This window comes from Pholcus phalangioides, unplaced genomic scaffold, assembly GCF_987345545.1.
Source record: "Pholcus phalangioides strain wild (caught in Gottingen) unplaced genomic scaffold, Ppha-v1.0 ptg000008l_1, whole genome shotgun sequence".
Taxonomy (NCBI): domain Eukaryota; kingdom Metazoa; phylum Arthropoda; class Arachnida; order Araneae; family Pholcidae; genus Pholcus; species Pholcus phalangioides.
Window position 1 is genome coordinate 62501441 of NW_028301601.1, and position 230321 is coordinate 62731761.

Genomic DNA, 230321 nt, shown 5'->3' on the forward strand with positions numbered 1-230321 from the left:
GGATCCACGGGCCATCAGTAAATTGTCTTGCACCCCCCCCCCGGTCCGCTATGCATCCTATATATCAATTTTCTTCCGGATAATATCTCTCCCAATTCCTTAAAATGACCAGAGAATGAAGCAAAATGCAGGAAGTCAGATTTATTCACAGAATAGTTATATGCACGTATGTACAAGCAGCAATTTCGAAATACGACCAATAAATAGAGCGTTACCCATGAAAAGAGCGCCTTGTCTTTGAACTACAATTTTTTGGACTAGTGAACAACTGCTTAGTTCAGGAAAAGTGGCGCCACTTACAGGGGCGAAACAGATCTTTTAGAATGATCTTGACATTTCTCGTTTGTCATAATCACTTTGCAAAATCCGAGCTGTCGCCAAACTTGCCAACTTGGAGATATTTACAGAGAATTGCATCACCGATTATTTACAGGTGAAAGATAACGAAATAAGTGATATATAATCACTATTTACATAATTTTCGTAATAGTTTGATGTAATGCGCATGAATTTGTGTGGGGGGGGGAGCGATATACAGTGGATATACGCCAATGTTATTTCTCATCTTGTAAATCCATGTATTGGTTGAAATGATAAGAAATCGAATATAAGGCTGTCGGTTGATATGATATATCAGTTAATTTTTATTTAAAATAAACACTATTATTCCTGATATGTAAATGGCTTCTTTCTCAGCCGGAGATATCAAGGAAACGATTATTTTCCGGATATTATGCTGAGGTGAGCTTGGAAAGAAAAGTCATCACGTCTCCGCCGGGACTCGAACCCAGGCCCTCTTACATACCGGGCAAGCATTCTACCATCTACACCACTGGAGACACATGGCTCTGCCTTCCTAATTTCACGCACTGTGTCGTGAGGCGCTGAAGTAGAGGCATTAGTAGCCTCTCTTAACTTCAGGAAATGGCCCCGGGTAGGACGGTTTAGAGATATATAGATGGCTTCTTTCTCAGCCGGAGATATCAAGGTATGCAAGAGGGTCTGGGTTCGAGTCCCGGCGGAGACGTGATGACTTTTCTTTCCAAGCTCACCTCAGCATAATATCCGGAAAATAATTGTTTCCTTGACTATTATTCCTATTATAGATAGCCTGGGAGAGCCAAATCTGCCGACGTTTATTCTTTTGTGATCATCCCCAGCGCTGCATGAAATGCGTGGATTTCCGTAAATCCCAACAGTGTAGTAAAATCTGAGGCGCCAACGTGTTGTAACTGCATGAAAACCGAGCATCCCGGCAGTTTGCGAGGTCTACGAAAAGTTACCGGGGCACATGAAAAAAAAAAAATCCGTCCCAGATAATATCACATTAGCAACCATCTGAAGAAACCGGATCGTGTGAATGGAGGAGGACATATTGTGGGATCGATATTGTTTGCTGTCATTTAGTTTCTGACACTCGGTCTATATCCACTGAATAAATCCAGGTCGACTCATTATCCACCATTAATGTGCAGTGTGACGTCAGTATTATCGCTATAGCCATTAGCTGTTCCCGTCTTGACTCAGTCCATCGATCTATCTTCATTAGGCGCATGAGAAAAAGAAACGGGTTTCATTTCTACTTTCATTCTTAATAACAAATAACAATTCTCATAGACGATATGTAGATATTATTTTGAAACATCTATAAAATAAACTCTATAAAGGACCATGCAAAAATATCGTTGCAGAAAGGTTATCGTTATATCGAGAGGTAGCATCATCAGTCACTACCAAATTTATGCTGTTGTTGGCATCTTTTCTGAATCGGCGTTGTTGGTACCACCATAAAATGGTTATGTAAGCATTTAAAAACACTAATTCGCAACAAAATGTTATATAATTGATTAATAAAATTCATATGACATGATGTTGCTCTCCACTTGTTAGTCCAAGATATGGAAAAAACTCAACATCTCAAATAATAAATATCTTCGCAACATCCAGTTTTCTGTATATCTTGTAATAAAATTCAGTTGCGCCGCACTGTAAAGTAGTTTACCGCACAGCAATTTGTATACTACACAGAAAATCACTTTACGGCAACTTCATTTACACTTTCGGACAGTAGATAGTGCAAAATATCTAAGCTATTGAACACCGAACACACCCGTGGAATAAAGTCAAACTAGTTTTCTCTCTGTTTCCTTTCCTCTCTCCTCATCAGCGTGAGGCTTTGTTGTTAACCCTACAAGAAGTTGTTCTTTTTACCTTCCTTTTATTCCTATAGAATTAATAGTGATTTTTCCCCCCACATGTGATGTATTCTTTAGTCCGTATGTGCCACTGGGCGCACGTGCAATTTTTCTCACTAGACAATGGATTCAGTCACCCATTTTTGTCAAATGGCTTATATGTTGCATTGAGTTGATGGCTGTCTTCATGGGGAGAACGACGCGAGTAATTCGAAACTTGCGAGCACGAGGCAAGGGGAGCCACCACTATAAATCTTTGCTAACTTTTCCGACACAACTCTGCCTCTTTTGAGGTAACGGAAGTAAGGTGCTTTACATCAGTCCGGGGCTGTGAGCGGTTCTATCTATCTATCTATCTATGATGTATTCTTCTATTATATACATATAAGAGAAAATGAGAACAGGCAGGGTGAGGATGAAAAGAGAGGGAAATCTACTTCGTATACCAATTCCCTCTATCTCTCATCTGTACTTATTCATTATACTGTTTTCCTTTCAACTTATTTACCTTCTTCAAACGTGCGGTTAGGTTAAGACAATGTCACCATATTTATTGCTCATTTGTCATATAGAGATTATACGAATTTTTTGTAAGCGAAGGGGTCAAAAATACTGTATATCGAAGGTGATATTGAGTGAAATGTAGGCAATATCGTTGCAGTGGTTTCGAAATATCGTTATACAGGGAAGGCTATATCGTAGTGAGGAATATCGCTGTTATCGAGAGAATTTTAACATCAGCTATAGGCAATTCGAAACAAGATTTGAAAAAAAAAACTAGAATAGTAGAGGGATTTATCGTAGAAGCGAATATCGTTCTGAAGAGGTTTCACTGTACACGGATGCACGCCAGTGTTATTTCTCATCTTGTCAATCTATGAATCGATCGAAATGGTATAAAATCGAATTCAAAGAAATTAACCCGTCGATTGTTATGATATCTGTTTATTTTTGTTTAAAATAAATACTATTACCTGTTTTCTGGATATCCTTGAAGAATCAGGGTTCGTCATTTATCTCTATTGATAGTCATCTATGACATAACGGCATGCGTGTTATGTTCAACCCCAACAAAACGCGCAATACGGTGAGGTGGATTCATCGGATCGGTAATAAGAATAGACCCCAGCACATGAGCATTCATTAGTCATCATTTTTATCGCACCACGGTCATTTTCAACCCACGAGGACTAATCAGACTGACAGTCCATTGCCGGTTCCGAACAAAAGCGTTTTTGCTTTATGGTTACACATCTCCAGGAAGGTTAATACACCTCCTCACACTCGGATGCTCAAATCGAACTCGAGTAGCCTCAGCTTGAGAGTTGAGTTGACTTGAAGGAGTCGAGTTGCCCGCTCTCCCTCACCCGGCGCTATTGAAAAAAATGAAAATCAGAGCCCGACAAAATGAGTTAAAACGACGCAGTGTTTATAGTTAAACTCCTTATCTCCTTGTACATTATGAACCGGTGTCGGAGAAAAAAAAAACAAATTTGTTGTGATTCTAGCAGCGATGAAGTTGATGATATTTTATTATAATTATGAATAATTATCATCCTAATTATAAATAATTATCATCCTAATTATAAATAATTATCATCCTATACTATTGTTTCGGTAAAAAAAAGGATAAATAGAGACGAAAATTAAGAATACAACTTTAACTGACTTTAACCATAACCACGAAATATGTCATCGCAGAATTGAACGTTTAAAATGAAATATGTGTGATAAACTTATTGGAATAAATCGGGAATTTATCCATACTTAGGACAACCATAAATAATACATTTTATGGTCATTGTATAATATTTTATCATATGTATATAAATATACTCATGTCCATAGATTAAGGATAATGCCAGCTCCGGCAAATAAAGGTTCAGAAACAAAACAAACGTTACTCATTCATAAAGCCCATTTATTAAACAAAAGATAAAGAACAAAAACGATGGTGTGTATGTATGATACCATTCATAAAAACTACGATTTTTGCTCCCTGGAGCAATTGTAAAAAATATCTCCTTTACAAAAACTTACTCCTTTACAAAAATTCTGCGCCCATGGCACCCCTAAACAAACGTACATGTTGTTCCAGAATGATGTCTCGATAAATTTGGGCTTTCATGATTCCGGTTTGAACATGCAGATCTGTTCTGGAACCCGTTATAATTTCACCCCAAACGAGCAATGCTGCACCACCGTAACGGTGTCGTTCAATGATGTTGTCTTGGTGGTAACGGGTACCTGGCGTTCTTCACATGAAAGTCCGACGTGAATCAGACTGCAAGCTAAACCTGGACTCGTCGGAAAACATCACACAAGCCCACTGTGACGATGTCCACATTGCATGTTCTCTACTCCAGGCTAATCGCTGCCGACATGAATGAATGAACGCCAGGATCTCCGCCACCGGACTTATCCCGTTGCCGAGATCTCTTCCAGCCCAGCTTCGTGGCAGAGTCTGGAACAAAATGTGTGCACCTAACAGTCTAAGTGTGTAGCTAGTGTTGTGTATGATATTTCAGTGCTGCCATCTATACTTCAAATTGTGAGTGAAGTGTAATGATTGAATATTCGTAACGTTGTAGGCCTGTTGCTCTCTGCTGCGAGACTTTTTAACGGAGAAATCGCTGCCGGCAGTGAGTTGCCAGCGATTTCCCCGTTAAAAAGTCAGCGGAACACATCTGACAGGCCTGCGAGCATTTAGACTAATATCTTCCAAACGTCTGTACACGGTTTGCCTTGAAACTGTGGCTGCAGATAGCTGACGAGACAGGTCGGATGCTGTGCTCCGTCTGCTTCTTTTGGCAGTTACTGCCAAATACCTGTCTTCATTCGGCGTTGTAACTCGGGGGCGGCCTGTACTGTAACGTCTACTGACATTTCCGTTATCTTGGAATCGTTGCCAAAGCCTAGAGATGCCACTTTGGGCAATTCCAAGTTCCTCGGATACTTACATCTGAGTACGCCCACATTCCAGGCGGCCGATAATTCTACCACGTAAAAAATCATCCACATGCGTCCTCTGTGTCACAACTATTCGCTTATGGCACTGAGCACCTTAAAGAACTCTTGTGAACAATTTTACTTCTTTGCCACCATTCCTTATATACCATCCTCTTACACTCTCGTCATTGTGACGTACTATCGGCATCATCTGGTGGCTTCCTGAAATTTGCATATCATTCTTGCAGATGTGTGTGATAATTCTACAGGTGAAATTTTTACTTTAGATTTCGATTTCCGTGTGATTCAGAATTATCCTTAATTTATGGACATGAGTGTATAAATATATAATATATAATATGTATAATATATATATTGGGAATATCAAGTATTTTTTTATGTACGACGAATACGTGTTTTTTAACGTAAACAATCATATCTCAAAACGTTTTTACACAGTATTCTAAAAGTTTGAATTCCTTGCACAGAACAATGTACTAGCAATAATCTATGTGAAGAACATGTTGATACTAGTAGCAGTTTCAGTGTGCAGTGTCTAGCAGAAGTACTGAAAATATGCTAAGTTCAACGTATGAAATTAGCAATATTCTTTTTTGTCAAAATATACATGAAATAGCATTTATTTTCTTAATTTTACACCATACCAAAAACGGATCCATATTCGTTTCATCCAGTGACTTTTTTTAAATAGAATGTATCCCGAAGGCGGGAAGTCGTCTCAACATTAGAAGAACCACGCTGTGGGACCAGACACATCCCGTGGGGGGATATAAGCACATTACCCCGAGAGGTTGGGCCACGCTGGAGAGAACTTAGTGTGTTGGGCTGAGGCCTCCCGCACCCGGCGCCTCCAGTCCTAGAACGTTACGATTGGGGTTCTAGGCCGTGAAGTCCGGGCACCGTTGTTAAAGGACCCTGCAGCTCTCTTACCCCGAGGTAAGCCCAGGAGGGGCCCACAAGCCCCCAACACCAGCCAGAGGCAACCGCGATCACACCTTCCCTCCAGCAACCCGTGTCGGCAATTTCCCAGGTCGCTTTATTACTGTCAAGGGGCATTACATTTATCATACAACATTTATGCATGGCCGCTTGCGGGGACGCGTCATTTATCTCAACGGAGCAGGGCTCTCACATTTGGTTCTCTTCTTGCCTCGCGACACATGCCACTTAGGGGCACAGATATTGTAACGTCTCGAAGTCATTGTAACATGTTGATTAGAAGGACCATTTTTCATCTTCTCGCTCGATTTTCATGACGAACCAGATCGTTTAGAATGTCTTAATTTCACGACTTTCCTAAAAATGCTTAAATATTACGCTGTCCAAGTGTTATAAATTTAGAAATAAAATCGGCCGAGACATTTATAGTTATACCTAGGAGAACCACCGGTCAATTTCACCGGTAACGTTATAGGTTAGATGCTCGTGGCGTGGCGGTGGTAAGATGTTCGTCTACCACCGTCAAGGTTGCTGTTACGGTCCCGGGTTTGAAACCAAGGGAAGACATAGATACGATGTTTTCGTATAGACATAGATACGATGATAAGACATCGACTTCATTTCCAACCCATCTCATTAATGGCAGTAAATTGCAATATAGCGATTTGGCCAGAATTGGTGTTTGGTGGAAGTAGTGGTAACGTTATAGGCACATTCATATAGCCAACGCGCAGCAGATATTTCGTCGAATCGTGACATCAAATTACAAGTAACATAGGTATGCTCACTTAGACTAATTGAAAGTATCCTGAATGAGAGAGAGATCGACTATTTATACAAAATGAAAATACTAATATGGCCAAAAATGTAGTGATGCGAATCATTGAATCTTATCTGAAAGCTAGTAGAAATTTTTGAGCACGTGATGATTTTTTTACTTCCTAAATACTTCCTGAAGCAGAATAATACTACCTTGGTAAGTGTAATAATAAGAGCCTGGATTATATGCATTTGCATATTTTGGCCTTTTTTTTAGCAATAATGCATATGAATGCATAAAATTAAAAAATTTTCGGTATAAGTGCATATTTTTGAAGGTTTATTTAAGCTCACTTAATTTTTTTATAACTTTTCAAATAAATATTGTTCATAATGTTTTCAAAGTATCGGTTTTTTCCCCGCAGATGAAATTTAGCGAATTAATATATATTTATGAAGTATTTTACGAATATTAACCGTTTTATTGTAAGGCTATTTCTAGAGATATGTCAGTGTTAAATTTTTGTTCTACAAATAGTGTCGAAATTATTTTGTTACTGGTATTTTCGTTTATGAGCAGCTACAACAAATTAGAAATTAAAAATGCCTGAATAAAAAATATGTAGTTATTTGCATATGCGGTATATATATATATATATATATATATATGAGGGGATATTTTTCTGGTAAATGAAAGAAATGCATATGCCCGAAGAAATAGAAAAGATGCATTTTAAAAACACGTCTGTTTATTTTTTGCATGGTAATTTTTTTAATGCATATTTTCTTATTTTTGTACATATTTAGGAATTTTTGACTTTTCAAGATTTTTAGTGCATATTCTAGGGTGTTTAATGCATATTTTGGGGATTTTCTGTGCATATTTTGGCATTTTAAGTGCTTAAGTGCACATTTTTGCATTTTTAAGTGCATACTTTTGCATTTTAAGTGCATACTTTTGCATTTTTAAGTGCATACTTTTGCATTTTAAGTGCTTAAGTGCAAATTTAATTAAGTGCTTAAGTGCAAATTTAATTAAGTGCATTAAGTGCTTAATTTATCAAAAATTCCTAAATATGTACAAAAATAAGAAAATATGCATTAAAAAAATTACCATGCAAAAAATAAACAGACGTGTTTTTAAAATGCATCTTTTCTATTTCTTCGGGCATATGCATTTCTTTCATTTACCAGAAAAATATCCCCTCATATATATATATATATATATATATACCGCATATGCAAATAACTACATATTTTTTATTCAGGCATTTTTAATTTCTAATTTGTTGTAGCTGCTCATAAACGAAAATACCAGTAACAAAATAATTTCGACACTATTTGTAGAACAAAAATTTAACACTGACATATCTCTAGAAATATTTTTGCATTTTTAAGTGCATAATTTGCATATTTTTAGAGCATATTTTGCCACTTTTTTAGCGCATATAATCCGGGCTCTAATAATAATAATACAAGATGGAGAAAAAAAGATTCACGTGAAATATTCATCAGGGACCTTTCTATACGAAACGCGTTTATACATAGAGACGTTACATTTGGTGTTCACTGGGTAAGAAAAAAAGAAAATATTCTTGTACTACGTTCATTGAAATATTGAAATACACATATTTTCTCAAAATGAGAAAAAATTTCTGAAACCGTCGAATTTTACAACGAAACGAAGTATAGTGTTGATCAGACGGCTCGAAGGTATTCCGTGCGCATTTATCATTCATTTGCCATTTTCTACAACATTCGACTTAGCCTGAAAAAATGCTTGGTCGATTTATAAAAGGAAAAAAATACAAATGGGGAAATAAATTCCCTCTTCGTGTTGAAATTAGCTAATAAGCTTAGAGACCTTTATTTGTACAGGAATCAGAATTTCACTATCAAGAAAAAAAAATAAGCGATACTGTACCAGGAAGAAGACACACGCACAGCGACGTAATATACCGCAATTCAATAAATTTTGTAAGAATAACTGTTAATAATGATAACAATATTAATTGAATAAATTTTCAATGCGTGAAAAATGTGTGTGTGCGGAAAATGGGTTCCTAATGTAACGAAGGTATATTGAAAATTGTAGAAAGCGTGATGTGCGAATACAATGAAAATAATAACGTTTAGAATGTAAAGAATTTTTTTTTTAATCAGTCATGCAACGAGGAACTTTTGGGTAAGTATTATCCTCTTCGAACCTGAGCCAAAACTGACCATTAAAAGATTTTTTTTTTCGATTGATTTGTGCTTATTGTATATTAAATGGCCTTTAAAAAAGGCATTGGGAAAAACCCCCGATTCCTCCTTGATAGAAACTTTGCTTCCACAAGGGACCAACAGAAACGGTGGCATGATCACAGAAAAAGATTACTTGCTCAGAGAGTCCCGCATCGAGGGGTTAGAGCACCAACCTCTCGGCGAGTATAAAACAAGCTGCCGTGTTCGGAATCTGCAACAAATTGTAGGTCCTGGTCTAATTAGCCCACCCTCATGTGCAGAAAATGACGATAGTGCGGAAAATACGATGCAAATGATCAAAATTTGGAGAAAAAATAATTAACTTAATTAATTAATTAGCTACCGTCACGTATACGGCAAGTCTTGACTTTCAAAAAGAATCATTGAAAGCCATTTAAAACGGTTTAAAAATAGGTGCACATGCAAAGAGATTGCAAACAAAATTTAATTATACAATTTTCTTGGAAAATTCCGCGTTTTTATATTATAATTAACATTGCTTGCCTACACTCATATCTACATTTAATCATAAGAAACCACACACAAAGATTTTGTAGTGAAAATCAACATCGCTAATTTTGACCGGTATCTGTCCCTTTAGAAACAACAAAAACGGGTCCTTCTAGTGTCAAATTAATTATGAATTTATGGACTACCCTGTACAAAAAAGAGAGATTTTCTTGTTTTCTTCTCGAACCTGTAAATTCCATCCACAAATCTTATAAGTAAGACCCCCACGCGAAGGCAATACTTTGAAAGCTCATCCATCCAAGAATAATAATCTATACCCGTTCCCAACACACAGTTCATTCTACTGACGAATGACCATCGTAAAGAGGAATATAATTAATCCTGTGGAAAATTCTCGACAGGACCGGGAACAACTCATTAAGGATTATAAACAGAATCGTAAACAAGATCGTAACGCTCCTCTCCGGGACGTAAAAGATCGTAATCTCTCCGATAACCACTTACGTCAACAAACTTTAAGAGCCCTCTTTCTTGAATGTCATTGCGAGTATATATGTACTGGATGCGTACTTTCTTTGCGGCGAATAACATTTCATGTATCGATCTATCTCCGACGCACTTAATAAGCTTAGAAATGTTGCGGAGAGGGGATAAGAAATCTCTCTCCTAGAACTAGAGGAGATGCGCCACGTACTATCGTATCGAAATTCGATTAAATACGTGTGAAAAAGAAGTGTTTCTAGATATTTTTTTTTGCTTTCTTTCCTGTTTTTCTCCGATCAGGATTCACCTGATATTTTATTCATGACCGGAAAAGTATTTCCATTTTTTTTCCCCTTGTGATATCTCCCTTTTTTGAATAGTAAATAGTATCCCTATAGAATAGTGCATTAGGTACTGGTTTGCATTTCTAGTGATATTTGTTATTCTCTCTTGCCGAGTTGTGGGTTCAAATCATTTGATTCACGAAATCCAATCTGGCTGAAACCGGCATTATGTTATAGAACGGTGATTCCCAAAGTGGGCGTTAACGCCCCCTTGGGGGCGATGAAAAGTTCCAGGGGGGCGGTAGAAGCTGCGGGTATAACATAGGGTGCTATGGGTTAGATTGCTTCGGGGGGCGATGGGACAAAAAAGATTGGAAAGATTGGCTATAGAAGCTATTTGACAAAGATCTTTTGACACTAGAACGGCCGGACTATAAGTTATACCTATAAGGGCCGCTGGCCGTCATTTTGAATGTTGCTTCTTTTTAATGTGATGCAGTTAATCCCACACTAAATGTTCACAATACAAAATAACCAGCTTTATCCCACATGGTTAATTTGTTAATTTTGGAAAAATTTACCTTCTCTCAAGTATACAGGGTGTCTATATAATGACTCTCCAACTTTAAATATATTAAAAAAAAATTTAGATGGCGACTGTATGTGGACAAGATTTACCATGAAAAAAAAGACAGATAGGCACACACACACACATTGCAATTACATCACACCGTACATTGCTCCATTTTAATGATGTACACCTTTTTATATGTATATCACTGTCTTTTTTTATTGGCACTATTTAGTTGTTCGCGCATGCTATGGATGACATATACAGGGTGATTCAGAAAAGATGGGAAAAAGTTTAAGAGTTGATAGTACACACCAATACAAACTACTGTCATCAAAGAATGCATGGTCTAACACAGTTTCCCAACCTTTTCTGTCCCATCGCTCCCTTCTTCAGAAATTTTTCTCCCATCGCCCCCAACGCAATCTAACCCATAGGATCCTATGTTATATCCGTAGCTTCTACCGCTCCCCCCCCCCCCCCAGGGGACGCTAACGCCCACGTTGGGTATTACTGGTCTAACAGGAAACGCAAACGCGCTGGCGCGTTTCGAAACGGCCGCTCCGCAAACGTTAAAACGCCATTCCGGCTGTAAATTTATCGGGAAAAAGAACACCATGCATGCAAATTTAACCTGGGGAGGAAGAAGAAACCGTATGCAAATCTGCATCACAGTGAATAAAATGCTCGGTTCACCAGCCCTGTGAAGTTATTCCGGTGTGCAACCGTTCTAACAGTTATAACGTACGGGATAATGGCGCACTTTAGTAGTACTGAAAAAGCAGACATGCCTTTCATTGACGGAGCTGCACAAACGGCAGTATTCATCCCATTATTTACATATTCACGGTTTTCTTTTTCTCCCTATACTTTCCAACAGGAATGCCGTTTTAACGTTTGCGGAGCGGCCGTTTCGAAACGCGCAAGCGTGTTTGATGACCAGTATGGAATTTCCTTCACGCCGGCTGCGGTTTTTGCTGTTTATGGTCCAACAAAGACTTTTCATTATATTTTACTTTAATTATCTTACCCTGCGTCGCGTACCAAGAATTGTGGGACTGGGACATTAAAGTTTTTCCCATCTTTTCTGAATCACCTTGTACTATTATCCCTCTATAAATGCGCTATAGAAGAGAAACTAGGGTAGTATTGAAATGTCATACCACAAATTAATTTATAATGAATATATAGAGTTGGCAGTATTATCTGATTCAAGACCAGTTACTTCCGGAATCACTACTTACTCTTTCGGGTAGATAGAGCAGAAAGCCATGGTCTTTGTTGTCAGAGTTTGCACGTCGTAAGTCTTCTCAGCCTAGTTTTATTGTCCGAAATATCATTTAGTACTGATAAAATACCATTATTTTGCTCTAACACACATCCTTCTTCTAAGAGACATTTCTATGCAGTGCGAACAAACCTATGTTTCCTAGGAAGCATTCAAAGCAGATGGCGGCATGAAGAGTTATAAAATGTCAAACAAAAACTGAACTTGCCAGGTGAACGATCAGGAAATATCCACGCCTTAATAAGAATTTTAGGTAAATTTATCAAACTTATATACCAAAATAATCAGTGATAACGCATAATAATTAATTATTATGTATAATAACCAAATTTATCACATTTCAACGGGAACATATATAATGATATATAAATACAGGGTGTCCTATAAATTCGTGAATAGTTTAAAAATTGAAGTAATTGGTATACTTCAATGCGGTTTGCAATTTTTTTCGATTACTGCGCGAAAGCAAATCACTGGAAATATGCAAATCAGAATCCTACAACGTGTAGGGGTGCGCGATTAACAACTCATTTCCGTATTTTCCCGTTACTGGCGCATACATAACGTTTTCATTGTGATGTTGACATTGGTGTGTGAAGCATTATTGGTGAAATTGTTTTACCTCCGCCACGCATCGCCGGCTGAAGCTTTACAAACGATTCGGACGAGGAAGGGATTGAAGAAACGTTCAGGTGAAGGATTCTGTGATTTGTTTCTTTGCAGCGACCTCTAGAAACGAAACCTTGAAGTAATTTTTACTTAGTGCATTCAAAAGTATGAATTCCTTCATTTTTTATGTTTACACCGAAGACAGATTAATGGGACACCCTGTATATAGCACATGAAAAAGTACATTTCTGTGTTAAGTCATTCACTGATATAAATGCTGTCAATAGCTAACTAAATGACAGACACACTTTCACCTTTAAAACCAGTTGAATTCCACGGAAAATATTTTTTAAGGCAACTGACTACGTCCAAATGACGATTTTTTCGAAAATTATCGAAGAAAGGGAGTTCTGGAACTGTGCCGCGAGTAACTAAAGAGAAATGTGAATGTGCCACGGGCCGCTTAAATGCTGTGGAGTTGTGCTACGGGTCACTTAAGCAAACTGTAAATATGCCGCTTAGTTCATTTTTGCAAATTTAGCTTTCAGGTGGCTCGCCACATCAGATAACCTTCCGGGTCGCATTTGTTCTGTGGGTCATGGGTTTAACATATATGGTCGCAATGAACAGCTTGAGAAGAAATTTTGAGCTCTTGCCCTTCAAACAGCATTGAAAGTAACGGAAATTGATTATAATAACATATATATAAAGGTATTTTCTTCCGATATTTTAATTATTCTAAAATAATTTTTTGCGTCAAAAAATATTGATCCCCTGGGAGGAATCACCCCCCCCCTCACCCCCGCGTACGTCCCTGATCGCAATATGCGTTAAGAGATAGGGGGGGGGAGGAGTCAAAAATGGCTAAAATTCTGCTCTACGTAATACTTGAACGGCCCCTAAGTATTTTTTTTTTCTTTTGGCATTTAGCATTAGAAAAAAATAATACTAATAACTTCAAACATCTCTCATATTAGTGTTTTTTTTTTTTTTTTTTTTTATTCTCATGTTCTCATGTTGCAGTTGCATTGGCTGTATAAGGAAGTTAACACTTGTAGAAGCTAAACCTAATTCAAATGAAAAACAAAATTGTTAGGAACTTCAGATGATTGAAATTATTTGTCTCGAGTTGGCTTTGAACTGAAATGGACCCAAGAAAATATTGAGTGGAAATTGCCCCGCAAGCAAATGCAGAACTTCTTATTTTAAATGGCTGAACAAAGCAAGTCAATATACACTGCTGGCCACCCAAATTGCAACACCAAGAAAGATAAGAGATATCGCAACAATATTTATTTTGTAGATAACATGTTGACCAAGCATCAAATGATTAAATTTATAGACTTCTGTGAAGTGTGGTTCCTGCCAAAATCAGTAGCCAGAGTAGCCGCCATTGTTGGAGATCACCGCTGCCACACGCCTCGGCATTGATTCAAAGAGACTTTGGATGTGTTCTTGGGGTGCAGCAGACCAAGCAGCTTCCACGCGTTGAAAAAGTTGATCTGGTGTGGCAGCTGGGGATGTAATCTGGGTCAATCGTTGAGCAACCATGGACCACATGTTTTCTATCGGCGAAAGATCCGGAGAGCGAGCTGGCCAGGGAAGCAATTCAATCTGGCGATTGACGAAGAACCTTTGGACAATGCGTGCCACGTGTGGTCGCGCATTATCATGTTGAAATATGGCTGTGGGCAAGCCCTGAAGGTAAGGAAGGACAACTGGCTCCAACACCTCGGAGATGTAGCGGTGGCTTTATAAAGTACCGGCAATGCGTACTAGAGAAGTGTGAGAGTGATATCCAATACCGCCCCATACCATAATACCCGGTGCAGGACCAGTGTGGCGGTGCATAACGCAGCTGTTCAGCATCCTCTCTCCACGGTGTCTCCAGACTCGAATCTGACCATCGTGGTGTTGCAGACAGAAGCGTGACTCGTCAATAAAGACAATTTCATTCCATTGTGCCGTCCACATCCTTCTTTCATCGCACCATTGGCGGCGGAGACGTCTGTGGTTCTGCGTCAAGGGTAGACGAAGCAATGGACGTCTTGCGGACAGACCACTCTGCTGTAAACGGCGTCGAATGGTACGCGCAGACACTGGATGATGCGGTACAGACTGAATGTGCTGTGCTATGGTTCGTGATGTGGCTGAGCGATCCGTCACTGCCATACGCACAAAACTCCTGTCATCACGTGAAGTGGTGCACTGAGGTGAATGCGATCGAACACGTCGGTCCGTCGTACCCTCCTGCATCCAACGATCACATATCCGCATTACAGTTGTTTGGTTTCGTCCAACACGACTACCGATTTCCCTGAAAGATAATCCACAATCTCGGTAGGCCACTATCCTTCCTCTGTCGAACTCGGATACTTGATCAAAAGATGATCGCTGTTTTCTACGAGGCATAATTGATCGTTTTTTTGAAAAAACCACAAGAAAAACACAATTGCCGTACTTTAAATCGTCGAAATCTCCAAGCCTTAAATAGCGCTTTGAAGTGGCGCCACAGGCGCGCGTGATGTGCGTCTGCGCTGAAATTCTAATCATTTGCATATCTTACCTCCGCTAATGCATGTTGTAAATTTCATATTATTTGCATGCTTCCTTCAGGGTGTTGCATTTACGGTGGCCAGCAGTGTATAAACAGATGCTAATGAAAATAATCGAAAAGATAATTTTGGAAACAATTCGATAAAATGAGCAGCACGGCGATCGTACGGACTACCGTAATTAATGAGGTAGCAAAGTGGGTGTACTCGGTACTTCAGGGGAATGACGCCACGCGGGACGTCAGCCGGTACCGATTCCGCCCAGCACCTCCTAGAGATAGAAGGCCTGTGCACTGTTTGCCATAAACGTCATTCAGGCGACCTATCATTATTACACTTCACTCATAGCTAGAAAAAACTGGTAATAGATGGGGGCACTACACATCACAGAAAACAAACTTCACGTCAGATTTCACAACACGTACACGCATTCCAACATGTACCAATTCGTTAGAGGTTCCGCATAGGAATATGAACGAGGTACATGTATGGTTTAGTAGTAGTAGATGACCTAGCAAGTTTGCCACATTTTGAAACACAGCATCCTGTTTCGTTTCTTCTTTTTTCATCGTAGAATCTTCCTGATTGGCTCACAAATACCGCAGAGTGATTGGTTGTGGGGCATAGAAATCCCCAATTCTGAGCACCTACGAGGTGCAGATCGAACTCACGTCCTTTCACTTTCCGGCTGAACACCTTAGACCACTAGACTACAAAGGCAACGAATCTCACAATCTTCCCTTGGAGCTCGTGTGCACTGAACGGGACCGTACATGAACGGCCGGACCTGACCAGCACCTCCTAGAGATAGAAGGCCTCTGCAGTCTGCTTGTGACGTTAGTAAGTAGTCCATTTTGCCTTAGAATATTCAGGGAAAAAAATTCCCTGCTCGTGCCAGTATCATCGTTGTGAGGAAAAGAAATGATCGGGCTCAGAATTGGCGATTTCTATGTCCCACATCCAATCACTATGCGGTATTTGTAAGCCAATCAGGAAGATTCTACGCCAAAATAAAAAGAAACGAAATAAGAGGCTGTGTTTCAAAATGTGGCAAACTTGTTAAGTAGTCTGAATGAGGTTTAGGTAGTCTGAATGGTGTTTATGGCAAACACTGTGCTGAGGCCTTCTATCTGTAGGAGGTTCTGTGCTGTTCCGGCGCCTCATGAGACAGCCCTCGTAATACGCACCAGACGTCAAGTTCTTACGTCCATACTGTTATCAATATATACTTGATACGCACGGTATGACTTGATATATTGTCCCGCGGGCTTTTCATGGGAAGTTCGAGTTTGGCCCGCAATGTCTGAAAGGTTGAAGTCCCCCCACCCCGCCCAGCTAGATGATGGAGTATATGGAACTGTTATGATCTCATCTACAGCATCCCGATTGAAAGTTGAAGGATTCAGGAAATAGAAGTATCAAAGAGCAAAAATATTAATTCCCGAATTCCGTTGTTTAACTTACGAAGAAAAAGATTATGCTCAATATTCCTTAAGGACGACCGAGTATTTTCGGGTATTTAAATTCGATAGGTCCCCCCCACCCCCTTAATCCTCCATAACAACAGCAATCACACTAGCACATGCGTGACTTTGCAACATTCGTTGAGTTTCGAGTGGTAATTGAGCAATAGTCTAATGACGAATGGAAATCAAGGCGATACCAAGAGCTCATTGAAGCTTGTTATAAAGTTTCTGGGGATTTTTGAGCAGAGGTTTTTTTTATCCATACAACGATGTGGCCAGAGACCGTTGACTATAAAACAGGGCGTGGCTGTGTGGAACAAGGATATATTTACATTGTGGATGTCTCGTGGGCTTCAATGTAACACGTGACCGTCATAATTCTTTGGAGCTTAAGTAGATACAATCACAACGAGAGTTTAACAAGCAATATTTTATCCGCCATGGTTGTGATATGATTTTCAAATATTGTTTTGGGGTGGGTGGCCAATGATTTTGAAAGATCTATTTTTGAGAAGAAACAAACACAATTTTATTATCAGGTCAATGCCATAGAATAATGTGTCTTTTTATTAATTGCAAAAGAAAGACAACGGCATATATGCCTGGAATATAATTTTCATCATTGCCACCTGATTCGGTAACACTGGTCAGAAAGTTTTTGATGACCTCCATTTTGAGACTTTAAGAGTTGATATGATATAGTCGCTGTCCAGCTTAAAAGTTCACAACTGTTGAAAATTGAGGTGTCTCTAGAATGGAAATTTGTGAACTCTACAGTAGGCCCCGCTTTTAATCGGATATGTGTGCCTAGTGGCACAACATAAGTGCCGGAGACCGCAGCCTGGGATTCCGAAAGAAGTGTGGGGAACACTTGTGGGGCAAGTAAGAAGAAGGTTAAATTGGTTAAAGTTTTGTTCATCGTGGTGGCATCTTGTCCAGCTTTGGTGGTGTCAGCAAATCAAATCGGTTCTTCATCTCCAACTGGAATTTATATCGATGTTCTTCAAGCTATCCCATATCGATAACAGTTTTTGTATTTTTGATAAATCTCGCTCTTCCCATTCTAGTGTTAAGCCTTATTCTAAATTCCACCAGTCGATGATCACTTCCTGTATGTTATGAGGAGTTCCTGTATGTTATTCCATCATTTGTGGAGAACACTGCAGTCTTGCATCATATGCTTCTTATTTGATAGGATGTGGTCGGTCTCACTTGTTGTTCCAGTTGGGCTATGTTAAGTGAAAATTGATATTATTTATAGTCATATTTTTATCATGAATTATGAGATATGAAAATTATCTACATCCATAATTACAGTTAAGGTTACAAATTCAAGTGACAAAAAGGAAAATGTTTATATAGAAAAAATCGAGATGCCACAAAATACGTGAAAATACTGAAACTTCCCGTAAAATCAGAATCATACACTGAAACACTGCATTTTCCTGCGTAGAATCCGCGGTGATGCATAATCCGCTTGCGAAAAGGGTGCCATTCAAGTATTGCGTCAGCATCGAGGGGGGGGGGGGTTCGGATTTGCTGACTTTTGATGACAAGGGGGGAGGGGGGGGGTTTGAAGTTTGCTTACGTCAACAACCACCCCTTTTTGGAAGATATGAAATATTCTAAGCTGCTAACGAAATTTTGCTGACAAGGGGGAGGGGGTCAGTGTTTTGCTGACTTTTGCTGACGTGGGGGGAGGGGGTTCAAAAATTGGCTGCAAATCTGCTTACGTAATACTTGAATGGCCCCAAATTGAATAAAGAAAAAAATACAACGTGTAATCTGTGCGGTGGCGTACTATCCGCAGGACTTGAAAATAATAATAGTAAAAACTTACCTTGTGTTTCAATATTCAATCCACACTGGTACGCTAATTAATGAATTTTTTTTTACGAAACAATAGCATTACTTACACAGAACACAAAATTTACAGTTTAATCAAAAACCTTCCAATTCAGATTCATCAGAATGATAACATCATTTTCTGCAGATTCTCCGCAGCTGTAGATTATCGGAATTTTTTACTGTTTAACCACTCTTTTAATAGATAATCCGCGGATTAAACGGAGGAAAATACGGTAATCAATCCAGACATCACTTATGCGAAGACCGATCTAACAGGAACATATTTTATTCCGGAATTATTATTGAAAATTTTAGCACGCGAATTAATCGAGGTTATTCAACGAAGAAACAACCACCAGAACAAGCTCCAGAGTTTGATTAAAGTTCTACGCACACATTCAAACACGATACTCCGCACGGAAATTTCTCACACAAGAAAATTATTAATATTCTTCTCAATATAAACGTAGCGATAGATAGATATTTTCCATTATTTCGACAAATTTTCTCTCGGAAGGATTATTGCTGGGGATGATAACCACGGGGGACTCAAATTACTTGATGCTTACATGCACCAATTTTCTATCTCGAACATTCGAATTCCTCCCCCCCGCCCCCGGGGTTTTGGTGTGAATCGGCTCCCAAAAGAAAGAATTCCAAAGTAAAACAGGATACTTGTCATCGCCTCTTCGTAAGCGGATTTGCGCCGTGAGAATTCTCCGGCGAGATATATATATATAAGGGCCTTATTATACGAGAAAAGAACCGTCTTTCAGAATAGTTTCCTACGGAGATGATGAAAAGAAAAAAATTTCTGTTCATCTTTGACGGGATCGTGAAATAGGATTTTGAATCTTCCCATACGGAGAACAACACTCTGCCGCTGGAGTAAAATCGATACGTCACTGAAGAAGGATGCGAGAGGCGCGGCTGAGAGCGAACAGTCACGGATCCAGTTGTCTTAATCAGACGTCGGAGAATACAGGGTGATTCAAAGGTCACGGCACGAGCTTTAACCATCAGAGTGTTCCTGTGTATCCTACGTATCGCCCAAGAATGATCAGCATAGCGCGGCTCGATCATCCTGAACTTTATTTTTAAAGGAAACGGTAATTTTCCGGATATTTTGCTGAGGTGAACTCGGGAAGAAAAGTCGTCACGTCTCCGCCGGGACTCGAACTCAGGCCCTCTTGCATACCGAGCAAGCATGCTACCATCTACGCCACTGGAGACATGACCCTGCCTTCCTTATTTCACGCACTGTGGCGTGAGGCGCTGAAGTAGAGGCAGTAGCCTCTTAACGAAAGGCGGTTGTCGAATGCACCAACTTCAACCTTTGTTCGCACAAAATCGGGGGGAGGAGAAAAATTTTCTATTTATAGGTTTTGGGCACACGGGGACTATATAAAAAGTTAATTTTCTTATTTTCATAACTATACAGCCCCTTGAAACATGAATGCCATATCGAAGCACTACACGTTAATCTGATACTTTTTCCTAACTGGAAGTATAACCCTAGGATCGACGGTTCACCAGTAAAATACCATACGCCCTGTTACCTTTGCATCCTGAAACTGGGACCCTAGGGCTCCAGCTCCCCTCTCAGAAGCCAGCGAATGGACCCTTTCTCTGACAATCATCGTGGCCTAACTTGCTTAGTTGCTTGGTTTTTCTATGCCAGTCGGTCTAGTATATCATGCCACTTTTTCAATAGCAATTAGGGCAAGAGTGCTCAACCATTAGGATAGTACGGGCCACTACGTTGGTTTAAAACCGTGTCGCAGGACACTTACGTGATCTGTAAATGTGTCGCGGGCCACTCAAGTTATTTATAAATGGGCCGTAGATTATCCTAGTGATCTGAAACTGCACCAAAATTAACTTCAGTGATCTGGAAATGTGCCGCAAGCTACGTAAGAGCGATATCGAAACGCACCGCGGGTCGCTTGAGTGATCTGAAAACGTGCCATGGGCTACCTAAATGATCTGTGAATGTACTATGATTCACTCAAATGATGTGGAAATGTGCCGCTTCCTACATACGTGATCGGGTACTGCTACGCGGTAACTTTAGTGATCCGGAAATGTGCCGCTCACTTAATTTTAGCAAAATTGGGTTTGAAGTCGCGGGCCACATTTTACCCGAGGGCCGTGGGTTGAACATGTATGAATTAGGGTATGTTAAGTTTATGATACCACATGTATAACTAAGAAGTTAAATTGCCACGCGTTTCTTGATTATAATACCACCCAGCAATGTGGGCTCACCTCAGAGCCCACCACTCAAAGGCCCACTGTCTACACTTCAAGAACGCTACTCGAGGGAGGTCGAGCTTCAAAAGCTGCGCCGTTGTAGGCAACCGTCGAGGCAGCGCAATGAAAGCCGCGCCAATTAGGTAACTGTTATTACCTAAGAAGGGATGGCTCCATGATTTAATAATTTCACATTTCAGCTGCTCACGAAGTGGCTGAATTTTCAAGGCTGGGCCACGACTCACTAAATGTCGCGAGGCAGCTTTGTGTGATGTATTTATGTATTTTGATTATTATGTGTAATGTATACTTTGTATATAATCGTTTTCGTGGCCTTGGGGACTAGGAGGATTTTGGAGGTGGGGCACTCACGCTTAACGCACAGTTCAATCGGTAGTAAATTGCCTATGAAGATAAACCGAAGTTGTGATTAGTTTGAATGAATGAATGGTTATAAAATCCCATACGAATATTATTTTACGTTGTGTCGATTCTTCTTTTGCAACAATCAACACTTGAAGTGGGGCCATAAGGAGTACCAGTGTTCCGTGGACCACGAATTGAGAACCACGGGCATATACCATTTTTGCGACCCTTGCAGACGGACGTGGCAATCAGAAACTCGGGGAATGAGGTCTCGTATGAAATACATACAGTGTGAAGGTCACGGGTATTTATAGCTCACACCTTGAAAAACTATTGCACTTAATGTTATCTCCATCACGTGTCTCTATAATATCCATACATCACGTGATTATATCAGACACAAATGTAGAACCAATTCGGTTCTCTTTCAAGTGGTACCAGTTTTATATTCCAACAGCTCGATAGCGTTATGCAATTCCATGCAATAAATTCATCAATCAAATACATGTGGATATATATATATATATTTTATCTTCTCTTCTCGAGGTGCAAAAACTAGTTAATCATGGAGCCATCCCTTACATGATATTTACTTGGAAAGCCTGGAAAAGTCTTGACGGAGTAAAGGAAACCCAAGGAAAAAAATAAGTGTAAACCTCAAAAAAAGGGGGAAAAATACGGAAATTGGTCGATATCATTGGTGCTGCTGCTCCTGCCCGTAATTAGAAATCCCTCGGGAGAAAAAAGTGTGTGTGTGAGCGTAACCGCACGAAAAAAAAAAAAAAATACTGTCGAAGAAAAATCGAGGACACATCGCCGAATAACATAGCAACCGTGTTTTAAAACGCCATCTTGGAAAATGCCATTTTCCCGTCGTAGCAACGGCTCGGTTTCCCCGATTCGAATATGTCACACAGATATCACGATTTTGTGATTTGGCGAGAGAGGCTCGTCCCGTCGTTCATCGATAAGAAATTCATCACATTTCGCGTCTTTTATTTAGGAAAAGTTAAGGTTTTTTTTTTCTGACTGAATTATCGATGAGACTTGAAAAAAAAATAACTCAATCGACATAAGCATAATATGAAACATATTCCACGCATATGAGCCATCATCGAGTTTTCCGGAGTCATTTGCATATGAGAGATCGATAGAAGTCGTATATGGAAGTCGAAATGGAAAATATTCTCTTCTCTTTCAACTTTTAAATATATTCTCTGGTTTTGCTTCTGTATATCTTCGTTGAGCGGCGGACCATGTTCTGGTTAAGAGGAGGACATTTTGTTTCTGTGGCAATTGGAGGATTCGATTTTATCAACGTACAAAAATAAGGTGTGATGGTCTTTTTTCGGTAAAAATCGAATAATGTCGATTGAATAATGCGTGAAATTTCGAGAACATTTTATATCACAAACGTTGTTTTAGAGCATACACGCTCAACCCATGGCCCACGGGACAAATGTGGTCCCCGGATTTATTTGATGTCGAAAGCAATCTAACCTAATCTAGCAAAAATTAATTAAGGCCGGTATTCACCGACATGGTTTAAACTATAGTCCACAATTTTTTGATAAGATATGGACACGATTGGTTAAATTCAGGTTTTTAACCAATCTATGTTGATCTCTTATCCAAAAATTGTGACTACAGTTTAAACCAAGTCGGTGAATACAGCCCTAAGTGGCACAACAACTGACCACTTGATCCACAATGCGGTTCCAGATTAATTAAATGACCCACAGTGCGGTTCCCCATCACTAAAGTGGCCCGCGGCACATTTCCAGATGCCCGACGTGTTCACATATCTCTGAGTGACCCGCGGTGTACAGTCCAGATCACTTATGGGAACCGCGCCACAGTTCCAGATCACTTAAGTGGCCCAAGGCACGTTTTCAAACCCATGAAGTAGATCGAATTAGTGTTTTATGTTTTCCCTTTTTATGCATGTAAATCAAAACAGTTCAATCTTTCCATTAGGCTAAAAAAACATGATGTTTCTATAAACGCAAAACCACATGCGTACAGTATGAAACAGCATGAAAAAACACTTGTGCTGATATTGTGACCAGAGACGCAATGAGGTCAGTTGTGGTCCCGGGCGATGAAGAAAATATTGGGCCCCCCTTAAATTATTGTTTTATTATTGTTATATAGTTAGGGTTTTACGGGGGTTCTTCATGAGTCGGGGCCCAGAGTGCGCTCCCACCGTCAAATCCGCCTCTGACTGTGCCCATCTTCGGCCTTGAATGTTATGCATTGAATTGATTTGTTTCAACCATAGGTTTTGATAGGACGTCAGCGTTGAATCCCATCCATCGCCGCCATCGTAGAGCCGATAGCAGCTGGTTTGTAATTTATTTTATTTTAGCACGACTCCAAAATATCTTAATAGGATCGACATAAGGTACAATCATCAGATTCCGCCGAATTCTTGATCCAATCTGCGTTTTCAATCTTCAGTCTTCTCTCTGTATGGAGGTGTAGGCTCTCTACTTTTTGATTCTAGCTGTTCAAGACTTATACGGAGATGGAAATTCCATTTGCCATTAAGATTTTCCCGTTGGGAATTTCTATAGCAGCAATACAGCTTCGTGGAGACGTGGGCAAAAATTTGATAGCTAATGAAATTGCCATCTCCATGTTAAACTTCCGGAATCCCATGTAAAGTACATTTTATCCTGATGTATATTTCCATACAGAGAAGAGTCTAGATTCTGTCTCTATTTTTTTATTTCAATTTTTTCATCATTGTTCTCTATTGTTTGGTTCTCCCAGCTGAAGAGACTGAAGATGTAAAACGCAGATCTTATCTATAGAATTCCTCAATGTCCATCAATCACCATCGATACTTCTGTGATGTCGTGATATTTGGTGATTGTACGTGGTGTGCTGATCTTATCAAGAAATTGTGGACTCCAGCTAAAAAATAACAAATAAATAAAAACTGATCAATATTGCAAACCAGATGCTATCTGCTCCTCAAAAGCGAAGATGGGATTTATGGTGGAGGTCCAATCCAGATCTGTGCTGGAGACTCATAAATTCCAGGACTTGATGCATAAAATCTATGGTCAAGGCCAAAGATGGGCGCAGCACGATTTATTCGTACAATTTCGGCATGCGTTTTCTTATCCATTTCAGTTTCAAGAGAAGAATTCCTGTAGACGTCGGACCACTCACTGTCCAAGCAAATGCACATGTAATTTTGCGTTTGGAAAATGTCCCGTTTTGCGAAGATTGAGCTATGCTAGGTTTGCACACATAAACCCGGGAAGACATAAAACACATATTAGATCAAGTTGATGTGAATTTGCATGAAAATATTCATGTAAAAATCCGTTCGTAGTCAGAAGTTCTAATTTTTTAAAGGACTTTAGGGTTGTTCCAATTTTTTGAGACAAAGGGGAAAAAAATTAAATTTTTTGAACTAATTTTTTTAAACTTTTCTTAGTAATGACATTCGCTTTTAATTTTTGGTAACTTCAATAATCCACTTTAGTTAATTGAAAAGTTGTCGCATAGGTTAGTGCATACATGCTCAACCTATGGTCCACTGGCGAAACGTGTCCCTCGGATCTGGTGTGGCTCGCGACCTCAAACCTAATTTTGTGAAAAATGAACATCCAGATAACTTGAGTGACCCACGGCATATTAACATATAACCTAAATGGCTTACGGCACAGTTCCAGATCACTTAGATGACCTGAGGCGTGGTTAGACATCGCATAAGTGGTCTGCGGCACATTTAGAGATCATAAAATTGGTCTGCGGCATTTTTTTTCTGATCACTTAAGCAATGCGTGGCACATTTCCTTACTACTCAAGCTATCCGTGGCACATTTAGAGATTACGTAAGTGACCGCAGCCCAGTTGCAAACCATATAAGTAACTCGCAACATATTTACAGATGAACTAAGTGACCCACGACACATTTGCAGATAACTCAAGCGGACCACTGCATATTTACGGATAAATTGAGTGACCCGCGGCACATTTACAAATCACTTAAGTGGCCCGCGATACGTTTTCAAACCAATGAAAAGTCCCGCACTCGCCTAAATGTTGAGCATCCTTGGGCGAGAGGATTGTTCAATGTAATTTTCTGGTCATTCCATTGTGCATCCGTTTCACTCACGCAAAAATTTCGTTGCTGTATAACACCCATTTTGGTTGGCGATTAAATGAAAATAAATCCCCTCCCCAGACACCCTAGTTTCTGGTACGAACGGTAGCACGCTTTCATCTGTTTCATGAAAAATCCAAAGCTAAAGCCGGGTTTTCCTAAGAACAGGTTTTACTTGAAAAGTAAGACCTGTGCGAGCAGCGTGAAAACTCTGATTGGTCAAAAAACCTGAATTTCAGGTTTTTAACCAATCAGCGTTTTCACGCCGCAAAAGTTATACTCCTAGGAAAGCCCGGCTTAATGTCTACGCGAGAGACAATTCCTATATACAAAAAAGACTCCTTTCCGTTATTGAACAACCCTGATTTGACAAGCCAACACTGATTATTAGATGGACTATAGTTCCATGGACTTGTTTATGTAACTGTGCCTTACGTTTTCATTTTGTTCCACCCTCAAACTAACATTTTCTTACTGTGCATATAATACCGCAGTATAATCTTTTATTTGTTTCCTCCAATTTGATTCGCACATTTTTTATATTTTATTTATTTATTATTACTTTTTTGTTGTAATTCTATATATAATGGAAATGCGCTATTTATGGAAATATTATGGAAAATGCTATTATAATGGAAATAATGCTATTTCTCGTGAGTACTGTGATGATCCATCGTCCAAGGCGCTGTCTGCTCATGTTCTCATATTATTTTGCATATTCATGTTTTTATATCCTTCTATTATTCCGGAAAGGATCTGCGCGATGCAAGTCCAGCACCTACAGTTATTGCCCTAGTTATTATACATCTGGGACCGTCAGAGGTTGCTGTTGGAATGTTAACGGGGGAGTGTGTGGGGGTTTTCAGTTCCATGGACTTGGAACTATCACTTAGTACACATAAGAACATTCGAAATATATGATATTAAACAACCATAAACAATTTCTCTGTTGATAATGAATGCTTTGGAATATTCATAAATATGCCAAAAAATGTAACAGCACAGGTTGATTGTTAATCTTTTTTTATATTATATAATTGAAAAAAGATAAAATTAGTTTAAGAAGTTATCCTGTAGGTGGCACGACAAACCAGAAAGAATTTAAATTTCTCTTCTAGTGATTTTTTTTGATAATTATATTGATTGCATTCAAAAAACGTTGCCACCGACCGTGTATGATCCATATTCCGAAAACAATGTATATACAATCTATACCTAGACCGAATAGCACTTTTCATTAGCAGGAGTCTACAGCATAGGTTTCCAAAGGGGATGCTCCTTCAGAGGTGTTTTCGGGTTAGGTGCTGCATAATTTTACATTAAAGCTGCATAATTTTACATGGGTATTGCAAGAGAAATACAGTAGACCCCGGACTATCCATCCTGATGTGGCGGAAGAGTGGGCCGGATAACAGAATTGTATGAAATTGCATGAAAGGCACATTTAGGTTGTGAATGTGTAATTTACCGATTCAATTCCTTATGGCATGCAAAATATGAAAAACAACTCCCATTTTGGTTTTCATGGAGAGGCAGCGTGGAAATTGGCCTTCGCTACAGGGAGTCCGTGGCGCCTTGGCCTTAACTGGGGGGTGCTGTAGCCCGGTCGATAAGATGCTCGCCTAAAGTACCAAAGGATGTTTAGAGGTGTCGCGAGTTCGATACACGGTTCGTCCTTGTCAGAAAACTTTCCTGACACAGGGGTACAACAAAAAACGGCGACTTGACCGCAGCAAAAAATTGCTACCGCAGGGAGTCCCCCACCGAGGGGTTAGCGCACCAACCTCTCGATGAGTATAAAAAACAAGCCTGCCGTTCGGAATCGGCAATAAATTGTAGGTCCCGGTCTAATTAGCCCTCGCGTGCAGAAAATGGCCGGGGTGGGACAAAAATGATCAATGATCACTAATAGAGCCAACTAGGTCGGGAAACACTGCTGTACAAGTACAAATACACACACTTCCGAAGTGAACAAAACATAAACGGAGGCTAAGTTCCCACAAAAATCATTTAAACTTACTTTTTACTGTTCATTGATAAATGATTGCACAAATGTGTGGAAAGGTAATATTATAATTCATTAATGTATCTGCGTAGGTACTGTTAAAAACAGTAAATTAATTAATTTACTGTTTTTAAACAAGGCTGGGTAGTCTTGAGTCTACTGTATTTATATCAGTTTATATCCCAACCATCATTCTCATTTATTGCCAAGTCATTAATGACGCATTGTAAAAAACGATAAATTTTAGATTTCACTGGGAGGGGGGAGGGGCGCCGAAATTGACCTTGTGTTTTTATAGGGTCCGCCAATGCCTCCACATCCTGTTGCACGCCCCCTAAGCTGGGATCTTTGACGGGCCCTAGACCCCCTCCCCCAGACTTTTCACGGGACTCACAATAGCGAATTCATAGTGCGAAAAGAATCGTTCCGGGTTGCAGCCCAGAGAGCCCCACCCTTGAAGAACCATGGGGATCAGCAGAACATAGACACGTGTTGCATTGACCTTCACTAGAAGGAGTCCGTGACATTAAAAAGGTTGGGAAACACTGATCTATATGCTATACAGCCAATGCCCCGAAATTGGTCAGTTCGTGAACAACTTCGTTGTAAATTGACCCGGTGAATGTCTGCATTTCTGGCTTCGGCCGTTCAGTTCGAGAAGTGGCTGGTGATCCTTAGCCAAAGTCCAAAAAAAAAAGAAGCTATTCGGGGTCATTGCCAAGTTGCCGTATTATTTCGCGCGATAATTATAGTCACGATAGGTATGGAAAATATCGAAAACCATGAAAATATCGATATCTTAAATAAATATAATGCTTAAACTTTTGATTAATATTTTATATCATTTATTACCATGCTCGTGCATCATTACGTTTAAGTATTAATTCTTTTGTGTTGTTTTTCGAATAACTGAGTTATCCGACTACTGCCAGAGGTTATTAGGGTGGGGGCGCTAGGACCGCGACGGTAAGGAGTGGCTCTCACTCTCTGTAATGATTATCTTTGTTTCTTTCCCCGATAATCACTCACACAAGTCCTTGAAATGAGTAGAGGATGACACAAAATGCAGGACGTCACAGATTTATTGCACAGAACAGGTATTTGCAAGCAGTGATTTCTCCAAACACGTTAATCAGAGGACGGCCTACAAATGAGAATTCTCGCGAACTGACCTACAACAAACTGACTTCATGGTTTCATCACTTTTTCAAGCATGGGTGGAAGCTCCCAGAGAATTCTACTATTTTCGCGGAACATCTTAACACTTCTTTGGCATCAGGACAGCCGAATCGTAGCTTCCGCCAAACGTGCCAAGTTTGTCGTTAATTTGGCGAGATTTACAGCGATATACGTTATTGATTATTTACAGGTGAAAGAGAGATTACATAACAAATAATGAATAATCATTATTTACGCATAATTTTCGTAACAATATTAATCAAACAAGATACAAATCATATCGCAGTCAAGTTGCGGGAATCATTTTTTCAAATTTGGCAGAAAAAATTTTTGTATTCATTATTATATTAATAGTTTATTCTCTCGAATTTTTCGTTTCCTTTTTCTCTCGTCACATGAATCCAATGCAGATACTATACATAGCCATGAACACATGTTGGCAACGACTCATACCTCACCTTCTTACATCATTTGATCATTTTTGTCGCACCACGGTCATTTTCTGCATACGAGGGCTAATTAGACCGGGACCTACAATTTATTGCCGATTCCGAACGGCAGCTTTTTTTTATACTCATCGAGGGGTTGGTGCGCTAACCCCTCGGTGGGGGACTCCCTGCGGTAGCAATTTTCTCTGCAGTCATGTCACCGTTTCTGTTGTAGCCCTGTGTCAGGAAAGTTTTCTGACAAGGACGAACCGGGTATCGAACTCGCGACACCTCTGCACATCCTTTGGTGAGTTGGGCGAGTATCTTATAGACCTGGGCTACCGCGCCCCATCTTACATCAGCACATCGAACATTGGCTAGGGATCACTTCTAGAATTGGCTGGCCAAAGCCCGAATCGTCTTTGAAAATCGGAACTAAGCCGAACCTCTCGGCCATTTCATGAATTGGCAGCATTTCGGGCTCCGGCAGTAACATCTGTAAAATAAATTTTCATATTTGTTTAGTTTCCTTGGAACATTCTTTCAACTATCAATGGTTCCGTGGAAAAACAACAACGTTAGAAACCTCTTATTTATACACAGGGGGATCCCTTGTTCCTGTGCGTGGGTCAGTTAATATAGGCGCTATCTGAAGCTCTATTGATATCAACTACTCTGGACACCAACGCCAGAGTCCATGAGGGGAGCAACTTGAATAATTGGCCAGCAAAATTCCTCGTCCAGTTATAACATTCTAGGTGAAGGTTGTTTGGGATGGCACATGATCTCAATGGACATGGATTTGAGTGATTAGAGCTTAAAAACAATGGAGTTAACCTGTCATTCTGTCCGGAACTGAATTCTTCAGTTTACTCTGGAAGTATCGCCTAACCTCGCCTAAAGGAACCCACTTGGGTTTTGCAAATTACTGATAAAAATGTATGTTGCCATTTATGTATTATCAGCATAAATGATAACCCTAGTATTGTGACCGGCCTCGATATAACAAAAGAGAGATAGCGAAAGTATGACAAACAGATAAGTAGCCAAATAATAGAATACATGTTAAAATACATTTCTTGTATATTTAATTATATTTTATTTATTATTAGCAACTTATAATTCAGTGCATTAGTCTTGACAGGCGCAGCAAGAGGGGAGGGGTGCTCGTTGACCTATGCCCCCCCCCCCGCCTTCCAAAGCCAAAATACCTAAAACAGAAAATTTTGAATGATTCTCGAATGGGATAAAGCCTGCGGGATAGATAGAACTGCTCACATCCCCGGACTGATGCAAAGTACCAAAAGAGACAGAGTTGTGTCGGAAAAGTTAGCGAAGATTTACAGTGGTGGCTCCCCTTGCCCCATGCTCGCAAGTTTCGTATCACTCGAGGCGTTCTCCTCATGAAGACAGCCATCAACTCGATGCAACATACAAGCCATTTGACAAAAATGGGTGATCGAATATAGTGACTAGGGAGAAAAATTGCACGTGCGCCCAGTGGCACATAAGGGCCGGTGACCGCAGCCTCGGATTTCTATAGAAGTGTGGAAAAGACTTGTGGGCAAGAAAGAAGAAGAAAAAGCTGGCATGTTGAAGTGGGAGAGATTTGAGAATGGTCTAAATACACAATGTATACAAAATATATATACAGCGCCTCCACTGTGACGGGAAACGAAGAAACAAAGAAAGCCTCCGTCCACAGTGTTGGACAATTTTGTTTCCCCCCCCCCTTTCCTTTTACAGAATATGCAATATACACACACAGAAAACACACAGAGCCTGCACTGCGGCGGGAATAATCAAACAGAGCCTCCCTTGACAGTGCCCGACATTGACATTTGAATTATACGCATACATAAAAGAGCAGTTCATAAACAGGAAAAGCTGGAAAGTCCCAACTTAAAGGGTACGGTTAAAAGTTGCACATTTTCATCTTCTATAGGTTCTTTTTGAGCACATCGGCATCAAAAAAATTCCATAAAGTAGGTTGAATGTTTCTTAAAGTGTCAAATTACTTTTCCTCTCTATGTTTAAAAAAATTAGAACACCCCGGAAGTTGTTAACAAAAATTTAAAACATCTGGCTTAAAATAGTTCAATCTTCGCAATGCGGATAGAAAACAGGACATTTCTGCCTGCGCAAAATTGCGCGTGTGCTTATATCTCACGGATATATTGTAACTATGCGAAGATGATGTCCCTCTCCGCTATCCATATCGTGGCTGATGCGGAGATGAATTTTGAGGAAAATAGAAAATTCAACTGCCTTTAGGGGAATCGAATCCAACTCCTTTCACTTTCCGGGTGAACGCCTTAGACCACTAGACTACGAAGGAAACGAATATCGTAATCTTTCCTTGTAGCTCGTGTGCACTGAATGAGACGGTTTATGAACGGTCGGACCAAACTCAAGCCAAAGCTCACTGTTGCCCATACTACAGGGTGATCCAAAAGTCGCGAGACTTTTGAAAACTTGGTAATTTCTCAACTACGTACAATAAGATGCGGTTTTCACAAATATGCTTAGAAATCATGTACGGTGCCATTCAGTGTACACGAGCTGAAGGAAAGATCGAGATATAAATTGCCTTTTTAATCTAGTGCACTCACCCGGCAAGTGAAAGACAGGTGGGTTCGATTCCCCGCTTGGGCAGTTGAATTTTCTCTTTTTTTCAAAATTCATCTCCGCATCAGCCACCTATTAAAAACCTTCCAGAGGCACATTAGGCTCTGGAATGGCGGGGCTGGCATTTCAAAGGTAATAGGAGCTGCCCAGAGAATATTTCATCCCCTAGTGTACAAGGTCGTTTGAAGATCATTTTTAGTCTCCGGTCCAAGAGATTTTTCTGAGGCATTCGAAATGGCAAAAAGCACCTGCCTATCAATCCCTGATGTCTTTGCAATTCAATAATTGAAGTGTGTACACATACATATATTTCTATATCTTTTTCCTTTTACAAAACATGTGTTTGCTGGTCGCGAAACCTCTGTCAGTATTCTGCAAATATTTCTACCTACAATCTTGTATCCACAAGCTCGCATTTATACAAAAATTTTTGCAACATGTACCGCATAATATTTTTTGAATATTTTTGATTTCAATTGCATTACTTGCTTGCATAATGTTACACACAACAACATATTCTGTAAATATCTCATCTTGTATAATTGTTCTTGCACCATATATAATATTTGCAACATGTATTTTTCTCAACATGTACTGCACAATAATATCCTGTATATTTTCCATCTTTTGATTATGATACCTTACACGAAATATTTTTCATAGCTTATTTTCATGCGTTGTATGTACGCATTTCTTGGTTTGTTCTGCATTTTTCGCGTGTTCCATAGCTATACACCAATCTTTGAATAATGCCTCAAATATACCACTTTATGCATGTGGTTCCATACAACGATATTTTGTAATATTATAGTTCGAGCCTAAATATCATGTATGTTTTATTTTTTTTGTCCAATTTTACAATGTGTGTTACAGTATTGTATAATGAATACTGCGAATACTACTACGGAAAAGTACTGTATGCCTTCTCTGTAGAATCCTGCACAGCATTTCAACTTCACAATATCTAAACAGCAACGGAATTGAATAACTATTGCATTAGTTGTCTACGAACCATCTCAGAGTTGGGACTATTGACAAGATACTTTTTTACAGGTCGCAACTGCATCGAATAAACAAACATTTACGTAGAGACTTTCTTCTCGCATAACATATTATGATGTCTCTGTAACAAGAAGAAATGTTGGATGCAATAAAAGACCAGGAGGTGTTTGGGGTCGGGCCTCCGGGGGGTGTGGGTAGGTGCGTCGGGGGACGCCCTCGGGTTCGTGATTCCCCTCCTGTGGCTGGGCAGTTACTGGTTGCTCTGGACGGTGGCGGTAGGGTGCCCGGGTCTTACAACATGGAGCCCCAATCGTAGGGATCGAGGACTGGGGACGCCAGGCCGCGGGGCTTGCTTTGTGAGCCTCTTTGTCCGGCGTAATCAGTTCTCTACAGCGTGGCCCAACCCCTCGGAGTAATGCGCTTATATCCCACACGGGACACAGCCTGGCATATGTCTGGCACCGCAGTTGCCTATCAATCCCCATGCTTCATCTCTTGATTTTTAACCATATTATATTTTTATAAGGCCTCCTTCTGCACTTGAAGCCCCGCGGTTGCACCAGCTGTGCTCGTGCATTAATACGGCGCTGGGTCACAGTTAAGACTTTGACGTTGTGTAATAAATACAGTCGAGTTCGGTTATACATAGCCCCTAGGTGTTTCGAGAAGTGTATGTAATAGCCGACGTGTATGTCATAACGGAGGTGTTGAAACTAGATTACGTAGCAATGACATATATATGCATTATTGAGATTGTCGTGAAAAAAATAAGCTTATGCCTCACATAATTGAAATATAATATAGCATGAATATATATAGTGTTTGATTGGTATGTGAAAATTTTGGAAATTTATTTAGAAAACGCGATAAAATATACAACAACATGCAGATATTTTTTGAAATGTTAATGAATAAGTTTATGCTAATAGTTTTTCCCCTTTGAAGTTGACAATATTGTACATTTAAAAAATTCAGAAAAAAATAATCCCACTGATGTTCATGAATTCACAAATTGAATAATTCATTGCTAATTCAATACACTTGAATTAGCCACCAGTCGCAACTTGAATTGAGACCACCAGTAAAAAGATCACAAAGTTGTAAAAACAAGTAGAAATTCCATAATTCCGAAAAGCGTAGACGATACAGTTCTGCACAGGATTTTAAATATCAAAAACTTTATTGTCGAAATAGTTACATTTATATATCGACAGGTGGCATATCTGGATTATTTTTTTGGTTAAGCCCACTTTTTTTGGCTTGTTATATCCACGGTGTATGTTTTAAGCAGGGTATGTTATAACAGAGATAAAATTGTATAGACGTGAATGAGAGAAATTTTAAGGATTTCACAACCGTATTTGTTATTCACCGGTTAGGTTATAAGTGTACCCGACTGTATATGCAACTTTTTTGAATTTCGGAAAATGATGCTGTGTTTTTGGGTGCAAATGCCACAGACTGCAGAATTAAAACAGGTCTGGGCCGAATGGGGAAACCTCTGACATTTTCTGCAAATTAATTTTCCAGGGCCACCCGTAAGTTTCTCAATTGTGACTAGAAGCCCCATCTCAACTCCTTAATTTTATATATTCCACTATTTCCTTTTCCCGTTTCAATTATGAACAGGGGCATGAATCTCTTGGTTCTTCAGTGTCTCATTGGGCTTTCTTTCCCAACATCATGACCCTCACTAATAAGAGCCGTTTGTATGCTAGTAACTTCCATGTTTACTGGAAGCCCTCTGATAACCACTCTTAGTGGACGTTCAACGCCCACCTGGAAAGTATGATACTCAAACCCAAGCTCATTAAAGAGCTTTGTACAGTTACGAAAATCATCAGTGTGAAAGAATTTAACTGGCATTTTATTAGCACCCGTTTTAACCTCGGGTTTGTGCTTGGACATATCAACGATCTTAGGATAGTGCTCATGCCAACCAGTCCATTTATTCAACATGACAGGAGGGATATTGTCTTTTTTCTTAGGGTGGGTCCCCTTCTGAAAACCGGTAAGATCAATATCTTCATTAGCTACATCATCTTCATTACCCTTATCCTCTGAGCTAATGAGATCCTGTGGTACCGTGCTACTGCCTTCTTGTTCTGATTGTTCTATTCTACGATTCCCATCTTCATCCTCACTTTGTGACATCACCTCACTAGGGACTTCACTGGAAGCAGAGGGGATATTACTGTCATCACCTGGGACCGATTGAGAATGAGAAACCAACTTTTGGACAGAATCCTGCGACTTATTGTGTTTCTTTTTAGCCTTCTTTGCACTTCTAAGAGAAGACTTGATAATGAGCGGCGATGATACCAGGGAATTTTCTTGGGCCTTGAATTTGGATGCAAGCGTGTGCTTACAGGGGGGCCTCATCGATTTCGAGGAAGAAACAAACACAATACTTATTGAGATCATCTAAGTTAGAAGTGTTAGTCTCATTAGCTAAGCAATCCTCATAGTGTACCATAACGGTGCTGAAATTTGCTACATTTGTCCTCAACGAGAAGAAGACGACTGTCATAGTCAGCTAAGTAAAGTCCCAACAACGACATTAGACGTTTCTGGTATATCTGACGCATACCGTCATGTTCAAGAGCGAGCCTCGCTAGCTTGCTCAAGACTTCGAAATCGCTAGGGGCCTGACCAGGAGCGGGCAGACGGATGGGACAGACCTTCGTGTTTATGCCTGTAAGATTGTAAGCCACAACTTACCTTTACTGATGTGCCATATAGTATGGCGCTTGAAATAATTCAGTGAATTAGGATATTGAGAAAGTTTAGAAATTATATATATATATAAGATTGGCCTATCCTGGTGGCCGACATACAAGAGAAAATAGGAAAGTCGAATCTTTTCCACGGGAGCTCGAGCCTCATCAAGGCTGTTTATTCACACGAATAAGCCCACATCGGAGCCACGTTACACTACGACCCGTTAAAAGGAGCACAGTTTTCACGGGACATTAAGGAGCAAATAATACGTGATAAAGTGCTATACATTACTTGTAGCAAATTGTAATATTATTTATGTAAACTTTTTAAAATGTTGATTTTCCACAAAAACTCTTGCAAGAAAGATTTATATCATATTCCGTCAAAGGACATGATATTCGACAAAAGAGATGGCGCCACCAATCTGAACTATGAGGCTCGACCATTAATTTTTAATTATTGGAATTTTCTATTCATTAACAAGAAAGAACATTTTGTATCTCTGACCCCACACACACACAAATGCAATTTAAAGACACTTTTCTTTCTTTTTCTTTTAAATATTAGGATGTTCCCGGATATCCAACTTCATGGAAAATACTCATTACTTTTGTGGTTGATTGTATTCAGATGAGCATTTATGGTTTTCTCCCATATTCTAGGCTAATTTTCTTTACTATTCTTTCCTCGAATTCGCCAACCTGTGCTATAACCCGGTTGGCCTCCCTCCTCTCCTGCAAATACACTAAGTCACTCTTTTGATCACTCCCATGCTCACACACTATAAGTCATTCTTCTACTTTCGCATGCTTTCTTTCACGCGCTCTAGCTCACTCGTTTGGCTGCTCACTGACATGGTTCCTTGCTTGGGTCACTCTCTTGAACATTTATACCTTCACAAATGCTCTAGGTCATATATACAGTTTCGTAAATTTTTTTCCCATCGCCCATTCGTCAGAAAGTTTTCTCTCTCTCATCGCCGCCCCCAACTCGAGCAAACCCATAGAATCCTATGTTAAGACCGTAGCTTCTCTCGTCCCACTGGACCATTCCATCGCCCACCAGGAGGCGATATTGACCACTTTGGGAAACACTGCTCTAGGTCATTCTTTCCGTTATTCACATGCTTGCACGCGCTCTACATCACTGTTTTGGGTTCACATGTTTACATATTTTGCTATAGCTTATGCAAAAATGTCTGCCCTTCAAAGATTAATTGAGCTATTTAACACATCTTTTAATACAATTTTTCAAATTTTATAAAATAAATTTTAGAAAACTCTTATAGTGTCATCTCGGCCTAAGAGGCCTGGATTACACTATAACAGTTTTCTAAAACTTTTACAAAATTTGTTTTATAAAACCAATAAGCATATCGGTTACGTTCGAGTGAATGTAGCCAATAGGCTTACTGGTTTTTTTGTTTTTTTTTGTTCAAGTATTGTGGAAGATCTTTTTATCAAACTTTTTAGTGCAAAACTGGGATTACACTATAAAAGTTTGGTAAAAGATCTTTTACAAAAGTTAAAACAACAACCAATAAAGCCTATTGGTGACATTCGCTAGAATGTAACCGATGCGTTTATTGGTTGCATGTTTCACACGTTTTAGAAAAAAAAGCACGTTTCTTAAACTTTTATATTGCACTGTCGGCTCTAGGCACGCAGTAGCACGTTTGCTTCTTCCGCACATTGATGGAGTACACAGACGGTTTATCCGAAACATAAATGGTTAGCCTATGGCTCGCAATGGAGATCTCGGATTCATTTTCGGGCCCCTCGAAGTTATAGTGGCCCGCAACCTCGAACCTAATTAGAACCTAATAGATGAAATAAGCGGCATATTTCCAGATCACGTAAGAGACTTAAGGGATCTACAGCGTATCCACACATTATTTGAGCTACCCACGACAAAATTCCAGATCATTTGAGTAACCCGCGAAACAATTTCAGATCACTCAAGCAGTCCGCAGCATATTTACAGATCACTTGAGGGACCTACGGCGTAGTTCGAGATAACTTCCCGTGGCACATTGGTTGGACTTCAGTACCGGCTGCTTGACACTCATAAGAGATATTCAGCCGAGATAAGCCGCACGTATACAGAATAATACTTAAGTGATCCGTGCCAGATGTACAGGTCACTTAAGTGGCCTGTATCTCTGTACCAGACAATTTTGAGTGGCCCATGGCACGTTTTCAAACCAGCGAAGTTTCCCGTCTCCTCATAAAGGTTGAGCGGCTTTGATTTACGACTTTTATATGCTAAAAAACCCCTTCCCCCACACACTTATAACGAATCTAACAGATCTAGACGAGGTAGTCACGAATTAATTTATTTTTTTTGTGCTCTATTTTTCTTCCAAGAACGAATTTAGTGATCCCGCAAAAAATGTTTGTTTTGGGATTCATCAAAAACCCTAATGCGGGAAGTGAATCGCTGCACGGGGCGTAGAAACACCGCACAAGCAGGGGCCTAACCGATAGGTCAGAATAATACGTTCTCTTTTCTTTCACAATGAAAAATGAAATTTCTTTCGCAATAGAAAAAAAAAAGAAAACAAGAAAAAAAATATTTGATGGAAAAAAATTATGCCACAAAAGCTTACTTACCCACCCCTTTCAGCAGCATTGGCGAGATATATCGCTGTGTTTGAAAACCTGTGATTTTAGCATTGACGAGATATATCGCTCTGTTTGAAAACTATCATTTTAGCATTGACGAGATATATCGCTCTGTTTGAAAACCTATCATTTTAGCGTTGACGAGATATATCGCTCTGTATGAAAACTATCATTTTAGCATTGACGAGATTTATCGCTCTGTTTGAAAACCTGTCATTTTAGCATTGCCGAGATATATCGCTCTCTTTGAAAATCTATCATTTTAGCATTGATGTGATAAAGTATATCGCTCTCTTTGAAAACCTGTGATTTTAGCATTGACGAGATATATCGCTCTGTATGAAAACTATCATTTCAGCATTGACGAGATATATCGCTTTGTTTGAAAACCTGTCATTTTAGCATTGACGAGATATATCGCTCTGTATGAAAACTATCATTTTAGCATTGCCGAGATACATCGCTCTGCATGAAAACTTGTCATTTTAGCATTTACAAGATATATCACTCTGTTTGAAAACCTGTGATTTTAGCATTGACGAGATATATCGCTCTGTATGAAAACTATCATTTCAGCATTGACGAGATATATCGCTTTGTTTGAAAACCTGTCATTTTAGCATTGACGAGATATATCGCTCTGTATGAAAACTATCATTTTAGCATTGCCGAGATACATCGCTCTGCATGAAAACTTGTCATTTTAGCATTTACAAGATATATCGCTCTCTTTGAAAACCTGTGATTTTAGCATTGACGAGATATATCGCTCTGTATGAAAACTATCATTTTAGCATTGACGAGATATATCGCTCTGTATGAAAACTATCATTTCAGCATTGACGAGATATATCGCTCTGTTTGAAAACCTATCATTTTAGCATTGACGAGATATATCGCTTTGTTTGAAAACCTGTCATTTTAGCATTGACGAGATATATCGCTCTGTATGAAAACTATCATTTTAGCATTGCCGAGATACATCGCTCTGCATGAAAACTTGTCATTTTAGCATTTACAAGATATATCGCTCTGTTTGAAAACCTGTGATTTTAGCATTGACGAGATATATCGCTCTGTATGAAAACTATCATTTCAGCATTGACGAGATATATCGCTTTGTTTGAAAACCTGTCATTTTAGCATTGACGAGATATATCGCTCTGTATGAAAACTATCATTTTAGCATTGCCGAGATACATCGCTCTGCATGAAAACTTGTCATTTTAGCATTTACAAGATATATCGCTCTCTTTGAAAACCTGTGATTTTAGCATTGACGAGATATATCGCTCTGTATGAAAACTATCATTTTAGCATTGACGAGATATATCGCTCTGTATGAAAACTATCATTTCAGCATTGACGAGATATATCGCTCTGTTTGAAAACCTATCATTTTAGCATTGACGAGATATATCGCTTTGTTTGAAAACCTGTCATTTTAGCATTGACGAGATATATCGCTCTGTATGAAAACTATCATTTTAGCATTGCCGAGATACATCGCTCTGCATGAAAACTTGTCATTTTAGCATTTACAAGATATATCACTCTGTTTGAAAACCTGTGATTTTAGCATTGACGAGATATATCGCTCTGTATGAAAACTATCATTTCAGCATTGACGAGATATATCGCTTTGTTTGAAAACCTGTCATTTTAGCATTGACGAGATATATCGCTCTGTATGAAAACTATCATTTTAGCATTGCCGAGATACATCGCTCTGCATGAAAACTTGTCATTTTAGCATTTACAAGATATATCGCTCTCTTTGAAAACCTGTGATTTTAGCATTGACGAGATATATCGCTCTGTTTGAAAACCTATCATTTTAGCATTGACGAGATATATCGCTCTGTATGAAAACTATCATTTTAGCATTGACGAGATATATCGCTCTGTATGAAAACTATCATTTCAGCATTGACGAGATATATCGCTCTGTTTGAAAACCTATCATTTCAGCATTGACGAGATATATCGCTTTGTTTGAAAACCTGTCATTTTAGCATTGACGAGATATATCGCTCTGTATGAAAACTATCATTTTAGCATTGCCGAGATACATCGCTCTGCATGAAAACTTGTCATTTTAGCATTTACAAGATATATCGCTCTCTTTGAAAACCTGTGATTTTAGCATTGACGAGATATATCGCTCTGTTTGAAAACCTATCATTTTAGCATTGACGAGATATATCGCTCTGTATGAAAACTATCATTTTAGCATTGACGAGATATATCGCTCTGTATGAAAACTATCATTTCAGCATTGACGAGATATATCGCTCTGTTTGAAAACCTATCATTTTAGCATTGACGAGATACATCGCTCTGCATGAAAACTTGTCATTTTAGCATTTACAAGATATATCACTCTGTTTGAAAACCTGTTTTCGAATTTGAATACGTATTCAAATGTTGAGATTGCAATGTTGGATTTTATTTGTGGCAAGGAACTCTTGGTTTTTAAACGAGTAATAACTTCGAAGAGATATAGCGTTTTCCAAAAACTCGTCATAAATAACGTTGTAGACGGGAAAACGCTTGAAACGGGAAATTTCGATAAGTGTTAGTAAAAGTTAGGATTACAAAAATAAGTCGTGCAAAACAAGAAAACTTTCTAAGTGTGAACATTAAGCGGAATAGAGGAAATATCTATCTATATATCTAAAAATATATATACCATTGTGATTTTAAATTAATCTACATTTTCAAATACAGTTCTAACGTGTTTCAGAATGTTTTTCTTTATTTTTGTGAATCTTAGTACTTGTTTCTGCTATTGATGTACATTAATTAAACAAAAACAGCAATAAAAGATTCGAAAAATGATCAAAGTTATCGAATTGCAACATATGTTTGATAAAGATGATGAAACACTCTAAAATATGTCAGAAATGTATGTCTGTTCGATATGATTCGAGCCACGATGAAGTTTAAGCACGTGGACCACGCTAATTATTATTAATCATTTATAAATTTTGTCAAATTAATTGAAATGCGATTCTCTCTCAATGGATCGTGTTTGATTGATTACGATCTCAACTATCAACGCGTTCCTGAAATAATGAAAAAAAAGAAGAAATGAATGAAATAAATGAATTTCTCTTTTCAATTTTTTTCCTTTCAAAATTTAGGTTCGTAAGTCGAAAAATTTGTAAGTTAGGGAGGTGCCGCAAAATTTTTTCTGCACCGGATCGCGAAATTCCTAAGCCTGGCTCTGGGTTCAAAGGTAACATGGAGGAATCACGCCAAATCAAAACTGATGAAACTTGGTCATCAGTTTTATTTCATGGTGTCCATCTGATTTTCATGACAAAAATTTATACATTTTTAAACAAATCACAAAATATACTTTAAATTTTTTTAGAAAACACTTATTAATCTAACGTTTCTATCTTATAAAACTTTGCATACTCATATTTTACTTTTCTATGTGAATTATGCAATTATTTTGATATCACGAAAAATATCTGATCATCTTCCATAGATGGCAGCACATCTAAATAATGAATGAAAAGACAGAGTTAGCCGTACAGTATATTCTTTATGTTCGAATGAAATTATTCCAAATTAAAACGTGAAACTCTTAAAAAAATATAACCAAATACTTAGAGAAAAAAGATGTCTATACATTCATAAATAAGAACAGTTTTGATTTCGGTGTTTTTGAAAACGAAACCGTAATTATTCAACATACTGTATGTATATGTTTTTTATTATGGGATATGTATGTTTTAGGCCGGGATTATATACATACACTGTAAAAGTTTTGTAAAAGAGCTTTCACAAAAATAGAAAAATACAACCAATAAACTGATCGGTTGCATTGGCTCGAATGTAACCGATCAGCTTATTCGTTGAATTTTTCAAGTTTTATACAAGCACTTTTACAAAACTTTTATAGTGTAATCCCTGCCTTAGGCCGGTATCACAACATAAAACTTTGATAAAAATTCTTTTATAAGACTTGAAAAATGTAACCAATAAACACATTTGTTACATTCGAGCAAACTTAACTAATCCACCTATTCGTTGCATTTTTATAAACGAACTTTTATAGTGTAATGGTCGGTGGGAGGAGCGTTAGACAAAACTGATTTTCATCCCATTTTTCGTCCGTTTTTCCAATTCGTTTCAATTTTTGTTTATGATTACTGATCACTTAAATAATGTATTTGAGAGGTTTTTAAAAACTTGGGCATTAATACGTTTTCATTGTCAATCAATGCATCTATTGAAAACATTAATTTTTTATATAATGGCCGCAAACACAAACTTCATTCAATCAAAATAATTAGTAATGAGGATGGTGGGAATCCCCTCTATATGACGAAACTTATTTTGAAAAACAAACACCAATTTTTTTAATTATTTCTGTTTATGGTCGGGACTAAAAGACAATCATATTTCGGCAGGTAACGACAACCCCCTAAACATGCGTGCGTGACTAGCGCGTACCTCTATGCATAATACTAAGTGGAACATCTCGATAACGGACATCACTGGACCAGGATTTTTGTCCGTTTTAATGGGGATTACCCGTTAATATATAGTGACATTCATTTGAGTCTCTGCTCCGCAGACTTTAAAAGAGTACATTAACGGGATGTGTCCGCTAATGGGGGAATGTCCGTTTTGGAGGTTCCGATGTATTGCTTTCCGTATCTATAATTACACACTTTGCATTGCTTACCGCAGCACACACACACACGCACACATTCGTTATTCAAACATTGTTATTTTTCCTCAAACCCACAAATCCGGGTTGAAGAATCTCTGACCTGCCAACGGGTTCCATCCGACGCGCGTTCCCGTTGAAATGTATTTATAGGAAAAGCTTTTTATATATTTCCTTCACTAAAATATACGGAAAGTCAGGATCATGAGAAATCCGCCATTATCGTCAAAAATATCAAAGCAATGTTAACAATTATAAACAAAAAAAAATTGTTAGTGAAAGAGTAGAGCTGCAAATTATAACCAAAAATTATGATTAATTTTTGATTAGGGGCCGTTCAAGTATTACGTAAGCAAATTTTCAGCCATTTGTGACCCCACTTCCCCCGTCAGCAAAAATCAGCTCTACCGCTCTGAATCCTAACGCATATTGCTAGGATCAGAGGCGTACACGGGAGGCACAGGGGGGCTCGCCCCCTCTCCCATGATCAAAAATTTATTTTTTTTAATGCAAAAAAATATTTTTAAATTGAAATTTCAGAAGACCACAACTTTATATGTTATTATAATCAATTTCTGTTACTTTCAATGCTATTTGAAGGCTATGAAATCAAAATTTATCTTTAATAAATTCATTGCGATCCACCCTCTAAGCCATATAATGATAAATCGCATAAAGGCCCTTGGCCCATAGACCAAATATGGCCCTGGGGGTTATGGCCTGCCTTCCTCAAACTTAATTTTGTAAAAATGAATTAAGCGGCACATATACAGATCGCTTAAGTGTCCCGTGGTACAATTCCAGAACATTTAAGCGGCCCGTGGCATATTTTCAGATCACTTAAATGACCCGAGACACAGTTCCAGAGCATTTAAGAGGCCCGTGGCACATTTAGAGATCCCTTGAGTGACATTTGACGTAGTTTTAGAGCACTTAAGTGGCCCCCAGTGCGGTTCTACATCACTCTAGTTACCCACGTCACATTCTCAGATTATTTAAGTGATCCGCAGCATATAATTACGGATCACTTGAGTGATGCGTGGCACCGTTCCAGAGCGCTTGAGCGGCCCGTACACATTTCCAGAACACTTGGATCCGCGAAACTTTTGGAGATCACTAAAGTGGCTCTGTAGGGCACTTATCAATAGGGGGGGAATGTTACTTCAAGTGCCCACAAACTATCGAAAGGTTTTTTTTTAGTTTTTGGCACACCGAGTAAAATGCCATTAAGAGTATTTCATATTTTCATAAAGGGTGGTTGATGACGTAAGCATCATCCAAACATCCCCCCCTTGTCATCAAAAGTCAGCCAATCGGAAACCCCCTCCCTCCCCCCTCCATCGATGATGACGTAATACTTGAATGGCCCCTTAATGAAATTTTTTTAATCAAACGTGAGTGAAGTTGCCAACTCTTGCTAAAATTTCGGAAAAAAATTTCATTGGCCGGAAATAGAGGAAAGGCAACCGCAAGTCGCAATGGATTGAAATTTAATTCACTAAAAAAGTATATGAATGATGTGAGATGAACATATTTATATTACTATGATCAATTATGATAACAATTAGATTATTACTATGTTAATTATTACTATGAGATAATTTATAGGTGATGAAAATAATCTCAATTCATGATTTCGGCAAAGAATTAAAATTCAAACCCCCGTTTAAAATATTGAGGCATTTTATGGAAAAAATGACAGATGGCTCAACGTACGAGAATGTCCCGTATAATACGGGTCATGTGATCACTTAATGTGCACCGGCTTCTGATCCCACGACTAGCAGAAAGACCGCATTTCTGGCCCGAGGACTTTTCTTTCAAACCGAGCACAACTCGGGTCTATCACCATTTATGGGCGATATACTATCTAACGAGTTTTGCCGGATGTGTAACTGTGTGCGTACCTAACAGTCTGAGTGCGTATGTAGTGTTGTGTTTGATTTTTGAGTGCTGCCATCTATATTTCAGAAGTGAAGTGAGTGATGTGTTACGACTGAATTACATTTGTACTGTTTGTAGGTCTGTTGCTCTCTGTGGCGAGACTGGAGGGGAGACCGGCTCGCATTCGTGCCTTGAAGTTGGGTACTACAGAAAACCAACTTCAGCCGACCACCACTGTGGCGACGGTGGGCCCGAGGACTGAAAAAATTATTCAGTGTCCACCCGAGTGTAGTGGTGCTAAGATGCTCTTCTTTCACCGTGAAGTTTGCCATCTGGTCCCAGGTTGGAACAGGGGAAAGAATACAGATAACAAGAAATTTTTCCTAACTTAAGTAAATTGTTGTATAGCGATATGGCTGGAATCGGTATGTGGTGAAGTGATGTCCACTCTTGTCGAATACGAATCTTCATCAATTCCCGGGGTAAGTATACAACAGGTTGCGATCAGGACTATTGGGCGCTATCTGTCGGCTTTTACGTCAGAGTTGCTTGCAGACCAAAAGAAATTTCTTGGTTACAAAAGAACATATAAACTAATTTTATTAGTTCACATCAACAAGTAATTATTAATTGACACATTTTAAAATTACGTTAATTTTATTTAATTAATTAAATAAAGTTTTGCGTAGCAATACATTTTTTAATGATTGATACTGCACACGGTACCTATAAAAAGGTTTCGTAGATTAAATTGAAATCGTTGCTCATACCCTTCAATACTCAGTAGGTTCAGTACGATGTTCTTCCACTGAACATCAAATGAGTTCTAGTACGTACCGGTTATCCGATACCCTATTAACCGAGTTATCCGAAGTACTTGGCGTGTATTGATTTCAAAAATGCCTTTTACTGCTGCAAACTGTTCCATAGAGTGACTACCCAAGTGACTGCTGTCGACGATAAATTCTCAAAAAAGATACTGGAACAAGGACCGTCTTAAGAGCATCATGGGCCCCCGGGCCAAGTGAGTTTCCTCAGGCCCTACCTTCAAATTTTAAGAAAATCAACCGTTTCTCCTTTCAGTGAGGCCCATCTTTCCTTTTCTCTCAGACGCAACGCTTGCTGGATGTCGGGGTTCTTGGCGAAGTCGACGAAGCACTGCAGGGTCAGTCCATCCCCGATGTCTGACGGGCAATCGGGATAGGCCAACTGCGAGAGCCTCTCGATGTCCATGGCCAGCTTTTGCAATGTTTCCCCGGTCTTCTGCTGCCTGGTCGTGAGTTGCAGCCAGTGGACGTCCTTGATGTAGTTTTCTCCGAATCTCAGCTCCCGTGCGTTCATCAAAGCTTCATAGTTAGGTTGGTCGTTGGCGGCGAGCGTCTGAAGCACTTCAGCAGTTCCCCCTCGGAGAGCGGTGGCTAGGGGCAAGACCTTGAGAACACAGTCCTATCCCTTCGCAGAGGCGATCATCTCGAACTGGGTCCTGAAGACCGACCACGATGTCCTTCCGTAATACGTCGAGGGCTTGATGTTCGACGGGTTGACGTCAGCTATGGCTGGCTGGACCTGGTGAACGTCCGCGGAAAATGTGGGGTCTTTAATTTTCTTTTCCAGCTCTTCTCTTCGAGAGCGTAAGTTGTTTCCCTTAACTTCAGAAAATGGCGCCTGTAATTGGCGGTATCGGGAGTGAGATTATTTTAATATTTTTCTTGCCCAATGTCTGAAAGAAAGACTTTTGTCCAAGACATTGGCAATTACGCTGGTGTGTTGTATACTTCGGCCGTATTTGTATAAAAAATAGTATTGTCAGTTTTTGCATCGGTTTTACGTCCATAAGAAGCATTTTCATTAAGTAAATGTTTTTCATGAACTGCTGAGGTTTCAGTTTATGGAGTTAATTCAATTTTCTTACATATTTTTCCACAATATGAATTAAAAAAAACATGATTTTTATTCTATTTATTTCATGATGCAGAACGTAAGTATTTTTAAAATCGCAATACCAATCTTATCTTTATATATTTAGCAAGCGAATTTACCATGAGATGCCTGATAGGAGTGTTATTTTCTCAAAATATGATGATGTGGTTTGTTAGCACATAGAAGTATTGTTACATTTTTATGGCCTCACAGTCAGAAAAATTACATCTCACTCAGTATAACATATCTCAGAAGAAATTGTAGATTCTTCATACACCGGTGCACGATATTGGGAACATAAAGAAACTACGAAAACGAAGGCAAAATTTGTTCACTTTCTTATATTTTTGATGCAGTATTATATTTTTTATAAATGCACTGTTTTAATTTTGCTTATTCAATATACAGTGTGAACGTGACGTGGCCTGTTCTGCCAAACGAAAGAAGATATTAGACGAGCCAAAGTTAGAACATTAAAAACCCTACCAATCCTGTCCTACCTCGAATCGTTTTCAGTTATGGTGGATAATTAAACAGTTATGGAGGATAATCGAACAGTTATGGTGGATAACTGACCATGGAAGAAAAAGGCTCTAAGTCTGAAAAAAACCCTAACTTCTGAAGTATCTGAAATACCAACATGCAAATTTAAAAAGAGCAGAGGGAATGCTGTGAGAGGTGACACCATTTCTGTTCAAATATCTGGATTTACTGGCGAGCTAAAAGCGCTGAAACTTGGGCACAGTTAAAACCTCAATTGTGACCAAAGTTTTTAATTGCCAAACCCGCAAACATACTTCTAGCTCCATTTGCTGAAATTGACAAAAAAATCTCGCTCATTGCACCAGTTTTCAGAAGAGCCTAAAGAAAATCATATCGTTTGCATTTGTATTTGTTTATGTGGTTCAGGAGGAAATTTAGCCTTTTGTTCGGAATACATCGCTGAAATCAGCGTTCGATTGACTGTCACTGATTTATAAGGTAATCAGATCTCGGCGTAAAATTTCTCTCATTTCACATTCCGTAAATGTTCATTGTTGAATGAATCATATTCCGGCGTTTATAGTATGACGATAGAAAGATGGCCTCTTACCTTGTATGACCTTGATCACGAAGAGAGAGGGTTTATTCTTCAGTGGGGAGAAATGAGAGAAAAAAGAACTCCGGCAGTAACGCTGTAGAATGTTTGCTTTCTTTTCATTCCATTTCTCCCCGCTGAAAAAATGAACCTCTCTTTTCGTCATGAAGGCCATACAAAGTCAGGAGCCATCTTTTCATGATCCGCACTTCGTCAATCTTTCAGCTCTTGTAGCTCGCTATTATGTAAACCCATCCAGATATCCTGATATGAAGGAGGTCTCACCTTATAGGATTTTTTTCTGAAAATGAAATTGTTGCCAACATCCGTAACTGCCAATTCCGAATTTTCGTCGAATATCTACTTCTACGAACATATATTTCAGTGGCACACTGGGAACAAAAGCCTAAATATCTGCTGAACTGGAACACCGATAAGATTCATTGTAGATTTTTTCGAAAGTTGTGCACTGGAAACGTTTTTGGTATATTTGGCAGATTGTATAGCTATAAAAGGGTGTTTGCGAAATTAACGACGAAAAAGTTTGGTAACAGTTGAATTTTGAACTTCACTAAATTTTTAGCACTTAAGTTCGCCAATAAATCCAGATATTCAGAAACTTCATAAATTCAGCTTTTTTCAGACTCGACGCTGACTAATAATCGATTATCCAGCATAACTCGAAAACGGTTCGGGATAGGACAGGGTTGGTAGGGTATTTCACGTTTCAGTTGAATTTGTCTATCACCCACTTTCGTTAGACAAAGCAGGTCACATTCACCATGCATAATTTCATGACATGGAAATTACGCTTCGGTGTGTTTTATACCTCCACCACATATATACAAAGAATGGTTATTCAGGCTTTTAAGTAAATAAAAAGCATTTCTCCAATCAACAAGGCAGGAATTATTAGCATGAGTTGCAAATGTTTTATATATAGTTTCAGCAGTTAATTCGAGATTTTTCTTACGATTTTTGGAATAAAATATTACCAATTCCAGAGTATGAATAAAAAAACAATGATTTTTAATTAATTTATTTCATGATGCAGGACGTAAGTATTTATAAAATCGCCGCGATTCCTATTTTAACTTCATATACTAGCAAGCAAAAATACAAGCAGTTGCCAGGGCGCGGTAGCCCGGTCGATAAGATGCTCGCCTAAAGTACCAAAGGATGTATAGAGGTGTCGCGAGTTCGATACCCAGTTCGTCCTTGTCAGAAAACTTTCCTGACACAGGGATACAACAAAAAACGGCGACTTGACCGCAGCAAAAATTGCTACCGCAGGGAGTCCCCCATCGAGGGGTTAGCGCACCAACCTCTCGATGAGTATGAAAAACAAGCCTGCCGTTCGGAATCGGCAATAAAGTGTAGGTCCCGGTCTAATTAGCCCTCGTGTGCAGAAAATGACTGTGGTGCGACAAAAATGATCAAACAAGCAGTTGCTCGATACAAGTGTTAATTTCTCAAAATATGATACAGTGGTTTGTTAGAATATGGCGTTATTGTTGCATTTTTAAGGCCTCACAGTCAGAAAAATTACATCTTCTCACTCAATATAACATAAATGAGAAAAAATCGTAAAATGCCTCCGTGCGCAACATAACAAAGGAACTTTTTGCTTCAATTCCTTAATTTCTTATTCAATATACAGGGTGAACGTGACCTGTTCTGCCAAACGAAAGGTATTAATAAACGAGTCCAAGTCTGAATATGAAACACTCTATGAACTCTGTCCTATCTCGAACCGTTTTCGGGTTACGGTGTATAATCGATCATGGAAGGAAAAAGGCGTCGAGTCCGAAAAAAACCCGAATTTGTGAAGTTTCTGAGAGAGACGTACACGCAATTTAAACACGTATTTGGAAAGAACAGAGAGCCTCCTATGAGGTGATAACATTTTAATCGAAATATCTGCGTTCACTGGTGAGCTACAAGCGCTAAAAATAGGCAATGTTCAAAATCAGATTGTCGAAAAAATTTTAATCGCCAATCAATCCGCAAACACCCTTCCAGCTACAATTGATGACATTGACAAAAACAAAAAAAAACACACACACAATAAAAACTAACTAAATTTCTCCTGAACTGGAACAGCGATATGATTCATTATAGACTTTTTCGTTGCAATGGAAAGGGTTTTGGTAAATTTGACCGATTGTAGGGTGTTTGCGGTATTGGCGAATTTTTTTCAGATCTTGTAGCTCGCCAATAATTCCAGATATTCCGATGAATATGGCGAGTCACTTTACAAGATTTTCCCTGCTCCTTCCAAATATGTTCTTAAATTTCACGTAGTTGAGTGACTTGCAAGCGGTTGGGCTATTATAGGATATCGTATAGAAACGTCCTCTCCACTTGTCAATACAAGATTCAATATGCATATGGCATAATATAATATTATGCATATGGCCATCTGGTTGGCCTTTGTCATTCACGAGCTATTGGTTGATTGTTGACGCCGTCCATGTACGGTGAATTTCAACTTACGCTAAAAGGTTGAAATATTCTATCTGCTTCCATAGCTTAGATGGTAGAGCACTCGTTCGGCAAGCGCGAGACCGGGGTTCGAGTCCCCGTGGGGCAGTGATGAATTTTCTTCCTTGTCATCTTCATCTCCACAAATAACCAGTCTTTCGATGAATCTTGTATTAGGATATCGTCTAAATGATTTTCTTCCTAACGTTCCACCCGCATCTGTGGCAGGCATCCTATGAGTTTAAACTGGCGTGTGAGAAAGGCTTTGTCGTGGAGACCTACGTCCGTTTAACCTCAGAAGATGCCTGACACAGACGTGGGCGAAACGTTAGGAACAAAATGCCTAATAACCCGGAAACCGTTTGCAAGCCATTGAACGCCGGTCATAAAAGTCTACATGTCATGAAAAAATATGGACGAGATGCATGTATGGTTTAGTAGGATGTTTCACGTTTGACTTCGTCTATCACCCATTTTCGTTTGGCAGAGCAGGTGACGTTCACCCTGTACAGTCCCATGACATAGAAATTACGCTTCGATGTGTTTTATACCTGCACCAAATTTGTGTAAAATATAGTTATTCAAGTTTTACGTCAATAAAAATGATTGTTTTAATCAGCAAAATGAGAATGGTTGTCATGAATTGCAAACGTTTTTATACTTTTTCAGGAGTAAACTCAATTTTTCTTGCGATTTTTTCAAATAAAAAATTACGAATTTTACAATATTTGAAATAAATAATAAAAATAAAATTTTCCCCATGTGAATATGAATAAAAATACAATGATTTTTAATTTATTTATTTCATGGTGCAGACCGTAAGTATTTTTAAATTCACGATTCCTATCTTATCTTTTTGTACTAGCAGGCGGAAGTACCACTAGTTATCCGATAGAAGTGTTGTTACATTTTTATGGCCTCACACAGTCAGAAAAATTACATCTTCTCACTCAGTATAGCAAATCTCAGAAGAAAACGTAAATTGTTCATACACCGGTGCACGATATTCAGAGCACAACAAAGAAACTACGAAAACAAAGGCGAAATTTGCTTCAATTCCTTAATTTCTTATTCAATATACAGGGTCAACGTGACCTGTTCTGCCAAACGGAAGGAATTAATAGACGAGCCCAAGTCTGAACATAAAACCCCCTACCAACCTTGTCCTATCTCGAACCGTTTTCGAGATATAGTGAATAATCGATTACGGAAGAAAAGGGAGTCAAGTCTGAAAAGTCCCGAATTTGCGAAGTTTCTGAGAGACCTACACACAATTTAAGCACATATTTCGAAAGAGCAGAAGAAATCCTATGAAATGACACCATTTTTTTTTCCATTGAAATACAGGGTGATCAGCGAATAAGCCCTTATTTCAAAATTAAATATCTCTACAACAAAGATCAATAGAATTATGCGCCAGAGGCATTATCGGCCCCTTCTTCGTGCGAGAAACGATTACTAATGAACGTTACGTTACAATTTTGGAGCAATTTGTCAGCACACATGGCGCATACCGCAGCCCATGCAGTGACTTTAGGCGAATGCAGTGGTTTCTCTTCACACAAATGAGGATTTTCGGAACCCCAGAATCTCCAGTTTAATTTTTTTCTTAAATTTTTAAAAATTAAAAAAAAACTAAATTTTCTGTACAACATTCTTACAGTTTTGCTAATAAACGTACCGTTTACCGCATAATTCTATTGATCTTTGTTGTAGAGATATTCAATTTTGAAATAAGGGCTTATTCGCTAATCACCCTGTATCTGGGTTTATTGGCGTTCAAAAACGAATTTTCTCTAAATTTTCCTCGTTAATGGAAAACATTTTTTTCAACCGGCCAAGCGAGAATGGTTATCATGAGTTGTAAAAGTTTTAGTTGCAGAAGCTAATTAAAATTTCTGGGGGAAAAAATTACGTTTGTTTTGCCCTCAAAATGAATGAAAAACAATGTTTTCAAAATTATTTCACTATGCAGTTCGTGAGTATTTCCCCTGTTATCACAGATACATATTTAACCTGTACATCTTAGCTACAAAAATACTCCACGTTGCCCGATAATAGCGTTGAATTCTCAAAATATGCTGTTAGCACATGGATGTATAGTTATATTTTTATGGGGTCACAGTACAAACCTTTCAAAACAAAGGTATCTTCTCCTCAGTATAATACATGTATGTAAACATGTACAATATGTTTTCTTTTACAGAAGACCGTAATCGATAGATTTTCGATTCCATGTCCTACACAAACTATTAGTATTTGTGTTCGCGTTCGAGAAAGTTTTTTAAAAATGAGGCGTTCCATTCCAAAACTCACTCATCGTGTTTTCGTCAATTTTTTACAAGAACAGAATAAAACGTTTCATTATTGTAGTTCCTATGTGTTAGTGTGTTTGGTAGGTTTTCTGGTTAAAGAATGGTCTATAGAACCCTCTTAAATAGTTTTTTTCATTCCCCTAAGCATCTGTTTGCCTGAAATTAGGCTTTACAGTTTGCAACGAGTGAGTTTTGTCAGGATAAAACCGTGAAAAGTGAGTTTTGTCTCAACATCATTACAAAATGCATTGTAAAACCCAAATACCATTATTTAAAATTTAACACAAACAACTGTATAACAATATTTTTATTGAATATTATCATAAAAAACTAAGTTTACAATATATTTTGCATTATAGTTATACATTTTCCTTGTTTTGGCCCACTCAGTAGGATTGAACTTGCGTTTTCTGCCTTTCTTGGGAGAAACGTGTGAAATTTTCTGTTAAAAATCCATACTGTACTGTAACTTGAAATAAAATTAATAAAACTGTACGTCCTGTTTGCAATGAGAAAAACGCTAATCAATCCACTAATAGGCCTAGTGCACACTGTAACCAAAACACAAGCCACATGACATAAACGCTTGTCGCTGGTTGGCTAAATGCAAAAAGTGAGTTTTGGTATTGCAGAAAATTCAGGTGCATGTGATGGAAACAAAGCGTTCTGATTGTTGTTGTATTGAATGAGATATGGAATAATACCGACTGTCAAATGAGTGAGTTTTGGAAAACTCCTAATATTTAACATTAAGTTAAAATAGGAAAGAGGAAGTTTTGGAAAGGATTAAACATTGAAAAATGTGCAGCCGTTTCTTTAGAAACGAGTGGTACCAATAACAAAAATTCTAAAATAATGTCGATTTTAGGGTGGAACTCCTCAAGTTCAACTTTCTCACGAAAACATAAAGCATCTTGCTTCTGTTTGCAGCTTGTAATTTCCACACAATTTGATCTTTTCGGCATGTTTGGATATTCACTAAGACTATCAGCTAAGAATATAGTAGCTTTGGAAAAATTCTAAAACCCACTAAGGCTAACTGTACTGCGCGGAGAAATGAAATGAAAGAAGAAAGGTTCTTTTGATCAAAGCTGACTAATCACATTCATTGAGACTCGTAGACATCATTGTTTCCCAGAAGACCGAGCATCGCATTCCACACCCAACAATAAGTGTTAAAAACGAGAAACAAAATGGCAGAAACAGAATTTGGGTGAAGAAAAAATATATCAAATATCCCCCGCATAAAAAAAAATACTAATAAAATACAAAACATATTCAGCCGAATAGTTCGGTTTATGGATCCGTACGCAGTATGAGTGGCTGGTTTGGCAATTTATACTGTACCAGCTATAATACCCGGCGCTGCCCGGGTTTTCTTCATGAGGCTTTTTAGATCACGTGATATCCCGTCTTTCTTTGAGGGACATACAAACCGTGCCTAAACTAACCAATATGGTGACTTCCTGCGCGGCTCATGAAGTAAACAAATCTAGATTTGAAGAAACATAGAAATTAAAATACTTTGTTTTCCTTTTTCAAGGGGCGCTAGGTATTTCGATTTACCCCCCCCCCCCTTCCACGAACTTCAAGTCATCCATCTGCCTGTTCCTGCTTCAAGAAATGCTTAATTAAAGCTGTGGAATTTTTTCGATGTACTTTAGGGGTCCATAATTAATTTTAAAACACCTAAACTATATGAATTTATGCAGTTGAATATCAAAAGACAATACGAAGACATTAATTTTCATGCTTGAGAAGATTTAAATAAAAGTTGAAATCAATGTCATTGCATGGACATCCAACTCAAAAGTAGATCCGGCTAATTACTTCATATTTAATTTTCTGGGCTTCGTCTCAATATTTCAAAAATCGAGAATTCAATACAATTCTTAATATTATTGATGTGGCGGAAAATCACACTAAATTCTCGCACTTCTACATTCAAATCGGCAATTTTAACACTTTGAACGGGCATTGAAGGTCTCTTCCCCACCCCTTCCTGCTAACGCTTTTCTTTTCTTATTTGCAAAGGCTTTGATAATATCCGAAGATTATATTCCTCACCGCTGTTACTACGAAGTTTTTGACTGCTGGAAGATGAGATAAATCCAGGAAAGAAAATTAAAGTTCTCTTGCGGGGACCCACGTCCTCTCATTTGCCGGGTGAGCGAACTAGGCCACAAAGCCGAAGAATCCTCTTTTTTAGAGCTATGTGAGTGCTAATGGGGCCGTACATGGAAAGCCAGACCCAACTCAGGGCAAAGCTCAAATTTCTTACACTGCCACCAGATGGAAATTTATGAGAAAAGATGTCACTCTCTGCTACGAAAGTTTTGACAACAGTCCATGTACGGCCCCGCTCAGCACACACGAGCTGCAGGGATAGAAGCACACGTTAGCTTTGTAGTCCAGTGCGCTCACCCGGCAAGTGGGAGGAAGTGGGTTCAATTCTCCGCAAGGTCAGTTGAATTTTCTTTCCTGGATTTGTCTTCGCATCCGTCAGCTGTCAAAATCCATGTAGTTGTTTTTTTTTTTTTTTTTTTGCATATCTTTGTAAGTTTTTTGGAATGCTTCTTTCATATTTTCCAAAAAGACAGACGTTACGTTTCAATTTTTTTTTAAAATATTTTAACATAAAAAGTTTGAAAAAGCAGGAGGATATTTCAATAATTGAATTATCATCAATGCAAATGCCGCTGTAGAGATTCCACTGCCGTGGTCATTCATAATCTCAGGGGAATATGAAGTTTACTTAAAAAGAAAAAAGTTTGTAAAGTCAAAATAGAACAAATTTTGCATTAAGTTAACATTATAAAGATGAAAATAAATATATCAATGAAGGAATATTATTTAATGAAAAATAATATTTATGTTGAGTTTCAATTTTAATGCAATGATCGTAACTGTGACTAAACCTATTCAGTACCTCCAATATGATGTATTTGTTAAAGAAAAGTGTTCTGACAGATTCGGAGGGGTTTTTGATAAGCTGTCCTAAATACAATACCTGCTTCATAATCCTACATGGAAAATGAGATGTGAAGTAAAAAACAACATTTATAACAAATTTAAAAAAATGTAAGCCGTGTTTATTTAAAGTTTATTTAAACATTTAAATGAGTGAATCTTAATTTACCGTCAGATTTTTCCATCTTAAAACCATCAATTTGATGAAACAGTTAACTTAAAAAAAACAAAACAGACAGTTTCACTAGAATAGTAATTTGATATAATAATTGAATATAATATTGAATATAATATTGAATGTAATAATTATAGAATAAATTAGAGATTTTTTTTGATTCAGTTTTATTTCTGATTTTGGCTTAGTTTGACAGTTCTATATATCCTGCTAGTATTTTTTTAATATGTTAGTAATATCGTGAAAAAACGTTATAGGTTTCCACATAAGATTTCAAAACTTTGAGGTTTTTTACAGTTTTGGACAGTTTCAGACAGTATTGTACAGTATTGGACAGTTTCAGACAGTATTGTACAGTATTGGACAGTTTCAGACAGTATTGGACAATTTCAGACAGTATTGTACAGTATTGGACAGTTTCAGGCACATATAGACAGTATTGGATAGTTTCAGACACTAAGACAGTATTGGACAGTTTCAGACACTAAAACAGTATTGGACAGTTGCAGATACTTTCAGACAGTATTGGACAGTTTCGGGAACATTTAGACAGTATTGGACAGTTTCGGGAACATTTAGACAGCATTGGACAGTTTCAGACACTTAAACAGTATTGGACAGTTTCAGATACTTTCAGACAGTATTAGACAGTTTCAGATACTTTCAGACAGTATTGGACAGTTTCAGATACTTTCAGACAGTATTGGACAGTTTCAGATACTTTCAGACAGTATTGGACAGTTTCAGATACTTTCAGACAGTATTGGACAGTTTCAGATACTTTCAGACAGTATTGGACAGTTTCAGATACTTTTAGACAGTTTCCACAGTATTGGACAGTTTCAGATACTTTTAGACAGTTTCCACAGTATTGGACAGTTTCAGATACTTTTAGACAGTTTCCACAGTATTGGACAGTTTCAGATACTTTTAGACAGTTTCCACAGTATTAGACAGTTTCAGATACTTTTAGACAGTTTCCACAGTATTGGACAGTTTCAGATACTTTTAGACAGTTTCCACAGTATTGGACAGTTTCAGATACTTTTAGACAGTTTCCACAGTATTGGACAGTTTCAGATACTTTTAGACAGTTTCCACAGTATGTGGACAAATCCAGGAAAGAAAATTCAACTGACCTTGCGGAGAATTGAACCCACTTCCTCCCACTTGCCGGGTGAGCGCACTGGACTACAAAGCTAACGTGTGCTTCTATCCCTGCAGCTCGTGTGTGCTGAGCGGGGCCGTACATGGACTGTTGTCAAAACTTTCGTAGCAGAGAGTGACATCTTTTCTCATAAATTTCCATCTGGTGGCAGTGTAAGAAATTTGAGCTTTGCCCTGAGTTGGGTCTGGCTGTCCATGTACGGCCCCATTAGCACTCACATAGCTCTAAAAAAGAGGATTCTTCGGCTTTGTGGCCTAGTTCGCTCACCCGGCAAATGAGAGGACGTGGGTCCCCGCAAGAGAACTTTAATTTTCTTTCCTGGATTTATCTCATCTTCCAGCAGTCAAAAACTTCGTAGTAACAGCGGTGAGGAATATAATCTTCGGATATTATCAAAGCCTTTGCAAATAAGAAAAGAAAAGCGTTAGCAGGAAGGGGTGGGGAAGAGACCTTCAATGCCCGTTCAAAGTGTTAAAATTGCCGATTTGAATGTAGAAGTGCGAGAATTTAGTGTGATTTTCCGCCACATCAATAATATTAAGAATTGTATTGAATTCTCGATTTTTGAAATATTGAGACGAAGCCCAGAAAATTAAATATGAAGTAATTAGCCGGATCTACTTTTGAGTTGGATGTCCATGCAATGACATTGATTTCAACTTTTATTTAAATCTTCTCAAGCATGAAAATTAATGTCTTCGTATTGTCTTTTGATATTCAACTGCATAAATTCACATAGTTTAGGTTGTTTTAAAATTAATTATGGACCCCTAAAGTACATCGAAAAAATTCCACAGCTTTAATTAAGCATTTCTTGAAGCAGGAACAGGCAGATGGATGACTTGAAGTTCGTGGAAGGGGGGGGGGGGTAAATCGAAATACCTAGCTCCCCTTGAAAAAGGAAAAAAAAGTATTTTAATTTCTATGTTTCTTCAAATCTAGATTTGTTTACTTCATGAGCCGCGCAGGAAGTCACCATATTGGTTAGTTTAGGCACGGTTTGTATGTCCCTCAAAGAAAGAGGGGATATCACGTGATCTAAAAAGCCTCATGAAGAAAACCCGGGCAGCACCTGGTATTATAGCTGGGACAGTATAAATTGCCAAACCAGCCACTCATACTGCGTACGGATCCATAAACCGAACTATTCGGCTGAATATGTTTTGTATTTTATTAGTATTTTTTTTTATGCGGGGGATATTTGATATATTTTTTCTTCACCCAAATTCTGTTTCTGCCATTTTGTTTCTCGTTTTTAACACTTATTGTTGGGTGTGGAATGCGATGCTCGGTCTTCTGGGAAACAATGATGTCTACGAGTCTCAATGAATGTGATTAGTCAGCTTTGATCAAAAGAACCTTTCTTCTTTCATTTCATTTCTCCGCGCAGTACAGTTAGCCTTAGTGGGTTTTAGAATTTTTCCAAAGCTACTATATTCTTAGCTGATAGTCTTAGTGAATATCCAAACATGCCGAAAAGATCAAATTGTGTGGAAATTACAAGCTGCAAACAGAAGCAAGATGCTTTATGTTTTCGTGAGAAAGTTGAACTTGATGAGTTCCACCCTAAAATCGACATTATTTTAGAATTTTTGTTATTGGTACCACTCGTTTCTAAAGAAACGGCTGCACATTTTTCAATGTTTAATCCTTTCCAAAACTTCCTCTTTCCTATTTTAACTTAATGTTAAATATTAGGAGTTTTCCAAATAACTCACTCATTTGACAGTCGGTATTATTCCATATCTCATTCAATACAACAACAATCAGAACGCTTTGTTTTCATCATCTTACAAAAACTCACTTTTTGCATTTAGCCAACCAGCGACAAGCGTTTATGTCATGTGGCTTGTGTTTTGGTTACAGTGTGCACTAGGCCTATTAGTGGATTGATTAGCGTTTTTCTCATTGCAAACAGGACGTACAGTTTTATTAATTTTATTTCAAGTTACAGTACAGTATGGATTTTTAACAGAAAATTTCACACGTTTCTCTTAAGTTCAATCCTACTAAGTGGATCAAAACAAAGAAAATATAAACTGAAGAGCCAAAAAAACTGGTACAGGCATGCGTATGCAAATAAAGAGATATGGAATCAATCAGAGTACGGCGCTGCGGTCGGCAACGCCTATATAACATAACAAGTGTCTGGCATAGTTGTTAGATCGGTTACTGCTGCTAAAATGGCAGGTTATCGAGATTTAAGTGAGTTTGAACGTGGTGTTATAGTCGGCTCACAGGAGATGGTACATAGCAACTTCGAGGTAGCGATGAAATTTGGATTTTTACGTACGACCATTTCACGAGTGTACCGTGAATATCGGGAATCCGGTAAAAAATGAAATCTACGACATCGCTGCGTCCGGAAAAAGATCATGCAAGAACGGGACTGACGAGAATCATTAAACGTGACAGACGTGCAACCCTTCCGCAAATTGCTGCAGATTTCAATGCTGGGCCATCAACAAGTGTCAGCGTGCGAACCATTCAACGAAACATCATCGATATGGGCTTTCGGAGCCGAAGGCCCACTCGTGTACCCTTGATGACTGCACGACACAAAGCTTTACGCCTCGCCTGGGCCCGACAACATCGACATTGGACTGTTGAGGACTGGAAACACGTTGCCTGGTCTGACGAGTCTCGGTTCCAATTGCTTCGAGCTGATGGACGTGTACAAGTATGGAGACAACCTCATGAATCCATGCACCCTACATGTCAACAGGGGACTGTTCAAGCTGGTGGAGGCTCTGTGATGGTATGGGGCGTGTACAGTTGGCGTGATATGGGACCCCTGATACGTCTAGATACGACTCTGACAGGGGACAAGTACGTAAGCATCCTGTCTGATCACCTGCACCCATTAATGTCCATTGTGCATTCCGACGGACTTGGACAATTTCAGCAGGACAATGCGACACCCCACACGTCCAGAATTGCTACAAAGTGGCTCCAGGAACACTCTTCTGGCTTTAGACACTTCCGCTGGCCACCTAAATCCTCATGCATGAACATTATTGAACATATCTGGGATGCCTTGCAACGTGCTGTTCAGAAGAGATCTCCACCCCCCACCCCTTACTCCTACGGATTTATGGACAGCCCTGCAGGATTCATGGTGTCAATTACCTCCAGCACTACTTCAGACATTAGTCGAGTCCATGCCACTTCGTGTTGCGGCACTTTTGTGGACTTGCGGGGGCCCTACACGATATTAGGCAGGTGTACCAGTTTTTTTGGCTCTTCAGTGTGTATATATATATATATATACAAGTTGTATATGTATTAATACATCGTGAATCAACTGCTTCGACAAAGGGACACCGGTATCGATTAGTAAAGAACAATTCTAAGTTGTGGTGGCACAGGAAGTTTTTCTTTAATAGGGTTGTGCATAAATGGAATAGCTTACCTCCAGGGGTCGTGAATTCTAACACTATTAACACGCTCGAAAAAAGAAATACGATAAACCAGTGTTTCTGAACCTTTTTGAAACAAAGGACCAGTAAAATGTCTGAAAAATTTGACGGACCACTTGTATCCCGTATTACGAGACATACCTGTAATTTCGTTGTTCCAATTTTTTTTATGCATTAGTCCCATTTCTTCAACGATACTTATTTTAATTTGAAATAATTAGTAAAGTCGTAATGTACCGCGTTTTGAAAAAGTATAAATTATATTATGATAATTGTGACAAAAGAATTATTAATATTCCTCTCATATTATTTGAAAGGTTTTAAATTTTGTTTTTGTTATTTTTCAGAAATTTTAATTGCAATCGGTGATTTGTTTTGTGCCTACTTTTTTCAATGTTTTTTCATGGCAACTGGCGATGTCCCGTATTTGATGGATTAGTATTTAATTTCCAAGTTTACCGTATTTTTCTGAAATGAAATATGGTCATTGAATATGATTATTTGAATATATTTTCGTGGAATACTGTACATTTTTGTTAGCATATTTGTAGTTGCCCTTTATTTCCACACTTTTCATCAATTTTAAAAGTAATTAGCAAATTCCGTTTAAAACTATAAATAGCAATTTTAGCCAAAATTTAGTGACATCCTGTATTAAAGATCTCAGTTTTCCGGCATTGATACTCGATGATGTATGGTGAACCTAAGTATGAAGGTATAATTTTATTTGAACCCATATGGGTATTACTAATATCAATTGCAAGGGATGATTACTTAATTTTATCAGGTCTGCCAGTGGACCAACTATGCCATCTTCGCGGACCATAGGTTGAGAAACGGTGCGATAAACATATTGAGATAAATCGGGAAGCTATCCACATACTTAGATAAGAGACAACCATAATTTTTCATGGGCACTATATTTATATTCTATCAAAATTATTAGTTTTTTATTGCTCTTATTGAGTTTCTGTATTTTTGATATAGTTTAGATTTACATTCGCGACAATCCAAATTTTTACGGCATATTTTTCAATCCACCTCTTTGGTCATTTTGTATGTTGTGCCTTTGTATGCGTATATGATATGTAGGGATAAAAAATATGTCTAAAAAAAAAAATACCTACACAATCTGCATCATGAAATTAATTAATTTGAAATCATTGTGTTTTTGTGCATATTTTAGAAAGAACGTTTTTTTATTTTCAGAAATCGTCAGAAAAATTGAATCAGCTCTTAAAATAAAAAAATTGCAATTCATTGTAATTAATTCTAAATTTCTTGAATGAAAAAAGCTTTTTTATTGACGTAATCCGACGTAAATACTTGAAAAAACTATTTCTATACAAATATTGCGAAAGTATAAAACACAATGAAGCGGAATAGTCAATGTGTTATGGGAATATACAGTCGAATCCCGTTATAACGAACTCCAGGAGACCGGAGAAATCCTTCGTTATAGCGAAATTTCGCTATAACGAAGAAACCTCCTCTCGACGTAGTATGCCAAGCATGCGCGGCCTATGGAGATGTGCAGCCGTCGAACGAAAGTGAAAGGATGTCGTTTCAGGAAAGCATGTGGTATAGTGCAGATGCGTACTAGGTTCAAGAGAACTTATTGATAACAATCGCTTGAAAGCGATGTAAATTTGCAGGGAAAGATTCATGACCGGTTACAAATAAGATGAGCTCCTGTGACCAGCCCTGGGGGTCTATTACGCTCACGTCGTTATACAACGAGGTCGTTAGTGACGTCACGCCCTTAACGCAAATTCTCAACGAGCCTCATAACGCAAATCTCAGCGACCATTGCCAAAAACTTGATTTTTCTCAGCAACCCGGGGTATGTCGTTATCTATTTTACGAAAAACTCCCTGGTCCGAGAGTTGCGTTAGCTCCGAAAGGGATGGACCAATCGGATAATTTTTTCCGCTGCTGATAATCATCATCACTATCAACGAGTGCTGCAGCACGTGCGTTATTATTATTTTATTTACTCGTGCGCGTTGGTTGTCCCTAATTTTCTAAGCTACATTTTTTTTTAATTCATCCGGATTCTTTTTACTTTCATCAAATATTTGAGAAAAAGGTAGGCTATACACGCACATGATATTGGCGCGGGGAAATTTTCTAAATTATTACGTTTAAAAAATGATTTTCTATTGAAGTTCAATGATATGAATTTGCAAAACGACTATCAAAAATATCATCATCATATATTACCATGTTTTTAACACATTTAATCTACCGTCTTGATATTAAGTCGAAATCAAGAACAAGTAACCTTTTAGAGAGATATAGATGGCTTTTTTCTCAGCCAGAGATATCAAGGAAACAGTTATTTTCCGGATATTATGCTGCGGTGAGCTCGGAAAGAAAAGTCATCGCGTCTCATGTCTGGCTAAGAAAAAAGCCATCTATATCTCTCTAAACCGTCCCACCCGGGGGCTATTTCCTGAAGTTAAGAGAGGCTACTAATGCCTCTACTTCAGCGCCTCACGACACAGTGCGTGAAATTAGGAAGGCAGATTCATGTGTCTCCAGTGGTGTAGATGGTAGCATGCTTGCCCGGTATGCAAGAGGGCCTGGGTTCGAGTCCCGGCGGAGACGTGATGACTTTTCTTTCCGAGCTCACCTCAGCATAATATCCGGAAAATAACTGTTTCCTTGAAGTAACCTTTTATTTACATCATCAATTAGACAATTGGTTTCCTTGTGTCACACATGAGAATGAAGTGCCACTAAATTTACACTGTTGTTGACATCTTTTTTATACTCTGATCAGAAAATGCACTCAAGGATTAGAAAAAATTTATTTGTTGATTAATAAAATTTACTTTGATTTTTTATATTGTTCTTAGTGCGCAGAGTATAGTGTGTGTAATGGTGTTTACTGCATTACGCTTCTGTGTACTGCACAGAAAGTAACAATACTTAATTGATATATATTACAAAATATCAATGTTATTAAACGAATTAAGAAGGGGAAAATCTGGAGACGTTTAAATATATATTGACGTCGGTTTTGAACGAGATGTAAAAAAAGTATTATAGTGAATTTCAAAATGTCTTGAAAACATCGCGGTAGAGAGATTTACCAGTTAAATAATATTCTTATATTGAGATGAGTTTAAGATTAGAATAAAGGCATTTACATGCAAGATTAAAAAAAAAACCGTTTTGTAGAGTGATTTATGTTTGTACCGAGTATAATAATTTATAACGATTTACCACTATGAATAATTTTTTCCAATCAGTATGTGCACAGATAACATTTTAAACGATAATGCTGTCTCTAAATCATGTTACTAAATTAAGGAACGTAATTCAGAGAATTATTATTCATTATAATGAACAACTTGATAAATTAATAATGAATGAATAATTTCCAATTCTAACTAATTTGTCTCCGTTGCTCTCACCTTCATCGAAAAATGTACGCGCGAGCGGCTAATCTATATCTAGCTAAATCTATCCCACAATGCACCGCAAACCCCAATAGGATTACGTCACCATCGCTAAAGGTTGATTTTTCTCACATCGTTACTAGCGATTTTCGTTATCGACATCGCTACGTAAAACGTTAACTAACGAGAACCGGAGACCACTCGTTATGTTCGCGTTACGGAAATAAACATGGCCGCTCGCGCGTACATTTTTCGATGAAGGTGAGAGCAACGGAGACAAATTAGTTAGAATTGGAAATTATTCATTCATTATTAATTTATCAAGTTGTTCATTATAATGAATAATAATTCTCTGAATTACGTTCCTTAATTTAGTAACATGATTTAGAGACAGCATTATCGTTTAAAATGTTATCTGTACACATACTGATTGGAAAAAATTATTCATAGTGGTAAATCGTTATAAATTATTATACTCGGTACAAACATAAATCACTCTACAAAACGGTTTTTTTTTTAATCTTGCATGTAAATGCCTTTATTCTAATCTTAAACTCATCTCAATATAAGAATATTATTTAACTGGTAAATCTCTCTACCGCGATGTTTTCAAGACATTTTGAAATTCACTATAATACTTTTTTTACATCTCGTTCAAAATCGACGTCAATATATATTTAAACGTCTCCAGATTTTCCCCTTCTTAATTCGTTTAATAACATTGATATTTTGTAATATATATCAATTAAGTATTGTTACTTTCTGTGCAGTACACAGAAGCGTAATGCAGTAAACACCATTACACACACTATACTCTGCGCACTAAGAACAATATAAAAAATCAAAGTAAATTTTATTAATCAACAAATAAATTTTTTCTAATCCTTGAGTGCATTTTCTGATCAGAGTATAAAAAAGATGTCAACAACAGTGTAAATTTAGTGGCACTTCATTCTCATGTGTGACACAAGGAAACCAATTGTCTAATTGATGATGTAAATAAAAGGTTACTTCAAGGAAACAGTTATTTTCCGGATATTATGCTGAGGTGAGCTCGGAAAGAAAAGTCATCACGTCTCCGCCGGGACTCGAACCCAGGCCCTCTTGCATACCGGGCAAGCATGCTACCATCTACACCACTGGAGACACATGAATCTGCCTTCCTAATTTCACGCACTGTGTCGTGAGGCGCTGAAGTAGAGGCATTAGTAGCCTCTCTTAACTTCAGGAAATAGCCCCCGGGTGGGACGGTTTAGAGAGATATAGATGGCTTTTTTCTTAGCCAGACATGAGACGCGATGACTTTTCTTTCCGAGCTCACCGCAGCATAATATCCGGAAAATAACTGTTTCCTTGATATCTCTGGCTGAGAAAAAAGCCATCTATATCTCTCTAAAAGGTTACTTGTTCTTGATTTCGACTTAATATCAAGACGGTAGATTAAATGTGTTAAAAACATGGTAATATATGATGATGATATTTTTGATAGTCGTTTTGCAAATTCATATCATTGAACTTCAATAGAAAATCATTTTTTAAACGTAATAATTTAGAAAATTTCCCCGCGCCAATATCATGTGCGTGTATAGCCTACCTTTTTCTCAAATATTTGATGAAAGTAAAAAGAATCCGGATGAATTAAAAAAAAATGTAGCTTAGAAAATTAGGGACAACCAACGCGCACGAGTAAATAAAATAATAATAACGCACGTGCTGCAGCACTCGTTGATAGTGATGATGATTATCAGCAGCGGAAAAAATTATCCGATTGGTCCATCCCTTTCGGAGCTAACGCAACTCTCGGACCAGGGAGTTTTTCGTAAAATAGATAACGACATACCCCGGGTTGCTGAGAAAAATCAAGTTTTTGGCAATGGTCGCTGAGATTTGCGTTAAGGGCGTGACGTCACTAACGACCTCGTTGTATAACGACGTGAGCGTAATAGACCCCCAGGTATAAACGTTTGTCGTGAAACACGGTAATTGTCGTAAAAAACGCATTTCCGTAGGATGATGTCACTCTCCGCTATTTATATGAAGGTTTTTAACACCTGCCTGAAGAGATAATGGATTTAGGAGACAATCAAACTATTAAACTGCTCTTGCGGGGAATCAAACCCACGTCCTCACACTTTCCGAGTGAGTGCCCTTGACCAGTGGTTCTCAACCGGGGGCCACGGATGAAAATCTCGCAAAAGGGGAGCCACGGCTGCTGATAGGGGGTCCACGAAGAAATGTGGAAAATGCGTGTCTAAAACATTTCATTTCCAACAAAAAAATATGTAGAATATTTTTCCCAATACTTTCCTTGTTAAAGTAACATTAGCATGAGGTGAAAGGGGGAGGGGGGAAAGAAAAAGTTTTGCGTGTATCTGGGTGGTTTTACGACATACGTTGTGGGGGGGCTGACAATGCGCCAAGACACAACGTCCATAGAAATAGCTTTAGTCTTTCTTTTTAGGAGGCTTTCCTTCAGAGGCCTTTGCTCATGAGATCATTTGATAAAATGGAATTACAGAACCCCCGGAATAATTGTATAGACAGGAAATTGTCCGGAGACTTTTCATACAAAGAAGCTGCCATTTAAAAAGCAGACAAAGATTTTTTGGTCTGGCGGCAGATCCGCACGGTGCATTTCCGCATAGGGGAGATTTTGTACACATTTCCGCACAATCAAGCCCCTTCCCAAGTATCTTCTTTTTTTTCTTTCTAACCCCTACTTTCTTTTATTGCTTTCCTGAAGTGGGCAGGAGTTGTATAGGGGCTGTATCCACATGACATTGGTGTAATTTACTTCAACTATTTTTTTTTTATCACTCGATTTTGTTGAATTTTTTTGGAATGTTTCACTCCAAACTATTTTTTACCCATAAATGTTACGGGAAGTTGCTAAAGTTGTGATTATGCATAATCACTGATCGCCTCGGTAAATTGAATGAATTTTAATGTGTTTATCATTTTACCGGCGATTATCCATGATTCCTAATTGAAGTCTGTATATTTGATAAATGTAAAAAAAATTATCACTTCTCTTGTTTTCATTTAACCTGTTTATTAGTTTGCGATACGTCCACGACACGTATTTTTCCATAAAAATTAAATTAAAATAAGTGTCGACAGATTTTCTTCACACACATAATTATGTACAAATAAAACCGGCATTACCGATCGAATGCATAATTTTTGGTAAATTCAATTAATTCGTTGAAGATTTATTGTATTTACCAATACGACCTTACGAACTGAGGAATATACATAATCACCGATAAATGTGATGAAGTCTTGGTATTTGAACAGAATCTATTAAACTAACCAAAATGGTTAAGCATAATGGATCAGAATTTGCTTTTACAAAAAGGTCTCTTCGCGTTCTCCTGGAGTCATTCTTCGCTTTTCTGAGTCTTATTTCGTCCTGCACTGGAGTATGCCGTAAGGTTTTGGACACTACACCTACAGAGAGACAGACTTGGTTGATGGAGTGCAGAGAAGTACTGTGCGTGCTCTTGTTGGCACATAAGGCTTGAGCTATGAAAAAAGACTTAATTTCTTGAATATGTTTGCGTTGGAGAAACGCAGTTGGTGGGAGTATGTAATCAAAGTGTTTATATAAAATTTTCATTGGGATGGATAGGATGGATTTTGAGTTATTAATACTCCGTCAGTCAACTGCTTCGGCAAGGGGACGCAATATCGTTTATTAAGGAAAAATTCCAGATTTGTGATTCCAGTGTGGTGACACAGGGAGTTTTTCTCTAGTAGGGTTGTCAATGGAATAGCTTGCCTCCGGGGTTGCGAATTCTAACACAAAGGAAATACAATAGACATAGTGGGATAGATCGAGAAGCTATTCATACTTAAATAAGACAACCATAATCTTTTTATGTGGGCAGTGTATTATATACAGTATTATTATTATTTTTTTGTTTTGGTGACATATGCTTTTATATAGGGTATTTCAGTTATATTTGACATCCATATTTTTTATGGGCATAATGTTTTCAGCCATCTCTTCGGGCAATTTGCCTGTCGTGGCCTTTGTATGTTTAACTACCGAATTTTTCACTTTTACCTTAACCTGTGTATGAATATTAGATATAATACGTTGTACACGCGTGTGTTAATTATTATGCTTTCTTTGATCCAGCCCACACGATGCCTCAGTCGTTGGCAGGAGAGAGAGAGCAAATCTTCCTAAAATAGTTTTTCGTCTAACTGGACATCAGTCATGTTGAATATACATTTTAGGACATCAGGATTAACTCGTAAAATAAATCAATAATTTACCGATTTGAAATCTGAATATTTATGCTGATAAAGAATCATCATTGTTTACAAAATACAGTATTTAAACCCTTTTCTTTCTTCAAATGAACAGTTTTGTCCCTCCGCCCATTTCTTCTGGAAAAAATCGTTCGGAGGTGTACGTCCTAAAATTTATCACACTTATTGATTTAGCGTGTAAAATGAATTTGAATCCTCAATATAAATATTATAATTGAAAATAGTGTGAAATGCAAAATTTTTACTTTCTTGTTTGAAAAAACCTTGTTTTAAAATTTTTCAAAAGCACATTTACATGATGCAGGAAAAAAAAAGCGGAGCTCCAAATGAGAAATAATTATTAAATAATAACCGCGCGCACGCGCGTGAATTTGCCTGCAAAATATTTTTTTTATGTAGAAAATATAATTTATTAAGAAAGAAAGAGAAAAAAAAACACAATATATATAAATATTGTGTTTTTTTATTATAGAAATAAAAATAATTTTTATTTTTATAATTATTTTATAATTAAGAAAAAAAATTTATATATACAATAAATTTCATTTATTAATTCAAAAATAATTCTGTGCTATAATGAAAAAGCATGAAGAATATTTCGGGTGAAAAAGAGAAACATGGTTAATAAAATCTAATTAGATACGAAATATTGTGATCATTTTTTCTTTGAATATTTTTTTATTTCCCGGTTATACATGTTAAAACACATACTAAACTTCTGTTGCAAAAGTTTACTCCAATTTTGCAATACAAGCTAGAGACTCCAAACATTTTTTGATATCTTTCGTGCTTGCATAATTAAGCAGAATGTGATGAAATACGTCTGTCCAGTTTAGCGTACCTTGCGCATCTTTTTTGCCCTCTAAATCCACTTTTGCTCGACTCATGTAGAAGTCACTGTATTTAGATTCCTCTTTCATACCCAGAATCATCATTCTGATCTTTGGATTTGGTTTACCCATAATGGATTTGAATCTCTTATGCCATCCTTCTAAGACGTTGTTTGTTCTGTGGTTTTTTTTTATTACATTTCCAAATATTGTTTTCAACTCCAAATTTTCGAACCACTCTTTTACAAAGTAATCATAAAATTCTTGGGTTTGTAGAAGAGTTTTCCTGGATGGATAGACACCCGTTATCTACATCTTCCAATGGTAGATGTGCTAATGCTGCACACATACGCACATGTAATCTTACTTCATCATTGCTCTTGTAATAATTTACCAGCCCTAAGGACTGTACTTGCCGCCATAGACATTGGTTGAAATGGAAATTGCATCCGAAAATTTTGGTTAGTGGGAAGAGTCTTTCTAGAGCCTTTATTGATGCAATTTCAAAATCCACAGTCACTGACTGAGGATTCCATCTGGCTTCTTTTAAAACAGTAAATAGCTTTGCATAAGAATCCTCCGGGTTTTTTTTCAGGCAAAGCAAAAACTATAGGAACTATTGTGACTTCTTCATCATTCCTACTTATGTCTGCATGAATCGTATACAACTGATAAAACTGCTTACAACAATTTTTAAAAGTCCCATCTGCGAAAAAGTTCTTGAAGCTTTAAAGACCATTTCGGCCTTTGTCACTAGCGAATACTATAAATCTACAACAAACGTGATGGTGACACGCGTGCGACACTGTCTGTACAGCAGCCATCTACAATCTTTTGCACGCGAGCGTCATGGTGCTCAAGAGTTCTCGATCCTTTGTGCTCGCGGCATCAAGTCTTCGACTATCGAACCTTTCAAGTTTCGTTAATGGATGTATTTCAAACTTTTGCAGATATTTCCTATATATACTGTATATTGTGGATTGAAATACAATACTCTTGCTAATCCGACACATATCAAACCGGAGTGTGCAGGATTACCGAAATCGCCCGAATACCGAAAGTTAATTGAAAAAAATCCATTTTTAAATAATATAAAATTCTTTGCAAAGACATGCAGTGACATGATTTCCTCATCTGTGCACGAAGAAACCACTCTTAAAAACGCCGGATTACTGGACCGGCTGGACTAGCGCACCGCCGGAGTCTATTGTAAAAATTTTGCAAACAAATCAAAACCCCTAAAATATCAGTGAAATTTTCAGTTTCAGAGGTTCAAATAGAACTCATCTCGATTTGAAGAGAAATGTGTCCATGTGTCAAATTTGAAAACATGCTATGGATATTGCGGTAAGCGAATAAAGGCTCTTCGAACGGGAAAGGGGGGATTATGTAGTGAACGGGGGGGGGGGATTATTCACCTACGCCCTTTTGCGTATTGAAGAATTTATTGAAGAATCAATTTCATGTAGTGCATTGCGTAGGAAAAAAGGTAAGATATTTTACTGCGCCTACTGTGCAAGTCTTAGAAGGAAACGTTGTGATTTGGAGTTCTTCTGTTGTTATGATCTACGGTAAAAAATAAAGTGAATATATATTTTAACATATACAATGATGATGTATTCACCTATTGAAGGTTGTTTTCTTTTATTTATATATATATATATATATATATATATATATAATTTAAATATATATATATATACAAATACAAATACAAATACAACGCCACAACAGGCAAAATGCCCAACGAGGTGGCTGATAGAAAGATGCCCATAAAAATATGGTTGTCATATGTTTCAAAAATACAGCAACCCAATTAAAAATGCAATTAACACAAATTACAAACAATATATACACATGATAAAATATTATACAATGCCCATAAAGAATACTTATGGTTGTCTTATTCTAAGAATGGATAGCTTCTCGATTTACCCCAACATGTTTATCGTATTTCTTTTTAATCGTGTCAATTGTGTTACAATTTACTACCTCCGGGGGTAAGCTATTCCATTTATTAACAACCCTATTGGAGAAAAATTCCCTGCGACACCATAACCTTGCATTGTCCCTCACCAATCGATACTGGTGTCCCCTTGTAAAAGCAGTCGATTGGCGGTGTACTAAAAGTTCATGGTCCATCCTATCCATCCCATTGAAAATTTTGAACACTTCGATCATATCTCCTCGACACCTGCGTTCATCCAATGTAAACATATTCAAAAAATGAAGTCTTTCTTCATAACTCAAGCCCTGTGTGCCAATAAGGACACGCGTAGCTCTTCTCTGCACCCCTTCAACCAAGTCTATGTCCCTCTGTAGGTATGGTCTCCAAAACCTTACAGCATACTCCAGTCCAGGACGAACTAAGCCTCGAAAAAGAGGAAGAATGACTTTAGGAGAACGCGAAGAGACCTTTTTGAAAATGAGACCAAGCATTCTATTCGCTTTTTTGACAACCGCTGAACAATGTTCAGAAAACTTAAGTCGCTCGTCAATGAGAATTCCCAAATCGGTGACTCTAGTTGCATCCGGGATAGTGACACCATTCAACTCGTAAGAGAACCGTGGGTTGTTCGAACCAAAATGAGCGACCATGCACTTATCTACGCTAAACGTCATGCTCCATTCATTTGCCCATGCTGCAATCTTGTTTAAGTTGGTCTGGAGCAACTCCCTATCGCTTTCATTCCCGATTACCCCCATTAGCTTCACATCATCTGCGAATTTGCTAGTAATTCCATCGATACCCTGATCGAGTTTATCGATAAAAAGTGAAAAAAGTATGGGGCCAAGGACACTTCCCTGAGGAACTCCACTTGTGACGTCTGTCCAACCAGAGAATTCCCCGTTCACCATAACTCGTTGCGACCTATCTCTTAACCACGATTCTATCCAATTCAGCAAGTTGCCCCCTATTCCAATCTCGTGTAAACGCTTCAAGAGTTTGCCATGTTGGACCCGATCGAATGCCTTCTGGAAATCAAGGTAAACAACGTCGACATTTTTGCTCTTACCCAAAGCCTTAGTCACGTAATCATAGAAGCAAAGGAGGTTAGTTACACATGACTTCCCCTTCCTGAACCCATGCTGATTATCCGACAATACATTATTCTCGTCTATCCACTTCACAAACTGCCTTTTGATGATAATTTCCAAAATTTTCGAGAGGGAGCTCGTCAAACTCACTGGACGATAATTAGACACCACTTCTCTACTACCCTTCTTAAATATCGGAACAACGTTAGCCAGTTTCCAATCTCTCGGGACGATACCCTCAGCAACACTACTCCTGTATATCTGTGCGACTGGCCCCAACAATTCATTAGCACCTTCCCTGAGAACCCTGGGATAGATATCATCTGGTCCTGGTGCTTTGCTTGCACATACATTTCTTAGAAGATTTAGGACCTCCACGTCTTCCACTTGAATATCGTTGAGCGTTTTATTACCCCATGCAACACCCGTATATCGAATATCATTATCTCCATTAAAAACCGACGCGAAAAAGTCATTGAAAGCACTACACATGCCTACATTGCTCTCTACTTTTGAGCCTCCTATCGAGAGGGGGCCAACTGTCCCCTTACATCCATTATTGACGTATCGAAAAAATGATTTTGGGTCAGAGCCAATGTTATCTGCCAACCTAGATTCAACTTGCTTTTTACTATCCCTTATCGCTTTCTTCAACAGTCTTCTTTTATCAGTAAACAATGATAGGTCACCTCGTCCACTTTTATACTCTCTGAATGCTCTTTTCTTTTCAAGATAAAGGTTCCGCACGCTATCCGTGAACCATAGAGGGTGTGATGTACAAACACGCTTTTTTCGAACAAAGGGTATGACGTCGTGCAAAACAGAGGACAGCTTCGTACTAAATTCTTCCCATTGACTTACCACCCCTACTGATTCCAACCGGTCTTTGAAAACTTCCGCTAACCTTCTTCGCAAAACATCAAAGTTAGTTCTCCGAAAACAAGGAACCAGTCTTTTGTTATCAACCTTACCCGAGGAAAAGTTACAGAGAAATCTGACGATACGATGATCACTGGAAGAAAACTCTTCCCCCACCGAAACATGTTCAACTAGATCCTCAGAACTAGTAAGAACTAAATCCAAAATAGCAGTACCCCTAGTGGCTTCTGATACATGCTGATACAAAAAATTTTCGAGCACCAACTTAAGAAAGTCTCTTTCATACTGATTTCCAGATGAAAGGTTCTCCCAATCAATACCCGGGTAATTGAAATCCCCTAGTATGAGAACCCTCTTTCGCTTACACATGTAGGAAATTTCATCATGCATTTTGGCGATATAATTTTGATCCCTATTCGGTGGATTGTAACAAACCCCAACAATAAGCTTATGACGTCTTTTGTTCTCAAGTTCAACCCATATGGTTTCAATATCACTTCTCTGCACGTTACACTCTCTAGCCTTCAAACATGATTTCACGTATATCAACACTCCACCCCCTTTCCTATCAGATCTATTTCTCAAAAAAGTATCGTATCCGGAGATGTGTAAGAAAGATTCATCCCCATCGCTTGCCCAAGATTCTGTAATGGCTATAAGATCCAAGTCCTCCACAACTATCATAGTTTCTAAAAAATCTTTCTTGTTACCCAAGCTCCTGGCATTTATTAACACACATTTTAATTTGCCCGGTGGTTTGTTGTCAATCGAGAAGCCATCCAAGTCAGAGGTGGGTAATTCCCCGTCAGTACTGTTGTGATTATCATTAACTAACCCGCATTCCCGACTACGTGGTCTGGGAGTAAAAAACCTGACCTAAGACTATCGTAAACCTCCCAGACCCCTCTCTTATTTAGATGGATCCCATCCGAACGAAGCCACCTATCGGTAAATGCGGGAAGCTCCAAGAACGTGACCCCAAGTGAGGAGCAAATGTCCTTCAGGCCTATATTGAATTGGTGGATCCTACTCCTATATCCCCTACTACCCCTTGGCAGCACTGGAATCACTGCCACATCTGAACCCCCCCTCCCTAGCGGATAATAGTAAATCCCGGTATTCTGACAGAGACTCACTAATATTCGCTCCTACCTGATTTGTTCCCACCCACAGAATCACCCGCAAGGGCAACTTTCGGCGATGAAAAACGTCTCGAACGTTGCCAATCTTCCCCCCAGGAAGACAACAGCGCTCGAAACCCCGAAAATCCCTACACACTCGGTTCCCAAGTTCCCTAACCATAGAATCGCCGATGATTAAACCCCTATCACTATCCCCCTCTACCTCATCCACGACCACCCATTCGCCCTCTAAAATGTCGTTGTTCGTGGAGATTGCTTCTTCATCAACAGGTGGCTCGACGACCAGAGGGTCCGTTATAACCGGACCCTCTAGCACCCTAACTTTTTCCCGTAAAGCTTCGACCTCGTGTTCCAGCCTTTTTCTATCCAAGCACCCTTTACAATTGAAACTATCTAATATTTAAATTATGAGAAATTAGTTGAAAAAGCACGAGTCAAAGATTATTTCAGTGGCACAATTTCATGAGGATACAACCCCCTTATAACTTCAGGCCATTTATGGTAGGGAAGAAAAGAGGAAGAGACAGGAATAAAAACAGAAAAAAAAAGACAAGAAGGACCTTTGTTTTCGCAAGTGCGGGAATGGGCTGTGCGGAATCGTCCCCAAATTCCCCATGCGCGGAAATGCAAAGTGCGGAACTGTCGATACACCGATTTTTTGACCATTCATTGATATTCTTTTGGGTGCTGGATATGGTGATTGTGTAGTAAATGTAATCCTGGAAGAAGAGGGGTTAAAAAAATATTAGTTCGTCAATGTGAGGGGATATGGAACATCCTTTCCAAGCAAATACAGACAGATAGCCATCTAGCATAAAACAAACTCTCCCCAGCTGGACACTGGGTGGTCTGTTGGAGTCAGAAAATCGAATAAAGAATGATTGCTATATTCGTGGTTTTTTTTATGACTTTTGAGTGGGGGTGCAATGCATTGCCACTGCCGAAAAGAAATAGCAGTATACTATGAAAGCCGGGGAAATCGAATTCCCGTTACCGTAATAATAAAAATAAAAGGAGGAGGACTGGCGTCGCCTGTCTTTAAGGGATATTTGTTAACCCCCCCACCCAAACCCACCCACGTACCTGGGCTAGCCAATATGGTCCTTAAGGCAGAGTCATAAATACAATTCAAACAAATAAAAAATATAATTTGGACCCGTGATTGGATGGCAGGATAGTTCAACGCCTACTGTAAGAATTTGAGTAGTTAAAGATTAAATTTAGTACTTGAGCAAGTCTCAGATAATCTTATTAGTTTAACGAAAACACAAGTGAATAATTGAATATAGTGATTTGCGTGTGTGTGTGTGCGCGTGTGTTTATGTAATTTGTCATAAACTCATAAGAAATTGTGCAACATCATTATAAGATTTTGAGACGAATGTTTATGTATATATATACGGTGTAATTCTATTGAATCTGACATCTTCTGCAATTTAAAAGAAGGTAAGACTTGTTTGCATTGCTTTTTTCTCAATTTTAATTTAAAATGCGAAATAAGGACTTTAACGGAAATAAGCCCTGGAATTAACAAATTTTCAACTTGATAGATAAATCCCTGGTGCTATGTAGCCACGGTGACTAGAAAATCGGTATTGGCGCCTACAATTTTCTGTATGTGATTGATAAATTTGAGTTATGAACGACACAATTTTTTTCTGATTTCATGACTTTTTTTGGATTTGCAATGATAAACTGATTAATGTGTGTTTGTTCAGAGCCTTATCAAGTTCGTGTAGTTTGTAGAGCTTGACAATATAGTTCGGGGACTATTCACCTCTACACTTATACGTGAAATACTCATCTACGCGAAATACGTATATCACTACGCATTTGGACATGCCAAAATCCAAAACATTTTTGAAGCCCTAAAACAAGATGGCCTTAGTCGCAGTAATCTTCATTGCGTTATATATGTATCATTGAACATTTAAACACACTCGGTGTTTGCTTTTAGTAAACTATTACTCAATACAGTGGAACCTCGTTTATACGACGTTGAAGAGGCCATAAAACAGTTGGCTGCACAAAAATGCGAAAATCACACACCTGAAACTTCTCTGAAAGTTACCCCCCCCCCTCGCCTCATATGATATATCTCAATGAAAATATAAAAAAAGAAAATAATTTCTTTGATTAAGTGTGAAATTTTGTAATATAAAAACCCATAAACGGGGAAAAGTACCCACAAAATTCAATTTTTTTTAATTATATTACTGCATAACTTACCTAAGAAACTCTTAATTGGCATAATATTACTGTTGCTTCAATCCCAAGAATTCTTATGCTATTCCTTTCAGGATTTAAAAGGAAAAAGAGAAAAACATAATTTCAAGCACATTTAATATTTAAAAATATCTTATTTTCGTCTATTTTGGTCGTCGTTCGGTCTTATTTTCGTTTGTTTTGCTGGTTGGTTTCTATAATGCTGATGCAATGTATTGAGACCTCCTCTAAGATTAACACCAGCAGCTCTTTAATGGTTTTCTAAAAGAAAGAACCGATGCTGTGCATATGCTGTTCGATACTGACCTATTACCGATACTGTTTCCTATTAACAGCCTTGTATCATCCCAAATAGTTTCAATGCACTTTCCTACTCTGCAGGAATAATGTTGTGGACATTAGAAGAAAAAAAAAATCCTAAAGGGCATATGGCCACATTTTAAATATCTAATTCAAATCCATTTGTTGGAGACTCACTGTGTCTGCTGATTTCTCAGAAAATGCAATGTATTCTGACCTAAGTGTATATATGCATCAAAATTTCTATAGCTGGCTCAATGTATCTCTTCGTATCTGTCAATTTAAAGTTTATGGCTTTAGAGGTCAAAAATTACGCGGATTTTATACATAGGAATAATTTACATAGATTTCAAACATTTAGAGTTCAAGTCGAAGTGAAAATGTCAAATACTGTAATTGAAGTTGCGCGTCGCATAGTGGTCAGTTTTGAAAAAATCGTGACCAAAAAACCCCCAAAAAAAGTTTTGTCGTTCAACTCTGATTTTTTTCACAGATGAAGAGTGAATAAACTCTACCTTCTTGAAGCGTTTTTTTTTCTTTGCTCATCACGCATCTTAGTTTTTGCCCAGAAGGAGCTTCAAGTATACCGCACACATCAATCTAAACTTCTTAAAAAATCACTCTCGTTCAGAAATTTTGTAGCTCTTCAGGTAATTTTAGGAAGTTAATTTTTTTTCTTCAAGTGTGTTAGATTTTAATTTATAATACGTAATATTAATTAATTATTATAATTAATAATTTATAAATACATTTTTAATTTTGTTTTGGTATTTTTATTAAACAATAAATTATTGTTTCAACCAAATCAAGAGTAAGTATTTTAGAAGCTACTGTTAATTGCTCCTGACAACATGCATGAAAGATTTCAGTTGAACAATATCGTGTGGATACAGTCCCTTTGTTAGTTATGGTAGAGAAGAAAAGAAGAAAGGGACGGGAAGGAAAAGAGATAAAAGGGCAACTAGATGGGAGATACCTTTTGCACAAATGCCCCGAAGTCCCTATGATCGCAAGTGACACCGTGCGTATTTGTTTATACATCGTGGGAATCCAGGGAGTTGTATCAGAGGAGATTTATTATGTAGGTTTGTTAGACTGTCCCGTAAAATACAGGACAGAACAATAATTCTCATATTATTCGGCAATTGGGCGGGGGAGGCGATCCTTCCCCTCGGGATCTACGTTTGGTCCTAGAGATATAATAGTTTTTAGAGATATGACAACGCATTTCAGCATAATTAACTGTGACATTAATGATGAATCTCTACTACAGGGGTCTTCAACGCATGACTCGCGGTACACATTCGTTTCTCGGAGCTTTTTGTTATGGCCCACCGGTCATTTAACGATTAATTCTAGAATAAATGAAAGAAATAATTTTGGAATTGATTATAGAAATAATTTTAGAATAAATGAAATAAATAATTTTAGAATTGATGAAACAAATAATTTCAGAATTTGTGAAAAAAAAATAACTTGTAAATCAATGAGAGAAATAATTTCGTAATTTCTGATAGAAATTATTTCACGATCAATAAAAGAATAATTGGGTAATTCTTGAAAAAAATAATTTCAAGAAATATTAAGAAGGAAAATAATTTTAGAATTACTGAAATAAGTAATTACATAATGATTTAAAGTAATTTCAACACACTTGAAATTTCAGAATAAATTAGTTGAAACAGTAACTAATCAAAGACTTTTCAGAATAATTAATGATAAAAATTAATATAATTAATTAATAAAATAAATAATATTAGAGTAAATGAAAAGTCTTCAATTATTTTTGTCCCTGTTTGACTCGGGACCCAATTGGCACCTTCTATTCAGATAACATTAAATTATATGAGTTGGTGGTCCGCGGGCTTCGTAGGAAGTTTCGATTTGGCCCGCTATGTCTGAAAGGTTGAAGACCCCTGCTCTACTTCGATAACTAGCGGCAATCAACTTAAACTAGAAGAAAGAAAGTGTTTTCCTTCCATAATCTATCAACTAAACTAAAAATTAGGTCCAATAATTTTCACACGTCAAAATGAAATTATTTAGTGATTATACTTTTTCACTTTTTATCGATAAACTCGATCAGGGTATCGATGGGATTACTAGCAAATTCGCAGATGATGTGAAGCTAATGGGGGTAATCGGGAATGAAAGCGATAGGGAGTTGCTCCAGACCAACTTAAACAGGATTGCAGCATGGGCAAATGAATGTAGCATGACGTTTAGCGTTGATAAGTGCATGGTCGCTCATTTTGGTTCGAGTAACCCACGGTTCTCTTACGAGTTGAATGGTGTCACTATCCCGGATGCAACTAGGGTCACCGATTTGGGAATTCTAATTGACGAGAGGCTTAGGTTTTCTGAACATTGTTTAGCGGTGGTCAAAAAAGCGAATAGAATGCTTGGTCCCATTTTCGAAAAGGTCTCTTCGCGTTCTCCTAAAGTCATTCTTCCGCTTTTTCGAGGATTAGTTCGTCCTGGACTGGAGTATGCTGTAAGGTTTTGGAGACCATACCTACAGAGGGACATAGACTTGGTTGAAGGAATGCAGAGAAGGGCTACGCGAGTCCTTGTTGGCACACGGGACACGGGGCTTGAGTTATGGAGAGAGACTTCATTTTTTGAATAAGTTTACATTGGATGAACGCAGGTGTCGAGGAGATATGATCGAAGTGTTCAAAATTTTCAATGGGATGGACGATGACCTTTTAGTACACCGCCAATCGACTGCTTTTACAAGGAGACACCAGTATCGATTGGTGAGGGACAATGCAAGGCTATGGTGTCGCAGGGAATTTTTCTCTAATAGGGTTGTTAATAAATGGAATAGCTTACCCACGGAGGTAGTAAATTGTAACACACAATTGACACGTTGAAAAAGAAATACGTTTAACATGTTGGGGTAAATCGAGAAGCTATCCATTCTTAGAATAAGACAACCATAAGTATTCTTTATGGGCATTGTATAATATTTTATCATGTGTATATATTGTTTACAAGTTTTGTTAATTGCATTTTTAATCGGGTTGCTATATTTTTGAAATATATGACATCCATATTTTTATGGGCATCTTTTTCTCAGCCACCTCGTTGGGCATTTTGCCTGTTGTGGCGTTGTATTTGTATTACAAATTACCGGAAATTGGCTGAGAGGAAGGTTTCTTGGCTTCACTGATTTCGGTTTTCAAAATGAAATTCATTGTTTCATTTTGTGGTTTCAGACAATTTAAAAATTAGTTTAAATTGAGTGAATAATTTTTTTTTTTAGATTACCCATGGCTTCCTCGGCAAAAAAAAAAAATGTCGACAATACTCAGTCGAGTATCTTGGTTATGGATTCATTCCATCACCACAAGAGAAAACATTGCCTCTGTGTTTGTTACGCATGAACGCGCTTTCCAATGAAAGCATGCGTCTGTGTAAGTTGCAAAAGCATCTGGAATCGTCTCATAAAGACAAGAAGGACAAACCATTACAGTATTTTCAAGTATTGAGGGATAAATTTGAAACAAGATCGACAGTATTGTATCGACAATGTTTTCTCTGAAATCGATTGTGAATGAAAAAGGTTTGACAGCGTCTTACGAGATATCAAAACTGATAGCCAAGGAAAACAAACCTCACACTATTGGGGAATCACTGATTTTGCCAGCAGTGTCGGTGGTAATCAAAACTGTCATGAACCAAAATGCTCGTGAAGTTATTGAATCCATTCCTTTGAGCAATTCAACAGTGTCGAAACGAATTGATGAAATGGCAGAAGATGTAGAAAACCAACTCATCTCCCAATTGAAAACCATGAAATTTGCTCTGCAAATTGATGAATCTACATTACCCGATAACGCTGCAATACTGATGGCCTATGTTAGATATTTGCATGACAACAAATTGAAAGAAGAAATGCTATTTGCACGCAAACTTAAAACAGGTACTAAAGGAGAAACAATTTTTGAAGAGATTAAATCATATTTCAAAGAAAAAGATATCCCTCGTCAGAACATTTTAGCCTGTGCTACAGATGGGGCCGCTGCTATGACGGGAAGATACAGAGGATTCATTGCGTATTTGAAAAGTGTTGTACCAGAAGTGTTTTGCATTCACTGCATAGTTCACAGACAACACTTGGTTTCAAAAAAACTGGCAGGTCGTTTGCACGAGTCACTTCAGATCGTAATAAAAGCATTCAACTGTATCAAATCAAGCGCTCTTCAAGACCGCCTGTTTCGACAGCTATGTGAAGACAATGGTGAGGACTTCACACATTTGTTGATGCATACTGAAATACGTTGGCTGTCCAAGGGTAACTGCCTTTCCCGTTTTGTCACCCTCTGGCAATCAATTGTTACATTCTTCGAAGACAAGGAAATGGGAGATAAATTGATCGCAAATAAGTGTGACATATTTTACCTAAGTGATGTCTTCGAAAAGCTCAATTCCTTGAATAAAATGTTACAGGTTAGCCACTGTGACATTTTTTCGAGCAAAGAAATCATCACTGGTTTTCTAAAAAAGTGAAGTTGTATGCTGCCAATGTTGGACGGCGAGAGTTCGCCCAGTTTCCTTCCTTGGCAGTAATCAGCCATGAACTGAAAGACGATGATGTAATTGTGTACGTGGGCCATCTAAAGCAACTCCATAGTGACATGGAAATTCGTTTCCATGATCTGCTCGAAATGAAAATTCCTTCCTGGGTGGTTAATCCATTTATTGTGGATGTCGAAGATGTTGATATTTCACTACAAGAAGCGCTGATTGACTTACAAAGCAGCATGGCAGCAAAATTATCTTTCGATAAGGATAAACACAATTTTTGGAGTGCTGCTTCTAAAAACTTCCCACAGCTTTGGGATAAAGTAAAGTTATTTTTCATGGCGTTTCCGACTTCTTACCTAGTAGAATCGAGGTTTAGTCGTGTGAACAATTTGCTCAGCAAAGCAAGAAATCGCCTCAACATAATGGACAGAGGTGATTTACGTTTATCCCTCACATCGATAGAACCAGACATAAAGAAACTTGTTTCTGGTCATCAAGCACAAGGGTCACATTGATTAAAAATCATTTATTGCATTTTTTACTGTATTGCATTATCCTTTGAGGCCCCTGTACCATCCACCTTTATCTACCTATACGGTGTTTCTCATCAAGCCGCATATATTTTCCTATGTCTCATTTTTTATCCCCATTTTTTTACTTCACATTTTACTGTACTATGTCATTATTGCATCAATACTTTGTGTATCATAATTTCCGCAACATGACATTTTAGCATCAATTTTGTGCTGCTTTTTTTTCTCGCCTTTTCCTACCCACTGCAAATATGTGATCATTCTCTGCAACGTGACATTTTGGATCAACTTTCTGTACAGCTGTCGCACATTGCATATAACCATCTTTGAATCATATCTTCTGCAAAATGCACAATTTATTTCAACTGCTGTTTTTGTGTGGCACTACTTTTTTTTTCTTTTTTTTTGCACCACGCTCTCTGCATTAAGAAGACAACATGTATCAATTTTTTGTATATCTGTCTCTCGTGGTTCACCAAGCATTGTGACCCACCGTCTATATATAGCTATATTTTCTTTATGTCTCTCACACACACACATATGTATGTTCATTTTGGTTTTTTTGCGTCACATTCTCTGCATCAAGTTTTCGTAAAGCTTTACTTGTCGGACCTAAGCATTGTGCCGCACTAATATTTTTTTTTCATACCGCACATATGTATATATTATATATTTTAGATTTCTTTGCATCACATTCTCCGCATCAATATACTCCTCTCAATGTTTCGTACAGCTGTTCTTGTGGACACCAAGCATTGTGCCGCACTGTTTAGCTATATTTTATATCTCACGTCACGCTGAGGGAGTGTTTGACTGATGAGCGGGGGAGGGGGGGGGGACCGTTTGGCCTTGTCACCGACTGGAATTTTTCCCGACACAACCACGTCCTTCGGGACACTATGCGAAAATCACTTCGGTGACAGAGCCTGCTAGTGTTTGATTTACTTGTTTAACTTCCCTTCCCTGTATTGTATCACGTTTACTGTACTATTTATTACATACCATTATTATATACTTTTATACCATTATTTTAGTAAATTAAAAAAAATAAAAATAAATTCAAACATATATGTTTACATGCCCAATATTTGACCAACTATTTTCTAACGGCGGAGGGGGGGGTGAATTATAGTCACAAGGGAGGGGGCCACAGCAATGAAAAAATGTTGAAAGGGGCCATGGGCAAAATAAGGTTAAGAACCACTGCCCTAGACCACTAGACAACAAATATCTCAATCTTTCCTTAGAGCTCGTGTGCATTGAACGGGACCGTACATAGACGGTCGAACCTAATTTAGGCCAAAGCTCACAGTTGTTGAAACTGTCGCCAGATGGTGACTTATTCTAGGATGATCGATCTTGAACTTGAAAAGATGAGGTTGCAGTTTGAGTTCAAACGACTCTCACAACCGGCAGAAGAATCATCCATCGCTCTCATGGATCAGCCCTTGGACAAAAAATGCATGGACTAAGTACAAAAAAACTTAAAGCTGGAACTTTTGATGGTCCTCAAATCAGACAGCTCGTAATTTAATAGATTCCATGAATGAGAAAGAGCTAAAAGCGTGGATCTCATTTGTCCGTGTAGTCAAGAAATTTCTTGGTAACTACGAGACTGAAAACTATGTTGAACTAGTTAATAGCTTGCTCAGCAAACTTAGAGACCTTGATTGTAATATGGGCATGCAGGTTCATTACTGGCACAGTCACTTAGACCGTTTCCTTGAAAATCTAGGCGATACTAGTGAGGAACAAAGTGAACGATACCAGGGAAAATGGGATATTCATATGATGGTAGATTACTGTTGGCATCTGCAAAGCGATCGTGTAAACAAAGTTCACTCAAGATCATTTTGGTCACATCAAGGTCATTTTCTGCACATAAGGGTTAATTAGACCAGGACCTACAATCAATTGCCGATTCCGAACGGCAGGCTGGTTTATACTCATCGAGAGGTTGGTGCGCTAACCCCTCGATGGGGGACTCCCTGCGGTAGCAATTTTTTCTGCCTTCATGTCGCCGTTTCTGTTGTACCCCTGTGTCAGGAAAGTTTTCTGACAAGGACGAAACAGGTATCGAACTCGCAACACCTCTAAACATCCTTTGGTACTTTAGGCGAGTAACCCAGGTCACTCAAGAATTTCTTACAAAAGCAGCTTTCGAAGTTGAAAAACAATAACTTTTTTCCCTAATTTTTTACCTCATTCTTTCATTTATGATTTTTAATTAAGCTATTGTAGATTTGCAGAAGTGTTGTGCCGTGTTTTTTCCAATAATTGAAATGATAAAAATTCATTGTTTTCTTTTCTCCTAAATTCCGTTCACTTTGTATACTGAATAAGAAATTAAGGAATAGAAACAAATTTCACCTTTATTTTCATAGTGCCTTTGTTATGTTCCTAATATCATGTACCGACGCATGAACAATTTACTATTTCTTCTGATATACGTTACAGTGAGTGAGAAGATGTAATTTTTCTGACTGTGAGTCAATAAAAATGTAAAAATACTTTCATGTGTGTGTGTGCTAACAAAACACTACATTATATTTTGAGAAATTAACACTCCCATCGAGCAACTCCTGGTATTTTCGCTCGCGAGTACAGAGAGAAACAATAAGAATCAGCGATTTCATAAATACTTACTTTTTGCATCATGGAATAAATACATTTAAAATCATTGTTTCTTTTTATTCATATTATGGAAAAAAAACACGTACTTTTTTATTTAAAAAAATCTTGAGAAAAATTGAGTTTTTTCTTGAAAATATATACAAAACTTTTGCAATTAATGACAACTAGTCCCACTTTGCTAAAAAAAATGCTTTTTATTGATGTAAGAACTTGAATAACTATTTTTTATGAAAATGTGGCGGAGGTACAAAACACACTCAAGAGTCACTTCCATGTCATGTGATTATGTAGGGTGAACAGGACCTGTTCCGATAAACGAAAGTGGGTGATACACGAGTCCAAGTGAAACATGAAACACCCCTACTAACCCTCCCCTATCTCGAATCGTTTTCGAGTTATGGTGGAAAATAGATTATTAAAAAGAAATGTCATGTCTCAAAAAAAACCGAATTTATGAAGTTTTTGACTGAACTACGTGCAATTTAAGTGCATATTTAGAAAGAGCTGAGAAACTCCTACAAGGAGACACGCCATATTCATCAGAATATTTGGATTTGTTGGCGAGCTACAAGCTATAGTTATGAGAGCTGGCTTTGAGATATAACTATATTATTCGAAGCAGTAATTAAACAATAAAACAATTATTTATTTACAAATATAAACGAAGGTAAAATAATACGGGATTCGGACGAGAGCAGGGACATTCACAAAGATGCGACCGGAAAATATAAACAACAAAAGCTCTCTGGCCAGACGGCCTTGACATTGGATTTTTGTGGTGTTGCCACAAAGAGGAAAATAATTTTTTTTTAAAGTGCTGGGAAGACACTACATTACTCCCCCTCTAGTGAACAGAAGAGAACGATTCGTAACGAGAAGGTGGTTTGATTGGTCTTCCAGAACGAGTCTGTCGTTGCGGTTCCGATTCATCAGTCTCTCCCGAAGTCCTTACTGTCGTGTTAAAATGAACCTTTTTCTGCGTATGAAGAGGTTGTGAAGTCTTCGGATGAGGTCCTTGATTTTCGTTAGGTTTTCCATTGACTTCAGATGAGTTGAGGTTCTCGGTGAAGCAGGGTTTCAACCTTTTTGTGGAGATGTTTTTTTCTTTACCGTTTACTGAGAGAGTATAATATTGCTCAGTCCTTGTGATGACTTTGTATGGACCTTCGTACGGAGCTTGAAAGGGTGTTCTCACAGCGTCCGTACGAATGAATACACTAGGACAGGTGTTTAACGCTGAAGAGACGAAAACATGCGGTGTTGAATGCCTTGACGGTGGAGCTGGTCTGAAGTCATTGAAATGGTCACGAAGATGTTGAATGAAATCAGAAGATGGAGATGAGGCAGATGTATCTAGAAAATCCCCTGGCAGTCGGATGTTCGTGCCGTAAACCATTTCAGCTGGGGTTGAGTTGAACTCTTCCCGGAATGTTGGCCTTAATCCCAGGAGGACTATAGGCAACACTCGAGTCCACTGCTTGTTGCTGTGACATCTGATTGCAGGGTTCTATGCCATCTTTCGATGAAGCCGTTGCATTTTGGATTGTAAGCGGTGGTGCGCCGTCTTTGGAATCCGATTATGTCTGACAGTTCTGTAAAGAGGTGGGACTTAAATTGGGAACCTTGGTCGGCAATAATGACACTAGGAAAACCAAAACGAGCGACCCATCCGTAGTATATTGCTGCCGGCACTGTGTCGGCTCGGATATCTGGAACTGGTATTGCTTCAGACCATCTCGTGAACATGTCAATCAAGGTTAAGCAATACTGATGTCCTTCTGAAGAGGGTAAGAAACCGATGATATCCAAATGTATTTCGTCAAAGCGCTTGGAAACTGGTAGATAATGTCCCACAGGTGCTCTGATATGCTTGTGTATCTTGGACTTCTGGCATGTCAGACAGGATTTTGCCCATGTTTTGCAATCTTTTTTGATTGATGGCCAAACAAATTTTTTTGCAATAGTTGTGGCAGTAGCTTGGGTGCCAGGATGTGAAAGTCCATGAACTGAGTTGAAAACAGTTTTTCGGAAGGACTCTGGAACATACGGTCTCCTTTGTCCAGTGGAAACATCACAGTAGATTTGTAAGTTGGAACCAAAAACTGGAAATTTTTGAAGTTTGAGACTTGTGTTTGAAGAAAGTATCTTGATCAGTTCATCACCATGTTCCTGTGCTTTAGCCATTTCAGTGTAGTCCACAGTTTGAGGCATATGAATTTCGTCGAGTCTGGACAAGGTATCAACTACCACATTGTCTTTACCCGAGATATGTTGTATATCTGTTGTGAACTGAAATATGAAATCCAGATGGCGTATTTGACGAGAAGAAGCCTTTTCTGCTTTTTGCTGAGTAGCGAAAATGAGAGGACGATGATCAGTGTAAAATGTGAATTTTCTGCCTTCAAGGAAGTAACGGAAATGCTTTATTGTTGAATACGCAGCGAGATGTTCTCGGTCGTACGTGCTGTAACGAATCTGAGTTGGAGTCAATCGTTGAGAGAAGAAGCTTAGCGGTTGCCAATCATTCTTGACTTTTTGCTGAACCACTCCTCCAACAGACATATCGGATGCATCGACCATTACAGCAAGTTCCGCATCAGGAGACGGATGAGCGAGAATGGTGACATCAATGAGCTGTTGCTTGGTTGACGCAAATGCTACAATAGCTTCTTTAGACCACTCGATTGGAGATTTGTCGTTTTTCTTGCTGCCCTTGAGGTAGTCATTGAGAATAGCTTGAGTTTTCGCAGCACTGGAAATAAATCGCAGGTAAAAATTGATTATTTCGAGATATTTTCGTAGATCTTTTACTGTCTCTGGTCTCTTGTACTCTTGGATGACATTTATTCGTTCGGATGTTGGACGGATACCTTCAGCAGTGATGTGATGGCCAAGATAGGTGATTTCAGGTTGAGCAAACGAGCATTTTTCGAGATTGATTACAAGACCAGCATCTTTGAGTCTCTTGAAAACTTGTCGTAATTGGATGTGATGCTCGTCTACATCTGCATTTTTTGAAGCAATCAAGAGGTCATCAATGTATACGAAACAGAAGTCTAAGCCTCTGAACACACAGTGGGGAAAACGTTGGAAGGTCTGGGCCGCATTTCGTAGACCGAATGTCATTCTGATGAATTCGAATAAGCCGAATAGTGTTGTGATGGCTGTTTTTTCAATGTCCTCTGGTGCAACTGGTATGTGATGATATGCACGAACCAAATCGATAGTGGAGAAGATCGTGCAACCGTGCAAGTTTGATGAAAAGTCTTGCAGATTTGGAATCGGGTATCGATCCGGTTGAGTGATAGCGTTGAGACCTCTGTAATCACCACATGGTCTCCAACCACCTGTCTTCTAGGGCACCAGGTGTAAAGGATTGGCCCATGAGCTCTGGGAGGGTCTGCATATGCCTAGTTGCAGCATATAGTCGAATTCCTTTTTAGCAATTCGCAACTTGTCTGGAGCCAGGCAACGTGTTTTGGCAACAACGGGCGGGCCTTTTGTGACAATGTGATGCTCGACAAGTGACAGGATCGACGAGGCGTCGGCGTTTGATGTCTACGAGTAAGCCGAATTCCTCGAGGAATTTCCTCGGTTCCGCACCGAGTATTGGCTTAGACACGTCTGCCACGATGAAAGTCCAGAGAAACCTTCGTCTTAAACCAAGATCGAGGTATAGACGTTTGGTGCCGAAAGTTTGAACTTTGGTAGAGTTTGCAGCATACAAGGAAACATTTTTGTCTGGAAAGGGTCGCCGATTTGCATTTACCGGTATCACGGAAACGTCCGCTCCTGTGTCGACCAAGAAATGTCTATTACAAGAGCGATCAAATAGAAAAAGACGACTGGAGACTTGGCTGACATCACCCGTCGTCATCAATAATGCCCCAGGTCGTTTCCCTGATTAGATGAGCTGACATATGCACAGGGCTTTGTACATCTCCGGGTGTCATCTCCGTAGCGCCTATGGTACCAGCAAGTGTCCTTTCCGCAATGGGTCACATCTCTGCTACTGCTCCGTTGAAATCGCGATCGACTGGTCGAGCGTTGTCGACTTTTAGCTCGTTTTAGTTCTTGCACCTCATTAGTCAATTTTTCAATTTGAGACTAAAGAGAGACGATTCATATTTCATGCGATGACTGAGATTCATGTCGTTATTCATGCGATGCTTGCGCATGCTGTGGCAAGAGCTTCAGCCATAAAGATTTGAGAATGTCGTCGCTTACCTTGTTTGCCGCGAGGTTTCTCATCTCCCTGAGCAATTGTGATGGTCGACGATCGCCCAAATCTAAACCGGAGAGTAATTTCTTGATTTGGGTGCTCTCTGATTCGGACATTCTTGATGTGAGAGCCTCTTTCAGCGCAGGAGACATGACGATGTCACTGACCACGTTGAGGAGTCGTTGGTCCACAGTGCCGACCACGATGTTGTACTTAGTTTCTTCACTGGTCACTCTTGCAGTTTTGAACTGAGGCTCCAAGTGCACGAACCACAACGCTGACGTCTCACATCAGAAAGGGGGTGGCTTGATTGCCACGCTGTCTGTTTGCAGGCCTTGCGTGGTGGATCCATCAGTAGAATCGGTTGCCATATCGGGCGGGTTCGGGAAAACAAGGGTCACCAATATATAGTTATGTGAGCTGGCTTTGAGACATAACTATATTATTCGAAGCAGTAGTTAAACAATAAAACAATTATTTAGTTACAAATATAAACGAAGATAAAATAATACGGGATTCGGACGAGAGCAGGAACATGCACAAAGATGCAACAGCTTCCAACAGCAGTTCTCGCCCAATCGCGTGCAACCACTTGCTACGTCAGGAGAAACCGACAACGATGCTCCGCCTTCATCCATTATCATCTCCAAAACAATACTGATCACATGTCACTCACCACCGTGGACAAAATTAAACAATTAATTAGAAAGCTCGTCCCCAAAAAATCCCCGGGAGCAGACGGGATCGGGAACAAGGCAATAAAACTCTTTCCCCCCAACATACTTTTTTCCCTCACGAACATATTCAACAGCGGCCTTGCCACCAGTTATTTCCCCTGGAAGCACGCCATTGTTAAAGCTATTCCCAAACAGGGTGCCGACCCCCTTCAACCACAGTCTTTTCGTCCCATTAGCCTCCTACCATGCATCTCCAAATTGTTTGAGAAAATTGTGGCTAAACGTCTTCACGAATACAACACACTTCACAACATAATTCGCCCCGAACAACACGGGTTCCGCCCGGAGCACTCTTGCGTTACGCAACTGCTCCGGGTCACCGAATATATTACAAACGCTTTTAATTACTCCGATAAAGTGGCCGCCCTTTTCTGCGACATATCAAAAGCGTTTGACAAATGCAACTTCGCCACTCTTCTCTACAAGCTCATCAATATTAATTTTCCACCGTATTTCATCCTCTTCTTTTTCCGATATCTCACACAACGCACCTTCCAGGTGAAACAAAATTATATATTGTCCACAAAACGTAACATCACCGCCTCGGTTCCCCAGGGAAGCGTCTTGGGCCCCCAATTGTTTTTATTGTATATTAATGATTTTCCGTCCCCTCGTGGAGGCATTTTTTGCCGACGACGCAGTCGCCCTCTGTGGAGCAAGAAACGCAACATACGCGTTCTGGAACCTACAGAACGAATCGAAGAATGGTGCCTTGACTCTGACATCATAATGAACATTAACAAATGTAAATTCGCCTGGTTTTCCAAGAAAACTAAACTGCCACGTCTCTCTCTCAGGTTTGGAGGACAACCTTTAAACCCATCGAACACAGTGAAATACTTGGGATGTACTCTCGATAAAAAACTTCTTTTTCGCGAGCACATCGCCCACGTTAGAAACAAATCAACTGGCGTTATGGGTATGTTAAGAGATACTAACCCCCGGCCCGGCAAACAGTTCGCCATACGGGGTTCCCCGAAGGGAGCATTTATTTTCTCCACAAAAAAAAAAAAAAAAAAAAAAAAAAATATCATCAACTTTACATCTTAGCCCAGGGAGCAACCATTAACAACTCGCGAGCAGCAATTTAGTGTCCCTGGGGTTTATAATAATTGCTTCACTTAAGTATTATATTTTACATTGTAATTATCACACTGTATATACACATTGACATATCACACATGAGTCCGACAATCATTTGATCTTTCCACATAAAAAAAGAGAAAAAGAAAGAAAAAAAACACCTATACGCACATCAGGTCAGCTGAAATATACGAAGCCAATCAGTCCGTCAATCAGCTAATTTTGCACGAGATCGAAGAACACTGTAATACAAGTTATATTTCAGTCGATTTTATGCATTATAACTTACAGTATTAGATATTGACCTGCTCCACACATGCTATCACGAAATAAAAGTTTACATATTTTCGTAAAAAATCAGTATATGACATAAATTGAAAAAAATTGTAGTACGTATTATTAAAATTTACAGTATAACTCAGCAACAAAAAAGATCAAAGTGAGAACTTTACATTGAAAAAATGGTACACGCTAATCCAGTCTAAATCAGAAAATCCTTTCCGTATTCATCAAATGCACTTATATACAATGTTGTATTAACACCTTACAATTATTCAACTTTTCAATAATATCTATATATTTAAAACAAATATATCGTATATATTATGTATTCATTTAAACCTTGTCATAAAATAGGACATTATTGGTGATGTATATAATGTTCCACGCTTTTTTTGCATGATGGATTATAAGAAATTAGCTATTTTCTTATTTTTCACCAATGTTAAGATTTTTATGTTGTGATCGCTAAAATTGCATTCTTTTCTGTCTTTGTCCCATGCTTCACATCTATATACTATATGTTGAGCGTCGCTAGCCTACTTCTTGTATGTTAAATAAAATAACTTTTCCGAACGCCAAGCTCACGATAAAAAACAAGCAGATCCTTTTCAAATCCATTATTCGCCCAATAATGCTCTACGCTTCGCCAGTCTGGGCAGCTGCCCGTAAGGGCAATATAACAACTCTACAAAGACAGCAAAACAAGGCCCTTAGGCGACTTCTTCAAGCCCCATATTTTATCAGAAATACCAACATTCGAGCAGATCTCGACATTCCACTCATTTTTCCATACATCAAACAGCTCAACGCGGCCCAGTTCGAACGAATGTCTGAATCGGAACATGCCCACATACGGGCAATAGTGTATTATGACCCACAAGAAATCCGAATGTGTCGTCATCCAAGACAGATCGAAAACCTTGGCTGGAACATAACGTAACTTGTTTCAGTCCCAATAGATGGCAGCACTGAAAATCGTCTCTCTCATGGCTTGCAATTAATTGTCGCCCCCATACTTCAAATTTTTGTTCATTTCATCGAGAAAATAGTACAATGAAGCCACTTACTGGTCTCCCCCCCCCCACCCCAAGTTTTTTCTTCCTTGCTCTCTTTTCACATCCCTACTTTCCTTTGTCCTTCCCTCCCCTAACATTTTATACAAATAAAATAAACTATAATAATTTTCACTATTTTCACTAATTTTAACTATAATAATAAAGTTTTATAACACCTTTTCTCTCTTTCGCCCCCTCTCTCCCCCTTTCCCTCCATCGAAAAACAGCAGATACGCTGGTTTTACCATCGCATTGTCGCAATTACCATCGCTAAAACAATTGAACGTCTCTTCTTCACAGCTTGAAATTTCGCTATCTCACTCATACATACACTTCACTGTCACACGTACATTACTCTCTTGTCTTTCTCTTCACCAGGGGGACGCGACGGGCCCCCAGCCCTTATGGGGATAGATGGCCCGCCAGTTAATCCCCGAAAAATATCTATTCTGTTTCTGGTTCTCGCAGTCACGAGTCACGGATATTCAACAATGAAAAAAAAATTTAGTGTTTTATTACCAATAATATAATTTTCTTATGGTAATATAACTTGTTAGATAATATTAACAAACAGCTCGTACATAAATGCATTCTTGTGTATTAATGGTTATGTACGAGTACATAAAACATGTAATATTCGTTTACTGCATCGCATATCGTTTAAATGTTTCGCGTATTCAAAAATTAGTTTTTGTTTTTTTTTTTCAATTTTTCAGTCTGTCTTCGCAGCCCTCCCCTTTCAATTCGCGCCTCTTATAGAGAGGGCCTTATCACTTCAGGTCGGGAATCACTGCCGCAGCAAAACATAGGCGGAGATAGACTTGGAAGTCTGGGGGATGATGGCACGATGATGATGATGTCAGTTCATATATACATTAGATCAGTCGACTCCAACTTTGACGCCCCCTCACCCGTATCTCCGCCCATGCAGCAAAATAATAACACTTTCGGGTTTTTTCCAGGAGTGCCGGTGGTACAATATTCGTAAATTAAAGCAGAGATATTAAAACGAATATACATCAAAACAGAGAGATAAGTAAACAAATTTAATGGATTGTGGGAAGCTATCGTTTCGTAAATATTGTGCCGCAAGATAATGGATCCGCGATTCATTCTTTCTTTTCCCGGCGTCATCTCCCGTTATTGGTGGTGATTGATGAACTAAAACGCAGTCATGAGGATGTGCGTAAGGGGCCGTTCAAGTATTCTTAGCCATTTTTGACCCCCCCCCCTTTCAGCAAAACTCTGAACCGTGGCCCCACATCCTGTATCGGGGCCCCTAGGCTGGGATCCTTTCCGGGCCCCTGTGTCAGACTTTTAACGAGCCCCTTCTGTAGTTAATTTATAGCGTGAAAAAGCAAAAAAATGATAACCGTTTCGGGCCCCAGGGCTAGAGCCCTGTCAGCCCACCCTCCCCTATGTGGGAGCCATGCTCTGACCCCCCCCCCTGTCAGCGGAATTTCGTCAGCATTGCCCCCCCCACCTCCTTACGCATACCGGTGGGATCAGAATCGTACGTGGGAGGGGGATGGGGGCTCGTGTGCCTCCCCCGCCCCAGACAAAAAAAAAAATTTTAATGTAAAAAACTTTTTTTTGAAAAAAATTAAAATATGAATGAAAATACCTTTATATGTTATAATCGATTTCTGTTAATTCCAATGCTATTTTAAAAGTAAGAACTCAAAATTTCTCTGAAAATTCATTGCGACCCACCCTTTAAGCCATATACCCTTGACTCGCGGACCAAATGTGGCCCTGAAGGTTATCTGATGTGGCTTGCCCCTAAAACCAATTTCGTAAAAATGAGCTAAGAGGCACATTTACAAATCGTTTAAATGACCCGTGGCATAATTCCAGAGCATTTAAGTGGACCGGGGCACATTTTCAGAACACTGAAGTAGGCCCGTGGCATATTTAAAGATCACTTAAGTAACCCGCGACACAGTTCCAGAACACTTAAACGATCCGTGGCACATTTAGAGATCCCTTGAGTGACATGTGACGTAGTTTTAGAGCACTTAAGAGCCCCTTCCCCCCCCCCCCGCCAGTGCGATTCTACATCACTCAAGTTACCCGCGGAACATTCCCAGATTACTTAAGTGATCCGTGGCACAGTTCCAGAGCACTTGAGTGATGCGCTGCACATTTCCAGACCACTTAAGCGGCCCGGACACATTTCCAGAGCACATCAGCGGCCCGGAAACATTTCCATAGCACTTAAGCAGCCCGGGCACATTTCCTAAGCACTTAAGGCCCCTTTCACACGGAGCGGATGCGGACGCGGGTCCGCATACCCTTTCAAACGAGCGCTGAAGATGCGGACGAATCGCCCGCATCTTTAGTTCGAAATTCGTGCATAAAAACTGTTTTTTCGCAATTTTTGTAATTATTTTTCTCCTTCACCCCTGATTCAGTGCCCATAGGCAGCCTAGAGGCATTCTTTGGTGGTTTAATCTAGAGCCACATAGAATATGGGAATAAAGACGTCTTCATTCCGATCCTCACAAGTAGTCGATGGGAGAAAATGTCTTCAAATATTTTCAAAATATTTTGAAAAAAAAAAAATCCGTCTTTTCGGAAAAATCTGGAAGAAAAATTCCAAAAACATCCAAAACTTTCGATGTTCCAAAAAAAAGAAAAAAAAATTCAGGAGATATCAAAGAATTTGCAAGTAGTAAAAAAGGGAAGGGGTAGAGACTTTCAAAATGCCTGTGCTTAGAAATATTCACATCACAATTCTGTCTTAGGCCGGGTTTACACTATAAAAGTTCGTTTATAAAACTTGAAAAATGCAACCAATAGGCGGATCAGTTAAGTTCTCTCGAATGTAACAGATGTGTTTATTGGTTACATTTTCCAAGTTTTATAAAATAACTTTCATAAACCTTTTAGAGTGAAATCCCATCCTTAGATTAGTCTCACCTCTGAAATATAAAATTTCATTTTTTTAAGTTTATAGACTGAATATCGAGTAAAATAAACTTGTAGGTATCGGGGGAACCACCAAAAATATTCGAGTGCCAGGGTCTTCAAACGACTTGATCCGGCCCTGAGTGAACACCGTACGGGAACAGAACAGAATCACCGTAACATTGTTTAATAAAAGTATTTTTTTAAAGTTTAAAAAAATTAACAGATTAAAAATTTAAAAACATAACAAATATTTAAAATAATATTTCAGATATTTATATTTTTAAATAATTTTTAAAATTTTAAAAGAAAAAAAATTAAAATTTTTAAATTAAATTTAAAAGTTATTAAAGTATGTAGTCAATTAAATATTCGTAATGAACAGAACGGCTTATAATTTTGGTCCCGTCAGTGGCCGTTGTTGACAGGTTTTATTGTATAAAATTGTGAAATACGGACAAAAGGCAGTTAAAGTTGCTATATCTCCATCTCAGAAGGAAACGGAGGGATAGACGTATGTAGGTGCATTATGTTAATGAGCAGGGACCATCATATGGTATTTTTAAGGGTATTTATGACAAATAATTAAAAAAATTCCGTGAAAAATCACCTTCAAAAAGTAGCCAAAGATGCGGACGAATTCGCTCCGCATCCGCATCGTGCGAATAGCTCCGAATAAACCTATTGTCAAAACTTCTATGCGCGGATGCGGAGCCCGCACTTAGGTTTTGACACATGCGGACGACGTCCGGACCCGCATGAACATTTCCTAGGTGCGGAGATTTTTCGGCTCGTCTGAAAGGCGCAGTATATTCCAATTGTTAAAACTTCTTCCGGACCTGCATCCGCTCCGTGTGAAAGGCCTCTAAAGGATCCGAGGAACATTTAGATTCCATTTTCACTAACGGAAGTGGCTCTGTAAGGGATTTATCATTGGGGAGGATGTTAGTCCAGGTGCCCACAAACTAGCGAAACATTTTTCTCGTATTTGGCGCACCGAGTAAGATGCCATTAAGAATATTTCATATCTTCATAAAGGGGGTGGTTGATGACGTAAGCGGATCAACCCCCCGTCATCAAAAGTCAGCAAATCGGAAATCCCCCCCCTCCCCTCCCCATCGATGCTAACGTTATACTTGAATAACCCCCTAATACACACACAATCTGCAACGTTAACTCTATCAAAACACTAGACAGAAAAATTTAAACGCTTGCTCCCAATCATCCCGGAAACCAGCGTTTCGCAACCATTCCAAACCCGAGAACCATTAAAATTGCGGATCCATTTGCTTCCCGTATTACGGGAGATTCCTGTCCATTTTTTTCAAAACGGTGCTTATTTGTAATATCTAATAAACTCGTGAATAAACATCGTTTTCATAACTTCGAAATTATCTTATAATAATTACGTGTCTATAACTGTAAATACTCATCTCTCTCATACTGTATACTCACTCATCAACACCGATGAATTTGTGGTTCTACTGACTTATGACATCGTCTTTAATGTTAAACGGTGATGTCCCGTATTTCACGATATTTAAGGTCGTAGTTTCCCGTATTCTCAATAAAATATTCAAGTCACCAGTTCATTTAATTTTTTTTTTTTACCAATACATTTTGGTTGAAGCAATTTGTAGCAGCCTTTTATTTCACACCTTTTAGCAATTGTAGCAGTAATTAGCAAATTAGTCGTTAATTGCATATTTTGTCTACAATTTTTGATATTCCGTATTCAAGGGATAACAATTTTCCGAATTTTTTGGATAATAATATTGTAATATTGATCAAGGATCTGCAACGCATGGCCAGTGGGCCAAATGTGGCCCTGAAACTTTTATTTGAACTCCATATGAATTTTGGTCGATCAGAAGAATGTGAACTAATATCAGTTATAACAACTGAATAATTTTTCATTCAGTGTTAGTTAAATTATAAAGTCTGCCTACGGACCACCTCAGATCCGTAGAACATATATTGATGAACGCTGCCGTAAATTAAGGACCAGGGTTGACCGACCCATGGCACGCATTCCACGACATGGTATTAAGGATGGCAAGCGAATGCTTTCCTCAAAAACTAGATAAAACTTCAATTTTTCAAAAAATCCAAGAAATTATCTTTCATTTCTAGTGATATTTTTTTCTTATTTCCCTTTATCAAATATATTTACCGCAGGCTAACAAGCTTATACTTAAGTGTTTCGGACCGAGGGCTGTTTTAGTGCATGTGGGCTGATACAGAAATCTTACTTAAACGAGACTTATATTTGTTCTAGTAATTAAGCCACAGAACTCACAGTGAGACGAAATTTTAGATCCTCGTGAACAATTATCTTACGTGCGAATTGATTGAGGAAACGGTCTGACACCCAAACTATCACACAGGCGATGTAAAAATACACTTTGCCCCAAGGGACTCGGTTGTCACCAACTTAACTTGGTTGTAACACAATAGGTGTGATATTGACCAGGGGTCTGCAACCCATGGCCAGTGGGCCAAATGTTTCCCTTGGACTGTGACCCACCGACAATTTTTAGGGAAAAATTGAAAAAGCATTGGAAGAAAAACGATAGAATGTTTAAACAAATAAGTCGATGCAGCCCGCATTCCACTATCATTAACGCCGATACATTACCCCGGTTTACGGAAACTTATAGCCCCGGCATCACACCAGAGATATTTCATTCCGGCTTTTTTCGAGTCATCTTGTTGCGCAATTTGACTGAAGAACGTTTTCTGAATGTTTATATCGTTTTTAAATTGCTTTGTAATATTATTCATAGGAAATCCTTTGAATCAAGATAGGTCAGGAATCTAATCGAATATTCTCATCTTTAAAATTAATGTTCAGCAATTTCACATGCGTAAACTCTGGCCTATGACTTCCAAAGCGCGTTATAACACTGTAGCGAGCGGTAATAAATAATATTATCCTATTTTGCGAATAGTGATTTCGATGACCTCCATTTAACACTGGAAGTTGACCAGGTTAATGGAGGAATGGTTGATTGAGTGAACGCATGAGTGAATAAGTGAATGGTTGAATTAACGAGTGAGTCTGTCAGTAACTATCACTGATCAAGTGAGTGGGTAAGTGAGTACGTGCGATTGAGTGACCAAGTGAGTAGGTAAGTTACCGACTCAACGAATGATTGAGTGCTTGCCCGTATGAAAGACTCACTCACTCACTTACCAGCTTTTTCAAACACTCACTTACTCACTCATACTATCACTCACCTGGTCAGGAAAAACCAGGCGCATCCCCACGTTAATATTTTTAGACACTCACCTGGGCTATTCATTGGTCATTCACTCATTATTCGCTTGGCCCAGTCTGGAGCGAAATGTACGGAATCAAATCTCCGGGAGGGATGCCATGGGCTAAACGTCCGTCGCGGAAAATTCCGGAAGCAGGGGTGTTTGCCATTCCACAAAGACGCCACTGCACATTGCATTAGGCCCTTGTGCATGTGGATTCCATCTCGCAATTATAAGTTACGCAGGGCTTGCTGTGGTAGCCCGTGGACTTCGTGGGAAGTTCGAATTTGGCCCACAATGTCTGAAAGGTAGAAGAACCCCCCCCTGATCAAAAATAGTCATTGTAATAAGGTATTGATCCCACCATCTGATGGAAGCTGCTAAACATTTTCTAAGTTAATTCTGCGGTGGCTTGTGACTAAGACTGTTAATTCTACTAAGATTGACCGGCAGTCGCCAAATACAAAAGTCTCACCGCAGAGAGCAGCAGGTCTACAACGGTATGATTATTCATTCATTAACCCTTCACGTACTGCGAAAGTTGCGGGAAAACCCATAGTTGAAATAATTGATTGCAGATGGCAGCACTACACATATCAAGCATTACACAGAAACAAACTTCACGGAAGGTTCACTACATGTACACACACAAATTCCAACATGTACCGATTCGATAGAAGTTCCGCAGAGGAATATGGACCAGGTGCATGTCTAGTTTAGTAGTAGTAGTCACCAAATACAAAGAATACCTGCGCGAAACGCATGGTTATTGCGAACACGATGATTTGACTCTCGACTACCGGAGCAGAATGCTCAACTTACCTGATGTGTGTAATTTGAAACACATTATAAAAAAAAGTAATGCATTTGATAGTATATAAATCGTTTGTTCCGTCTATGATGTGTCAAAAGCGCCATGCAGCAGTGTTGACCCGGACGTTCCATGATGTTCAAGCAGGAGCATCAAAGCTATACTAATTAGATCGTATTTACGGCAGATTACGTCAAAACTCAAGAACGTAATTTTCTATCTTTCAGAGAATAACTAAACAATTATTTTTACAGAATACACTAAAGACCAAAAGAAATTCCGAACCCGTCCAAAAAATTTTAGGTCATCTTTGATGGAATAAACAAAACGGAACAAGTAGAGAAAGTGATTTCCGTAATCGATTTCGTCACCGATTTCATCTTCGCATATTATATTGATAGATGGAGTTAGTGCCACTCACACTCCCCTTTTTATGAAGTTAAGTGTAGCGTAAACATTGCTCAAGCACCTCCTTTCATCAAGTACTTTTAGGCAGGCCGTGTGGCAATAGAGAGATACATGCGTGTGGCTGTTCAAACAAATGATTTCGGACGGAGGGAACGAACCCTGAATATATTTTGGGCCTCCCTTTCATTTTCATTGAAGTGGTCCCTGTGCCTCTTTTTTCAATCTTCTAGGCCATGGCAATGCCTTTTAGTGTGTTTTCACTGGCATTATGTAATCTTTGTGACGGTCGGTAAAGCGAAAAATTGTAGATCATGGTGGTTATATTCAGGAAATTATATTCGTGTTATGAAATTGCTGGTGTTCACAACTATAAATAGAACGCTTTCACTTAGAAAGTTGTGAATGAACAAGCACAACGCCCTCCATAATAATACTTGCAGTCACTACATACGTTCATCATAATTATGCATCACATTTTTTATGTGATTGTAAAATATTGTGATCATATTTCAACCGCTGTTTCTGTGATATATAATCTTGAGACAACTTCAATCATTTGTGGACACTCTGTATATAACGGGAAAAATTCCAGAACGTATAAAAATAGCGCAATATGGGAAATGCCCTTGTTATTGTGATATTGATTTACCGAATGCACAACGTTACTGTATCAGCTGTAAAAAATCACACATCGGGCTTTATCGAATCATTTTCTCAATTTTTAATCGCTTTTCAAAAATCTCCGGGTGCCACATGTGGCTCACGTGGCATGCGTTGAAGACCCCCGTCTACATTAAAATTGTGAAACTGCCCCAATCTTTTGTAGAGACCCTATATTCGGAAACGTTCTGGACGAAATAAAATTTGCCCTATAGCAGGGGTACACAGCCATTTTAGTCCGCGGGTCAAATTTGCATAATTTCTGCCGCTCGCGTGCCAGAAATGTACGATGAGTATATTACCTGTAGTTTACGAGATATTCCCGTAATTTTAGACCGTCCCAACTTTTTTAAAAATGTCCCATTTTTCCCCTTAGTTTTTGACTCAAATTTCTGAAATCAAGAATTGAAGATTATTTTTATGTCTTGTAGATTATGGTATGGTAATTATGACTCTGTCATAATTAATTATAGTCATATAAAAGTATTTATCTCACGTATTTGTCAAACATTTACGTTTTTCTGTTTGGTGGATTACACTTTTACCCATTGAAACCATCATTTCCACTCTATTTCGTGCCATTCGGGGTTTTTCAGCAATTCAAACGATAGTTGGCAACTTTATTTGCCTTTCACAACTTTACTTGGTTTTGACAATTTTTCCTGGCTGTAATCAACAACTGTACTAGAGTTTGACAGTTTTTTTGTCGGCAATTGACAACGTCTCGTATGGATCCCAATTGTCCCGCATTTTTATGAAGGAATCATGGTCATGCTAGGTATTCATAAGTGTTGTATGTATGGATACCTTTCTACCGGAGCACATTTCGTGGACCGGATGGAAAACCCTCGGTCTGGCTGCATTTGTCCGAGAGTCGGTGTTCATGCACGTATGCCCTCTAGAAAGATTGGCTTTAAGAGAGAGGTTTCTTCTCGCACACTGTATACGCCTTAACGATTGTGTTTACGAATGTTTAACCACACCTTCGCACTATATATACTCCATAAATTTATATATTTTATATTATTATCATCCAGTTTCCGATAACATGGAAAGATTTAATGGAAATCCGACTTGATGTATCAATCAAAAACATGAAACCTGAGTACATAGCAATAGGAAAAATCATTATTTCTGATTCATATTCTGACAAATGAGCTGAAATTGTCAGTCCCCATTAAGAAAAAACACAGAATAAGCGTGAAACGTATTTAGTTACGACGTCAGCTGCTGTCGATAAATCATCAATTGATTATAATTATACAGCAAGTTATATTATCGGCGATTATTATTATTATTAGCATGACCTTAATTCCTATAATATCTCTGGTTATTTCACTGTGTAGAAAAAAAGTATGAAGGTAGAGATGATAAAGAATGGAAAAGGGGTAGGGTTATGCAGTACATTGTTTCATATAATAAGCGAGAACATGATTGATGAGATCAGACAACGTGATCACGAACAAGCGGGGTATTATCAATGATCAATAGCCTTGAAATCGGAAGTTCGGCGGCACCGACGCACGAACACGTATCCATTATATAATATTATGTGAATTTATATATATTTTTAAGGCTTATTATTTTTTCCCACCAATAGCAATATATGGCCTTTTTGAAATATATTTTCTTTCGCTTCATTTTCAGGACGAAGGTTGTGCGATTCTCATTCACAGTCGTTTAGCTTCCAGTGTTAAATGGAGGTCATCGAAATCACTATTCGCAAAAAAGGATAATATTATTTATGACCGCTCGCTACAGTGTTATAACGCGCTTTCGAAGTCATAGGCCAGAGTTTATGCATGTGAAATCGCTGAACATTAATTTTAAAGATGAGAATATATTCGATTAGATTCCTGACCTATCTTGAGTCAAAGGATTTCCTTTGAATAATATTACAAAGCAATTTAAAAACGATATAAACATTCAGAAAACGTTCAGAATTCCTCAGACCGACAAATCGAAATTTGTCGCAACAGTCAAATTGCGCAACAAGGTGACTCGAAAAAAATAGTAGAAAAAAATAGATGCAAATGTATATGCATTATGAGGGGAACAAAGTTCTTGCCAGAATTTTATTGTTTGGAAAAAAAGGATACATTTAAAAAAGCAGCAAGTGTCTTTTCGGAAGAAAGTCAGAAGGATTATTCCACAGTGATCCCATCAGTCAAATAATATATGACCCTCTTGTGTGCCTTTTTTGCCCTCGTACAGTGCAATTTCCAGCTGAATTGTCGAGAGGAATGCACGTAGTAGAAACAGTAGGGTTGGTACTTACAGTGGACTTCCCTGAGGCGGAATTTATCGCGGTTGCAGCCCTGAAAGCGCTAAGTTTGGATTTTCAATGAAACCAAATATGATGTGACGAATTTTAGATTTTTCAACAGACATTTTACACGTCCCGTATTACTCTTAAAAGTTGCAAACAACGAACAAAATTGTGAGTACTACTAGAATACACTTTAACGTTTCCAAAACAATCGCGATTATGCAAATTAGATTGTAAACACGACTACTGCAGCTCATCTGGCGCTACCCATAATTTCTGGCGAGAACTTTGCTCTTCACCCCAAATATATAGAAAAATGTTAACAATATATACCCACATAAAAATATCGATACCATGGAGCCCCTAAATATAGAGCTGCTTGAAATTCCAGAGTGACTTGTCCCCAAACTTTGAGCAATGTGTGCATTATTACTACAGCCTATTTTGGGCTCCTTGAAACGCTAGGCTGACTGATCCGCCATGTTTGATCGAAGTGTGTGGGACGTCAGTATTATAGCCAATATATATTATATAGCCAATCGCTGTTGCCCATCCTACTCTTTTTAACGATTAAAAGGCACTTTGAAAGAAAAGCTGGTTTTGCCGCTTCCAGATGGAGGACAATGGATCCGCCTGCTTCTGTAGGCGTCTACCATTAGACTATTCTAGTACTTCTTCCGTATTCTGTTACCTGGAAATGAATTGTGTAAATTAACTACTATTCATTCACGAAAATGCATGACTAACTGACGAACATTTATGTATTTTTCATGAAATTGTGTACATTAATGTCCTCGTTTAACGGAGTTTTGGGTTTTCTGAGACAATTTTCATAAGTTTACTTCAATAAAGAAGGATATGAGGTTGCAAATAACAAGTCATTCTAGGAAGCCAAAATGAGTTTAATGATTGACATTCACACCAGTTACTTGACATATTTGGCGCAAAATGTCTATTTAAGGGAAACTTCGCTACAACGATATTCGATGTAACGATAATCCCTCTTCAACAAGGTTTTTCTTGGTAATCAGAGTGTAGTTACATCGAGATTCCACGAAACTTTGCACAAAAACACACAACAAACAAAACATTTCCCTATAATTACTATACTATATACGGGAGTATTCGAAACTCAACGTACAAACTTTCACGGGAGGTAGAAAAAACAAAACCTAATTACGGAATGTATGACCGGAAACCCCCAACCTGATTAGCTGGAGGATAAACGAAGATGCAGAAATGGCAAGCCAATAATGGGTGGAAAAAACTCATGGTGGCGTCCTCAAGCGTGCATAGCTGTGTATGGTAAGAACTTGAGCACTTGTTGTGAAGCCTGAAGCCTAACGTATACACGTACTGTGCTCGTGTAAAGCATCGCCAAATAAAGAGTTTTCCCACCCATTATTGTCATTTCTATACCTGTTTATCCTCCAGCTGATTAGGTTAGGGTTTCCGGTCATACATTCCTACGCGGTGCTGTTTTGTTTTCGTGTTTTCTACCTCCTCTAAAAGTTTGTGCGTTGAGTTTTGCATCACCCTATATATGAATTACAATATAAAACGTACAATAGTACCGTGTATAATACTTCATTCGCAAAGCAAATGCACGTATAAGTATGTCTTTCTCATGATAATTTCATTTCCAGCCATGGTCACTTTCTGCACACGAGGGCTAATTTGACCGGGACCTACAATGAGCTGTCAAATTCGGTAGGCATTTGAACGTACATTACCTTGAAGGAGAAAATAAAGATATATTATTTATATGCCAGTCAATGGCAAAATGATTGCTTAAAAACAACCATCGGTGATTTTTTTTATATTAAACCCTTGATACATACAATACTGCAATACAATATTAGTATACTGATTTACACTTTAAACAATTTTTAAAAGTTAAAACATCTTTTACTACTTCTCTTATAGATCATACATAATTTTTAAAAATAAATCTCGACCACTGCAAACATCCTCAATATACACACCCTTAAACACAATTTCACCAAAAATACAAAATTTACCAATTTTTTACAACATAAGTTTACAACACATCTTTTACAATATATTTCCATGCAGAGAAAGGTGATATGTTTATATACATGAAAACCGAACAAAGCTATCAGAATTATTTAGTGTGGCTTTTGAGCATTTTTGCGAACATATAAAAATAAATAAAATGGAGTGAAAGGTTACAAATGTGGTTATTAGAATTTACAGAACATTAATACACCCCCCTCCCCATACAATCAGAATAATTTGATTTTACTTTTTCACATCTGACAATTATATTAGATTAAAAAATTAAAAAAAAATCCATGCTGATAGGCCGTGTAACAAATGGTTATATAATTCACAAAGAGTTCATATCATATACCTTTCAAATATTACAATAACCAATTTAGTGGGAAAATGTATTTACATAAAGCATTTTCTCACTCTACTCTGTCAAAAAAAAATCTATCTGCAGTGATTAACATTGCTATTATTTGCACAAAAAAAATTAATGTAGTTTATATATAGTAATATTTATCTGTAATATACTGTCAGTACATTATCAATAAAAGGTGCACGATAATTTCAACATCATAACCTTCAGTATGATTTACCATTATTACTTGTTCAACAATTAAAATTCCTCTCTGAAATTTGTAACCAAGATATTCCTTGGTTTTAGCTGCGCTAATTTCTGTTCAACTGGGTAGTTGGATGCCGAACTGATAACATCCACTTCTGAATCATCTTGCTTCTCAAAGTACTTTTTGGTCAGTTTCTTTATGTATTTGTTGATGGATGGAATTTGAAGACCAGCGTGCAGGGCGGTTAGTCTGAAGTATTTTGGAGCACCTGTGAATCTCCCGAAAATATAATTTTGATGTTTCTGGAGGTTGTAAATATTGCTTTTCTGAGCGAAAGCCCAAGCCGGTGCACCATATGTAAGAACAGGTCTAATAATTTGTTCATACATTATCTTCTTGTTCTTTAGTGATGCTTGTGACTTTGGGTAGCAAAAACGGGGGAGACTTTCCATTGCAATTTGGGAGTTTTTTATCACTTGCTCGGCATGATAGTTAAAATTCAGGCGAGTGTCTATGTACACTCCTAAGTACCTAGTCACTATGCTTGGGTCAATCGCTTGATGTCCAATAAATAAGTAAGAATTTTGTGGAATCTCTCTATTTGTCAGCCACATAAAAACACACTTTGAAACATTTAATTTGGCCCTATTTACTAAATTCCAGTATTCCACTTCTTCCATCAGCTCCCGGAGGTTGCTAAGAGCCTTAGAAACTATCCTATCTGTGCATATCATGAGGACATCGTCAGCATATGGAGATAAAATTCCTTTAGGCACCTGCGGATAATCATCCATAAAAATATTGTGTAATATAGATCCTAAGTTTGATCCTTGATTGATTCCCGCTTTAATGCACTTTTTGGAAGAACGTGCTTCTCCTATTTTGACCTGAAATGTTTGGAAAAAATAAGTATGATCGCAAAAATTTAATGATTTTCGAACGATAACCTCTGTTGATCATCTTCAGTAGGAGTTTCTCGTGCCAAATGCAATCGAATGGCTTATTATAATCTAAAAAGACTCCTACTGCATAGTCTTTGTAATTTTTGGCCTCTTGAAGGCATTCCACAACCCTCACGAGTTGATTTGTTGTGCCGTGGCCTCTTTTAAAACAAAACTGCTCGGCTCTGGCTAGATTGTGATCTTCTATAAATTTAGAATAATTTAGACAGATATGGAAGAAGAGCGATGGGTCTGTATGAATTGCAGTACTCTTTTGGTCTATTTTCTTCGGTATAACTTTTGTAATTGCATTTTTCCAGTAATCTGGAAAGTAAACTTTATCAAGAAGTCCATTGAAAAAGTTCGCAATTGAGATGATCATGTTTGGGGTAAGCATTTTTATTGCCTTTGAAGTTAGGCCGTCAAATCCTGCAGCTTCTTTGGTTTAATTTTTTTATTTCTTCTAGCTCCTTGACGTTTGTGTGATATAAAATATTGGAATCTTGAGCTGGAATATTGTTGAAATATCTTTGCACTTCCTCATTCACATCATCTACGAGCCCTTGTGGTGTATTGCCATTTGGGGAAAATTGGTTTTCGAAAGTTTCTGCAAATTCGTCCGCTTTTGCTTGGTCTTCATATAATAGTTCATTCTGACTGTTATAAATTGGTGGTAAAATTTTTGCGGTTTAGTTTTCATTCTTTTACACACGTCAAAAAGGACTTATCTCCTGCTATTGATTCTTGAAGCCAATCTCTCCTTCTGTCATTGAGATATTTTTTAATAGTCTGTCTGACTTCAATCGTTTTTCTGTTATAAATTGTTTTGAAATCTCGTTTGCTGGAATTTTGTCCTCCATTTGTTTTTTTTCCCCCCTTATTAAGCTCTTTTATTTCCTCTGGCAGTTTTAAAGGTTGTATATTTTTTTCTCTTCCCGTTGTTGCCTCGTCTATGGCCCGTTGCATTTTTTTCGTTAATTCTTTTGTGGCATCGTCTGCTTGCTGAATATCGTTGAAATTATACTGAAGAATCTTAAGCTCTTGAAGATGACGTTGATATTTCTGCCTGTGGATACTTTCAATTTTCATTCTAGATGAGTTGATTCTGAGGTCAACATTCAATCTTACTTATATATTATTTATTATATGTATATTATTTTATTTTCAAGTAAAAATACAGCTCACATAAGTTAAATTTTTTTTTGATTAATCTGTAAAATAAAAAATTATGGGAATTAAAATGTCAATGATTAATTCATGTATGGCGCATATCATTTATTTCGTGAATTTGTTTGCTACATTACAGTCACATAAAATGCGTCAATAGATGGCTCTCGTCTATGACATTCTCAAGATCAGTTTTTTTTATTCTGCTTCTTAGAATTAATATACTCAGTCGATCGAATGTACATAGAGATTTACTAAAGCTTTTAGGAGGGAATTTCGAAAGGAATCTGTCGCCGGGACACTTCAAAGTGTGCCTCTTTGGATGAGCGATCACACGGGGTTGTGACCACAAAGCTCAAAATAACCTAGTTGTAAACGTATTAGTACGACCCCTTTCAGAAACTTCTGAAACCTAAGTTTGGTCATGAACCAATGCTCAAGCATCTCCGACTGTAGATGGATTTGTACATAGACTAAAGATATATTATTCTTACTCTGTGGATTTGAACGACCTATAATGTTAAAACCCCTGCTCTATGTAAAGGACACTCTACCAGAGAAATTTCTTTAAACAGAAAAATTATCATTTCAATTTCTTTAATTGAATTATTCTGGGGGCTAATTTTAAATATTATTCTGAATTGCGGTTGTTCATAAGTCCTTCTGTTTAATGAGAAACGAACAAAACATTATAAATGATTAGTATCGAATTCAAAATGCGTTCCATACAATTAAATGTGAATACCATTTTTCTTGACTAAAAGTACCATAGATTTATTATTATTAATATTTCCCTTCTATACGATAGCACACACTCATCAATCGTGCGGAAATTACGGTGGAACAACGAGGATGTTTGGCCACCGTGGCATTTTGTTGGCAAATAATCAATGGAGGAGTTATTATTTATGCAGTGCAAATAACACGTACACATACTCTCAGGTGAAAGTGTAACGAAACGAACGCCTAGTAGCAACAATTTCCTGGTAGGAGATCAATTTTCTTGTTTTATAACGAGAGAGAAGAAAGGTAAGCCTCTCTCCGAGGGCCTATTCTTGACCCAATTCTTTTAACGGCCTTGTAGGTCCATTGTGAGCTCCACCCTCTCAAATCATCACGATCACTTTTATTCCGCTCCTTTCTATTATTTTTTTTTGATAATTATTAACTTTTTCATCAATTGTGTTGAAGGAGTATATAAAGAGGAGCACCTGATGACAGAGATCATTCATAAAATCCTTCTCTCTAGTGATCGTTCGTTTCGAGCCAAAAAAGACGCACAAAGATGTACAAATTGGTAAGTCTTGGTTCCATTCATAGACTTAAGATATAAATATTATATCTTAATATTATATATTATATATTATTATATATTAATATTATATATTATATATTATTATATATTAATATTATATATTATATATTATTATATATTATATATTATATATTATATATTATATATTATTATATATTAATATTATATAATATGTATAGTATTATTACTCTGTGGTTCCATTATTCGATTATCCGCTGCTATTTTTCCCGTATGTACCTGGTACAACACGGTTATGTCATTGACTGTAATTTTACGCACGAAGGAAAGTTTTTGTCGGATTAATTGGCAAGTAATGAAATATCCAGAGCGATTAAAGCAAATGCGGTACCCTGAATGCTATTACATAACAACAACAAAAAACTATTGTGAATATTTAAAAAAATACGGGATGTTGGGTTTCTGGGAACACACAGTATTTGTTTGATTTACATAAGTTTGAATAGCATAAAAATGGCATTGGTGTTTGCCAACTTGCTTTTCTACCAATTGTTGAACAATGCCCAGCAATATACGGCTCCACCCCACATAATATTTCCCTCCAAAATGCAAGGGTCAAAAATCTTTCTTGCTTGGCTTGTCAAGAAATGGGAGACATCTGTACCTTTGAGCAATTCTGCTGATAATTATAGAAACTTCATAAACAGACCATAAGGAAAAAATTGGGATGTTCAAGAGTTGCTTAGAACCATGAATGCCAAAAAGAGCTCAAAATATGAAAAATGCCTTTATTTTGAAAAATATAGATTCATGTTGCTTGAGAGCACTGCCAAATAAAGGGTAAAACTTGCACTTTTGTCTTAGAGACAAGGGTCTTCAACTCAGGCCCTCGGAGCTTTTTGCCGTGGCCTTCCAACCATTATGAGAATACAGCTCAGGAAAGCACAACCTCCTGCCCTTGGGGCAAATCTGACCTTCCAGGGGGGTACCAAAGTAACAAAATACACACAACACACAATAATACCTAGGAATAACCATATATTTCCTTCATAGACATGGGAAATCGGGATTCATACGCGAAATCAGCCCACAAAAAAATTCCCAAGTGTAAGTAAAGTTGCCAATTACAGCCGAAAATTGTCAGATTCAAGTAAATTTATCACCTATCACTAAAATTGTTGAAAAATCGATAACGGTAGGAATGAAAGTCTTTTGCAAGAGTCGCGTAATATATGGAGAAAGATGTAATTCACCACAAAAGGAAATATTTTGAGAAGTAATGTGTGGTGAATAAATTAACATGACTATAGTTAATTTTGATAGAGTTATAATTATCATAATATAATTTATAAGTCGTGGAAAATAATATTAATTCTTGATTTCAAAAAACCGAGTAAACTTCGTTGATGATAAAGGAAAAAAATGCGCATTTAATAAAAATTAGTTAAGAGACGGAGGACGGAGAAAATTACGGCAATGTCCCGTGAAATACGGGTCAAATGACCACCCTTTATATACAACTTTCTGGCCCACGAGCTGCAGAAATACCGCATATCTGACCCGTGAACTGAAAATGTTGTGCACACCTGATATAGCTATTTTGCATTAAAAAACGGTTAGATTAACAAATGTTCGTTAACTTCCACTGACTGTTAACTGCTCACTGTACTACGGTATCCATAACTGTGAGGTGCTTTACATACACGAGGAGCAGAGGTATACGCAGGGGGTTGCTCAGAGAAGCCCGTGTGTCCCCCCCCCCCCCAATAGCCGACGAAAATTTAAATTTAAAAATTAATATTTCGGGGGAAAAAATTGAAATATCGGAAGAAAATACCCATAATATGATATATTAACAAATTTCTGTTGATTTAAATGCTTTTTGAAGGAGTTCTCGAGAAGAAAATTTGTGCCCCCAAAGCCTTTTGTGGCCCCCTCCGATGATCGATCCCTTTTTGACAATAATTTTATTGGCGAGTCCCCTACATCGGGCGAACATATGTTTCATTTTCTGAGACAATGATTGTCAATGAATGTTCTTTAATTTCTGTAAATTACTAATTAATAAAATTCAGTTATTTATTCCTAATAGTAAAGTAGTTTACCGCACAGTATTGTTGTGTATTACACAGAAAGTAGCTTCACAGCAACTTCATTAACACTTTCGGCGACTAGGTAATTGCAAAATACCATGTTCCATTGAAAATACCAATATTCCTAACCAAAAACCAAAAAAAACACGAGTTAGGAATTTAAAAATTTATTGAAGGTAGTTTTGAAAAAATATCGTTGTATATACATGTATATAGCAGTTTCAAAATCTGCAGTAAAATATCGTTAAAGAGGGATTTATCGTTGTATCGAAAGGAGAGACTTCATTAGAAGAAAGTACGACAGTATCGAAAGAAAGACTTCATAGACTTCAGACAGAAAGGAAGAAAGCTTCATTCGACTAATGGAAATTCCAAACAAGATTTGAAAAAAAATATCGTTGTAGAGGGATTTATATTGTCAAATCGCATATATCGTTGTAGTAAGGTTGCACTGTATATTTATTTCTGGCTGCAAAAATATGTTGCTTTAGGTTGCCCTTACTCTATATGCAGCTAATCTAAAATAATACTACTTTTAAACATTCCTCTGAGGGAATTTCTAAAAAAATGGTACATGCCAGAACGTTTGTTCTGAGTGCATGTCAGGCCCTAATGTATTTCATGTTGTCAGATTATTATATCAGAGATTATTCAGTTAAAAACCGTAATGCTTCTAAACCAGAAACCGTAAATTCTGGTGTCTGATGGTTGCACACTGTTTTACTCACTCACATGCTTGTGCACTGTTTTAGGCTGGTATTACACTATAAAAGTTTGATAAAAGATCTTTTACAAAACTTGAAAAATAACTAATAAGCCTATCGGTTATATTCGAGCAAATGTAACCAACAGATCTATTGGTTGTTTTTTTAAGTTTTGCAAAATATATTTTATCAAACTTTTAAGAAATAGGTTACATTTGAGCGTTTACATTCGCTCGAATGTAATCTATACGCCTGTTGCTTACAGTTTTCAATGTTTATAAAAGTACTTTTCTACCGGGATTACACTATAAAAGTTCCATGAAAGTTAATTTATGAAACTTGAAAATGCAACCAATAAGGTAACTAATGTAGTATTACATTTGAGCGAATGTAACTAATGCTATTATTTGTTGCTTTCTGTTTTTTTTTTTTTTTTCAATTTTTTGTAAAAGATTTTTTATCAAACTTTTATAGTGTGATCCCGGCCTAAGACTTATAATGTAAGGCCGGGATTACACTATAAAAGTTAGTTAAAAGATCTTTTACAAAACTTTTACAAAACCAAAAAACAACCTATTGGTTACGTTCGTTCGAATGTAACCGATGCGCTTATTAGTTGCAGTTTCAAGTTTTATAAATGAAATTTTGTAAAACTTTTATAGTGTAACCCCGGTCTGAGGCAATCCCATGTTTACGCACGGCACTCTTTTCATCGTTCGCTCTGACCTGTTTCTTCGCTCTCTGAGTCATCTTGTCAGTCACTTCCATGCAGGGCCGGAACTAGAGCAGGTGAATGGGGTGATTGCCCAAGGCGGTGAAATTTAGGAGTGCGGCAAATTTTACGAAAGAACAAAAACTACGTTGTAAATTCACCGAATTTTACTGCGAAGGGGGGGGGAATCATCCCCACCCTACACAGTTATGGCTCTGCTTACATGCTTATACGCTCTTTAGGTCACTTCCATGTTCACACACGCTGTCTAGTTTACCGTTTTCGTCACTCACATGCTCGCAAACTCTTTGGGTCAATCGTCACTCTCTGGTAAGTCATTGACCTAAACCAACGCCCCCTATAAATAAGATCTTATGGAGTGTTGCCTAGACCCTCGCTCTTTGTGCAGAAATGGGTTTATGGTTCCTCTGCCCATGGCTCCCACAAGGCGTGGGCTGACAAGGCTCTAGCCCTGGGGCCCGGGACAATTTTCACAATTTTTTTGCTTTTTCACGCTATAAATTTATCATAAAGAGGCCCGTGAAAGTCTGGTCAGGGGGCCCGCAAAAAATCCCAGCCTGGGAGCCCTGCTCCAGGAAGGGGGGGGGCATGCCTCTGCCTGTAGGCTATAAAAATTTTGCCACTTCCGCTATTCTACAAATTTAACTTGACCTCTCGTTTCTTGAATTCGTAGCCCCTCCGAACTTACTGCCCAGGGTTATAACCTTCCTCCCTGTGTGTGTGTAAATAACCTCTTCGAGAATATTCCCCTCCGAAACTTCATTTGAATATTTTAGTATAAATATAGTGCCCCAAAGAAAGCATTCGTTTCAGATGTGATAAAAAATAAATTGATGTTATCATGAAGACTGTGATTCGTTTGAATGAAATAGCGACAATCAATCATCGTTATTAATTGGACTCTTAGCTTAATGAAGACGCGGGAGCGTCTCTCGACATTTAATTGAAGCAATGTTGGCTTAGTTAAGTAGATGATGATCCCGTGGATCGCTCATTCAGATTGTCTCATCTAATTAAGATAACTTAATTATCTTCCCGGAGTTGTTATTGTGGCGGTGGTTAATGCTATCTTTCCTATTCACTTGTCATCCATCGTACAGACAAACGGCATCTCAATTGCAATCGGTTTCTACGCCACTGTATATTTGAGTTACAACGTCCATGTTATGTACAGTCGATCCCGCTTATAACATTCCCCCTTAGAACGTTTTCTCGCTTATTTTCATAGTCCCAATTCTAACAAATTCTCATTAAAATTTTTCCCGTTTGAAACGTTTTCCCGCATGGAACGTGTTTTTATGACGGTATTTTGAAAAAATTTATAAACGGGATCCACTGTTATATGTTGCGGTACATGTGATAAATTGGTTATAATACGCAATAACCGGTTATTGTGTATACTTACCGATAGTCTTGGAAAGTTTGATAAATTTATCACTTTTTTGCCGGCGAATATGCATGATACCCTAGTGTAGTTGATAAACTGGATAAGTACTGAGAGAGAAAACAAATTCAATTTACCGGTTATGCACAATACCCAAGTAAATTTGAATAACTTCGGTAAATTTTATAAATATTTGCGATAAATCTGTTATTATGCTTAATATTCTAGTTTAGTATGTTTGATGAATATAGTCGGAGCCCCGGTATAATGATAATACATTTTACGATCGTACCCCGATATGATGATGCATGCAAGAATTATCATGTATAGTATATCATATACAGTACGATTTATTATGTCCACCAACGACGCGACGCTCGGGTATTATGCATAATCACCGGTAAAAGTGATTAATTTATGGAAATTTATCAAACTGGAATGCTCAATCATTATGCATAATAACCGGTTATTATGTACAATAATCGGATTAATCACATTTACCCTTAACATATCTATGAGTAAGTATTTATGTGCATGTAAAGCGTGTCCCATAATTTCAAGAATTGTTTAAAATTTCAAAGAAATTGAAGAAATTTGAATGCCATGGTTTGCGAAAAATTCATTTTCACGAATGGAGATTTTTTTTTTCTGGTACAGAAAAAATACATTGTTCAACTTTTTTCGGTAGATGGCGCTGAATTAATTTCTGATAGTAGTGATTGGACCAGAGCCTTTCTTCTATCCCTTCTGCTTCCAAAACGTTCGCGAAGCCTCATTCGGGTTTGTGGCTGAGGAAAAACAACCCCCACCCATAGTGCTTTATCCAGCAATGCCAACATCACAATAAATGCACACTGCATCTCATAAGACAATTTGCTTATTTCCAGCGATTCGCTTTGTGCGGCGCCCTCTATCGACAAAAGTTAAAACTTAACGTTTTTCTGTACTAAGAAAAATCCATCTTATTGAAGGAAATTTTTCGTATTTGAATGTAGTTTGTGTGAAAGTTAGTTTCGCGAGGGGAGGGGGTGGTACAAGCTTGGCTGTATACAAAATCGGGAAGAGAAAAGATGGAAACAGCCCCTGATACATTATATTTCGCCCTCGAGCGGTTCTTCCCTGACTGAGTTAAGTCAGTTGGTGAGTGACCAAATGAGTGGGTGAGTTACCTACTATGTTGAGCGATTGAGTAAATGCCCGTTTAAAAGATTCGCTCACTCACACACTCATTTAGTCAGACCACTCACTTGGTACCTCATACGGTCATTCACGCCACTCATACGGTTACTCACTCATACGGTCCTCACCCACCCAGTCACTTGATACCTCATACGGTCACTCATACGATTACCTCACGTGGTCACTCATGTTATTTATGGTCACTCACACATTCAGTTGGTCATTGATACGATCACTGGCTAGGTACCTCATAAAATCACTTACTTGATTACTCATGCGGTCACTCACTTGGTCACCGGCCATCACGTTATACGCAATTTACTTTCTTTAACGAGTTGGGTTAGAACAGCCGAACCTGGTAGCTTACGTCAACCTCCACGGTGGTGGACGAGCATATTACTCACCACCACGCCAGAGGCGCCGGCATGAAGAAAAAATTGGGGGGGGGGAGTGGTGCTGAAAGTTGCGGGGCCACGGTCGGTCTGGAGGAGGGAGTCGTCCCGTATATACGGGACTCAAGCGCGTACGCAAGAGAAGGGAAGGAAAATTGCATTGTTTTTTCAGAAATTATTGGGAAATACACAAAAAAGTAAAACAAAATTTATTGGAAGGGCTCAAATGGCTTGAGCCCCCAGGTTCCGGTGGCTCTGCACCTCGCCACTCTGGTGAATCATTCGCCTACTCACTTGGTCACTGAGAGCGCGATTGAATGAATGCCCTTATGAAAATCTCGCTCACTCACTGATATGGTCACTCTCCCACTCACTTAATACAGTCACTGATTTGGTCACTCATACTGTCACTTACCATTTCACTTGGTCATGTATATGATCACTCACCGGTCACTTGGCCTCGTCCGGGGGCGATCCCGAAAAAGTTGCCCACGTAATCAGTTCATGATTGTAATTGCTGTCCATTGACAATTTCCTCTAAGCGCTTTAAAAATATTTATATTTTCAGATTTTGTTTTCATTTTGATGAAAAATGTTCAAATGCACTACGAATTGATTTTTACTTGTCACCTCATATTTTCGTTGAAAGGTTGCCCTTTTCGCTGTGATTGCTGTCAGCTCAGCCACCGTGGTGTTGCCAACGGCCCTACACTACGTAGCGGCCCCGATATCCTCCGCCAAGGTGACAAAAATCGAATATGAGCATCCAGTGGCCCGCGTCGTGGTGCCCGCAGTCGCACCCGTCGCCCCCGTCGTGACCTACAGCCACGCATCGACCGTCCTGCACCACGCACCAGCATTCGTCCATCATGCCGCTCCGCTGCTGCACGCACCAGCTCTGCTTCACCATGCCCCGGTCCTGCACCATGCCGCACCAGCAGTCCTTCTGAACAAGAAAGCCTGAAGCCAAAATGTAGCGCCAACGAAACTGAATTATCGCCTCACAATCACGTGCAAATAATCAGTTTTGTTTTGTTTCTTTTTGTGATTTTTACATGGTCTTGAATTTACTTTTCAAATAAAAGCAAATTTTTTTTTTCAAAAGATATAATGTGTATGCTTTCCATTCATTCACACCCGTGTTTCCCAAAGTTGGCAATATCGTCCCCTGGTGGACAACGGAATGGTCCGGCGGGTGATAGAAGCCGCAGGTATAACATAGGATCCTATGGGTTCGCTTGAGTTGGGGGCGATGAGAGAAAAATTCCTTCGAAAAAAAAGGGGAGCGATGAAACACAAACTTTGGGAAACTATGATTTACTTCTAAGGTTGTTAAACTTTTAGGAACTGCGGGCCTCTTCATTGATGCGAAAAAGCGTCGCTGCCCACTTAATTGAGTGATCTGGAATATCGCTGCTCAAGTGATTTATAAGAGATGCTAACCCCCGGCCCAGCAAACATAGTTCGCCATACGGCGTTCCCCGAAGAGAGGATTTATTTTCTCCACACAAAAAAAAATTTACATCTTACCGCAGGGAGCAACCATTAACAACTCGTGAGCAGCCCCAGTCCCTGGGGTTTATAATAATTACTTCACTTAAGTATTACATTTTACATTGTAATTATCACACTGTAGTTATACATTCACATATCATCATATGAGTCCGACAATTCATTTGATCTTCCAACAAAATAAAAAAAACCCTGTACATATCGGGTCAGCTGAAATGTACAAAAGCAAATCAGTCCGTCAAGTGATCTGTAAATGTGCCGCAGCCACCCGCCACACACAATTCCGAATTTTCTTCGAATATCTACTCCGACGAACATTGGTTTCAGTTTTTTTTTTCATTGCGAAATTTCTCGTGGGCGAGGTAGCCCAGGTCTGCCGCTGTGGTGGTCGAGTGGTCATAGTGACAGACTCGCATCGTCACCACAGTGGTGGTCGGCTGAAGTTGGTTTCCTGTAGTTCCCAACTTCGAGACGCAAATGCGAGCCGATCTCCCCATTAAAAAGTCTCGCCACAGAGAGCAACACGCCTACAACGATAAATCATTCAATCATTACACTTCACTCATAGTTAGAAAAACTGGTGGCAGATGGCAGCACTACACATAACAAGCATTACACAGAAACTAAAAAACTTCACGCCAGGTTTCACTACACGTACACGCACATTACAACATGTACCAATTCGTTAGAGGTTCCGCAGAGGAATATGGACGAGGTGCATGTCTGGTGTAGTAGTAGTGGTAGCCCTGGTCGATAAGATACTCACCTAAAGTACCAAAGGATATTTGGAGGTGTCGCGAGTTCGATACCCGGTTCGTCCTTGTCAGAAAACTTCCCTGACACAGGGGTACAACAGAAACGGCGACATGACCACAGAAAAAATTGCTACCGCGGGGAGTCCCCCATCGAGGGATTAGCGCACCAAACTCTCGATGAGTATAAAAAAGAAGTCTGCCGTTCGGAATCGATAACAAATTGTAGGTCCCGGTCTAAAATTAGCCCTCGTGTGCAGAAAATGGCCACGGTACGACAAAAATGATCAAATGATCATTACGCCCGTGATCTTAAAGATGTTAAAAATGAAAATATGAGCACACAGATTGCGGTGAAGATTTTTATGTATTTTTCTCAAAACCCACAATTTTCAACCGCGCGTTTATAACTCGAAAAATAATTGACCGATTTAAAATATTAAAATATTTTACATTCAAGTATTTTAAATTAAGTTTTAAATGATAGAGTCCATGAATCTTTTAGAGACGTCCATTTTTTCAAAAGAAATTGAGTATTGTAGAAATGTGAAATAAAAAATACAAGATAGCGTGTAAAATCGAAAATACTTGTAGAAAATGTGAAGTTAATCAATGGTTAATAGTATTTTTAATTAAATTTGAACCAGAGACCATAGTTTTTCACCATGTTAATAGGGTTTTACTCCCTCAGATGGTTTCTTTCTTAAACAAAATAGCATTAGTGCCCCATCTAGTGACGTTTATTTCGTTACATTTCAAATCAATCAAGACTTCAAATTTAATCAAAATTAATCAGAATATTGATCCCTTTTTATGAACATGGAACGAAATTGTGATTATTTTTTTTATTTTGTTCATTTGTTCTACGATCACGTGATCTGTTAAAATGTATAAAAGTTTTATTATTACATATTGTTATAGATTTAAAAAATTATAAGCCGCATTTTGTCTTCGTAGTTGCTTCGTCCTATCAGAATGATAGGTGATCCGTCTACCATCCTCAAGTTTGTTTCGAATTCGTGGGTGATTTTTTGGACGTTTATTGTCAAGATTAATGATTCATTAATCAAAGAAAAACATATAATTGCAGGAATTTACCAAGGATCGAACTCCAATCCAGAGCCAGATTTACCGTTTCGCTGCGTGTGGGCTTCACAAATCTTGCCTCCCTTCTTTCAGTCTAGCCTAATTTTCCGCCCCACAGTAAATCCCTATACAAACGCCTCTGTCTCTAAGTCACTCACACATACCTGTACACTTTCTTAGTCACTCACACATACCTGCACACTTTCTTAGTCACGCTCATGCTCACACGCGTTCTAGTTCTCTTTTGATCATTCGCATGCTTACACATTCTTTTGGTCACTCACATGCTTGCATACGCTCTTGGTCACTCTTTTGATCACTCACTAGTCTACCATCATCACTACCTTGCTCTTTAGATCACTCACCAGTCTACCATCATCACTACCTTGCTCTTTAGATCACTCACTAGTCTACCATCATCACTACCTTGCTCTTTAGATCACTCACTAGTTTACCATCATCACTACCTTGCTCTTTAGTTCACTCACTGATCTGGTATCTTGCCCCATTCATCACTCCCATGTTAACACACCACTCGTTTGGTCACTCCTGTACACACAAAATATCTAGGTCATTCTCTGGGTCGCTCACTGTCGTAATACTGTATTCCAAACCTCACGAGCAATGATGAAGTGAAACTTTTTGAGCACTCGGCAACTACTAGGGGGGACTGTAACCAACTTGGCGATACGGGTAACCCCCCCCCAAATGGCGAATCATATTTACCAGGCCCGGGGTAAATAACTCATCATATGCAAACACCAATAAATTTCTATTGCTGGCTAACTAAACCGCACATACAACTCGTAAACATTTCTTTGTAGAATCTCAAGCGAACTAGTGCATGCTGGAGTGTGTCGTACATGGTCTTCTCGTATTTATTATGTCAGAAAGTGGATTATGGTGCCTGAATTTTCTTGATTATGTGAAGTGCCATGGAGCATAAATGTCCACAGTTACTTTTGACGTTGCTCTTCCACCTTCGAGGTGTGAATGCATGCCGGTATGACAGTCATAGAGCAGGAGGTCTTTCAACGCGATACTTATATAACGTGAAAATTTAAGCAGCTGCCATTTTCACTTCAAAGTAAGGAAGACAGCTTCGGTATAACACGAAACAAGTTTAAATTCCAACACCGTAAATACATTAGGGCCCCGCATTTACACACTCATGACGTTCTTGCATTTAACCAAATTGTTAGACATTATCAAGAGCAGAAATCTCAGTTACGAGATGTATGTACAGTTAAGTAGCAATAAGTACTAACTTTTGTTGCCATCACGTGGGTTTGAATACGGCAGCGCCATGTATGGCATGGTATAATCTATGAGTTCCACCAGGGACTTTCAGTATCCATGGCACAAAAGACATCGGTGCCGTCCATGATTATGGGACCCAGGGGCAGCACTATCTACTCGTGCTTGTCAGTAATCCGATCCGCTGCAGTGACAATTATGACAATGAGGCTTTTTGGATCACGTGATATTTTGAAGGATATACAAGATAACCAATATGGCGACTTCCTGTGCGATTCATGAAATATGGGCCCATAATTAATGTAAAAACATCCTAAACTATATGGATTGATGCAATTAGATAATATAAGACAACACGGAGACATTAATTCTCATTTTCCCGCTTGAGAAGATATAAATAAAAACTTGAAATCAATGTTATTGCATGAATATGCACCTCAAAAGTGGGTCTGGTTCATTATTTTATATTTAATTTTCTAGGCTTCGTATCTCTAAGTGAACTCAATATTTCGAAAACCAGAGATTCAATTCAATTTTTCAAATTATTGATGTGACAGAAAACCCCACTAAATTTCCGCATTTCTACGCTAAAATCGGCAATTTTAACATTGATCTCTATGGGGATCATCCACTGTATGTTCCTCAGGAGTGATGATGATTATGACGTCTATTCGAAAAGCCTCATACAGTGGAACTTCAGTCAACGAGCGATTCGTTGACGAGAAAAATGTTTTGAATAAATTTTGATTCGATTAAATAACGAGTGATTATTCGTCTTACGAGCACAGAGTTTCCGCTTTGAATATTTAGTTTGATGTTATCACAACTGAGCTGATGGTTTTTCACTTTCGTCCATACACGTACTGTGGAATTGTGAGCAATATATTCTGCCCTACGGTCTCCACACACACACACACACACAGTAAGCGTACCTCACCAATACTTCCTACATACTACGTCTAGGAGCTGTCTAGGAGGTATTGACCTCATTCGAAAAATTAACACACGTGCGAGAGTGACCGATACGAAACTAGATGTAGCATTGTAACCACGCGTGTGTGAGCTTGAATTATTTTTTTAATTGCGCTGGGGGAAACTGTGGGCTGATTGCATTATTGAACGTGATTTTGACGGACTAGCTCATGAACTTGTGCCAATATTTGTCGAAGGGATTGTGTATCCATGGGACTGGAGATGAATTAGAATGACATTCAAGAACTAGTAGGAGAACATGGCCAGGAGCTGACCGAAGACGAGCTGATGGATCTCCATTGCACACAACAGCAAGAGCTTATGAAGTGATTCTCATCTGAGGATGAGAGAAGTCATGAGGTGACCCTCACTTCAAAATGATATTAGAGGCATGGAATGTGAGAATCTGTGCAAAATTTGAACAAAATAAAAAAGAACCACCCAAAAAAAGCTGTAGCACTAAGAGCAACGAATCTGTTTGTCCAATGACATACAATGCATTTTTTCCCATTTCCGAGAAATACTAAAAAAGGAGACAAAAGCAAGTGTCATTGGATAGGTTCTTTTTCAAAGTCACACAAGTAGCAGGCAGCAGTAGTAGGTAGGGCCTCCAAAAAGTGGCTCGGGGATCCATGATGTTCTTAAGTCAGCCACCTCGTTGGGCAATTTGCCTGTTGTGGCGTTGTATTTGTATTTGTATTTGTAAAATGAAGATGACAACTGACATGAACAGACAACAGTGAGTCCGTGAATCGCCCTAAATGATAGTCCTCCTCTCTCTCGTCGTTAAGAGTATGTAAGGTATAATTTGTAAACATTATCCTATATTGTATGTTTAGTTTAAAGGCCCATTACTGTATTATTTTGTTATAAAATTGCTGAATTGTATTCTTTATATAAAAGTTATTGTGTCATCTTATTGATTGAATGCCGTTTCATTGGTCATTTTTATGTGAATTAATAATTGTGTAACGCATTATCCGATTTTCCATTATTTCCCATGAATAAGTTTGATTCGATATACGAGCGATTCGCGGAATGAATTAAGCTCATTAACTGAAGTTATACTGTACCTTTCATTCGTTATTTTAGCAAATTTCTGTTAATTTAAATTAACGTAATAATCGTAACTCAAAATTTCTCGGGAAGAAAATTTTTGTGCTCCCCTGTAAAGGGCGATCCTGCGTACGCCCTCGAGATCGTACGTGTGGTTGCGGGAAATCAATACGCAATTGAATAATTATTTCCTATTACATTTTTTAATCGGCCGATAACAGCTGGATCTAACCATTCGTTAGATAAACAGAAGATTAACGACTAACTATTTAGTCTCGTCGTGAGTGAGATAGACAATGAGAGCAAAACTAGATCGACACATCACCTTTTATAGATCCGGTAACATGACGTCATGAGTTCAGTTTCATTTGCATGATCACCATGTTGCCACAGTACGTATACCAAGGCTTTTGATTAAAAAAAGAAAGAGGAGGGGGGGGGGGGGAGAGAGAGAGAGGAAATTATATATTATATTAAGTAATCGAGCGAATTTGCAATGTGTTCACAAAGTTGGCTAGGTCTCTTCTATTAAGCATGAAACCAATGAAAGCGCTCGCTAAAAGGTAAAAGGAAACACACAAAGCTCGTACAAAATGACCTCCAAATATAAAACGCGTCAAAAAATAGTAATTTAATACAAATTTATAAAAATATAAAAACACGCATTTTAATGTATAGATGTAAGAGCAAATAAATTTCGAAAAATTAATACGATAACTTTTTACATGTTGTAGATTATTTCGTCGTCGTAGCATTTGTTTTTCCCGAGCTGAACTCTTTTTGATTATCCGAATTCTTGCCTCCATTGAACTCGGGAAAGGAGGATAAAAGAAATCTCATCCCAACTAACTCCTTGTGAAGGGCTGTGCATGGCTTACATTGAAGCTCTTTGCACAATTGTCTCCACACAGTGTCATCGGAGCTGGGGATGATGTGGGTGCTCGAGCACCCACAGAATATTTAAGAACAGGTTTGAGCACCTCTAAAATTGAATCACACGAATGACAGTTTCCTGCATAAAGATCAATTAGAGCATCCACAGGTCTGGAATACTTTCCGACGCACGCCTATACTTCAATATATCTGGGAAACATTTCTGATTTATTCTTCCCCCCCCCCCATATTGGAATAATACAGTAGCAATGTTGATCCAAAAAACTAGTTACGTCCAGCATCCACATCATCATGAAACTTTTCGCATTTTTCCTGAAACATTTACAGCAACATTTTTGAAATATTTATTCCACTGCCACTAGAATAGTCTTTAAATGCATTCTATCATCAAGCACTCTCAAATGCTTCAGGGCACATTTCACTCATCGTCTTTCTGTCCCTAATTTTTAAAATAAAAAAGCATCTCGAGTAATCGAGGTTCATTTACATATCTATCTGATGATTACATCGATTGCATCACAATAAACTGACACTATTTCAGTTCTCACCTCCTCATCTTCCTATACCTTATGAACTAGGATAGGGAAAAAAAATTCTAGCAGTTATGGGAGCGATGAAGATGGTGCTATTATCCTGCGCTGTTATCTCCGCTGTAAAAGGAGAAATAACGGAAAATTCAAAGGTACATTTTTACATTCATTCATTGAAAAGAACATCCATCGTGTGGCCAAAGAATTGCGGAAATCGGATTTACAATTCATCGCATTCTGAGGAATGAGAAAAGAGACTCACCAAAAGAATTAACGAGGTTGATTATTCCTGCGATATATTATAGGAACACTTTGATGAGGGAAATGTAAGAGTCCTAATAAGCTACTTCCGTAGTAAGTAAATGCGCATTATATTTGCAGGAAGTTACTTTATGAGTTCCAGCAGGAACTTTGAATGACCGTAGTGGCACAAAACACCGGTGTCGTCCATGATTGTGGGACACAGATGTTGAAGATTTTTCATGAAATTCTGGTTTTGAAAAACCAGCCATCGTGGTAAATATGCTCAGCTAAACAACGACGTTGTGAATCTGAGCAAATTTTTTGGATAAAGTCCATGCTAAGCCAGGTTCACACCCAGGGTCATATAAAAAGGGCTGTCTCATGAGGCTCCGAGTCGGTACAAGCTGTCTCGTATAAGCGAGACGTCCTTCCCCTGCAGAACCGAGTGAGCCCAATTTGCTACCTTGTCAACCACGGACACTTTATTCGCACAATCGCTGTTCATTGCCCATTTTATTGAATTACTTAAAAAATTTTCTTTTTCCATTATTTTCATTAGTACTTGTTTATTTCTTGGTTTGCTTCGTTTAGCCATTTAAAAATTTAGAATGAGAATTTTTGCATTCGCTTTTGAGCCAATTCTACTTAGAGTATTTTTCTCGGATCCATTTCAGTCGAATCACTTTCATCAATCTTTATCGGGTTAATTCAGGGGTGGCAGCAACAAGCCATACCGATGAATCAAGACTATTTTCGATGTGCGTGTCACTGTTAAAATTCCAACCGTAGACCATACGTCCCGCTTTACGGTTCAAGAGTATTCTCTCTGTTCCTGCAAAACATCGTTCGGCTGTTCTTTTATTTTGTGTAAAAATATTCTGTTTGTCAGTCTTTCGAGTCTTAAATTGTTTCTATTTTTGAGTCATAAATTCGATTATTGCAGTGCGGATTGTGTATGCACGTATATCGGTAGATGTCCATCTAGCCTACACCATGTTGGGCATAGACACCGAAACTTTGGGACTCAGGGTGTTTGGGGGCTTCCCCTAATGAAATTTGTGAAAAGCTTAGACCCCCCCCCCAAAAAAAAATTCATTCATGTGCAATGTAATTGTATTTTGCAATGCATGCTCCCCACCTCCACACATGTGAACGATCCTGACGCATGGGATGTGCAGCCCAGAGATGAAAAACCGAACAGAAACGCATTGCATAGAAAGTCCTCACATAATTATTATTTTTAGAGTGTGCCCAGCATACAAAATATAGGTTTGGCAGCCTACATCGTTCATAAGCAAAGGATTGTTTGTAAGGTGAAGAGAATTTCTTTGATTCAAAAATAGAATATATATATAGAATTTTTTTCTTTAGGTCTTAGTTTCCATGAAAATACGACATTTTCTTTTATTAATTTTTGTTCTAAAAGATATTTTAGGGATTATATTCGGGGGATGTGCCTTATTTTCCCGGTGTACAAAAAAAGTCTAGGTATCTACGAATTCCGGCTTAAATTTCTTAGGACTCCATTCATCTAGAACTATTTGCCTTAATCTCTTATGTACATCAAGAAAACTTCCTTGATATGAGCATTTATTGTCCGTTGGTGCCTGTTCCTAGCACACTGGCAATACAGATGCCACTGATGATCGCTGCGTAGCTTGTTTAATATACCTACAATACCACCGAGATAGACAGTCATCCAAAGATGATGTCGCTTTCCGCTTTTTCCATACGAAGGTTTCAGCTGCTGGCTGATGCGAAGATGAATTCCGGAAAAACAAAGAAAATTAAACTGCACTTGCGTGGAAATAAACCCACGTCCTCTCACTTACCGGATGAGCGCTCTAGACCAATACGCTACAAGGGCAACGAGCCTCAGTCTTTCCTTAGAGCTCGTGTGCTCTGAATATGCTCTCTTTGAATAAGCTGCCATCTGATGGCAGTGTCAGCAAATGTGAGCTTTCGCCTGAGTTAGGTCTGACCGTTCATGTACGGTCGCGTTCAGCACTCACACACGAGCTCTAAGGAAAGATTGAGATTCGTTGCCCTTGTATCGAAGTGATCTAGACCGCGTTTCCCCGCACGAGGGCAATTTAATTTTCTTTCTTCCCTAAGTTAATCCTCCCATCAGCCAGCTATTGAAACCTCACAGGCAGTCATTTTTGCTTTAATCCTTACTTGGGGCGTTTACCTTTCGTCTTAAGGCATCCAAATTCAAGTACTTACAGCTATACAGATTGCTTAGCCGAGTAGTAAAATGTATTTATTAGTATCATTATTCTAAGTAAAATTCTATGTATTCCTCGAATATAACAAAGGATGTAAAAATGTTTCCGTCTGGCTGACGATTATTACGACGGTAGGGCTTATTTTCGGGGTAGGGGCTCATATTTGGAGCATCCTGAAAAATCATGCTATGCCTTGTTTTTTAGTTAGGTGTTATTTGTCTGGAAAACACTGTAAATAAATTTTTTCCGTCCAAAATCACCGGCATACAAGCACAAAGGGAAAGTGTCGCTGTCCCGAGCCGTGAAGTTTGACAAATATTCTAAATGACTCATAAAGACTCGTAAAAAATGATAAGTAGGGGGGATTCTGAGAGAGAAGGTGACAGCGCTGTGCCTTGAGTAATACCACGGAATTAACTTCGATTCCTGAATCTCCTGCACCTCCCGATGTTCACAACTCCAGTTTCCTTCGTTTTCAATCGAAAATGTGGCGCTGCAATCGTTGATTTACCGTAGACAAAACGTTCAACTCAGATTTCTCTGTGTTACTCCATTCCCCTCCTTAATATAAAAACGGGGGCTGTGTGAATGCTTCCCACCACATTCCTGGCCAGATATCGATTCAAATATTTCAGTAGCGAAAAGAGCTCTCGGAAGCGATGGGCACCCTTTTTACTTGTAACAGAGGAGCCGCCGTGGCAGTAGCTCCTGCCTATGTGAGTGTTGTGTGTGGTGAAACGGCTTTTTGATCAAGATTTCTGTTTTAGATCAAAGCTAAACCGTTCTTATACGGCCGTGGCGTGAAACAAACGGCATAATAAGCTTGTACAAGACCCTTAGCTAATTATAAGCAACATCGCGTGGGAAATACGTGGGATGAAGTAAGTTTTTCCGGAGATTTTCGTAGTTTTTTGTAAAATTATTCTGCGATTTGTCTCATAAATAGTTTTTACTGAAGGGAGATTGTGTTTGGAAATTGTTGTTAATGAAGGAGTGCGTTGAGATAACACCGACTGTTGTTAGGAAATTTTTATTTTTACAGATAACACAAGACTGCAATGAAAAAACTTTCTTAAAAGTAATTAGTGTTTGTTGTAGTTTTTTATGCTAATTACTTGAAAAATAATTAAAAAATTACGTCACGTCTAGTTTTTAAGATAAAGTGAGAATTAAATTTCAATATATAGTAATAGGCTATAGTAATATATACTAACCACATTGAAATTATAATACGTTATAAACAAATATAGCAAATCATTGCCAAAGATAATTCAGTGATTTTGGGGCAGATTCTGAATCTCGCATTGTTTTCGTCAGATGAGCTCTACTTTTTACTGCAGCATTAGCTAATGAATGGAGCATGACTTTTAGTGTTGATAACTGCATGGTCGCTCATTTTGGTTCGAACACCCCCCCCCCGTTTCATTTACGAGTTGAATGGTATCAATGGTATCTCTGAAGCAAATATGATCACCGATTTGGGAATTCTCACTGATGAGCGGCTTGGATCTGCTGTTTAAGACGCTGTCTCTTTGAAAATTGTTCAGCGGTGGCCAAAAAACCTAATAGAATGCTCGGTTTCATTCTTAAAAAGATCCCTTCGCATTCTCCTAGAGTCATTCTTCTCTTTTCCGAAGCTTCGTTCGTTCTCCAGACTGGAGTATGCCGTAAGGTTTTACAGACCGTACTTGCAGAGAGGCATAGACTTGGCTGAGAGGGGTGCAGGGAAGAGCTATGCTTACTCTTGTTGGCACACAAGGCCTGAACTATGAAGAAAGACTTGATTTCTTGAACGTGACAAGGAGACACCAGTATCGTTCAGTAAGGGGTGATTTCAGGTTGTGGTGTAGCAAGGACTTTTTCACTAATAGGGTTGTTAATAAATGGAATAGCTTACCTCCGGGGGTCGTGAATTCTAACACAATTAAAACGTTTAAAAAGAAGTACGATAAACATTGTGGGATAAATCGGGAAGCCATCCATACTTACAAGGGAAAAGTTGTTGGCGATCAAAATATCAATATTTACGTTTTTTAATTGACCCATAATAATTCCGATGGATTTTTTGTTATATTGTTCTTCATGTTTTAATGAGGGAATCAGTGGTAATTTTTTTGGAAGACGTCACACCTTGGGATTCTTTCCCTTTTAGACTAAGACATCCATAATCTTTTTTAAGGATAATGTATTATATGTTACTAATTTTGTTTTTCTTTGGTGATATATGCTTTTATATTGGATTGCTGTATTATGGTAACATTTGTGACGTTCATAATTTTTATTGGCATAAATCTTTCAGCCACCTCTTTGGGCAATTTGCCTGTTGTGGACTTTGTATTTGTAAAGTTGGGGATATTTTTAGAATCTATTTAAAAGTGTTCCATAATGAAAACATTTGAATGCAGGCGTGACAAGGATGAATACGTACGGACACCAAAAATATTGATATCAGTCACATTTTAATAGCGAGATAGAAATATGATGGCTGTGTTGGATGGTTGTAGTCATTTAGCATAAAGATGAGATCGCGCGGTCTCTTGGCTCTCGTTCAAACTACGTTGTGGACTACGCATGCGGTCCATTCATTTACCACATGATGTAATACCCCACTGATGCTTTCGTTAATTTTCTCTGTGAGGAGAACACACTTAGTACTTTGTTCAGCAGCCACGAATGTCTTTGGAGAGATGAAGTGCTAAAGAGTTTTAATTAAATAAGAGAGAGAGAGAGAGAGAGACCCGCTATATATACCAACACCACCTATAGAATAAAGCCTCGGAAGAAATGTGTGACGTCACTGAAGAAAGCCATTTCTCCTATTGCCATTGGATATACTGCAAAAAAAAAGCTAAAGATATCGCATGCTTCGGCCTGCTATATCACCAATGGTAATAGGTGAAATGGCCTTCTTCGGTGACGTCACGAGCTTCGTGCGGAGGTCTTGTTCTATATTTGGTGTTGTATATACCCGGTGACGTTACGACCTATTGCGTTGCATGACGTTGCTTCACATCAGAACCGCCCTTTAGGGGGTCATTCAAGTATTACGTCAGCATCGATAGGGCGGTGAGTTGGTTTTCGATTTGCTGACTTTTGATGACATGGAGGAGAGAGGATTTGAATGATGCCCACGCCATAAACCACCCTTTATGAAAATATGAAATATTGTTAATGGTACCTTTACTGGGTGTGCCAAAAACGAGAAAAACCTTTCCCTTGTTTTGTTGACACCTGAACTAACATTATCCTTATTGGTAAGTCCACTTAGTGATCTTTGAATGTTACGCTGATCCTTCAAGTGATCTGGAAATGTGTCCGGGCCGATTAAGTGTTCTACAAATGTGTTACGGACCACTTAAGTGCCCTAGAAATGTGTCGCTATCGGTTTACGTGCTCTGAAACTGTGCCGCACGTCACTTAAGTGGTCCGTAAATATGCCGCAGATCACTCAAGTCATAGTTTCCCAAACTCTTTTTGTTCCATCGCCCCATTCTTCAAAAATTTTTCCTTCTCATAGCCCCTAACTCAAGCTAGCCCATAAGCCTATATAAATCCAAAGTTTTTACCCTCCCCCCCCCCCCGGACCTTTCCATTGCTCCCGAGGGGGCGATATTGTCCACTTTGGGAAACACTGACTTAAGTAACCTAGAAATATGCCGCGGGTAACTTATACGATGTAGAACAGCATTGTGGGCCGTTTAGGTGCTCTAAAAACTGCACCACGTGTAACTTAAGGGGATCTCTAAATGTGAAACGGACCACTTAAATGATCTGTAGATGTGCCGAAGATCACTTAAGTGATCTGTGAAGTTATCTTCTTTTTAGAATTGATGAATTTCAAACATAATAGAAAGAAATAATTCCAGCACCAATGAAAATTTAGAATAAGTGAAAGAAGTAATTACAGGGTAAATGAAAGTTTGGAACTAATGCAAGAAATTACTACAGAATTAATGAAAAATTCAGAATTAATGAAAAATTCAGAATTAATGAAAAATTCAGAATTAATGAAAAATTCAGAATTAATGAAAAATTCAGAATTAATGAAAAATTCAGAATTAAAGGGAGAAATAATTCCAGAAGAAAAAAATTCAGAATCAATGAAAGAAATAATTTAAGAGTTTGTGAACGCCTCCTATATTTTACGGGAGTGCGGAGCTCTACAAAGCGCTCTGCTCGCTGCGACCGCACCTCTGGCACACACCTCGCTCTGCTTCACATTCATTATTGAGATTGCTGTAACGGTGAAAGTGCTTTATCGTTTTTTCTAGGTGCGAAACTAGCACTACATTACAACCCTTTCGAGAACAAGATTGTTCCACGCACACTCTCCTCATCTCGTTCTTGCTTTTGGTTACGTGCTCCGTGCTATCCAAGATAAATATCGTCACAACAAGGGACCATCACTCATGCCATGACATTATGATTGATTTCTATTCTCTCTCTGTGATCCATCTACTATGGGGTCATTCAAGTATTACGTCAGCACCGGGGGGGGGGGGTTCGCATTTGCTGATTTTTGGATGACAAGGGGGGAAAGGGGGGAGGGGGATTTGAAGGTTGCTTACGTCATCAACCACCCCTTTTTGAAGATATGAAATATTCTAAGCTGCTGACGGAAGGAGGAGGGGGGGGGTTGGTGTTTTGATGACTTTTTCTGTCAAAAATGACTGAAAATCTGCTTACGTAATACTTGAATGGCCCCTATAGAGATTATATAACATTTAGATAAGTATATGTGATGGAAGCGAAAAAATCTTTTTTTTTTAATCGTTTTTATACCGTTTTCAAATCGTTTGAACTAAATTAGGTCTCATCAAAATTCGAATTTGCAAATAAAACGAATTATTTGCAAATTCTAATTTCGAAGAGACCTAATTTAGTTCAACGAGACAAAAACTTGGACATCCAAATGAAAATAAATAAACGAACAGGATTTTCAAAAAAAATGGAGCCGCTGCAATTTAGGGGCTACGAGACATCTTGAGAGCACCATAATTAACACAATTGCTTCCAATGGTGTGGCACGTTAGGGTACCTGGAGATTGGAAAGGGTTGCCACCAACTTCGTCAAGGTGTTCTTTTCGTAACTTCGAATTTTCGCACACCAAATGTTCCAGTAATAGAACATAATACTTAAAACTCATCGTTTAACAAACTGTACTCACACAAGACTCCGAACTGGATGAAAATGAGTAGAAAAGTACGTCGAAAATTTATTCTCCGTTATATTTAAAAATGATCATGTTTTACGATTACGATGAGAAAGAAAACCAGTTCAGTGTTTCACAAACACTTTCACTACAGGCCATTTCCCCTAAGATAAATGCACCAATTTGTGGAAATTTGCCAGAGTAATGTTTAGGAGTTTCATGTACGCTCAAGTAATAGTACTAGTAGTAGACTTCAAATGGAAAAAAGTGTTCTTACGTCAAACTTTTCAAGGACACCTATTAGGGGCCGTTCAAGTATTACGTAAGCAAATTTTTAGCCATTTTTGACCCCTTGTCAGCGAAAGTCAGCAAAACTCTTAACCCCTCCCCGGCCCCCGTCAGCAAAATTTCGTCATCGGCTCTGCCCCTCTGAATCCTAACGCATATTGGTGGGATCAGAGACGTACACGGGGGGGGGGGGAAGAGAGCATAGAGGGCACGTGCCCCCCCCCCCCCACGATCAAAAATGTACTTTTTTAATGCAAAAAAAAAATATCTTGTAATTGAAATTTCGGAAGAAAATACCTTTGTATGTTATTATAATCAATTTCTGTTTATTTCAATGATATTTGAAGGCTATGAACTCAAAGTTTATCTTTAATAAATTCATTGCGACCCACCCTCTAAGCCATATAATGATAAATCGCATAAAGGCCCCTTGGCCCGCGGACCAAATATGGCGGTTATCTGATGCGGCCTGCCCTCCTCAAACCTAATTTTGCAAAAATGAACTAAGCGGCACGTTTACAGATCGCTTAAATGCCCCGTCGCATAGCATTTAAGCGGCCCGTGGAACCTTTTCAGATCACTTAAATGACCCGGGACACAGTTCCATAGAACTTAAGCGATCCGTGACACATTTAGAGGTCCCTTGAGTGACATGTGACGTCGTTTTAGAGCGCTTAAGTGGTTATACATCACTCAAGTTACCAGCGGCGCATTCTCAGATTATTTAAGTGATCCGTGGCATATAATTACGGATCACTTGAGGGATGCGTGGCACAGTTCCAGAGCACAAAAGCGGTCCGGACAATTTTCCAGAGCACTTAAGTAGCCCCGCATTTCCAGATCACATGGATCCGCGAAACATTTAGAGATCACTAAAGTGGCTCTGTAGGGCACTTAGCAATGGGGCGGGGGGTTGTTACTTCAAGAGTCCACAAACTATAGAAATGTTTTTCTCGTTTTTTTTGGCGCACCGAATAAGATGTCATTAAGAATATTTCATATCTTCATAAAGGCTGGTTGATAACGTAAGCATTATCTAACCCCCCCTCCTGGCATCAAAAGTCAGCAAATCGGAAACCCCCCTCTCCCATCGATGCTGACGTAATACTTGAATGGCCCTTATACTCTCGTGTAGCCGGGGGGAACAGGGAAGGCGGCGTCTTGAAGTGATAGGAAAAACTGTCTTTGTCCAACGCAAACGGTCCCCCCCTAACTTCATTTTCTTACGGGGGTCAAACCTATGTTGACACCCCCCCCCCCCCCACCAGCACCAAAACCCATCTGCTTCTCGGACCTTCATCACACAATCAGTTAGAGGGAAAAGAAAGTTTGTATGACATGAATGTCGCTCTCCACTTGTTAATACAAGATATACGGAAGACTGGATGTTGTGAAGATATTTATTATTTGAGATGTTAATTTTTTAAGGAAGGAAAAAACTCATCTCTGCCTCTACCGGGAGTCGAACCCGGGTCCCTCGATTGCCGGACGAGTGCTCTTAAAATTAACATCTCAAATAATAAATATCTTCACAACATCCAGTCTTCCGTATATCTTGTATTAACAAGTGGAGAGCGACATTCATGTCATATATATAGCCATCTGGTAGCTCGTCGTCCATGAGCTATTAGCTGATCGGTTTCACCGTCCATTGCACGGTTTTGTTCGGCATATATACGCTCTAGCGAAGGGAAATCTCTATCTCCTCTGTAGCTTAGTGGTCAGAGCACTCGTCCGGCAATCGAGGGACCCGGGTTCGACTCCCGGTAGAGGCAGAGATGAGGTTTTTTCCTTCCTTAAAAAAAATTAACATCTCAAATAATAAATATCTTCACAACATCCAGTCTTCCGTATATCTTGTAAAGAAAGTTTGGTTTTGAGGGGAAAAAAAGCATTTCAGTTTTTGTGATGAATTTCCTTTCCCTCGCAGCAATTCACTGTTATGTCGCTATAGAAGTTTCACTTCAAAAAAAAAATGCGATTTCCCATATTTTCTTGACGGAAATATGGTCAGCCTAAGTAATTATCCTGTTGGGTGTATTGATACTTTCCTATGGACAAAAAATCTTTCGCTGGCCGGATGGAGTCTCTTAGCAGGCCAGAGGTTGTTCATCGCTGCCCAGCTTTCGCATTTCTAAAATACATAATCTCAGCTCGAAAGGGCTTTCCTATACATTTTTTTTTCTACCGCCATCATCATTGTCAAAATGTAGCCCGCCTCTCCCGGCTTTTTCAAGTTTATCTCCATTTACGCTCTAAAACGCTTCAAACATTCAAATGAAAAATATCAACCATTAGATCTTAGAGATTGCGTATGAACCCATCATTACCAATAATATTTCTGTGAATTCATGAGCGAGCGATATTCTCCGACTCGCCCTGTCTCGACAGAATGGGGCATGGCTGATGTCCAAACAGAACAAATTCGTTACTTTTGAATGGGACGCGGACTCACATTTTCCATCTTCTTTTGAGATGGTTCAAGCGTTTTTGTTTTTTTTTTAGAATTTCTTTTCCCGTCTTATTTAAAGAAAAAGACCTTACGAGATCGTATTTTACGAGAGCTTCCGACATTTTTCCGAGATATTTCACGTTTCACTTCCGAAACAAACTTGACTTTTAAGACATTTTGTTTTCTCTGTTCATTTTACGACGTTTTTCACTTTTGTTTTGTTTTGGATTCGTATCTCCGAGAGGTTCTCTTTTTCTTTGCTGAAGATAGTTCGCATCCGGGGAAATGACTCGTCCTATGTGTCTCGTCTTTTTATGGAAACTGCAATTTCTGGAATGTCGTGGAGGTGGCAACCAGTCACGTCAGTCACTTTCGTAGGAAAGCAAAAAACTAGTCTAAAATGTCATTTGGAGTTCTTCTATTTCGTTTCGACGAGCACGTTCCTGTCACAATAAATGTAGCATCTACGGACAGACATCCATGTAAATCGTGTTAGAAACATTCAGCTCAAGAGATCGAGGAATAAAAGACATTCCGTTGTATTTATGTTGTTTCTGAACCATCTTATGTATTCGGCCTTTTTTTCGAGTCGCAAGAACCGTAGAAAGACCCAAATTGCCCTGGCAAATCCCAAGCCTCCGGTGACTAAAAAATCAGCGTTGGTGCCTCAAAATTTTCCATTTGTGCGATGACTAAATTAGTGTGTCGTCCTCCTTACCAGACCATTGCCCACCGCTCTGTGTCAAGGAACATATATAAGCAGGAGGTGGAAGAAGATCTACTAAACCACAGACATGCACCTCGTTCATATTCCTCTGCGGAACTTCTTACGAATTGGTACATGTTGGAGTGTGTGTGTGTGCGTGTGGTGAACCTTCCGTGAAATTTGTTTCTATGTAATGTGGTGGAAGAAGATCTGGGCCATACTGGAAAAGCCTTGAATTGTCAGGAGCATCGCCCAGGGCCACCTTTACCAGACGCTGGGCCCGTTGCGAAAATAATAGTGGGATCAAAGGAGTATTGATAATTTCGGGACCCCGTAGATCCGATTGTATGTATATATTTCGGGGGGAGGGTGACTTAGTATCTAAAGATTCATCATTCCAGAACTAATCAAAATTCAGAGAATTGATGAAAAAACTTCAGGATTTCAGAATTGAAGAAAATTTAGAATTCCATGGCAAATGAATTTCATTGTCATCGGTGATGATAGTAAAAGTCCTTTGCTCCGCGTGATTGAAGAGTAATCATGTAAATCGTTGTTTCGCGGAACGTCTCTAACCAGACTTAATTAAAAATTACCGACGCATGAATTTCGGGCATAAGGGATGTCAAACGCATCGTTAAAAATTCAAAAATATACTGTATATCGCAAATTGGTGGGAAAAAAATATATTCATCGTGTCGTAATTGTGTACTGATTTTCGTAGCTTCTCAGAGTATATATGCTACAGCTAAAGTCCGAAGTGTGGTTAATTCGCAACGGGGCCGGCCAATTCACGAATTGCCCAAGAGTTTTGACCAAAGCCCGAGTTGCAGAAATGATTCGGACTTTGACGGGCCATTTCGCAAAGTGACCGAAGATTTCTGGTCAAAGCTCGATGGGCTGATGTAAGACGGCCCGGTAGGAGTAAAATCCATTTTCTTTAATCGCCAACGTGTTGCTGTATGCATGCAAAGGCGGGACGGCTGAACTTATTGATATAATCGCCAACGTGTGGTACATGGACTAGCTCCACGTGACGAAAGAAGAAAAAAATGAAATTTAAGAGAAATTAACTATAAAAATAATTATACAAACATTTAGTTTTCTCTGTAGGAAAAAAAATGATTACAGCTTCTTGACTGTGGTTTGATGGGTTGCCATAACTAACGTGGACATAATTATCACGAAAAAATACACCAACTTGACGACGATTCCGAATCACGTCTTTTGTTATCAAACTTCGGATAGGGATCACTGGCCACTTTACGAACTGGCAAGCCAATGTTCGAAATTCGGATGTTGGCCAGGTCGATATTCAACGAAATCGGCCAATTCGCGAAGTGGAAAGCCTCGTCGCGAATTGGCCAATTTCGGGCCTTGCCAGTAACATATATTTCCTCGGGAAAGAAATATAGCAGTACCGAGACTGACGTCTCCTCCTTTTTCTCAGCTGTCATCGTTGGAAAAAAAGTGATATATATAAAAATTTCTTTGGCGAACAAGTCACCGGCAAATCTTATTAACGCCATCGCGGATTTCTCTCGCCATTTCCAAGAGTGCTCCGGGTGCTGCCATGAAACGTCACACAAAATCTAATCAGGAGAAAATAAGGGAACGCAAAAGTGTGTGAAATATTTGCCGTTGAGAAAAATAATAAAACTGACAGAAATCACAAAGAAAATAAAAATCATAGAGAGAGAGAGAGAAAGAATGAAATGTGATTTTGGTGCCAGAGCGTGTCAGATTCCTCCTGTCGATTCGTTCAACAACTGACAAAGTTTTCTCCGAAGACTTTTGCAACTCTAGCAGAAATGTAGAAAAATATAAAAATGGATTCTCATCTCTTGCGCAAGAGGTCAAACATTCCATAATTTGTAACATTTTCTTCTACGGGTGTCCTTCTTAGAGGATGCATTTCAAAGAGTATTTGAAGGAAGGCTATATATACGCGGAGCAGAGGCACCGACATGAAGAAAAATTTGGAGGGGGCTGAAAATTGGTGGTCGTCCCGTATATATGGGACTCGGAGCAGAGGCACCGACGTCAAGAAAACATTGGAGGGGGCTGAAAATTGATGGTCGTCCCGTATATATGGGACTCGGAGCAGAGGCAGCTACGTGAAGAAAACATTGGAGGGGGCTGAAAATTGATGGTCGTCCCGTATATATGGGACTCGGAGCAGAGGCACCGACGTGAAGAAAACATTGGAGGGGGGCTGAAAATTGATGGTCGTCCCGTATATATGGGACTCGGAGCAGAGGCACCGACGTCAAGAAAACATTGGAGGGGGCTGAAAATTGATGGTCGTCCCGTATATATATGGGACTCGGAGCAGAGGCACCGACGTGAAGAAAACATTGGAGGGGGCTGAAAATTGATGGTCGTCCCGTATATATGGGACTCGGAGCAGAGCCACCGACATGAAGAAAACTTTGGAGGGGGGCTGAAAATTGGTGGTCGTCCCGTATATATGGGACTCGGAGCAGAGGCACCGACGTCAAGAAAACATTGGAGGGGGCTGAAAATTGATGGTCGTCCCGTATATATGGGACTCGGAGCAGAGGCACCGACGTCAAGAAAACATTGGAGGGGGCTGAAAATTGATGGTCGTCCCGTATATATGGGACTCGGAGCAGAGGCAGCTACGTGAAGAAAACATTGGAGGGGGCTGAAAATTGATGGTCGTCCCGTATATATATGGGACTCGGAGCAGAGGCACCGACGTGAAGAAAGCATTGGAGTGGGGCTGAAAATTGGTGGTCGTCCCGTATATATGGGACTCGGAGAAGAGGCACCGACGTGAAGAAAACATTGGAGGGGGCCTGAAAATTGATGGTCGTCCCGTATATATGGGACTCGGAGCAGAGGCACCGACATGAAGAAAACTTTGGAGGGGGGCTGAAAATTGGTGGTCGTCCCGTATATATGGGACTCGGAGCAGAGGCACCGACGTCAAGAAAACATTGGAGGGGGCTGAAAATTGATGGTCGTCCCGTATATATATATATGGGACTCGGAGCAGAGGCACCGACGTGAAGAAAACATTGGAGGGGGCTGAAAATTGATGGTCGTCCCGTATATATGGGACTCGGAGCAGAGGCAGCTACGTGAAGAAAACATTGGAGGGGGCTGAAAATTGATGGTCGTCCCGTATATATATGGGACTCGGAGCAGAGGCACCGACGTGAAGAAAACATTGGAGTGGGGCTGAAAATTGGTGGTCGTCCCGTATATATGGGACTCGGAGAAGAGGCACCGACGTGAAGAAAACATTGGAGGGGGGCTGAGAATTGGTGGTCGTCCCGTATATATGGGACTCGGAGCAGAGGCACCGACGTGAAGAAAACATTGGAGGGGGGCTGAAAATTGATGGTCGTCCCGTATATATATGGGACTCGGAGCAGAGGCACCGACGTGAAGAAAACATTGGAGGGGGGCTGAAAATTGATGGTCGTCCCGTATATATGGGACTCGGAGCAGAGGCACCGACGTGAAGAAAACATTGGAGGGGGGCTGAAAATTGATGGTCGTCCCGTATATATGGAACTCGGAGCAGAGGCACCGACGTGAAGAAAACATTGGAGGGGGGCTGAAAATTGATGGTCGTCCCGTATATATGGGACTCGGAGCAGAGGCACCGACGTGAAGAAAACATTGGAGGGGGGCTGAAAATTGGTGGTCGTCCCGTATATATGGGACTCGAAGCAGAGGCACCGACGTGAAGAAAACATTGGAGGGGGGCTGAAAATTGATGGTCGTCCCGTATATATATGGGACTCGGAGCAGAGGCACCGACGTGAAGAAAACATTGGAGGGGGGCTGAAAATTGATGGTCGTCCCGTATATATGGGACTCGGAGCAGAGGCACCGACGTGAAGAAAACATTGGAGGGGGCTGAAAATTGATGGTCGTCCCGTATATATATGGGACTCGGAGCAGAGGCACCGACGTGAAGAAAACATTGGAGGGGGGCTGAAAATTGATGGTCGTCCCGTATATATGGGACTCGAAGCAGAGGCACCGACGTGAAGAAAACATTGGAGGGGGCTGAAAATTGAATGGGCGTCCCGTATATATGGGACTCGAGCGCATACGCAGGTGGAGGAAGGTGCATCGCATTGTTTTTTCAGAAATTATTGGGAGGGCGAGTTCAGCCCCTTTACGAAATTTATTTGGAGGGAGGCTCAAATATGGCCTCACTCAGCCCCTAGGTTCCGGCACCTATGCGGGGCAGCGTTCGAAATCATTGGTGGTCGGCTGGTCCGAGACCACTGATTAACCCGTCCAATGTTTCTGACGTAGTATTGCTTCGGAAATTCTATAGAAGAAATACAAGCATCATTCCAAGCTGTAGACGTCGATTCGAGATAAGAATGTAACCTTGAGAAGCTTTTGCGTAAGTAAATAAAAACACATTTTTCACTGGAAACCTTTTTTTCCCCCATGCTTGTCTTCGCTTGATAGTAGTCGTACATTAGAATAATTTCGAAGAAAGAGGATTTAAAACTGACAAGAGTGCATTATATCAAGTTCGAAATGATATATTCGTACAATATGCAAAGGCATGAAGTTATTGAGAATATTGAGGGCTCAAAAATATTGTTGGAGAAAGAGGGATAAACAGAATATTTTTACAGCGATTATCGAGATAGAGTGGCAAATATTGAGCAGGCATATGCTCACGTGCCGGATACAAGTTTGCACCTCTGATAATTCGGCATTACATAGTTCGCTGCAGTTAATTAGGCATTACATAGATCTCTAGCAGGTTATATAAGGCACTATACAGTTATCTGTCTATTATATCCATTATCCTAAAAGTTATTTTTCGACAAGATATCATACTTGAGGATCAATTTCTCATTTTGTATTTTTTATTTGATGTCTGTTTTATCACAAAAATGAGAAACTTCGCCTGGTTTTAATTTATACAAAAATTGCCACGTTTTTAAGACAAATAAATTCAATTGGTCGAATGGTCGACGCGTTTCGGCTCTTCAATGGAGAGCCATCATCAGGACCTCGTGGTCAGAATTCACTCGAATCAGTCGTGGAGGGGTGATGTTTACGTCTGGTCGTCCGAAGAGGATAATTGCGAATAAATTAATTAAATTATTATTAAATTAATAATGGCGAAAATGGATATATTGGCCAAACTAGGAGAAATCTAAATGTTCGAGTTCTCGAACACTGAAAGCATGTTGAGAAGGGACGGACGGATAGTTCGGCTATTGCTCAACACTGTTGGCAACGTTCACCTCATTTTGATTTTGATAAAGCGTTTGTTTTTAAAAAAGCAACACACAATTCTGAATTGAATTTTCTCGAGGGATACTTCATCAGAACATGCCAGAATTTCCTCGTTAATGATGGAAGAAACACGCCACCTATTTCGTCAGCTTGGACAGGCTTTATCAACCTCAGTCGTGACAAAACTTTCAATACTTTGCAACAAATGGCTCCCCAATTTGCATCCAAAGACCACTCGGACGCAGCAAATACAAAGGCGAACTCTTCGGACGACCAGACGTAAACATCACCCCTCCACGACTGATTCGTGTGAATTCTGACCACGAGGTCCTGGTGACGGCTCTCCATTGAAGAGCCGAAATGCGTTGACCATTCGACCAATTGAATTTATTTGTCTTAAAAACGTGGCAATTTTTGTATAAATGATATCTGTTTCATTCAGCGTCGCTGATTTGTGCATGGGATTTGAATCTAAATGCTCAGTTTAAGTAAAGGGAATTAAATCCAGGGGTGGTCGGGAGTGTTTTACATTTAGGGAGTGTGCCGGACATCTTTTTCATCAATGCCGGTGTTGGTTCGTTTAAATAAAAATCTGACGTAGTTTTAATATATAATGTCTAAAAAATATAGAAGAAAAGGAAGAGGAAAAACTGAATAGAAAATAAAAAAAGAGTATAATAGATAAGTAGACAAGAGAGAAAACGGAAGATTTCTCTTTTCACCCTCACCCTAAGGCTGCGATCAGTGGATGGAAGAGGTAAGGGTTCCCAGAATTGCGACCAGGAAGAAAAAAATGCATAGTGGTGGTGGAAGAAATGTCCACACATACTAAAAGTGGAAGAGAAGAGACAGAATGGCCGTGGGAGTTTTGAAATGCAAGGATGTGAGGATGATGATGATGATTCCTCCGCAAAAGCGGGGGGGGGGGAAAGAAACGGACCAATCAGCAGATTGAGGGGAAAACAAACAAAATTGTTCAAGTCCCGCACTTCGTTGAGTGGTTTTCTCTTCTTTGTCCCGCTCTCGACTATGTGCGGTGTAGAACAAAACCATACAATTGTTTTCGTCGCTAGCCGCTATTATGCATCAAGTACCTCGTGGTCGTATGTATTCGGCCTAAATGCTTTCTCTCTCTCTCGCTACCTCCCTCCCCTCCCTTTCTCTCCCATATGTGAAAACAGGGTGGTTATAAATAAACACTACTCAGACATACATATGTAGCGCCCATTCTGATGGTCAGAGTAGTGTGAGTATAAATAAACTGACACTACTCCGCCATATGTCGCGTCCGTTGTGGTGTAAATATTGTCCATGGTATATACGTTATTTGAATCACGGAAAAAGATGTAACTGAGATATAAAAGCATTCCACTTTCACCTGGTGGTGAAAAATTGAACTATTTTTTTATTGAATCCTTCTTTTCCCTTATGGTTCATACGTATATTTTATTAGTAAGTTTCATCAAAATACCTCAATGAGAACAGGCGCTACATACGTCTGAGTAGTGTCAGAGAGTTCATTTTATAACCACCGTGTAGTAGAAAGATACATTAAAACAACTTCGGGGTTCATTGGGTTACAATACAACTTCGCGATGGCGAGGAGAGAGGAAAGAAAACACTCATATTACACTGGAGTTTGGACGAAATATTTCGTCCGTGATCGTAAAAGGGTTAATAGTTAATAGCCCAATAATATTCAATTGTTGAAGTTCTATCACTAAAACAATTTTTTTTGTGTGTGTCTAGATGAGGCCCAAGATCATCTTCTACGTGACTTGAACCTACATAAGTCATCTTTTTTCCAACAGTGACCATAAAATTCTGTGCAGTGAGAAAATTTGAGTAAATTGTGTGACTCAACAATGTGTCCAAGTCATCCGAGTGCCAATGCGCGTTGATATATCCCTGGGAATCAGCTTGGATACGTACAGTGTTCTGCCGATGACGAGCGGTGCTACTGCCACAGAACGACAATGCCGCTCACGACGTCGCACAGTCAAGTCGAGAACCAGATCGAGAACTTCGTCCAGAATTTCAAGAGGCACAGCTCGCTGTTCATAAGTTCGCTGAGTCTAGAGTCTTACGGTGCGAGTCTCAGGCACACCTTCAGCAGCGCAAACATCAGCCCTTCGCGTAACCGTTACTCGAGGACGAGAACGAGGAGGAGGACGAGCGACAACTTCAACAGGCACTCGTACTGCTCGGCGTACTCGCCGTCGTCGTCCACGGCGCACAGAAGCTCTCTGTCCAACGACTACTCGACGGCGACTACGAGTTCTTACGATGGCGACGATGACGACGACGGAAACGACAGCAATGAAAGTGGTGAGTAGTTTTAAAACTTTTATAAATGTTTGCCGTCTTGAGGAATTGGCCTCGGAACAGACTTTTTTTTTAGAATCCGTTGAACCTATATATATATATAATACCCACCTTCAAATATATACTTTGAGGTGGCATGAGGTCGCTCAAGAGGTTGCCACGAGGCATCATGGGCACCATCACCAACTGTAATGGAAGCAATAAATGCGTTTGTAATAAGACTGTAAGTGTATTTGAACGACTCATTTAGGAAGCGCAATCAAGTCCCTCGCGAATCAAGTTTAGGCCGTGACAATGCCGTCTTAACGCATGGGCCTACCCGGGGTCCTCAAGACAGTAGGGGGTCTCAGTAAAATGAGAAATAGTTGAATGAAAAATTTGCCAGGTAGGGTCTCAGAAAAATCAGTTGGCCCGGGGCCCCATGATGCTCTTAAGACGGCCGTGGGCCGTGACTCGATGCTCAAGAATTCTCCTATAAGCAGTAACTTATAGGAGTTATTTCGGGGATGCTCGGAAAAATTCGTTAAATCAGAGTTCATTATATCCATTGAAATTAAAAGCTACTATCAGAGCCCCAATTGTCCCTCCTGTGTTGAGATGTCACTGTAAACTACATGAGTAAGCCCTTGTAAATATCTGACTTTTTTTTACAACTATAAATACCTCAATATAAGTTAATGGGCGATGCCAAAGACCCCTGTTATAGCAACCCCCCCCCCCCCCGTAATGAGGAAGGCCCCTGAATGTTTGTTGTTTTGGGGGTTTTACATAGCTTATAAGTTTCGCTGAGAAGCCGAATTCACAAGAGGCCTTCCTATTATCTTAAGGTACCGTTGTTTCCTGATGCGATCCTATATGAGGTCCACCTCGAAAAAGGGCCTCGAAAGGTTAACCAGAATCTCGGCAATTCAGTTTGAAGAAATGCCAGTCTCGTGCAACGTAGACCAAGCAACCTGCCATGTCGAAATATGGAAATGAATGCTTCTCTGTTTTTCGGCACAAATAATCTTCTTGTTCAAAGGAGTGGAACTCCCTTGGTAAACGGTACAATATGAACCCGACAATCAAATATGACACGTTTTTGCCCTCTGGAATTATTTAAGATCTGCGCGTAGCATAGTCGGTTGAAGTTTCGAGGTGCCATTCTGACTTAGCACCCAGGGCGATGTGTCAGGAAGGGGGAATTGTGCAAATTCGTTTGGTCGTCCCGTGTTTTACGGGACAGGGAAATTTTCCCGTAATGTTCGGCTCCCCTCCAGATCCGTACCCTAGTGAAGGTAGACCCATCTTCAACAGTGAATGAAATCGCGGTAGATAACCTCAGCTGCAAATGGAGTGACGGCAGTAGTAATCAGCTGCGGATGGAGTAAAAACACACATCTTCATCTGCAAATGAAATCTTCAGCTGCGGATGAGCTGCAGCAGGTATCTTCAGCTGCGAGAGAAGCTGAGACACACATCCTCAGCTGCTGAAGGGAATGGTTTTTCATTCGGTATAACCATAGACTGAAGATATATTATTCTTACTCTGTGGGTATAACGGCGCATTCCCCCCCCCCCTCTTTCTTATTCTGCCTTTCTTTCTTCCCTTTTCTTTACTGATAACGAAACTAAACGATGGTAATTGAGTAATTTGTTTTAGAGACGGATTTTTTGCCTTTTGATTAGAAGAAATTTTCTAATGACATAATTAATTTTTTTTCACGATTATTTATTATTTTTTTTTATTTTTTACAATTTTATATCGAATAAAGAAATCGAAATAAAAGTTTAGAAATATTCCGACCATTGTTCAAATTCGCAATTTTGTTTCTCTCTCTCTCTCTCTGAAATCACTATTTTCAATAAATTTCCCCGAAATTATGCACAGAAATACACATAAACTCTATATTCAATTGATGTACTACGACAATTAATTTTTTACTGATTATTTATAAAAGGAGGTTCTTAACCAGGGGTCCTTGGAGCGATTTCAAGTACTCCGTGACCTAGGATGTGAAAAAAATTAACTCACTGTTTTTGCATAGCCTATATATTGAATATTATTGGTGATGTTTTTATATTATTAGCGGTGTTATATCGTCACCTTTATTTTTATTGGCACAAAAAGGGGCACTGTGACCTTTTCTTTCTTCCTTTCTCTCAATATTCGGATAATCACGGATACGAATATGCAAAGCTTTTTACATTTTAAAAGAAGTTACATACTTATCCGGATTATTCTCGGAATCCGGAATGTATTTCCAACAATACACATAAAAAGGACGAGTGGAAGAACAATCGAAACAGCCTCTAGTAGGTGTCTTCATCCATTCTGAGAAAATTGTGCCGATCTTTCGGTGCAAATCTCAACTCTTATACTAATTTAACGTGAGAATATTGTTGCTTTTTTCCTCATAACCAACATTTACACCATACTGTTACTCGTCTTTTCTTTTTGAATTAATAACTTTTAGCACCGCAACCAATCTAACTAAACCCAAAGCATCATCTGTGGAAATCATGTTAGAAAATTTTGAACTTCAGAGTAATGTTTCTCACCCGCCAGACCGCGGCCCAGTACCGAACCGAGGGTGATTCGCCGTTTCATTTTTCCCATTAATTTCTCGTTAGCTGTGTGTATGACCGAGCCATACGTAGAGTATGACGACTATTTTCATTCATTTCCCCTCCCGTTATCAATTCACTATAGAGGGTCCGCCAAAAAAAAACCAACAGAAAAAAGAACCAAAAAAAACTCTCTCTCTCTAGAAATCTCTCTCACCCTCGCTCTATTACATAAATGAAATCGTTGCTTCCATCGTTGGCAAATTTCTTCCCAGAGTAACATTATAATGTATGTACTCGGTTGAAAGAAGTTAAAGGAATTGCAACAGCCAGGGGGTTAATATTTACACCAAGTTTTAGTACTTCTTCTTCTTTTCAAAACCCCTACCAACTCTGGTCACATCTCTATAGGGCAATATACTGCCAATTGAATTGGTCGGAGAGAAATCATTTTCCCTCTAAAGCTGTTTTTTAGTCTATTTTTCTTATCTTTTCTAGTCTACCGCCCCGTTCTTGAGAAATCATTTTTTGTCATCGCCAGAAATAATTTTATCTTTAGGCCACTCATTGGATCTCTGGATTATACACATAACTTCTGCAACCACGTTGGACCATTCCGTTTCCCGGGAGAGGGGGGGGGGAAGGGGAGCGAGATTACTTATTCTGGAAAACCACTTCTCTAAAGCAGTGGTTCCCAACCTTTTCTGACTCGCGGAGCCCTTTTCAATGTATAATTTCTATGGCGGAGCCCTTTTTAGTATATTATTTATATGGCGGTGCTCTTTAGGGTTTTTTTTTTTTAGTTTATCAAATTTAATGATTTATTTTGATATCCTCGAGTGGCCGCGGAGCCCCTGGGAAATGCACACGGAGCCCCGGTTGAGAACCACTGCTCTAAAGTATAGAAATAACTCTAGTGTTATAGAATGTTTGCACCCACCTCAATTATTTTCGTCGGACTCCTTTGAATCACTGACATCGACTGTATATGTTACGGTAAAACCTAGGTTATAACGGTAAGACCTAGGTTTTAGCAAGGCGAGTTGGTAAAAACTTTTATCGACTCAAAGCCCGTTTTTAATAATTAACAATCATGAACTTATTAGTTGCTACCGTTTATTAATTAATTAATAATTAATGAATAATTCAAGGGATAAAATCAGTGATGGCTTTACTACCAATATACTCGTAATGGGGCCGTTCAAGTATTACGTCAGCAAATTTTTAGTCATTTTTGACTTCCCCCGCCCCTGCCAGCAAAAGTCAGCAAAACTCTGACCCCCCTCCCCCCTTGTCAGCAAAATTTCGTCATCAGCTCTGACCCTCTGAATCCTAAAGCATACTGTTGGGATCAGAGACGTACACGGGGTGCGCATGGGGGCTAGTACCATCCCCTCCTTCCCCCGACGATCAAAAATTTATTTTTTTAATGCAAAAAAATATTTTTTAATTGAAATTTTGGAAGAAAATACCTTTATGTTTTATTATAATCAATTTCTGTTAATTTCAATGCTATTTGAAGGCTATGAACTCAAAATTTCTTTAATAAATTCATTTGACCCACCTTCTAAGCCATATATGGTAAATCGCATAAAGGCCCTTTTCCGATGAACAAAATATTGCCCTGCGGTGGGGGTTATCTGATGAGGCCCCTGTCCTCCTCAAACCTAATTTTGTAAAAATGAACTAAGCGGCACATTTACAGATTATTAAGTGACTCGTGGTTCAACTCCAGAGCATTTTAGCGGCCCGTGGCACATTTTTAGATCACTTAAATAACCCGGGGCACAGTTCCAGAACACTTAAGCTATCCGTGGCACATTTTTAGATCACTTAAATAACCCGGGGCACAGTTCCAGAACACTTAAGCTATCCGTGGCACATTTTTAGATCACTTAAATAACCCGGGGCACAGTTCCAGAACACTTAAGCTATCCGTGGCACATTTAGAGATCCCTTAAGTGATATGTGGCATAGTTTTAGAGCACTTAAGCGGCCAACCAGTGTGGTTCTACCTCACTTAAGTGACCCTCGACACAGTTCCAGATTACTTAAGTGATCCGCGGCACAATTACGGATCACTTGAGTGATCCGCGGCACAATTACGGATCACTTGAGTGATGCGTGGCACAGTTCCAGAGCACTAAAGCGGCCCGGACACATTGCCAGATCACTTGGATACGCGAAACATTTAGAGATCACTAAAGTGGCTCTCTAGGAGACTTATCAATAAGGAGAATGTTAGTTCAGGTGCCCCCGTCATCAAAAGTCAGCAAATCGGAAACCCTCCTCCTCCATCGATACTGACGTAATACCGTATGCTGACGTAACTGAATGACCCCTAACGGCAGGCTACATGGACAAGAAGTTACTATTTTTAGGAGAGCTCTACTCCTGAAAATAATAGATTAATACCAATGGCCATACAGGAAATGGAGTCGTAAGACATTGAAACAGGAATTCGTAGATATTTATAGATCGTCATAATATAAAGGTAAATATCTGAACATTTTTATGTTAATATCTGGATTTTGGCATCACCTAAACATAAGCCCTAAAGCATCTTTTGTGCAGAAACTAATACAAGATGAGGTTTCATTCTCCTGGGAAACGCGGTATGTGCATCGTTTATGCGGAAATTTCAGTGGCTGATTTACGGGTAATTGTGATGCTTGGACTTACAAGTATAATAGCAACCATAGACATACAGTGTGAAGGAGTCTGAAATGAAGTCCGAAACGATGGCATCAGAATAGTCAACAGGAAGACCATTGCTAATGCATTAAGATACGACGTGTCGCGCATACAACAGTGGTTAATGATGAGTACTTTTGTCGAACGTAACGACATGTTACGGGAATGTTATTTTGTGGAAATCGAATACGGAGGCCATATTGAGAAATTTCATCCGAGTTTCGTTTCCTCTTTAAAATAAAGTGTGGTACGCCACGTCGCATAAACCATTCTAATTAATGAAAGAAGACACAAGAAAAAAGGGATTGCATCCACCCTGACGACATCGGGGGAGTCACGATCAGTTAAACAAAATACATTTTATTCCCAAGCACGCGTGTTCTTGGAACAAAATGTGCAATTTTAAATCTGCGTCCGCACGCAATAGTTACGCAGGTGGTTATTATTTTTGGAATTTAGCCTGAACCACGTGACCTTAAAACACTGTTTTTATAGGTTATAAATAGGATATTTTTGAATTATATGTGGCGATCATACCGACACTTGAGGCCAGTCTGACAGCTTTTCCTTAACGTCGAGCCTAATCGGAATTAGTCGATTTCCTTCAGCTCTGTCTCAACGACTCGGACTTCACCACGAGCAGCTATGGGTGTAGTTCATAACAGCAGCAACCTGTCCTTTCTGGTATTGCTCGTGATCGCTAATCTCTACTCGTCCTTAGGAGAGGACCTTGCAAAATGTGCCGAGGAACTGATTGACTGGTGTAAAAAAGAGGACTTTTCAGTCCAGCGGATGCAAAATTGGCACTTAGACATCAATGGGCAGAAATTCAGTTTTACTTGCACCTCGGAAGCAGACTCTGGAACGGTGTGCAAGAAAAACGACTGCAAGTGGTTCGTTTGCTCGTCGAAAAATGAAATGATTTTCAGAGGGAAACCATTGTCGACAAACACCGGGGACTCTGAGGTATGCATGGCCAAGAAGGCAATCATTCAGCTTCGGATAGAGATGGAGAACCTCAAGAAGAGGTTGGAGAACGACAATAAACAGAGGGAGAAACAGATGGAGAAACAGATGGAGAACCTCAACAAGAATTTGGAGGAAGCCCAGAAACAGAGGGAGAAGCAGATGCAGAAACAGATGGAGAACCTCAACAAACAGATGGAAAAACTGAACCATATGTTTGATAAAAATTATTGATTACGATGAACCGTAAGTCATTGTGAACATTCGGATGTAGTGACATTACCTTGTCTGTCGTTCTCTCCGCGATGTCTCTTTTACAGGTATTTTTCATAGCTTTTAAAAAGATCAATCGTGTTTAATGATTATATTGCCAGCTAGTATTTTTCCGTCCATAACGTCGCAATAATGTTTCACATGAGACCATAATAATGTGTATCGAAGAACATAAAACATCTACGATTGCAAAACCTAAATTTCATTCGAGTATTTTATAATCAGAATCTGCTTTATCATATAATGTACTTAATAGCATAATGTGGTTAGGGAGCTAGCCTCTCACTGTGCAGGTCTGGGTTCGAATCCCGGTTCGGGCATGGATGTTTAATAATACTAACAAATTCCCTGGACGGATCATGGTGATTCCTAGGGGAATACGTGAGGATCAAGTTCTTTATTTAAAAAAATAAATAAATAAATAATGTTTTCTCTTTCATGTTCTTGTTTATTATATCAGTTTGGCGAACTCTGAATTGTAGTACAGTAGATCCTCCCCTAACGGACACCTCTCGTTAACGGACACTTGTCTGTCCCATGAAATAGGGCTTTAATGTATTTCACTCCCCATTAGCGGACATTCTCAATAGCGGATAGTAAATTCAGGCGTACTCTCTCTTTCTTCTCCGTCAATTAATCACTTAACTAACTGAACATAACTATGGTCCAGGAATTCGAATGGTAATGTTGGTTTTGTTTGTTAATACGTGTGAAGAAAGAGAGTGAACATCTACAATAATTACAAGAGTGATAATGTTGTGATGAATATTGTTATCTTCACATTATTTTAATTTGATTTAATTTTCATTGCAAAACATATGAAGTGCACGTATCATGCACGGGTAAACATGATTAATTGGTTTAATGAAGAGAAAAAAGATTATAAATTTTTGAATATTTATCAGACTTTCCAAATTTATTTAGGAATTATGCATAATCCCCGGTAAAATTAATAAATGTAGTGAATTTTAATAAAACTTTATCGAGACAATCGGCGATTGTGTCGTGATTGTCATTTGCTCCTTTGAAATAACTTTTGGACTATTTTCTCCTCATTCCAATCAAGAAGAAAGACTTTTCTTCCACCCTTTCACACTCTTTTCCAATCATGTTTCCCTTACGAATTTTTTCATGTGCATGATCAAAACTGATGTGCCACGACTTGGTTTGTACAGATTGGCTACAGACATTGAAACATAAATGTAGTTGACATTCCATGCCCACGGTTCAGTTAACCAGTGAGATCGGAGCATTTTTTTTGTAACGTGGAGTAATCTTGGTTACTGACACTTTCTTGTGTAGGGTTCGCGTATGAGGCTTTTTGGATCACGCCTTCTTTCTTGGAGGGCCGTGAAAATCGTATCCATGGTAACCAATATGGCGACTTCCTCAGCAGCTCATGAAAGATCAAAATGAAATATCAAATCTGGATTAAAGAAACGTAGAAATATGAAATCGATTTTTTTTATCATCGTGATGGGTGCTAAATCTTCCGATTTTTTTTTTTTTTTTTGATTCATTGTCCAATTAAACCTGCGGAATTATTTCAATTAAATTTATAAGCCATTATTAATTTTCAAATAATCACACCCATAATTATTTTAAAATAACACACCCATCCTCCGGGAACGCTTCGATATCTCAATGAGATGGGAAGCGGGGTGTGTTTGGTTTTCAAAGGTCAAAGTTGGATATTAAAAGACAATATGGAGTCATTATAATTTTCATTTTCTTGCTTGAGAAGATGTAAATAAAAAATTGAAATCCATATCATTGTATGCATATCCAACACAAAAGCACCTCCGGCGAATTATTCATTATTTAATTTCCTGAGAATTCAATATTTCGAAAATCAATATCCATGGCCACTCGTCCTATCACTTGCTCATTGATACAGTCTGTCGTCACTTACTTGGTCACTCACTCGGACACTCATACATTCAGGGAAGGTGAAATGTCGGGATCGAATTTTCCGGATCCTGTGGCATTACGATATAATCTATTATTTCATATTTGGGAAACTTTTTATTATTGATTGACTCAATTCATTGAATTTATATACGGCTCAAACGCGATTAACAAATTCCATAACAATAATTATTCAATCAAAATGTGTGAATTTCAAGAGATTTTAAATTAACTTGAATCTATGATTCATGAAAGAAGTTAGAAGTACCGAAGGAGAAATGCTGTCACGACGTAATAATTATGTATAACCACCGGTATAGATCACTTTTACGCACGCACACACCCAGTAACATACGCATTCTAACATCACGTCGTATAAATGTGAAAGTCGTAAAATGAATTTCCACTGTGTATATCGCAACTCGCCATTAGCGGACAAAATTTTTGGTCCTATGGATGTCCGTTATCGAGAGGTTCCACTGTATTGTTAAGTAGATAGAGCGCCATCGATTCATATAATTATCTCTAGAATGAAATTCTTGTGATATACGATGTGCAGGATGATCCAAAAGTCACAAGACTGTTGAAAACTCAATGACTTTTTAAATATGTACAATAGAAAGATGCAGTTTTCACAGATATGCTTAGAAACGCCTAGGATTTCATTTTTCATAATAAAAAAATTCTACTCTCAAATGTAAGTTCACCAAGAGTGAGGCGTCGGTAGCTGCTTTTTGGCTTGGAGTGAGAGAGGAGTACTCTAATCTAATGAAGGAAGCAATTAACGCATTTTTTCCCTTTTCAACATCATATCTGTGCGCGCAAGCCTTCTCTGCTATGGTGACAATAAAACACAAAGCTAGAAATAGACTGCTACTACAAATAGTACAAATGTACCTCGTATAAATTCCTCTAACGAATCGGTACATGTTGCACGCCGGAATGCGCGTGTATGTGTTGTGAAACTAACGTAAAGTTTCTGTGTAATGCTTGTTATGTGCAGTGCTGCCATCTGTCAGGAAGTAGACTTACTTACTAACCGAAACGGTGACCCAGTCCATATTCCGAAGAATTTCTAACCGATAAGATCACCGCCTGGGTAAAAAAAAGTATGACGGGGAAGGAAGAGTCAAAAAGATATAAATAATAATCAAAGTATCGAAAAATGCACGCGTACAGTTAAAAGCAAGGGCTGCAGGAAAAGAAATTTAAATTGCTTACAAAATTGGGTATGCATGAAATTACACCTAGTACCACCGGAAAGGGAAAAAGTGAGTGACATACTGTACAAAAAAAATTACACCGAGGAAAGACGCAACCCTGCATCTGCAGAAGGAACAGAAAATCAGCGGCCAGGGGAAGCCGTGGGCGGACCTGCCCACGCGCATGTCCGCCGCACCCCTCAAATATCCAACAATATACCACTTCATGAAAATATATGAATACACAATCTTACAAACTATATGAACACGCAAACGGCCAGAGGAAGCGCCACGCATCCCCCTGTTCGTCAGAATCATAGAATAATAAGTGGGGTGTGAATACAATGGTCGCATGATGCACAGTTACAGGCACAGAGTAATAATACTATAGAGTGCGCGCGAGGGGTTACAATGTGAAGCAAAGATCCGGAGTCACGTGACTCCGGTCGAAAGGCTGGTCAGGAAATCTCGCTGGCAATGCTTTCCTTATGGCTGTTCGTATGACGATCTCCAAGTGCTGTCTTATTTTTCATTAGAATGGTCACCACGTGTGCAGCTTTCGGATGTTCTAAACGGTTTAGGAAAGGAGGAACATTATCCTTTCACAAAGGAATACTTTTTTGCTTATTCCCCTTCTTATAAATTAAAAATTGGAATATTAAATTGACGATGCAATGGATTTCTGACGTAATCTCAGTTTTTAACGACTCCATTTTGGATTTAATTCAATTAAAGTTCCAAGTTTTGGTAAAATTCAAATGTCATGAATCATTATTAAATGTTTTAATAGAATTTTTGGCAATAAATGATTGAAATTGTGAGTTTTATGAAGTTTTAACTGAAATATACGTCTCCGCAAGATTTGGCGAGATTTGGCGAGCTAGTGAGTTCATTCGAGTTTTGCTCAACTTGGAAGAAAATATGCTTTTCAGAAGGAGAAATTTATGAAAAATATTCTATTTAAATAGAATGTGAGGAAAACCTCCCCCCTCCCCTCTAGACAATTGCAGTTTTGCATAAAAATGCATAACAACCTCTAAAAATAATAGTATTTTTACCCCTCTTCACACCTGAGATAAAACTATTACAGAAAAGAAATTTTTTTATTCATTAATTTATGTTTGTTGTATCTGAAATTGCCTCTTCAAACAAGAAAATTAATTATTCAATTGATTTTTCGAGTCAATATCTGTACTAAGACCTGAAGTCATATATTGTGTACCTCAGATGTTATCTTGAAAAAGAATCATTCTAAAAACGATTTAATACCTTAAATTAAGATTAACATATGCATACTTTTGGAGCGAAGAGATTACATATGTCACACATATATATATATATGTGACATGTGTAAATATTATATTATACATGATAAATTTTATTGCATTTATCCCTTTTTATCAGTGATTATGTACAATCCCCAGTTCGTATTGATAAATGTGATAAATCGTCAAACAATAACTTATATTTTCCAGACATTACGCCCGAACTCCCATCTAGGAAGATGAATTCGATCAGTATAACGGTTATGTTTGCATATGCAGATAAATAAAACAGCAAAAGCCAACATGAACTAAGCCGATGAAAAAAAATCTCTATCTTCGCATTTATTATTAATTTAATTTTTATGGCGAAATATGTGTAGTGCACGCATCTCATACGGACAGAACTAAGTTGTTGAAATAAAGTGATATTTCAGCATGGATTTTTTCCATATTCATTAAACTTACTAACTTCATTTTGAGAATTATTCGATTCATTCGTAAAAAGTGATAAATGCTTCATCAAACTTACTAAAAATATTGGTAATTATGCATATATTTACCAACTATTATGCATAATTTCTGAAGATAACGCGCACTACGGATTTATCAAATTTACAGTAACATAAACATTATATATTTGTTGTATACAATATTTTGTTTCCTGTGTGTGTATAGATATTTAGAAAGCTATTAAAAACTGTGCCAAAAAAATTTATTTCATGAAATTTAGACTGTTTATATTCACTTCCTTTAAATATTATATATCCAATTAAAATTTAAAAACCCATGTGTTAAGAAATTATTAAGAATTATCCCTTAATGGAAAATAAAAAAATTTCGTTTTCCAATATTTGTTTATTTTATAGAATTTATTTTTTCAAATCTGATACTCCCTAAATATTTCACATAAAAATGAGTGAAATTCATTGAAAAAATGAAGGAAAGTTTTCATCAACTTGATCGAATTGAGTCAAATTTCGTTACAGCAACATCCTAGCTTCTGCGAAAACGCGCCAAATGTAATAGCGCAGAACCTGTTCTTTCCCCGACAATACTGCTCATCTTTTCTTCACGTTCGACAAGTTTTATGAATAGCGTGCGCGGTCTATTTATATCTTAAGTCTATGGTTACAGGACAGAATACATGTACGCGAAGCGTCTCAAAATCACACAAAGAAGAAAAGTGGGAAACGGGTTTGTTAACAATATGAATACATCGAAAATATTCTGATATTCTGAGGGAGTTTCGGAGATAAATATAATATATATATCTTTAAATGTGATTGGACCAAATTATCGAAAAATGCAAGTACAGTTTAAAAAAAAGGACTGTATAAAAAAAAATGCATACTTACAAAATTGGGTATGCATGAAATTACACCTGGCACTATCGAAAAAAAACATGTACAGTTAAAAACAAGGACTGGAGACAGGGCCGAAACTAGGGCGGATCAGGCGGGTCTCGTGCCCCGGGCGCTGCACCAGAGGAGGCGCAAATTCTCAAACCTCTCCTTCAGCATTACAAGGGTGCGCCAAAATGAACACTTGCCCCGGGTGACCAAACATCTAGTTGCGGCTCTGACTGGAGAAAGGAAAAAAAGCACAATTTTTTTACATGAAAATAGATGAAAAAACAATTCCAGACACAATTATACAAAATACATAATTATAGAGATTAAAGTGGGGTGTGACTATTGTGGTCACATGATACGCAGTTACAGCACAAGTAAGAAAAGTAAGTAATATGGGTTTCAGTTAAAAATGTGAATCCATCGAAAATACTGAGGACGTTTTTCGGAGAAAAATACAATATATCTTTGATATCTGGTCTGTACAATATTAAACAATCATTGTTGTTGATTTCGACTCTTACTGCGAGATATTGGTGGGGAGTAATCTATGTTTATTTCCGAGGAAAATATGGAATCATCGGCTGCAGATGGGTGTGTAAGATGCTTATTATGCCAGAATTGTAGGTTTTGTTCGAGAAGCCTAACGAGGGTTCTGGCTTGAAATCGACAGAACTTGCGATTGGATGATTCGTTTCTTCCAAAGGTTTTTTAGTTTGGGATCATTCACTGGGAAGTGATGTGAATTTGTGTACTGACAGAGCTGGTAAAGTAGTGAAAGAGATCCTCAATCTCTACACAGTTGCAGTACTTATTTCCGGTGATATGGAATCTTTCTTAAGGTAGGTTGGTATTGGGCCGTGCTCTGTGATGAAGATAGTTTTCTCTCTGGGCAATACTTGGTTTGTAATATTTACCTCAGGTATAACTTCTGTGCCGTTCGTAGAGGTGTTGGTCCGAGACCATTCCTGGTTCCAGGAGTTCTTGAGAACAGATTGAAATAATGTTTTTGCATACGATGTTGGTAGCGACTAATCAGTAAGCTCTTCGAGTTGTGTGGCTGTTATGGCAGCTTGATCTGCAGCTTCATTTCCGAAGGTTTCTTGGTTGGCTTTTACCCATTGAGAGCGTGAGATTCGGATTGTTGATGAGTAGAGTTCTAATGAATCTCAGAAGAGGATATATGGATTTGACATCATATATTGCTTTTAAACTAGCGAAACTATCAGTATAAATTGTAATCTTCCAATTCTAAGTCCAATTCATACAGTGTTGACACCAGCTCAGCTTGAAATAATGAATTATTGTCGTTTGGGCGTAATCTCCATGTATGAATAATTGATGTGTTGATGATCTTCACATACGCAGCTGCTGTTCCGATTTCCATTTCGGAACCATCGGTAAATATTGCTTCTTTGTTATCTCCGATAGGAAGACCAGAGAGAGATATTTGGTATGGACGAACCTGTACTGCTGGGTGGTGTTGTCAGCCGTGAGAGGAATTTCTCAAATTTTTCATATGCAAGTTTTTGTTCGTTATAAGTCACATTTTGTTGGAGTCTCAGCAGGCAGGCTGACTCTTTCGTAGTCGAGTAGTAGATACAAGGGGGTATTCCCAGTTTTCCCAGTTGCCATTGATAATACTGTCGAAGCTGTGGTTCTATAGACACCCGTACATCAAAGTTATAGTTTTTAGACCAAAAAGTTATAGACCCATCAGCCTTCTCTCTTGCATCTCTAAATTATTTGAGTTATATACAAAACACGACTTGATAACTATCTCAATCAACATAGCATCATCCGACCTGAGCAACATGGCTTCCGCCGAGGGCACTCCTGTGTGACCCAACTGCTCAGGGTGACAGAATTCATAATTGGCTCATTTAATTACAAAGATTACAAATACAAATACCCCGCCACAACAGGCAAAATGCCCAACGAGGTGGCTGAGAACATCAAGCTGGCAAAGTCTGTGCAGCATGTCTTGACATAAGTAAGGCGTTCGACAAGACTAAAAATGACACACTACTGGTCAAACTTATCAACATGGGCTTCCCGGAGCATTTTATATTATTCTTTCACAGCTATCTTTCAGGAAGAAATTTCATAGTCAAAAATGGAAAAACATTATCAAACATGCACCCAGTGGGAGCCTCAGTTCTGCAAGGATCCTGTTTAGACTCTCAGCTCTTCTTACTTTATATTAACGACATTCCTGCACCTCTGGTAGGAGTCATAGCACTTTTTGCTGACGATGCCATCATACTCACCAATCATAGGAAATCTAATAAATGCCGCGAAAATTTTCAAGAAATCGTCGAGGCCATTGAGAATTGGTGTGCCATCAACGCCATTTAGCTGAACCACAGCAAGTGTCAATTTATTTGGTTCACAAGAAAAACGGACCAGGGAAACGCTACAATCTATATCGGTGGAGCAGCCGTGGAACTAGTAAGAAAAGTGAAATACCTAGGCTGTATTCTGAACCGTCCAATGACTTTTGGTCCGCAGATTGTCTATGTCAGGAACAAGGCCACCCATGCCCTAGGCATGCTCACCAAAATGACATTTCCTCAAGCTCGCCTCTCCTTAAAAATAAAGTCATACTATATAAATCTATACTTCGACCAATTATGACAGAAGCAGCCCCAGTCCGGGCCTACGCAAGTCATAGCAACATGCAAAAACTGCAATCTCAGCAAAACAGGATCCTAAGGTCACTTGTGAGGGCACCTAAATTTATACGGGGAGCTGACATCAGGAAAGACCTGGGTATACCCCTTATATTGGACTTCATCAAGGAGCTATCTACGACCCACTATGACAAACTACAGTTAAAAAAAGAAAAAAATTGAATTAGAAAAAAGAGGAGATAATTGGAAAAAATATATAAAGTATTCATATTGCGCCTTTCTATTTTTATTAGTTCTGTATAAGTCATCCTATTATATCCCACTTTATCTACTTTGCCACTGGTATATTGTACTTATTCTTGTATCCGTATGTTATCTCTATACCTTATACGTGTTGTATGTGTTATATGGTTTTTGGCTACCAACGATTTTTTTTTTTTAAATATTGAATATTTTAATTTTTCCCCCTCATTGTTATCTTTTGGACCGCATACCACATTTGTACTTTGAACATGACGATGGACTAGATTTTTGTTTACGCAAACACACACTCATGCTTCACACATGCATGTACAAACTTGTCGCTCGCCTTCACAACGCCTCAGAAGGTTATTTGCATGTCGTCAGACAGCCTCATTGGGCTGGAAAACGACGAAATAAATTAAATTCTGTTCTGTTATTTTTAATGCATGACGCGCTTTATTAGCTCTGCTTTCTAAAAGCTGGCAGTGTTTGTACATAGTACTTGGGCTAAGGTTGTAAGTTGACGAATCGCATAGTTAACTCCTAACGGTAAAGGTAGGGGGGGTCACCAATCATCTTTTGATGTCATATCTAGGGTTACCAGATTCGAAAACTGAAAAAGAAGAACGCCTGTGCACCATGGGCGGAAATACGGGGGGCGTGGGGGACTTTGCCCCCCCCCCCTCCAGCGTCAAAGGGGGAGTCAGGGGCGTAGCCAGAAATTTCGTTCGGGGGGGGGACCACTTTCATTTTGGGGGGGGGGGGGAGACCAAAGTGACAGAACAATGAATTTGGCCATCTTTTTCCCTTTTTTCGGTCATTTTCTCACATTTCGGGGGGGGGGACCAGACCCCCAAGTCCCCCCCCCCCCTCGCTACGCCCTTGGGAGGAGTACACTGATCTAATGTATAAATGCATATATGAATTGACATCATCATCATCGTGCCCCCCCAGACTTCCAAGTCTATCTCCGCCTATGCTGCGCACGCACCCTGAGTGACGTCACTTATGACAATTACCCTAATAGATGGATGACGCTACTATTCCGACCAATAAAACCGGCCGCAACAATAATTTTTCCCGACTCTGAAACAGACCCACTAAAAAAAGCAGAAACAGAAAGAATTCTGGAAATTTTGAAAGCCATTGGTGGGTGCGTGTGCGAAAAAAAAACCACTCATATCAAAGATTGAATATTTGTTTGAAAATGGTGTAAAAAAGATTTTCCGGAAACTTGAAAAGGAGGACAAAACACGGCTAATTTTCTGAAACGCAGGAGGAGCCTTGATAAATGGCAATGTCCGAGAAAAAGCTGATGAAATTTGCCGCCATCTGTTGAGAATATGTTGAACTTATTAATACTTGTAAGTTTTATTTTTATCAACAGATGACGCTACCAATATTTCATCAACGTAAGTTGCGGCGCAAAATTAAAAAAAACCCAAATTCTTAATTTTAATTTCATTCCAAATCTTGTTGTTAATTAATTAGTGGGTTTCAAACAACCACTGACTAATTTTAGTTGCTCAATTAATTTAATTGCTGAATTTCTGTTTTCACCCACTTGGCTGGGCCCAGTGATTCCAGAACCGTATGCAGCCGCAGCACAAAGCCGTTGCGAGAGGGCATAGCCCCCCCCCCCCCCACCCCTCCGCCCATGCGAGATTAATGGGGGGAGAGTCCTGTTCCTCCCTCTCGCCCGAAATATCTGAGAAAATGTCTGACATAAGAGAATAACATTCTTGTGTATCTAATATTATATTACTTCTGTTCTCTCCGCCGAAAATGCCAGTTGTTCCCAGGGCCCGTTCTTGCCACTTTTCAAGTGTAAGCGAATGATATTTAGGTGATAAAAAATTGCCCTCCCCCTTAAATTGGCTCCTTAAAAATTTGCCCCTTTTTAGTTGGCGCCTTCTGCAGGCGCGTAGTTTTTCTAAATCCACCCCCTCCAAATTTCTGGAAACGGGCTTGCCACCGAATTTTACGGGTGCCGTGAGATTAATTTCGGGTGCTGATGCCATGAGTCCCACAAGGGTGGAGCTGACAGGGCTCCAGCCCCGGAGCACGGGATGATTTTCTTCGTTTTTTGTTTTTTCACAGTATAAATTCACTGTAAAAGAGCCCATGAAATCCTGGTCTGGGGGCCCTGCACCAGGATAAGGGGCGTCAGGGCGGATACAATTCATTGAGATCAGGGGGTGAAGATGCCACGAAATATTTTAATGTTTTATTTTTTTCCCCCACAAGATACGGGATTTAATTCGGCCCTGAGCAAAGCAAGCTCTGGAAGGATATGACTGCATATCATATAAATTTGGGTTTTCGACATTACAGTTACCAGGGGTGGCTCGAGAAAAAACTCTCTACCCATGTGGGTAGTGCCACCTTAACTAATGGGCCCACCCGGTCACGGCGTTCGGGGCCTCAAGTATAAAGAGGGCCTCATGAAAGTGATCGTCTGATTGAAAAATTTGCGAGGGGAGGAGCATCCAAATTATGGTTGGCAACATTTCTAGCCAGGTAGGGAAATCCCCCTTCAGAGAAATCGCTGCCCGAGGGATCATAATGCTCTTAAGACGGCCTTCCTTGCTGGACCTATTTTTGACGCCCCCGATTACGGTTTTGCGTCTTTTAGTAACACAAACCTTTTTTCGTCATTTCAACTCGTATTTGGTGCCCCTACTAGAGCGGTGCGTGCTCTATGCGGTCGCACGGATGGCACTGCCCAAGCATTTGCCCCGATAGATTTCCTTAGATAGGTAACCCCTAAATATCCATCAATGACTTGGGTCAAAGATTTTTTTAGCCAATGAATATTGTGTCGTCAAAATTTTTTAGGCCCCAATATCTCTCTATTCCTCTTCAAATGCCACACCTGTCTATGTGGAAATCTATGAGAAAATTCTGCGTAAGCTTATGGACACGATGATGATGATATGATGTCAGTTCATATATACACATATATATTCGATCAGTCGACTCCACCTTTTACGCGGAGGGGGGCGTTGCCCCCCACGCCCTCCCGTATCTCCGCCCATGCTTATGGCAAAATGAAAGAGGGCACTTCTTAATTTACATATTTATTGTCATAAATCAATGAGCCAGATCTCATTGTAGAAGCTTATTTAGGAAATTCTCTCGCGATATCTCAAAAAATAAACACTACTCCTCCCCATCCCAAGGTAGTCGTGACCAATACTTTGGGAATCACTGTATCAATGTAATAGAGGTGAAGAAAAAAAACTCTTTTGCGATAGTCGTATCGTAAGGGCGGCAAAATATTATTCGCCTCAGGAGGCAGATCTTTTAGGACCGGCCCTGACCAAAAGAGTGATCTAAAGTGTGTCTGCCATGTGAGTGACCAAAAGATTGTGCAAGCATGTGAGTGACCAAAAGATTGTGCAAGCATGTGAGTGACCAAAAGATTGTGCAAGCATGTGAATGATAAATAGAGTGACCTAGAGAGGGAAAAGCCTGTTCGGTAAGAGACCAAAAGAGTGAACGGGAATGGTGGGTTTTGACGTAACGTTCAGACAGAAAAGCTGAACCCAAAATCAAAAATTTTCGGGTTGAATAAAATTCAGCCAAATCCAAATTTCTTTTGATTTTACTCCTCCTAATTCCTTTGAGGAGTAAAAATGCTCCTTCAAATTTCAGGAGATTTTTTTTTTTAGTCGAGTTATTTCTCACTGATAAAAAATAAAAAACTAAATTTAAAAAATAACCCTCTTTCTTTTTTCTTTTTTTTTTAAATGCCTTTTTAAATGTTGGAGACGACCAAATGTGGCCCTCGGGGTTAATCTGATGTGGTGCGCCACCTTAAACCTAATTTTGTAAAAATGAATCAAGTGGCATAATTACAGATCGTTCAAGTGACCTACGACACATTCATAGATCGTTCAAGTGACCTACGACACATTCATAGATCGTTCAAGTGACCTACGACACATTTACATATCACCGAAGCCATATAGTTTCCCAAATTTTTTCTTCCATCGCTCCCTTCTTCAGAAAATTCTTCTCATCGCCCCCAACTCAAGTAAACCATAGAATCTTATGTTATACCCGTAGCTTCTATCGCCCCGGACTATTCCATCGCCCACTAGGGGGGGCGATATTTCCCACTTTGGGAAACTAACTTGAGCGATGAGCTCCTGGGAAGTGTTGTTTAAGCGGTCAGTGGCACATTTAGAGATCTCTTAAGTGACGTGTGATACAGTTTTAGGGCACTTAAGTGACTATGTGGCATATTTACGGATGGCTTAGTGACGCACGGCACAGTTCCAGAGCACTTAAGCGGCCCGCAACACATTTCCAGAACACTTGAGCGGCCCGGACACATTTCCAGATCACTTGAAGGATCCGTGGAACATTTGGAGATCACTAAAGTGGCTCTGTAAAGGACTTATCAATAGGGAAAATGTTATTTCAAGTGCCCACAAACTAGGGAAAGGTTTTTCCCGTTGTTTTTTTTTTTGGCACACCTAGTAAGATGCCATTAAAAATATTTCATATTTTTATAAAGGGTGGTCGATTATGTAAGCATCCTTGTATCATCAAAAGTCAGCAAATCCGAACCCCCCCCCCCCTATTGATGCTGACGTAATACCACTTGAATGACCCCAGGACTGAAATTACTCTCCAAAATATATTTTGGGATATAACACCAAGATCGATTCTATAAAAAGTGGAGAAAAAGAGAAGTGGAGCCAAGTCTCGCCAAATAATGGCACGACGCTAAATTAGGCTTATCACGATGGAGGGAAAAAGTAACAAAACGGGGTTGCACCTCATTCGTGTCCCGAACGTAGGGTCGTCGCGTGAACGTTGTTTTGTTGTTGCAGCTGTTGACCGCTCTATATTGACCGGCGCGGGCGGGCGAATCGTATTGTTGTTTTTGTTATTGTTTACATCACCTAGTTGTGATTGTTACCAGTGTTGTGAGAGTGAATTTTTTATTGTGGATTGTTGAGGTGCATCGACGAGACTCGAGGAATATGTGAAATCAGATTTTTTCCTACACCTCCAGTGAGTAATTGTTTTTTTTTGTTTATTTACGCGAGTAGAGTATTGATTCCGGCGTAATCGATACTTTCCAGTTGAAACAAAAAAAGGGCTCTTTCTTGGAATTCGATACTCACGAAACTGGAATTATAATTCTCGAAAAAAATCAATCGCATTTTATTTTGCATAGTCATCTGATAACCAGACGCGGATTTGTGTGGTTATTGCGCAGCCTGCGAGCTGCACAAATTTCGCGACCCTCTAATTTTCTTAAGACCAAGTACAAAAAATTTGCCATTAGCCTCGCCCCTGTAAATAAACCTGTCTTTTGGTCGCTAGCACGCTTGTGCATTTTATCGGTCACTGTTTTGGTCGCTCACTTTATTGGTCACTCACATATTCCATAGATCTATCTTTTGATCACTTCTATACTTCTATGCTTGCATACTCTGTCACTCTCCCATTCTTGCACACTTTCTCTGTCGTCATTCTTTTAGTCTTTCATCAACTTGGTCTATTGCTCTCTAGATCACTCTATTGGTTGTGAAATGTCCTAGACTCTAGGTCACTCTATTGGTTGTGAAATGTCCTAGACTCTAGGTCACTCTATTGGTTGTGAAATGTCCTAGACTCTAGGTCACTCTATTGGTTGTGAAATGTCCTAGACTCTAGGTCACTCTATTGGTTGTGAAATGTCCTAGACTCTAGGTCACTCTTTTGGTCCATCACATGCTTGCACAGTTTTTGGTCGCTCACATATTCCATAGATCTATGTTTTGATCGCTTCTATGCTTGATATTCTGTCATTCCCCCATTCTCTCTCTGTCATCACTCTTGGTCTTTCATCGACTTGGTCTGTTGCTCTCTATTGGTCATGAAATGCCTAGACGCTTGCTCTCTGGGTCACTCTTTTGGTTCATCACAAGCTTGCACACAAGCTCGGTTACTCTTTTGAGTATTCACATGCTTACAAACATAAATGTTTTGGTCATTCACATGCTTACAAACATAAATGTTTTGGTCATTCACATGCTTACAAACATAAATGTTTTGGTCATTCACATGCTTACAAACATAAATGTTTTGGTCATTCACATGCTTACAAACATAAATGTTTTGGTCATTCACATGTTTACAAACATAAATGTTTTGGTCATTCACATGCTTACAAACTTTATTGGTCACTTTTGGAAGCTCACTGTCCAGGCCGCTCTTCTGATCACAAAAACACCTTTTTCCATACACTATCTTGGCCACTGCCATTGCTCACTCACTCTGTCAATCAGTCTTTCTGCCACTGACTCTTTACATCACTCTTTTGGTCACCTCCATTGCTCACAACACACCCTCTACACTGAGGCTTGACGAATTCCAAGCATCTTGGTAACTAAAGAAATTAGGGGAGGTTTTCTTGGAACCTAGATTTTTTTTGGAATTTTTCTATCCCTGCTTTGTGTCACTCTTTCAGTCACTCATCTACCTTCTTATTTGCTCTCTTGACGACTGTTTCCTGTCACATCATGCTCACACACTCTCTACCTCATCATTTTGGTCACTTTTTCTTTTTCTCATTTCTATGCTTGCACACTTCTTGGGTTACTAAACTTTCATATGCATCATGTTACACTTTTGGTCACTCACTGCCATTTTTTCTTGCTCTCTTTAGGTCACTTGCATTCTTGCAAATTCTTTTGGTCGCTCTTTTGATTGCTCACTCACATGGTGCCTTGTTCTAATAGACACATCTTTCTCTTGGTCACATGCTTGCTTATTTTATTAGTCCCTCTTTTAGTTATTCACTGCCTTAGTCCCTTGCTCTTTAGGTGACTCCCATTGCTCTCACACTCTCTATGTCACTCTTTAGTCATTCCCATGCTTGCACATCCTCTAGTTCACTTTCATGCTTGCACATGTTCTAGGTCACTCTTTTGGTCTTTCCTTGACCTGATCACTCACTCTCTGAGTCTGGTCACTATTTTGTTCACTCACATGCTTACCCACCATTTTGGTTGCTCACTTGCCTGGTTCCTTCCATTCTGGGTCACTCACTGACCTACTCCCTTGATCTGTAGTCAGAAACACATTTATGACTTTACTGTTCATGAGATATACAAATTTAGCTGTCCTTCCTCCATTATACTGATTTTCTTGACCACTCATTACTCATGTTTGTCACCTTCCAGAATTCGCCACTCTAGACTATAGTCCCCTATCAATACGCCTCCTGTCATGTAATGTCCTGCATGAGGGTGGATCGATTACAATTTATCATGACCCAATTTCCATGTTAAGCACAATACACCGATAGGCCTAACTGTTAATTAGCAATGATGACAAATTATCAGAACATCTAAAATACAGAACATTATTAACTACTTATACAGAACATCTAATACCATTCAGATATGAACTTCACACAACATACATATTGCCTAGAATACATATTGCCCAACGTAATTTTTATGCTAATTGATTTTTAAGTACAATAACCTTAATAATAAATTGTACATTCAAGGTATAGAAGAATTTTCAGTAATTCAAAAATTATTTAAGAATATTTTTCAAAATGATTCCATATATTGAATAGTTGAGATTTAATTTTTTTCAGTTTTAGGTGAATAAATAAAACAAAAATTGTATTTATTAATTTTCACCAGAGGGCATGACTTGATTAAATTGTTGAAATTGCTGTAAAAACATGGACAGAAAAATATGCAGCAGGCCCTATATATATATATATTAACTTTCCAACCAAAGATTTTTCCCCAATGCCTAAGCCCACAGGCATGCTATAATCAAAAGTCTAGACTTTATAGTTTAGCTGAGAAAAGTGTGAAAAATAAGATATTATCGCCATATCTTGGATCTTACCTCTCCTGGTTATAAAGTCAGGTTTATATGCCTATTTCCCTTGCCAGATCTGTACTCACAGGATTTGCAGCATCTGGCCTGCATGAAAATTCAAGCAATTACCTTACCATCCTCACTTCAAAATATGGAACACAGACAGCAGCACCAGCAATAACACAAAACAAGCACTTCTCTGGCAACTTAAATGGGTTATTCTCTCGAAATCGTCCAAATTTGTGTCCCCCAGCAGTTTATGTTAAATATGTTTGACACAGAACTTTTTTTCTATTTCTTAAATGTCACCACTCTGTTTTTAATTTTTTCATCAACAGATTTTCAAAATTTGCATGTATAAATTTTCATTTCTTAGGTCTGGATTACACTATAAAAGTTTGTAAAAGTTTACAACCAATGAGCTGATCGGTTACATTTGAGCAAACGCAACCGATCACTTTATTGGTTGTATTCTTCAAGTTTTATAAAAGCACTTTTACAAAACTTTTATAGTGTAATGTAGGTTTTAATGAAATGTTTCTCTCCTAGCTGTTCACAGCTCATTTTTCAAATTTTAAAACAACTTTCTATCCTGAAATAGAAATATATTCCTTTTTTCGATAATATATATTTTTGGGATTAGTATACTTTAATATTTCATCTTCAGGTTTACTTGGATTACTCACTTACATGGATGACTGATTTACTTACTAGGATTAGTATACTTTAATATTTCATCTTTTTTATCGTTTAAAATATTTTTTATCAATAGTTTACAACCAAATAAAAATTTTCTCCAGCTTTTTTTCTCCCATTCGTGACATTTGTAAAACATTGGTTAAAGTTAAGAAGTCATCAATGAATAAGGCAAATACACGAAAAATACAAAAACTCCTAATGCATTTCGACACACAATGGGGGTCGTCTTCAGAGGAAAAAAATATTCAACCACTAATCACGCTGACCTAGGTTCCAAGTTGGGTTCAATACCAAATCGTAACTCTCGATTGCTCATTGGAAAAAAAAGTGTGTTTGCTCACTTCAACCCGAGTGGGAACCTCGGTCAGGTGATTAGTGGCTGAATATTTTTTCCTCTGAAGACGGCACCCCTTGTGTGTCGAAATGCATCTGGAGTTTTTGTCTTCTTTGCTTATTTACCTTATACACTGGTGACTTCTTAATATTCTTGGGCAAAGTGATCTACTCTTCCATTGGTTCAAGTCCTACAACATCAGTTGTCACGTAAGAAATTTTTTGTTGAGGAGGTTAAGAAGAATGTAGCCGTCACTCGAATCTCCTTGTAAATCAATTAGAATTGCAACTTACTTCACAAAATTGAGTTTATACAGAAAAAAAGAAGCATTGTTCTTTATTAAATATCCTTCTCCTGCCTTTTTTTTTTCTTTTTTTAGAGAAATATATAATTGAAAATTATTTTCTCTTGACCACTTGTTTCAGTTCAGAGACATCTATTATTTCTGAGAAGCACATGTTTTCAACATGCTTAGTTGTTATTGTTATTGTTTATAATATCAGTGTTGCAGAACATGTGAAAATGTCTTTCTCTTGACATCATGCCCCTCCAGCAATCATCGTGCCCCCCCCCCCAGACTTCTAGTCTATCTCGTCCGCCTTAGTGATACATATATGTATCACTAAGATATCGATATTCAGATTCCTTTCATGGTTATGGGTGCCATAGCTAACCATAATTATCATGGTCAACTATGACTAATTATAAACGGCCATAATTATCACAAAATTACGCCAACTTGGCGATGACCCCGAATCAAGAATCGATATATATGGGCCGACTAAAGCCCGAATTTCGGACATTGGCTGGGTCAACTGGACTGGCCACTTCGCGAAGTGACCAACTTCGGGTTTTGGCAGTAACATGTATATATTCGCTATCCAACCAAACCTTTTTTTACCCTAATGCCTAAGCCCACAGATATGCTCGAATATCCGGACTTCATAAAAAAAGACGAAGGTTTCGACAGCTGATTGATGCGAAGTTAAATCCAGGAAAGAAAATTCAGCTGGCCTTACGGGTTATCGTGCCCTCGTCCTCTCACTTGCTAGGCGAGCGCCCCAGACCACTAGACTACAAAGCCAACGAATCCTCTTTCCTTAGAAATCGTGTACTCTGAACTGGGCCGCATGGGCGGAGATACGGCACTACACGACTGATCTAATGTATATACGAATTGACATCATCATCATCGTTGACTTCGCATCAACCAACCAGCTGTCGCAGAAATAGCTGAGTGTGCCATCGCCGTCGGATAAAAAAAGGAGCCTGTGAAAAATAAGATATTGGCGCATCATATATTGGATCTTGCCTCTCCTGGTCATCGACTCGGGGTTATTTATACCCTTTTCGCCTTGCCAGATCTCTACTCACAAGATTTGGGGCATCTGGTCTACAAGAAAGTTGTCCATGTGGCGCTAACGGGCTAGGTCAGTGGTGTCCTGTTTTGTCTCCTGAGCCTCGGACAAAACAGGCACCCTCAAGTCAATGCGAGTCAAGTCCCTAATACAAACTGTCACTCTCACTGATATCCCAATTCCCGAACAAACGATGAAATGAATTTGTAGATGGTTTATGTCAGACATAATATAGGAGGGTATATAATAGATATAAGCGGGGGCGGGAGGGGCTTATATCTCCACCCGTGTACGGTTTCAGATCGAACATGATCTTTAGTCAAACTCTTTTATACCATTTTCTATTGTTTTTAATAACAAATCCAAGCAGAGCCTGGCCTTGACTTGGGGAGACCCTGATTATAGGGGGGTGATATGTTATCAGAAGGTTGTGTGTTCAAATCACATCCGGGTTAGCAAATGATATGTTATCGTGAGTGATGCACGTGACTCCAAGATTTCATGGATATATTTTAGATGCATAAGATTTTATTGAAGATGGTTAAAGCATATGTAGTTTAATATATACATTGGCGCGGGAGAGAGTGCACTTATGTCCATCTCGCTGGAGCTGAAGATTGACTGTTGGCTCTTGACACACGTGGTCCCTTGGACCCTTTGAAGGGGCACTCGACGCATGATCATCTCATGCTTCAGCACAGAATGTGCTGAGTTTCTTTCACGAGACCAGAACGGGCTTGGTAGTGAGCCAGTGTGGGAATTATTTAAATGTCGAGGCTCTACAGTGGCGTACTGACAACCTGCTACCCACCACGTCATCGTGCCAATTTAAAAAAAAATGGAATTGGTGCCTAAAATATATTTATTTATGATTAAATTGAAATCTGTGGTCTAAAATTTTTTCGGAATTCTCATGTGTGTGTTGGAATGTGTTTCATGTGTCTAATTGGAAAAAAAGGGACACCAAAACCTTGAAAAGTCAGGGTAAACCAGTTTGGACAATTTTTTCTTTGGGGAAAAATACTTTTCTCCTAAAAAAAATCTAATTTTTTTTTCGATTTTTCAAGCCCTACTCTAATTATTGAAGTGATTGATTAATCTAAAAACATCTTATGGATATTAACGTAGTCTAATAAATAGACATAAAAACAGCCATTTCCCGCCTTAAATGACTTCAATGTACAAGGTGTTTTCAAAAGAATCATTCGATTTAAAAAAATCACAACTATTCAGCTTTAATCCGTTTTGATCTAATAATGTATAGGTAGAAAGAGGTAAATTTCGAGTTTCACGCAGTTGCCGATAGGTAGCGCTAACGCTCTTTCTTCGTCCGCCACTTAAGTGTTTGTCACGATTTGCTTTTCCCACAGTAAGAAACAGATTCGGATGGCTTCATTTTCCAGTAGGACGGGGCACCACCACCACACTGGAGCTTGGACGGTCGAGAATTTTTGAACAATTGCATTCCTAAATAATGGATCGGCCGCGCGGGACCTGACGATTCAAGTAAACATCACTGGCAACACCTTCTAAAGCAGATTTGCTTTAGAAGTTGTTGTCACTGGCCTCAACGATCGCCGAACCTCACAGTGTGCGACTTCTTGTATGGGTTTATGAAAGACTACGTTTATGTGCCTCCCCCTTCCAGTTACATTTGCCGAACTGAAGATACGCATAACAGCATCCGTGGAAACAATGGATGCGAACATGCTCGCAAAAATTTGAGACGAATTTGAATACCGTATACACATATGCCGTGCATCCCAAGGTGGACATATTAAGCACCTTTAATTTAGTTTTTTTAAAAAACTATGATTAGCCATATAATATAAAATTAATCTTAAGTAATGTCTATGTTCAATATTTTTCGTAATATACGAATTTCAAATCGGGTGATCCTTTTTGAAACATCCTGTATATTTCGCATCGTATGACCAACTACTCAAAGACAATATAATCAACGTTTGATTATGTGAACCACCCTTGTAACAAGACATTTATTAGATTTTTAACACCGATAATGTTTTATGACCAAAAATTAGGGGAAGAAGATAAATATTTGGGTGTGCAGAAATTGAAATATCGAAAGAAAATACCCTTTACAAATACAAGGCCACAACAGGCAAAATGCCCTACGAGGTGGCTGAGCAAAAGATGCCCATAAAAATATGGATGTCATATATTTCAAAAATATAGCAACCCAAACAATAACAAAAATTATAAACTGGGTATTATAAGTTATAAATATGGGTATATTAACCAATTTCTATTAATTTAAATGCTTTTCGGAGGGTGGTAGCTCAAAATTTCTCTGGAATGGGGAAAAAAGTTTTGTGCCTTCCCCCCCCCCCATGCCTTTTGTGCCCCCTCCAAAAATTGGTCCTGTGTACACCGTTGTCATCTGGTGGCAAAAATATTAGTGTATTTGAGCTATTAGTTGAGTTAGGTCTGACTGTCCGTGTATGGTCCCGTTCAGCGCATATAAGTTCTTAGGAAAAAAAGTTCGTAGCTTTTATAACGTAGTGTTTCTATCGCGTTCATCGGACGCGATAGGACATCTATGCCATGCAAGAGGACATAGGTTCGATTCCCCGTAGAAACAGTTGAATTTCCTTTCCTGTATTGATCTTCACATCAGCCAGCTGTTAAAACCTTCGTATAAAAAAATGCTTGGCTCCTAATTTTATTTATTTTTTTTCGATTTGTCAACCCCTGCTCTAAACATACGAGTTGGTATCTAATCGAAAAACATGTAACGAATGTTAACGCGGTCTAATAAATAGTCATAAAAACAGCCATTTCCCGCCTTAAATAATCTTCAATGTATATTTCGTATCTTATGACAAACTATTATTCAAAGACAATATGTTCAACGTTTGATTATGTGAACCGCCCTTGTAACAAGACATTTATTAGATTTTTAACGCCGATAATGTTTTATGAGTTTGAAACGCGTGTGCAAATGCTTATCCGTGTGTAACCCCGTAGGACCATGAATACTGACGATAATAATATCCAATATAATTGCGGTGATTTTTTTTTCCTTTTTTTTTTGTGAAAATATTGTTTTTTGTGAATAAAATACAGAGATGCTTCTTTTTTAATATATTACCCATGAAAATAAGAAGACAATGCCTCGTATATCACTAGCGCATGACTGAACGATTGGGTAAAGGTCATAAAAAAAAAGAGCCCATGGGGGAAGGAATTGTTCTTTCTTTATTATGTGTTTTAGGCCTTGCGGCCTAAAGAAGCATTACATCACCTTCTTCTCGTGGAAGTATTTCTCCTCGTTCCTGTGTCCGTATTGTACATCTGAAATATCAGTGGTTAACTACTTACTTCCCTGGTGTCCTATCCGGATATGAGTGATGTGACTTCTCCATCATTTGGTTATGTAATGGTAATCAATCTCGAGAGTGATTATAGTGGTGGTGAGTGATAAGACGAAAGGTGGGGGCAGTATAAGAGCTCGGGAGATGCTAACGCTTTTGGTTTGTGTCGCATGCATGTTTCGCATTCTGGCTTCATGTTTCAGGCTTCGCTTGAAGGTATCGAACTGCTTTGCTAAAACCGAAGGTATGTTCATGTTATAATTTAATTGTCAATCTGTATTGAGAGGTATTATCTTTCAGCGATTCGCATTTCGAACTTTCTCTCAATCTGTGGTTGATTTGACATCGTTATCAGAATGGCCATAATGAAATCTTGAAATATGGAGTCTGTATTTCTTTTAAGCGAGTTCATTTCTATGTCATGAACGCTGTACTCCAGGGCTTGACAAATAAAAAAAAATTAGACGCCAGCCTAATTTCTTAAGAGCTATGCTTCGCAGGGCTGGACAAATCGCTGAATAATCTAGGCACCAGAACAACTTTTAGGAGACAAAAAAAATTTATTCCAGAAAAGTATGTCCAAAATAACGTTTCTTTTGTTTTCCGGGACATAGTGACCCTCTTTCATGTTGGCAGATATGCTGATATAAATTCCAACCATTTTGTGCTGTTCTGGGACTCCAATTTAGTAACTACGCAAAAAAAAAAAAAAAAATTGGCGCCAATACCAATTTTTTAGTTGCCATGGCAATCTGGTGCCTGGGATTTGTCAAGCCCTGAAGCATGGAAAAAAAATCTTCCTAACGGCCACTCATGTTGACAGATATGCTGCTATAAATTCCAAACACTTTTTGCTGCTCTCAGCCTCCAGTTTAGTAAAGACACAAGGAAAATTTTAGATGACAATACCAAGTTTTAGTCCCCATGGCGAACTGTGAGCCTGGGACTTGTCCAGCCCAGATACATGGGTGAAGATACGAGAGGTTGGGGAATGCCCCCCCCCCCCAGCATCGAAGGAGGTGCTGACTGATCTAATGTATATGCGCATATATGAACTGTATCATTATCATCATTCGACCCCCCCCCCCCAGTAATCATCGTCGTACCCACCCCCCCCCCGCCACGACTTACTGTTCTATATTCGCCTATGCCCCTAATATAGGGGCCGGCGAAAACCCAGCCCGGCCATTGGCCGGTCAGGCGATTTCGGGTTTTGGCAGTAGCATGTGTATTTGTCAATGAGGAAGATTGTAAAAGGTGCTGAAGCAGAAATAAGATGGAGAGGAGAAAAGTCTTGGTTGTGTCTGCCAAGTGCGTCTTCTCGCGCATCTCTTGTTAGTTTTAATTTTATCGTTTTTATTTCCTCCGCCAATTGCTTGCTTATCTTTCGCGTTCCCTCATCTTTTTTCTTAAGCTCCGGAAACCAAAATACATTTCCCAGAAGGTCGTCGTCACTCTCTTCATTACTATTTGCTGCTGCATCCCTGTAAAATGTTTTTTATCCAATTCGTTCTTCCCTCACAAAAATGCGCTCCGTTTCCCCCAACTCATGGCCATTGGCATCTCTCGTTATTGGCGTTATTCGCGGTGATCACTTTCTGGTTCCACCTGAACGGATTTTTATGGAATTCGGTCTTTTGTCGACGTCATTGGCTTGTTATATCCGATTACCCGAGACAAGAGAGGGGAAAAAAAAATAAAACGGTAGTGATTTTTTTTTTCCGTGAGATCTTTACTTTTTTTAAGGGGTCAAGTTCATGCGTTATGGCTGCGAGACACCCCTACAACGTCTGTTGGAATAGTTTGTTTTTTTAAATAAAAGTTAAAGAGCTCTATTGTGCTGTGACCATGACGAGACGTTTATGGAATTTTTTTTATCTCTCTTTCTAAGACATTCCGTAGACGCTTGCTCATGTCTGTCGTGATAGCTGGTTTGTTTGCATTTGCTTGAGGTATTTTGATTCCCAAACGCTGTGCTGGGGCTTTTTCGGGTACCTTGCAGGGCTGGGCAAATATCAGAAAAAATTTACACGCCTCACTGGGCATGTAACTTGAATTAATAGATGCCCGAAAAATATTATCACGGAATTTATGCACAAACTTTGAAAACTTTTAAAACAAAATTGATTTATTTGCACATAAAATATTTATTTTGGGATTTAATTTTTTTTTCTCGAAATTTTGGAAGAAATACGAAACTGGACCATGCTGGAAAATAATTGATAAACCGGGACAAATCCTCATACAATCCGCTTCATAATGAAAATTCACTGATAAAAACCAGAACATCTTGAATAAGTTCTCAAAGAGCATTGTGTGAAATTATCTATTGGCACTGAAGTGTGTGCCTTGTACGGTTTAGTGTTATTCAACTCTTTTTCTCATTGCAGGCCGTTGAAGTCGCGTAACATTTTCGCGAACCGGCAAAAAATAATTCTAGGAGGAAAATTTCCTAACCTTCTGACTAATTATATTTCTTATTTGTATTTTGGTATTATAAATACGGGGAAACCGCGTCAAGTTAGGAACTTCACTGCCACCTATTGAATTTTAAAAAAAAATGAAACTGTCTGATATAATACTTGAAATGAATTGTTTTAAACCGATGTGCAACATGAAAATGAACGACATGTGGTACCAAACTATAAATTTTTCATTTTTATGCTGCATACCAGCATAAACTCTATGCGCCCTAATATCGATCACTGTCGTTTTAAGTTTGCTACAGAAGGATTTCCTGCAGCAAACATAAGTTCATAGTAACCGATATTTAGGCACATAAAATTTACACCGTTATGCAGCATAAAGATAAAAATTTCATAGTTTCATACCATATGTTGTTAATTTTCATCAGTTTAAAAACAACCACCATTTTATTTTAAGAACTTTAACAGATAGAGTAATTTTTATTCAATAGGTGGCAGCAGTATCCAATAGGGTTCAAAAAATTATGTGTATTTTTCTTCTGTGCAAAATTTATAGGCACGAGAAAGGAAAGTGCACTTAATGGTCAAAAATCAGGATTCTCCTTAAAAACTTGGGCCTCTGACCACCCTAATCCACGATGAATTCCATTATATTTTTTACCGAAAGAGTTAAATTTATTAAAGAGTTAAAATCAACCAAGAAATGTTATAGAATGACCAATAAAAAATCCTGGCCTGGGGACACATCAGATTCCAGCCTATGAACCTAGTTACAGTATATGAGGGCCCTTGACCGCACCAGGCTGCTAAATATTAGGACTGTGAAAATAGATCAAAATACGGTGACTATTAACATAATGACTGCCTAAGAAAGCATTTCTGTAGAATTTCACACATGGCTATAGGGATAATACTGACGTCACACTTCGCTCAAAGATGGCGGATAAGTTAACCTGGGGGTGCCAAGGACCCCTACCTATTATAATAGCTTTGCGGTCATACGGGCCATGAAGCAATGATCTCCAAACCAGTGTTTCCTCTAAATTTGTGCAATAAATTTTAAAAATTATTTAGTGGTGATATTTAACTGCTAAATCTAGTCATCCGAGTTTCACTTGAATATTTTTGTGTCTCAAACAATTCTTTCGGTCCTAATAATTTCTTCAAACCATGCTTTCGGCTACAATACGCTCTTAAACATTAATTGGCTATGTGCAATACTTTCCAAACAATCTTTCACATTACCTTAATCCGTATAAGATGAATGCTCCGAGTTCTGACAATGGCTGTTAATTTTTGTATTTCAGTTAAATCAATACAAAAAAAAATGTTAAAAAGTGGCTTTATCATTGTTGTATTCGCCATCAGATACGAGGTCGTTACCGTGACCGTATCCTTGGGAAGGTCAACATTCCATGTTTACGAAAAAAAATCGCTGTAACATGTATAATATGTACTTCCTCATCGTAACATCTCCCTGAAGCAAAGAGAAGGAACAAAAAAAAAGAACAGTGTAATAAGACGTAGTTATTGCTCCTCTTATTATTATAATACCGCATCTTTGTTACGCCACTGAACAGTCGGGCGTAACGATTTCGCCTCTCATAGGAAAATTGGTGCTATAGTGCCTCGCCATCATAATCTTGATTTCGCAATCTCTCACGGATCCGTCTTTTATTTTGTTTTGCTTTGTGTACAGCGTTGTTGAATGGTCCGTTGTTTGAATCGATGAATGCTCCCTGTCACGAGACAACACACAGCACAGCACTGCTGCGACCATTCCTGGATTCGTATTGATCGCGGGACTCTCGCCGGCCACGCACACCGTACTCCACTCTGCACCTCATTCAATTCAGCGGTCCAGTGAAAATTCGGGTCATTTTTACGGAGGGATGAGCAGTCTGTGAACGTTATTTTCGGTCCTTTTGTCAATCCTTCATGCACTGTAATCATAAATGTCATAATAACCGACGGGATGGACGCAGACTTCGCTGATATCTCGTGTGTGCATAGCCCTAAGCGGGAGGCGGATTTATGGTTTTACCGCCTGTGGGCTATACAAATTTTGCTGAATTTATTCCGTACATTGGGATACATACGTACATAAGCCTATAACAGCACATACGCTCTCTCCATCATCGCTCTGCTAATTAGTTGCAGTAGTGCATCAAAGCCATTGCTGGTATAAAAGAAAGATGGGGATGATAATAGTCAAAGAGTCATCTTACGCCATCGAGTGATGGTTAAAGTTCAGAAGAAATGAGAATTCTGGCTGGAGAAGTACATTTCATTCCCGGGAGTTACCAGACCCACGTCCTCGAGATTTAAATTTAAAACATGGGGTAATGGAAATCCACAGATGTTGATGCTATATGAATGAAATGATGACGTTAGAATGATAATTTATGTTGCCTAGAACATTAATGAATGAGTTCGTTCGAATTCTATTTGTTTTCCAGTTCCAATATTTTTGTACAGAAGAGAAATGCACATAAATATTGATCGAAATATAGAAACTTTTCGCTGCTACCTATTAAATAAGAACAAAACTATTTGTTATAAAGTAAAATTGACTATTGGTTTTATACCGGGGTGCAGCATGGAAATCAACAATATGTGATATGATGTCATTTACGGTCAAACCTTGTTAGTGGGTCATCCAGAAAAATCGTTACTCCGCTTACTGGATCACTTTTTAAAAAACCTGGTTGTCTTTTATGGCATTTTCATGCTATTAAATTCCTGATAATGCGTCTCCATACTCCGTTTAAGAGATCACTTTTGTCAAAGTACGCCGCCAACAATTTTCTTAGAAACCGAAATTCTTCATATAATGCACACGATGAGCTCAACGAGTTTTCGCAAATTATCGGTGGTTTACCTACCGTTCTACCGATCGTGCCCGCTCTCCCTCCATTTAAGGGCGGTTAATGGGCCCGACTCTAAGAGATAGAAGGAAGCCCTGAGACAGAGACCCAATTTTTACGTTTATGCATTTCCCCCTATTAAATGTAATAATTTAGGATCTGTTACAAAATTAAACGTTATCATTACTTTTTTTTCAGTTTTAGTCTCATTAATACGAGGTCCTATCCGCGCCTGGAGCTCCCAGGCCATACCAGGTGGACGCACGCGTTGAGAGGGACCGGCAAGTATGACTAATTCGACCCTAAATTTTATCAATCAATTTTTTTTTTATGTATCGGAAGAAATTTCTTGATATTCTTTCCTTTCAATTTTGTGTTTTCTATAAATTTTGAAAACTCTACCTTTTTTTTCGAAAGTGGGGGATTAGGCAACATGTGTGTCATGAAAATAATATCGTTACGTCATTTTTCCATCGTTTATCGCCAATGTGTGTTTCGTTAGGTATTGCAGCCTTGCTCTTTATCATTGCTCTCATCATCAAATGATTGCAAAAGAAGAATGAACGTAAATTGGTTTTTGAACTCTTAATCAATAATTGCTATATTTTAATAAATAATTGCTACATTTTAATCAATAATTGCTATATTTTAATCAATAATTGCTACATTTTAATCAATAATTGCTACATTTTAATCAATAATTGCTACATTTTAATCAATAATTGCTATATTTTAAGATATCCAACTACGTTGAAAACGTTATTTTGGAAGAAAATATGGATTTTCATTTTTTTATTTTTTATAAAAGCCCTATTTGTTGTGATTTCAAAACGGGCCTTGTTTTTTTTTATATGATGCTTAGAATCAAAGTTACGTTCACTTTAATGTTGCGTTTTTGCATACAAGTAATACGCGAATAAAGACTTAAACGCGTTTTACGAAGAATGACATTTTTTTGACATTTTACTTGAGTTTGTGACATGATTTGTAAAAATCGATTCATTGCATCCTTACGAAATTTTAATGTGATATTTTGCTATATATTGTTGAGGTTATGAACCAAAATCTAAGGTCTATCACATATATTTTTTAAATTACAGTGTTTTATAGACAAAATGTAGGATGAAATTCCAAAAAATTCACACGTACTTAAATATATTTTGGTGTAACTTATGAACATATCATGCAATCCCTTAAATTTTGATTCATAACCTGTAACATTACTAGCTGAATGCACTGTGAAAATTATAAAGCATTTCATTAATAAAATTTTTTGCAATAGTGTTTCGAATATCACATGAATTTTGCCTAAAATTTGACATAAAAACGACTTTTTCATAGAAAATATAATAGATAGACCAAAATTTGTCACTGTTTTCACCATTTCGAGACACTTTCTATCAAAAAATGTATTTAAAGTTCACTCCAGAACCATTTTAAAGAAAAGTGACAAGAAAGGTAGTCGGATACCTTAATCAATAATTGCTATATTTTAATCAATAATTGCTATATTTTAATCAATAATTGCTATATTTTAATCAATAATTGCTATATTTTAATCAATAATTGCTGGTTGAATAAATGAAATTTTTATTCCTTTCAATACATTTTGATGGCCTGAGAACCGTTTTTTTATTATTACTACTGGGATAGTTTTTTAGCATAAAATTATAGAAAGTCTACCGCAGTCATAATGACCCCTATCTTGGGCTTTTGCAAAATTCCACGATCTTGGGATGAAAGAAAAATTCAGGTACATACTATAAATTAATTTAATTAACTTAAATTAACAAATTTCCAAGACTAAACTCAAACTCATTTGAATAATTGGTTTTATGTGCATGAATGCATCAATGGGGAATCGGAAGTAGCAAGATCATCGCTTACTCCGTTTATCAGGTCACTCCACTTACGGGCCGATATCTTTGCTCTAAAATGTGACCTATTAATGAGGTTTGACTGTATTGTTTATTTTCATGCTGCATGCCGATGTAATTCTTTTGCGAAATATACAGGGTGTCCCGTAAGTGCAAGTACGGCCTTTATCTCATCAACCGTCCATCGTAGAGGTAGGATTCCAATTTATAAAATGCTGAACGGGAGTTCAAAAATTACCCTGTAGCAGTTATGAGAGTGGAAATACAGTTCGTCACGAAATAAAAAAATCTACATTTTTATACGGTCCCCGTGTGCTCAAGAGCCCAATTATAAAGTTCTTGCCCTGTCTCTCCTGATGCCATCTAAAAAATTTCATGTTTCTAAGTGTGAAATATTTACAGAGATATGTGAATTCGAAATGGGAAAAGGAAAAACCGTTTTACCCGCATTTAACACTGTTCTTTCCTAAATTTCCTCCTTTTTCGAATTCCTCTGTAAATATTTCACTTAGAAACATGGAACTTTTTTTGATGGCATCAAGTGAAACAGGGCAACCACTTTATAATTGGGCCACACGGGGACCGTATAAAAATGTGGATTTCTAATTCGTGACAAACTGTATTTCCACTCTCAAAACTGCTACAGGGTAATTTTTGAACGCCCGTTGAGCATTTTATGAAATGGAATCATACCTCTACGATGGACAGTTGATAAGATAAAAAGGCCGTGCTAGCATTACGGGACAATCTGTATTATATCTGTTATTACATTTTTATGTTTGCCGAAATATTTTTTTTGTTAAACATGAAAACATATTAACCGGTACTATGGCGCTTAAAACTTACACCAATATCTAGCATGAAAATAAAATATATACATACGCTATTATATGCCATGTACTTTCTATTTGCACGCTGCACACCGATATGAAACCCCCAACCAATTTAACTTGAAAAATTATAACAATTAGTCTGTTTTCATTTGATAGGTGGCAGCAGGAGCCCCAGTGCTTTTGAATTTTTTCTTTTTCTGCTATTGTGTGTCAAAAACGTCAGTATAAGAGCATGGCAACCGATGACGCATAAAAACTACACCGGTGTGTATCATGAAAATAGAAAAAAAAAAATGTTATAATACACATATACTGTTCATTTTCATACTTCCTACCGGTTTAAAACCAGCAACCAATTTTACTAGAAGTATTACAACATAGTAGTTTCGTTTTTATTTTGGTCGGCAGGGGGCTCTAGTTTATAACGATGTTTCTCTCATGGTAAAATATAATAACTCAAAGTCGGGAAATTTTATTCAATTTATAATTTTTTTCTTCCGCCGGTTCGCGAAATTGTCCGCCCAATCTCATCGGTCCGCAAATAGAAAAATGTTGAGGAACACCGGTTTAGACCATATTGTGAATATGTATTCGAGCTTGGGCAAAGCATTTCGTGTGGAGGTGTGAGATCTATTCGCTATAATAGAAAATATTAATTGTGAAAAATAAATTGTAGGTCCTGGTCTAATTAGCCCTCGTGTGCAGAAAATGACCGTGATGCGACAAAAATTATCAAAAGTGAAAAATAATTTTGTACAACAAAGCCATGTGGCTGCTCCAAATCCATGAGAATTTTCATGATATTCCGAATAATATAGCGAATTATCGAAAATCAATCTTTCTACGAAGGATCCCCGAGATTATTTTCGCGCTGTGACCCTCGTCTCATACGGGCAGCCCTAAGTTTGGATGCCATGTTGACCACTCTGTACCGTTACGAGGCGCAAGATACATATTCCGTCCAAACTTGCGGCAGAGTTGTTGACAGTCCATTGGAATCGAAGCTAAAAATTAATTTAAAGTATTTAACATTTGATTACGTAAATTAATAACAAGCGGGTTTCGAAAGCACTTTCCGGGACAGTGCATTTATTATCCAAAACCGGGACATCTGGCCACACTCGGGTCTAAGCTATAACCCCCCCCCCCCTTCCTTATAGATATGCTTCTGTTCTGAACCATAAGTGTTCTGAATATGAAGAAAATTCAGTGCGTTGTCTATGATACATAGAGCTTGTTGACATCAGGTGTGTTGTCGCGAAATTGACCCGTTCCTTGTCTAGTGACCTCGTTACGCCAATCATTAACCCTTAAAGTGGATGATATCATTATATGTATTATCCATCATTAATTCATATTAGCACCACGCCCTAATACTACTGAGGGTAGCTCGTGCATATTTACTAGCGATAATAATTAATTTATGTATGGATGAATATTTTGGGTAGGTGAAGTTTTCGTCCTACGCGGGTGATAGTGGATATATTGATTACGCAATGACTGGACAGTCTGCAAACGAGTTTCGATCACTGATGTACTCGACATCAAAAAAATAAACGTTATATGCGTGTGTGGTGATTATGACTAACGCTTGAGCAAAGACTAATTTGACTAATAGTTTCCTTCTTAGTTATAAGGGTGAATCAAATGAAAACGGAACAGTTGTTGTAATTTGGTTCATTTTTGTGCAGAGATAGAGCGAAGGTATATAAGAAATGCAACCCTCACCTGGGCATAGACTTGATGTTGGTTAAGGGTGCCCAACCTTTATAGGAGAGTGTGGGCCACTTCATTGATTTGAAAACGTGTTACGGGCCAGTTAAATTATTTGGAAAAGTGTCACAAGCCACTTAAGTGCTCTGGAACTATACCGCGGGCCACTTGAGTAATCAGGAAATGTGGCGTGGGCCACTTCTGTTATTTAGTACTATGCAACGGGTAACTTGAGTACAGTGGATCTGCACCGTGGGCCGCTTAAGTTCTCTGGAACTACGCCCAAACGCCACTTACTTTAAATATGTCGCTGATGTCTTGTTACGCGCAAACATTCCGCAGACGCAGATGAAAAGACAACCGATTACCTACCAGATGATACTGTTACATTGTACGCCATCTCATACCACGTGCTTCCGAGCGACTACCTAGGGCAGTGATAGGAAGAAATAGCGGGCCAAAAAGAACAAAGAGAAAAAGTGTTTTGCGGGGCCAAACTCTGACATTGATTCATAATTGAAATTTTCGTACTTATAGAAGTAGTGATAGGACATGTTGTATTCTTCGAACATTACCATGGTTTCATTGCAAATGAGACACAATAGTTTATCCTTTGCAATTGTTAAAATAAACAAGTACAGTGGAATCTGGTTTATACGTCGCTCAGTTATGCGACCTACACATTAATACGACGTTTGGCTTCGGTCGCAATTGTTATCAAACAATGACACCATATTTGTTTCATTGTATTAGTCTCATAAATATACACATTCTTAATAATAATGAACTTGATTTTTTTCGACAGAGGAACTTGGACAGTTGGCCGTAAAATTTTTCCAAGTGTTTAATATACCATTGTTAATTCGTGTATAAATTAAAGCGTAATTTCCATACAACAAGCCAGATGGCAATATTAGCCAATCGGTTACGTAAGTAGGAATTCCAGAGTAGATTCACGAGATGGTTAGTACCATGTACATCGGAATGAGTACCTTCAGGATCGGTTTCTGAAAATCTGCTATGCATTTTAGGCCGTATTTTTTCATCCGATGTTTTCCATAATCAGCGTAACAGCCCGTGTGCCTGAGGAATACGGTGCCAATCGGAAACTATTGGCAGTTTCCATTGATATTTCGTTGCCTCTGGGTTATTATTTAGCTTTTCTTTCTCTTCTAAATTTCGGTTTTCATTTAGCTTCGAGGTCCAGTTGACAACGGGGTTATCCCATCGGGTTGGGAGTGCATGTGTGAGCTAGAACCGCAGCTTCCATGCATCTTAGATGGTTTGGGAGTGGATTTCCCCGAGCTCTAGTGTTTTGAGTTGCTGGTTTTTTTATCTCTATCTGAGCTTGAACTTGATTGATCTTGAATGATATTTTGGTATTTAGATAATTCCGTTATAATATGATTTTAGAAATGTAGTTGACTGACGGCGATATATCATTGGGTCGGGTTTGCATGCGTCAGCTAGAATCGGAGCTCGCATCCGTCTTAAAAACATATGCTATATTCACCTATACATTTTAATGTTAAAATTTATTCGACGCAAGACCTCAATTGTTCGACGTTTCCACTTCGACTCGAACCCCAAATCGTTAAAAAAAAACGTCATTTACATCCATCAAATGCGCGCAGTTTCGTTGACAGTGAGAACGCGTTCCTGAAACAGTTCTTGAATATTGTCACCGAAAAAGCCATAAATTTTATGGTGATTGTTCTCATATACGAAAATAGCCATTGAGATGACCATTTAGGCTCGCTGAGTTTGCGTAGTCTTTGAAACAAGCAATAAACAAATCACTTAAGTGTCCAGAAACTTAAGTGTAAAGAAACGGGTTTGAATTTTTTTTGAAAAAGACGGCCGTATGTACTTTCAGAATTTCATTTTTCTCTTCTCAATGTTTTCAGCATTATCCCCCAGAGTGTGGAAAAGTCCATTGTGACAACACCTTCTAGAGCAGGCTTCTGCTTTAGAAGGTATTGATTGTGAGCATTTAGAGAGTGCCTCTGCCAAAATAGACATACAGTACACTCTCACCCCCAGTATCAGTTCTTTTGATCATTTCCAGTGAAATTTTGTTCAGTCCTGGTCGTTTGTTTGCTTTTTGACTGCGTCAAAAAAGTTTAAACTATTGTTTTTCTTTACCTTCAAAGGAATACTATATTATCAATCGACATAAATGCAAAGATAAATGCTCTGCCCAATTTTATTTCTATAAGCAATTTGAAATGTGATTTTTTTTTATTTAATTTTTTTCCCTCGCGTATGATTGAAATTATTTTTTGTCATGCAGAATTGGAGATGGAATTGAAAATATCAAATTTTATAATATTTATACGTCTGTTGTGGGGGGGGGGGGGAGGGTCATTTTTTTAGTCAGTTGTGTGATTTACGCCTTTACATGACGTTTGACCCGGCCTCTTGAACGTCGTACAAACTCAGGACTATATAATACAGACTGTTTCATGACGCGGAAGGAGTCGGTACTAGCTGACGTCATGCATGCGTCATTGCTCAAACAAAACCAAGTCAACACCTCCTAGATACTACGTCTGTATGCTATCTAGGAGGTATTGACCGAGTCCGCCCCCTTTGCTACCCTGCATGTCAATTACGATAGTTTGTAATCACCGTGTGCTGCCCATTTCAGTGAATTTTTTTCGAAATTATATTTTTTATTGTCATCAGTATCCGCCTATTCACATTGGTTTGCTTTTCTCAGCTATTTCAAATTCAAAATAAGAAACTTTGCATTTGTTTGAGGTAACTTCCACTGAGAATATTTTTCTATTTTAGTTGAATCACGTACGTTAATTAATTTTTTATTGGTTGATTGAGAGCCAACTCGAGACACACAGTTTCAATTATCTTTCGAACTTTCTGGTAATTTTTGATTATCATTGGAATTATTTTCATTTGAATTAGGTGTAGCTTCTAGAAGCCTTGGACTTCGTTATTACTAATGCAACTGCAACATAAAAACATGGCAAGCAAATATGTAAAAAAATCCTAGTATAAAATGTTTTAAATTATTCATATTTTGAATGCTAATATCAAAAGACATTAATACTTACCAACTATTTCTTTGATTTAATTCATTTTTTTTAAACTTGTAGATTATAAAAGGATTTTTTTCTAAAAATATCACACGCTCATACTTGTGACATTAAAACAGCGCCATGAACAAGACATCGTTCACTTGAAACAGTAAAATGAGCAACTACAATTTAAAAAAAAAAAGAGTACGTTTCTCGTGTGCTGATGTCTTCTAAAAAAAAAAGTGTTTGAGTAATGACGTAACGCAGTAGCTCCGAAATCACACTCACTGATCCAAGGCGGAAAGTACGACTTCAAAGGAACAGCCCTTACTATATAGCCCTGCTATAAACGCGGTTCCACTGTATATTTTATTAATTTCATGCATATTTCTGTGATGTTTGGTCAGAACATGATATCTCCAAAAAATGGCTTTTCGATCTAAAAGTAAGCCTTGCTAATTATAACTAATTAGAAGTGAGATAAATGCACAAATACGTGCGTACGGCTAAACAACATGCTTATGTATGATATTTTTATTTGTATTTGTGTGTACGATTTATTTTTGATTTTTAAATGGCAATGAAAATGCTTATATCTCAAAACTGTGATTTTGGAGTTTGTTCTGGCCAAACACCACAGGTTTATTAAGGTGCATTTCATTTTTTGGATATGCAATTTTTTTCATTTCTATTCGGATTCTCATAGCTATACTTTACACAAGAGCAAACCTTCCCCCCACTGCCACCACCATTATTTTTTTTAACACTGAAATTGAAGATTTCTTTTCTATTTATTTAAAATCTGCGACGGGCCGGATGGAATCTCTAAGCAGGCCTGAGTATGCCCATCAATAACCTAAGGCAAATCCATTCCCCAGTAGGGGTTACCTTCTTTATCTTCGCTCTACCTCTACATAAAAATGTCGCCGCACTCATACAAAAACGAACCAAATTATAACCACTGTTTTATTTTCATTTGATCCAAACTTATATGTTCAACTTAAATGGGGTCGTCTCGATCGAGACAACGGATCACGCTTAAGCTTCGAGCACTCTTAGATACTACTACTACTAAACCACACATGTACCTCGTCCATATTCCTCTGCGGAACCTCTAACGAATTGGTACATGCAGGAATGTGTGTGTACGTGTAGTGAAACCTGACGTGAAGTTTGTTTCTGTGTAATGCTTGTTATGTGTAGTGCTGCCATCTACCACCACTTTTTCTAACTATGAGTGAAGTGTAATGATTGAATAATTAATCGTTGTAGGCCTGTTGCTCTCTGTGGCGAGACTTTTCAATGTGGAGATGGGCTCGCATTTGCGCCTCGAAGTTGGGAACCACAGGAAACCAACTTCAGCCGACCACCACTATGGCGACGGTGGGGTTCGAACCCGGATCCTCACGATGCGAGTCCGTCATTATGACCACTCGACCACCACAGCGGCGCACTCTTACATACTTCATTAATTACTACCATAGGGTTCACGAGCACCACGGTTGAAGATGCCTGTACTAAAACAGTGTTACAAAGGTTTTTAACAGCTGGCTGATGCGAAGATATATTGTAAATGCATATACACGTCTGAAACGCATTGCTAGGGAACCACAGTAACCAAAGTAAACGTTCGGAAAGTGATTGTTGAGGCCCAAAAACCGTTGTTGCCGGACAGTGTTTTTGCCCATTTGGGGCATTTGCCCTGATCTGACGAAATTTTAAAGTAGCCTATCGTTCAAGTCGGGTCCCATTTGGTATATATGCAAAATTTGGCGACGATCGATCTAAAATTGTAGATTTGTATAGAGAACAGACACACACACACAGACAGAAAATCAATTTTATATATATAGATTCTGCTGCATTCTGAAAGTGGTCACACTTTCCTCGCCATATTAAATATGCTGGAAAAAATTTCAACTACAATAAATGTCTTTTTAATTGAAATTGTCATAAGATAAGGTTAAAAAAAAACGTTATTTTTCCGCATAAATGTATTTTTTTCACAACAAACCCTCAACCAGTTTTCATCGGGGGGGGGGGGGGGAAGGAAGGTTCCCAATTATTTTCATCGTGGTCCCCCTTAGAATATTATAGGATCTCAAGAACTGCCCTATGACTCTAGGTTGAGAGTCATTGCCCTATTGACCCTCGGTTCTCAATCTTTTTGAAATCATGGAACCCTTTGACTCTGACATTTGTTTGAGCGGATGACTTACAATACAACTTTAAAGCAGTAGTAGTTTCCGCATCCTGCAGTTGGGACCTTAAGGCTCAAGCTGCGGGATCCAGGCAATGGACCCTTTCTCTGACAGTCATTGTGATCTAGTATATGGCGTCATTTTCGATACCTATTAGGGCAAGGATGCTTATCCTTCAGGACAGTGTGGTTTCTTTGGTTCTTCAGTCTTAATTGGTTTGAAACAGTGTCCCGGGTCACTCAAGTGATCTGTAAATGTGCCGCAAGCTACTTAAGTGATCTGGAAATGTACCGTGGGTCACTTAAGTGATCTGGAAATGTACCGTGGGTCACTTAGATGATCTGAAGAAAAAACCCGTGGACCAGTTAAATGATCTTTAAATGTGCCGCGGGTCATTGAAGTGATCTAGAAATGTGCCGTGGGTCATTGAAGTTATCTGGAGATGTGCCGCGGCAACCGAAGTGATCGGGAACTACGCTGCAATTTAGGGATCTGGCGGTGTGCCTGAGAATGTCACTTCGCTTTAATAAAATAATTTTTTGAAGTCACGTGTATTGCATTCAATCATTACACTTCACTAGTAGCACTACATATTACAAGGATTTCATAGAAACAAACTTCACGTTGGGTTCACAACACTGACACACACATTCCAACATGTACCAATTCTTTAGAAGTTCCGCAGACGAATATGGACGAGGTTCATGTGTGGTTTAGTAGTAGTAGTATAACCAACCCGAAACATGCATAATTTTCGCAACATAAATATGTTAGGGCCACACACACCATGTTCTTGCATGTACCAATTAGTTAGAAATTCCCGCAGAAGAATGTTTCGAGTTCCGTGTACTGGTAAGTAGTAGTAGACTTCAAATGTAAAAAAAAGTACCCTCCACCCCTAAATTTTCTGATATCAATAAAAGCATTTTTAATTTAGTTAGAATTAAAATAATCAAGTCTGCCTGTCGACCACCTGTACCTTTATCGCTGACCAACCAACTCTGGACCGTAACTAGGATTTTTGCCGCCCCACAACTTTAAAATTCGATAATTCTATAACGGTGTTCTTTGTTCCCACCTGAAACTGCTGCCCCTTAAATTTTTCCGCCCGGGGCAGTTGCCCCTCCCCCAGTTCCAGCCCTGCTCGGACCGTAGGTTAAGAAACGCTGCTTTAGAAGGTCATGAAACAGCAGGAGTGTGTAGTTTATAGTTTTCCAGTGAAATTGTGAAGGAAAATATTTACATCACGGATATTTATAGCTTCGAATCGATTACATTGAGCAAACTTTTCACTGCTGTTACGAAACTCACGGGAAAGTTTTTGCAGAGGATGCACAAAATGAACATTCGTATGAAAAAGAAAAAAAAATCAGGTTTTTCTTTGCACAGGTACGGGATGCGCGCATGTGTTGTTTCTGTTTTGTTTCCTGTTGTTTCTACTGCACAAACTACGCCTCTTCTCTTTATTTTCCATTTTTGTCACATACGTTCGGTACCGGCATAAAAACAGGCAACAAAGAAGTGAATATTATTGCCATCACAATATCCTCATCGCACTTGAATAGGAAAAGAAACCATCTTGTGTCATCCGATGACGTCACACTCTAGACAAAAGGAATAAATAAGTTATTTTTTCCCCTCATAATCTTGAATTATTTTCCTACATCACGTGTCTTGACCTTGATCTAGTAGAAGTGGAAGGACCACTTTCTCTGCCAGGCTCTGGCCTCAGTCTCGGCTCGGGCCCGAGCCCTCGGTTCTCTGCTATGTATAGCGAGCGAGGTGTCGATAAACTAGTTTATTCGCCCTGGAGCCAGGAAATTGACGATTCCTGGCAATTTTATCATGCCTCTGACCGGCTCATCTTCTTAGAAAGTGTGGCCTCGTTGAGAAAGTGCATGGAGATTTGCACAATTAGGAATTAGGGTCTGCTTTTCCCCTCATGGCCTTGGAGCAGTTTCTTATTGCTGCATTATATACATAAGTGTGCAGCCAATGTCTGCGTGTATTCCAGAATATTTAATCGGTTGAGAAATGGTTTCATTTTTCTTATTGTTATCATTGAAGAATGAATTTTTTATTATCATCGTGATAAAGGGGGTGATTCTAACTGCGTTTCATGGCTGGGGGTCTATTACGCTCACGTCGTTATACAGCGAGGTCGTTAGTGACGTCACGCCCTTAACGCAAATTCTCAACGAGCCTCATAACGCAAATCTCAGCGACCATCGTCAAAAACTTGATTTTTCTCAGCAACCAGCGGTATGTCGTTATCTATTTTACGAAAAACTCCCTGGTCCGAGAGTTGCGTTAGCTCCGAAAGGGATGGACCAATCGGATAATTTTCTCCGCTGCTGATAATCATCATCACTATCAACGAGTGCTGCAGCACGTGCGTTATTATTATTTTATTTATTTGTACGCGTTAGTGTGTGTTGGTTGTCCCTAATTTTCTACGCTGCATTTTTTTTAATTCATCCGGATTTTTTTTATTTTCATCAAATATTTGAGAAAAAGGTAGGCTATGCACGCACATGATACTGGCGCGGGGAAATTTTCTAAATTATTACGTTTAAAAAATGATTTTCTATTGAAGTTCAATGATGTTATGAATTTCCAAAACGACTATCAAAAATATATCTTACCATGTTTTTAACACATTTATCTACCGTCTTGATATTAAGTCAAAATCAAGAACAAGTAACCTTTTATTTACATCATTAATTAGAAAATTGGTTTTCTTGTTTCACACATGAAAATGAAGTACCACCAAATTTACACTGTTGTTGACATCTTTTTTATACTCCGATCAGAAAATGCACTCAAGGATTAGAAAAAATTTATTTGTTGATTAATAAAATTTACTTTGATTTTTTATAGTGTACAGAGTATAGTGTGTGTGTAATGGTGTTTACTGCATTACGCTTCTGTGTACTGCACAGAAAGTAGCAACACTTAATTCATATTACAAAATATCAATGTTATTAAACGAATTAAGAAGGGGAAAATCTGGAGACGTTTAAATATATATTGACGTCGATTTTGAACGAGATGTAAAAAAAATATTGAGCAAATTTCAAAATGTCTTGAAAACATCGCGATAGAGAGATTTACCAGTTAAATAATATTCTTATATTGAGATGAGTTTAAGATTAGAATAAAGACATTTCCATACAAGATTAAAAAAAATAATAACGTTGTGTAGAGTGATTTATCTTTGTACCGAGTATAATAATTTATAACGATTTACCACTATGAATAATTTTTTCCAATCAGTATGTGTACAGATAACATTTTAAACGATAATGCTGTCTCTAAATCATGTTACTAAATTAAGTAATGTAATTCAGAGAATTATTATTCATTATAATGAACAACTTGATAAATTAATAATGAATGAATAATTTCCAATTCTAACTAATTTGTCTCCGTTGCTCTCACCATCGAAAAATGTACGCGCGAGCGGCCATGTTTATTTCCGTAACGCGAACATAACGAGTGGTCTCCGGTTCTCGTTAGTTAACGTTTCACGTAGCGATGTCTATAGCGAAAATCGCTAGTAACGATGTGAGAAAAATCAACCTTTAGCGATGGTGACGTAAATCTATCCCACAATGCACCGCAAACCCCAAACACGTTTGAAACGCGGGCATAACGACATGAGCGTAATAGACCCCCTGGTCTGTTATTTATCGGAACAGGAACGGACTCTGGCATTTCGCGGCCCTCGGCAGCAGTTCTTCTCGAAGTGTGCGTCGCGGGTCCCAGGGGTGTCACACAGAGCCGAAGATTTAATAAATGCCGACATAATTATTTAGTGCGAATCAGACTTCTTCCCCCCCCCCCCCATCATTCGCACAACTTTCGGGAGTGAGTATGTGACCGTTAGAGGGCAACGGGACCGTTGGTAATTACTGGCGAATGGCTACTGGGTCGAATTAACTACAGCAATGATGGCTAAGTAAGGTAAGGGAGACACTGGCAAATTATGGCTGGGAATGGATGTATTTGACATGATAGAGCCACTGGCTCTGTCTTGTAAGGCCACCGGCATACGATGGCTGAGTAAGGCCACTGGTAAAGAATGGCCGAGTGATGCCACTGTAAACGATAGCTGTGTGAGATGTGAGAGCACTATAAACGATGTGTAATTCCACTGCCAAAACGGTTGCTGTGTAAGTTTACTGGTAAACGATAGCCGAGTGATTCCACTGGCAAAACGATGGTTAGAGTAAAAGAGCCTAACTGGTTACCGAGGAAAAGAGGACTTGGGAACCTTGAAAAACTTAAACCAAAAGACATATTTTAGAGACAAAATCGCATCGCAAGTAATAGGGCTGTGACTCCCAACTAGTATTTCACGCCAACTTAGGATGCCATTGGAGTACCTTGAGATCAGGCAAGCGTTGCTCGAGAAAATTAAAATTCTAAAGGATGGCACGAACGTAAAAAATTTGGAAATGCTCTCCTTTATCCCTGAGTGTGGCAGGTGGCATGCACCAAAGTGCTTATGGAAAATGCAGGGCTTCCACCCGTCCTACTTTTTCCTACTTTTTGGTAAAATGTCCTACTTTCTCGGTTTTTGTCCCACTTTTCCTACCTTTTTACCAAATCCTATCAACAAAATCCGCGTAATTGGTTTTAATTGAGCAGTAAATCATCGATATGTTGCCAAATATTACAAATGTTGTCGATTGCAATTAATTATTCTGCCAAAGCATAAATTATATCATTTTCAAAGTTATTTGTGGGGTGTATGGGGATCATTCGGTTTATTAATTTTTCATTTGCTTAGTTTGAAGGTTCAACAAGTAGAGTAGTCATTAAAAACGTCAGTCTGGGTGGAAAAAATAATTTTGTATTTACTACTTCATGGTCTTGGAATCTTTGCCAGTAACTAGCATTTATCATCAAAAATTGTGGTGCACATTTTGTGTGTAGGTGAAGCAACAGTTTCCATTACAAAGCAGTTGAATGCTACCCAATAGCATTCAGTTGTCTTCTGTATTTTTAAGGCATGAAGAGGCATAACCAATATTTACAATGTGCAATATTTCAGCAACGAGCTAGAAGTGAAAGTGCTTCATTTGTCAAAAATGATTACACAGGTATTGATCAGAAAAATGTAAACAAATCCCTTTAAAAAGAAAGATGGAAAGCGCAGTAAAACCATCCAGTTCACCTTGGCCTATTTACAGCGGATCTTGTGCATTTTGCACTGTGATCTGGAAGGAGCGTCATTCATAAAAAAAAACCTACATGTATTCATAATTTGATGTGCTTTGTTGAAGAGAGTTGACAAGCTGGAGTTGGAAGAATTTTAAAAAAAATGTAAGGAACGATAGAAAAGAATTTTCTGCGGTTGCGAGTACACTGTTTTTTGCCAAAAATTGTTTTTTACTGTCATTACTGTCATTTTGCTTTGGCTCATGTCAATTTCACAGAATACTGAACTAGAGCTATAAAAAAAACTAATTTAAAAACTTTAAAAAATTTTTTTAGGGATTTCTTTTTTATTATGTTATGATTATGTTGTCTGGAGGGGGCGTATCCTCCCCATCCTACTTTTTCTCATTTTTTGAGTGTCTGTCCACTTCGGGAAAAGGCTACACTTCGGACATAGGATTTGACAGATATATCCCGTAGTAACGAAGGGTTTTGTTTATGTGAAACATAAATCATCAAATACGTGAAACGCGTGTGTATTCTTTCTCACCCCCCCCCCCCCCATTAAAGCCTCCCGGGTACGTATGTATTACGTACAATCTTCTAAATTGCGATGAATTCCCGAAAGACTTTCTCAAGTCTCAAGACACGCGAGGAGATGGCTCTGCAGGAAAAAGAAAAAGTTAATCTGTTCGTGGTGTAGAGCGTTCACTTGAACGTCGATACACGTCCACGTAAGAAAACGCGTAACGTGCTTCAGTTAGATTAGTGATGCTCGGTGATTCTCGTGTGAGTTTCATCACAGACACAAAAAAAAAAGAAACAGAAAGAGCTAATGCTCGTCAGTAGATTGCGTTTTAGGCCAAGTCAAGCATGTAGTGTCTTCCTGAATATCTGTGTTGTGTGTGTTTTGGCCATTCTTCCGCTTTTTGTTCCGATGAGTATTTTTTTACTCACATTACGCTACATTTACGCAACGTCTGTCTGGAACGTTACGTATTTCTCTGATGTGATGTTTCACGTAATGCGACTTCTTTTTCCTACTCCATCTCCCCCCCGCAATCGTAATGCTTTTGCGATGAGATCTCGGCATTTTTATTCCGCGTTTTCTGTCGATCTGCTCCAGGTATTTCGCTCTTTATTGTCCATTAATGGCTCCTTTCGCTACCCATAAACGACATCACTTGCGCAGGGTGTCTACTGATGATTAGAGCGATTCCGAGATTTTGTGGAAGACTAAATAATCCTTTGCTTGATATAATCGCAAATGGGGGAACAAAGAAAAACGCGAGAACGAGGAAAAATACGAAATTCTTTATGCATTTCGATATACTGTGGGTGCCGGGATCCGGAAATTTCAGCCCTGATACGTTTCGCCCCGAAAATTCCGCCCCAGACATTTCAGCTGCTCTGACCGTATGAGTTACCGAGTGAGTGACCATATAATGGGATGAATGACCGCGTGAGTGAGTGACTATATGCGTGACCAAATGAGCGTGTAATTGACTGTACGAATGAGTGAGGAACCGTATAGGTGGCCAAGTGAGTGTGCGAGTGACTATGGGTGAGGGACCAGCTGCTTGGCCGTATGAATGACCAAGATAGCAACCGTTTTCGTGATCGGTTAAGTTAGTGACCGTATATGTGACCACACTAACTTGGTCTCTCATACGGTCACATACTTTCACTCACTCATAGGGTTACATAATGTCACTCACTTCTTCACTCATACGGTTGCCCTCATCAACTCACTTGTACATTCTTGGTGATATGGTCATTCACCACCCACTTGGTCACTCACTTCGTCGCTCACATGATCGAGGCAGGCAAAATGGCCGGGAAGGGGGGGGACATACCGGGACGAAACGTGTCGGAGACGATATTTCCGTAAACCGTAGGTGCCGTCTTCAGAGGATAAATATACCACTATTCACGCTGACCAGGATCCTACTTAGGTTCTTTATAAAATCTTGACTCCCGGAAGCTCAGTTTATATGTCTGTACAAGTCAAACGTCGTGGTCATATCACAGTTTAGCTTGCCGAACGTCGACTTGAACTCTCTGACCACGACGTTCGACTGGTACAAACGTATATTTTTTTTCAGCTAAGCAACTGGGAGTCAAGTTTTGGTAACCAACCCAAGTGGGATCCAGGTCAGCTTGAATAGTGGTGATTGCATATTTATCCTCTAAAAACGGCACCCATAGTGTGTCAAAATGCTTCAGGAATTTCGTATCTTCCTTGTATTTTCCTTTTTCGTAGTCCTCCATTTATAATCTAAGATTTTAGGCTGGAACTGCTCTATCTAGTGTTTCTCGAAGTGTGCGTCTCCGCTCCCCTGTGTCCGTCGCCGACCTATTTCGATTGAAGCCGCGCAAAACATAGAATATTGTTGTGTGAGCCTACGAAGTTATTGATAGGAGGGCAATTTACCCGAGTACTTGCTTAAATGTTACTGCTGTAAGACCGTCGGAGTTATATGATCATTGAGGTAAGTAGCCGCAAATAAATGATCACCAAAGTGAGGGAGCTGTATTAGTTTAGAGCAAGAAATAATTTATTTATTAATTCACCAATTATTTATTTTCTATTTGAACTTGCGGAAGGCCGTTAGGCTTTAACTTCACCAGGTGCAGACGGAAAATCTGAAGAAATTGATTAGCAATGAGTTAATTGTTTTCTCACCCAGGCTCGCGGATTCTCTTAGGGCTGGCAATCTGCCCTACGATGACACTATATACAGTAATATGGAATCATATCGGATTTGATTATGCAGTGCATCCTTTCGTAATGGTAAGGGCACCCTCACAAAGAAGAGGCTGACAGGGCTCAGTCCGGGGATTAATTAGTAATTAATATTTTTCCCCACTATAAATTTATTCAAATACCGATTTGAGGTCGCGATTTCGAGATCGAAAATAGACCTAGTGTCTACTTTGGTATAACAAACATCACAGGCTGTTCTTGTTTGAGTATATACCCTGTCAGTCGCATATCTGGCAGGGCTCTAGGCTAGGAGTTTTTGGGGTTGGGGGACTCCACTTGATATTTATTTATTTTTTTACATTATATAGAGGGGCCGTGCTAAAAGTGTGTGTATTGTAGGGGCATCGAATCCACGTCCTCCATACAATTTAGAACAGATGCATTGACGGTCGAGCAAGCCATGTAAAAATTGCACAAATATTTTCCTAGCGCAGTAAAACCCATAAGTTTGGACACCTTCCTACATTGGACGGTTTTAAATGGAGCCAGTCATAATCCTACAGCACAGAATATCCACAATACTTTACGAGTGTCTCTACAAGCTGGACACCTCTCTATGTTAGGCCGGGATTACACTGTAAAAGTTTTGTAAACGTGCTTATTTTATGAAACTTGAAAAATACAACCACAATAAACAGATCTGTTGCATTTGCTCGAATGTAATCGATCAGCTTATTGGTTGTATTTTTCAAGTTTTATAAAAGCACTTTTACAAAACTTTTACAGTGTAATTGTGGCTTTAGACATATTTGATAGAACCGTAGGTGTCTCAATCCCACAAGTTTTACTGAATCCGTTTTGGATTGATTTCAATTATCTTCTGTCACTTAATAAAGGAATAAAGAGCTTTTTTTTCGGATATAGAATGAGATAAGTATGGCTTCACAAGGTGCTCTCTTTATCTTCCTTTTACTATGCGACCCAGAATGTTAAAAAAAAAAATAAGGTATCCTACCATATTCATAATAATAATCCATGGTGACCTTAACCTTATCTCGTATTTTACAACGTCAGAATGCATGGATTATTCCCCATATGATAATGCTTGAACAAGAAGGCTATTGTTCTAGTGTCATGGATATGTTTATTTATTATGTATTTTTATTTCCCTTGGATCGAGAGTAATTCGATCGGCAGGAGGCCATCCTTCATCCCACACGTGCTCGGCCCGACACCTTATTAAAAAAAAAAGGCTTTCATATAGGCTTGGTTTCTCTTTTCCAGTGGGTAGATATATCTGCGGATGGTATACATAGCCAGGAAGGCAGAGTAAAATGATGCGGAATGGAGCATGTGTGGCAGGACAAGCAACATCCGGGTCATTACATTACGTCATTCCTCCCCTTCATCACTTAATTTGATAAGCCATTGCTTTTGGTTCGACTCTGGCTCCAGTTCGAATGGAGGGCTGATGTGACTAAGTGACACGATATGAACATTCATTCGGTGATGATGGTGATTTTCCATCTCGTGTAAATTGGATAATTCTCTGCTCTGTAATCATCATCGCGCTATTAGAGTATGGTTTTGGCAATTTTTTTTAATTATCTAGGATCATGTTTAATACGTCGTCGTCAGGATTATACAAGGTCAAGAGTGAAAAATTCTTAAACGGGAAATGTTTCTATGTGACAGCGTTATCTCGAACCATGGGCACCCTTGACTCTCTTGCAATGGTGGTAATTTTTCCCGGCTTTCTTACCGCAAATTTGACCCACCCTTTCCTCATCGCAACACAAATTTATCTCCTGAAAATCCACCTCTTGCCTCTATTGAGTATATAGCTACTTACCACTTTACCGCACACAAACTCCGGTCATGAATCACCCCATTCGACGATTTCCAACCAGTGAAGTTGGGTGGGAGTGAAGGCCCCTAGACTTGGTAGGTAAAGAACTTGTTTCTGATGTTCTTCCCCGGATTCGAACCCGTAGACTCTGACCGTAGAAGACTAGCATCGTACTGCTGCACCACTCGGGCGTTAATATTTAGCTACCGCTCTTTCATCAAATCTTTGGGTGCTTTGCACTAGCGGTCGTTAACTGGCGCTTCCTTGCTCTATCGACCAGTTATGCATGGCTTTCTTGCTTTGCCGATCATTTACCATCAGCTTCCTTGGCCGCTTTGTCCTAGCGATCATTTATTCTCTGGTCCTTTTCAGTAGCGATCATTAACTGGTGGCTTTCTTTTCCTGTCTACAATTTAAGAATGGCTTTTTTGTTCTGCCGATCATTTACCATTGACTTCTTTGCTCTGCCGATCATTTACCATTGGTTTCTTTGCCCTATTGATCGTCCTACCGTACGTCTCTTGCCTATTCACTCAACCATGACTCCCTTCCTCTTGTGAACCCTCGGCACCTTTCTCCTAGTTATCATTTATTCTCTTGTCCCTTAGATCGTTAACTGGCGGCTTCCTTTCCCTATCGGCCAAATAAGCATGGCTACCTTGCCTGGCGATCATTTATCATTGGTTTTCCTGCAATAGTGAACATCCATCCGTGAGTCACTCACACTAGTGACCATTTAACCATGACGACTCTGTTGCTCTTACGAACCCTTGTCGCCTTTCTCCTAGTGTTCATTTATTCTCGGGTCTTTGCACTAGTGACCGTTAACTGGCGGCTTCTCCTTGCCCTATCGACCAATTAAGCATGGCTGCTTTGCTCTGTCGATCATTTACGTATTATTGGGCCAAGCCCAGGAACACCAGAACCGCCTTTCGCACCCCCCATTTCTGCCCCTGTATTAGGTATAAAAGCACAATATCGGCACTACTCATTTTAGAAGAAAATTGCACATGAGGTTATAGACTGGCCGAGTATTTAGAAAGAAAGCTCAGTACAATTATTAAATTTTTTTTCGCATAATAAACTTACCATAGTGGAGACTGTGAAAAATCTGATCGGGGCAAGCCAAAGTCTGGGTGTCCCCCCCCCCTCCTGCTGTAGTATGTGGGGCTGTGTATGGGGGGGGGGTAGAGGGGGGTGTGCCATTAACCACATCGATCCATTCGATATTTGGGTTTGTGTAACCACTGAATTTTTCTCCATCAAACCGCGCTTTTGGATTGCCTGTTTAGGGCCACATCGGAAATACAAACGATAGTTGATGAAAACATTTAACGCCGTTCCTATCATTCCAAAAATGAGCTGAGCTCTTTTGTGGCAAAACAAAACACTTCAAAACAGTATTAGGAATTATCAATAAATACTATATATTTTATTTATTGTAGTTTAAGATTGTTTGCTGGGCCTATGGGTTGGATGACCCAACTTTATGCCATTTTTTAACGGAATGCTTATAATTTCTAAATCATACTCATGTGGTCGAAATCTGCATTTGAATTAACTTACATTCTTTTTTTGTCATATAAGTTCAATACAATAATATTGCTTTTTGATCATACATGCACCTCGTAAACATTCCCCTGCAGAATTTCTACCATCGGTACCTGCCAGAATGAATAGGCGCTGAAACCTAAGGACAGAGGCCCTTTGGGCCCCTCCCCAATAAATTTTGTAAGGAGGCTGAGCCCCCCTCCCCTTCAATAATTTTTTAAAGAAAAATGCAATCCATCTTCTTTCTCCTGCATACGCGCTTGAGTCCCGTATATATGGACGACCAGCAACTTTCAACTCCCCCAATAATTTATTCGGGTGTATGTGGCCCTAACGTATTTTTGTTATCAGATTTACGTCTTTTTGTTTTCTGCTGATACTGCTATCCGTCTTTTATATTTTGAAGTGTAGATGGGGAATGCTTGAATTCCCCCATGTTGTGTAAATGTTATGTGATGGTCTGCCTGCTCTCTGTGGGGAAAACTTTTTCAAATAGCAATATAGGTAAAGGTTGCAATAAGCAATTGTAAGACATAATTTTTGTATGTGAGTGTGTGTCATAAATTAATTTTAATTGAATCATATCGAATATCTCAGAAGCCGATACTTACTCTTTTTTTGCTTTTTATATCTAGATGAAACGATGGAAGAGAATTCCTGCAGCCTATCTGTGCAAGATGTGGCTTCTTTACTCAATACTAAATATGCGGTTATAACAGGTGAGGAATGATTCTAGAGCTTTAACAATTAAAGTTGATGAGCTTCCAACATGAAATTAATGAAAGAGCTATGAAGGCATGATAGTGAGCATCTTTGCGCTTGTCAAACCTCTTTGATGGCAATGTGATTCCAAAATGAATCCTTTCCTTAAATGAGAAATTTCCTTGAAAGGAAATGTTATAATATGAGAAAAATAATCAGGGACCTTTTTGAAATCAAATGTCCTAAGTGGGATCTGTTGCACATGTACGTCTTATCCTTTATTTTCTCAGTACATTGTATAAGCAAATATGGAAAAATTACAAATACATTAAATTGGGCTCGAAAAATCCCAGGCCTCCATGGTATCTAAAAAATCGACATTGGTGGATAAATCTTTTTCATCATGATTACTGGAGTCCATATTATTGGAGTCCAAACATAAAATGTTCAGTAATTATGTCAGCATGTTTGATAGCATGGAAGGGAGTCAGTAAGTAAATCCCAGAGAAATGAAAGAATACAGTATTGGACAATGTTTGCTGAGTTGTCACATTCTTGTTTATGCAAGCAAAAGCAGCTTCAAGTGCAAGTTGTTTCCTTCAGCAATATGTGGTCATTCATATGTCAGTCTGTCTGATAACCAGCTTGAAAATAGTAATTACAAGCTGTCATGTAGTAAACTTCTCAAAGCCTTTCTTATTTTGAATTAGGACATATCTAAATGTATCCGATACATGTTTTATGTTTACATTGCATTGCATTTGAAATAAGTTTTTTATGGGAGTTCAATGATACTTTTGAGTTATCCAAATTAGTATGCAGCTATGTGCTATGTTAATAAATACTGTGATAAGTCTCTATCACTCAATGATGAATGTGACCCATTACCTGGATTCTAAATAGTAACTATAGGAGGTCAACTACATAAATGATGTAATTTTCTTATCTCTTTGTAGCATGGTTTGCATATTCTACATAAACTATAATTTGTTCATGTACCAACACTAATGAGAGTAAATGCATCTGAAATGTGCTGTGTGTATATGCATGTTCATGTTTCCTTCTTTGTTTTGGAAAGTAATATATTTCATAAATGTTTGATCCTAACATTCACATTGCAGGAGGTAAGACAGCTGATGGCTACCCCATAATCACTTTTCCTGACATAAATGTTGACTTCTCTGCTTTATCAGATGATGACTTTAGGAAGCTGATGTTGTATTTAACCAGTGTGCCATCGTAAGTCTGAATATTTCACTTTTCTCACAGTCAAATACGTTGGAATAGCCAATTCAAACAGTGATTAATATTAATTACATTTTATCAATGTACAAAGGGATATTGAATATTTTACACAGTGATTTCTTCACTGATTACTTGCATATCTTGCAGTGGTTACAGAGTTAGAGATTGAATACTGGCAAATCTTCAACATGATAATTGCATGACACAAAAATTTTGGCATCTGTCACTTTCACTTTTAATATGCAAGGCAGATGGAAGCACCATAAAAACATGAAGCAAGCATAATTCTGACATCATAAATGTGTTAGGAATGTTCAGAGCCATAAATCCTCAAACAGGCAGACTTGGCCGGGGACCCTAACCAGGGCCGCAACAAGGTGCTTGGTCAGCCGGGACAAGCACGCATTTTGATGCCCCCTCATAATGTTGAAGGAGAGGTTAAAGTGTGAACAACATTTTCCTGACCCTAGCAGGCACATGGCAAAATTTTTTGTCATATTTCTAGTAGATACAGCTAATTAACAAATATATTAAGCTGACTAAGAGATTTTTGAACTGTAACCCTGTCAGCCTAACTTATGCAAGCCATAGGAATGGTTTGCGTCTTATCATAATCCATTCCATTTTTATTCTTTCCCCTTTCATGAAGAGTCGGGAAACAGTACAAAAGCTATAAATGTGAGCTGTGTGTGTGTACCAGACTTTTCCATATTATTGAGCATTTTCTCTCCTGCACAGGCTGTAGCTATGATATTATTCTTCAGATCTTACTTTAATATTTATGCACTGTTTTATTCAGTAAAAATCATTATGTGTAATAGCTTAGTGGTTGCTGCAATATGCTAGTTATCAGTCAATTTTCAGAATTCTTACTGAATATCATATCAAGCTTTGATTAAAGATAAATTGTTGGTATTTGGTCTAGAGCGTAAGTATGCATGCACGTAATTGAATATTGTGTATTTATATGCAAGTTTAGGAACAAAAAGAAAATATGCGAGGGATTTTTCTATTTTTTATCCATTATTATCCATTATGCATGACCACTTGCTTTACTTTAAACTAAAATTTTGGGTCTTTCTACAGGATGCAAGATGCAGATAAAGGGTTTGTTCTCATCATCGACAGAAGAAGTGACAGGTGGAGTTCTGTCAAAACGGTTTTGCTCAAAATATCGGTGAGTAATAATATTATAAAAAATATGAATAACTGAGTCGATGTAATTAAGAATATCTTAATTTTAATGTAATAAAATTAAAAGTATGGCGCATGCATAAAAACATATATATATAGGTGTTTTTCACCTACAGTATTTGAAAGGACTAAGAATTTTGCTGCTGATTCTAAAAATTGAAGTAAAATATGAATATCAGCAAAGTGAGGGAAATTTGTACCATTAATTAGCTGTGATAACATTGAAAATAACACAATTAGTTTATGTGCTAATGTAACTGATAGTTTCCAGGAAATATGTTGTATTTTGTTTCCGTTGCTTCGTCTAAGTCTGTTGTCTGAATTTTTTTTTTTAGGGATACTTTCCCGCCCTTGTTCAAACTGCATATGTTTTGCGTCCGTCTGGTTTGCTACAAAAAGCCATATCAGGTGTTAGTAACAAATTTTTTAAAGAGGAATTCAAATTCAAGGTGAGTGGGTAATTCTTCTTTTTAGAATCCAAATTCCCAAATCTTATTTTTTTAATAGGATATTTTTTAATCATTTGGGACCAAACAAATGCGAAATCATAAAGTCTTTGCTTTGCACTTTTCTTTTGTATGGGAGGTTGTGCATACATATTTCTTATTTTAGGTTGTACTCTGTTCTGGACTGGACGACCTTCATAGTAATATAGATGTAAGTCAACTAACTGCTGAGCTTGGCGGAACTATAGCTTATGATCATGAAGAATGGATCCATCAAAGGATGGTAAAATTTTTTAATGGTCTTTTTCTTGTTATTTAATAAATAATTCTGTCGTTGATCTCCATAATATAGTTGGATCTGGTTTATCGGAGATAACGTGGTGCTGTATAAAAGTAACATGAAATAATGTAATGTATTTAGAAGGGCTGGGAAAAATATTGCCTGATGTAGCCTGGCATGAAACTAGTGGCACAGCATGTATTTTTTCTCATCCACATACCCTAGACTAGCATATAAAATACAGGGGTCTTAATAATTAAAGTTCAACTTGACCATAAAAGAAAAACTACTGGAAAAAATGTTACCAAACTTGGTAATAGTTTACAATAGGTCATGGGATTTAATTTTCTGCAAAAAAAATAGTGGTCTAGTTCAAAATTTTCTAAATTAATTTCTTTTCATCGTTCCTCCTCCTGCTAAGAAAAAATAAGTAATATATATTGAAATAAATAATGTATAGTAAATATTCTACAGCATTTTGTGAACCAATTCATCATGACAAAAGGTGTTTTGTACATGTTTTTACTGCACCTAATTTTTGAATCAATTCAATGAAAGTACCTCAAATAAACCGAAATTGGATTAATTGCTGTTCAGGTAATCAAGGTCCCACTTTACTTGAATGTTAATGGGTGACTTCATTGAGTTCTTCGGATTCTTATGTATTTTACATCCACATTAAAAAACTGTTTATCATTCATCTGTGTATGTTCTCAATATGAATCTACAGTTTTTGCCTGATCTCCAAAATTTTATATGTACTGCTAACACCTAGATGACAACAGTGGCTTAAAAAGAAACTTTTATGCCAATCTTTATAGTGTGATTCAATATACAAGTTTAAAGTTTAAAAAAAAACTGGGCATGCGCCAGTTATTTATGCTAATTGCTATCTGCAGATCTAATCTATAAACATTCAGGAAGCTAATCAAAAATATTTTTTTACAGTTTTTTATTTTCATTAGACAGTATCTTATCATTATTCACTTGAATAGTACAAGATTTGTTTCCTTCTGTTCAGGCTGTGGAGAGGTTTTCCTCCAATACGAAAGAGATTTCAGTGGGCCTGCAAGAAATGATTCATCACTGGCAGGTTGGAGAGCTACCGAATGATGTTCCTTCAACTCTTCTGATGATAGAAGAGCAGAGCAAAGATTATCATGTGCTGAAAGACGACCTTCTGAATGCAATCAGGCATGGGGAGACTCTCTTAAGTTGTATCAGGAGACCTTCTGCCGAATCAGCATCTTTGAGTCTCTGTCCTGATAAACTAGTCAATGTGGCTGCTGTCGAGAGGTTGTTGTTTATCAGATCTTTCAACTGATAATAATTTGTTACTCTTTCGGAAATTAACGCTAAAAGTGATAATAAAGAAAAGTTTACTCTTCATCTATATATTTTTTTTTTCAGAAATGGATTAGTTTATTATTTTGCTTTTATTTCAATGTAAATTAAAGATTAAATTTTTAATTACAACGTTAATAATTGATCAAAATTTATTGGTCTGATAAAGTTCAAAAATTACTACATCAAGTTCACTGACTAAGAATATTACGGAGAAACAGTTATTTTCCGGATATTATGCTGAGGTGAGCTCGGAAAGAAAAGTCATCACGTCTCCGCCGGGACTCGAACCCAGGCCTCTTGCATACCGGACAAGCATGCTACCATCTACACCACTGGAGACACATGAATCTGCCTTCCTAATTTCACGCACTGTGTCGTGAGGCGCTGAAGTAGAGGCATTAGTAGCCTCTCTTAACTTCAGGAAATGGCCCCCGGGTGGGACGGTTTAGAGAGATATAGATGACTTCTTTCTCAGCCAGAGATATCAAGGAGAAACAGTTATTTTCCGGATATTATGCTGAGGTGAGCTCGGAAAGAAAAGTCATCACGTCTCCGCCGGGACTCGAACCCAGGCCTCTTGCATACCGGGCAAGCATGCTACCATCTACACCACTGGAGACACATGAATCTGCCTTCCTAATTTCACGCACTGTGTCGTGAGGCGCTGAAGTAGAGGCATTGGTAGCCTCTCTTAACTTCAAGAAATGGCCCCCGGGTGGGACGGTTTAGAGAGATATAGATGGCTTCTTTCTCAGCCAGAGATATCAAGGAGAAACAGTTATTTTCCGGATATTATGCTGAGGTGAGCTCGGAAAGAAAAGTCATCACGTCTCCGCCGGGACTCGAACCCAGGCCTCTTGCATACCGGACAAGCATGCTACCATCTACACCACTGGAGACACATGAATCTGCCTTCCTAATTTCACGCACTGTGTCGTGAGGCGCTGAAGTAGAGGCATTAGTAGCCTCTCTTAACTTCAGGAAATGGCCCCCGGGTGGGACGGTTTAGAGAGATATAGATGGCTTCTTTCTCAGCCAGAGATATCAAGGAGAAACAGTTATTTTCCGGATATTATGCTGAGGTGAGCTCGGAAAGAAAAGTCATCACGTCTCCGCCGGGACTCGAACCCAGGCCTCTTGCATACCGGGCAAGCATGCTACCATCTACACCACTGGAGACACATGAATCTGCCTTCCTAATTTCACGCACTGTGTCGTGAGGCGCTGAAGTAGAGGCATTAGTAGCCTCTCTTAACTTCAGGAAATGGCCCCCGGGTGGGACGGTTTAGAGAGATATAGATGGCTTCTTTCTCAGCCAGAGATATCAAGAAGAAACAGTTATTTTCCGGATATTATGTTGAGGTGAGCTTGGAAAGAAAAGTCATCACGTCTCCGCCGGGACTCGAACCCAGACCCTCTTGCATACCTTGATATCTCCGGCTGAGAAAGAAGCCATCTATATATCTCTAAACCGTCCTACCCGGGGCCATTTCCTGAAGTTAAGAGAGGCTACTAATGCCTCTACTTCAGCGCCTCACGACACAGTGCGTGAAATTAGGAAGGCAGATTCATGTGTCTCCAGTGGTGTAGATGGTAGCATGCTTGCCCGGTATGCAAGAGGCCTGGGTTCGAGTCCCGGCGGAGACGTGATGACTTTTCTTTCCGAGCTCACCTCAGCATAATATCCGGAAAATAACTGTTTCTCCTTGATATCTCTGGCTGAGAAAGAAGCCAGCTATATCTCTCTAAACCGTCCCACCCGGGGGCCATTTCCTGAAGTTAAGAGAGACTACTAATGCCTCTACTTCAGCGCCTCACGACACAGTGCGTGAAATTAGGAAGGCAGATTCATGTGTCTCCAGTGGTGTAGATGGTAGCATGCTTGCCCGGTATGCAAGAGGCCTGGGTTCGAGTCCCGGCGGAGACGTGATGACTTTTCTTTCCGAGCTCACCTCAGCATAATATCCGGAAAATAACTGTTTCTCCTTGATATCTCTGGCTGAGAAAGAAGCCATCTATATCTCTCTAAGAATATTACATTAAAAATACAGATCAGAACTTCGAATTCTTCTCAATATTTTGTTTGTAATTATTTTGTTTGTAATGCGACTTTCTCGCTTGTGATCTGGAAAATGGATGGCAGCAGCTGGTCACACATTGTATTCATTGCACTTACAGGGGGTGTGTGGATGAGTGGTTCCCAACCTTTTTTAGGCCATGCCCCACCAAAACATCTCTGAAATATCCTGATAGTCACAACTAGAACTTTTGTCAGAAGTTGCTACCACCCCACCCCCCACTGTGAAACATCATGGTTCTGTACAAAGGTTTTTGTTGGTTTTTTGTTATGTAAAAACCATTCTTTTTAGCTTTACAACCTTAAATTTTGCAACCCAAGGACTCTGCCCTCTTCCCCCCCCCCCCCCCCGTCTTCATCTGTTCTTTCACTGTTCAGTCTCTTTCCCCTGTTATTTCTAATTCTTGTTATTCAAAAAGTAAATTCCTATTCCCATTGAGGGAATCAAAAAGTTTATCTTTGTCAAAGGCAGTGATCCTTAATCAGGGGTCCTTGGAAAGTCTTCAAGGGATCTGTAAGCTTGGATGAAAAAACAATAAAATCATTATTTTCTCATTGCTTTTATATTTTATGGAATATTTTTTTGGGAAGGAATCCGTGGCCTTCATTTTTCTTTATTTCGTTGTCACGGGGGGTCCATGAACTTCATCTTACCGGCAAAAATTGTTAGTGAAACACAAGTTAGTAAGTCAAACCCAAGACATCCTAGTTTCGGAGGAATCAAGGAATCCAGATTTCTGCATGAATTTTTGTAACTTGGTTCAGCTACACACGTAACTGCAAGCTTGACAAACATGCATGCATGTTCAATCTTTTTGTTTAAGAATGCTTTAGTGTCTCCAAAATAATTTTGCACTAGCATTTTCATTGTACAAGAAGCTTAAAGATTGAATGAATTTTAATTATGCATGCTTGTGCAATTGAAACTGAAAGTGTGTACCATGCAAGTAACTTGTAAGTCTTTCTTCTCTTCAGTAAGCTTTACCCCGAGTTTTTTTTTTTTCGTCCATACACAATGATAAAGGCAGTTAAAGCGAGTGTATCATCTCACCTGATCTCAACATATTCCAAGTAAAACTTATATCGTGTGGTGTGCAAAGGAAAATTGTACATGCTGATACAAAACGATTGAATATTCATGCCTGTGAAGCTTTCAGTTACATGGGTAGCTGCCTTCACTCTAACAATTTCCCTGGATAGATCACACAGATCTTTCGGAAAAATGTGTGTTCAAAAATTCTATCCTCTAGGAAAGAATTTTTTTTTATTCAGTTTAAATTTTTCAAGCAATTTACACTGAACATGCTTTACATAAACATTTTATTCAATATTAAATCATTTTGTTTTATTTCGTCAAGGTTACTTGTGCAGTTAGATGAGACAGAGAAACGATTTGATTGTTGTTGGATGGAGCAAGTCAAGAAACTTCAGCAGTGCTTGGAGCTGAGAGAGTTTGAACAAGAATTCAGAGAGGTTGTTTATCTGATTTAATTCTTTCATATTTAATAGTCTGGCTTGGTATCGCTACATATATATATACAGATATATGTTTTGATGACTAATATTTTGAACAGTTTTTTCTCGCAGTTCCAGGCTATATTAAGTCAACATATAGTAAAACTGTCTGAAATGCCTACTTCTGGAGACTCTTTGGTGCAAGTTGAGTCCATTCTGAATGATACTGAAAATTTCAGGCACAACATTGAGGTAGGTGCACGTTCAAAAAGTCATATTAGTCCATTTCAGAAGCATACTCAGGGAGGGAGGGACATGGGGTGTGTAGCAGCCTTCTCGCCCGCCCCCCCCCCCCTCCAAGACAAATCAGAATGCCAAATATCAATCCTGCATATGCCCTGGAATAATTTACACTAATTAGTGATTGTTGGCACTGTGTACCATTTCTTTTATTATCAGCCAACTTTGGATTTTTTTTTTCTGCCAGTTACTTGTAGTTTTGTAAATTTAGCTCATTTTTCCCCTTTTGGCGCTACTTTTTTGCATCTGTGTTTTCAGTATTTCTTTTGGTACATGCTATTAGAATGCTGTCATTTTTCATACGAAACATGACATTTATTTATTGTAGGATGATGTACAAAAAGCTGAAGATATCTGTAGGAAAGGCAATAAATTGATCGAAGGAGACCATTACGCAAGAGATTCGATTTCGCCGAAATGTGTGGAACTCGACAAGATGGTAGGTGACTTCAAACAGCAGCTGCATCAAAGGCTTGAAATTCTTAGAAAATATTGTGACCTGCATGAAAAAATTGAAAAGGTATTTTGTTTCTCCGTCCTTTTTTTAATAATCTAACTTTTTGTGATCATTTTGATGATTTGTTTTTAATCTCGTCCTGGAAGCTGTGAATCATGTATCTGGCATGTATTTCATGCATGTTGTTTAATAATAATATTGATAACCATTCAATGAGTTTTTCACTTTTATTGTTTTAGACAAGAGTTACAACTCTAATAATTCCACCTGAACAATGTAATCTTAACAAGTTCTGAAACCCCAAGTCCAAAAATGTTTGAGGTTGTCTAAAAACACCTTTGTAAAAAAATGTCTATTTGCTATTAAACACGGAATTTATATGCTAATGAAGGTGAGTATACATTGGTAAGGAGATCCAATTATGAAGCAGTTTTTTGCAGTAATTTGTATGGTATCATGAATGGCGAGCAAACAAGCCTCCAAAAATCGTCTTTTAGATGAACACAGAGCAGTTGTCTCCTCCAGACATTGTTCAACTTGATGGGTACTATTATTTTGTTGAAAAGTTCACAAACACTCCATATATGATAAATGCTTGTGATGGTTCTCTTAAGCGTGATGTGATATCCCAATTCCATTTTATCAGCATTTCTAATGAAAACGTTTAGGTGATATTTTTTATAGACCTCACATAGCTTATAATATTTTTGAGAGACAAAATTTGAGATAGGCAAAGCTATGCATTAACAACATTTATGATTTTTGAAAGCATGCAGAAATCATGGTGAATAAATACTTTTCTATGTATTCTTTTGTCGTTTACAATCAATTAGCTGATTGTTGTCACTGGCCATCACACAGTGCCATTCAGCATATAACCTATATGCTTCACAAAAGAAATATAAATATTCTGTGTTTTCATAGCTTAGTGATAAAGCTCTCATCCGGCGTACAAGAGAGACCGGAGTTCGTGTCCCAGTTGAAGCAAAAATTAATTTTTCTTTACAAAAAAAATCAACATCCCTACATCTAGCCAGATTTCCCATATAAATCTTGAAATACTTTCTCGGTATGTCGGTGCTGTTTGCATGTTTTGTTGTGTGCTGTGTGACATAAGGTGCTGCATCATTGCTATTGCTTGTTGTAGCTGTTTGTGAATTAGGAATTTGAATAGAATCATTTTTTTAGAATTTTAATAGGTTTAACTATAATTGCATGCAGGACTATAATTTTATACTTTTTTTTTCTTTTCATTCAGGTTTATTTAATACACCTAATTCCACCTAGTAAGTTTTCCCACATAAGGAGTCTTATTTCCAGAGACCAAATTTAATTTCATGTATCCAGATATTTCCAATTTAAGAAACATTCACAATTAATATGTTTTTTATCATATAATTCCGATGATGGAGTATCAACTCTTTTGTATCCAAAAGCAGAATAGTCTGCAAAATTGTGAGCACCCTTCACGACAAAGAGCAAAGTAATCTGCCTGAACAGTACATGACCCCCCCCCCCTCCCTCCCCATCTTCATTGGTTTTTGGTGATAAGGGACAGTTTGAGAGTTAAGGTGGAGGATAGAAATGCGTGTGTAGGCATGGTCCACTGTATCACAACAGGGTGTGTGTACCATCATGGAAAAATCATAAAAGGCCACAGAAGCCAAGAAAAAAGTCACGAAATATGAAAGAAGATACTGATTTTTTCGCGAATAAATTTTCAGATTTTTCCTCTGGCAAGTTCCAGTGTTCGATTTTATCGCCAAAAATCATTCCCTTCCCATCAGCTTCCGTCCCGGCTTTCGATTGAAAGCACATGATTTCACAGTAGAGCTCAGCTGAATATCGTTTTCTCTGGTTTTCTGACTTTAAAGCATGAGTGCGAGTCTGTTTCCATTTACCAAGAAGAACTCACTGTTGTCAATTTTCTCTCAAAACATGAAATATTTCGCTCCCTGCTCAAAACTAAGAAAAATCTGAGTTTCCGCTCTTGTCTAGCTGGTAATGGATAGCAGTGGGAAGGGCCGGCACAACCATCTTGCTAATAAGTTCCAACTATCAGAAAATCTCACACGCAAGTTCTCATGACCTAGCAAATTGTCCGGGGTTAAAAAAAAATAAGGCTTGTTGGGGGAATAATTGGGAACTTCCTAATGTCTATCATCATTGTGTCAAATCTGGATAAAATGTTTCATTCTGTGAGCAAAAGAGGTGTTCTGCCAAATATTGAGTTAACGTCAACGTCTAAAAATATGTAGCCAAATCACCAATGGTATGATGTGATGTCAGCTAATACCAATTGTTAAATCGTCAAGGAAAATATACCCAGTTTCCATTTGGTTTTATGGTAGGCACCCTGTACAATGTTGCACTTTGTTCCCTGAATGAGCATGGTATGAATTCCTTCACATTCAAAATATTTGTCATTTCTGTAAACCATATTTTTAGGGCTGAAGTGGGAGGGTAACAGCGTTTTGCAAAATAATAAAAAACTGCATATTAAAATCATCATTTTTCACATGACAGAGATGACTGAATTTGCTAGACATCCCATATATATTAGCGTGTATATTATTAGTCATCACTCAGTGGCTCAAGTGAACTGAACCACTCAAGTTTCAGCTGCAACATGAATACCATTACAAGAGAAAAAATGTCATCGCTCAGTAGTTGTGTATTTATTTGAAAGTTAATCAGAAAAAAAAAAGGTCTATTCATTTGCAGCAATTTTTCTTTCTCCCAAAAAGGCTAGTCACTGGTGTGCTCAGGGTGTGGAATTGCTAGCTGCCCATCAGGTCGAGAAGTGCACTTCATTCGAGTTTGCTGCCGCTGCTGTGAAAGAAGTGAGTGCCTACCTCCAGAAAGGTGCTGAACTACAGATCGATGATCCTGAACAATATCACTGTATCTTCAAAGATTCAATCAATCCAGAAACACGAGCCTTAGTTCAGCAGGTATAGTGTTTTATTGCATGATTTTTCATTGTCAAGATTGCTATGATGTTTGAATGATTTGAAGCTGATATTCATTTTTAGGTCCTCATTTTTTACACATTACATAAATACTTCACTTATCATTCATAACTGTAGTCTATTGCCATAGTGGCAATGTACAAATTATGTACTACATAACTGTGCATATTTGACATGTCACATTTGACATGTTCAAAGAATTTTCTACCTAGTTCTACCTGCTCTTATTATAAAAACGTTTAATTATGTATCATGAGCAAGCTTGAATTGTTTTTAGAAAGTTCAAAAGAGACTTTGATTGGTGATGATGACTAATTACATGCATGCGCTACAAATGAAATAAAAAAATGTATTAGGTGTAACAATTCCCATTTCCCCAAAACATGACATACAACATGTTTATACGTTAAAAATTAGTGGAATTTTTTTAATCAATCATCAGAAGAAAGAGCGTTATTACTACAGAAAAATCTCCTTGTTAAATTTTTAAAGCAAATCCACTTTCATTCATTCATCCCTGATCAAATTATAGTTGATATTTCTTCACATTCAGAAAACGTCTCTCCAAGGAAAGCAATCTTGCCAACAGAGCATTTGAAAAATTCCACACAATATAACAGGCAAAATAACCAGCTGAATTATTTGATTCTGAATTCGGAAAACAGATAGAGCACTTTTTAAGTACAACAAGTTTTCCTCAAAAACAAACACCAGGCTAGGAACAGAACACATACATGGCACATTTCGATATACAGTGATTCCGCTTAGCCACTTTAGTAGTGAGTGGTCATAGTGATGGACTCTCATTGCAACAACCCAGGTTTGAACCCCACCGTTGCCACAGTGGTGGTCAGCTAAAGTTGGTTATCTGGGGTTCCCAACTATGAGGCAATAATGCAAGTCAATCTCCTCATTAAAAAGTCTCCCCACAGACAGCAACTGGCCTACAACAATCACAGAAACACTTTTCACATTAGATTCACAACATATACATGCACATTCTGGCATGTGCCAGTTCATTAAAAATTCTGTAGAGGAATGTGTATGAGGTGCTTGTATGGTTAAGTAGTAGTAATAGTGATTCCGCCTATTACAACCTATATTTCCTGCTTATTACAACCTATTTTTGGAGTCCCAACTTTTACTAATATTCATCAAGATTTCCTGTTTAAAGCATTTTCCCTGCTTACAAAGTTTTCCATTACAGTTTTTTGGGAACGATGTAAGTGGGATCAACACTGTATGCCGATTCATTAGAAGTTCCTCAGAGGAATATTTACAAGTTGCATGTACTGTGTAGTGGTAGTAGTTGTAGATATTTCTTGAAGACATACTATATGTGTATTAATCTTGGAATTTATTCAAATCTAGTGATTAAATTTTTTTCCCTGCTGATAGGTACTGAAGAGGATAGAAGATATGAAAACAGTTTGCGAGAAACGGCATGCTAGTCTTCAGAAGCTTGCCGTGAAACCAACCAGGCCAGTTCAGGCGGTAGTACCAGAACCCAAAGTGCCTTTTCATGTTCCTTTACGAAGACGATCACCTGATAAAGAGAGGAAGTTACATAAGAAAGGGACTAAGGTAACTCTTGTTTATTTTCCTGATCATATCGTAAAAATGTTACACATCATAGTACTCTGAAACTTGTTGCATTTTATACTAAAATATTTTATTTGATATGAAAATTATGGCTATGGATTTTTTTCAAATATACTGTGACTGTTGCAACTTACACCAGTATATTGCCCAAAGCAAGATAGAGCTCAGTTCCACTGTGAAAAAAAAAATTATTTTGTCTACATCAGTCATATCCAATAAGAAGTTTTCTGAAAACATTTCAAATACTCGTCATTTCTTTTATTATCAGGCTCTAATAGAAGTATGCTTTGAGGAAAATGAGCACTCAGATGACCCAGCGTATTTCCTGCCAATCCAGAATGCAGGGAGTCAACCTTCATCTCAGAGAAACAGCATGGATCTTCTTCAGTTTAAGCAAGGGTAATAATCCATAGTTTTGATCAACCCCTTTGTTGCTTGTGAATCGTTTCACCTATTTTTAAATGGGCATTCTCTGCAGCTCCTGACTATAAATATCGAGATCGAGATAAAGATAAACAAATTCTCTGTCCTGTTCTCTATCTTGCTGGGAAAAAGGCTGTCAGTGGCCTTATTTTTTTCCCCCACTTATTGAATGGATAATTTATGTATATATTATATAAATCTGTAAACGAGCTGATTTCTTGCATGAGATATCCATTCGTGTGCAGTAAAACCTCATTATAACTGACCCTATCATAGCACTTAGAATGAACAATGAAAAAAATGTTAATTATAGTAAATGATGGGTTATTTTTATCTGACAAGTTTTACATTTTCAAACAGGCAATTAATCATCAGTCGTTGTGATGTTTTACGTAAACATGAATGTGCTGCATCACTCATAAAATCATGCAACACGTACCACTTACAAGCCAGAAAAATTAAAAATTATGCGGTCTATATGTATACATCTTTTTCAATTCAACCTATGTTGAAGGTTGCTTTTTATTTGATATATAATAAACACTTTCTATATTTAATTACTCTACTTTTTCATTGATCTACACCTTGTTGCATCACCCTGTAAGAATTGTTTGTTATAAATCAGACTTTCAGTAAAATGTTCAACCTCTCTTTTCAGACCCCCCCCCCCCTTCTCCATTATAATGAGGTTCTACTGTACTAATAAACTGCACATGTGCACCTTGGTAAATATTTCCCGGGGAACTTACTTCTAATTAATTGTTGCAGACCAGCATGCTTTCAGCGGCTTTGCAATGTTTGGACTTAGATTGTAGCATAAATGCAAAAAATGTGATTATGCACAGTTTCCAGTTAGTATGCTTAATAACCAACCATGGTAAACTTTAATTTATATATTTGCCAATTTGTTACATTTACCAGTGTACAGTTGATGCGCATAATTACAAACTTAAAAGAATATTATATTGCTTGGGACCAAAAAATTAGTTTGCTAAAATGTGTGATTCGTAAATTGGAGGTTCCTAAAGTCAAGCACCAACGGTATATAATTTTTCAGCTTGTTAGATAGCAGCTAAAATAAAAACATTAAAAGCTTGTTAATTCTCAGCTCACATAATAAATCATCAATGAATTTGATCATTTGATCATTTTTGTCACACTACGTCATTTTCCCCACACAAGGACTAATTAGACCCATACCTTTAATTCCGAACATTGTTTTTTTTACACTCACTGAGAGGTTGGTGCGCTAACCCCCCGATGTGGGACTTCCTGCTGTAGCAATCTGTTTCTGTGATCATGTCACTGTTTCTGTCGTTCCCCTAAGTCAGGAAAGTTTTCTGACAAGGACAAACCGGCTAACAAACTTTCTACATCTCTACACACCTTTAAGATCAAAGGTTTTGGTACTTTAGGCAAGTATTTTATCAACCTTGTCCCCATCAATGAATTACTTAAACTTATTAGGCATTATGCTCAAACTTTGGTCTAGAATGATAAATTTTATTAGTAATGTGAAAAGAGCCAACATTACAAAAATGGTGAAAAAAATATCGTGTTTCTATCTCTTCATACTTAATTTAATTTTTGTGGCAAAATATGTGAACATATACACAATCAATGTATATTACTACCAATTTCATAAATCTAAGCAATATATAAAGTGACAGACCAGTTCTCAGCTTCTTTGTAAACTCACAAGTACATGATGTATTTCTAATACCCAGACTTTAAATATACAATCATAAAAAGTTGTTTTCGCAATATTGTGTTGCAGGCATGTCATGACTGAGCTGATTGAAACTGAAAAGATGTATGTGTCTGAGCTGAATAGCATACTGCAAGTGAGTTGCCTGTATTTGAAAAATTATCCCTAAATTTCTATCTATGATTTACTTTGCAATAAGGTGTAAGTCTATAATTTTTTCATTTAATAATTCAGATCTATTCAACATGGAACTTTCAAGCTAGAAACTAGCAGCTCTTCCAAAATGAGTTTGATTAATGGATAGTGAAAATAATGCAAGCATTTTGTGATTTTGATTTGAGAGGAATTTTCCCTTGAGGCTGAGCATATGCACCACAGCTTACAATAAGAATGCTCTGGTGCACCAGTGTGTGTTATTACGACATATCTCAATTCCAATCTTTCTTCTTTTTTTTTTAAGGGCTACCTGCATGAGCTTGAAAATCCTGCCATGAAAGATTTAGTTCCGCCTTCTCTTTTTGGCAAAAGTGACGTACTCTTCGGAAACCTACAAGATATTTATAGTTTTCATAGCCAGTGAGTCTTTCATCTTGTGATATGTTTCCTAGAAACGAGTCAACTATTAATATAAGTTTATGCTAATTTTCTAATTTTATTCTATTATTATATTGTCTTTCTTTTGCACAGAATTTTTTTGAAGGATTTGGAAAGTTGTATTTATACCCCTTGCAAAGTTGGAAGGTGCTTTGTTGAAAGGGTAAGAGTATAAAAATTAGGTTTTTTTTTTTGCTGTTTTTCATATACAGTAGTTATACTTTATATAGTTTATTTTTGCCAAGTTTTTGATTATGCCAAAACAGTGATATGTGGCCAACGTCATCCTCCCTGGCACTAAAACGTGTTTTGGGTGTTCCTATCGATCAGCTTGTAACCCTGACAAATAGTGGTAATTGTGGATCAACAATTTCAAAAAATAGTCGACAATATACTGTGTATTGGTAATTTATCCCTGCAATGTTATGTTTTCCTATCATTTAAAAAAAAAAAAATCTGTTGTATTATATTAATAAGAATGAATAAACTTTTTATTAACAGAAGGATGCTTTTCATCGACTTTACAGCCTTTACTGCCTCAATAAACCAAAATCAGAATGTCTCCGGTTACAGTGTGGTGATGACAATCCATTTTTTAAGGTGAGAAAATTCTGAATTAATGAAAAATGTTCATCTCATTGTTGTATCATAAAACCTAAAAGGTTCTTTATTTATAGAATTTTCTTGCTCTAAACCTGAAAATCATCATTTTTTCTTCTCTTTCTTTCTCTTGAAAATTGCTTCCAGGAATGCCAAAAGAATCTAAATCATAAACTACCTTTGGGTGCCTATCTTCTTAAACCTGTACAGAGGATAACGAAATATCAACTTTTATTACAAGTAATTTTTTTTTTCATTATCATTTCAATTATGTTATGGAATTGATATTGATTTTATAACGTGTCCAGAAAAATTTTCACACTCAGTGGTAAAATTTTATGTTATCAGAAATGCCCTATATTTCTTCACTATATTAATTTATGCATCAAATTTTCTAGCAAAAATACTCAAAATAATGCTTTGGTATAAATACATGTTTCTTCCTCTTGCAGAGGCATGTGCTCTGTGTTGTTTGTGTTTTTTTCGGAGCAAAATTATTATTAATCCAAGCCACATATGAATTATAACACTTTAAGTTGCAGAGGGGAATTTTTGGTATTTAGAAACGTTGATATATTGTTTCCAAGAACATGGAAGGCAAAGGGACAATTACTCTTGTAGTTTATTTGGATTATTATCTGCCATGTATCCAATCAATCTTGATGGTCTAGGACAGTGTTCTTCATCCTTTTTGCACCTACAGATTGCTTTCGGTAAAATAATCTGTGGATCAACAAAAGATGAATAAATGGAGGAATGATTCGGACCAGCAAAAAATATATAAATAGGAAAAATTATTTGCGGACTGGCAAAGAAGATAAATAAATGACCCGTAGAGAAAATAAATATGCAGATTAAAACAATTTGTGGATTGCTGAATAATATATAAATCAGAAAAATAGTTTGCCAACTGTGAAAGTATAAGAGGAATGATTCAGACTGGCAAAAACAAATGAACAAGAAAAATAATTTGCTGATGGGCAAAAACAGGGACAAAAACGAATTTAGAGGCAGTATTTGTTAACTTTTTAATCAGAGATTATGTAGTGGCTGTGGCTACATCGATTATGCGAAACATTTTGTGGACCAGTGGTTGAAGAAAACTGGTCTAGAGCACTGATTCTCAACCATATAGCCCAGGGGCGTAGCCAGAAATTTCGTTCGGGGGGGGGGGACCAAAGTGATAGAACAATAGATTTGGCCATCTTTTTCCCTTTTTTCGGTCATTTTCTCACATTTCGGGGGGGGGGGACCAGACCCCCAAGTCCCCCCCGCCCTGGCTACGCCCTTGATATAGCCCCTTTGTGACCCAGGGATGATCTCTAAAGCGGCATTCAGTTAAAATCAAGAAAAAGGAGAGCTGTGAGACATTTGATCAAATTATCAGATAGTGTTAGTATGTGCAGATATATATATATATGTATACATATATTTTGTTGGATTTCATTGATTGTCATAATGCATTATTTCCTTCAAATAATGCTGCAGGATTTGATAAAATATTGTGAGGAAGAGGAGGTAGGAGATCTGAAAGAAGCTTTAGAGACCATGCTGGCTGTTCTAAAATATGTGAACGACAGTATGCATCAGGTAGCCATAACAGGATTCCATGTAAGTATAAAGTTATAATAAAAAAAGATAATCTTTAAAATAAATTTATGGGAAGTATACCTTGAATAACCGGAAACTCGGTTAATTAAGGCTCTGATAATCAGGGTCCTGCTGTATTGGCTTAATGTGATCATGTGAACCATAAGACTGTTCCATTTCTTCTCAGTCTCCATAGTTTTGAAATGTTTTTAGTTGCATTGTGCACCTTACGCAGCAACTCGAGTAACGGGCAACTTCAGTCAATCAGTGTTTCCATCTCCTGACTACTTAAGATCAATTTCAGTACATAAGGAGGGGCCCTATATTGTGTATATATTGTTTATAATTTTTATTAATTCATTTTTAATTGGGTTGCTATATTTTTGAAATATATGACATCGATATTTTTATGGGCATCTTTTTCTCAGCCACTTCGTTGGGCATTTTGCCTGTTGTGATGTTGCATTTGTATATGCATAAGTCCCCATTGATAATGAAATCTGGTACTAGGATTTTCTAGAGTAAGTATGTAACTTGTGAAAGGCTGTTTCTTCCAGACATTTAAAGGGCCTTTATCATCACTTTGTTCAAATGTCCATGATACTACTGAGACAATCCTGATGAAAAAAGTAGTACTTTTTTTTAAATAAAAATTTTTGATGCTTCTACATACACCTATGTGCCACACCTATCTTTCAAAAAAAATTGGGATTATTTAAAGAAAAACTTATTTCAAGAGAAAAAATTGGCATATATGATACTATCTATAATCAGCATTAAAAATTTCAGATGTTTTTACTGTATAATCTGTGGATCACATATGTAGGAAATTACAATACATTTTCAATCTATGCTCCATATTTTTGTATTTCTGTCATTAATATTTTCTCTGTCTCTATTGCTAATAGGGTTGCTTAACTGATTACGGTCCACTGCTTCTACAAAGTTCTTTCAATATCTGGGTTGAGAAGAAGAAAAAAGATCGCATTCGAGAGCTTCGTTTCAAACCGCATCAACGTTACATTTTTTTCTATGAGAATCTACTGCTTTTCACGAAGAAGTATGGTAGGGAGGAAAGCCCGAGCTATGCATATAAAAATGCTTTAAAAGTAGGTTTATTTTGAAGTTACAGCTATTTATTCACTCGCTGAAGATAGTAAAGTAAATGCCGCCAAAACTACTCTGACGTGACGTGGTACTCCGTCAGGTCAAACATTATGCTAAGATCTAAGTGTATTGTGTCAAAGTAATTTAAAATTTTTTTCCCCCACGTGTCAGTTTAAAGCTTTGTTTCTCAATGTGTACATTGAGATTCCTAGGGATGTTGCAATCGTTTGTCTGAGTGTGCTGTCCATATTAATGTGTACTTATTCAATGCCATGTTTTTTTGGGGGTTTTTTTAAGGCTATTCTTGAAAGCCACAGATTAACAATGACTATGGCAAACAATGACGTATTTCCAGGGAGGCTTAGCAGGCTATGGCTACAGGGCGACAAGTTCAGATGGGTGGTAAATTTGAAAAATGACTGGCCAAGAAAATTAGTAGAATGGGAGAAAGATGGGAAAATTTGTATAATCCTCAATAAATCCGCCTCTGCCCAAACAGGAAGGGAAAAGATCCGGGAATGAGCTGGAGATTTTTAAAGCACATGAGTATAAGCAAAAGATTGGAGCGTGAGCAAGCATGTGAATCACCAAACAAGTGACCTACAGAGCGAGGGACCAGACCAGGAAGTGACCAAGAGCATGTGTAAATATGAGAGTGACCAAAAGAGTATGCAAGCATGTGAATTATTAAAAGAGTGACTACTTTAGATACGCAGGTGAACTTGCAGTAGTTGGGGGGGGGGGTTAAGCAGGGTTATTGCAAAAATTATCGAATTCGAGGAAAGAGTAGTCAAGAAAAAATTAGACTAGAATAGGAAAAGGATGGAAAAATTTGTGTAGCCCTCAGGCGGCAAAACCATAAATGCGCCTCTGATGGCAAGGGAGCCACTGGTTTAATTTATTTTTATGTGTTACAGTTTCGGAATTAATTTCAGTCTAAATGTTTTCTTCCTCAGACATCAGTGATTGGCCTTACAGAAAAAGTGCATGGAAGCAAATCAGACAGTCGAAAATTTGAAATATGGTTACATGGAAGGGCATTAGTGTACATTCTGCAGGTAATATGGAGATTCTTATCATATTTCCTATGCATAACCTGTGAGCTACCCAAAAAACAGTTTTCGTTCTTTTTTGCATAATATAATACCAAGTTCTCTATGGTTTTGTGAGGATTCGCTTATGAATCCTCGAGTAATGCGAGTCACCCACAGCTGAAGCAGCACTTTTTTAAGCCTTTGCCAGTGGTTATCAAATTTTTAACATTGATGACTCCCTTGTCAATTAGGCTACCATCAGTGCTCTTGAGGAAATTTTAGTTGTACAAACTAAGTAAACTGGTTCTTTTTTAACTTTTCCTACATGACATTTTTTTATAAATATTTGTCTTGTATTTTTGAGAACCGCTGCCTCTTATACATTTTCAATTGAGAAAACTCCTCAGATGACTATCACTGTTCGGTCTCTGAGATAAAAGCCTGGCTCCCATTCCATGAAAGAATATAACCACAATGCTTTAACTATATTCGACTAAAGAAGATCTGCATAGTTTACCGAAATAATACAAAAATTGTTTTTTTCCTCCAAATTTCAGGCACCAACCTATGAAGTGAAAGACAAGTGGGTCAAGGAAATAAAAAAAGTTTTGTTGCAACAGTTCGAACACCTAAAAGGTAATATTGTGTCTACAACCTCTTTGCTCTAGAGCAGTGGTTCCCAACCTGGGATGCGGGAGAGCATTTTTGGGGTGACAGATAGAAAAAAAAATAACATGTTGACTGTGATTATTCAGGAAAATTAAAATGATAAAAATTTAATTTTTCAATTTTTAAAAAAAATATCAATCCTGCCAATATTTTGACTTCTGCTCACAGAAACACAGCATACAAATTTTGAGTCGTAAAAGTTTATTTTTCGATTAGCGATCACACTTGTTTTCTAATTTTGGTTGAGAAAAAATACTGTTATTTACCTAAATTATTTCGGGGTTTGTTTACATTGGTACCTGGTGTTATTAGCATGTTGCGCTTATACTGTCGTGAACACACAACTCAGGAAAAATGTAAAAAATTTCAGTCAAGTGGTTAAAGAAACATTATTTTACAGTTGTTGCGGCTAGAATCAATAAGTGAAGAACTATTCATTTAATCTTTTTCGTCCAAACCTCAAAAAAAATTTTAAAAATTGTAAGTTTTTTTTTAGTTTTGCTTTTTGGAATTAATTTTCAAAAAAAAGGAAGACAAAATTGAATACTAGCCTTAGCTGAAAAGACATTAAACAATAAGTAAAAGAATTCATAGAAATTAATTACTGGATAATCAATGTAATCAATTACAGAAGAAAAACTTGAATTTTCTAACAGATAAAAACATTATATAAAAAAGTGAGGGAAAATAAGTGCCATTGCTCTGGGGGTACGGGAAGGAAATAAGTTTGGGAACCACTGCTTTCTCTCTCTCTCTCTAAAGGTGCACGTAATGTATACCGTATGTCTAACGGCTTTAAATGGTTTTAATGTCCTTGTTTCCAAGTTAGGACCTGAGATACACGTATGTGTACCTAACTCAAAATGGTCTTAGTAAATATACTGATCAAAATTAATTAATTAATTTAAAAAAAGTTGTTTTTAAAGGACATTTTGACATAAAATAAACACAAATCAATCAGAACAAAAAAAAAATTGTCAGTTTTGACTCAGGTGTGAAGGGTTATTGTAATGAAGCATCCTTATTCAGAGGCCTATGCAAGGGGGTGCTCATGGACCGACCCCCGCCCCCCCCCCCAGCCAACCAAAAATTAGAAAAAGAGTGTAAGTTATTTGTGAAAAAATTTTGAATTATTGAAATGAAATACCCTTTACATGCTACATAAATCAATTTCTGTTGATTTGAATGCTTTTTGCGAAGGTCAATCCTGCATACGCTTCTGCTCTTGTCATATCACATTTGTTTATCTGGAAATATTTGTTAACTGACATCAGTTTTCTCAGTAATAATTTTCTTCCACTTAAGTGAAAAAATTATCTCAGATCACTGATGAAATAAAACAAAAAAAAATCTTCTGAAGTTAAAATAAGCATAAAAATAATGCTTTCAGATTACCTTGATTAAGTATTAGGAGCAGCGAGAACATTGTGAATCATCAAAAATAATGTTGCTATAAAATTATAATGCAGCTGTGTCAAGCAAAGATGAACTAAATTGGCTATATGTCTGTTGAAGTACAGTAGTATTATCAGTGCAAGTCTTGTCACAGAGAGCAACAGACCTACAACGGTACAATTATTCAGTCATTACACTTCACTCATAGTTAAAAAATAGGAGGCAGATGGCAGCAGTATAACAAGCATTACACAGAAACAAGCTTCTAGGTTCACAACACGGACATGCCCATTCCAACATGTACCAAATTTGTTAGAGGAATATGGACGAGGTGCATGTGTAATTTAATAGCATTACCAGAAAAATTATTTGGCCAAAGCCAATTCCACGGTAGAATATTTTTTTTTCTTCTTAACCCTTAAATGTGTAGCTTTGCATACATGCAAAGAGTCCTTTACATGTTCATTACTGCAGCCAGTTTGAAGATTAATACTCTGAATCAATTTTGCGCATAAGCTGAGGTCCTTTCCTTTCCATTTTATATCTTGGCTTAGCTGATAGATGTCCTAATTAACGAAAACAACTTTTTTTTTTCAGAGCATGTGTGGCTATAGTTTCGCTAATTTGTTAAAATGTTTTGTTTGCTTTTTTTTTTACCTTGAAGTTTGCTACTCAAACTTTTTTTTTTACTATATTTTGGATAACAAAGAAGGTTGGTATATATGTGGAATGTAATATTACGACAAAAAAAAATTTATGGGCAATCTTTGAGGCTCTGTACAGCCTTTTGGGCCCTGTATAAACGGTTCAATTTCAGATAGATTTTCAAATGATTTTTCAGGCTTTCTATACACGTCATTAACTATGAAAAAAATAGGCAGCTCAAAAAAATTTTGAGGCTTTGAGGGTTAATGAGAAGGAAATTGTCCCGCTCAAGTCAGAAAGCCTCCTTGTCAATGAAAATGGAGGTGTTAATGAAGGCAAAGGATCTTCCCGATCGCAAAATGAGCAACAAAAATGCCTTCGAGTGTTCCTTTGAAATGGACCACATTGCAAGATTCATTAATAATATTGCTGCTCAAACAACTCTGAGGTATATCTGCAAACCAAAGGGTGACAAAATTGACTAATCTTCATTGATTTCAATCAATGAAGATTAGTATATACAACACAAGATATTCAATATCCATACATACAATCAATTGGAATAGATGATGCTAGTCTCTAAATGATTGCATATTCTATCATCTGGAAATTTTGATTTTTCGTAAGCTTGTCCCAATTACATTGAATAATCAGGTTTACTGTACATTTGATTATAATTAGTGTGTATGGCCTGCTAAAACTTCAAAGTGATGCACATTTAACTATTTGAAAAATTTAATTTACCGATACAAATACAATGCCACAACAGGCAAAATGCCCAATAATGTGGCTGATAAAAAGATGCCCATAACAAATATGGATGTCATATATTTCAAAAATACATTAACCCAATTAAAAATGCAAATACAAATCATATATATACATGATAAAACATTATACAATGCCCACAAAATGTATTTATGGTTGTCTTATTCTGTGTATAGATAGCTTCTCGATTTACCCCAACATGTTCATCATATTTCTTTTTAAACGTGTCAATTGTGTTAGAATTTACTACCTTGAGGGTAAGCTATTCTATTTATTAACAATCCCATTAGAGAAACGTAGAATGATGTAGGTATGTTCTAAATACATAGGATAATTGAGGTTCCACTGTATTTTTGAAAAAAGCAGACATCCACATAGTCATATTAGTTGCCAACTATTCGATACATAATCTTTTTTCACAGTCAAATTATTTTCTATTTGTTTTTTGTTCAAGTTATCATGTAGGATGTATTCTAGATGTATTTAATAAATGACATTTTTGATATCGAACTCTGTTTTGGTTATCTAAAATTCTTGTAACTTCCTAACTACAGTCGAATTTTTCCATTTTAATGAATATCATTGAAACAAAAAAAAAAATCTTGTTTTAATGAACACTTTCCTAATCCCCCAGATACATTTATATAGGAACAATGCAAAAAAACTGGAATTCGTTTATAATGAAATTTTATTGTAACGAAGTGATTTCTCCGGTTTCTCTGAGTTCATTATAACAGGATTCAACTATATTATATAGTATTGCTTCGAGTGTAGGGAATTCATTAATGTAGAGATCGTTCTGATTCAATTTCTTGATTTCTTTCAACTCGCAGATGAGAATAAGAAACAATACTCGGACAAAATAATGAGCCTGAATGGATTGATTGGGGAATCGCCTAACCCACAACGGTGAGTACACCACATAAACTACATTCATTCAACTCAATGCAAAAGATCATTTATGTCCCAACTAAATGTTTAAAACCATCACAGACCTTGCCCTGACAAGCAGATGCACCAACACAGAGAAAACACTGGGAGAACTAGGGTTGCTTGATATCCTGTATAATTAAGATTTAACGGCTTATGTGGGGTGGGGGTGTATTTTCGGTGTTTATATTCATGAAGTATTGGAAGATGTCCTGGCACCTATGGTCAAAAGACCATCTTAATGTGTTTCAGGGGCTCAGAGGACTAGGGCCACAATTTGGGGTAACATGTGGGTTTTGTACCCTGGGCGTCGTACCAGAGGAAGGGAAAATTTTCATCCTTCAATATTGCAAGGGGACATCAAAATGGCATCAGACCAGAGGGAGTGAAATATTTCATCCCTCAACATTACAAGGGGTATGCCAAAATGTGTGCTTGTCTTGGCTGACCAAGCATCTAGTTGCGGCCCTGCAGAGGACCCTATATAGAATTCTGTCAAGAATGTCTTTTAACATAAAACTGTGCAGTGAAATACCATTGAACAGTGGTTGATAACCTATAAATGCTCCAATGGCACCACAAATACTTCTTGTTGGTGACTGGTGCATATTATTCAAATTATCCTTTGAAATTCACAGTTCTGTTACCACAGCATAATATAATCAAGGTGCATTTTATAAACTTAAATGGATTTGAAAAATTAGTTTTTTTTGTAAATTACAAAAATGTTCAAAGAAATATATTATTCAGCACCAGAGGATTAGATAAATGTGTTCTTTGTGTAAAATCAAGTGTCGACCATGTAACTTTTTAGTCATTATTCTTTTTTTGGGAAGATAAAACTTTGAAAGTGCTGTGGTGCCCCCTACAATAAAAGTAGGGAGAAAAAAACAGCTATTATATATAGGGTAGTTGTAGTTTTTAAAAAAAATTTTGTGCCTTCACAAGGATATTGTTAATCTGTGTTTTTCGTGAGGCTTATGAAATTGTTAATTTGTTTTGTGTTTAAAACCTGGCACATTTTATTTATTTCCCCCCCCCCCCAGGGCTCGTGTGGTTTCTAGTCAGAGTTGGGATAATGCCCCTGTCATGAACAACAACATCTCAGACAATATGGATGATGAAGATGATGAACAAGAGTCAAAGATACGACGAGCGACTCTTCCATCTGAAGGTAACACCCGTGAGAGTTTTGATAACCAAGATGATGGCTGGACGTCTGATGATTTGTCTCAGACAGAGGATGAAGAAGAAGATGGTGACATTTTCTTGAATACCCCCGAAGTATGTCCTTTGATTATTTTCAAATTTTTGATTTTATACATAAAAGCTGTTTCTCATTTTTTAAGATCATTCGTGAAATTCTCTGATTCATCATGAATAAAAACTTCAATGGTTTTTGTAGGACACCCCTGTCATTATCCTTTCAGTCATCACATACCACTAGACTCACAATATTCAATCAAGACTCAATATACTCACAATCAAGGAAATTCCCAGAGAACTACACACAATTAAAAATCCCTGGATCACAAGACTCACAATCTTGAATCCATAGACCACCAAATTTTCAGTCAGGAATTCCTGAACCACCAGACTTGAAACCAGGACTCCTCGGACAACTAGACTCACAATTAAAAGTCCCCCTGACCGCTAGACTCTAATTCAAATCCATGAACCACCAGACTCGAAATCAAAAATCTTTAGACCACTAGATTTAAAATCAGAAATCCCCCAGACCACTGGACTCAGACTCCCAATCTCGAGTCCATAGATCACTAGGCTCAAAACCAGGAGTGTCTTGGCCACTAAGCTCAAAACCAGGGGTCCCCAGACCATGCCACAGATCATCGTACTCAAAATCAGAAAACCTCTGAGCATTCGACTCACAATTACAAATCCATGGAACTTTAGACTCAAAATCAGCAATCCTCAGACCACTCGACTAGACCACTCCAAATCAGGAATCCTCAAAACACTAGTTAGAAAAATTGATAGCAAATGGCAACACTATACATAAGAAGTATTAAGCTGAAACAAACTTCACAGAAGATTCACTACACGTATGTGCACATTCCAACATGTACCAAATCATTAGAAGTTCCGCAGAGGAATATGGACAAGGTGTGTGTGTGTGTGTGGTTTAGTAGTAGTAGACCAATAGACTACTACTTTACTGCACATCAACTCCATGGAGGTGCCATCTATGGGAGGATCGGTAGGTGAAGAACTTGTTTATGATGTTCTTCGCCTGGATTCGAACCTGTGGACCTTGGTGGTAACCTTCATAGTAGAAGATCAGCATATTTCCACTCAAACACAGACCACTAGACTCGGACTCACAATTTCAAATCCATAGACCCCTAGACTCAAAACCAGGAGTCCCTAGACCATGTCACAAATCATCAGACTCAAAATCAAGAATCCTCTGAGCACTAGACTTACAATTACAAATCCATGGAGCTTTAGACTCAAAATCACAGGAATCCTGCAGACCACTGGACTGACAGTCTAGAGCAGTGTTTCCCAAAGTGGGCAATATCACCCACTGAAGGGTAGTAGAAGCTAGTACAGGTATAACATAGGATAACAACCCTATTAGAGAAAAATTCCCCTGTGACACCATAACCTTGCATTGTCGATACCCTCAGCAACACTAGTCCTGTATATCTATAGAATATAGTTGAGGGTTTTATTACCCCATGCAACACTATATATTGAATATCATTATCTCCATTAAAAACCGATGCAAAAAAGTCATTGAAAGCACTACACATGTCTACATTGCTCTCTAACCTAGAGAGAGGGGGCCTCCTATCGAAAGGGGGCCAACTGTCCCCTTACATCCATTATTGATGTATCAAAAAAATTATTTTGGGTCAGTGCCAATGTTATCTGCCAACCTAGATTCAACTTCCTTTTTACTATCCCTTATCGCTTTCTTCAACACTCTTCTTTTATCAGTAAACAATGATAGGTCACCTCGTCCACTTTTATACTCTCTGAATGCTCTTTTCTTTTCAAGATAAAGGTTACGCACGCTGTCCGTGAACCATAGAGGGTGCGATGTATATACACGTTTTTTTTCGAACAAAGGGTATGATGCGAAACAGAGGACAGCTTCGTACTAAATTCTTCCCACTGACCTACCACTCCTACTGATTCCAACTGGTCTTTGAAAACTTCCCCTAACCTTCCTCTCAAAACATCAAAGTTAGTTTTCCGAAAACAAGGAACCAGTCTTTTGTTATCAACCTTACCCGAGGAAAATTTACAGTGAAATCTGACGATACAATGATCACTGGAAGAAAACTCCTTCCCCATCCAAACATGTTCAACAAGACCCTTAGATCTAGTAAGAACTAAATCCAAAATAGCAGTACCCCTAGTGGCTTCTGATACATGCTGATACAAAAATTTTTGAGCACCAATTTAAGAAAGTCTCTTTCATACTGATCTCTAGATGAAAGGTTCTCCCAATCAATACCTGGGTAATTGAAATCCCCTAGTATGAGAACCCTCTTACGTTTACACATGTAGGAAATTTCTTCATGCAATTTGGCGATGTAGTTTGGATCCCTATTCTCAGTGGATTGTAACAAACCCCAACAATAGGTTTATGATATCTTTTGTTTTCAACCCATATAGTTTCAATATCACTTCTCTTCACATTACACTCTTTAGCCTTCAAACATGATTTCACGTATATCAACACTCCACCCCCTTTCCTATCAGATCTATTTCTCAAAAAAGTATCGTATCCTGAGATGTGTGAGAAAGATTCATCCCCATCGTTTGCCCAAGATTCTGTAATGGCTATAAGATCCAGCCCCCCCCCCCCATTATTACAGAATCCGTTTCTTTTTTCAACTTTTGTTACAATTTTAAATCTAATTAAAATAATGTCAACCATTATTTACAAGTAATGCATCAACAGTTCCAGACGTATTTTCTTATTCTTCCTCTTTAGATGTTCTTTGCCCCTTTTCTTTCTTGCAGTAGCTCAATCAGGGACATCGGAAGTGTTTCGAAACTGTGGGTGCTCGTCTTGAGCTTTATATTGGAAATTTTAATTTCTCAATCAATTCTGGGGGTGCTCAGCCCCGTGAAGCACTCACAGCTTCGACGCCACTGAGCTCAATACTTATCTTGTCTAGGTACATCCTTCAGTTAGTGAATTTATGTAATTCATGCTGACTTTCACTTTATTGCAGTGGGATTCTATTTGCAGTTTCATGTTTTCCTTATACAGGGTGTACCAAAAGTCACGCAACCTATTATGGAAAAATAATTTCTCAAATTCTACTGATTGTAAATGTTTGCGGACCACTAGTTCTAAGAATCCTGCGGTGCATTAACATGGTTTTTTAAAGTTCACACCTCTATCAAATAAGGATAAAGGCTAGATTTTATAAATATAATACTCAAATATACATGCTCAACATTTTCGTTATCTTGCTTTGGCGCAACGAAGATAAATCATAAGAATTATTAAGTTATTATGTGAAATGTAAGGATCAAAAATGGCCGAATTTCTTCTTAAAATGCCAGTTCACCAAGTTTTCTTGTGAAAACATAGTCGTGAAACAAATGAAACTTCCTTTTTCTTTTGTTTAAAAAACTCATTTCATCATCTCTACATTTCATTCCAGGGGAAAGGTCGTTATGTTGTTCTCGGTGATTACGCAGCTGTAGATGTTGGTGAAGCATCCCTCCACGAAGGACAGATAATTGATGTGGAGAAAATAGGCTGTGCTGGTTGGTGGTTCATTCGTAGTCAAGATGGAACCCATGGATGGGTACCTGCTTCTTACCTTGGACCTTTGAATAACACGAAAAGGAGTTCCCGTTCCTCACCTTCAGTCAGCAGCCAAGGTTTGTCATTCTTTTTCTGTGAATTTTCGTTGTGGTAGCTCAATAATGCTACATCATCTAAATCAAACATGTTCACCAATCAATTGTTTATGATATTCTTCTCGTCAATATTGTCGGAAGACAGATGGCAGCATGAACACAACAATAACAACTCAATGACATAAATATGTTAGGGGCCACACATACACTCAGAACACACATTTTGACGTGTATCTATTCGTTAAAAATTCTGCAGAGAAATGTGTACGAGATGCATGTACGGTTATGTTGTAGTAGCAGCCATTTCTTAGCCACATGTGCCTCTACAGGGCGCGGCTTGAATATTTATAGATCATTCCACCTCGCAACAATTCCCACCTTGAGGAGTGGGTGACTATGTGCATCTTCGAAGTTTTTCGTCAGTCTAAAGTCTCTTTTCTTTGGCTGTTTCTGGGTGGTTGGCTTGGGTGAACACCTTGGTCCAGCATCACATCATGCTTGGCGCCAGCTCTGTGGGGGGACCCACCAACATGAGAAGGTAAAAAAGAACTTACAATATATACCCAATAACTAACTTTGCAAAACATCACTGTACTTAAAAAGAGGCACCTAATGTAACGCAGGTGCTCTTTCGCGTTAGTTGATTGGTGAACAAATTTGATCTGGGCAACTTAGTATGAACCTTTTTATTAGTTTCATTTTTCACTCAATCATTTCTGTTTATATTTTTTGTTTCCTTAGATTCAGGAAGCGGGAGTCTTCAACATGCGGCAAGCAAGTCCAGTGTTGCCAGTAACATGAGTTGTACTAGTCAAGATGGTGCAAATGTTTGAATAACGTTCATCACCCAAGTTTCTCAAAATCGTTTTGGTGAACACAAATCACTCTTTCTCTCTCCAAATTTTGTAATTATTAGTAATGGGGGGAAAAAATTCTCAAAATTTCCAACGACTTGAATGTTCATCGAAAGTCATCGTGTAAATATGTTTGATAAATCTCATACCATAGTGAATTGGATCTTATGAAAAGTGTTTTCCGCATAGAAATTTATTATCACTCACCTGTTTGTAATTTACGAGAACTTTTTCAAAGGAACATTTGTAATTTTGGCGTGTAGATATGTAAATTCGTTAGTTTTTTCTAAATACTATTTATAAGTATGGATATCCCGATTAATTTAAATGATTTTTTTCCTCCCGCTTAACCAACTCTTGTTCATCATAGTTCAGAAAAGATTATGATCCAAGAGCGAACTACACACAAATCATGTTTTTCATGTTTATAAAATTGAAAAGCGAGATGCTCAATTTTTTTAACACTTACAGGTTGTATTTCTTGTATCGGATTCTCTTATTGCACCAGAAATTTTCTAATTTGTTAGTATTCTCTTCTCGACCCTGACTTTTCTCTGCCCCCACCTCTATTTCTTAAGCAGTTCTATTGGCATAGTTTGTTGTACCTGCAGTAACTAATTAACTAACCAAACCACACACATGCATCTCATAATAAGCATTCCTCTGAGGAATCGGTGAATACTGGAAAATGTTGCGAGTTCTTGAAGCATGTATGTTTTTCTTTCGCTCAAAGTACTGCCACCAAATCAGAAGTGAAATTGTATCACATCAGGTTTATGACAATTAAGCAAATTCTTTAACAATTGAGTAACCGTATGACTCATATTCCGCGGGACATCCCAGTATTTTGCCCGACTTTTTTAAATAGTCTCTGCTTGTGTGATATCCAATCATTCATATTTTGTACAAACAGCTGAAAGTGACACTGTTTCTCTCCACATGTTGCTATCTGGGGGTCTATTGTCATTAACAGTTATCACCTGAGCAATGAGGCTGCCCATGCGTGGTCCTGTTCACCATTCATATGCTCTGAGGGAAGAAAGTGTTGGTCCTCTGTAACTTGATAGTAGAAGACTCACTCAGACTATGAGACGTTGGTGGTTCATTTCTTAGCAGAAGCATATGAATTTCTTTCCAAACTTCATCTCTGGTTGGTGTACAGTCATTCATACTTGGTATGAACAGTGGAGAATGACATTGTTTCTCCCAATAAATAAGTTGCCTATATAACTGGGTAGACGTCCTCCATCTTGGAGTGGTTTTATGATCTAATCATTAAAGAAAAGCATGATAAGGAACAGCAATCAGCTATAGCAATGATACTGACATCTCACTTCGCTCAAGGATGGCGAATAAGTTAGCCGGGGTGTCAATTCTTTCACTACATCTGCCGAAATCGCTATTTACAGAAGTCCTGCCAATGAAACTACTGTGCAAAAATCCACCCATTACCAGTTTCTCACTTTTAATTTAGGAGATAGATGGCAGCAGCTGCTGGTAACACAAGCAATTAGAGCGCCAACTTCTATGTTCCAGATTTGGGTATGAATTGTAGGTCCAGTTTTTTTTTCCTTGAATATGGAGCTTCACTAATAAAGGAAATTGTCAATGAATTATTAACCAGAAAACTTTTTTGTGGTTCATTCTTTTTGTGAACTGTCCAGCAAAGTTTGTTTTGTCTGATGAAAAACAAGTCCCAGAATGACAGATGTCCAAAGGCAGATTTGAGATTTTGCAACTTGTGGACTATACAAATTTTGCCACTTACTCCCATTCTAGTCTGTTTTTCCCCCCTCTATTACTGAACTTTTCCAGCTTGGGCTATAGTGCCCCCCCCCCTAAATATCCTGCTGTCTCTAAGTCACTCTTTTAGTCATTCACATGCTTGCACGCTTGCTTTCTATGAGTTTAGGTCATTCTTTTTGGCAATTCATGCGCTTGTACACATTCTAAGTCACTTTGGTTATTCCCATGTTCACAAAATCTCTAGATCACTCACTGACATTGTCCCCTGCTCTCTCTGTCACTCTTTTGGTCATTCCCTTGCACATTTTCTTTAGGTCACGCACTGGCGTAGTCCCTTGCTCATGTGCTTAAACACTGTTTAGGTTACTCACTGATTTTCTCTCTAGGTCACAGTTTTGTTTACTCAAGGTCACTCAGCTGACCTAGGCAAAGCTGAATTTATGCTTTTACCGTTACCAACTGTGGCTACAATGCTGCTGCCTTTCTCCTATTCTAATCTAATTTTCTTGACTGAATCAATCCACAAATTTGCTATCCCTCCGAACTCATTACCCTTAGATATAGACCCTACCCACCGTGAATATGCCTCTGCAGACGTCCCGGTTATCTTATATAATGAGCCAGTATAAAGTATAACTTTTGCCATTGCCCCACTCATAACGGTTTTTGTTTTGGTTCCCCAGGGGTGACGTTTTACAAAGGTCTGACTGACATTACTATTGAAATTATCAATTATTTGATTTTTGTTCATAATAATTAATCATCACGAGATCAGGGGGGATGCAGCGAACATAAAATTGAGCTTGCATTTTTTTTTTTCAATTGCCAAAATTCTAGAATGCTGTATATATTAAGGAAAAGGTTATTTTCCAGATATTTTGCTGAGGTGAACTTGGAAAGAAAAGTCATCACATCTTCGCCAGGACTCGAACCCAGTCCCTCTTGCATACCGGGCAAGCATGCTACCACATCTACACCACTGGAGACATGACCCTGCCTTCCTTATTTTACGCACTATGGCATGAGGTGCTGAAATAATAAGGAAGGCAGGGTCGCGTCTCCAGTGGTGTAGATGTGGTAGCATGCTTGCCCGGTATGCAAGAGGGCCTGGGTTCGAGTCCCGGCGGAGATGTGATGACTTTTCTTTTCGAGTTGATCTCAGCAAAATATCTGTTTCCTTGATATCTCAGGCTGAGAAAAAGCCATCCATTTCAAGCTGTATACATTTTAAAAAAAAATTCTAAAAAATTACACTTAAAAATATGACTGTCATTGTATTTGTTTGCTGTGCATTAACTGAAATTTGTACTAAAAATTGCCCATCTGTTGTAATTATGCATATTTATTCCTAACAACGAATAATTTTTTATGTTGCTCCTTTCTGTGCATGTGATGCTGTGCATTACATTGCACATTTAAAAAAATACCAGTGATTTTTTTTTTTTTGAATTTATGAAATAAAATCATTTTTTTTAACTATCGGAATAAAATTTTACTGTAATTACGTGTGTTAACCCTTACAACAGCACACGACAAAATCTCTCTCCTAACTGGACTCCTTTAATTTCAGCAATCCCAAAATATCTTTCCTTTTTAAAACCCTCTCATTTCAACAATCCTAAGCCTAGATAACTCTGTACAGAAAGCTTGCCCGAATAAAATGTTTTCCTTACCTCTCAA

The 230321-nt window shown here is 38.4% G+C and overlaps 3 protein-coding genes across 7 annotated transcripts; all 3 read left to right on the forward strand.

Moving 5' to 3' along the window:
• The first annotated feature begins 79755 nt into the window (after window positions 1–79755).
• On the forward strand, window positions 79756–81269 carry LOC149084725 (SCAN domain-containing protein 3-like). The gene is made up of 2 exons (XM_089235365.1): window positions 79756–80467; window positions 80734–81269. Exons 1-2 carry the CDS (start codon window positions 79756–79758, stop codon window positions 81267–81269), a joined length of 1248 nt encoding a protein of 415 aa, XP_089091491.1.
• Window positions 81270–107538: 26269 nt separating this feature from the next.
• LOC149084726 (uncharacterized) lies at window positions 107539–115165 on the forward strand. Its single transcript, XM_089235523.1, has 2 exons — window positions 107539–107600; window positions 114711–115165. Exons 1-2 carry the CDS (start codon window positions 107589–107591, stop codon window positions 115023–115025), a joined length of 327 nt encoding a protein of 108 aa, XP_089091649.1. The 5' UTR covers window positions 107539–107588; the 3' UTR covers window positions 115026–115165.
• Window positions 115166–125234: 10069 nt separating this feature from the next.
• LOC149084727 (guanine nucleotide exchange factor DBS-like) lies at window positions 125235–230099 on the forward strand. 5 transcript variants are annotated; one of them, XM_089235158.1, is made up of 27 exons: window positions 125235–125472; window positions 140190–140768; window positions 196283–196366; window positions 197471–197588; window positions 198681–198771; window positions 199124–199237; window positions 199401–199517; window positions 200536–200810; window positions 204297–204411; window positions 204526–204645; window positions 205022–205132; window positions 207898–208104; window positions 209521–209706; window positions 209993–210123; window positions 211925–211991; window positions 212316–212431; window positions 212543–212612; window positions 212951–213049; window positions 213197–213289; window positions 214538–214660; window positions 215548–215748; window positions 216703–216804; window positions 217338–217416; window positions 221091–221166; window positions 222234–222471; window positions 225840–226062; window positions 226783–230099. In XM_089235158.1, the coding sequence occupies exons 2-27, from the start codon at window positions 140417–140419 to the stop codon at window positions 226872–226874; spliced, it is 3600 nt and encodes a 1199-aa protein (XP_089091284.1). In that variant the 5' UTR covers window positions 125235–125472; window positions 140190–140416; the 3' UTR covers window positions 226875–230099. The 5 variants fall into 5 exon arrangements, with proteins under 5 accessions (XP_089091284.1, XP_089091283.1, XP_089091285.1 ...); XM_089235157.1 differs by having other exon boundaries at window positions 125239–125472; window positions 205022–205213; window positions 226783–230098; XM_089235159.1 differs by lacking the exons at window positions 125235–125472; window positions 140190–140768 and adding an exon at window positions 160640–160873 and having other exon boundaries at window positions 205022–205213; window positions 226783–230098.
• The last annotated feature ends 222 nt before the right edge of the window (window positions 230100–230321 follow it).

What these genes read in the sequence shown, in the direction of transcription:
- LOC149084725 (XM_089235365.1), top strand. Translation starts at nt 79,756, where the DNA reads ATGTTTTCTCTGAAATCGATTGTGAATGAAAAAGGTTTGACAGCGTCT. An exon ending in ACAGCTATGTGAAGACAATG is followed by an intron (nt 80,468 to 80,733) that starts GTGAGGACTTCA and finishes TTTCTAAAAAAG; the next exon opens with TGAAGTTGTATGCTGCCAAT.
- LOC149084727 (XM_089235157.1), top strand. Translation starts at nt 140,417, where the DNA reads ATGCCGCTCACGACGTCGCACAGTCAAGTCGAGAACCAGATCGAGAAC. An exon ending in AATATCAACTTTTATTACAA is followed by an intron (nt 213,290 to 214,537) that starts GTAATTTTTTTT and finishes ATAATGCTGCAG; the next exon opens with GATTTGATAAAATATTGTGA. An exon ending in ACCTTCAGTCAGCAGCCAAG is followed by an intron (nt 226,063 to 226,782) that starts GTTTGTCATTCT and finishes TTGTTTCCTTAG; the next exon opens with ATTCAGGAAGCGGGAGTCTT.